Here is a 243,793-nt window from a genome sequence, read left to right as displayed (position 1 = left end):
CATGTGATCATTTATTATAATGTTGTACGTACTACACACTTTATTTGTTCTTTCTAAAAAATACCATATACCATTCTTGTAAATAATTTAGTTATTTCTAAGAATGTCTTCGACCTGTACATCTAAGGCAAATAGGAAGTGTTACCACTTTTTCGTAGCACTTTGGTATTAAGTCTCCCATCCACCTCGGTCACTCTAATCACACGTTTTGTTTTTTGCGCTATTCCTGTTACTTTTTTTCGACGTACACACGCGTTTTGTTATTTTGCGCGATTAATTAATGGCAAAAATTAGAAAAAATTTAAATAACGAGACGAAATAACGAAAACACCAGCGGCCGAGCAAGTGTGCGTACGTGTGCGTGCGAGAGTGTGTGTTAGTGCTGTGTCTGTGTGGGCGTTTATAAATAAAACGCTGCGAAGCTGTGTGCGAAAAGCAGACGCGGATAAAGAAGTAAAAGAATGAGCGCAACCAAAAACAAGAGCGAAGGAAAGAAAGAAAGTGTTTTTTATTGAAATTCGTTGAAAAGTTTTGAATTTACTTAAACCGAGAGGCGAAAGTGCAACAGAGCTAAAGAGAGAGCGATAAATAGCGAGGTGAATATCAAAGGGAAAACCCATTTGCATCGAGAAATAAAACGAAGCGAACGGACGGCCAAAGCGTAATTGTAAAATTCCACTGTCTGGGGCAGGCTATCAATTGGTGCATGTGTGTGTGTGAGCTATATATACGTGGTAAATGTACATATGTATGGCATATATACATGACACTTACCATATATGCGAAGAAAACATGGAATCATCTCGCGATAATTGCAATATCCTATGTATCTCTATCTCTCATGTGTGCGCAACATTTTGCAGCTATCCTATCCGAAACCGATCTGAATCAGAATCTGAATCCGAATCCGATTTATCAACCTGTTAAGCGAAGTGGAGCCACAAACCGAGTGCTTAAATGGATGCAACATCAATAATAACGCAAGTTTCCCGCGACGACGAGCAACTGAACGTCTATCCCAGCTATCCCAATGACAAAGGTGAGAACAAAAAATGGGGGTAAAACTGGGGAAAGCGGTGTAAGCTCAGACCCCATACATACTTGTACATACTTATATATATAGAGCTCCCCTCATGACTCATCGCCACTCGAAGGCGTCACAACAAAGGCGAAAGGACACTTGTCCGCTGCCAAGAAGTTTCCCCCACTTACCACCCACCACCCAGCATAACCCCCCCAAAAAAGAGGCCCCAACACCCCGCTGACCTTTCAAACTCACCCAATTGCGGTCAATATAATTGTGGGAATAAGTTGTACATGTGTCGTACTTTCTGAAAGTCGCAGCGAGTTAAATGGCATTGGCCTTTTTAATTTGTACAGGAACCACTCCAATAATGAAAAAATAATATACAAATGTTTTTGAAATTTGGAAAAATATATTTAAATAACATGCAATAAACGTATCATTAGCTATTATTTATTTGCACGACTGTTTCCAGTTCGCCGTACTCTCTGTAATTTGAAACCAATTAAATGGCAATTTCTTTGCTATAATTGAGAATCTAATTTCCATTTTAAATATCTGTAATTATTCTGTTTAATACTTTCACCTTAGACTAGAAGTTTGACCTTAGAGACACTTTTTTCTGGTAAAATAAGGCTTAATTTAAAATAATATTTATGTGATAAACTTTAAACTTTAAGAATTTTTCTACAAAAAAAAGATTTAATATTCTCTAATGATAAAAGTTCCCAATCATGAGTTAACATTCAAATGAATGGGCTTGCACAGGTTTTCACTGCGATGTATAACAATACTTAATAATAGTGTTATTTTCGCGGCAGTTGTGTCTGTCTGTTGTGTTTGTTTCGCCCCCTTTTTTATTCAACACAGCACAGCACACAGTGTTTTCTTGTTCGTTGGCCATTGTGAATGATCTAACCACTTGCTGGCTTCGCTTTGTGGTTATTGAATTATTTTGCGACGCAGTTGCAACTCTGCCGCCAGCGACCCACCAACCACCACCCATCGCCCATTTGCCACCCACTGGCCCACTCCCACCTGTAATCAATTGATGACGTCTTTCGGCGCATGTGACGTCATGGAATTTCGACACGAAAGCCTTTACTTTCCTCCCATCTTATTTTCTTTTCTCGTTCGCTTAACTGCCTAACTGCCTTTGCATGTTTACTTTCGAGGGTCCAACAATAGAAACTGCCAATTAAATTGCACAGTAAAAAGCAGCAGAAAAAACGCAAAAAAAAGTTAAGAAAAAATACAGGAAAACCGGTATGAAGCGAGAGACAGCGAGAGAGAGCACAATCAAACTAGTTGTGTGTTTTTTTACAGTGATGCAAACAAACAAACAAGCAAAGCAACAGACGAACAACAAAAGCGTGGCTTAAAGGTTGCGATACGGTTGTAATGAATGAATAAATGAATGGTGAGAGCCACGAGAGAGCGGGTTAACTACACACCAAGAAAATGCGATCGAAAGGACAAAATCATGACGTTATATTTAATACACAATCCCAGGTGTATTTACATATTTAATGAATTGAACCACCCGGACTATTGTCATCAGAAACAAGTGCCTCTTACGTGACTAAACCTAGCATTCGCTATTATTTCTATATCGAAATGATATGAACATCAATGAAAAAAGTCTATTTGATCTAAGATTTTCGTATTTTTTATTTGTGCAGAGAGTGAGCAATAAAAAAGTAGAAGGGCGGGGCTGACTGAGCGCAGGAAAAAACGCGATGAACGCTTTTAAGTAAAGTAATAACTAATTTAATCTAATCTGCGGTCGCCACTGCACCTTATATACATGTTCACACAAATGTACATGGTATATTATATACAAAATATTTGCGGTTAGGTGCTAATCGACGTCGCTCGCTCACTTTGATTCTGATTTCGAATTTGATTTTGATTTCTATCGACTGTGTTGCCAGCTAGCCGCAAATAAATGTCTTTCTTTATCGCCTCGCCGATCTATATGTGTCACCAGAAAAATATATGTGTACATACATATATATTGAAAATCGCTTCGGGAGCCTACATCTTGAAATCAAGTTATCCCATTACGTTCCAAATAGGGATCTATGCGGTTTCTACTAGTTTAGCTATAGCCAACTGAGAGATCGTGAGATAATGAGCAAAACGTCACCGTAGCTGTATGCACAACACTTGTGGTCAAGACTGTAGTACACACTCAAAAACGTAATAATTTCCAACTTGCTATCACACAGTTTGTGTCTAGGATCGTTATCTATTTTGTTTTATCTTTGGCTAAGTAAAAATAATGTAAAATATAATTTTCATATACATATGTCAGTGTTATAAAGCCTGAGTATTTACAGAAAAGTTTTGGTTATACATGTTGGCAATAAATTGATGCATCAATATGATGTGTACATACAGTGATGTATCACTTGAGCTTAGGATACGAGATTTCAGGCCTTCACTACTATTATTCTGATCTCAGCTGTTTTTCGTGAGTGAGCGAGTGGGTGTGTGGGGCGCCTGTGCGTGCGAGGAGCACGGCAATAGGGGACAAACCGGCAAGCGAACAGCAACAGTTGAAATATGTTTTTCTTTTTTATTTGAGAGTGGGTGCCGCCGCCTAAGTGCTTTTTGCTTTGCCTCACCGCGTATAAATATTTATATAGATATGTGTTCGCCATACCGCCAACCTCACGCCCCCTCGCGCTCCATGGACTCCCCTCGCTTATAAATACATCTATATTGTTTTTATGGGCAAACGCAAATGCTCTCTAGTATCTCATTTCTAGACGCCTCAGCTAAACTGCTGTGATTTTTCAATTTTCTCAAGGTCTTAAAAGCCAAATTGCTCGCGCACACACAGACTGCGCGCTTTTCTTCGATTAAACGCCCTTTCTCAAAAATTTATTATTTTTCACATTTATTGAGCGATTCTAAAAATAGCACATATAATGTTAAATTAAAGAGTGCGAATTGAGTTCAAAGATCTCGTGCATAAACAAATTTTGGAAAATGGGAAAACTGGATTGTACCGAATGCTGAACATTTTACTGCGGCATGCTGAAATGTTTATACTTTTTATTTCATAAACATATTACTTGTTCTTTTATATAGAATTTTTTTTTATTTCATTTATTGCTGTACACCAAAAATAGTAACGTTAAATACTATAAACATTTGTTGTACACTCTGAAATATTTATAATTTAAATGTATAAACATTTCATATTATGCAATTATTAGGCAGATCCAAAAATAACTAAATGTGAAGGTAAATGGCAGAAATTTATTTATTTGGTTGTATAAACAAACTCGATTATTTTACAATTATTGCGCTGGCCCAAAGAAAGTTAAGTTTTAAGACCTTATTTTAAACAGAACACTAGACGAACTACCGGTAAAAATTAGACTGCTAGAGTGATATATGTATATTTTGTTTATACCATTTTATGGATAACATCTATTCAAGTTTATTAAATCTTGTTTATAAACTAACTACATTCAAAATTGGTGTTAAAAATCACTTCTAATTGACAAAAATAAGGGACTAAGAATTGGTTTTCTTGCTACTATTTCGCCTTTATCTATATGTGTATCTAAATGACGACATAATGGACCCTAAAATACACAAAACAGACAGTGAACAGATGCATTGCAATGTTTAATTATTGAAAATAATATTATATACGGCACAAGATGAGCGGACTGCGTGCAAAAGATTTGTGTGATGCTATTTCCTATATACTATTGCTCACAGAAACAGAAGAAACACTTTTGAAAAAGACGGCCTTAGTTTTTCCTTTTTAAATCGATAAAGGTCAACGAGTTCTGAACAAGGAGATTTTATCTTCGTGGTTAATATGGGTTCGTTGAACTACGATGGGGGTTAAATAAAGGCCAACAGCTTAAAGAAGATGCGTTCGCAAAAAAAGCTGGATTCGGTAGAAGCAAATTTTTAGAATTCGAAAGCTAGAATCGTTTACCCAGAAATTAGTTTTGTTTTGCCCACGTTTAGTTATGAAAATATGAAATTTCAAAACATGGGCAAGCACTTCCAGCTTTTAAATTTATAAAATTTGCTTTTTCGGAACCCAGCTTCCTAAAGCTAAGAACAACCCCCAAAAACCAAAGGCGACTTGGGGTGCTTCAATTGTATAACAATTTTTACGAGGGAGAAAGGAAATTCAGTTTTCAAAAATTGTAAAGCAGGTGTACCAATTGACACAGTAAGAAAAAACTGTGAACTTCTTTCCTTTTCATTTGAGTAAATATTTAAACAAAAAATAATTGATCAATAACTTTACATTTATACAGTCCCTTTTCCAATATTTACTGTAGCCATTGACACTTGCTTTTTTGCCCATTTATATCACGTGCCATTAACTTTGTTTGCCATCTTCTTTGGCGCGGCTTAAATTTTAAGCTGCCTCTATCTTGAAGTTTTTAAAAACAGAAAAAAGACCACGAAAAACTTCATAAATATGCTGAAGGTCGAGACTGTGTGGCATTTTTGTTGCTCTTGGAATCGGCAAGAATGATATCATGGTGTGCCCCCTGTCAGATAACAAACATTTCGATTAGATAAGCGTCTGTGGCCGAGAACCGAATAAAACAACTCAATTGTGTGTGTGCATGTGGGCAATTATAGTCTCGATTTCTTATGAATTTTTCTTTTATTTGTTTTAAATGAATTATCAAATAATACCCCCTGACGTGTTTCCCCTGCTTATCTGACATAAAAAAGACCTTGCCCGCCAACAGAACAGAAAGTTGTCACAGAAATATGTTCAAATTATAACAAAAGAAAATCTTTGGGAATGGCCAGTGCCGTTTCGCATCACCAGATATATGTACATACATATACATATAGTTGCTTTGGCTTTTCTTGAGCTGTAGGTTGTCGGTTTGTCCTGAAGATCAAGCCCAATTGACGCGTAAGGCCGTTTAACAGTCTGGCGGAGAAGGAATCGCATTTGCATAATTCAATGCACCGATTATAGTTGCCTTCGTCCTTGTGTACATGTTTTCTTTAATATTTTACATAAATCTGCGATTTATTCTTTTGACCTCAGCTGAAGTTATCTGCATTGAATGTGGTTTGCTGTTATTAACCGATGCATTTACTTTAGAGTTGCTGGGAATTTACCTTTTATTGCTATTATACAAATCGTATATAATTGTTATAGCTTCAATTAATTACGTGAAGTAATATACAACCATTCAGCTGTATTTTATTTTTATTAGTTTATACAGAAGTGATAATTAATCAATCATATATGTTTATCATTTGGTGTTTGTAGCAGTTGCTATTAATATCTTCATATAACTTTTATTTAAGTACTTCGAGTGTAAACGGTAACCATCATCAATGCAACCTGACATTTGAAATATGAAGTATTTCAACGTGGCCGATTCGTTTTGCATACTTTCGCCCATATTTGGGTGTCTATTAAAACAGAATCTCGTAGAGACTTGACAGATTGTTGGCCCAATAATGAGCTATAAATATGGTCATCTAAATATGTCTGGAAACGAGCACAAGAGGAATGCGAAGAGGCTGCCCACACAATTCCATCGACGGTTTGCTTGAAACACCTTAAAAATAGGACAAAAGCCTATTTGAGTGTGATGTGGGTGGGATGGGGTGGTTGTTGGGAATGAAACGGATTAGAGTAGGTTGGCTGGATGGTTGGTTGGTTGTTTGCTTGGTTGTTGGAGGTGTTGCTCCATTGACGACCCAAATATAGATTGCCTATCAATAATCAGCCAGGATACAGAGCAGTTTTCAACAAGTTGAGTGTTTCGCGTTGGCTGTCGGCCCCTTTTTATGCAAAGTTATGCAAAAACTTGAGAGGTGAGCGGAAAAGGAGCGGAAAGGAGGTGAAGGCTGTGGGGATTGGGGGTGGTTCACCTGCCTAATAATTACAAATGCCAGACGCTGGAAAAAGCTTTCATTATGCTAGCGAAGCAGCAGCAACTACAACAAGAGCACACGCTCATAAAATATTCAAGTGCATTTGCACTTCACTGGCAAGGGTTCTATGTGCAAAAAAATACATTAGGAAAAAGCAAGAAAGAGTAACGCTAGGTTTAAGTACCCTTGGTAGACCACTTCTTGCGAGCTGCGATCTCAGAAACATTCGTATACAGCATACGAACAAGATTACACGTTTCTCCTAGATTTGAATGGATAACTAGCTGAGTTAAATTAATATTTCCGGCCCATGTTAAAGGCACTTTCTTTGAACTTTGATTACTTTTTAAGATCGTTCTAGAAACGATTGGTTTTCTAAAATATCAAGATTTATTTTTTCTGCTTGGAAGAAGTTTTTTGTTTTAGTTCTCTAATAATTAGATTACCTCCCAATGGTTTTATAAAACATTGAAATAGATTACACTTTATATGTGGATGCATTTTTTGCACATCAATTTTGAAACCCATTTAAAAGGGTATGGTGAAAAGAGGTTCGCAGCAAGAAAATGCTCGACATATCCTAAGCTCAGTTTTCACTTGGCTAACGGTTCAATGAACCGTTACGTCTAGCTTAGCCAGCAAGAAGGACGCTCCCCCACCTCCCCCCTTTGCCACCACCCCCATCGCCCACTTGAAGCTTGTTTTCCCTGCTAAGTGATGTTTGACTGCCGTTTCCTTTTGTTGCCACACAATGCAAATGGCGGACGGACGCATTCTCGCTATCCTCTATCGCTGACTCCCCATCTGCCAGCCATCCCTCATCCCTTTTGGCCAAGGTGGCCGCACCTCAAGCCAGCTTAAAGGTCAACCCGTGACCTTCTATCCATCTATTTATCTATCCGACTAACTATCTCTCTGCTCGCTGTATCTGCTACAGTGCAGCTTCGATGGCTTGCACTCCACCAAATTCGCGCTCTAGAATAGGGAACTATAGTTAAAAATAAAATGTATTATTAATAAAGAATGTCATAAAGAATGAATAATAATTAAATACTAAGCGTTCCAACTATTTGTCATATAATTATTATGCATTTATACAAAACTAGTATGAACAAAAAACAGAAAAATACATTTTTAACAATTATTTAAATAATTGTTGTTTTATAAGTATGTAATTTTTATCGAACAGAAAACTTGTCACTTAGAAACAAATAGTGTGAAAGACCTTCTTTACTTCTTAAATTAGTAGAAATGATACAATGATGTTGGACTGTAAAACACGGACTCGTTCACCTGCTCTACCTACTTTGTTTGTGTTTGTATGCAATTATAGCATTTCCCATCGATTAAACGCATGTTTCCACCCCCTGAACCGCACACCCTCCCCCGCCCCTCGAGCAACCGTGTTGCTGCCTTCTAGTTTTGCCTTTGACTTCTATTTATAAACAATTTTGCACAAAAAAACACAAACCGCAAACCAAAACACACTGGCGGCCAAACGAGAAACTATAACAAATTGTCTGCACTGCATGTACTGCAGTATTAACCAGATATAGAAATTGGAATAGATCTATATTTGTATTATGCAAATGTGGCAAACAAAACAGACAATGTTTATGTCACTATGTGGCCAAACTGACAATCTGTAAATAGTAATCCGAGCAAGGCGAAACATCCAGACGAAAATGGAATGAAAATATATACGCACGTATGGGAAAACATCGTGGGCGTACGAGTATTTAGGGGTCTTAAATATTGCGCGAGAAGTTTTTATGAGGCGGATAGAATTTTGTTTAAATTAGTGGAGGAGTCATCGAGAAAATGCTCGGAATTGCTGTTAAAATATATGATGTTAGAGCGATGGAATGTATATGGCATTTGGCTATCCTTATTGAGATTTATGATGTGCTTAGCTACATCACATGCTGAAAACTAGTTTGTTTTATTTGAAAAACGTGGCTGAAATTTTAAACAAATTTGAGATTTCAGTGGGTGGATGAAATTTTAAACAAATTTGTGATTTCAGTTTTACTGTACAAATTAAATACTTTTAGTCTTTTAAGAAAGGATCACCTTAAGTTCTAATAATACTGACCACAAATCATTAAAATATTTACTAAGCCCATATTTTTGATTTATTTCTTGTGTATCTCCAGATGATGTGGATCGTTTAAAGCCACAGAAGCGAGGATTATTCCAATCTCTGCTTTGCTGCTGGCGACGAAACCGAACGAAAACCAACCAGAATGGCACACAAATCGATGGTTCAACAACACCGCCACCACTACCGGACCAACAAAGGTACCTACTACCTCAGGTTAGGCTTACCGATATGCACAGAAAGTGCATGGTAATCGATTTGGATGAGACCCTAGTGCACAGTAGTTTTAAGGTGAGTGCATCTGGATAATCGCCTAGTATTCCTCATATTCATTTGAGTTGATGTTGTACTTGCCAGCCCATACCGAATGCTGATTTCATAGTTCCCGTGGAGATCGATGGAACCGTACATCAGGTATACGTTCTGAAGCGACCGCACGTGGACGAGTTTCTGCAGAAGATGGGCGAACTATACGAGTGCGTTCTGTTTACAGCATCACTAGCCAAATATGCAGATCCCGTCGCCGATCTGCTAGACAAGTAAGTTTAAATTATATTTATGGTTATATTGACCCTTAATTAGCCGCTTAATAAAATTCTGTGGACAAACTTTTACTTACAGAAAACCTTTACTTAACTTTACTTACTTAATCGTCATTTCAGGTGGAATGTGTTTCGTGCAAGACTGTTTAGGGAATCATGCGTTTATTACAGGGGTAATTACATAAAGGATCTAAATCGTCTGGGGCGGGATCTTCAAAAGATCGTCATTGTCGATAATTCACCGGCCAGTTATATCTTTCATCCGGACAATGCAGTAAGTGGAACAAAAACTGATCAAATATAAACCCCGTATTGAATTATTTATTTTCTATGAAAGGTTCCTGTGAAATCCTGGTTTGACGATGTTACCGACTGCGAACTGCGCGAACTGATCCCACTCTTTGAGAAGCTTAGCAAAGTTGACTCCGTCTACTCGGTGCTCTGCAATTCGAACCAGCCGCTGAACAATCAGTCCAACCAGCAGCATCCACAGGAGCTGCAGCAGGCGCCGAACCAGCTGCATCAGCAACAGCAACAGACCATCTCTGCCACGACAGTTATTACCCAGGCAACCACTCTGTCTGCTCCGACCATGTTGAACCAGCAGCAGACAAGTCCGCCCAGCCAACAAAGCGAGTTGCTGCAAAAGACGTAACATCAGTGGGAACTAATGTTTATAAATATATGATAAATTGTATACATATTACAAGACCAAGCAAGCCGACAAGCAAGCAAACAAAACATCCCTTTCCCAAACCGTTCACTCATTACCCCAGGACGAATGAGAATGGGGCGACGAGATGAAACCAACTACCATTTGCTATCAACTATAATCCCCAGCTCGACAGCTAGGCCTAAGCATAAGTTTTATATGATATACATAATTTTTACAGAACCCAATTTACACGGCACATTTGTTATTTATTCTTGTTTTGCTCTACCAATTATAATAATTATTATTTTTTGTGTTTTTTAATCAACTGCTAATTGCTTACTGCGTTTTGCGGTACCCCAACTAAAGGGTATATTAAATCCAAGCATAAGCCTCTATTTTTACCCAATAATCATAACTCTGTATTTAATGGTAAACCAACTGAGCAAGCAAAAGATTTAAATGCATAAAACAAAAATGATAACTATACATATGAACAGAGAGATAAAATCAAATTCAAATAGCTATATTTATATATATTTTTTATTAAAAAAAGGAAAACAAAAAGAAATAAGAGTAAAATGGGGAGAAGAAAAAAAGAAAAGAAAACTAAAAACAATATATATAATACATGTACTAAAACAAATTTATATATACATACATACATGGATATATATTTAAGGCATGTGTCTACACATGTTTCTAGCACTTAGGCATGTATAATATTTCGTATATTTATTAAAGAATTAAGCTTAAGCGTGGTCTCCCACTCACTCTTGATCGTTGGCACTGGTAAATTTTAACGTTGGTATATGGGGTTTGTCCCATAAATGGCTTCATCGTATCACATTCTGGTTTCCTGAAATGTCTCTCAGTCGTGAGTGGTGAGGCCGCGCTTAAAAGAGCTAAGTTGCATTGCAAGAGGGTGAAAATGGGCTATCTGTAAGCCACTTTGTAAAGCATCTAAAAGTCTGCGGCGCGTCCGTAGTTAATATATAAAGAACCGCTTCGGCTGCGCTTGACGGTGTTCCTAAATCGGGAGTTTCCTTTCGATCCTGTTCTGTACACACATTCAATTCAATATGGTATAACGAATACCGCACTGTCCTAGCGCAAATTCTAATTGCCGTCTTGGGAACTCGGCCAAGCGCAGTCGTAAAACATTGTATTAGGCTTAAAGAATAATTATACATCTATATATTTTAACCGATTTATGTTTATTCCCCCTCTTATCAAGTGCGCTTATGAAACGCATTGCAATATATATTTACTCCTAATTTAACCCTTCTTCGACATGAACTTCATCTTCGGCCGCGTTCTGTATTCTGTGTTAGCATGTGAAAATGGGAAACGATTGTAAACGATAAAACACCTATAGCTTCTTTCAACTCCGACCAAATATCAATCATTATATAGTATATATATTGAGCTCAAGCTGGCCACGCCGAATTCCCACCTGATAAATATATTATATAGACAAAAGACGCTATTGCTATCCAAAACACACGATTCGCTCACAGACCAGTCCAGAACTACATTCAATCTTTTACTCTATATGTAATCAATGTCTTGTATTTCTCAACTAACTTTTGCAACCATTCTTTTAATTAGCGCATAAGCCCTTGTGTTTTTTATTTGCTTAAACTAAAAATAATAATATTGGAAGGATACAAAAATTGGCTCGTTGCAAACGCGCGAAATTCTCATATTTTTTGCAATCAAGCAGGTAAATTATAAATACTGCTAAAATAATATATGTATTGTATATCATTTACAACCGCTGCAAAAGTCTAAGGCAAACGCTAGAAAATAATTGCAACTAATCACGAAGTTTAAATCGCAGTAAATCGCATGAACTCGTTTAAATTTCCTATTTTTAAATGTTTTACTTTTTGTAAAAGCAAAACAAAAATCAATCGATAAAACCATTCACTTAATTTATCATAAAAGGGAAGAAATTCTATTTTTAAAGTGAGCCTATTAATGTAATGCATCAATGTCGACAAAAATGAAAAAATAAAAACAAAAAATGAAATTTAAAATCTACAATATTATGTCATCAAACAATAAAAACAAATTAAAACCCAATCCGAAACGCCTTTCATTTTCATTTGTTAGGCCTATCAAAACACAATTATAAATGCGAACTCTGCCCTTTTTGAATACGGAATAAAGGTCTATTTATTATTTAAATTTGTTTTTAACGCACATTGTTACACATACACATACACCTCATCGAGCTCACAAGTTTCATCGTTCTACACACTATTTAATACATTCATTAATATATCTTTAGTTAAATATATTTGTCTTGAACTTAGTCGCTAAACTAAAGATGTAGGCAATGGGGTTGATTTGCTTTATTAAATAGGCCAAAACACTTAGTTTTTACGTTAATATGCGCAATGCTTTGTAGGGGCTTGCTTGATGTTAGATCTTGTTCGGTTTATATAGTCTTTTGAAAGCTTTCATCTTCTAGCAGTGTGAGCGAAAGGAATATACAAAATGGATTTGAAACATATAACTTCATAGCAAATCCTTCATCTCCACTTCCGTTTGTATAATCTCAAATACAAAATACGTCGAAAAAGTTGTGTTTTTATCAATATATCGTACAGTACATAGTTGAAAAGGTTTGCTTAGCGATTGTTTTGTATTAAAATGGTTTGTAGACTTCGTTTGAATTAATATTTAAATGCATTTAAGTAACGTGTTACAATTACAACATATTTTATTCATTGCTATGCGGTTTATTCTCAGGTTGCTGAAATTCCTTTTACATTATAATTAGATCATTTCATAGCTATATGGGTTTATATAAATATGCAATTTATTTATCGAATTTGTGGCTGTAGTTGCACTTTAACATTTTACTTAAATAATTTTCTGACTAGACTAGTGCATAATTAGAATTGGATCGCATTTAGAATTAATTCATTATTGATTTAAGTATGCTAGTGCTTGGGATCAGTTGATTAAATTGCTGTCTTCGCTGCGTTTGCCACATTAATTAGTGATATTTGAAAAGTCTTTGCGTGTCGTTCTCGAAGCGAAGTTATCGATCCATAGAGAGCTGTCAGCTATGAAGACTGCGTATTCCTGAATTTTCGGTATAACTATACACTTCTCTAATAGATTATGCTCCAATGAGCAGCCCGCCTAGGACAAACTTCGCTCAGATTCCACCTCCGTGCAATCCCTTAAAACTTTGACAGTTTACTTTTGGTGTTACTTTTTGTTGTGTGCGCTTTACAATTTGTTAATATCTCAGTAAGTGAATTAGAATCTTGAATATTACACGCTCAAACAAACTCTGGTTTGATTATGGTTGCATTGTTAAATTTGTTCGGTGTTCATTTGCTTACGTTTGCATTTAGGTTTTTTGGTATACAAATACTTTGAAGGACAAAATGGTTTTGTGTACTTTCGGCTTATGATCGAAGAGTAAGAAATACGCAGAAATATACAGAGTAATTACAGTAATACATTCATAATATGTACGTTAGTGAAGGGTAGCCACGGCGGGCCTGGACCCCAACTCGTCCATCCGATATCGGTCAGCGATGACGCTTCTGTCTTGGTTGTTTTGAATACTTTTTTGCGAATCGCAGTTTATATATTTTTGCAGCAGATCAGTGGGGACCAATTAAAATGGTGGCGAAAATGAAACGAATTGGATTTTTGGAAAAGAGAAAAAGCTGTAGCGGACTTTCTAAAGCGGTTGGTTTTGGTTGTTAAACATGCGCAATAGGCATTTGAAGCGTCTTCGCATCCCGATAGGACTTATCCTACACATACTGGTGGTCGCCAGCCATCCCATCTGGGCAGTCCACGCTCAGCAACGGCTCCTTTTCGATGGTCTGATGCGTTTGCGCATCGTAGTCGTAGTAGTTCATCCAGTCCACCCGCTTGGGCTGTACCAATCCAAAGCAGCTGCACTCGAGAAAGTCCACGAGGTTCTGAATGGGCCCACGTGTGAACGGACTGTGGCCGCCCTTAGCCTGGAAGTGGCGGTACCGTCCCCGGTTCATGCGCTCATTGGTGGTCATGCCCAAGCAAATTACCTGATATGTCTGGCAGATCGTCAACAGGATCACCCAGGACATGTGCAGCATGGCGTTACCCATTACCCAGCCCACCCAGGCATCGCAGTTGCCAATGGCTCGCATGGCACCAAGAAAGTCTGTTGGCAAACGCAATTTAAGAAATATTCTGAAGGCTCAACGGTTAAACTTACCATCGAATCGAACATTACACTGATTCACGTAGTACTTGGAGCCTCCGTACAGCATCCAGGCGCACATAATCAGCAGCATCCAGAGGAATCCCATAAAGTAACTGTGGTTCTTCAACCCGATGCAGTTGCCCACCCAGGGGCAATGGTGATCAAACCTCGCTACACAGCGATCACACACGGAGCAGTGCTTCGAGCGGATGGGCCGGCGCACTAAGCAGCCAGAGCAGAAGGAGGCGGGCTCAAAGCCGATTCCACCCCGCTCCGACAGCTCAATGATGGTCTATAAGGTTATGAATAAGGAATATAGCGGATTAGTTGGAGCTAGCTAGTATGGGCATATTAAAAATTAAATTAATAAAAACAGACTCCTACCTTAAATCGCTGCTCTCTGGTAGGTCGAATAATACCAGGATCTCCCTTCCACGACTTGAGGAAGCACACCCACAACAAGAGCGAGGAGATCAGGAAGCAAACGGTGGCCGTAAGTGAGACGGCATCGTCGATGTACATCAGCCAGGTGACATAGAACCATGCCTTGGTGGCCAGGTAAACACTCAGCGGCAGCAGGGCCATCAGGTGCTCATCGAACAATGCCTTGCCGATCGTGTGGAATATGGCATACAAGCAGCCAAGCAGGAAAAACTTAATAATGTACAGCGTGTTTACGGTGAATACGATGCCAGCCAGATAGAAAGCGGTAAAGGGGCAGGCCACCATGGACCACCACCTCAGGCGTTTGTCATGCCGCAGCTTGGAGAGCAGCGACCGCCTTTGCTGCGAGGTGAGTGCCGCCTCTTTCACGCGGTCCATCACCTTCGCCCCTATCCAAATGGCTCCTGTCTGGGATTCCAGCATGGATAGCGGCGTTTCGCCCCGCAGATTGGGCACATCCAGCGAGGCCTTCGACTTGAGCACGAGAGTGGAAATGGCCGTGGCATTGCGGGCCAGGATAGCCCAATGCAGCGCCGTGTTGCCATGTGTATAATCAACCATGGCGGGATTCGCTCCGAGGGTCAGCAGCAAGCGCACAGGATCCAGTGCGCAAACCTTAAACAAAAAGAGTTCATTAGTAGTGACACAACTTTTGAACTGTCCTTTTATAAGGGTTCTCAAGTTAAACTATGTATATTTGTTCTTTTTTTAGAAATTCACTTATTCCCAAAAGATTGATTATATTTTTTTGTGGAAGTAGTTAGGGCATGACTTCCTGATAATTTTGTGAGTGAATCATTAATCATTAAAATATTTTATTTTCTTCGGATTCCTACCATACCATACATACATACATATGTATATAATGCTGGCGATGGCCAAGTAGGTTGTATCAAAACCAAGCTTACCTTCCAAGCTGCCCACATCAGCGCCGTCATTCCGCCTCGATCCTGAAGATCTGGGTCCACGCCTTTGGCTATGAAGTAGGCCACTAGAGCGGTGTGCGCGAACTGGGCGGCGATGTGTATGCAGGAGCAGCCCTCCGCATCCCTGATTCTCGGATCTGCACCGGCGGCCATAAGCAGAACGACGGCACCAAGATGTCCCTGTCGCGTAGCCCAGTGCAGGGGCGTGGCATTAAGTTCGCCTCCCACAGCATCCACGGTGGCGCCCTTCTCGAGGAAGTACCGGATGATGTCTCTTCGATTGTTGATGGCCGCCCAATGAAGCAGGGTGACCGTTTCGCTGTCCGGCTGATTAACATCCCAGCCTGACTCGACCAGCTCCCGGACCCGGGCAATGGCCCCATACTGGGTGGCCTTAACGATATCGAAGCCACTGTAATCAGGCTCCACAGGCGCGGTGGGGGGTTGTTGGGCGATCAGCGCCGACTGTCGCTCGTTGTCCGGCTGCTGACCAGCTCCCGGGACACAGGAGCCCGTGGTGGCTGCCTGGCAGGCACTCTGGTACATCGCTGGCTTCTCGCGGTTGCCGTTCCCTTGGGGTCGTCCAAACGTGATTCACACTGCGCTGAGGTGCTCGTCGTAACATCAACCGTCCATCCCCCTCCTTCCAGCGGGCGAGCGAGTGAGAGGGGTGAGTGGATAGAGAGAGAGGGAGAGAGCAGGAGAGACACCCCCACCAGGAACAGTTTCGAGGAATTCACAGGTTTGTCATTTTCACCGGAGTGTCCCACGACAGCTGTTTTCTCCTCCGTGCTGTGGCACTCTCTTCTCGGGAGGATCTCCTGGTGACGACAGGGCTATCGCGGTTATCAGTTTAATGCGTTTTACCTGCCAATTTTGGAGGAATACAAGTAATTTTGGTGGTACAATGCAAGCTGATAGCACTGAATGTGTGGCGCGACTTCCAACACTATCGCAGGGAATTTCGCAACTTGTGTGGTATTTTTAAGAAGAGATGTGGTATTTTTAAGCGAAGCCGCTGTGTCATTTTAACAATTAAATTTAGATAATAAAGTTATATTTTTCATTTATTATAGTTGTTACCCGCTGATTTTCGAATTGATCTCTTATATTTGTCAATTTATTTTTTATATATATATAAAGACGTCAAATTTTTTAAGAATAATTTAACAATAATGTTTGGAATTTACACAATAACCTTAGCTTCAGGAAATCTGAAACATTTGACTTTAACTACTTTTATGGTATTACTAAGATTTTAATTTTTCTTCTTTATGTTGGTTGTTCTTAAAATATTTTCAGAACTAGAAAAGTTTTACATTACAGTTTTCTACAGCTGCGGTCACACTGACCTGTCCACCTGCGAAAGCGCGCCTTATTTTTTGGCATCGCATCTTATGGTTTTGCAAATAAAAATTCCCCGAGGAACCCATAATGGACGGCAAACGCAAGTTTAATGGAACCTCCAATGGGCATGCCAAGAAGCCCAGGTGCGTAACTTTTGGAAGGGCGTAATACAAGTCGATACAAATTTCCCCCGCAGGAATCCCGATGAAGATGAGGAAATGGGATTTGAGGCGGAACTGGCCGCCTTCGAGAATTCCGAGGATATGGACCAGACTCTGCTAATGGGTGATGGACCGGAGAACCAAACGACCAGCGAGCGTTGGTCCCGTCCACCGCCCCCAGAACTGGAACCCTCCAAGCACAACTTGGAATTTCAGCAGCTGGACGTGGAAAACTACTTGGGACAGCCGTTGCCGGGAATGCCAGGGGCCCAAATAGGACCCGTGCCTGTGGTCCGAATGTTTGGTGTCACCATGGAGGGTAACTCTGTGTGCTGCCATGTGCATGGCTTTTGTCCGTACTTCTACATAGAGGCGCCCAGGCAATTTGAGGAGCACCACTGTGAGAAACTACAAAAAGCTTTGGATCAGAAGGTTATTGCTGATATTCGCAACAACAAAGATAATGTCCAAGAAGCTGTGCTCATGGTGGAACTGGTGGAGAAGCTAAACATCCATGGATACAATGGAGACAAGAAGCAGAGGTACATAAAAATCTCGGTTACGCTGCCCAGATTTGTGGCTGCGGCTTCACGACTTCTCAAAAAGGAAGTAATAATGTCGGAGATTGACTTCCAGGATTGTCGCGCCTTTGAGAATAACATAGACATTGACATTCGTTTCATGGTGGACACAGATGTGGTGGGCTGCAATTGGATTGAGCTTCCCATGGGTCACTGGCGAATAAGGAACAGTCACAGCAAACCATTACCTGAATCCCGCTGCCAGATTGAAGTAGACGTTGCTTTCGACAGATTTATATCCCACGAGCCCGAGGGTGAATGGTCAAAGGTGGCTCCCTTCCGCATCCTCTCCTTTGATATTGAATGCGCTGGCCGCAAGGGAATCTTTCCGGAGGCCAAAATGGATCCAGTCATTCAAATAGCCAATATGGTGATTAGGCAGGGCGAGCGAGAGCCCTTCATCAGGAATGTGTTTACCCTAAATGAGTGCGCTCCGATCATAGGCAGCCAGGTGTTGTGCCACGACAAGGAGACCCAGATGCTGGACAAGTGGTCTGCCTTTGTCCGGGAAGTTGACCCAGACATTTTGACCGGATATAATATCAACAACTTTGACTTCCCCTATTTGATTAATAGGGCAGCTCACTTAAAGGTTAAAAACTTCGAGTATTTGGGAAGGATTAAGAACATTCGTTCAGTGATCAAGGAACAGATGTTGCAGTCAAAGCAGATGGGTCGCAGGGAAAACCAGTATGTTAATTTTGAGGGTAGGGTTCCCTTCGATCTTCTGTTTGTCCTGCTCCGCGACTACAAACTTCGCTCGTATACTCTCAACGCTGTGAGCTATCACTTCCTGCAGGAGCAAAAGGAGGATGTGCATCATAGCATCATCACAGATCTTCAGAATGGAGACGAGCAGACCCGTCGTCGGCTGGCCATGTACTGTCTAAAGGATGCCTACTTACCGCTAAGATTGCTAGAGAAGCTAATGGCCATTGTTAACTACATGGAGATGGCAAGGGTAACGGGTGTGCCGCTGGAGTCCTTGCTTACCCGCGGACAACAGATCAAGGTTTTAAGTCAATTGCTGCGCAAGGCCAAAACCAAGGGATTCATCATGCCCTCATACACCTCCCAAGGATCGGATGAACAGTATGAAGGAGCTACTGTGATTGAACCAAAAAGGGGTTACTATGCAGACCCCATTTCAACGCTGGATTTCGCCTCCCTATATCCAAGTATCATGATGGCGCATAACTTGTGCTACACCACCTTGGTTTTGGGTGGAACTCGTGAGAAGCTGCGGGAGCAGGAGAACCTACAGGACGATCAAGTGGAACGTACTCCTGCCAACAATTACTTTGTGAAGTCTGAGGTGCGCCGTGGTCTGCTTCCGGAAATTCTAGAATCCCTTTTGGCAGCCAGAAAGCGTGCCAAAAATGACCTAAAAGTCGAAACAGATCCGTTTAAAAGAAAGGTCCTGGATGGCAGACAGCTGGCGCTAAAGATTTCGGCTAATTCTGTGTACGGATTCACTGGCGCACAGGTGGGAAAGTTGCCATGCTTAGAGATCTCGGGCAGCGTCACCGCCTACGGACGTACCATGATTGAGATGACCAAAAACGAAGTGGAATCCCACTACACCCAGGCCAATGGTTACGAGAACAATGCAGTGGTCATATACGGCGACACAGATTCTGTGATGGTTAATTTCGGAGTAAAAACTCTGGAGCGCAGCATGGAGCTGGGACGCGAGGCTGCGGAACTAGTCAGCTCAAAGTTCGTGCATCCTATCAAATTGGAATTCGAGAAAGTGTACTATCCTTACCTCCTAATTAACAAAAAACGTTATGCGGGATTGTATTTCACGCGTCCAGATGCCTACGATAAAATGGATTGCAAGGGCATTGAAACCGTGAGGAGAGATAACTCTCCTCTGGTGGCCAACCTGATGAACTCCTGCCTGCAAAAACTACTCATCGAGAGGGATCCCGATGGTGCAGTGGCCTATGTAAAACAAGTAATAGCCGATCTTCTTTGCAACCGCATCGATATCTCCCACCTGGTCATAACCAAAGAGTTGGCCAAAACGGACTACGCCGCCAAACAGGCGCACGTTGAGCTGGCCGCCAAGATGAAGAAAAGAGATCCTGGTACGGCGCCCAAACTTGGAGATCGAGTTCCCTATGTGATCTGTGCGGCAGCTAAAAACACACCTGCTTACCAAAAGGCAGAGGATCCGCTGTATGTGCTAGAAAACAGCGTGCCCATCGATGCCACCTACTACCTGGAACAGCAGCTATCCAAACCGCTGCTAAGGATCTTTGAACCTATTTTGGGGGACAATGCCGAGTCCATTTTGTTAAAGGGAGAACACACGCGCACACGAACTGTGGTAACATCCAAAGTGGGCGGACTAGCTGGTTTTATGACCAAGAAAACAGCATGTTTGGGCTGCAAGTCGCTGATGCCCAAGGGGTACGAACAGGCCTGTCTGTGTCCGCACTGCGAGCCGCGAATGAGTGAGCTCTATCAGAAGGAGGTGGGTGCGAAGAGGGAACTGGAGGAGACCTTCTCCCGCCTGTGGACCGAGTGCCAGCGATGCCAGGAATCCTTGCACGAGGAGGTGATCTGCTCCAACAGAGATTGTCCCATATTCTACATGCGACAGAAGGTTCGCATGGACCTAGACAATCAGGAGAAGCGGGTGATGCGATTCGGCCTGGCCGAGTGGTAACCAATGCATGAATTTACTGAATTGTTTAATCCTATAATTTAATAATTATATTACTAGAAGTTATTACAAAGTTTCTTTCGGTTCGTGGATTTTTTGCGCAATATGCAATTTGAAAAAAGCTGTAGACGTTTCCTAGCTGGCGATGCTTTGGACACACATTTTTACACAGGGGACTGGGGGTCTGAGGACTGGCTAAGTATCTACTTGCGACTCTGCAGGGTGTTGGACAGCCAGTCCATGGCCTGGTCGAGTCCCTCGCCCTTGGTGGCCGACGTTTTAAATATCTGAAATGTGCGGTTCTTAAGGTTCTCCAGCCCTAACGCGTGGTGGACTTCCGCGACGGTCATGCATCCGTCCATGTCCTGCTTGTTCGCCAGGACCACCAGTATCGCGCCGGCCAGCTCCTCCTCGCGCAGCATGTACAGCAGCTCGTCCTTGGAGATGCCAATGCGGTCCCGGTCCGCCGAGTCCACCACGTAGATGATGGCGTCTGTGTTGCTGTAGTAGCAACGCCAATAAGGTCTGGAAAGGAAATAGCACAAATTTAGATTAAGATTACAATTTGATTCTTAGGGACAAAATGTTATCGTTCACATCATGGTTTTGTATTAACAGAAGGTTATTACTGATGTTTTTAAATATTATCGTGACGTAGTACAATTTCAGATAAACAAGACGATAGGGAAATGACGTGTAAACAATGTAGAAAACTTCCGGACGTTGAAACATGAAATAAAAATAACCCTAATGCTGAAGTGACCAAATATTTTAATGGTGTAATGCGATTAGATCTCAATATAAATAACAAGAAGTACAAAGTACATTTTAGGAACCAGACAATATTTTGAAATCTGAAAAAATGTCGTCAAGATCGGATTGTTTTTTAAATTATACTTTAAAAAAGTACCCTGAAATTTTCTCGGAACACCTGAAGGCCGTAATTCCCGTAACACTTGGGTGATGTTGGGTAAGAGTATGGGTCTCGTGTAACCCACTCACCTAATACTTGTCTGGCCACCCAAATCCCAGACCTGGAACTTGAGGTTCTTATAGGTGACCTGCTCCACGTTGAAGCCGATGGTGGGTATCGTGGTAACCACCTCGCCCACCTGCAGTCTGTAGAGGATCGTGGTCTTGCCGGCGCCGTCCAGACCCAGGATCAAGATGCGCATCTCCCGGGAGCCGAGCAGTCCGCGAAAGTAGCTGAGCACCCCACCTGGAGGGAAAACGTACGATTTTTATGACTAGACTTCGTCACCGGGTGTCGCTGGAATGGGAGGTTCCGTTCCCATGTTCAGTGGTGTACAAACCCATGATTACGGCTGAACTTTGTATAGAGCTGGCGCTGCCTCTAAATGCTTAAGTGTAAACCTAGTTAATTGTATTTGGTGCTACAATTAATACAAAATCGAAAAAGTCTTGTTTTCACTTTTTTTGGGCTGGAGAATGGTTTCGGTTTTGCCATTCGCAGGTCACGGGAACATGACGTGTCACAGCGTGCGTTCAGCAGTCAAATATTTTTGTAAAAAATAACTTTTAAAATACGTTTAATAATTTAAATCAAATTAAAATAAATAAAATTTAGAGGAATAACATTTATCTCTTAGAGATATATTATAAAAATATTTACTGTTACTTGTGCTGAACGCGCCCACCTTTATTGCCGGTTCACAGAGTTGCCACCCTTGCGTGACTTTTGTTATAGAGACGGCCGCCATTAGAGTTTTGCTGTCGCGTCGCGTTGTGAAAAGAGAAGAAAACCTTCTAAAAACAGTGCTAATAGGTAATACTTTCGGTACCAAATGGAGGCATCCGATTGAGTTTTCCGTGTGCGAGAAGCGTGATATTGAATTCATCCGATTTAGCGTGTCTTTGGTCGTTAATTTTGTGTTTGCACCGGTCTGCGCAAAAAAATGTGCCAAAAAAAGCCACTAAAACGGTAGCTTCGATTACATATCGTGGCTATAGTTTCTATAATGTTGGTAAATACAGTGCATTGACGTGTGTTCCATCTGCAGATACGGCTGCACCAGTTGCTTGGATATCGCCCTTTGGATAAATCTAGGAAAAGGAGCTGCAATATGGCCTCGCCCTCTCCGGCGAACAGTCCCATGCCACCGCCACAGGCGCCCAGTCCGATGGCCCCGCCCTCGCAGAGCCCCGCTCCCTCGCCGCACAGCCCCTATCCTCACCAGCAGCCGGGTCCACTGCAAGGACCTCCGCCGCCCGGGCATCCCGGTGCCTATGGACATCCCATGCAGCACGGACCACCCGGCCAGGGTCCCCCCGGCCATCATATGCCACCGCACCACCAGGGGATGAGTATGTTCTTGAACAACCCACCACCAATCGCACCAGTCGCACGTAATTATCCGTAGTTTTCTCAAAAGGTCCGCACATGGGAATGCAGATGCCGCCGACGGGTCCGAATATGTCCCCCTACCAAACCCACGGAATGCCACCCAATGTAAGTGACCCCGTATAAATCTTTTTTAGACATCTCAGTTCCATCTAACAGTTTATTGCAACAGATCATTCTTCAAATCTATGTCATCTGAAACAATAGCTCAGTACAAGCATTGATCATTCTTAGATATTTTGTTTTTATCATCAGTTATTAGGAAGCGAGAGATTTTCAATTATGTTTTTGGGAATTTTAGAAACACATATGCGTATCTAGAGATTTATCTTTAAAAATAGAAAGGAATCATATTATATCCTATAAAATTAGCATATTATACAAAATTGGAAGATTAATGATTTCTTAACAAACCTTTTTTGACTTTAGGTAATGCATGGGATTAATATTAACTTTTATGGAAAATATCGCTTTGCTACCTTTCTTCAGAGGGATATTTGACTCTGGATATAAGTATGACCAAATGGGATATTTTGGAAACTTGTTAAAAGAGTATAGAAATACAAAGTTTTCCATTTAGGTAACCTTTCTTGATTTATTTGACAGCTTACTGCTTAAAATTATGGTATTATCATAAGGAGTGGAGTTTCAAAGTCTCAAGTGAGAGTGCCTTGCTTTCCCGCCTTTTTAAAGTGTATCGGGGAACAGCTGCCGGCGATCAAAGCTGGAATATATCTAAAAGCTCCGCAGTTGAAGAGCTTCGAGCGCCAATTGACAGTGAGCTGACCCCAAGCTTTTTAATTAAGATCGTGCCTGCCTTGCTTAAATTACTTCTGCACCGGCTTCCCTCCTACGGACTCCTCCTGGTCTCCCTTGCGTAGAAGGTCTTCGATTTCCTTGCGCAACTTCTCCGTGCCGGCGCAGATTAGATCCGGCTTCATAATGTCAAATGGTCCGCCAGAGGGGTGTGTTACCACGCCTCCCGCCTCCTTAACCAGCAGGGAACCGGCGGCACAGTCCCAGGGATACATGTCCTCAATGTAGAAGGCATCCAGATTGCCAGCGGCCACCATGCACAGCTCATCCACCACACAAGAGTAGGCCACAAGTCTGGGGATGTATGGGATATTTTGTAAAGGGTGCTAGGCTACACTTGCTTATACATAATTAATATAATGTTTGTGGAACAAAAGGCGATTGAAGCTTTTTATTTAACATCGACTGGTTAATTGTTTAGTACTCAGATGTTATTGTTTTGCTTTTTACACAGACAAGTGATTTTTGAGAGACGGGTTTAAATTTGATTTCGATAAGCTTTTTTGATTGTTCTTAAGTGCTTGTTAAGCACTGACTACTATATACACAGTAATTAGGTGTGATACTGCTTCGCAAATGTATAAATGATTTACTCACCGTCTGGCATTTAATCCCATATGGTAGATCCTTTTGATGTGCTTGTTGGCCACCGAATGGACATGCAGCAGGGACACTTCGTAGGCCACATTGGCATCCTTAACGCTCTCGCAGTTGCTTACATGGATGGGTTTGCCATTGCAAAAGGCGCCTTGACCCAGTTTCGTTGTGAAGAGCTTTTTCTGAACAGGATTGTTGATCACCCCCACCACGATTTGTTTGTTGATCGCCAAACCGATTGAGACGCAAACGTGTGGAATCTGTTTGATAAAGTTAGAAGTACCATCGATGGGATCTATGATCCAGGTTGGAGCATCCGTCAGCTCCCCGGACACGTTGTTGTTCTTGGCCGTCGCCTCCTCACCGATGAACTTGTGTTCCGGGTACCTGGCCAAAATCTTCTCCATTAAAAAGTCCTCGATCTTGTTGTCGTAGTCGGTAACCACGTCGTAGAAATCGCCTTTGATGGAGACGTTTTTACTGGCCATCTCGTAGCCCTCCACGAGGATCTCGCCGGCTTCGATGGCCAGGGGGTGGATAAAGTTATACAACTCCTCGATATCCGCTTGTCTTACTTCTGCCATATTGCTTCAATGCGTATTTCTTGGGCGAAAAACGATCCGTCGCTGCTCAGCTCGCGGGGCCAACTAATCGGAGATATTGCACCCCACTGGAAGTAGCTCCACGCTCCGGCTGATTTTGCCTAGCTGGCGCTGGAGCAGTGCTTTCGGTTCGGTTAAATTCACTCGTTCTATGATTGTTTGCCTGCCTCGCGTTTTATGATCGCTGCGACATCGCCCCATAGGGTGTACTAAAAATTGGCATCTCACCTGGCTGCGTGCCTCTGTTTTATCTCAATTGGTTTGATGTACACAAATAGACATACTCTTTTTATCTCCACAAGCAGACAGTCAAATAGTTGTAAAACCCGTTTTTATCAGCATTTTCCCCGCTCTCAGACTTTATTATTGGATGATTTACACTTTCGAGCTGCAAGTCATTATAGTCAGAGAGGCCTTGCAGATATTATGTTAAAAATGATCAGGTCTCTTTTATAAAGATCAATCATTTGTCTTATTATCTTTGAACTTTGCCTTTATGTCTAAGTGGGATTAGGAAATATATCTAACAATATTTGAATCGTTTCATATTTCCATAACTTCCAACCTATTGAATATGTTGTTTAGCCTTCATAAATATCTCTAATGCTTTATACAATTTTTATTTAAAAGTATAGCCAGTAATTTGGTCAGCTGCTTCTATTAATTCGATTACATCTTTGGCCAATTCTTCAGAGCTGGTGCACACACAATCGGGTTTCATCACATCGAATCTCTCTCCGCTGGTGTTGTAAACACTGCCGCCGGCTTCCCTGAGGATTACCGCACCGCCAGCCAGGTCCCAGGGCTTAAGATTCTCCACATGATAGGCGTCACATCTGCCGGCGGCTATGTAGCAGAGCGTGAGAGCTGCACTTCCAAAGCTGCGAGTGCTGATAGTGGAATGCGGTGTAGATGATGGGAATAGATCAAAGTTCTTTGGGTCACTTACCCTGTGGCATTCGAGGCCAGCTTGTAGAGACGCTTCACGTTCTTGTCCCGCCCCTTGGGCACCACGATTAGGGAGATCTCATAGCCCACCACTGCTTGGTTCACCTGCAATTGTTTCCGAAAATGCTTAGTTCACTTTTATGTATTGCAAGAATTGGCTTGCGAACTTTGTAGCAGATAGACTGGCGGGAAAAGATATTATTATTTTATTTGGATGTGGGTTTTTAAGCTTATTTGAAGGAAACAAAAGTTGTAATTAAGATCAGTTTAGGGTCAGGTGCACTTGTTATTTTACTACCTTGTTATATAATATAGTTATATATAGTTATATTGTCAAGTAATAATTTTTATAGATTACTTAAAACCATTAGGGGGTATTCACACATCCAGCTTTTTTGGTATTTCCACAGTGTGTCCGTTCCCAATCTATAAGATAATGCATGATTTCATCACTTTCGCGAAACCTACCTTTTTAGCGTTAGAAACCTCAATGGGTTGCCCATTTAAAAAAGCTCCGTGACCTTGCCAAGCTGAATACAACTCATTTGCAGGTGGATTATAAACAATCCCCAGCACCAGCTTTTTGTTTATGGTCAAACCCACGGAAATACAGCAATGGGGAATCTTTTGCACGTAGTTGTTGGTGCCATCAATGGGATCTATGATCCACGTGGGGGCATCCGTCAACTCGACCTGGGTCTTGGCGTTTGCCATAGCTTCTTCCCCTATTATTTTGGATTCCGGGAAGGCCTTTAGAATACCATCTGTAAGAGTGGCTTCTATTTTCTTGTCGTACACGGTGACCAAGTCATAGAATGCTGTCTTGACTTCGTATTCGGTTTTCGGTTTCTGGAAACCCGCCAAGAAAAGCGGACCGCACTTTCTGACCAGTTCCAGGGATACCTGGTAGTATTCTTCAAGTTTTTCCTCGCTGACCCGGTAACTCATGGCTCCAGTAGTGACTGATCAGAGTATAAACTAATAGTTTTTCAGAAACAGCTGGCATTTGGCAAAGCTTTTTTCGCAAGCTTTACTAGATAGAGATCCTGAAGTTCTTAGATTATATACATAGTTTGTTTTATTGTACTGGAATATAAGCGAGTAATTACAAATGATAATCGTGGATACTGTTTTTGCATACTGAGCCATTAACTGTATTTACTTGAATGTGTACTCCGTAATCTGACTGGCCTCTTCGATAAGGCTAATCACATTCTTGGCCAACTCCGGCGTGGAGGCGCACACGCAATCCGGTTTCATCACGTCGAATTTTGATCCGCTGGTGTGGCATACAGTGCCCCCGGCTTCGGTCAGAATGATGGCTCCGGCAGCTATGTCCCAGGGTTTCAGGTCCTCCACATGATAGGCATCGCACTGACCCGTAGCCACGTAGCACAGGGTTAGGGCGGCACTTCCAAAACACCGGGTTCCAGTGGCATTCGAGGCCATCTTGTACAGTCGCTTCACATTCTTGTCCCTCACTCCGGCGGCGTGGATCAGCGAGATTTCGTAGGCGATCACTGCTTGCTTGATCTGGAAGAGGGTACATTAATTGAGAGGGAATATATGTATGTGCGTAATTATGCAGAGCTATTTTTGTTTGGCGAAATACCAACGAGTGATATTGCCACCGGTCCACTGAAAGAAATGTTCAGCAGATCTAATTGATCTAATTTGTAGCAATTTTGTTATAAAATATTTGAGCTTTTAAAAAAAGGCAGTTATAGAAAATTAGCATTTTTTTTTAGTATTGTACAATGCACATTTAGCAAATTGCTCAAAAATTTTTATCGAAATGCATATTTAATTTTTTTCTGTGCACCAATAAACCTGATTGCAGGAATAATGTCATGCACGGTTATTTGTTAAATTTCGTTTATCTTGCTTGTCGCTATATATTGTTGCTCCCAGGTTATATAAGCATTCTCTTACCGTCGTCACTTTGGATGTGTGGATGGGTTCGCCATTCAGATAGGCTCCATGTCCCTTGTAGGCGGAGAACAGTTCATTCGCCGGCGGATTGTAGATGATGCCCACCACAAGCTCCTTGTTGATGGCCAAGCCCACGGAAATGCAGCAGTGTGGAATGCGGTGGATGAAGTTGGTTGTGCCGTCGATGGGATCTATGATCCAAGTGGGCGCATCGGTCAGCTCCGCCTGGCGCTGTGAAGCTGCCGACTCCTCCTCGCCAATAATCAGGGATTCGGGAAAGGCGGCCACCAATCCCTCGGTCAAAATATCCTCGATTTGCTTGTCGTACACGGTGACCAGGTCATAGAAGTCCGCCTTGACCTTGTAGTCCGTCTTGGCCTTCTGGTAGCCCTCCTGCATCAGAGGCCCGCACTTGAGGACCAGTTTCAGGGCCACATCGTAGTACTCCTTGAGCTTGGACTCGCTGACCGCGGAACTCATCGCTATTTCTGTTGATTTCCGACTGAGCAGCAGAACTATATAGACGCAACTCAGCTGTGGAATAGTTGCGACGAAAGTGAAAAGCTTTCTGGCGAAGCTTTCTTTGATGCAATAGAACTTTGGACATATGGGAGAGCGCGATAGAGTTGCTTTCTAACTGCTGTTTCGGGTATATTGGTGTTTTATTACTACACTGGTCAACCCAAAAATGGCAAAAAGAAATCAATATTATTATTAATCGTAAAAAAAATAAACTTGCTGCTCTGGAAATTCTTGCCAATATTTAAGGCAGTCATTTTATCTATAGAATACATGTTTTTGATTACAATAATCATTTACAATGTGATAAGAAAGATGCAAGTAATTAAGAATTTTCCGATATACGAATTAAATATTCCAGAACTGAAATAGTGTTACTTCTACTACTATTAATCATATCTACGAAACAGTTTCCTGAGACGTTGGGTATTTCAAAGATAAAAAGGCGTGTTTGCTTGATGAGGGGTGTAGTGTCCCACTTTGGGTTATTAAAGACTGTCTTGTGGATGAACTGAGCTGATAGCAGTTTATTTGTAGAGCAAAAACAAAGGAGCCAGCGTTTAAATAAGATTCTGTTTTATGTTGATCATTAGACTTTTATTTGTTGACAAAACCGCTTTGGCTATGGCGAACAAATCTTACTCTGCACCCACTTGCTTCTCCTGATCAGCCTTCCGAATGAGATGCTCTATCTCAGCTCTCAATGTCTCTGTTCCGGCGCAAATTAGGTCTGGCTTCATGATATCGAAGGGACCACCATAGGTATGGGTCACAACTCCACCGGCCTCCCGGATAAGCAAATAGCCAGCTGCACAGTCCCAGGGATACATGTCTTCAATGTGAAAGGCATCCAAGTTGCCAGCGGCCACCATGCATAGGGAATCCACGACAGCTGAATAGGCAAGGAGTCTGAAAAGGATTCCAAACTTATATGAGGTGGAGTTTGGCATATGGAACAACCGCGCTCACCTTCTAGCATTAGATCCCACATGGTAGATTCTTTTGATGTGCTTGTTCCGGATCTTTGGAGCGTGCAGCAAGCAAACCTCGTATGCCACATTGGCATCGTTCAGATGCTTACAGCTGCTCACATGAATGGGTTCCCCATTGCAAAAGGCACCTTGGCCCAATTTTGCGGTGTATAGCTTATTTTGTGCGGGATTGTTAACTACGCCTAGCACGATCTGTTTCTTAATGGACAATCCGATTGAAACCGATACATGTGGAATTTGTTTGATGAAGTTTGAGGTCCCATCGATGGGATCTATGATCCAAGTAGGGGCATCCGTCAGCTCTTTGGTCACATTGTTATTCTTGTGGGTGTCCTCCTCTCCAATGAATTTATGATCCGGGTAGCGCGCCAGTATCTTCTCCATGAGAAACTCCTCTATCTGGTTATCATAGGCAGTGACTACATTGTAGAATTCGCCGTCCTTGAGGGCCACCGCCTTGCCAGCATTTTGATAGCCCTCTAGCAGGATTTCTCCAGCTCTCACTGCGAGCGGGTGTATAAAGTCGTACAGCTCCTCGACTTGGGACTTACTGGCTGCCATCTCAGTTGCTTCTCCAATCTACTTATCTATGTACCTATCTGTGTATCTGACAATATGTTTCTGCGATATATTGCACCTGTTCCGACTTCGTGTCGAGTGAATAAAGCACTGAGCAGAGTCGGTAGAACGAGTTTTCGCAGTTCAGTAACTTGGTTATGTGTCTGGCATTCGCTAACTGAGAATCTGGGCGAGTGAGAGCTTTTATTTTTAATTTATTTGCACTTAAAGTCAGCTTTTTGTGCAAAATGGATTTTGTAGTACGTATATCATAACATTTTCGAAATACTTATCCTGGATTATCAATTTCTAAATTGCTTCTGTGTTAAGCTAGTTTGGAAAGCGCGTTAAACTTATTAGCATTACGTTGACTATGTGATTGATGAAATCGTTGTTAAGCTAAATTCTCGTCTCTTTCAGGCTCCCACACAACCCTGCATAGTGTCACCTGGTGGCCCACCTGGGGGTCCGCCACCTCCGGAGCGCTCGAGCCAGGAGAATCTGCACGCGCTTCAACGCGCCATCGATTCTATGGAGGAAAAGGGCTTGCAGGAAGATCCTCGCTACTCCCAGCTCCTGGCAATGCGGGCCACCTCAAAGCACCAGCACCTTAACGGCAATCAGGTGAACTTGTTGCGCACACAGATCACCGCCTATCGGTTGCTGGCGCGGAACAAGCCCATATCCATGCAGATGCAACAGGCGCTTCAGGCGGCACAGCAACAGCCTCCGCCAGGACCACCAATTGGACCACCTGGAGCACCAGGTGGACCGCCGCCAGGGAGCCAACATGCAGGGCAACCACCCGTGCAGCCGCAGCAGCAGCAACAACCTCCCCCTTCAGCAGGAACTCCGCCTCAGTGCTCCACGCCGCCCGCAAGCAGTCCTTATGGTCCGCCAGTTCCTGGCCAGAAAATGCAGGTAGCGCCACCACCGCCACACATGCAACAGGGACAGCCATTGCCACCACAACCGCCACAAGTGGGTGGACCCCCGCCTATCCAACAGCAACAGCCACCTCAGCAGCAGCAACAACAGCCGCAACCTCCGCCACCGGAGCAACATCAGCACCAGTTGCCAAACGGAGGCAAACCCCTGAGTATGGGGCCATCCGGAGGGCAACCACTAATACCTTCATCGCCCATGCAGCCACAAGTCAGAGGGGCTCTGCCAGGAATGCCGCCAGGTACTCAAGTTCCTCAACCAGGAGGAGTTCCTCCGCGACAGGTTCCACCTGCGGGCATGCCGATGCCCAAACCCAATCGCATTACAACGGTGGCCAAGCCCGTGGGCCTGGATCCCATTACATTGCTGCAGGAAAGAGAGAATAGAATAGCAGCCAGGATATCACTGCGTATGCAGGAGTTGCAGCGTCTGCCGGCTACCATGTCCGAGGATCTTCGGCTGCAAGCGGCTATTGAGTTAAGGGCCCTAAGGGTCTTGAACTTCCAGCGACAACTGCGTATGGAGTTTGTTCAGTGCACGAGACGAGATACCACTTTGGAAACAGCGTTAAATATTAAGCTCTACAAGAGGACCAAGCGGCAGGGTCTGCGGGAGGCACGTGCCACTGAAAAACTCGAAAAGCAACAGAAGCTAGAGGCTGAACGGAAACGCCGCCAAAAGCATCTGGAGTTCTTGGCTGCTGTGCTTCAGCACGGCAAGGATCTAAGGGAATTCCACAGGAATAATAAGGTGAGTCGTGCCGAACTGAGAACATTAGTAAGATCTTAAACTAATATATACTTTAATTCACCAGGCCCAACTTGCAAGGATGAACAAGGCCGTGATGAACCATCACGCAAATGCGGAGCGTGAGCAAAAGAAGGAACAAGAGCGCATCGAGAAGGAACGTATGCGACGTCTGATGGCCGAGGATGAGGAGGGTTACCGCAAGCTGATTGATCAAAAGAAGGACAAGAGATTGGCTTTCCTACTGTCGCAGACAGATGAGTATATTAGCAACCTAACTCAGATGGTGAAACAGCACAAGGACGACCAGATGAAGAAAAAGGAGGAGGAGGGCAAGCGGCTGATACAGTTCAAAAAGGAACTGCTAATGAGCGGAGAGTACATTGGCATTGATGAAGGCAGCATTGTTGCTGATATGCGGGTCCATGTGGTGGAACAGTGCACTGGCAAGAAACTCACCGGCGATGATGCCCCCATGCTGAAGCACTTGCACCGCTGGCTGAACATGCATCCTGGCTGGGATTGGATTGACGACGAGGAGGACAGCTGTGGGAGCAACGAGGATCATAAACCCAAGGTGGAGGAGCAACCAACGGCTACAGAAGACGTCACTGACAAAGCGCAGACGACGGGCAACGAGGAGGACCCCAAGGATCTAATTACCAAGGCCAAGGTGGAGGACGATGAGTACAGGACGGAGGAACAGACGTACTACAGCATCGCTCATACCATTCATGAAAAGGTTGTGGAACAGGCCAGCATCATGGTAAATGGTACGCTCAAGGAATACCAGATCAAAGGCTTGGAGTGGTTGGTTTCGCTCTACAACAACAATTTGAACGGAATTCTGGCCGACGAAATGGGTTTGGGTAAAACCATTCAGACCATTTCGCTGGTAACGTACCTTATGGATCGGAAGAAGGTTATGGGTCCCTACTTGATTATTGTACCACTTTCGACCCTGCCCAATTGGGTACTGGAATTCGAGAAGTGGGCGCCAGCCGTGGGTGTAGTCAGTTACAAGGGCAGCCCGCAAGGAAGACGATTGCTGCAAAATCAAATGCGAGCCACTAAGTTTAATGTGCTGTTAACCACCTATGAGTACGTCATCAAGGACAAGGCAGTGCTGGCCAAGATCCAGTGGAAGTACATGATTATCGACGAGGGTCACCGCATGAAAAACCATCACTGCAAACTCACCCAGGTGCTAAACACCCACTACATTGCTCCCTATCGGTTACTTCTCACGGGTACACCTCTGCAAAACAAGCTTCCCGAGTTGTGGGCGCTACTTAATTTCCTGCTGCCCTCGATCTTTAAGTCCTGTTCCACATTTGAGCAGTGGTTTAATGCTCCATTTGCAACCACTGGCGAGAAGGTTGAGCTTAACGAAGAGGAGACAATCCTCATTATTCGTCGTCTGCACAAGGTTCTTCGTCCCTTCCTGTTGCGTCGTCTCAAAAAGGAGGTAGAGCACCAGCTGCCCGACAAGGTGGAGTACATCATCAAGTGCGACATGTCCGCCCTGCAGCGTGTTCTCTACAAGCACATGCAGAGTAAGGGTGTTTTACTCACTGATGGATCCGAGAAGGGCAAGCACGGCAAGGGAGGCGCTAAGGCGCTAATGAACACGATCGTTCAGCTGCGCAAGCTGTGTAACCATCCGTTCATGTTCCAGCACATAGAAGAGAAATACTGCGACCACACTGGCGGCCATGGAGTTGTGTCCGGTTAGTTCCCCTTATTCATCTTTTTGTTTATTTAAATATTTATTGTATTCTTTATATTCGTCTTAAAGGACCGGATCTGTATCGCGTCTCCGGCAAATTCGAGCTGCTTGATCGCATCCTGCCCAAGCTAAAGGCCACCAATCATCGCGTCCTTCTCTTCTGTCAGATGACTCAGTGCATGACCATTATCGAAGATTACCTGGGATGGCGCCAATTCGGCTATCTTCGACTTGACGGCACCACAAAGGCCGAGGATCGTGGCGAACTACTGCGAAAATTCAACGCCAAGGGCTCGGACGTGTTTGTCTTTTTGCTTTCCACCCGAGCCGGTGGTTTGGGTCTTAATCTGCAAACTGCCGATACTGTAGTAATCTTCGACTCCGATTGGAATCCCCACCAGGATCTGCAAGCGCAGGATCGTGCCCATCGTATTGGTCAACGTAATGAGGTGCGCGTTCTGCGACTAATGACAGTCAACTCCGTGGAAGAGCGCATCTTGGCTGCAGCCAGGTACAAGCTTAACATGGACGAGAAGGTCATCCAGGCTGGTATGTTCGATCAGAAGTCAACGGGTAGCGAGCGGCAGCAGTTCCTACAGACGATTCTGCACCAGGATGACAACGAAGAGGAGGAAGAAAATGAAGTGCCCGATGATGAAATGATCAACATGATGATAGCCCGCAGCGAGGAGGAGATCGAAATCTTTAAGCGCATGGATGCGGAGCGCAAAAAGGAGGATGAGGAAATCCATCCGGGTAGGGAACGTCTAATCGACGAGTCCGAGCTACCCGACTGGTTGACAAAGGACGATGACGAGGTAGAGCGTTTCCACTATCAGTACGACGAGGACACCATTCTGGGTGAGTTACACTGCTCCCTGTTATTTAATGATTTTTCTGACAATAACTTTCCCGCTTTAGGTCGAGGCTCCCGGCAGCGAAAGGAAGTAGACTACACTGATAGTTTGACTGAAAAGGAGTGGCTGAAAGCCATCGACGATGGCGCTGAGTTTGACGAGGAAGAGGAGGAAGACGATTCAAAGCGCAAGCGACGAAAGCGTAAGAATCGGAAGGAAGAGTCCGACGATGATTCGTTGATTTTAAAACGGCGACGACGCCAAAATCTGGACAAGCGGTCAAAGAAGCAGATGCACAAGATTATGAGTGCAGTTATCAAGCACAACCAAGATGGACGCACTCTGTCCGAACCATTCATGAAGCTGCCTTCGCGGCAGCGGTTGCCTGACTATTACGAGATCATTAAGCGGCCAGTTGACATTAAGAAAATCTTGCAGCGTATTGAGGACTGCAAGTATGCCGATCTCAACGAGCTGGAGAAAGACTTTATGCAGCTGTGCCAGAATGCACAGATCTACAACGAAGAGGCCTCCCTGATCTACCTGGATTCGATTGCCCTGCAAAAGGTATTCGTTGGGGCCAGGCAGAGGATAACAGCTGCAGCAGATGCAGCCGCTGTGGCGGCAGGAGATAACACTGGTGAGGCGCATGGAAATGGAGGCTCGGATAATTCGGACAACGACGACGACGATGGCGGCGATGACGGCTCCGACGACGAGGAGATTGCAACCACTTCAGCGGCGGCTGTCAAAATGAAGCTCAAGCTGAACAAATCTCTGGCTAGTGCCCCGGCTACGCCCACGCAATCATCGTCGAATGTCAGCAGCGGAGCGGCTACCACATCCAAGAAGCAGACGCGTCGCAAGCGTTCCCAAAAGAAGTACACTATTTCAGACGATGACGACGATGACATGGACTAGCTACCGTTGGGAGTGATCTTCAAACGCGGTTCGTCGGATGTCGAAGGCATGGGCAATTGATTATTAATTAGTTTAAGTCTAACCACTTTCAAGGACGATGCTTACCAAAACCCTAACTTAAGGGTTTTCTTAACCATCTTGCCTCCCTATCATGCTATTACTTTTATCTATACATCTCTCCTAGTTGTAAGTTCCCGATTAAGTTTCCTATTCAATTATTTTCGCACACAAAATTTATTTCTCCCAATTCTATTGATTGTATAATTATGTGCTATAAAATAAATGCATACCTAACATAAAGTAGTTTAAATCTGTGCACGGCTGGTTTGTCCAGCAACCAGTAGAATTTTAAAAACTTTTTCTGGTTGCTTGTTTAATAATTCTTGAAAGGATCAAAGCAGCAATGTACCTTTTGTGAGATCTTTCGGCCGAAATACAGATCAATTATTGCGCGGCTCAACGGGCTCATTGATGTACGCCACCCCCAATGCCGTTTGGCCTGGATAAAACACTAATAGAGCACGCCATATCCTGGTAGCCGTGTTATAATGCAAAAGGTTAAGAAAGGGTAAGTTATAATGTTGTTTTGTTAAATTTGTATTTTAGGAAGTCTAAACGTAATTAAAAGTGGCATCAGCATTTAAAAGATGTATAACTACGCTTCTTCAAATAAATGCATACTTAAACATATTGATATGGTTGGTAAGGCTAAAGCAGGTAGTGGAAGTACTCGTCGCACATCTCTTGGACACTAGCGGTATGCTCCTCGTCGCCGCTATCACTGCTCCGCAACGTGATTTTGTGTGCATTGGCGTACAAGTCGTCCTCATCAACAGCCGCATCGTCAGTTTCTATTAATGGTAATTACAAAAGTGATGTGGCAGAATTGATATTGGAAGTCACTCCATGATCTTACCTCGGTACTTTTGTTTTCGCCTTAACCTTTGCTTGGAGCTTGAGAGCACAGCTTCATCGCCCAGATCTAATTCGTTTTCGCGGGAGTTCCTGGAGTAACGAATTGGCGGCGCCAGAAACCAGTAGGATTGTATGATGCCTTTGAGACCGGGCATTTGACGCAGTTCCGCCAGCTTGAGGGGCTGCCTGGACAATGCTTGAAAAGATCGCAGCTGCAGTGACACTGGTTGCGAAGTGCAGTTGATCAGCCTAATCACGGACTTTGCGGCTGTGGAGCAGACCATGGGATATATTTTAACATCCGGATCCGTAGGTACATTGGTGTAGGCCACTCCTAGTGATCTGCGATTCAGATAAAACTCCAGGTGGCCACGCGTTCGATCCAAACAGACACCAATCAGGCAGCCCTGCGAGAACTTTTGGCCATAAGGCAGTAGCTCGCCACAGTGCTGAATTCTTCCGGAGTACGAGAAGCCCCAGGACTGGGCATTGGTGCCCAGAGCCGAGACAAAGTGGAACTTGAACTGCCCTAGATTAACGCTTTCCGTGCCGATGCCGAACATCTAGGAAAAGTTGAAAGAAAACGAAGGCAATTATAAAGAGAGCATTATTTACATTGAACTTTAGCTGGCTTATCATCTAGTTGGGGTGCTGAGATTTCCTCCTCCCGCTGTGTCTGTTATCTTATCGCCGCGTTACAATCTGTAATCCATAATACAATGAAGCGAACAATCAAGCCGTCTCCAATGGAATCGAGTACACCAGATGCCTGGTTAGTGGTGTTCTATTTTAAGGCGACGACTTTGAGTGACATTCGTCACGTTGAGCGTCCCAACTAGTTGCCAAGCCGAGCTGGTAACTAACCACATCCGTGCCGGCCAGAGTCGTGATGACGCGCATCTCCCAAAAGTGCACCATGTTTGCTTTCAGAGCTTGTTCCCCCCTCACAATCGCCGTGCCCTGACTGTAGGTGGGATGGAAGATAATGTCCCTGTCGTTGACCACGGCATCCGATTCATCAGTGGCGTGCCACCGCCAGGCGTTCACGTTTCCGGGCTCGTCCTCGCCGCAACGGCACCTGACCAGGTCAGGTATGTGGCCCTTGTGGTTGGTGACCTCAATGGAGTTGGGAAACGGGCAATCACAGAAGCCGGGATTGCAGGCTTCCTGGTACGGGGGCAGCAGCATGCTCGCACTGGGTCGTCCTCTCTGGTTTCCCTTCGGTTGCGTAGTAATGACTTGTGACAGCCTTGTGCAATGATCTCGATCAGTCGACGGACGGCAAATGTTTCCAGTTAAACCAGCTGCAGCCTCATATATAAGCACGTTACTTTGATCTGACTGAACAATAAACAAAACGATGCGTTGTAAATAGACGTCGGCATCGCTGCCGACGTCGCTGCCAGTGTGACCAAAGGCCACAGTTCATGGCATAAATATACTAAACACACCTAAATTATAGGAATTATCGCCAGTTGTATACCACTTTCATTTGTGTAGTGCTAGTCCGAATGCAATTTAAAAAGCAACTTTTTAAAAAGGTTTTTTTTTAATTTGGTGTTTACAAAAGTTAATAGGCCTTACCCAAAATCTTAAATATGGATCTTAATTTTTTTAAATATGGTGGCGCGCGCAAACAATAGGATCATATAAATGGCAGCCCTGGTAACGATTTTCAGTTGCCTTCGCGCATATGGCAACTCTTTCGGAAAATAGACTAACAATCTGGCAGCACGAGTAACCACAAACAGCGGCGTTTCTCTCCGATTTTTCTGCAAAAAGTTGTAAAATAGGTTAATTTAAGTGCAAAATACCCGTGAAAACCACTAAACAGTCATGGCGGATGCCGCAGCACGTCAGCTGCAGTACGAGTACAAGGCGGTAATTGCAAATTCCCGCTCGGAAAAACTTTCCCATTCCATGCGGCGTCTGAACCGAATTTCACAAACACGTAAAATGCGTTTTCCATATTTCAGAACTCCAATCTTGTGCTGCAAGCCGATGTCCGACTCATCGAACGCCCGCGGCGCGATGAGGCCACTGGCGAGGTGTGCTCCTTGGTGGGAAAGCTGGACGGAACTAGAATGGGAGATCGGTACCAGCGGACGAAGCCGGAAAAAACGGAGGAGCGCAAGGTGAAACGCCAGAAGCGAGACGAGGCCCAGTATGACTTCGAGCGGATGAAGGGAGCTACCCTGCTCTCCGAGGGCATCGATGAGATGGTGGGCATTGTGTATCGGCCCAAGACCCAAGAAACCCGACAGACCTACGAGGTCCTGCTCAGCTTCATCCAGGAGGCTCTGGGGGATCAGCCTAGGGATATCCTGTGCGGTGCCGCTGATGAGATTCTGGCTGTCCTCAAGAACGATCGCTTAAAAGATCGGGAGCGAAAGAGGGATGTGGACAGCTTGCTGGGCGCAGTTACTGATGAGCGATTTGCCCTGTTAGTTAACCTGGGCAAAAAAATCACAGACTTTGGCAGCGATGCCGTGAATGCTTTGACTGCTGCTCCCAACAACGAGGAGCAGATCGATGAAACCTACGGCATCAATGTCCAGTTTGAGGAATCCGAGGAGGAGAGCGACAACGATATGTATGGTGAGATTCGCGATGATGATGCCCAGGATGAAGGGGAGGAGGCCCGCATCGATCACACCCTGCATGCAGAAAATGTGAGTAATGTAGTTAAAATTTCGATTCCTATTTATAATTCGTGTATCCTTTTCCAGTTGGCCAACGAGGAAGCCGCCAATAATGTAAAGAAAGAGCGCTCCTTGCATCCTCTGGACATAGATGCGTATTGGTTGCAGCGTTGTCTGAGCAAATTCTATAAGGATGCCATGGTGTCGCAAAGCAAAGCTGCCGACGTGCTGAAGATCCTGAAAGATGCCGCCGACGATCGCGATTGCGAAAATCAATTGGTGCTTTTGCTGGGCTACGATTGCTTTGACTTCATTAAGCAATTGAAGCTTAACCGGCAGATGGTACTCTACTGCACCATGCTGGCCTCGGCTCAAACAGACAGTGAGCGGCAAAGAATTCGCGAGAAGATGCGCGGAAATTCTGCGTTAGCCAAAATCCTTCGTCAATTGGATACGGGAAAGTCTGAGGATCAGGACGAGGGCGAAGCACGGGGAAGTAAGCGTGGAAAAGGAGATGCAGAGGATGGTGGAGCGGCGGCTGCCGGTCAGGTGGCTGGTGTGCGACAGCTACTCGAGTTGGAAGAGATGGCATTCACTCAAGGATCCCACTTTATGGCAAACAAGCGCTGCCAGCTGCCCGACGGTTCCTACAGGAAACAACGAAAAGGCTACGAGGAGGTGCACGTGCCTGCGCTAAAACCCGTACCATTTGATGCCAATGAGGAACTTCAGCCTGTGGACAAGCTCCCGAAATATGTGCAGCCTGTGTTCGAGGGTTTCAAGACCCTTAATCGTATCCAAAGTCGTTTGTACAAGGCCGCACTGGACAGTGATGAGAATATGCTGCTGTGCGCCCCTACTGGAGCTGGTAAAACTAATGTGGCCTTGCTAACCATGATGCGGGAGATTGGAAAGCACATCAACGAGGATGGCACCATCAATGCTCAGGATTTCAAAATCATCTACGTGGCTCCCATGAAATCTCTGGTGCAGGAAATGGTCGGCAATTTTGGACGACGCCTTGCTTGCTACAATCTGACGGTCTCCGAGTTGACTGGAGATCACCAGCTGACCAGGGAACAGATTGCCGCCACTCAGGTGATTGTGTGCACACCAGAGAAATGGGACATCATCACTCGAAAGGGAGGAGAGCGTACCTTTGTGAGCTTAGTGCGATTGGTAATCATCGATGAGATTCACTTGCTCCACGACGAGCGTGGTCCGGTGCTTGAGGCCCTGGTGGCACGTACGATAAGGAATATTGAAACTACCCAGGAGGAGGTGCGTTTGGTGGGCTTATCTGCCACACTGCCCAACTATCAGGACGTGGCCACCTTCTTACGCGTAAAACCCGATAAGGGCCTGTTCTACTTTGATAACAGCTATCGGCCTGTGTCCCTGGAGCAGCAGTATATCGGTGTGACGGAGAAGAAGGCCCTAAAGCGGTTCCAGGTGATGAACGAGATTGTTTATGAAAAGACCATGGAGCATGCTGGGCGTAATCAGGTCCTGGTTTTCGTACACTCGCGCAAGGAGACTGGAAAAACGGCTAGAGCCGTGAGAGACATGTGCCTGGAGCAAGATACCCTTGGTAGCTTTCTAAAGGAGGGGTCAGCAAGCATGGAAGTGCTGCGTACTGAAGCCGAGCAAGTAAAGAACACAGAGCTAAAGGAGTTATTGCCCTACGGCTTCGCCATTCATCATGCTGGAATGACCCGCGTCGATCGTACTTTGGTGGAAGATCTATTCGCTGATCGGCACATTCAAGTTTTGGTTTCCACCGCCACTCTAGCTTGGGGTGTGAATCTGCCTGCCCACACTGTAATCATCAAGGGCACGCAGGTGTACAATCCGGAAAAAGGACGTTGGGTGGAGCTGAGTGCCTTGGATGTTCTACAGATGTTGGGTCGTGCTGGAAGACCGCAGTATGACACCAAGGGTGAGGGTATTCTTATAACCAATCACAGTGAGTTGCAGTTCTATCTCTCCTTGCTCAACCAGCAGTTGCCGATTGAGTCCCAATTCATCTCCAAGCTTCCTGACATGCTGAATGCAGAGATTGTTCTAGGAACGGTCCAACATCTCCAAGATGCAGTTAACTGGTTGGGCTACACTTATCTGTACATTAGAATGCTGAGGAATCCCACGTTATACGGAGTTTCCCACGATGCCATTAAGGCTGATCCTCTGTTGGAGCAGCATCGGGCTGATCTCCTGCACACCGCAGCTTGCTGTCTGGAGCGGAGTGGCCTTGTTAAATACGATCGAAAGACGGGACACTTCCAGGTGACTGATCTGGGTCGCATTGCCTCTCACTATTACCTAACCCATGAAACCATGCTGACTTACAACCAGCTGCTTAAGCAAACTCTTAGTGAGATCGAGTTGTTCCGCGTATTTTCCCTATCCTCGGAATTCCGTCATATTTCCGTCAGAGAAGAGGAAAAATTGGAGCTGCAGAAGCTCATGGAACGAGTGCCCATTCCCATTAAGGAGTCCATTGAGGAGCACAGCGCCAAGGTCAATGTTTTGTTGCAAGCTTATATCTCCCAGTTGAAACTGGAGGGCTTTGCATTGATGTCGGATATGGTGTTCATTACCCAATCTGCTGCCCGTCTTATGAGAGCCATTTTTGAGATTGTATTGACCCGCGGATGGGCTCAATTGGCGGACAAAACGTTGACGCTCTGCAAGATGATTGACAGAAGGATGTGGCAATCTATGACTCCTCTGAGACAGTTCAAGAAGATGCCCGATGAGATTGCCAAGAAACTGGAGAAGAAACACTTCCCTTGGGGCAGGCTTTACGATCTAGAGCCACATGAACTTGGTGAGCTGATTAGAATGCCCAAGCTAGGAAAAACTATCCACAAGTTTGTGCACCAGTTCCCCAAACTGGAGCTCTCCACGCACATTCAACCTATAACAAGGGGAACCCTGAGAGTGGAACTCACCATTACACCGGATTTCCAATGGGATGAAAAGGTGCATGGCCAGTCGGAAGGTTTTTGGGTTTTAATTGAAGATGTCGACTCGGAACTCATTCTCCATCATGAGTTTTTCCTGCTAAAGCAGAAGTATTCCCAAGATGAGCACCAGCTAAAGTTCTTTGTGCCTGTATTTGAACCTCTGCCACCGCAGTACTTCCTTCGCATTGTCTCAGATCGCTGGATAGGAGCAGAGACCCAATTACCAGTGTCTTTCCGACACTTAATTCTGCCCGAGAAGAATATGCCACCTACGGAGCTGTTGGATCTCCAACCGCTTCCTATAAGTGCACTGCGGCAGCCGAAATTTGAATCGTTTTATTCGCAACGCTTCCCGCAATTCAATCCCATTCAGACCCAAGTCTTCAATGCAGTCTACAATAGTGATGAAAATGTCTTTGTTGGAGCACCAACTGGATCCGGAAAGATGACTATTGCGGAGTTTGCCATCATGCGCTTGTTCACTACTCAATCCGATGCCCGATGTGTCTATTTGGTCTCGCAAGAGGCTTTGGCGGATTTAGTTTTTGCAGATTGGCATAACAAATTTGGATCGCTGGATATAAAAGTGGTTAAATTGACCGGCGAAACTGGAACCGATCTTAAGCTTATAGCCAAGGGACAGCTGGTGATCACTACTGCGGATAAATGGGATGTGTTGTCTCGTAGATGGAAACAGAGGAAGAACGTACAACTGGTAAACCTGTTTATTGTGGACGAACTGCAGCTGGTGGGAGGAGAGGATGGTCCTGTTATGGAGATAGTATGCTCTAGGATGAGATACATTAGCTCACAGATTGAGAAACAGATCAGAATAGTGGCGTTGTCTGCATCGCTAACGGATGCCAGGGATGTCGCCCAGTGGCTGGGCTGTAATCCCAATGCCACATTCAATTTCCACCCAAGCGTGCGTCCCATTCCGTTGGAGCTGCACATCCAAGGCTATAATGTCACCCACAACGCTACCAGAATTGCCACAATGTCCAAGCCTGTTTACAATGCCATCCTCAAGTACAGCGCCCACAAGCCGGTGATTGTTTTCGTCTCGTCCAGAAAGCAGGCCAGGCTCACTGCAATTGACGTTCTGACCTACGCAGCCTCGGATTTGCAACCCAATCGATTCTTCCATGCTGAGGAGGAGGACATCAAGCCGTTCCTTGAGAGAATGACAGATAAAACCTTGAAGGAGACCCTGGCGCAAGGAGTGGCTTATCTTCATGAGGGACTATCCGCCTCAGATCATCGCCTGGTGGAGCAGCTATTTGACTCTGGCGCTGTGCAAGTAGCAGTGGTCTCCAGGGATCTTTGCTGGGGCATGAGCATCTCCGCTCACTTGGTGATCATCATGGACACGCAATTTTACAACGGCAAGAATCATTCGTATGAGGACTATCCCATTACAGACGTGCTGCAGATGATTGGTCGAGCCAATCGACCCAACGAGGATGCGGATGCCAAGTGCGTGCTGATGTGCCAGAGCAGCAAAAAGGACTTCTTTAAAAAATTCATCAACGAGCCGCTGCCCATCGAAAGTCATTTGGATCATAGAATGCACGATCACTTTAACGCCGAGGTGGTCACCAAGACGATTGAGAACAAACAGGATGCTGTGGATTATCTCACCTGGACGTTCCTCTACAGAAGATTGACCCAAAATCCCAATTACTACAACCTGCAGGGCGTCACGCATCGCCATCTCTCCGACCATCTTTCGGAGTTGGTGGAGAATACGCTGAGCGATCTAGAACAGTCGAAGTGTATCAGCGTCGAGGATGATATGGACACCCTGCCTCTCAATCTGGGCATGATTGCTGCTTACTATTACATTAACTATACAACTATCGGTATGAATCAGTAGATTTAAGTTGAAGCAATTGTCATCTTCATTTCCCTATCATTTTTCCACAGAGCTCTTCAGTTTGTCCCTTAATAGCAAGACAAAAGTTCGTGGCCTGCTGGAAATTATTTCATCGGCAGCAGAGTACGAGGATGTGGTGGTCAGACATCATGAGGAGCAGGTTCTACGCACGCTATCTCAGCGACTGCCCAACAAACTCACAGGACCCAATGAAACGGCTCCAAAGTAAGAAACCACTATATCTAGAATTGGAAAAAGAACCTTACTATTGTAATTTCAGATTCAATGATCCGCATATCAAGACCAATTTGCTGCTTCAGGCTCATCTTTCACGACTGCAATTGGGACCTGAACTGCAAGGCGATACGGAGCAAATACTGAGCAAGGCCATTCGTCTTATTCAGGCTTGCGTAGATGTGCTAAGTTCAAATGGCTGGCTTTCGCCGGCTGTGGCTGCCATGGAGTTGGCTCAGATGGTCACGCAGGCCATGTGGAGCAAGGATTCGTATTTGAAGCAGTTGCCGCACTTTAGTCCTGAAATTGTCAAGCGGTGCACAGAAAAGGTGAGAGTAACAACACTTTATTCTCTAGGCTTATCTCACGTTTCGTTTTATATTTCAGAAAATCGAAACCGTTTTCGATATCATGGAACTGGAGGATGAGGATCGCACTCGCCTATTGCAGCTCTCCGATTTACAAATGGCCGATGTTGCTCGATTCTGCAACCGGTACCCCAACATTGAGCTCAACTATGAAGTGGTGGACAAAGATCGCATCAACTCAGGATCAACCGTCAATGTAGTGGTTCAACTGGAACGTGAGGATGAGGTTACCGGCCCAGTCATTGCCCCATTCTTCCCGCAGAAACGTGAAGAAGGATGGTGGGTCGTTATAGGTGATCCCAAGACCAACTCCCTGCTCTCCATCAAACGGCTCACGCTGCAGCAAAAGGCAAAGGTTAAGCTGGACTTTGTGGCACCTAGCCCGGGAAAACACGACTACACTCTGTACTACATGAGCGATTCCTATTTGGGTTGCGATCAGGAGTACAAGTTTTCCATCGAAGTGGGTGACTTCCAGTCGGAGAGCGAAAGCGAGTCAGATTAGTTTTCTTAAGGATCATTATTTGAGCATGACCGCACAAATGAAAATTAATCATTTTACAATTTACTCCCATCAATTGTAGCAATAATTTCTTGTACTTCTTTAGGAGGGGAAAAACGAGCACCACTGAGTACCACTCTATTCAGTGATCCGTACAAAACAAAAAAATAAATACAAAATATTAAAAACGTGGTTATGTCTTTGGTTGATACCAAAAGGGTAAATATTTCATAGTCAACAATGCCAATTCGTGAGCTTTTACAATTCCTAGGGTCCAATTCAGATTTGTAAGTGAATTGTAGTCATCAGACCGTTGAGATTTTAAAGAATATCCCAAGTTATCTTTAATTTAATCATAAATATTTATTTGGGTTTTTTAGACATTTGCACATAGGATTGCTGACCAATAGATTAACTTGGAGGTATTTTCCCTGTAGGCTGGATTTTGCTTTTAACGGCTGACAGACACTGCCGACCCATGGCTATTGCCATGATTGGCTCCTCCATTAGCGAAGCTGTTCGTGGAGCTAAAGTTGATTGTCTGTCCATTGGGAAGGTGGTACACCTGACTCAGCGAAGCACCTGCCGCATTATTGGATCCGAAGGGGCTGCTGTTCTGGGACTGAGTAGCCGTACTAGCCGAGGAGGCACCGAATGATCCATTGGTGCTCTGCGACTGGAAGCCTTGAGCCTGGCCAATGGCGGCCGAGGATCCAGAATTGAGTCCATTGTTGTAGTTGCTGTGGGCAGCTCCATTGGATGCGGCCTGCTCCTGGTTGTAACCACTGGGTCCAAGTGGTCCAAGCGGATTTAACTCGACGTTGGCATTGGCATTTCCGCCGTCTGGTCCGGCTCCAACATCAACCCCCGCTTTGGTTCCTCCAGCACCGGCCGATGTGCCTGCCTGAACTTTTCCACCGAGCCCTGAATTACCACCAAAGCCTGGATTACCACCGAATCCTGGATTACCATTGAATCCTGGGTTACCACCGAATCCCTGATTACCTTCGAATCCTTGGTTACCTCCAAAATCCTGATTACCGCCGAAACCACCTCCAAAACCAGGCCCTCCACCGAATCCTCCGCCGAATCCGGGGTTTCCAGCATACTGACCACCAAATTGTCGTCCAAACTGACGCTTCACCCTCTTATGAGTAGCGTGGATTCCGGATATTTGATCGAGGACCGAACGGACGCGTCGTACCTGTGGGTTAGACTTCGGTTTTATGTACAAGGCTGATTCCACCACTACTTCCTCGATAGTGGCGCCCTTGGAAGCTGTAAAATGAAAATTTTTATAAATTATCCAATTCTTGGAGCTGTAGCTAATAAAAGAATCCGAATAATCGCAAGAGTATTATTTAAAAAGTTCTCTGAAATCTATAAATTTACCAAATATTTCACTCTTTGTTCGCACTATTTGAATGTACATATATTTGAATAAATTTATAGATAGATATTTGTGAACCATTACAAAATTTTGGATTAGAAAAATATTATTTTCCAAATGCATTGGGGAAATTTTACAATCCAATAAAAGCTAGAACACAGTTTTGCTAAGATTTGAGAGTCTTAAAACATAAAAATCAACTCACGCAAATCTTCAACGCCTGTTTGGACCTGCTTCTCGTTGCGCTGCCTCAGTTGGGGAAACGCCGATACAGCTCCCACACAGATGAGGGCCACAAATAGCACCGGAATTGATAGATTCATTTCGTGTTCTTCGATTAGATTAGTTTCCCTCTGGAGATCGCAGCTGGACACGTCCGTTGGCTGCGCCGCTTCGCCATCAACTGCTGGATGTATTTCAGCCTGGCCGAGCGGCCGATCAACTCTCACTTTCCATCGCCACAGGGGGCTGCCCCTTTGGTCTGATGGCGCTAATTGCTTCTATCAATATTCAAGATGTTTCGGCAAATACGAACAAAAAATTAATACGAAAACTGGCTTGTATAATCAAACGATTTTTGGCACATGTAACAGATGCAAACTTTGAATAATGTTGTATTATGTAGGAAAAAAACAAAACGGGTGTACAAAAGCCGAAACCGGTTTGCATTCAAAGCTCGTGGAGGAACTAGTTTGGTTTTCTTTTGTTTATTTTGTCGCTGAGAGGTGCCTGGTTTTTGTTGCTTTTCGATTTCCTTTTCGGGAAACAGATGTTGTCCAGAACTTTTACGGGTCCCAAGAGTGGAGGCGGCCAGATTTCTCCAATGTGTTGGTGCTCGCAAGTGGGGGGCATCCCAGTGAACATTTGTGTCGGATTTTCAAATGCAGACGCTTGTCTGCCCTTTCAGTTTAATTGGAATAATCAGTTGTATAACTATTTTTAATCTAAGAGAAAAACTTTCAAAAATAATTTGAGATTACTTAAATATATGCAAGAATATTGCTGTACCCACAATAATGAATAAACGAATTTCTTTTACAATTTTTAATTAAAATTTTAATTCATAATTGAAAAAAATTTGACGTAAGAGCAAATCTTTCCATTATTTAAATAAACTGTTTATTACTTGTTTCACATTTATTCTAAAAGTATTGACAAATATTTCAGAATTTTAAGTAGGGTGTGCAATAAGAATTTAAACGCGAATTAAGACACTCACAGCTTCCTTCTTTCTATCAAAATGAGAATGAAGTGAACGATAACGAAGGGACAATTGTTGAGATCGCTTAATCAAACATATAATATTGGGTATGCGAACGATTTAATGAAGTATACGAATTTGCGTACTAACTAAATGGGGAGAAACAATGAACCGAAAGTAATATATATTTTTTGTACAACTTGAAAGTCGTCATGAGGCGCTTGAATGGTTTGTTTTGCGAGTTTTTCCTTACAATATTGTTTTTAATGCTTATTCTTAAGTTAAGGAATCAACAAAACTGAGCACTGTTCGATATAGTTAGCATTTAACCTATGATAAGTGGTTAATCAGCGGCGGAGGGCCTACTCGATGCCATGGGCGAAGATCATGACCAAACCTGGATCGATCATGACGTCCTCAGTCATGTGGAGGTTGTCGCAGCTCAAAACGAGCACAGCTTGCTTGCCTGCGAATGAGTAAATTTCAAGGTAAAGCCTGCTAGCTTCAGGATTTTAGCTTATTACCTGGAATGCGTCGACACACATAGTTGTCGTAGATCCTGCGGTTGGTTTGTCGTGTCTCTAGCGAACTGAGTCCTCGGGGCCAACGTCGTTCGTGGCAGAACTCCATGAGACTATCCAGGATGTGTGGCGGACAACCCGACTCGGACAAAGCGCGCTTGATCATGAGCTTTGAAATGAAAAGTGAATATAAGTTTTTTTAAAATGTAGACTCCGGGCTTCACCTGCAGTGCATCGTCGGGCGTAGAGATCATTCCTCCCCAGCGCGTAACCCTGGCTCGCGGCAGTGTGCTACTCCAGCGGATCACCTCGTCACGCTCCATCTGGTCGGCTATGGCCCGCATCGCAGGATTGGAGACACGCATGGCACGCATAAAGTCCTTGAATAGCTGCAGCTCACGCTTCAGTTCGTTGATTGTCAGCTGCTGGTCGGTGAGCTCCGATTTGAGCTCACCCATCTTTTCAGTCTGCTTGACAATTAAAGTGCGCAGCTCCCGCACGCAGTTGTGGTCCTTTAGCTCATCCTTGGGTATGTCAAAGCCGCAACCCTTCTCGCAGGGAAATGGTCGCTTCGGGTTGTGAATGCATTCCTCCAGATGGGAGTTGTAGGCGTCTAGCTTTAGAACAGCTGTGCAGCCATAAGGTGCATTGTCACAGGTAATTGACAGTCTGGTGGGCAGGGGTCAAAGATTAGTAAGGGGTCACAAGGGTGGATAGTAAGAGACGTTGGGTGGTTCTCACCTGGACAGTAGGTTGCGCAATATGCGAGGCACTGCTCGCAAGTTGGCAGTTGTCAGGGCATTGCGATCCACCGGACAAGTGGGCTGGCGGGTTAGCCACTCGTTAATGCATCCGCGGCAGAAGGCGTGCTCGCACATCACGGCCTGAATCGGTAGATATGTATGTTGTATATTTCATGTATATGTATGATGCGTGGTGTGTGTTCTTTGCAAACAAAACAAACCTGCAGCGGATCCTCCAGCACTCCGGAGCAGATGGGACAGGTGAGCTCCTCGTCCACCTCCCCCTGAAAGCGATTCACATCGTAGCCCATCTTAGGTCCTCTGCGCGCTGGCCATCCGCATAAAAATACTATTCATAAGTCTTTTCTGCGGATTGCAAAATCTGTGTTTTTTTCGTTTCAGTCAGTGCAGTGTTGTGTAGTGTGAAGCAGTAGTGCTGGGAAGCGGGGGTGGCACTTTAGCTATATTCCGCTAGAAATGGCTTTTTAAAATAGCTGCTTAGCTGGACAATATTGAATAAATAATTTTTGTTTATTATTAATTTTAAAGTAAACGTTGATCCTTAAACTCAAAATTATTTATATAATAGGGTTTTTATTTCCCCAATCGTTTATTTCAGAGACAACATTTAAGACAAAATCGTTAGTTATACTATTTAATAAGCTTAGACAGGCAGCTTAATAAATGAAATACCCCATTGCATTGGTTAAAATCTGTTTACAGATCCGACTATATATATATAACCATTAATATACATGTCCTGCCCTAAGGACCACGTCATGATAAACACACAGTGATGAATTGCTTTAAAAATATATTATCTTCACGATAGCTAAAAATATCAATGTATTTAACAGTCTGGACCGTTGGCATGACACAATTTGATTTGGTATACAAAATGAAATTCATCGAAATGGGAGTCCAAGGGACTCCATAGGCTAACACAACACATAACACATTCAACGCTTAGTCAGATACCCCCCGTGCCCCGCACCCTCGTACCAAGTTATCCTGTACTATATCTCGTTGCGATCCTTCCATCCATATTTCTGGCGCTGTTGCTTTTCCCTACTGTTGCTATTGCCCTGCCTATTGCCGTTGTAGGAGGAGCTCTTCGGAGGGGCACAATAGCAGGATCTCTGCTGGGAGTCCAGATAGGACCGGCATCCCAGGGTCAAGGTGCCGGTGAACAGCATCTTGGCAGCCGCCTTGCAGCCCTTCATCATCAGATCGCTGGCTATGGACTTCTCGTAGCTATCACAGTACTTGTACAGGCACCTCTTGAAGTCCAGGTCGCACAGCTCCTTATCGCTGTTGCAGGTGTCGTAGCAGATATCGTGGTCATTGCAGCAAGTCTCCATCTCCTTGGCCGGCAGATAGTCGGTGCTGATCCTTAGGCCAAGGGAACCACATCCATCTGCGGTGGGGGTATAGAACTTATTCTGAACCGCCCTGGGTGCTGTAAGATAGCGATAAACACACATATAGATGCTGGGCAATTTACATAATTCACATAACTAGAAGTGCGTCACCACACCTGGTCCTCCGATATCCGGAGCGGGGCACTGGTATATGCAGTTCTCGTCCACGGCCGCATCGAAAACCTCGTGGACAGTGCGAAATTTGCGCACCAGAACTATCAGGTTCTTGAACACGTCACCAAAGATCGCCTCCGCGGCTATAATGGCATCCCTTAGCTAAATCCGGGGAGAGAAGATACAGGAGTACAGAAGGCATCTCTCACGGATTTCCTTCGAAAAGAGGTGCACCTTACATGGACTATGGTGCTGGATCCATAGCCTGAATAGGCGTACGTGAGGAACGTTAGAAGGTATATGGCCACCTTCATCCACGAAAACTGCATGTTCGATGATTTATTCCTTCTGGAAAGGTGAGCTATTTGTTGATTGCGCGTAATAATAAACTAAACTATCCGAAAGATATTTCTAGCAGTGTGACCGAGCGCTGACCGTTCAAATATGCCAACCGGCTTGGAGGTGGCCTTTATGTGGCATTCTTTTAGGCACCGCTAACAATGTTTTGAACTCATAATGGCAAAACTAAAAGGGAGAAAATATTCTTAATGCTTTGTTGAAGCTCATTTACCTACCCTATACCTTTTATAAGGGGTTTTAAACTTTTTTTCAGACTATGGTCGAAATAAATAAGATTTTTAAAGGTGGCAGAAAAAAGCAATATATATAACAAATATTTAAGACGGCAAATTAATCTTGTTGTATCTTTGCATAGAGTATTTTAAATTGAATTTTAGGACAGTGGCGCCCTCTGACACACACAAATCGAAGCACAAACTGACAACAAATATATCGATAGTTCGGGGGGGAAAATTCAAAAAAGTGTAAATAAAAAAATATTCTCTTTAAATGGAAATGTGGCATATACTTTTGGATCGTATTTTAGTGGTTTGCAGAGTCAGCACATGTGTTTTTGCGAATTTCGGCTTTGGATTATATTACTGCTGGAAGCAATGTGAGTTGTTCCCACTTTTATACTTAAAGCAGCAAGTAGACTTACAATATTATGGCTCACAGTATGGGGCGACCATGACATGGCTTCCGGTCTGCGGGCAGGACTGGCCACGCCCACTCAAGGAGGTGAGTGCATGCAATGTCCTTGCACTTGACAACAGGCCTGAAGCAGGCTCAACAAGAAAATAGAAAAACACAGAAGTCACACACAGAAAACGCAAAGCTTGCTGACATCCCGTGCCTGCCTTCGCTTAATTATACCATCAAATTGAAATGCACACGGCAATTGTATGCGGCACCTGAAATGAGACTGTGGCACGCAGGCGTCACTCGTACTCGTAGTCGCATTTCGTTTGCACCTGACCTTGTTGGCCTTTATTACAACGGCCAACAAAATCAACGTGCATAAACATGCGAACGCAACACCCGAAAACCGTTAAAGAGGCGCGCACGCTGTTTGCTTAAACCGAAACAGAGGGCTCGTAAATACACAAAACATATTTCCCAGATTTTCTAAGCAACGCAACGAATTGCCGCTGCCGCAAAGTCTACTGAAAACAAACAGAACACTGAGGAAAAACACCCCCACCATAAAACCAGACACTTACCTTTTGATTTAAAGCGGGCTCTTAAACGCTTCTGGTTTGAATCTTAATTTGGCACATTTTATATTAAGTAGTCTTAAGTTGTTGCCATATACATATATGTATATGTTATATTTAGTCAATTCTAGGAGGTTTTACAATCGAATTTCCAGCCGCAAGATTTTGCCTTAGTCTGTTTGATTTATTGAGCATCTCTTCTATAATGTAATACATACATACATATGTATATACATATATAGGTTTCTAGGAATATTCAAAATTCGCTGCTGCCGAAATGTCTGCTGAAACTCCCACACTTGGAAAAACCCCATTTATCGCCATATTCCGGATTTCCACATAATATGTCTGTTTAAGCCGTTTAAAGAAAACTAATCTATGTATGTACGTATAAACTACCTAACTTAGAATTCAGTATTACATTTCTTTTAATTTCTGTAATCAGATAACGGACTTCAATTTTGTAAAAAATGCAATTTGAATTTACTCAAATGGAGAAATAGAAAATCAGTTTTAATAAATTAGTGAGTTTCAAATGCGTTATTTAGCAATTATATAATTGTATAGATCGTATAAACTTATAGAAATAGTTTTTAATATACATTTGGTTAGTAAAAATAATATTAAAATTTGTTTGCACATTTATAAGCTCTATTGTGTAATGCTTAACTTGGTTAAAATATGTAATTAATATTGTATTATAAGATTGAATTTTTCCTTTCATAAAAAACAGAAATGTTTGTAAACACTTTTTTTTAATTTTTGTGGAAGCAAATTATTAATGTAAAATTCTGATAAGAATACCGAATATGTGTAAATTGCTGTCTACACAGCGACAAAATAGGTACTTTTTTTTCTGTTTCTTCAAGATAAATTATTGTTGTAGACTTTCAGTTCCATGATGGTACTGTCAATTAGCCGGGCGCACACCATTTTGGCCGTCTTATCACCATCGGTGATTACGGACCGCCTTCGCCATCCTGATGGTGATGATCCTGTTGCCGCCAAACCGTTTAGGCCCTCAAATGGAACAGCACTCGGGACACTTGGCCAACACCAAATGTCTGCACACATGGAGAGCAAACACAAACACAAACACATCCGACTATCAAGCGAGCATCCCCAAGCATCTCCCCTTGGCCGCCATCAAAATCATCATTATTGCCATCGTCATCATTGGCCGCTGCCCCGCCCCCTCCGACCAGTCCGCCCCCTTTTCCGAACCACCACGACTGCGCTGCGACAGCGACGTCGGCGTCAACGTCGAGAGCTGTGGCAAGCGATTCGCAGATTTTACGTTTCAGTTTCGTGCAAATCGTGGAAGCGGCTGGTCAACCCAAGAAAAACACCACAGAACACTGAACATCGAACTCTGAACAATCATCCGAAAGAAAATTGGAAAACTCGGCATTGGTCTTCAGAGTAGAAAAACACATATTTAAAGTTTGCAATCATCACGTTTGATTAATTGCGCTAAGTTGGAGTAATTTGGCTTTGTGCTGGCCAAACGGAGACCAACGAAAAACGAAGAAAACTGCAAGCTGCATTGTAAAAACCGGAAATTCTAGATCTCTCGGATCTCACGATCCCAGCGCACATAAACAAAACAAAGCGGCACATTTTGCCACACAAAAAAGCGAAGAAAAACCCACGAAAAAAGTGACACAAATAAAGCGAATCGCGATCGGTCCAGTGTCCAGTGTGTCCAGTCGATCTCTGGTACCCATAAACTAATACCTATGGCCCCCGTATACCTATAACACCCATAATACCTATAGCAGCCCCCCGCGAAACGCTGAGTGTTGAGTTTATTTCTGTTTCTGTGTCGGCTTCAGCGGTTTCGCCTTTTTTCTGTTATTATTGCCGGCCAGAAGCGAAGGAAAAATCGAAATCGACGAAACGGCTAGTCGCGGAAAATCGTGCGCTCTTAAAGTAACATATTTATTTTTAACAATTTCGCAAGCGTTTGAATTTTGCTCCAGCAAAAAATTCAGAACTCACAAGCCAGACAATCGCAACCTGAACAACAACAATAAATATAGATCGGCTGTGGGATCGTTAAGTAGAAAAAAAGCCAAACCAAAAAACCGAAAAACCAAAAACCAAAACAAAAAACAAGGCAACAACGGCCGGCAACTTTGGATCTCAAAATTTAGCTTGGTGAGTAATCTTTGGTAGTGTAAAAAGTGGAAGCCAGCAGTCAGCAGTCAGCAGTCAGCAGCCAGCAACAAATCATAAATGCTTGCTTTCCAAAATAGAAGCAAAATGTGGAGATAAATTCGTTTGATGATTAAGCTTTGAGTACTATAATTAGGCGAGCCGATTTAATTAGTGCAATTAGCTAATTACACCTCACATGAAGAGGTAAATCTTGGTTTTTGGAGTGGAATAGAAGCAAAAAAGTGTCGGTACCTAATGTGGTTTTTTCTTCGCATTTTCTCTTATAGATATTTTGAGATCTTGCTGATGTAGTCATTAAGTTAATGAGCTTGGCAATTGACACGTCTTTAAAGGTTTAAATGGAGCAGGTAGATATAACTGCTCATGGTGTAAATAGAAATATGGAAAACATAAATAAGAATAAAATGTTGATATGTATAGTTTGAATTTTAATATTTCCGATTTTTTTTGGCATTGATAATTGTTTCTCAAGTTGTAGATCCCAAAGTTATATTTCCGAGAAATATAAATTTATAAAAACTTTAGTTCACATATATCTTTCATCTGTGAAAGAAAGCAAATTATTCATTCGGATAAAATGTACATTTTTTTAAACTTGTTAGAGATTTCAAAAATCAGAAAGCGTGATTAATTATTAGATTCTTTACCGACAAATAGTAAGTATTTGAAGAATTCAAAGAATTTAAAATCTGGCAGGTGACCCCATTTAAATAGCTTTTCTTCATGTCGCGCTTCAATAACTCTGCGCAAACTCAGTCAAGGACTTTCGAAATCTATTCCCCATCTTCCCCATACGCATAAATGTATGTTTATATGTTTCGCTAGCCAAATTCAGTGGCAACTTGAGTGAGGAACTAGCACAAGGACAACGGAAGTACTTGCTCCATAAAAACAAATCCAAGACCATAAATCTGTTTCGCCCTTATGAGAGTTCGGAAAACCCTCCCACAGAAAATACTCGTAAAGAAAACAAAGCGTGTCGCTGGCTGTTATATGTATTTATGTTATGATTACATTTAGCCGGCGTTATTTTTGACGATTATTGCCATTTGGGGTTTATTAGCCGAAAACCAATGGAGTGGGTGACAATCCTTATCCTTGTCAGCCGACAATGGCCCATGAATTCTCGTTGCTGTAACACCCCCATCATTAATTCCAGCGTATGCACTTATTAAGATAATTACATATCCTGGCGTACGAAAAATATTATTAATGCCAACGCCTACGGCAATTCTCTTTCGCTGTTTGGAAATTTCGAAAATACACCGATGACGATGATATAAATATGAGACGCTTTCTTTTTATAAAAAAGCTATCTATAAATTCGTGCACATATTTTTAAACAAATCGCCTCGCGCTTTTTTTAATTAATTAAGCACACAATTTATGCCTTGGGTCGCCCAACGAATTAATAAATGATGCAAACATTGCACCTAAAATTAATTTACCCAATAAAAAGGTCAATTGGCTTGTAGTCACAGGATTAGGAAATCGCCTCTTGCTCAGCGTTTCAAAATATATTCGCTGATATTCCGAATAAATCAAGTCTCTTAATGTTAGGTGAGCTAAGACCCATGGGATACGTGGAAATTTCCTGAAGCATAAAAGTTTCACCAAATTATTTATAAGAATATAAATATAAATATTTTGAATGAGTTATGGGGATATAAGTAATTTAAAGTTTTCAGGTTCCTTTTTCTGGATTATCCATAACGATTTTGGATAGCAAAAAAGTGCAAATAGAGAAAGAGGGGGGTGTAAATATTATACATATTTTAAAATATATGTTGTAATTTAAGTAGCTTTTGAAAGTAAACGACATAAAACGTTTATTGACCCTTACACGGAATCGGTCTTTTAATCAGCATCACTTCTCCAGAAGAAGATAACCCTGATCTTGCGCAATCTCACACCCCACTCACCTGATCTTTGCATCTTATCTCGCAGGCACTAATTCTTGTGCTTAACGTTAGTACGGGGCATATAGTATATGCTTTTTATTGCGTTTTCCATTCACGAAAAGTGGAAGCGTCTACAAGAGCAAAAAAAAGAGTGCTGGCCAACGGAAGATTAGGCAACAATTTAACATTTGGCTGGCTGGCTGGCTGGCAACGACGACCCCAATTTCCATTTCCATTTCCATTTTCAAATTTGGCAGCCGCCAAGGTGAATGGGGCCGATCTTCAGTGGGTAAGTGTAAGTGGGTATATATGAATATACATTCATATGTATATCTGTATATAGGACTGGCCGATCGGCTGAGATCGGTTGTTTCTGTTTCTTGGTTCTTTTGGCTGCTTGTCTAATTTACAGCCCGAGTGATTGTCTACAATAATTTTTGAAAAATTATTCTGAAAACAAGCCATGCACTTTGCCTTAGACAACTTTAATTTATATTTCCGCACTTTTATGTGTTGGCGTTTCATTTTCATATTTTCCTACCGAAAAAGTGCAAACATCTTGATCGCGTACGTAAATAATCATGAATGACAGTCGTTCCTCAAATTAATGTATGTGTAATAATAATAATAAAAAAAACAAAACAAAGCGAAAGCTTAAGGAAATATTCCAAGAAACTGTCGGGTGGTATTTTTTGCACATATCGAAACGTTCTACCACACAAGGTTTACTACAATAAAGCGATTTAGATATGCATATCCATACGTATACTTAATATTTCTCGAGGCGCAGTTAAATGCATTTACGTAAATCCAGGTTTATCAGGGGTTGCTCTTCGAGGCGTGTCGATTGCAATGGGGAAGACATTTGTTACGTGGGTAAGATATCTGTATATCTGCTTGTCCCTCAGACAACTGCAAAGTTAAGCGAGATGATACCAGGCTTAAAACTAAAGGGTAGATACTTTTTAATTAGCCTGAATTCGTGGGAAAACCAATCGAGTATCTGAGTTATTATACGTAATGAATGATTGACTAGGTTGTATGTAATGAAGTACTTGATTTCTCTTTCCTTACTTCCTTAGATAATGCTTCTAATTATACATTGTAGTGTATGAACTTAATTGCAAAGGAACCATTATTTTGGACAAGGTTGGGTACAGTGTACCCGTATTTAACTTTCTTCCTCCTCCATTGAATAGTACTTATTTGCACTTGTTCTTGCCGTTTTTACATTTTTTTACATTACTTTCTCCGAAATTGGCAATAAACCCTTTCGGTGCTCGGTAGTCAAATGCCACTCCTGACTAATCTATTGTCATCTTCTTGGCCTTCGAACAGCCAAAGCTGTAGTTAATGATGCGCATCAATCCCTGCCCTCCAGTGCACATTTTGGGTGGCGCTCTTGTGCATCCTCGAGTCAGTCGAATGCTCTTCTATGGACCAGCTGGCCTAGATTGCCCCGGCCACCGCTTAAACAATAAAAGCCACTCAGGCCAGCCAAGAATATGCGGATGGAAGCGCCATGTAGATGGATATTGATTTTATAGTCGGATGCGTCCATCTCGATTTTGCATTTCGGGTGGACCGACCTCAATACCGCTTTATCGACTTTATTATTTCTTGAGTTAAATGCATCGGGGCATTAAGGCGAACCTCAAGAAATTGCCTCTGTGTCTGGGGCCTCGGGGGCTTTCCTTTTGTTGGCAGCCGGGCAACCGGGCAGCCATCAAATTGAATCAAGACTGCAGTCATTGTTATTAATAATATTAGTACGAGATGTGATATTAACTGGACTGCAGCCTCCTTTGTGGCGGCGGTGGAAACCCTTTGGCATGCGAACTCAATTTTCCTAGGCTGACAGTTTATAATGCCTTTTGTCCTCACGCCTGTCTCTGTGTTGATAAAACACTTGTTGCTGGATGCACAGTACATATGTATGTATGTACATACGAGTGTAGTACCAGCGGCCATTCCATTTCACTTTCAATTTACGAACACCACAGTGAGTGGACCGGGCCCAAATACAAAGCCATCATCACTATCCTCGGCTGGTTAATTAAACAACCATGGTCTGGCAATGGGAGCGGACTGGACTGGATTGGATTGTGGGACTCGGCGTATAAATACACCCCAAGGCAATTTGAAAGAACAATGGAGGCGGCATTTAGCCGACCGTACTGAGCTCTTAATGGATATGTGAACCGAACTTAAAGAACGGGAAGTGAATAGAAAGAATGCAGGTAAATGGTGGAAACAACGTGATTGTTTCCCCAAATGTTTTGAGGTCAAAGTCAAAGATTTCTATAGTGCAGTACAAGATAATATATTAAATAGACACGCATTTATTGATTGGCTGTTTAGGAATATCTTATTTATCTTTCTCACTATATTAAGATTAAATCAATACTTTAATTTAAAGTTAAGAATTTAATTATAAAAGGCGTACTCAACATAAATTGATTTTTTGTATGCAGTTGTCCAAGATTTAAATGGGTAATTAATTATATTTCGACAGCGCAGTACCTCGTATTCAAATGGTTACGTGAACTGCCAACAGCGAAACGTTACGGCGATGTAATTACGGCAAGTGTAACCCCTTTTTGCCCTTTTTCCCAAACTGCTTTCAATCAATCACGCCGGCTATTTGCTTTGTTATCCAAATATAACTCGACAATTCATTTCCAATCCATTCGATTGCAGGAAAAGCGACAGGAGACAACGGGACGACAGGAACTCCGGCAAGGACAACCGGGAATCCGCAGGCGAGGATTGCGAGAGAGATGTCCACGGCGACTTGTGCCCGCTTCTGCACGCCTTTGTCATCCGGCACGGCAGGATCCACATCAAAATTGACAACCGGAAACGGAAGCGGCAACACGATGACGTCGGCGTACAAGAAGAAAATTCCATCAAACAACAGCACAACAGCAAATACAGCAAATACAGCAAATGACAGCAGCAACACAGAGACAACATTCACATTCAAATTGGGCCGCTCGAACGGCCGGAGCAGCAGCAACGTAGCCTCCAGCGAGTCATCCGATCCCCTGGAGTCCGATTACAGCGAGGAGGATCCGGAGCAGGAGCAGCAGCGCCCCGATCCGGCGACCAACAGCCGGAGCAGCAGCACCGCCACCACCTCCACCACCAGTTCCGCTGACCATGACAATGACGTCGGCGAGGAGGATGAGGAGGACGACGAGGACGAGGAGGAGGGCAACGGCCGGGATGCGGATGACGTCACTCACGATTCCAGCGAGAGCATCGAGGAGGACGATGGCAATGAGACCGATGACGAGGAGGACGACGACGAGTCCGAGGAGAGCAGCAGTGTCCAGACCGCGAAGGGAGTGCGCAAATACCACTTGGACGACTACCAGATAATCAAAACAGTGGGTAAGTCGGATGCTGTTTACACTAGCCCCACGGGGCGTATGATTGATGTTAGGGTCCCACGCCTTTCAGCCTTCAACTTGTCGCGCGGCCGCGAATGATAGTCTACGACTCGGTTTCGATCGATAGTTTCTCGTGTTTGTTGATTTTGCCAGGAAAACTGTTTAGACTGGTGCCATCAATACTCTTTCGCTTCTAGGTCAGATGAGGTCATGGGGATATGGATGCTATTTTAACCCAAATAGCGTAGTTTCTGACTTAATACCTTTCTAATTGCAGTAAAATCTCTAGGGAATTGAAATTAAGTCTTTTAAAAATGTTTGCAAATGTACACTAAGACTTTGAAAGTGTGGCTTAACCAATTTTTGTGATTTTAGACATCTCTTAAATATATAAATAAATATCGATTTAAAAAACATTTCTAGGATTCCTCAAAGCAATTATCCACTTGTTATCTGGACTGCTTCGTTTGCAGTAAGCCAAAAATTTCTCGCCAAATTCGTGGAAATCACTTGTATTCCTGTCAAGAATGGGAAACTCGCCCAGCACACATTTGAAATTTCATTACTTTGATTATTCCTTTTAATTAAAAGAGTTTTCTCACCTGTTCAATCAATTCGTTTTCATCCCCAGTTGTTTCATCTGGAAAAGGAAAAATGTATTCAAATACCATTGTTTTACTTTTTCTATGCTTTTTGTTTGCTATTCTTTGATTTCGCTCAACGATTTAATTTCAAATATTTATTACCTCATTTTTGAGCACGTCGGTATGACCGAGCCTCTTTTGGCTCAGCGTCAGCTTCACTTTCCTATTGCTTTTTATTGGCTTTATGCATAAATAAATTCTTATTGATTACGCAAATTGAATGAGGCAGTGAAGAAGACTAGGAGCTCGTATTATGATTATTATGAGCTTTTCGCACCACAGCGGGCCAGGGAATTGTTTTCATTGCTACACGGCGATCTGGCTTGCGTAAAATTTAATTTAGACAATATTTAAAGTGAGTTCGTTTACGTACGATTATATATTCTGGGACTCTGCTTAGGATCATCAATGGGTCTTACGTACTCGCATAGACGCTCAGCCAATTAATGCCCATAATATTTTGATTTGTTTTCCCATTTTGACGTCTTCGGTGAGCAAAGCAGCCCCTTTTAGTATACGACTAAATTTAGTATACTATTCAAACACTCATTAAGCCTTGTGGCATAAATATTTACTTCAGTTTGAGGTGAGTTCAGGGCATTTTCCTGATTTATTGCCACAACAGTTCCTCTGCTACACGTGTGATCAATTTGGGTTTGCCTTACTATCAAAATCATTTAAATGGATCGTTTCAGTTCCAAAATGCAGAGGCCAACTCAAACAATCGCCGAAATATTGTGGGAGTAACTAATGGCTTTTCTTTGGACTACAATTACCTTTTAAATTGTTTTTTGTATTCGCCTCTTTTTTTGTATTTTAACAAATTAATGAAAGCTATATGTTTTAGGAATCCATTGAGGGAGCTAATGGCTTCTAGCTGCCTACTTAAAATCGCTTCTGCGAATATTGTAATTATGTTTGTTTTTCCTTGTTCCTAAGTAATTAAATTTAATGGAGATTAAGTTTGCCTACTTTCGATTTAAATTCATTCATTTACTGCTTATTTCAATTATTTCTATTGTTTTTCGGTGTAAAAAGAAATGGCAGTTAAGATCTTGACCTATTGTATAAATCTTTGTAGAATTAACCTTTCAAATCTTGCCCTATGTTAAGGAGAACTACTTGCTGTTCATTGTTTAAAGTTAATCAGTCAGCAGAACTTCCGCGATATGAGTAATTCCGCTGAGTTCCTTTCCGTATCTGCTTTTCACCGAGTTTAGAGTGTACCACACGCCGTATGAGTAATGTAGCATGGATTTCAAACAATTGCCAGAGCCCAGAAGGTATTGAGTGCGATTTTCGAGAGAAATCCGTAAGAAGTAAATAAACCAGAGCGGATGTCTTGCCATGCGTGTGCATGGTATCCCAAATGTATTGGGAATGGGCTGCTGGATTATTAATGGCAGTGAGTCACGCTTCTATTAGGGCATACGGATAATCAGCCGGTCTATTTTACCCATTCCCCTGCCGATAATAACAATTACAGGCGATGGATAGAAGTGAGCATCATCGCCATAATTGAGGAAAAGCCAGTGGATGCTGAAAGCAATATGGCAAGAGAATATGAAGAAAACCCGCACTGAAACAAAACAAAAACATCGCCAACTCTAAACATGTGCCCCTCAAGATTTACTATACATATTGATAGTTGTTTCGCAAATCCCATTGATGAAACCAGCGACCTCAGGTCTCTTTAAAAAAGGGGGTTTTTCATGAGAGAAGATTTCCCAAGAAATGTTTTCAAATTTTCGAAAACAACAGTATAACTTTTGTTTGCCTTTTGGGAAACAAACAAAACATGTTTTTATTTGTGCATGTTCTGGCTGCATGTGATTCGACGATGGATTAACAATCAGCAAATGCCATTAACTTTGGCCTTAAACCTGTCAAATCAACAGTTGAGGTGCAATTAACACCGCAGTGGAATGGACTTTGGTTGTAACTGGAAAAGGAAATGCTCGTCTCGGGAAACTGGATTGAAGTTGAAGTCTTGCCTGTCTGAGGAATACTTTTATTTGAGTGAAAGTCCATGTCTTATCATTGCTAAAGTATCCGGGAAGAAAGTTAGTATTTATTTGAGTAGTTAAACCGGGATCTATTCAGGTATTGTTATAAAAATGCATAGATAGATTTATAGATAGATATAAGCAAATCTGTAAGCTGAGGTGTGTGTAAATGTCCACTCTCATTAAATTACTTTTAATGATACACACATTCCTCCTTTAACAACCGAGATCGTATACGGATCCTAAACCAAAATCCCGAAAATTAGCCCACCCAAGAAATCCAAAATGTCTGAATTAAGAGCGCAAAATGGTCTGATAGTCATTATTCTGGAAATGTGAAATGTGTTCTCGGGCGATCAATTGGGTCATTAAAAATTCTGAAATGTGCCCAGTGCTCTAACATTGTATAAATTGTTGGAAAGTGCGCTATATTTTCGGCGAGGATCAATAACCCCTTCAGTTAGCGAAGGAAAAGTTATACATTTTTCACGGTGGCCCACTTTTTCGACTAAGTAGAGCCAATGCGGAAATCCCTGACAATTGAGGTGCTGACCTTATGTTTCTCTCAGGTCTCCACAGCTAATATATCAACTTGACAAATATTCCCAGTGGGGGGTGTCTGACTTTGCGGACTTTTCAATGGATCGTGGTGCGGTATATTTTTGAGCTGGCAATCCTTTTAGTCTGCCCATTGATTGATGGATTTTGCACAGATAAATATTTACGCACGGTTCTGGGAAATACAATTAAGATGGGACATAAGACTGGCCAAAACACAAGAGCCCGTTGCCGTTTGCCAATTGAAATCGCATTGAAATCGAATTGAAATCGCCGAGTGTCAGACGGCGTGTGTGGCAGGCGTTCCTTTTGGCTGTTTTGGCTGTCTTTTGTGCTTTTAGCATAAATTGATTTTTAAATAATAAAGGCCAATCAAATGTTGTGTCGGATAGCGAACACATGTCCCAGTGTTTGTGGGCCGTGTAGAACAACAAGTTGTGTGTCGACATTGCGTCTGCAAAGTATAACTCACAGTTCAAATGGAAAATGGAATACCTCCTGGTCGCTTTTTGTTGTGTGCTAAGTGCCTAACAAGTATATCTATATTTTCTGTATAAGTAATAATCATTTCGTCTGTGCTCGCCGCATGAAAAGACAAAATCAGTCAACGGCAAATTTACGATCGTATGGAAAATTTGAATTCGCCTCGCCCGATCTCTGTAAACTTTGTGAAGCTCCGACGAAAATGTGAATTTTATTTCAACAAAATCGCGCCAGCGTATAAGCAAATATTATAGAAATTATTATTTGGCAATGTGCCGAAAGCCAAAGACCCCCATCACTCGGCCCCCCTTTTTTTTGGGGTGGAGGAATTGGTGAGTTTTGGGGACCCAGTCGGGATGCCAGTCTTTCAAACATTAAACTAGCATATACCTATAAAACTGCGTTATAAGCACACTTTTCGCCTCTTTTGTGTCTTATTTAAAAAGGTGACCTAAAAATGCATTTTGCATCTGGCCGAAATAGGCAAATTTAACTACACCCATTGCCCAAAATAGACGCAATATGCGGAATAGGCGGAATGATTCTCTATATTTCGACATCAGATTTATGTTCGATCACGCCTCCACCACTTTGCGGTCTTGTAAAGCTGCAGTGTAAAAACTTGACAAATGTGAAAACATCATCGACAGGCAGGGGCAGGTGGGCTAATTTCTATATGCTTTGTGGTAAATGGTAAACATCTGCTTCGAAAGTGTCATAAATCGCTTAAGTTATGACTGGGATGTCGCAAATGGAAGGGTGATGCGGCGGGGTGAGAGGTTCTGTGGGCGGATTGGTAATTTCCGCAGTACGGATCTTTCCAATTTGCTCTAAGGGTATAAACCAGGAAGAAATGGGAAAGAAACACTTCTAGAAAGTTGATAGGTAGTTGTAATATATAAATAAATATAAAATAATTAAATATATTGCTATATTGCTATACTAGTCAAATTAAATACATTTTTTTTTTTTGTATGAGCGCAAGTATATATTTTATTTCTGACAATATATATTGAATTTTTTATATGATTTCCTAGAACTGGGGCTGCTTGAAAATATTACTTCAATCGATTCTAAGAATCACAAATTTAATTTAATAATTACATAATTACATTTATTTCATTCTCTGTCCAGTGAGAATATATTTTAGTATATGACCCCGGGCAAATGTGACTTGCAAATATTTTTGTTATCTTCAGTTTTTAATTAAAATGCGTCTAAATAATTAAACTGAAAGTTTGCAACCAAAGTGCGAGGTTTGACACCCCTTTACTATTAAATTTAGCAAAGGGTATAAATCAGTGGTTTTGTAACCCATTTGTTTGCTACCTCAATAAGGTATGAAAACACATAAATAAAAGCCGGAAAGATCGTATCTTGAAAGAACTAATTGTAAAATCAACAACAAGTTGCAACTTAATTAGACCAGTCAGTCTGCAATTATCACGCGACCTAAATTCTCGTTGTTTATTAGTATTTACATCAGCTTAAAAATGCGCTTTTAATGCCTATTTGGAAATGTTTAAACTTACGATCGTGCCAGTATTATTTTTAACCTGGCCTCTGAAGCTTCGTGTCTCTCACTAGGTCTTCCTTTATTTATGAATCTTTAAACAAACTTTGCCTCGACGAACTGCATAAAACGCAATTAACTTTATTTAACTTGGTGCGGCAGCTGGCGAGAACTGCAAATGGTGCCAAGTTTATATTCGCATTTACATGCTCTGCTTTCCGAAAAACTTTTTACAGTATTTTGACTCTTGGCGTACACAATCCATTAAATACAGAAACAGATACGCAATGATTTTTATTTGCCAGCGCAAATGAAAGTCATCTCCATATATCCATCCATCCATCCATCCATCAGATGTGCACTGTCAGGCGGACGGACGAACTGCATCCATGCCATGGGATGGCCATTTCACTGGACAGTTTATGCCATCGCTTCGTCAAATAGAAAGTTTCGAGTATTATGTAAAATATGTTTCGCCTTTTTCCACGCACTTTTTCCAGTTGCATCTCTGCAACTCAAGTGCGCCGTCTCCGTCTGTCTGCCCCTCCATTGCCAACAGGTTTTTGCACAGCCACATCTCGGCCAGACTTTAATTGTGGCCGACTATCGACTTGGTCGGTCGTCTGCATCTTTGTCTGAAGACTGGGCTGGCACTGAGCGAAAAAGGTGGTCATAACGTACAAAATCATTACGTTAATTCTGAAATTTAGGTATTTCTGAAATATGAATAGGTTGTATTCATTAGGCATTCTATCGCTTTAAATTTGGGTAACATGTATCTCTCACTGGATTATCACTTTTCTGTTTTTATTTAGTGAACTTAGAAATAGGCGCCTATTTCAAATTCTGCATAACAACTAATAGTGATTTCTCAATAGTTTTATTTATTATTTGTATTTTTATTTTGTTGCCAATAATTCTGCTGCTTATTTTAGTGCAATCCGTAGTCTCGAGTTTGTCTGCTCCGCAGCTGTCACAATTTCACTTTGGCCAGACATTTAGGATCAGCCGCCGGCGGCGGCCAGTTGGCGGCTGAGGTAGTGGAAGTGGTAGTAAAAACATTGGTAAAAGCACTTTCCTTTGCACTAGTCGAGATCGACTTGAGGTGGAGTGGATCGTACATATATGAGGTGCTAAGAGATCATTTTAGATGTTTGCCGAGTGCGAAGATGCCGCTTCTTTTTAGAAAGCCAACTTGCAGAGTATTTAAGACGTGCTTTGAGCATTTACACAGTCATTCTACTTGACATAAACCAGCGGCTTATGCGATGTTCAATTAACATTAGGATGGGCTTAATATCCACTGTAAGTAAAAGGCAGCTCACTTTTCTGACATATTCAGTCCTTTTAGAGAAAAAAGTAATATTCAATGGAAAATGTTATAAAGACAACCCGAGAGTATATTTTATATATGATCCACTAGCAGATAAATGTAACTATTTAAGTGCTGTACCAACTGCACTGGAAATTCCTTATTTTAAACAAAGCCTTTCACTTGTTTATTTTTCCAGCACCCTTCTACATTCCCTTTCAGAAAATATGAATACTTTTCGATAAAATTTTCCACTATAAAAGCATGTAAATATTTAAAAAACTATTTTCTCCGGAGCAAAGCCTCCGGAATTATTCCACACCAGCCATGTGCCCCCATGCAAGGCATGCAACTTGTTGCCAGCCAGAACTTTCCGAGTTTTCATACCTTTTCCTCAAATATTTTTCCTATTTCCTGTGATTTTCTTCTCGCTTTATAATCACCATACCATGCAATGTGCCGGTGTCTGCCATTTAGCCTGCAAATTTGAGATGAAATCGTGAAATATTCTATCATTGGAATAACTACATCCAATCTGGCATGAATTAAATATTTATTCTTCGTTTAGTCAAGTTATTTATTTTGAATGCCAAGGCAATTGCTAAGCATTTATCTCGTAAATATTTGACTCATATGCACGTCTTATGGGCTGTTTATATATGAAGGATTAAATAGTTATTGCATCTTTTAGTAGAAGTTTGCAAAGTTCGATTCTGGGGATTCCTCGTGCTCGAGTTTGTTTGCACTTGAGCAATGTGCCTATAAAAATGTTTTAAACAATCCGGCCAATGGTTTGGCACTTATAAAACATTTCTCTGGAATTTCTGGAAATTTGGAGATTTGCTTTTAAGAGCATGAATTTCAAACTCAGTTCGCTAGAAGTGTTATGAGCTCATTAAGGCGTCTTGTCTCTGGGATTTATCAATAAGACTCTTAGACATTTCACCCTCACTTTGCCCGCTTTTTCATCCCCACCTCAAAACTTATATAATCCCACTCTCTTGCTTAGTCATTTCAACTACGCAATCGAAATGAACAATTCATTAATTACAAAGTCGGGAATCATATTTTGATTTGCACGCGTAATGCTTGCCTCATCAAGGTGTATCCATATGGGCAGAACCTTGCCCACCCACCCACGCCCCCTTACAGCAGCAGGCAAAATATTAGTGCAGGCAATTTTCAGCCCAAAACTATTACATAGCCAATTGTTCTTAGTAATTTTTCGGAAAGGAGAAAGTACTCTTCTTCAATTATCTCAGTCTTTACTTGTAGCTACATAATTATTTAATTGTAAACTTTCTCATTTGATTAGCCGTCTTTCCTGTTTCCTTTGCTTGACCGCAGCTGTAAGAAGCCAACTATTCTGGCAAGTTGCTCGGACTGCGATGTTTCATTTTTCGAGGAGGAACGCACGTGGCAAATAATTGTGGCCGAGTTCAATAATCTGCTCACTTCTGCTTTATTACATTGAAAATCACGGCTAATTATTGTTGGCATGAACGGGAACACCGAACATCGCGTACACACAGGGAAAACGTGCTGAAAAACTAAAAGCAGCTGCAGAAAGCGAAACTTTTCCCACTCCTCCCGGCCTCATCGAATTGAAAATGGTTTGATTGCGTTTCGGCTTTTGATTTATAAGACAAATCAATTTGTAGCGTTTTGTTGTTTTGGCATGCCATGGAAAACAAAACAGAGAATATGAAAAGAAAGAAATTTTCAGCCGTCGCTCTTGGCCACAAGTGTATCTGGCCAAAGTGTTTACGTGAAATCCGAGAGGCTCACACGCTCCGTGTTTCCTTTCCTGCCAGTTAGTTACTCGTTGGCCCACCGAATGCGAGCCCGGCGAGTCGGGCGTTAGCCCAATTAAAAACTCAAGTGTGAGAAAATCTCGGGCGGGCGTGTAAGCCAACACCCATGTTGGCCATATTAGTGGTAGTGGTGCTAGTAGTGGTAGAAGCGAGCTGGCTTTCGTAGCCTCAAAACGTGCTCGACAGTGAAAACAGTAATTATGCAAACAGTTGAGGTTCGAAAAGTGGTTCTAAAGATAGCGCTCATTAAATGGCAATATACTATGATTCAAAAACTTATATACATAAGTTAACTTTGAGGTAAAAATTATAAGTTGCAAAATAAATGATAGTAATTCTTATTTGAAACAATTTCATTTAAAATGATTGATGAAGGAATTCCAAAAAGTAATCTAATTCATTGATATAGTTGGAATAATTATAAAATAAAAATGGAACTTTCTGAGTACTATGATTTTCACCTTGTCTGTCACTAATTCACGTTTTGGTTAAGCCGAGACCTTTGCCATATCATTTGCAAGCACTTAAATGGGGCATGCCCCGATATTTAAGAACGCTGTTTGCGGTTTTGGCTTCGCTGCACTCGATAATACGATACCCTACATTACCACCTCTTCCCTTTCCCTTTCAGGCACGGGCACCTTTGGACGAGTGTGCTTATGTCGCGATCGCATTTCGGAGAAGTACTGTGCCATGAAGATTTTGGCCATGACCGAAGTCATTCGTCTCAAACAGATTGAACACGTTAAGAACGAGCGGAATATATTGCGCGAAATACGACATCCGTTTGTCATCAGTCTGTAAGTAAAGCAGTATGGAAAATATCTCACAATTTATTCTAAAAAAATATTAAAAATTCTTGATAATAAAGTTCTTAAAAAAATGTAGATCGAAAAAAATTAAAACCTATTACTTGCACAAAATTAAAGCAACCTTTTCTTGTGTTCAGTTTATTTATGTTGTAAATTTATCAAGAATAAATACATATTCCTTTACTTAATGATATTTTTTAATGCAGGGAATGGTCCACAAAGGATGACTCAAATCTGTATATGATCTTCGATTATGTCTGCGGCGGAGAGCTGTTCACATATCTGCGAAATGCAGGAAAATTCACTAGTCAAACCTGTAAGTCACCATTCTATTAAATCGTTTATGTATGTATCAATAAAAATGATTTTGATTTTAGCCAACTTCTATGCGGCTGAGATCGTCAGTGCCCTGGAATACCTGCACTCACTGCAAATTGTTTACCGTGACTTAAAGCCAGAGAATCTACTGATCAATCGGGATGGCCATTTAAAAATAACAGATTTCGGCTTTGCCAAAAAACTGAGGGATCGCACTTGGACTTTGTGCGGAACTCCTGAGTATATAGCACCTGAGATAATCCAGTCCAAAGGTCACAATAAAGCCGTAGATTGGTGGGCATTGGGTGAGTCTCAATTCGCTAGCTAACGATGGTGGTAATTGTAATTGTAATGATGGATTCACTTTTAGGAGTTCTCATCTACGAAATGCTCGTGGGCTACCCTCCTTTCTACGATGAGCAGCCCTTCGGGATTTACGAGAAAATATTGAGCGGAAAAATTGAGTGGGAGCGTCATATGGATCCCATTGCCAAAGACTTGATCAAAAAGCTGCTGGTGAATGATAGAACCAAGCGACTGGGCAACATGAAGGTGAGAATCATATGTTCATATGTAGAATTTGTAGATTCATTAGTTTAGAAAGTCTCGAAGATCTAACATGGGAATGCAATAAATAAACAAATAATTTGGAGCATAAAGTTTGTTCAGCTGCCGTTCTATACATCAAGTCATCTGTTTGCTTCATTCGATTTCGTTTCTTTCTTTTAATGAAAAGTAAAATTAGCACTGTCAAAGTTTATTTATTTGTTTCACCCCTTCAATCTCCTTTACTCTTTCCTTAGATAGTCTCATAAAAATACTTGGCAAGGCTTTCGTTAACATTTTCCGGCTTATTAGGCCCCATATTTATAGAGAATTGTTTACACTTGTCGCGGTCGGATTTTGTTGCTGGCATTAAAAATTGCATCGCATATATCAAAAATTAATTGTTGGCCATCACAAAAAGATATGCACATGCTCGTTGTCAGTTTGCCTAATACATTTTCTTCGAAATCATTTTTCACCTACCCCTGAATTTCGTTTTCGTCGCCCCGCACTTACTTATATTTTAATAGATTTGTCGCGCGTTTTTTGCAACACGAGCTAGCCAAATGCAAAACGTTATTTATGTCCAATATTTTGTATTTCATTCTATGTTCGCCCTCCGATTTCGGAATATACCTCATCCCCACAGAATGGCGCCGATGACGTGAAGAGGCATCGCTGGTTCAAGCACTTGAATTGGAATGACGTCTACAGCAAGAAACTAAAGGTGAGTTCAAGGGTCCTCTCTGTTTTCCGATTTTCCAACTTTCCTTTTTAATTATTAGTAATTGTGGTCATTACTTTGTGTGGATTTTTGGCACACTGATCTCTGCCTCAGCTTTTGTCAGACGGCCAATGTATTTTCATACGTTCTCGTAATTAAAAGCAAATAAACAAATAAGTTTTCCAAATTAGCTGTGCCTTTAGTTAATGACCGCAGCGTCTATTTCGGCCTTTCGGGTGGGTGTTGGACCCATAAATCTACCGATTCCCTCTGCCCAGTCCAGTTGGTCCAAGTGCGAGTGAAATGTAACAAAAGGGGGCATTTCGCATCTGCAGGAGAAGGTGTTAATTGCCCACATGAACGCCTCCGTCCAGGCGGGAGACAATGGGTTAAATGCGTCACAACTGATTGTTACAAACGTGCTGAATTTTGCGCACATTTCGCAAATTTTACCCGTCGACTACGTATGTTTGATGTGATTTTCATAATGAAAATGCTATGGCTTGGAATTCCATTTTATGGATCTAAATATAAAACCAAATAGAAGTTTGCTATAAAACTTATATAAATATTTTAATATACTTAAACATGTATTTGGGATTCAGTTTTCTTGTGTTTAAACACTAATAAATATTCGATAATTAGTTTAAAATATAAGATATACAATCAAGCAATAATTTTTCAAATTTTCTTCATTTACAGCCACCAATTCTGCCCGATGTACACCACGATGGGGATACCAAAAATTTTGATGATTATCCCGAGAAGGATTGGAAGCCCGCCAAGGCAGTAGACCAAAGAGATTTGCAGTACTTCAATGATTTCTAAATAAGAGCCGAGAAATTGTAGTTTTTTGTTTTCTGTTGAAAATTTGTTATAATTTGCGACAGCAAGAACATTTATTATTTATACTGGCAATTAAGTGTTTAAAGTGCTGTGCTGATGCAATGATATGTAATGGTACATATATTTATATACATAAACTATATTATACAATACGACTATACATAAACATACACCCGTACATAGTAAGACTAAGTTTATACCCGTTATGTTATGTCTAGCGATTGGCGTCTAAAATTATTTATATATACTTAATTGTTTAAATGTTCAAATAGCGAGCAGTCCCCACAACTAGAAAGAAACACCTATAAGAGTACAGCTAAAGTACAGTAAAGAATATATTATAAAAAAACAACAAAATATTAACGTAAAACGTTGAATAAAGTGATACAAATTGAAATTTGGCCAAGCCTTTGTATTTTAATTTCGAATATATTTCTCTACCTTCGGGGGATTAGTTTTGGATCCGTAAATCTGTCACATCTGAACACGAGTCGCTTTGCTGACGAGCGTGATCTTTGTTTGACGTTTGCCTGTATACATATATTTTTAAGTATTTTGGTGCAGTTCTTGTTTTTCGTTTTGTTTTAAAAAGTTCGTCTTTTTAAATAGATAAATTGATAATTTATAAAATAATTAAATCAATTTTGATGTAATGAAAACTGGTTTTTATGAAATTCAAAAAAGAATTTAATAGTTAAATATGTTAAAGTTATTCATACAACTATCGCTATTTATCTTACACCTTTTTAAATCGATGGCGGTATATATTTGGCAAGCTTGTCTTTTCTTATTCTGACACAAACGCTTTTTTCGTTTTCCGGTTTGTGTATCGGAAAAGTGGTAAGCGATTTTAATCGATATCAATCGGAGGGAATTTTGAAATAAATGAAATGGGTACCAAATGCAACGTAATGCATAAAAATAAACTTAACTATCATAAAACATAAAATAGTAGTACTACAGCTGTTTTAAGTCTAAGCGGTTTATTTTGAAACTGAGAGTTTAAACAGTATTCGCCACTGCATATAAACCCTGTCGGATCTGAAACCCTGAAACCCCTTTCACTATCGTATAAATATGGTTTTTAAAACCCTATGCCAACTTAGTAAATTAATTTCATATAAAAATATTAAAATTTTTCGATAGCAATGTTATATGCATTGCAGATTTCAACATATTTTGAAATTCTAGTTTGACCATGACTCAAATTGGCCCACTGTGCCTCGCGCATGTAGTCTCTTCTACAGGGTAAACGCTGCGTGCAGGAGTCACCCTGTGGCCGCGAAACTACCACCACGGCAGCAGCAACAACAACAGAAAACATGGGACGTGCTTTCTCTCAGAGAGCGCTCTCTTCCTTTTGGCACGGCACGCTTTTTACAGTTATACAGCAGAGCGCGGCTTTTCACAAGCCTCGCTCCATAAAATCATTCAGTTTGTAGACAACGTTTGCCGTGGCCAAAAAAGAACGGACAAGCACTACTTTAGTTGGAACACCATTTCCAACTGTAAACGGCAGCGCGATTATAGGCAACAAAAAAATAAGGAGAAAAAGAGTACGCCAGTGTGTGTGTGCGACAGTGCGTACGTCACAGAAGTCGCTCGTGTGTGTGTGCTGTGGGAAAAATCAGTAAAATGTTTATGCAAATCATTCGACGAATGTGCGCCAATTGCGTTAAATCGTAAAGTGCATTGAGTGAAACAAAATTATATAATTAAGGAGCGGTCCAACGAAATAAACGAAAAGTGTTTTTTTGTAAAATACAAAGGAAAATCGGAGGTTGCAGCTCCTCTTCCTTTTCTTCGCGTGTGAGTGTGGGTGTGTTTGTGTCTGCGTAGGTGTAGGCGATTGTGGCCGTGTGTTGGTGTCTCGTGGCCAGCTGTCAGTGTGTGTGTGAGCGGCAGTGGGTGCCTGTATGTGTGCACTGTGGGTGCAACAACGTGAACGCTTCATCCCGGAAGTGATTTGTATAAGGCCGAAAGCCTCTGAAATTTTACACCCGAGCGGAAATAGTTGGTACGTAGAGCCCATACATTATCCATAGCAGGTTTGCATTCTTGCCATATTGCTACTCATTTGTTTTTGGGGGTTGTTGAGCACCAAACCAAGTTTAAACTATTTTATTTGCGTCTAAACTTTTATATTTATATGTATATATTAAACAAATTCAAAAATATCGATACATTAATTGGTATAAAACAAAGTATTCTAAAGGATTTCCTGTCCCGCACAACCTGAGGTGTTCATTTGTGTTTGCGAATCCTTACAATTAATATTCATTTTGTCCAATTATAAAATATAAATGAGTTTTCGATCATAGGTAAAAAAGAGTGGCTTATAAATGTTTAAACTCCATATTTATTTCAGTGCTTTGTTGATGAATTTACGTAGTTCCTATAGTTGGCGCACAGAGACCACATATTTTTCTACGATATTATGCATGTTTCGCATTTTTTTCTTTTGTTGCTGTTTTGTTATTATGGATTTTTTGTTTCTATCGATTTTCAACCAAAAACAACTGGGAAACAACATCGAACCATTCATCCGTGCGTCCGCACACACAAACACCCAAACACCCATACACCCACAATAATTTCAGGGGGAAACCACAAGCAACCGCAACTACGTATGGCTACACACATACTGCGAAAAAAAGAGTGTTAAGGCAAAGTTGTAAAATATAGAATAATTTAGGACTTTTTCGGTTTACCATAATTTAATTACGAATTTTTAGACAAACGGGTTTGATGCGTTTGTTTGAATGAAAAACAAATATTTTTCATACATCCTCTTATTCAAAGGCTTGAAATAGTGCATTACTAAAGTGTGAGATAATTTAAGGACAAGTGCTTAAATATTCAGCCTTAGCATGTTAGGACGCAATCTGTTTCAGATGGTATATTTTCCCTCAGTGTCCTTGTACGCAGGAGACTTCAACTCACTCATTTAACAGTATTTATAGACAGTTTTTTGTTTCTGCACGAAAACGAAGTTGAATTGCAGAATTTAATATGGCGGGCGGATGTGGCTTTTGAGTTTTACGAGTGCTCACCTGCGAGCTTCGAGAAAGGTGGCAGAGGAGCCGGGGCCTCAATGGGCACTTCAGGTGTTTGCCCTGACAGTAAGGGCATTAATCAAGGGGCAAGGAGGGGGTGGGACGAGATGGGGCGGTTCGGAAAATGAAGGAGACACTTGTGGGCCTGAAGAAGTTGGCCCTGCAAATGGCTAAACGTCTTCGTTATCAAATTGTCCTCGCTCAAAATATTGATATACAAACGGGCGGCGGATTGCCGAGTAAAGATGATGATAAATACTCGATATTGATTGATGTCATGCTTTTGTGTACCTACGTCAAGTATCCCCAATAATTTGCAATCATATTTTGCGGCAATGACGTCATCTATCCAGAAATACTTAGGAACGTGAGTTCATAAACATTTCCATTTTCAACCCCAAGCCGTGATCCCCTGTCTTGTTGTCTGTTTTTGTCAGCTTAGTTTCTTTTGTGAGCATTATAGTTCCGTATTTATAGCCAAGTTCAACCCTCAAAATGTTGTTGTCAACATTGCACTGCCCTAATGAACTACTCTACTCTATGGCGTACCAAAAAATAAATCCATGCAATAATAAAAAGTCGATGAATGGCAGGACATTGTTTTTAGGGAGCAAGGGTAAATGGAATATTATCTAAAATTTATTGAATTTCGGGTTTAAAATGTATATGCTCTAAAGTACCAAAAATTATTTTGCTTGGGAAAGCAGTTATTCAAAATAAATTATTGTTGGTAATTTCGCAACTGTCAGACGAAAGTAAATGTCAAATCTTCTGTAATGCTACATTTGTGCTACATTTCATGTAACTTGCTTATGACATATTCTTTGGAACTTTGCGCTTACAACTTGCAAACTTTTCATCAGGCAAAGTCAAAGTTTTTATCAATCAAACGCAAGACCAGGAAAGTCCTTCATATCTCACAGATACACGGCGGACAAGTTGGCTTATCGATAGAAATGCCAAATGTTAAGCTCCAGTGGCTTTCGTATAATTTTATCCTTTCCTATCTGCGTTGCCATCTCTGTTTCTAACTCAATTTCTATCTCTATTTTATTACAATCTCTTTTTCTTTTTTATATTTCCATTTTTGTTTCCTTTTCCATTTCCATTTCCATTTCCAGCCCCCCTAGCACTTTGGCTTTCATCCTTTTCGCAGCCAACAATTAAGGTGTCCTTCGTCTTGGGCAATAAGAAAAACTGTCGCGTCAGATCAAAAATGCAGCATCTTAAAATATGAGCACCATTTTGGCTTCCGGTGGATTTCTGTCCTCGGTTGTTGTTCCCCCGCCGCTATTGTTGGTGTTGTTCAATATTTACAACCTGATGGCGGCGATGAGGAGAACATCGCAGAACTGAATAAAACATGCGACAATCGGCAGCCGACAATGTCCTGGCTGGAAGCATCCTGCGATGCTGCCGTTGCAGACACGTAGACGCCTTAATGACCCGGGGGATTACCGCTGTAGACAAAGTCGGGAGTAACCTAACCGTGGGCGCTAGTTTCTGCAGCCCGAAAATCCCCAACAAAGGCCAGGTGACCAGGATGTAAACTATGCAGTGGCATTGCCTCATCCAATTAGTTTAATAAACGTAAACAAAAATGTTAACCGTTCCTATTTGCAATTAAAAAGCTATAAGCGGCAACCAAGAAACGAGGGGTTGATGGGTGCAAAATGGGGATGCGGGGAGGGTGCACTGCAAGAAATTATTATTTTGATGGGTCTCTCAAAAGAAATTGAATTGAATGCCTAAAAAAAATAAACAAGGTAAATACTTTTAGAAATGGTTCGTTAATATAATTAAGCTTGAGGTATGTACATATACTTACAAATTGGTTAAAGCATTAAGAAATTCACTTATTTCGCAAAACAGGAAAATGGTTCCATACCTTTTGTTTGAATGGACAAGAAAATGCTTTACATTTGTGTAGCAGATTTGCGGGTAATACTACCCCTTACAGATGAACAATTTTGAGATAAGCTATAAATCGCAGTAGTATTTATAATATTCCATATTCATATTCATTCAATATTCTTTAAAAACTGTCAAATCTGAAGAACCTTTTTTCTTAACTCAACAGTTAACAGTTTTCAAATAAAATGTTAAGCTCTTCGACATTTCCTTTTTTTTCCAGTGCACCGCTGTCTTACAGTGGGGCACATGGCAAACAAAATGTCAAAAGCAACCCTGCCGAGAGCACAACAATCACCCAGTGGGGCGTGTAAGCCGCAGAAAGGGCGGCAGAGCAGAGAAAGAGTCGCAAAGTTCTCTCCGTTCTCTTCGGATTAACCCTTGCGCGTGCGCCGGACTTGCCAGCGGACAATCACAAAAGTCCATTGGCAATCCTTGCTGAGCAGCTACCCGCATGGCTTTGTCAACAGTTCCGTTTCTGGAGGAAGCCCTCTCTCGCAGCCCCAAGCCCCAAGCCCCAGACCCCTCAGCGCCGCAGCCCCAACCAGCGATAACCCTCTCCGGAATCCTGGCAACGTTTTTAAGAATGAACCACATTCCCGTACGTCACTGCCTTTGATTAAAGCATATGCAAACGTTTTTTTCCGTTTCTTCCACATTTTTTCCTTCAACTTCTGAGCCTGGAACATGTGCCGCATGTCCCTACGTACGTCCTCTTTAAATCCGTGGAGGATTTTCATTGCATATGGCAAAATCGAATTGGTTATTCAGCTTGCGCCACCTTGCAATTTTTGCTCGGCTTGTTTGAAAGTTGAAATTTGTTTATGCGAGCGACCGCATAAATTTCTGCAAAGGGAATGTGTGTCCGCTTGTTTTTCTAGTTGTTGTCATAGGTTTAGCCAGTATCCGTTGAAGGGTTTTCCGATGCAGGAACCGAAACATTTGGGCAAATATTATGGGTCCTGGGAACGCTTTATTGCCTGCACGAGTGGAGCCAGAATGAGCGGTGGAGCCGAAGCCATCCCCATCCAATGGCCCCGAAATCGATTTTTTTCTTCAGGACTAACCGAGGGGAATTCTATCTGGCTTCGTGTGAAATTGGTTATCTGCGAGCTGCGAAATAGTTTTCTGCTTCAAGGGCAAGTCTAGTGTGTTAGCCTCAGCAAAAGATAATTTATTTGCATATCTTATATATAATATCTTTTTTGACTTTATTGGGAAGGCCACTTAGAATCATAACCCCAACGTACAAATAAAATAAAAATATACGTATGTATGTATGTATGTATGTATGTATTATTTAACTCATTTTGCAATATTTTGTATTTTACCACAAGGAATTATTGAAATTTCCCCTTTATTCAAATGGTAAACTTCAAAGACTTATTCCCAACGAAATTAAGAGTGGGCAATTTAAGGGCTCACTTACCTGCAAGACGTGCCCAACTGGCCTTGGATGAGCCCCCAGCCACCTGCCTTGACCTGCTTGTGCGGCCCCGCTCGGATGTCATCAATTATACAGAACTGGGCTTACATCAGAGACTCCATCAGTCGGCTCGGGTTCGAGCCATCTGCTTAGCCCTAATGCGATGGCTCAGGCTGCCAAAAAGTGCAGAGAAAGAAGGGGAGAAATACACGTTACACAAATGTGACACAAAATCCAACACCAGAATGCAAAATCCTTGACAGCAATGGAGCCGAATATCCGTTTATTTGTACTTTAAGCCCTAAGCCTGCCATTAAAGGCTGGATCGTGCCTCAATGTAGTTTTGAGGTTATTGTAGCTCCGTTTTTCCCACCAACAGTATGCAACACCAGAATTGTAGTTTACAGTTGGCACTTTTTGCCTCGAGGAATGTCGAGTCATAAATTTAATTTGCATATTTCAGTTGTCTGTCAGAGGGATTTTCATTTGTGCAAAAATTGCAGTTGTAATTGGCAAAATAATTTTACCCACCGCTGCGACAAGTGCAATTTTCTCAGTTTTCTGCAACATTGTTTTTATCTGCCCACGGCAGTTGGCCCTAACATCATTAGTTCTAATTGAAAAGTTCTGTCGACTGTCTCCAATTAAGCCGCATCTGAAGTGCAATACCAGCCACCAGATGGGCCTGTTGGACCCCGTCAATCTCACCAAGAAATTGCATTAAACACACCCAAAGTGCCGGCGAATTAAAACGTCAAAGTGGCCGCGCGAAAGGCGTAAACACGTTCGTCCTGGCGGTGAAAAAAGGAAACAAATTGTGCCAAGGCAACAAAATAACGAGAGGCTGGGAATCGCAAATTGGCCAGGCCAGCATCCTTGGGCAAAGGAGGCGGCTGGAGGGCGTGGCGCCGGCATCACGCATGCATAACTGAGTAAGTGAGAATTGAATTAAGTGCGGTGGCAAAACCACGAAATATACGCGTTTCTCGTTCTTTTTTTAGCAGAGCAGCGCAATCACTCAAAAAAAGTTGTTATATTTGTGGATGCTTTAAATAATACCTTAATCAAAATGGTATTAACAGATTTGCACTTAATGACTAATAAAATGTTTTCTTCAGATCTGTTTATAAGCAATAGAAAATTGGGTTCAGGAATTTTGTTGTCAGAAGGAAGTATATATTTTTATTGAATTGCAATAAAATAGATCTATATTCACAGTCGTTGCATTTATAAAGTTGAAATGTGAAGTTGAGTAGTTCAAAGAAATTACCAACTTATTATTATAGTCTAGAGTACTTTAAATCAGAAATTATATAAGTACATATGTATGCTAGGACCTATAAATTTAATTTAATTTAAATTTTCTCTTAGCCGTTATAGTAACTTTATGTAGAAACTAATTCGGTATTATTTTTATATATTTATTTCATTTTTTTGAAAATGATTTAATTAAATTCTCAATGAATCTTATTCTGAGAGCAAATAATTATGTTAGTTGCATATGAACTCCCAGATTTATTGCTATGGGAAAATATCAAAACATTGAAGATGGACTGTACTGTTTTCTTCGAGTGTCCATACAACTCCTGCTCCTCCTGCACCCCGCACTCCCTAATTGAATTCTAAGCGGGCTGGAGTGGAGCAGTGGAGCCTTGGAGAATTGCAGCAGCTGGAGGTGATGGAGGTGATGGTTGGCGAGAGCCCGTGGCTTTGGCAAACAAATGCGGGCTTTGCCAAGTCCGTGCTCATGTCCTGAGATCTTGTTCCCCGGATTGTGGATTCAGGAGTCCGGATTGTTTGCCCCACGGGCAAGGTGCGAGGATATCCGAGGTTAGAGGGGTGGCTGCTTGACGCGAAAAAGTGAAAAATGCCCTGCTTGTTTTTCGCCCTGTTTTTTTTAGATTGTTGTTGTTTGGTTTAGGTTTTGTTGCTCTTTTTTCCTGTTGTGGATTATTTGTACAACTAAACTTGATTTCCATATTTTGTAAGAAAAACACTTTGCGGGGGAGTTTCCTTTAAATGTGACCGGAATAAGGGTGGAAGTTCCACGAGCATTTCCCACACTCCTCATTGCCTCTGTGGGTCTTCAAAGTATAATAAATTGTCTTACGTGAAATACCGATGAGTCATGATTTTTTGGTAATTCGAGAATAATTATTGGATTCTTTTTGAATTTTTATTCTATTTCAACTGGTAATTTTTAAAAAGGATGGAATCATTCTTTAAAACTATAGAATATAGGACATCCTTGGACTTAAAGTCTGTTTAACTATCTCATCCTTATCCATAGCAATCTTTCTTGATTGAATTGAACCATCCACTATGCAGAGTTTTTGGTCCTCGTTGTTAATTGAGTTTTTCCATAGTCCCTGCCATTTCCAGCTATTCCATTCACTATTCTCTTTTATACCGATGCCAATTTTCAGTTTTCCCCAATTTTCGCGTTTGCATTTTATTTGGCTGGCTTTGCAATCTTTTTTTTTTTTCAAGAAATAATTGAATTTTTTGCCGCTCGGGGGATTGAAAACGGTGAGGCTGGAGTTCAGTGCGGATGTTAGCCATCTAATTGCGACCTTAATCATTTCATCTTTTTAGTTTCCGGGCAGGTTAGTCAGTGGTGTGTGTTCGGTAATCGAAATCGTCCTGCCAAAAGGCAGGGCAAATAAACTGGCAATTTTCGAGGACGAGAGGTGGACACTCCGTAGGCAAATACAAACTTGATTCGATGCTGGTTTCGCAAAAAGATGAGCAAAACTGGCAGCCAGCACCGCTCACTTAGAGAAAATGCCTGCATTACAATTTTCATTCATCAATAACTCGATATAGATTGTAAGAATCTGCTACTAAATCTTAACTAATAGGTGGAACTTTTTAAATTAGATTTATTCTTTATTTTAGTTATTCGGATGCTAATCGTAGATTTCCTTTTTGAGGTACCCTTTTTTTCTCTGTGCCTGTTTGCTGTTTGTTCCTGTTGCTGTGAACAGGAACAGCTGCTGTGGATGCCTTTGGCTTTTTGGCCCTATCGAATCGAGTTAATTTGTGCTGGTCCAGGTCCTGCAGACTCAAATAGGAGCCGCCTTCTCCTCCGGCAGCTGTGTTAGTTTTTGGTTGATTTTAATCGAATTTTTGCTGTTGATCTAACTGCGGGTTTTTGAACAGTTAACTGGGGTCTGGTTAAAGTTTTTTTTTTCTGGTTTGGTGGTTTTGCATTTTGCGTGTTGATCTAAGCGGTTTATTAGCCAAGATTTGCAAGTAAGCTGCTTAACATTGGCCCCTCCACTCTGATCATTGTTTAATAATGAAAAGAGAAGTATTCAATCTTCATTTCCATCCAGCTGAAAATCTGCAAGCTTAAAGTTGATGTATCCGGTTTGAAGAGGGCCTTGTCTTTCGGTTTATTGGCTTTGTTTTTGTTTTCTCCGTTCAAGCAGTTGATTCTCCCGGAAACTTGTTTGTTTTCGCAGAAGAGAAGTATTTACCAACTTGTGGTGGCTATTCTAACAAAGTGACAAATTCATTGAATACTCTTATTGATTTTCTCTATAAATGATTAATTGACAAACTTAAGCTAGTTTGTTTAGGTCTTGAAAGACATCTAAAGGAATGGAAAGCTCTATTGTTGACATTGTTTTCATTTAGTATTCTTAGGAGGGGGGTTAATTTAATTGTTTTACTTTTAAGTAATTATTCAAAAATGATTAGTCTATGAAATATATATATAAAATAACAATTTTTTAAATAGTATCCAAAATGATTTAAAAATCTTACATTTCCTTTATGAAATGGCGAGCTCAAAAATATTTTCTGATTTAATAATACAAGTTTTTCGAATGTCCAACCACATTCAGTCAGCTTAGCAAAAAAGTGTTTTTAAAATAAATTTTCCACATATTTAATTAAGCCTTACATTTTTTCATTCGTTGCTGTTATGCAATTCAATTATTCAAGGAATTCAATCGAGAAATTATCGGAAAACTAAAAATTGTTTGCTGCTGCTGACACTGCAGAAGCGATCCGACATGAAATGTGGAAATCAATGTTAAATGACAGTGTCAAATGACAACAGCACTCGTGTGGAGCATCCGAGGGGCGGAAGTTAGTTAAATATTGATTTTAATTTTCCACATAATTGCAATTAGTTGATGAATGTGGAGCCAGCTGTTGCAGTCCTGTTTCCCCATGATTGCCACCACCGTCGCTCCTGCCGGTGTCTGATTCTGATTAAACATGGTGTCGGGGAAACATCACAAACAGGAACGGATGCAATAACAGGCATTCAACGAGAAATCGTGTTGAGGAGCTATCACGACGGAGGCTCAAAGCGGCACAGTGGTCAACGCTAATATAAATATTTTTGAATATATAAAGGAGTCAATAAAGCGAGAGTAAACTAAATCGCATAGAAAACAAGTGAAGTATGGCTTATAGGTTTCGTATAAGTTTGATGATCTTTTCAATAAATGTATATATTTAGCTTTTTAAAATTTCAGTGCATTTCAATGTCTAATTTTGTAAATATACATTGTTCTGTTTATAATCTTCTTAAATACAGTAAAGTACATACAGTACATATGGTAATTTTACTCAAAAAATGTTCTTGAATGGCCAGATGACAGATTACGGATAATATCGGTATAGATGTTCCCATTTTTCCACCCTTTCCACTGTGCACGAGTTCTCGTTATTCTCTTGGCAGCAACGCCCTTTTGCTGTTCCTCATTTGGTTTCTGCTGCTGTTTCAGAATTTCCTCAATTCGCCTCCTCACAAAACTCTTGTCAGAAGGGGGCCATGATGATGAAAAGCCACTTACGCACAATTTTCACAACTCAAAAGCATTTTATTGATTGCACTTTAAAAACGCCGGGTTGAGGGCGAAACCAAAACACTCATACGCCACGTTGACTGGCATACTGCTCCAGTGAATTTTACAGACCCTTTCAGATATGTGCGTGTGAGCTGGGTGCCTTTATTGACTGTCGTTTTTGAAATTGAGTTTTTCTGGCTCTTAGATGGCACCACCTCCCCTTCGAACCGATATAAACTTGGTTAAACTTTGGGGTCTTTTCTCGGCTGGGCTGCAAAAGGCAATTTAGCCCTCGAGCTTTCATCCAGATGTATGCAAATGTGGATGGGGCTCGCCAGAGAAATCAAAGTCATTTTTGCTTGCTTTTTTATTCCATCTTGCTGCTGCTTAGATAACACATTTGCCTACGGAAAACTCCTTATTTTCCGGTGCTCGTGGCCCCTCGGGGTTAGTTGTGCGAGATGGCTAATGAACATGGAAATAGGGCAGCATCTGGCAGCTGCGTTGTGAGGCTCAGCTTGTTAATTGTTTTTAAAACCGTTGAGTGAACATTAATAAGATGTAAATTCGAGGAAAACTAGAAAAGGCTGGTGCGGGGGGTTGTATAATTGCTAATTGGGGGTTTGATTTTGGCCTATGAAATATGAGTAGAAAAGTTTAATTGGTTGCAGAAATAACTTTGATTGTTAATTGATATGCTAATGAGTAGCCCTAATGATAATAGATTTTTAACAACAGAAACTTTTACTTATCTAATGTGACGTTTCAAGCAAACAGTTTTTTCTTGTTTTGGTAAAGATTCAGTACTATTCTGTTTTTACTTTAAAAGTATTCTGTAAAAAGGTTATTTGTACTAAACACATAAGAACATCTATTTGGTTATCAATTTAGCATAAATTCACTGCTTCTTTACATATGACTTGTTGTCAAAGTATTTTGCCAATTAATCGAACATCGATCGATTTCAACACACATTGTCTCAATTTCCTTATGTTTCCCATTAAGTAATTTATGCGAAATCAAGCCATCTCGAGCTTCGATATATCTCGGCACTATTCAACGCCTTTATATGGCTGTGCATTGTTTGCAAATCGCTTAATTATGGTTGATGGCGTTTTATTGGGGCATGGAGCCATAAAAGTTGGTCAGATCCTTTGGTCTTTTTGGGCCTACATCAATAACGGTCGTCTCCATTTTCTCCTTCCTGCCTCAATAACTTTTGCTCTTCCCCTTCCCGTTCCGCTTTCTTTTTTGCCTTGTGAATTTCTCCTAGTTGCCACGACCTAAAAGCATAAATTTCCCGTGGCTAGGCCAAAATCAACGCCAAATGCTCTAAACGTTTTGCTTATGATTTTTATTGCACGCACACAGACGCAAACTTATTCAGATCCATACGGACATATATGTATATGTATATATAAATAAAATGGTATGTTTATATATAAACCCTGTGTAGACATTTTGCCGCAGCCCCAAGTGCGAAGGCTTCAGAAAAATCTGAAAAAGGCGACCCATGACGATGACTTGTTTATGGCAGTTGGCAGCCACGCCCCTTTTATACTTGCTGCGCCTATATGGGCGAGCACTTTGCTTATTTCATTAGATTTCCTTTGAGGAGACGGCTTTCCTCAAATGCCGTGAAATGCAAAAACCATAGCATACTTTTCGGAGAAGCATAGGAAACTTAAAATTCACGGCTTGTTATCATGGCACAAGAATTTAGAATTATTGATATGAAGCCACTTTTGTTTTCTAGCCATTGATAAAAGAAAGTCATTTTACTTTACTTCGGAAAACTGCCTAGCAAAATACTTACATCACACAGAATGGAAATTCCTGCCGAGTGATAAAATCGCCAAAGTACATGCAAATGAAAACTTTAAGTTATGCGAAGTATCCACCATTCGTGGCTTCAATTTGGCCTTATCTTGGCGCTATTTTTTCTGTTGGCACTTGCCAAACAATGTCAGTTCTCAACTTTTAGCGCATTTTTCAAATTAGGTTAACGGAACAGCAGGGGGAGGGGCTCGGGGTGAAAGGATGTCAGGATGGCGGGGTGTGCGTGTGTACGTGTAAGTGTATGAGGGTGTGCTGGTGCCAGTGAAAGTTTCTTATTGTTTCGGGCGGAAGGGAAAGGGCTTGGCGGTAGGCTTGTTAGCATCCTTCCTTCCTGCGCTTCCTGCGTAAAAGCCACCATCTGCTGCCCGTTTAACCTTAATGTTAGGGGCAAACCAGAACCGCACCCTTCACACCCATGAACTCCTCCCAAAGTCCAGAGAAAATAAAAAGTTTAGTTTTTAAAAAGAAGGTTATGAAATAAAATGCCTTAAATATGTCAAAGTCATATATTACTTAAAATCTAGTTTAGTGGTAATATTTATTGGATATTTGCTATTAAATAGATATTAATAGATATTATGTATATATACTTGTAAAAGGGTAAATATTTTGAATTGGTTGTAAGGGGCACTCCAAGGTAATGTTGAACCAGTGATAATATTAAAGTAACAGTAGATCAAAATATGGCTACCAAAGCTTATGTGTATTCCTCTTTGTGTATCCACATTTGCGCACTGTTCCATTTTGATGTGCACTTATTTTTCAATTTGAGCGCGTAAGCATCCATCGTCCTGTCAGTTTGGCGTCCCATTCAAACCCGTCCCAGGACTTGGCACTTCAACGTCATCTCGGTGAATTATCAGTGACTGCGTCAGCATCTGAATATAAAGCTTACCTGCTCTCCCCCTCGTTCAGTACTGTACAGTACGAATCCCTGGCTTTCTATCTTTGGGTGGCCTTTGTTCTTGGCCATCTTTCAGGCAGTCTGCGTTGGCCAAGTTTTATGCTCGCTTTTTATGCCAACACGCCCCGTTGGGCAATTGTTGTTGCTTCTATGGGTGTTTTAGTGCTTTACTAATGAAATTTTTAAACGATTTCGTTTTACTTTACGGCCAGCAGCAGATTGAAAAGTGAGAATTGCCGAAGAAGTTGCAAGGAAAATTTCCAGAAATTATTTCTACCTCTTTGTCTGCCTTTCTTGACCCTAAAAATGGTTGTTCGAAATAAGTTCGTCCTAAAGGGTTAACTCGGTAAAACTCGAAAACAACAGTGTATTTTATTAATTGAGTTTGGTAAAAGCACGCAATTGAGCTAATTTTGGATATTGTTATTTAATCAGTTAGATTGCCTCAATGATTGTAGTTAAATTTATTAAATTGTAGATGCATTTATATAATGATAGAGATCAATATCTATTTAATTGTTTTTAGTCACTCCAAAAAAAACTCTTTATGTCTAGTATGAACAAAGCCACAAAATCGCAATAATATTGAGATACAGATTATATTTTGAGCTGCTTCGAGGCTTATCAGTTAATCAATCCATTAGGCACGAACAATCAAAATAGAAATAGTAATCCCTCTACCGCATGAACATCTACTATAAACAGAATGTGAACCTTTAATTAAACTTAATGGGCAAGTAATTGAAAACGAAACACTTAAAAGGGTAGAGATTATTACGAAATTTAAATGAACCAACAGACACTAAAATATATGTGCTTCTCACCTGATTATGTGTGTGTGTGTGATGGTTTTCCTGTTCGCAGGAAGCTGTCGGAGTCATAAATTCTCTCCTGAAATGGCCAAAAGCAGAAGCAAACACACAGGCACAGCTGGAGGGATTTAATTAGAACACCTCACTAACTAAAATACACACTACCTCACGAACATCGTTATCCGGCAACATAGTTAGTTTCCATTTATTTCAATTAAAAATTCAGTTTGGTCAAGGGGGAACATAAATATTCATTGGTAATCACATTGACCTTACTAACTCTCTCTGCCTCTCTCTCTCTCTCTCACCATCGCTCTGTCTTCTTCTCTCTCTTTTATTGCAGCCAGTATTTTGTGATGAAGTCATGTGGAAATAGCAGTACAATTATAGGCAAAAGTTAATTAAACGCTGCATCATTTGCAAACTGCAAAAAGGAATTCTTAACAATCGCAATAAAACTTTTTGTCGAACAAAAGTAATTAAAGGACCTCCCACCCATACCCATACCCATACCCACACCAATACCCACACTCACTTGCAGCTATGCGACAACAAAGTTGGTAGGCGTGGCAAGGGGGCAAGGCGGCGAGGAGGCGAGTGGGGCCAGGCGGAGCACAGGAGTACATGGCCAGGAGTCAGCTGACGCTGCCAGCCGCAAACAGCTAACAGCTAACACCCAGGAGCCCCAAGCAGCGGGCGCCAAGGACGCAGGGCGCAGGACGACAGGACGCAGGACGAAGTCGAAGTCGAAGCGACGGCCAACAAAATGCAGAAGGAGAACAATGTCACGGCGGAGAATTGCCAATTTGTGGGGCCCTATCGCCTGGAGAAAACCCTCGGCAAGGGTCAAACGGGTAAGTGCAGGAAAACTCTTTCCTTTTACGGGATACTAAGTGGTGTACTAGGTGGTGGCTGCATCGGGTGAAACTATCATTGCATTTTATTAGGCGGAGTGGCTGTTCACTCGAGACTTATTTACTGTAATTGCACTTGAGTCTGCTATAACTATTCGAAAACCTAAAGCAGCTTACTCGACATCCATTATATTTGACACATGATTCAGTAAAAATAAATTGTCTCCAATGTTAAAATGTTATAAAATCATCAGATGCATTTAAATATATTACGTTACCATTCATTTATTAAATTCTATTTTTATTAGAATATGCTTCAAATCGCTTTAGCCAGTAAAAAGGATTTAAATAATATTATTGTAAAACAATATGCAATTGAATTCGTCTTTGGTTTCCTTTATCGATTAAAGTCGCTCATAAAGTTAAAGCAATTAGCCATTCTAGGGGTTTTCCCCAACTGGAATTACCTTTTTCCTACTCAAACTTGGAAACCACTTAGGAATACCTGCAGTTGTCGCAAATTAAAATCGCAATTACGATTTCTAACTTATTCTTATTGTTTCGCAGGTCTCGTCAAGTTGGGCGTGCATTGTGTGATTGGCAAGAAGGTTGCGATTAAAATAATCAATCGCGAGAAACTCAGCGAATCGGTGCTAATGAAGGTGAGTGGTTTTGCGGGGTCGAAGGTCACGACTCGATGAAAAGTTTCGCTGGCATCGGTTTATTGTTTTCCCGCAGTTTATGATTTTGTTTTTCGTTTTCTTCTCCTATTTCTTACTTATTTCTTGTTTGTCTTCTCCTGGCATACGGGACATAAAAAACTGTGACAATAAAATTTGTTTTGTGGTTCGTTGTTTTATTGCCCTCCTCCATGGCAGTGTTCCGTGTTTTTGGGGCTGTGTAAAGGGCGGATCCGGGGATCTAGTATTGCAGTCAAACTTACAGCCATTTGGACTTTTGGTCTTATATGACATGATGGGGAAAGGGAAATGCTTTGGGGATTTAACAGGCTTGCGGCTTCCATGGGCTTCGTATCTGTTGTGTGCCAAAGTCAGGGAAAGTCAAAAGGATACTTTCCATCTTTAGTGGGACTTACAATTTTTCAGATTCTTTGTGTCTGTGCTTTAAGGTTTTAATCAAGAAAGCTGCTATTACATATGTAAATATCAATTATCATACAAATGTACGGCAAATTATCTGTGGTAAATATTCATTTATTCTCTATCGATTTTCTGCCGTACTCGAGAACGCACCACGTCCATTATAATGCGTGTCAAACACTGTAAATAGATTTCATTCATTCAGACTCGCCGCCATTCATTCGCTTCCAATAAAAGTCAGAGTAAAGCTCAACTATTTATCTTTTCTCTGCTGTCATAATAGAACCATGGAAAGGTACCCCACCCACAACCACTGTTCTATATCTACCGAAAATGTGGTGCACTTTTTTGTAGGACACTGAAAGGACATGGGACAAATTAGTGCGTGCGACAACAAAGTAAAACAGAATTGACTGCCCTCCGCCTTTGGGGAGGAGTTTTTGGGGTGGGAAAGCTCAGACATGTAGCACAATCGAAATGCAAGGTGAGGTCGAGGGGTGCAAATGAGGATAAAGAACCGCCGATGATTGCGTGTGGTGCCCATGTTGTGGGGCCAGCTGGTCGGGACACGCAATGAGAAATCGGACGCCATTCGGAGGACAACAATGGGCTATTATGGTCGGCCGAGCACCAGGCACTTTGAATGCATTCTAAGGATAGGTGCACTTTTCAAAATACTTGGGAAATAAGATCCGTTTTTAATAGATTAAAACAATATTTTTTTTGTACCTCGTCTGCTACTTAAGCTTTTCAATACTCTTTAATTAAAGTTATTTATGATTATGCCAAATCGTTGGTTTTTTTTCTGATTATTGTTCAGTTGTATTTGATTGATTTTTTCTCCGCGTGTTGGTATGGGGATTTACGAGGAACCTGGCAACATTGTCGATAAGTCGATTAAAATCGCTTGTGTGCTCCACTCTCCTCTCCATGCAAAGGTCGAGCGTGAAATCGCCATAATGAAACTAATCGATCATCCACACGTCCTTGGCCTGAGCGATGTGTACGAGAACAAGAAGTATTTGTATTTGATATTGGAGCATGTATCCGGCGGAGAGCTCTTCGATTACCTGGTGAAGAAGGGTCGATTGACGCCGAAGGAGGCGCGCAAGTTCTTCAGGCAAATCATCTCCGCCCTGGATTTCTGTCACTCGCATTCGATTTGGTAAGTCCCTGTTGAAAACTCCCCTCCCGAACGGCAATCAATATTGGATTTATTCTGCGTTTCAGCCATCGGGACTTGAAGCCGGAGAACCTGCTGCTGGACGAGAAGAATAACATTAAGATAGCGGACTTTGGGATGGCTTCCCTGCAGCCAGCTGGCAGCATGTTGGAGACCTCCTGCGGCAGCCCACACTACGCGTGTCCAGAGGTCATACGGGTAAGTCTCCCAGTGAAAAATGGCCAAAAGATTGCCAGCCCAGGCAGCTCCTCCTCCTCGCATCCCCCAAGCCGCTCGAGTGCGGCAAACGCATAAACGTCAATCAAGGCGAACTTTCTAGCACATTTTCAGATGCAGCAGCGGTGCCTTCAACTGTGCGGAAAGTTGGTGGAGGCGGCTCCTGGAGTCGCTTTCCTATGCAAATTTCGTCAGCTCCCTTCTATGCAAATGCACGTCATGTGCGCATATGATTTCCCATCTCGGGATGCATTGCGTTCTGAACAGCCAGCAAAGAGTTGCGATTCCCCCTTAAAGCGTTCGATTTTCCGCCAAGGATAAAGGACCTCCTTAGGTTCTCCAGATAAGCATTTTATTGCGAGTTAAAAATCAGTTATTTTACTTTCCAGCAACCTTCAATTTGAAGAATAACTTTCACTTATTGCTATACCACGTTTTAAAATGAAAGTAAGCTAGCAATTTACTTTGCCTCTAAAGAAGCTTCTAAATTGTTTCTTACGTATTCATTAGGAAGGACACTTTATAAAATTTTTCTACCCTAGAAACAGGCAGCAACTTATATAAAAAATGGAGAGTAATTTTGGAATTTTCTCAGTGTACCCTGCATCGTATCCTTAAAGCAGGAGCTGCTGCAGCTTCTGGCGAATCTTTATAACTCCTGCACCCGTAATAAATTCATAAGGGGAATTTTAAAATATCTCCCCGTTCAGTCTCTGGTTATAAATCTAGCTCGGTACGTGATGTTTAGCTTATCTGCACGTACATATATGTATGTTCTTTTATAAATATTCAACAGTCAGAGCTCAGTGCGGACGGGTAGTTCCCTCCCAACTTCTAATTGATGGCTGCTAACCAAATCTGCACTGTAAGGGAAAAACCTTGACAATTTGTAGGGGAACATGGCGTGGAAAGCCCATGTACTCAATCACATAAGTGGTCGTTTATCAATCTTTGGGAGGTGGTTGTGGCTGGAACAAGCGGAGCTTCAAAGCCGGTTTAGGGTTACCGACAAACCAAACTGGGTTTGGGTAATCGAGCGTACACCAGACTTATAATCTTACAAATTGGAGTTTCGAGACTAGCTGTAATTGGAAAGTGTTTATGAGTAATGGGTGGGCTTGCGTTAGTGACAGGGAACATACATACGTGGTTTTTGTAGAAAACTTAAGGTTTATTGATTTTCATTCATCATCGGAATAAAAGGTGATATAAAAATGACTATAAAAGCAAAGTTATTTAAATGACTTCTTTAGGTTACAAACAGCTGATGTAATATTTTTACAATCATTAAAAAATATCTTTCTTTCGTGCTTCAAGGCCTAAATATCTCGCATTAAGTGGCCAGTTACTTACAATCGTGCTACAATTACACATTGTAGTGGGCAACAAACTACGAGTCAGTGTCCCATTTACCTGCCAAGTCAATGACCGTCCCCTAGGAAAACCACGATTCGTCAGAGTGGGGCAAACTTGGCATTTGATGGACACGTCGATGGTCGTCAACGAGTTGAAGAGACCACCCCCTGTCCGTCTTTAAATAGAAAACTTTTTAAATTAGTAAGCATTCGGACAGGGATTATGGCAATCCCATACGAATGCGGTTCGATAAAAAAGGGATAACGAGTTGGGGCCACGCACAAAGGCCAATCGAATTTCAAAATAATCAAGCTGAAAGCAACCATAAACCGAATATCCAAACAAGCAAACAAACGCCCGTCTTGGAAATGTCTCAATTTCTGATTTCGCATTTTCCCCATTATTATTTTTCCAGGGCGAGAAGTACGATGGCCGCAAGGCGGATGTCTGGTCCTGTGGGGTCATCCTCTACGCCCTCCTGGTGGGTGCGTTGCCCTTCGATGACGACAACTTGCGCCAGCTGCTGGAGAAAGTCAAGCGCGGCGTCTTTCACATACCGCACTTCGTGCCGCCGGACTGCCAGAGTCTGCTGCGCGGCATGATTGAGGTCAATCCGGACCGGCGGCTCACGGTGAGTCATCCCCCCCACACTCACACCCGAAATGCAGTGGTGATCTGATCCAACAATGTCAATTCCCAAACTTTGTGCACTTGAAAAAATGTTGGGGGTCGAAAAAGAAAAAATGATTTACCTCTAAACCATCTGTAATTGCTTTTCGAACTATTTGTATATATTAGAGTGGAATAATTTTCTTCAAAACGGTTTTAACTTTGTAGATCTGAGCTATTTAATAATTCAAACTTTAAAGAATTATTTCCTTGTTAAAATCTCGAAGAAGAAAAGTCTGATTTTTAAAGCTAATTTAAATATATTAGCCTGTTGCATGTTTTTTTTTTTGAGTGTGGGCGGTGAGTCATTTTGGAAGCCACCCTCCAAGCGATTGTTGGTTTTTGGGTCACCACGTTCACACTCTTTTACCCACCCCCTTTGGACTGCCTCCCCTCAACTCGTTATACCCGTTACTCGTAGAGTAAAAGGGTATACTAGATTCGTTGAAAAGTATGTAACAGGCAGAAGGAAGCGTTTCCGACCATATAAAGTATATATATTCTTGATCAGGATCAATAGCCGAGTCGATCTGGCCATGTCCGTCTGTCCGTCCGTCTGTCCGTCTGTCCGTCTGTCCGTCTGTCCGTCCGTCCGTCTGTCTGTCCGTATGAACGTCGAGATCTCAGGAACTACAAAAGGTAGACAGTTGAGATTAAGCATACTGACTCCTGAGACATAGACGCAGCGCAAGTTTGTCGATTCATGTTGCCACGCCCACTCTAACGCCCACAAACCGCCCAAAACTGCCACGCCCACACTTTTGAAAAATGTTTTGATATTTTTTCATTTTTGTATTAGTCTTATAAATTTCTATCGATTTGCCAAAAAACTTTTTGCCACGCCCACTCTAGCGCCCACAAACCGCCCAAAGCTGCTACGCCCACACTTTTGAAAAATGTTTTGATATTTTTTCATTTTTGTATTAGTCTTCTAAATTTCTATCGCTTTGCCAAAAAACTTTTTGCCACGCCCACTCTAGCGCCCACAAACCGCCAAAAACTGTCAGTGCTGAAGACTCCTTCGCACTTTCACTAGCTGAGTAACGGGTATCAGATAGTCGGGGAACTCGACTATAGCGTTCTCTCTTGTTTTTGCTTCATTTCCGACCGCGTCCAGCTGGCTGAAATCAACCGCCATCCGTGGGTCACAGCTGGCGGCAAAGGAGAGCTGGAGCTGGAGCTGCCGATGATGGAGGTGGTGCAGACACACGTTATTCCCACAGCCACCGCGGTGGATCCGGATGTGTTGAACGCGATTTGCTCGCTGGGCTGTTTCAAGGAGAAGGAAAAACTCATCCAGGAGCTGCTCAGTGCTAGGTGAGTTTGAAGGTCTTTAATATTTAATTCCGAATTTTATGTAACTTAATCGTTTTATCCGACAGTCACAATACGGAGAAGGTCATATATTTCCTGTTGCTCGAGCGCAAACGAAGGCGACCTGCGCTGGAGGATGATGATGAGATTGCGCAAAAGTCCCGTAGCGAACTGGACGCAGTGGATCCGCCGCGTAAACGCCTGGACACGTGTCGCATCAATGGCACCAATGCACCCAGCTATGGACAGATATCGGAAGGATCACCGCTCACGCCAAGACGACAGGCCTTTAAGTGAGTATTTTAATTTCTAATACAACTTTCCTGAATCCTGACTAACTCATTTATTGCTTTTTCTCAGTTTCCGATCGTACAGCAGCACCCGGAACCACCAACGTCGATCGCCCACAACTGTTTCCTCGTCGGTGCGGAGCTCCTCATATCACAGTCCCACGCGCTGCAACTCTCCGATGAGTTCGGCGCAGCAACAGGCGAATGCCATATCCCGACCATCTTCCCCGGCGGCGGGCACCCGGCACTCCACATACGGGGATCGAGATCGTTCCGGACACCACTCCTCCGTCAGCCGGACGCCGTCGCACAGTTCGCAAAAGAGCATCGAGGGCGATGTGGTGGTGGTGCGGGAGCCGCGGATCGAGAGGAGGGATTCACTGCGTCAGGAGCGCGGCGGAGGATCGCCGAGGGAGCGAGGCGATTGCGGCATACCGCCGGGCAGTCCGGGCGGCAACTCGAGCGGATCCACTTCTGCCTCGCCGTCGGTGCACCACCGTGCCAACTCAGGTCCGACCATTGCCATTAGTATGTTCCACGATCCAGATTCGAATAGTGGTGTGTGCATGCCCCGTAGATCCCTTTAAAATAGCAAACTAGTACAGAAAGAAGATCAGTATACATCAAGCAGTTATTGATCTTGGTTCATGTACTAAAAACCGATCTGTAATGGCTAATTATGTATTTTCAAGTGCTAAATAAGTAAAATGTAAATTTTTATCGATAATCTATGCTTGAAAATATCAACTGAACCATAAGACACATCGGTTATATAACTGATATCACGATTTCTGTATAATGATGGTCTGGAATAATCTTTACATTTCTCCCGTACAGTTGTGAATCCCAATGGTTCGCCCATGATGAACAACAGCAGTCCGGGAATGCCCGGATCTCCTTGCAATACTCCCGGTGGTCAGTTGTGGAAGACGCGACTGACAAACATCAAAAACAGTTTCTTGGGAAGTCCGCGGTTCCATCGCAGAAAAATGCAGGGTGGGTGTTCTTACTAAATTTAAGAAAATAGCAAGAATAAAAATATATTTGTTCAAATATCTTTTCACAGTTTCTGCCGATGAGGTGCACTTGACGCCCGAATCTTCGCCAGAGCTTACAAAGCGCTCCTGGTTTGGAAATCTCATAACAACCGAGAAGGATGAAACCTTTACCATTTTGGTCAAGGGCAAGCCCATTGCCACTGTTAAGGCGCATTTGATACACGCATTTTTATCCGTAAGTAGCAATCTATATGATTAATAAAATTGATTAATTCTCATATTAACTGCGAGTACTTCTTTCCTATAGATGGCCGAACTATCTCATAGTGTGGTGTCGCCCACTTCGTTTCGGGTGGAGTACAAGCGGAATGGCAATGGACCTGTTATGTTCCAGCGCCATGTAAAGTTCCAGGTGAGTTTTATGAACCATCAGCAGGAGCTCAGTGTACCAATAGAATATGTATAATTTCAGGTCGACATCAGCGCCATTTGCAAGCAAGGTGACATAGCAGATATGCTGTTTGCATTGACATTCACGCTTCTGTCAGGTAATCAATACGTCGTTTCTAAACTATGTATACAGTCTTATTGATCTGCTTACTTGTGCAGGTAACATTCGGCGTTTTCGGCGCATATGCGAGCACATCCAATCCCAGGTGTGTTCCAAGCGATTCCCAGGTCCCAGTAGTCCGCCAACGGTGACCAGCGTGACCCAGGCGGTCTCGGAGAGCTCCTCCTGCGGATCGGTGTCCAGTGAGAGATTATCGTACAAGCGACAGGTGGTAAGGTCCATTAAAGAGCGACTCCTCAGATCGCGAAAGTAACTTTATTGTATTTAGATTGAAAACGATATGGAGAACGATTCCATATTCTCGTACAAGTCGGGCAATGGACGTCGGGCCTCGACCACCAACAACAATAATGCCAATCCAGTTGACATTCCCGGAAGTCCAATTGCTGTGCGATCCAAGTAAGCAGATCGTACTTTAATATTTGCAAAACCTAGATAACTATTATTATTTCCGGACTTTAGTTCATTACCTAAAAGAAACTTGTAAAATAGTACCCGCAATGGTAGACTCGTTAATATGAGTTGTTAAAGTGCCAGTACTTTTTATTTTATTGGCCCTAACACACCTATGTAACTAAATCTTGTATCGGAACTATACATAAACCATAAAAAAACGCGTATAAAGAACATGTATAAACAACTTGTATACAGAACTATAGTTTATTAGGGAACTAGAAAACTGTTCAGCTAAAAGCTTTAATTTTCCATGAGTAAAGGAAATTGATGTTTCTAAAACTACTTAATGTGTTGTATATTATTTATATGTAATTATTATAATATTTCAAATATATTAATTGCTTGTCTCTCATTTTTTCCAGTTCTGAGACCGCTGAGCACGAACGCAACCGCGAGCTGCAGAGTGAGCGTCAGGCGACAACGATGTCCGGTAGTGCAATCGCATGAGAATTATTTCTCTGATTTAGTTACATTTTTCTCAAGGACATTTGTTTAGATATGGCACTAGTGGGCAACCAACGCAAACAAATATTGTAAACCAACTAGAAACGAATCAGCCACTCAAACAGTATTTTTTCTAGAGTACCATCAGCCAGAGATCTTCAAACTAAGTAAAACACACACGAAAATCCAAATAATATACCAAAGCAATAATAGTGGAATTTATATGAAATAGCATATGTAACGAATCTGAACTTTTGAATGCCGATCGAATGAACAGAACTTTGCTAGCTGCTCTAGCTTTTATCGAACTTGATTTTCTATCAATTGTTAATTTTTTATTAACTTTTTGTATATGTTCTTTTGAGGGACATTGTTGCCGCCGCGCCTAAAAAGCTTGCAAATATAAACACCGTGTAAAAATATACAAAAATCAAGTTACCACTAGCCTAAGTCGAACCAGTTATTCTAGTCATTTTCTTTACCTAGACTAGGCCTCGTATTTAGCTACGCAAATGAGGATTGCTACTCAAGAAAATTCGCTGACGATTTGTATAGAGTGTATAAAGGATATTACGCAAATGCACTGATCTTTAAATACTAACTAAAGTAACGAACAAGAAACAAAAAATAAAAAACAACAAGATAACTTTTGCATTACCTTAGCGTTGCTGTTTTTTCTAACAAACCAAATCGATAAAACTATTTTGCTAGCCATTAAAACAAAAACCGACGAAGCAGGACGGAAAACGCAAACTATTTTTCCTAATAACAAAATACTAAGCAAAACGCGTCAACTTTCGAACTTCAGACATGCATATATGACGATCAAAAGAGTGTTGTGCGGTAGATAAACTCAACAGATATTGATAGGAAAGAAGGAAAACAAAAATATATAATGTATATAAGACACCGAATTACTAAAACGACACAGCACATGCCCAATAAAGCATACACAAAACATTAAAGTAATGACATTAATTACCAGAAGCAATATATTTTGCATGGGCATGAAATAAAGCTTTCTTAACCGATACTTGTATAAATCGATTGGGACGAAATATATATCTATGTATAGAAGGGGTCGGGGATTGTACAAATTGCTGGGTTGCATCATAGACAAAAAAACCTAGGAGAGAAATTCGATTGGAGGTGGTATATTTTTTATTGAAAAGCAAGTAGAGCAAACAAGCTGTCCAAGAATGCACAAGTCGCAATGCTATTGGCGACCTACGATAGTCTTTCTCTCAGTGTACGACGTGTTTCGCATGGCAACCCCACTAACAATCACATTGAATCCTTCCCTACCTTACTTTTGAGTGGTTTTCATAGTTTATAGATTCTTTTGTAGCACCACCCAAGCCAATCAGAGTTCTTTATATACCGCATACGATGATTTGAAACTAAAAGACTTAAGAAATCGACATAAAGCTAATGAAATCCAAACAAAAAACCGTCCATTTATCCACTTAAAGCTAACAACAATGTAGATGCACCTCGGCAATTTGTGGAATCTACTGGATAAGAATGTAAGGGAAAACTGAATATTGTTTGTAACGTATAAAAGGATATAGATCTATACTGGAACTGTGTATGACAGCAATATCAAAATAGTCAGAGGGGAAGTATGAAGCGATACTAAAACGTGATTAGAACAAATATTAAACGACAAATTACGACAAGTTAATAAATGCTTAATGATAAACCGAGTTAGGGTCGCGTAAAACATACATAATTAATATTAAATATACCTATTTAAAAGTATTGAATCAGTACTTGGAAAACAAACACGAGAACGAACTCAAACAAGAATCATGCAATAATATTGAAATGAAATTACTTTCTAGCATAAACTATCAAATACATCAAATTATTTATCGCTCATCATATGGAAAATACTCAAGAGAAACGCATTTAAGCTGAACACACATTCAAAATTAAGCTCACCGACTTGAAGAGATGGCATTCATATATTTATACATGCATATATCATATACACCACGATCATATTGTATTCTGTATTTACTTTCATATACAAGAACAAAGTCCTACCAGCATACCCAACATATACGAAGTATACATCTATATGCCTCACCTGCATTCGTACATCCATATATATTTACATACAAGCGCATTTAATACAAGTTACATTTCATCACCAAGATTGTACCATAAGAAATGTAAAGATCATATTTTTCACTCGATACTAAAACCTAATAACACTACACCTAAGCATTACTAAACGCTCTGCAAACTAAACTCCAATCGTGGCTACGAGGAAAAGTATAACGACAATTGCTTTATAAGGACTCCAATCCAAACACCTAATACTCAATGCTGCATTATGCCACGCCTACCTTTTTACCTTAACTGAAGCCTATACTAGATGATCAACCAATCTTTCGCGTTCTTCTCACAAACATAATCACCACCAAACCCAACTAACTCATTTTAACTGCTTCGCCTTGTGCATTGAGCAGCGAATATTTGCGCCGAGATAATTTTATATGCAACGTATACATATTTCTATCTATAGTATATATATACACCCCGGTATATATACATATACACGCATTATACACCAAAGCAAGCGCTTTACTTCAGATGCAAATGTAGTGCAATGGAGAATGTTTATTACTCATTACAAAATAAACGATTCGCATACTTATTAAAATACATTTAGAGGGTAATGTTGTGTATTGTACTACGCTTTTTACGTTGTTGTTTTCGTTTTCCCCTGCGTTTCAACATAATATTGTAATATTGTAATTAGTTCTGCAAGTGATTACGGCTAAGTTAAATACTGCATTGTGCGCTTTGTTTTGTATCTTCGGATATATGTAAGTTGAATGATTGTATTTTGTAATTTAATTTTAAGCTTGAGGAATCGCGTCTGAGGTGGATGAATCGCAGCCAGGCCGAGATCGAACCATACAAGAGATAAATATTAGAACCAACAAGTGTAAGGGAAACAACAAAACCAAAACAAAACGAAACAAAAAAAAACTAACAAACAAACAAAATGGCATCTGTTATTAGGTTAAAAGAATTATTGATATTGTTTGCAAGAAAATGTGTGAAATATATATAAATACAAATAAAATACCACTTAGCATAAAAACAAACCGTGAACAGACAAGCAACCAACAACAGATTGTAATTGCAATTTAAAAATAAAATTAATATTTCAAATAATAACTAAGGCTTTTTTAAATGCTCCCCATGGAAAATTCTGTGCGGCGTATGGGTCGTATACGTAATTTTATTAAAGACAGCTATGTATCATATTATTTTAATCTGTTGTTTGACATTTTTTGTTTGAAATTGTAATTGTTTTTATTATAAAATTGTATTTTATAGTGTCAGAAAATGAAACCGATTTGTTAATTTAAACTAATTTTATTTGTATTTTTATAATTATTTATATATTTATGTTGTTCTTTTGTTATATTCTTTTTGGTCCTTGCTAAAGCTTCTATATATTATATTTAAAAGCACATAAATTATATATCAAAGAACTGTTATCTGTATATGTTTTTATTTTCAATTTTAATAAATAGAGCTTGCTCACTAAAATCGCCTAAATACCCATCTCAGCACATTTGTTCTCCGGAATGCGCATCCGTCCCACTGTGCCACGTGCATCCGCAAAGGATTACGTCACTTGCCGCCTCGTCTTCAACGACACGGAGGCTGACCATCGGCCATCAGCTGTTTTTACGGACGAAGGATGAGTGGGAGCAGCGGGGCAGAGGGGCCAAGGGGGCCAAATGCCGCATGCACTGGCGGCAATCAGCTGTGGAGCTTTGGGGCACTCGGAAAGCTGCCCAATTCGAGGAGCTTCGGAGAGAGCCGGCGAAGAGCTTTGGCTCCGAATGGGAAATAGGAGGCGACATCGAAAAGCAAGCGGCGCACCAGAGACTTTTCGGTGTTCGCCGCGCTTCGTCATCCTGCTTTTCCGCTTTTCCGAATCGAAAATGCGTGCCAAACTGCATGAAAAGGAAAACTTGGTCAGTTGAGGTCTCAGTTCGGGTCGGGTTTGCACTTCAACAGCACTGCGGAAGCGGAGAAAACTCGTCGCCAGAGCGGACGGGCCAAACAATAAGCCAGCGTAGTAATATCGACTTCACACCGCCCTCGATATATATATTATATATATGATATTCGCCAGAAAACGGTATCGGAATGAAATCCAAAAGTGCCAACCCATTGAGGGGCTAATCCAATGCGTTGGAAAATGATTGAAAATCGCGTGGAAAATGCAGTGTGCGAATTGAAATGTGTATTTGTGTTTTGAATTTTTAACGCTCAACCCAAGTGTTTCCATTTTTTGCAGTGAGTGAGTGAGCGAGTGAGTTATGTAAAGCTCTGGTGTTGGGTTCTTTTTGGTCTTCGCGTTGGGTGCGGGATAGTAACCCACACCGCCACCCTCGCCCCCCACAACAATAACAACAACAGCAATTGTGGCAACTGCACCACCAGCAACAACAAAAAGAACAACGAGCGTGTGAAGCGACAATAAGCGTTGCAAGATTGAGTGGCTTCAAGAAATGTGGTCATTAAAAATTAAAACAAGAGAATTAGGATGCAAAGAAATGGGATTTCAAACCAGGATTTTTCTGGCGGTGAAAATTAAGTATACGCACCCACGGAGTAATGCTAATGTATGCATGAATTTGAAATCTTGACAATCTTAGTGCATTTTGGCGTGCTAAGTGAAAATAATAAGTGTAAGATGTACTTAAAAATAGTTAACTCCTTTCAAGGCCAAAAATAAATATAAAAAAATGTTAGATTTGACAGTTTAAAAACCCATAATTTGCGCACAATATCTAAAAATCTGAAGAGTAGGCAGTAAATTAGTTACGCTTTCTTTTTTTTATAGTCACTACTATAAAAGACTTCATTTGAAGACAACATCTCAAAGAAATTTTATTTTTTACCGAAAAATATAAATAAAGGGTTCAAAAGTATTTACTCTATATATTAAGTATACGCACCAGAAGCCAAAGCTTGCCTCATGTAGAAATTAAAAATGCGAATAAAATTGACTTGCCAACAAATGCAAAAAAGTATTAAATACTTAAATCATTTTCTTTTCAATCAAATAAATATATGTTACAAATTAAAAATAATATTTTTGGTTTTGCACATTCTTAGTCAAAGAAAGTGTAAACGAGGTTGTATCATTACAAGAAACTTATTTAATGTTGGAAAACTTTGCAGACATGCAATCCAGAATTTAAGTTAAGGAAAGTCTAACCAGACCCACTAAATAGTACATAAAGCCCAAAGTTATCGCTGCTTACCCCGCGTGGGTAAATCAATCAAAAACCATTTTGAGTCGCTTCAATCCCCGGCAATCAGCCCATTGAGTAAGCTTTGTGTATCATAACACAATCAGTTTGGGTATCGGCATCAATTACCAATTATAACTTGACAATAAAATCGCCAAGTGTCCGCATAAAGAGCCCAAAAGCCACAAACACACACAACCGCCAATCAATTCTCTTTTAGCAGTCTCCGACTATTTTTAGTTGCACTTGCTTTCCTTTTTTCAGGTTTTTCTGTTTTTTTTTTAAGTTTATTTTACTTTGCACAATATTAGTGTCAAGGTGCAGCCAGTGCACAGAGACAGAGATGGAAATAGAGTCTGAGAAAGAGACGGCGACAGTCGAGCCAAAAGAACAAGTCAAGAAAACGCAAAAAGAACCAAGCAAAGGGGGTTCCCCTTTTCTTGGTGGCGGCGACGACATCGCGAGAAAGCAACACACGAAAAGGTGGCTATCAAAAAATAATAACAAATACAACCACACGGCGAGGAGGGTAGGGGAGGGTAGGGGTGGTGTAGGTGCATTTGGGGGTGACAAGTGGGCGAAAAGGGGAGATCTCCTCAAGACTTGTCACATCGAAGAGAATGAAATTGAATTTATGTCTTGGGTGGGTTGCCTTCAATGACAATTAGGCTGCTAAACCGCAGGTCTCTCTATATATGCTAACGCTAAGAGCAGTGGTAACGGTAAAGCTATAGCCAACAGCTAACAGCCAGCAGCTAATGCCAACGTAACGGAACCGTGGCGCGTGTTTCGTTGGAAGGTAAATCGCGTTAGCAACAACAACAAGGATACGCAGGGCTCAGTTTTCAGGCGGCGACCCACATTACTTAAATTACGAACTACACGCAAAGTCGCCGAAAGCCCACACACAACTGGGAAAAGTCACACACGCTGGTTAGTCATTCCCTCAGTCATTCACTCAGCCAGTCAGTCAGCCAGTCAGTCAGCCAGTCAGTCCGTAAGTCAGGCAGTCAGTCAATCATTATCCAAAATGTCCTATGCGTCAGCCAGTATGTGACCTACACTCTAAGAATAATTCTGTGTATTCGAATAAGTGCTCCTTTCTTCAAGCTAAGATCGTTTTGAGGGAAAGGTAACAAAGTAAAATTTATCTAAAGCCATACGTGTAAGCAAAATATGTAGAAAAGAAAAAGGAATAATTAGAACCTTATTAGTGAATGAACGACTTCCAAAGTTAGCATTTTATATAAATAACATTACATGACAGTAAATATAATATTGCTTACCATAAACACAGTATTCATTACCATTTCCTTTGAATACGTGTACTTGAAACTAGATCTAGAAAACAGAAAACAACTTCTTAGAAATGCGGCCAAACTTTGGAACTATTCTTTTTGAATAGTGCAATGTCCTCATCCTTGCCACATTGCGTGCTCCTGGGTGGAGCCTCCGCCACAGAAGAAGAAAAGTGGGTATGGGATCTGGTGGCAGCGGGATGGCGGGACCAGGAGACATGTTGCATATTTCGGGGCGTGTTGGCTGCTAGACAAAAATGTCGTTTTCGACGAAATTCCCGGCATTCCAATGCCGTGTTAAGGACAGACATTGAAACAAAGGCATTTGTCTGACCGCCACCCTCGCAGTAATGAGATGAAAAACACCGAAATATACTCAGCATTGTGGCATTTGTGTAGCGACGAGCGGGTAAATTTGTTTTAACAAAAAACACAATTAAATTAGATTTAGTGTTCCTTGTTTTTGGCTTGTTAAATGCCGAACTATCACCCATTCACATGGTATATTTTCTGGGTTTTGCTTTGGTCCGAAGCTTCGCATTTTTGCATTTCTCTTTGCATTGCTTTGGTTTATTTTTAACAGATTTTCTCGGAGCGGGTGAAAAATTCCCACCTTTTATTACATTGTCTGCCGCAGATGATGCGAAATAAATGTATGATGGGGCCAAGATAGACGTTATTTACGATCTCTTTGGTAAATACAAATGGGCTTCCTTTTCTTTTTGGTCATTTCGATAGTAAAATTCCAAAAACTGCATCATAAACGCTAGTATATATATTCAAGTTGGCAACGATTTGTCGATTTGCAATGCCAATTGAATCTACTGCCAGGCTGTTTTTTCTTTCTTGTATATCATATTATTTAAGCGCACTATTTTCACGCAAATACTCGCACGCTTGGCAATAATAAAGAGTATAAATAAATAAAAATAGTTCATTGAGGCAGAAGACAAACACGATTTTTACAGCCTGTGCTGTTTATTCGCATTCACATTCAAGGGGTATGTAAAATACATGTCAGTATAGGAAGTGCTAGAAATTATTTATTAATGAATCGCTGGGAACAGGCAAGTGTACAAATATAGGGTGTATGGACAGTTTAAGGTGGCTGAGTTGAATCCAAATGAATAATAGAATAATGATTTTGGTATGAGGAACTCGGGAGAAATATTTTCTTGACTTGGTGTCTTGGTGTTAAAAGAGGTAAAGAGCAGCTCATTTTAATAGTAAGACTCCAAAAGTGTACAACCAGCGTCCTTTTACTTTTGTACATACTGAAAATCAGTTATTTTTATATATTCTTTGTTTCAAGTGTTTCTAATTGAATGTCGATTTAGTTTGAACATAGGGTTAGTACTGTGTTTTCCTATATATATTATATATAGGTGTCTTTTAAACAGTTTGAAGTAACAATTAATCCACACATAAATTAATATTTTTTATTAAATACAAAACTTTGTATTACTATTGTAACTATATTTTTATATTTTGTATGCAATGGTAATACAATTTTTGTTCTACAATTTCCTTTTATTGCTCCAATGCTTTATCAATAAGCCAGATTCAAGTTTAGAATCAGTTCTCCGAACTTTCAGACGTTTTACTCAGACTTTAGGTTACTTGAAAAACTTCAGCTGCTCCCGACCTCTTCAACTCTACCAGATCCCATTATAAATTTTCCTCCAAGACGCAGCCTGTCGCCCCACCGACTTTTATCTGGGTCCCAACTCTACATCACTTTCCATAAGTTTCCACCTCAAGGCAAGTGTTCCTTGCAGCTTTGCCCGCTAACTGCTTGGCAAATTGCTGCCACTTACATAAGCTGCTCGACCGTCAGTTACTCAAAGGAAATACAAAAGTTGTTGGCCAAAAAGTGGCGCCAAATGAGCAGCAGCAGAGTGAAGGTACAAACGGAAAATCGGAAAACTTTAGCATACATTGCTGGGCAGTTAGGACGTCAAAGTAAACAAAACAATCGTAAAAGACGACTGCGAATGTGGGAACAAAACACACAAAGGAGGAAGCAGAAAAAACAGGCAGAGGGACAGAGTGGGAGAAATAAAGAAAATCACATGGCCAGGCATAAAGCGTCAAAAGTTGGCCAAAATAAGGCGAAACCAAATAAAAAGTGAAATAAAACCGGGGGTGTGAGGCCAGAAGCTGTTGTTTTTGTTGTTCGAGGGGCGGTTTCAAAGGACCTAACGCCCCAGCCCCAACACTAGTGCAAATCAAAAGAAAAACGACGAAAGCGAAAAAAAGAGAAATATACATTTCAAAGTGTCGTACCTTGTCGGCTGCACGCGAGTGTGAGTGCGAAGCGTGGTGTATGTGTGCGTGCGTGTGTGTGTGTGAGTGTGTGTGTGTCGTTCGTCAGGCGATGTGATGCGTGTCCTTGCAACTTTCGGCTCGTCCCCTCGCTCACTCACCCCATCTCGCTCACTCGTTCACTCGCACAGGCCACAGCCAGCGGCAATTGCACATAAGTTGCAACAAGCGAAGTAACAACTACAACAAGAGCAAAAACAACGTAACAAAATAGGTAAAACAGTATAAACAACACAGCATTGTAAGCTGGCTGCAAGGCGTTGCCAGATTGTTGGCCAACAGCAACAGCAACAAGCACACTAACAACGGCTACAGCAGTACTACAACAACGACAACCACAACAATTGCCCAAAGGGCCAAATGAACGTTGTCGGCTAGTCCGTCTGTCGCCCGCTTGGTGGCGCTAGCTAGCTGGCTGAGCAGCAACAACACTGCGTGGAAATCCTGTCGCTAATTAGGTAAGTCACTGCCATTCGGCCGCAAGGAGTGTGTCCTCTGTGGTCAGGAGGCATTTTATTTCATTTCGGGGACGGCCTGTAATTATGGCAATTTACGTCAGCCGCGAGTGCAGTAAATGTTACACATACGCGACGTGGCCACTAGCTTATTTTAATTCGTAAACGTATTTTGTTTTGGCCTTTCTATGGCACTTATTTAAATGTTTAGTTGTTCATAGCCTCTATGTGTTTAGATCCGATGTTTTAAAATAAAACACTTTTATATAAAATAAAACACATTTTCTTAAAAATGTATATCGATGGAGAGAGCATATTTAAAAATAATAATATTTATTCCTATCTTAGATTATAGAAAAATACGTGTCTCTTATCCCTGATTGCAGCACATTAATGTGTTAAATAACATTCACGAAACACTTTTATTGGATAACGATGCTCAACAGCTATTACCATTTGGAGCAAATTGTTTTTAATTATTTCCTTCTTGTTTGCAACGGAAGAGAAGATAGATATTCCATTTCTTTTAATCGCACAATTCCCTCTATAGTCGATGCACAGAGCAGAACGAAAAAGCTATTGAGCCGATTTTTCCTCATTTTGGAAACCGCGTTGCGCCAAATTGAATTTCCCGACTAAAGTGCCACGAGAGAACAGGGGGTCATATAATCATTCACGCAGGTGAAATGACGCTGCAGTGTTTGGATTTCATTTCGTGTTGAATAGAATCATCCATTGCATTATAGCTGGATGATAAATGGCATCCCATGATTGTAAATCGATGTCCAATATTTTCCGGGTCTTCCAGCAGCTCCTATTTATTTGTTATATAGCTCTGGATATCCAACCATCAATGGAAATACTATGCAATGTACTGTTTCATGGCAAACTGGCCAATTGCATTTTTTGTCATGTTTCAATTGTATTTTTTCCCAAATTCTTGTTGATTGGAGCCTAAATTGGATGAAAATACAATTTTTGGTTAAACGAATTGGTAGCTCGGTTATTGTACTGAGAACCGTTGGGAAGTTGTTTAAAGAAAACAATATGCGGAAAATTAAAATATGTTCAATTCAAAGGAATCATAAAAAAATTTATTAAATTTTTGGATTTGCTTGCTTTGTATGACAAAAATATTTTATGCTCATTTGACTTATCCGAGATATGCACAGACACTATATTCCAAAAAATATTCCATGCCTTTGTATCTGATGGTAAAACTGACCCACATAAAGGCACAGGTAACTGAAAGCCAAGAACATTAAACATGGAGCCTGGGGAAAAGTGGAGGTGATGTTCTGGCCAAATAGAAAATCCACAGCAAAGAGGAGAAAGGCCAGCAGGCATATAAGAGGATATTCTGGGGCAACTGACTCCTCTTTTCCTGGGATCAAGCGGACAATTGAATGGCCCGAAGGCAGCACCAGCTAGCTTGGCCTTTCTGCTGCTCGCTCCTCCACAAAGCAGGCTCTATTTTGCTGCCCCTCGGTGTATCCTTTCTGCTTTCGCGTTGGCGCATCCTTTTGTTGTCATAACTGGACGAGCATCCCGGCCAAAGCTGGCAACTTGGCTAATTTATAGTCGATGGTGATGGGACTAAACTTATCTACTGGGGAACTAGTAGATATAGGGAACTTGATATAAAGGCATAATTAAATTGGTTGAACAATGTTTAAAAGGTATATATTTTTATATATATTCTAGATCAGGCGAGTCGATCTGGCCATGTTCGCCTGTCCATATGAACGCCTTGATATCAGAAGTAGAAAATAGGCATGCAGGTTCCAGAGACATTTATTTCCAAATGTTACCACGCCCACAAACCGACCCAACTCCCGTGCCAACACTTTTGACATTTTTTTTTGGATTTTTATTTAATTTTATTATTTTATTTTATTTATTTTATAAAGAATGTGACAAATTCTCGTTCGCACTCCCACGAGCTGAGTAACGGGTATCTGCTAGTCGAGTAACTTGACTATAGCGTTCGCTCTTGTTCTTAAATCTCAAGCTGGCAACACTGAGCACAAGCTCAGGAAAAGCGACTCATCCTGTTGGCAGGACTATCTGAAAACTTATTGGCCCTGTAGTGGCTACTGCATGTGTTATCCTTTTTATGTTTGGACAGCAGCAGCGGCAGGAAAACTGCACTTGTGCAACAACTACTGCCCCGTTCTCGCTGCGCGCTGTTCCCCGTTTCCGCCCTTTGTGTGCACTCAATTTAGCCATTTCTTGCAATTCGGCGCTTTCTTCTGGGACTGGAAGCTGCGGTGAATCCCCCCCCTTTGGTACCGCAGCCTGAACAAATTTAATCTATTCTGAAAGTTTTCCATGTGCGCCGAGGGAGCTGCAAGTGCTTGTGGGCGGCGGGCTTTCGTCTTGCCCAAGAACAGGTTGCCAGAAAATGTGACAGTAACTAATTAAGTCAGTCGGGAAATTGCACTCGACGTTTCCCGAGGTGAAAGATGCGAAAGTGTCGGGTGAATTGGTGTGGGAAAATCAAGAGATTCGTACCCGGAATGTGGTTGCTTTCACCATTTTGGCGTTGCAGGACTTCGGTGATTTGGTGCACAGAAGCAGAATGAAATTAGGGTCGGTCTGATTTGATTTTGATGCAATTACCCTTCTATACCTATAGAAAATAAAAGGCGGTGTCTCTGAATAGCCCCTAATAACTTAATAGGTAATTTAAGTATCAGCAAAGCTACCCCTCAGCTGAAAATTGTGTCAAAAATATGTTGACGTTTCCGTAATCATCATATTTAAAGTATGACTAAATGAATTATAGTATACAAGTATAGTAAGGATAACAACTATTTAAGATCAATAGAAATTTTCGCACCTGAATGTTTTGCATAATTTTCCACATGCTCACCTATTCAACCAATTAATTGTTGGCGGAAGCCGATTCCGGCTATGTTCTATCGCATTACGCATGCAACCCCGTGGCTTAGTGTCAAATTATCAGCTACTTATTATTATTACAGTCATTAGACCCGCCTTTGCGTCCGCCTGCCGGCCTTCGGTGGCCTTCGGTGGCCCAATCAATGTCAGCCGTTGTCATTGTTAGCATTTTATTTGCCCTCTTGTTGGCCGCTTTTTTGTGCGCTTATGTAAACCCTGAACAGCAGACAAAAGCCTGCCAAATAGCGCAAAATGTGCGCCAATTTAGTTGTCGTTTAATTTGATGGCACAGCCGATTTGGCAGGCAAAACGGCAGTGGAGGATTAGGCCGGAGCAACGCTGGCCACGTCATGAATGACTGCCCATCGAATGCTCGAATGCCAAGCGGAAAAAGTGCTGAGAAAAGCGGTAGCTCAAACAACTGAAAAGGAAAAAATACTCAAAAAGGAAAGCTCCGCATCGAAGGCTGAGCGGCAGCAGGACGAAAATAAAAGTGACCAGCAATAAAATGCTAAAAGGAACATACGAGTACATGCATACCGTAGTAGAAGGCCAGGAACCCAAAAATAAAGTGTTCAGTCAAACTTCCATATCTGAAACCCTGGCCTTAGATCTGGTTTCACAACCATTTTCATTTTTCTGCCATGAAGGTTGGCTTTGTTTATTATTAGATATATGTACATATGCGATGTTATAGGAATAGGTTTAAAATTGTAATAGATCTTTTAAATGTTATATTCTGATCTGTAACAGATATTATTACTTCAAACTAGACTCTACAAATAGACTTATTGCGCAAAAGTTTGACTGTGACATAATATTCGAACTCTCCTTACTTCCTTAAAAAGGCAACCGAGTGCTATGCGTGTTATCCACTTATATTTAGAGTTTATGCCTGAAGATGGACACTAGCACTCTGAGTGTCGGCAAATAATGCAGACCATTACATTAATGACTGCGGCAAAAAGTCGAAAAAGCGGCAAAAAGTCCAAAAACGGGCAAAATGTCGAAAAAGTCCACTGGGCAGACTAGAACAGGAAAACAATGAATGGTAGCCAGGGAAAAGCCAGAAAATCGAAACATTATGAGGTCATTTTAATTATTTATGTGTGCGTGTGGCCAGCCTAGAAGTTGGAATGGACTTAGCCAAGGTTACGTACGGAAAAGGACCTCGCCAGACTGGAGATTTCATTTCATTTCATTTCATTTCATTTTATTTGCAACAGCATGTTTGCCCAACTCTTTAAGCGGCTTACGAGTGTGGAGGAGAATCCATAACTCATGCCATGACCCAGATATCTGAACATATTGAGTGGGTTTATTTGGCCAAAAGTATAACGCGGATATGACGCTCTTTTCTTAGCTGTGCGTGCTTGGAAACTTTGATTTCTGCGATGCCAAATTCGGATTTATGGTCTGTCTTCAGTTCTGCAATTCTAATTTGGACATAGATTTATGAGCTGTTATGTGGGAGTCTCTGTTCAATTGGCACTCGTTCAGTTGGCAAAACATCAAAACATCAGGGCAGCTAAAAAACCCATAAGTAAATTAAGCACAATTCCAGTGCTCCCATCTTGCTTCTTTTCCTGCAATCGATGCTGGTGGCAAGCAATGTGGAAAATTGCCTATACGTCATGTGTGCGCCTGGCAGCTTAACGACTTGAAAAGTGCCATAGAAAATGTCTCAATTTGCCATCAAAAATATATTTGCATGCCTGTATTCAAAAGCAATTTCCTCGCTTTATCTAGAAGTTATTTTAATGCAGACAAAATCCATTTTGCGTACCCACCGAGATGCCACCAACTTTTTGGCCATGCACGGCATCGACATCCTTAACATCCCACATTTTTTTCGTTCTTCATCCGCCGTACTCTTGCATACATTAGCCGATTCTGTCTGCTTTTCAGCCACTTTATTTTTTGTTGTTGGCCATAAAACGAGTATGTGCGAACTGTGTTTATGTCCATAAAGCCTCGGCAATAAATTTTGCTTCATTAGCTTCCAAAACAGCATAACAACTCGATCACAACAATGTTCAAAAACTCTGGTTTTCATTTGCATATAAAAATAAATACAAATAAATATTTTAGTATAGAAAAAAAGAACTGCTGTGTACAGTATACAACTCAAAATAACAAAAATAAGTTATTTTATATTTATAAGGCTAAAACTTGAAACATTTGTTTGCCTTCGTGATACTGTTTCCTTGGAATACAATTAACCCAAAACCTGGATTCGGTAAAGTTACTGATGAGAAAGCGACGCAAATTTCAGCTCACATCCGTTGCTAAAGTAATAATTGTGTAATTCGAGTCTAGTTTCCTGATCCATTTGTTTTGCGGCCAAAAGCAAGAAAAATTACCCAAATTAACCCAGATATTAAGTTAACCTAGTTCTGGGCGCGTGCAAACTTAACATCATTAATACTAATCTGCTGGGAAAAACCCAAAGAACCGTGTCAAAGTCTGCAAACCCAAGAAACGGCTACATTTTTGTTTTGTTGATTATGTAACATAATTGACGACAATATTTCCCCACAGACTTCCAAGAAAATGCTAATGAAAACTAAGAAAAGCACGAGCCATTCAAAGGCAAACATGGCCCAACAATGGCTGACTCATAGCGACTCTGTATTAGCATGGCGGAAATGCCAGGACATCCGGTGCGGTGCGGTGGCCAAGCCTACAACGCACCACCACCACCACCCCCCAAGGATTTGGGTACAGAGAAAAGAAATCCTCTAATATTGAAAATAAAAAGAAGATTTGCAGATGTGCGGCCAGTGCTGTAGGAATCTTACATAGGAAACTAGACCATTCGTCTGTAAATAAAGGATGTTCAACTTCACTATTAAAAAATGATTTGAAGTGTATGACAAATGAAATATTTGCCATTAATATATAGTTCTTTTTACACTAGAACTATTCGAAGTTCCCTGAAAATATGCATGCAGTCAGCTAGTTGTATAATTTGTCATGTTAGTTTTAGTTATAGCCTATATAATCTCTATATATCTCATAGCAGGACATCAAAAAAATATCCATTGTACTTTTAAATCTCAAAATAAAATGGTTCCAAACAAATGGCTAATATTAGCTCAATCCTGTCTGTTTCCAACTGTTTCGCATATATTGGGTAATTTCTTTACCAAAACTACATTGATTATTTATTGGGTTCTCTCAGTGTGCGGGGAAAATTCGAGTGAAAAGCTGCCCGCTTTTCTTTGTGGCTGGTCGCCTATTACCCGTGAAGTTGCGACGAGAATCCGAGGTTGGTCCTCCCGTTTTCTTTGGGCCACAAGTGCCGACTGAAGTGGCGAGTGCAAGTGAATAATGGCCGTCTTGACTGCAGTCATGTTGGGCACATGGCTCACAAGCAATCAGTGTCAGTGCCACGGGCAGAATCGAGAACGAGTATCGAGAGCCAGAAACAGAAACAGAACCAAAAGCAGAGGTGGAGCTCAAACGAATCCAAGTTTATTTGCAGGTAGTATCGAAGGGCATAAACCAAATCAGGAACAGTTGGACGTGGTGGTAACCCGGAGTGGAGTGCATTGGATTGGCCTTCTCTTCTCTTGTCGCCGCCGCTGCCGTCGCCTCTTTCAGTTAGCTCAATGTCCAGCTCAGTGGAGCGCTTGGTCAAACAGAAATTGATTTGTTGTTTCTGCCGTTGTTGCATATACATATATGTATATTTACTTGTATATTTGCTCGATATTTTTTGCGTTCTTTCCAGAGCCAAAATGAAAACGATACCGGGCTTTGGACTAGATGGTAGACGGATTTGGAACTGTCACTATGCGTTTTTCAGCACGTCCAAATCAAATCTCAAAATTTCAAATAAACCAAATATGGAAATCTAAAATGGATATGTCTGCTGACCTGGGGCGGCATTATATTGGTTTTTGGCATTCATAGAAAATATTATTTCTCCAAATATTTCCAAGCTAAGGAACTACTTTTATTCACGTTATAAAGAAAGTTACATTTTCGTTTTTCAAGTACTTAATTTACATTTAAATAGCTTTCACTACTTGTTCTCAAGTAAAGTTTTAAAAGTGAGGCACCATAAATTCAGTGTGGTAACAAGTTTTCAGGATGCACTACATATTATTCCAAAATTAATAGTATTCTTGTCTTCAGCAGTTTCATGAAGTTTTAACCATTGTAACATCAATCATTTACTTAACAAAACTTGATAAAAACAACTCTATCAAAACTTTATCTAAAAAAGGAAGTTCCGTCATGTAATAAGTTTAATGAATGTTGCAAAGGACATATTTTAACTTGTCGGGCTCTGAGTCCTTTGCCTTTCCGTCCTGACACAGAACATTTAAAAAAACCGAAAAAAAATTGGTGGTGAGGGGTGATGCAAAACTTTCACATTTCGCGCTCAGCGTAAATTATGCAAAACTTTCACCCTTGGCCGTCACATAACCAGGCAGGCAGGTATCACATGTCACGGCTTAAATGAGTTACCCTTTCCAATCCTCGTGCGATTTTTATGTCGTCGCAAAGGAAATTCGCGTTGGAAATACAAGCTTCGAGTGAACGGGAAAATATGCGGGCAATGATGGGAAAAATATCTGAAAAACTGGTCGAAGGGAGTTGCATTTTACAGCCACTTTGGCAGGCGACACGTTGACAAGTCGAATGGCGGCGTTTATTGAAATATGACTTGAACCGTATTGACTTCAATGTAATAAATGCCCCTTTAATCTTCCCACCTGGATGCGGGTTATATGTCATCAAAAACTCAAACTCAGGAAAAACCAGAAAATGTCTGGAGCAGGCGAAAAGTCAAACTCATTGAACATTCAGGGCGGTGAAGGTGGAAATGGGGACATGGTGTCATCTGCAGGGCGCTGAAATCCAAGCCATGCTTTCAATACAACAATTTTCGTTTACATTCCCCTCAATGCAAGGTAAAGCATGTACCACAACGAGCATGTGTGTGCAGGATTATTATGCAGGACTTCGCCAGCAGGAAACTCAAATATGCTCTCTGTACGAAGGATCCTAACTCCGGTCCTCGTTTTTCCTCAACAATTTTCCTCGCCACATGCTGTGCAACAATTTTTGCTGCGTTCGAGGAAAATGGTGTATGGTAATAAGTTAGTGCAATTCATATGTGTTCGTATGCGAGTGGGGAATATTTTAAAGATTTTCCGACTTTATTCTTATTCCCACTTTGATGTGGCACTCGGCGAGCAAAGTAACAATTCACGTACTTCTTTTCCACTTTTATTTTCGTTTTTAATTTAAGAACTATTTGAACACTTTCTCTGTCAAAGACGGCAAAGCTTTAAAAATAAGTAAAGAAGTGTAAATGAAATTCACTATATTTTAGGAAATTCGCATAACATTCATTATTTTTTTGATATATATTAACAAAAAACGTTTAATTCGATTTACCATTATAATTGGTTCTTCTCAATATTTTATAATGTCAGTGCCGCTGAATTCAGGCATCGCTTTTCCATTGTCGCTTAATGCAACACAATTACTTTTAATTATTTTATTATGTAAACATTTCGGTGGACCAGTCCACAGTGGACACCCGTGGAGACCAATTTAATTGATATAAACATTGTAGTTTAATTGCCTTAAACGCCAAATGAACCGGTTGACTTTATTACCAAACAGTTTGACGTGTTGGTTTTTTATTTCTCGTTTTACACGTTGGTGTTTTTTAATTAAATTTCAATCAGGATGAACCCTAGTAGCATGATTTGCAATGGAGCGTAATTCTGAAAGAAGTGAAATGCAGGTTGTGGTTTGTAGCGGGTTGATTAAATCGTGTCATGTTTTGCGGTTGGAATAGGTGCATTAAATTGCTGGTAAATCTGCATTCCTATGGCTTGTCTTTAACCGATTCGTGATCAGGACAGAGGCTAGGTGACCCAGCTCAGAGGACTAACTAGCTCCCTTGGCCACACACCTTTGGTAAGCCCGCATGCATTAGGCCGAATCGTGCGTCATTTTGAGCATTAAAATTAATCCATGGACACGCAAGGATAATCGCTTGGATGACACGCTTTTTTATGGCCAGGTAGGCGCCTGTGAGCCAGGATTTCGAGATGCGAACGCGTGACTAAGAGGTCCACCAGAACAAGTGCAAGTTAGGTATACGCCAGCGTGGCCACGTTGTTCTTTGTATCGCAAATTGACTGCAGCCCCTGTAAATTTCAATTTTCAACGCCATAATTGGCCGTCTAATTATAGTTGCATTCTGGCACAGAAGGGCCTGCCTGGGCATTAAAAGTAATCGCCTCTGATGAATAATATCCCCGGCAAGGACTCAACTCAGCACTATTGAAATGCTAATCATAGTAATGTCCTTTGGGTGTTTTACACATATATGTATTATATTTTCGTTCGTTTTTCGTTCTTAATTTCTCGAAAGTCGTGCGAGAAGTGGCAAAAAAAAATGAAAAAAATAAGTGTAGGAATGTGTGTGAGAAAGTGGCAAGTGTGAAAACTGAGGGGTCACCCAACTACGTCACGCATGTCCTTGCACGAAAATGTGAAAACTTTTTGTAGATTTTCCTCTGCCTTCCGTTAGTCTGCTACTTTTTGCGCAAACAAAGGTTGTGCATAAAACTAATTAACTTTGCTATTTGCCGACTGCACGGGGAAATGTTTGTGCTCCTGCAGAATTTATTATTTGCACTGAGCAATCAAATTAGAATAACCATTTAAAATGTTTGTGAGAAATGTGCCACTGATCTGTAGGGTGAAAGTGGCCTCTAAATTTTGAATTATGCATTTGGGACTATAAAATACGGTCTTGTCGTGTGATTTCTAAAACCTTAAATCACTAAAAATATTTGAAAGATTTTTTGCCATTTAAATATCTTATTATATATCTATGTCATTGAATAGAAAGGATAAGCCATTTATCTAACAAATTAAGCTATCCATACATTTAAAACTACGCACTTCAGGGGCCATGAAACTAAGCTTAAATAATTTAAATGCCCGGGGTTATTGTGATATTTCCACTTATTGCCGTAACCAATAATATTCGAATTTAAATGCCTTAAAGGTAAGACAACAACAACGTTTTATTCCCAAGATATGAAGCGAAATATCCTTTAATAATTTTCAGACTGAACCAATTTCCAATATCACATGCCTACTACCTGTTTTATGCCATGCAAGCAATTAGCAGCAAAAACAAATCAAAAGCAAATGCAGAATAAATATTTTTGCAAATAGGCAAACAGCAGACAGTATGTTGAAATACTTGGCAATGGCAAAAAAGAGCATTAAAACAGCCAGAGATTCGATGGGAAAATCGATAGATGACCCCGCAACTGCAATCTCCGTTGCCCCGCAGATGTGGCCAAATAAATGTTGGATAAACAAATTCAAACAGCTACAAAGCCAATTCGGTGTGCCCCGAGCTATTTGACTGGTTTGATTGAGCCATGTCCGCTGGCCAAATCCGCATGTCCGTGTGCTCTTGCGAGGATTTTAATCATGCACGTATTTTGAAGCCTTTCCGCTTCCCAGCCACGAACGCCATAAATATCCATCAGAATGTGAGCGAGCGATTTTGGCTTATCCGCGCCGCGAACTATAAACTCCAATAGCACCCGAGGTAAATTGACTGAAATACCGGCAAAAACTGCCATTAATAAATTGATGTGGACAGAAGCCACATAAAAGCGTGTGCTCTACCGCGAAGTGCGATGCTCATTTTGTTGCATACATTTTGAAATAGTTTTATCCGATTATAATGCTCAGTAGTTGTTAAAATTAAATAGTAACTGCTTTGTGTTGCTGGTTTGCAAATCTAATAAATTTCTACAATTGTGGGTTTTCTTTAAATTGATTTCCAAATTGCATTCAGGATCAACAGAAATGTTATTAAGTCACTTCATGGGAACGAAAGTTTATATAAAAAAAATTTATACAAAATAGTAGACAAATGTTACAAAGGGCCTATCTTTATATTTAATATATTTTATACCACAATTGCATCTAAGATAACAAAGGAAACCAAAAGTTCAATGTAACAATTTTTAAGAAATATTTTCGTATGATTTTCACAATAAATGTCACACAAATCTGTCGTAATATATTTCAGATAACTAAGCATTTACTTTGGCAACAAAATTATTATAAGATATAATTTTATGTTTTACCGAACTAGATTTTTGCGCACTGAGGAAACTCCTTTTATTTATGGGAAACCACAAACCAGATCCTGCAAATTTCGAGTTACTCTCACCCGTCACCACATACTTTGCCCCGAATCTGCTCCACCTGTTCTGCTAGGTGCACCTTTAGTATTCACTTTGTCTATCTGAGTCTGGCTCAAAAACTTAACCCCTTTTCAGAGAGTCCTGCTCAAATATCCTGGGGCTTTGCCCAAAGAAAATAACAAATAAAAAAGAGAAACAAACACGGGAAATGCTGATAAAACAAGCATAAGCGAAAAGTAGGGGAAAAGTGTTAACAAGCAGCGTATAAATTATTAATTAAGCCGCTCTACTCGGCCAGTCTGGGCAATTTGCTCTATTTAATGAAATGCAACTGAAAAAGCCGACTTTGCTTATGCACAAATTTATATTCCCTGGCATTTGACATAAATTTCATTTATATCCATGTGAATAGGTCTCTTGCAGAGGCCTAATTATTTAATCAATATATGCCCATAAATATTGCACAGAGCTCTCAGGCATAGGAGAAGTATATGTATATGAACATTTGTTTGTGTGTCCCAATTGGTTCAATTAGTGAAAGTAAAACAAAAGCTGAGGTTCCCACAATACTAAAGTGCTTGGGCCACCTCGATTCAGGCAGCAACTCTATAGTTACGAGGATAATTATGAACGAACATTAAAATTTAGGGGCCAGACAGATCCTGAAGGTAACAACACCTGGCAAATAAATGGGTGTAGATGAAACTGAAATAGATGGATATATATTTAAAGATGAAAGCAGAAGACTCTTCATATATCATATTGTTCTAAAGGCTGTTTGTCTTCAATTAAGATCTAAATGTAGTGCTAATTTATGTGAGCATCCATAAAATCAATTTTACTACCAATCACTGGAAGTCCCTAATTTGTACACTGTTCACAAAACCCACATTGAATTGCTTTCTGCTTGACTTTGGCACTAACCACCCTCCCGAGGAGAACAAATGAGTTGGCATTTCCTGGGAAAGGCTATCATGCTAGCCTAAATCTAAAGCCCCAGTTGGGGGCGAATCCTCGTGGCAGGTTTGTAAATCGTTTTGCGGGAATAAGGCCTCTACTATCTTCATACAATTATAACACAAGCGCGACCTTTGCTCACTTGTCCCTCAGCCAGAGTCCTTTTATACGACCACGAGTCCTAGCCGTAGAAGTCCTAGCTCAGTCTGCCTCGCAAAACGTTTCTAGGCACTAAAAATGCGTGCGTGCCTTGGTATTTCTTTTTTATCGATTTGCATATCTAAATTTAGTCAGGCGACATATAATGCCCCACCATATGTGTATATAGTGTATGTTCGCATGCACATATGTTTAATATATACTAGTGGAGGCCGAGCTCCCTGGCCACACGCACTAATAAATATTGCATTGTGATACTGGGAACGGAGTCCGTTCAGTTTGAGGAGCCGTGGTTGCCGTAATTAAGGATCTTCCACCATCTGCTTATGCCAATGCCTTGGGGCTACAATTAGATTTTGGTGTTAGGTGTACACATGCATACTTACACTTGAATAAAAGTGTTTAAATAAGGATTTGAATATGTTATTATTTGCTGCTTACCAAATTGTACACAAATTAAAAAAAAACGCTTGTTTGGGATGAAAAGTACTCCCAACAAGAAGATAATATTTTTTAATATTCAACTGTCATCAACGCGTATTCCTCCGCAAATATTACCCATAAAATCGAAATTAAATTTACATTATATTTGTAGAGAAGTCATGTTTCTGATTATGCTTTTCAATAAAACAATTGCTTATTATTTATTTTACTCCTAAACAATGTGCTTTAGTGATTTTACATTTTTGTACCCGACTGAAGTGTACGTGATGATTTCCAAGTCCACGTGAGAACACGACCTCAGATTGGCCGGCAAATGCCTTGGTCACCTTGAACCGTCGCCTCGGGGAGACAGAAGGATAAAGGACATCGCAGGACGCAGGTCGCAGCTCGTAGGTCGCAGGACGCGAAACGCTGAAAGGGGCCATGATAAATGAGCTACGTTAACTCATGTGGCAAATGTGACATGTGCTCCGGCATTTTTATTCTTTGTGTACCTGGTCTTGTGTGTGCTGATTGCCATGTGAGTCCGTGGAGAGACAAGCGCTAAAATTACCATATTACAGTCCCCCTCCTTCCGAGAATTCTTGGCCCAGATCAACGTGGCCCACTGTGGAGCACGGCCCGTCCATTCAAGCGTACTAACCGGCTTCCGAACCCCGAACCCCAAGGCCCGAAGTCCGAAGTTCAGCCGGGCTAATAGGTCAGTTTAGTTGGCCGTAGCATGTGAATTATGGTTAATTTTGGCTGCCACATTGCGGAAGTTATTAACTCGTCTGATTGAACTTGGCCGTAAGTGATTTAGTACGTGTGGCCATGTGCACCAAGTCCAAGTTGATGGCTTAAGTGTATTAAATAAGTGGGGGAATTTCAATATTGTGTGTCCATAAACAAGTTATTGATATGGTTGGGAAAGTCGGAAGGGAAAATCTTGTAAAAAGGGCAATTAAGTCGGTACTCATTATGCGTAGAGACTTTAATGAAATTGTGTGACGGAAATTAATATTCCCTTTCCTTGCTGGAGCTAATAAATTTGGCCATATATGCAATGGACAATATATTGTTATATGTCGGCTTGTATTTGGCTCACCAAAAGTGTAAAACCAAAGCAGGATTTATGATTTCAGTAATCAATTTGTGGACATTATCATACAGCTGCAGCTTAGATAATAATTATTCTGCAGCAATTTATTATTTTTAAGAGCCTAATGTTGGTTATACTTTTGAATCATTTAATCTTTCCTATACAATCTTTATGTGTACCCACATTTTATATATTTCATTAAGTAGTAAATATAAGTTAACACTCTTTCCTCAGATATCATGCATTAGACTATAATTTCTTATGAATTCTTTTAAACTTTTTTAAATACAACTGTGCAATATGTTTATGTTCCTTAATATAGAACTTGTTTACATCTGCGGGCTAATGAAGTGATCTGGTAGGGTCCGTCATAGCTTAATTGTTCGCTGAAAGCCCTTCGCTCTGATTTTTCATTAGTTCTGCACTCTGCTTCGAGAAACTTGGCCATAATAGCCAAGGGACAGCCCCGCCCCTCCGCCGCCTGTCAAATATTTGCACAAAGCCCAAGACGCAAAAGTCTCGCCTCCAGTCGCCAATGCCCGCTCGTCGCTCAAAAGTATGCAGCAGACAAAAGCTCATTAAGAACTCAGACACAATACCCACTCCAGAGCACTCCACTTCTTCCAGGACCACTACAACCCACTCCTGTCCCTGTCATATCCTCGTTGTCATCGTCCTCCAGTGCCCCGCACTCCGTGTTAAGTGATTTCCATCATTTGCGCCGCAGGCACATGCTGGGGAATTCCAAGCTGCTGATGCCGACGACATGAGTAGCTGGGCCTAAGTCTCGACCCCTTTCCATTCGCATTGAGTCGTATGCTTAATTTTATCTAAAAGCCGCTCTCGTCTGTTGCTTCTCGTTGTTTTGAGAACCAGTCCCCACAATGGGGAATTAATCCCAAACACAACCCAAACAATCTGGAAGTGCGGAACTCCATTGACAATAAAAACTCCATTTAATAATTGGTGCTTATCTTTTTCAGCGGTCTGGCGACGTGTGTGCCCATGCAGACACAAGGCGATAGTGGATTCCATTGAAGTGGCTGCCGGGTTAAATTTGGTGAGTAGAAAACATATCCTTTCAGTCACAATGGCAGCGTTTACTTGTGCAACGCCCCACCAGCTCAATCCAGCTCAGATCTTTGAATGCATTTGGTTTCAAAGAATCTCATACGGGAAATACTTAAAAATACAGTACAGGACATAAAAAATGCAAAGCACGAACCAGCAGTGCTCTACAGGAAGAGAAAAGTCTAAATAGGTATTAAAATCATTGCGATTAGACTGAATTTAGAAACCTGAATATTTTGATTGAGAATTAAAGTAATCAATTGGTCTTTAGATACATCTCAAGATATTAATTCGTGTTTAGTTGAAAATTGATTTAGTTTATGCAAGTTTCTTCATTTTTTTTAGTGAAAAAGCTTCTACCTTTAGTAGGAATACATATTACAAGGACCTCTTCCGCAGTGCAGCTGTGTGCATGTGTATTTGTGAAGGTGCGGGCTAGTTCTTGGAAAACTTTTGTGTGTTTAATTTCCGGCTGCTTTAATACAAGTTCAGTCGGGCATGCACTTGAGGCTTGGCGAGGATTGGCGAGCCTGACGGACTCGTAAGCTCCCAAGGAGCTGCGTGTCCTGCGGCGTCGTGTCCTTGCGGCTTATGACCCGCAGATTTGTGGTCTACGGCAAAATATTTATATAGAAATTAAATAGCTTCAGGACCGGTATTACTTAAGGCAAAGGTCAGTGAAGTGTGCCTCTCCGACCTTAAGTAGCTCTATAAACCATTGAACTGGAGGCGAAGGAGTGGCTGGTGAGGTTGGGTACCTCATTCAATTCATGTAATTGACGTCCTTTCATGCAGATTATGCTGACCAACTGAAACGCAGACGTGAGAAATCACAGTAAAGCTTTGCAATGTGCGCCCAAACTACAAAATCCTTTAATCAGTTGGTTAAAATGCTCCAAAGTTTAAATATGCATTTATTGCGTATACGCACCGTCTAACGTTTTATTTAGAGCTTGATGTTCAGACCTAAAGTTTTTATGTTTTTGTAATGATTTCAGTTTATAAAATGAGTCCATAACTTACAGAAGTAATGCATTATATGGCATTCATGCTATGTTTGGGAATATGTTCCACTATCAAAGGCTTGGCTTAATGTTCACTACGCGATGAGATAAATCTCCTGCATGAGGCAAGTTGTTCTTTATAGATCCCCCTTTTTCGTTTGGCTTGCTCCCCTTTTTACAAGCCACCTGCGCTTAAACAGGTTTATATAAAGGTATACATATATATATATATAGGAATATATGTGCTCCTATATAAGCTGGGCACATTGTTAGAACAAACGACCCTTGAGATATATAAATAAACTGCCTCAAGATTAGTTTAAATGGTTGGCGACGTGCCTTTGCCCTCGTTTCGCAGTTGCAGCTGCAGCTGGTAACTGCATCCTGCCAGAATGGGTGACATCCCCTAATTTCTCTTTTGCCAACGCCCCTCAGCAACTACACTTAACGAAGGGAGTCACGAAATTGCTATTTCGGAAGATGAAGTTGGTTTTTAGGATCAAGAATAGAGACAGTGGCAAAAATATGTCACCTGACGGCAGCGAAACTTTGTTCCTCAATCAATCAAACCGCGTTCTCTACACGCAAACAAATTAATAGGTTTAAAATAATAAAAGCGATAACTTGTATCTTGAGTGATTCTTAATTTAAAGTAATTAATTAATAAATTAAAAATATGTGTAGAAATAATGGATTTTTCTTAATATCAAAATCATAAGTAAAGTTTGCCATGATGGCGTTGTGCTAACAACATATACTTTCCAGTATATTTATTTATAAATTCTTCCGTCCCAATATTTTCCCAGTGTACATGTGTGTGCGTATGTGTGTGCATGTAAAGTGGCGCTTATTCTAGCACTAACAGAGGGAAACCAACACAAAAAGCTCATTGGCGCTCGTCATGTCCACGGCGAAGGGGGCGGGGAAATGGGGGGATGATGCCTAGGGGTAGGCCACATGGCATAGGGGCAATGTGACCCCCAAACAGCAGCCACCCCTCTCAACACGCCCATTATGCTCATTATGTGCTTTGGTACTTGGCTCGTTTTTGTCTTTACTTTCCTCGTTTGTTGTTGCTTCTTCAACGTCTTTCCTCATGTTGTTTGTTTGTTTGTTCGCTTATCTTGTTTATTTGCTTTTGTGCCAAATTATTTGTCGCTGCTTGTTCGCTGTGCTTATGCTACTTGTTTTTCCAATGCTTATTGCGTTTTCCTGTCATTTCCTTCCTGGCTTTTTGCTGTTTTGTGGGACAAACCCCGGAATTTGATTGTTCAGATTTTATAAAGCAAAGAGAACACATGTTGTGGGTTTCAAATCCGAAATGGTGTCAAACTGAACTTTATATCCAAAGAACTATAAGTAAGCACAACTGGAAAAATGTAATTTTTAAGAACCAATTTGACTTAAAACATAAATTTTAAACTGGTCGTATCGGCTTGAATTCATCTCTTGGCCAATATCGCCGTAAGCTGCTTGCCCTGGGCGCTTGTAAAAACAGCAGAAACCACCAGCCAAAAGAGGGAAAAGGAAAAAGGGGGCTTAAGTGACAGACAGCTCCCAGTTCTCCGAGCGAAAACCAGAGCGAGGAGCAGAGAAATGTCCAAAAAATGTCAATTTATTATGGCGAAATCAGCGCGGGACACACGCGACCAACACGCGTGACCAGCAGCATAAGCCCACCCAACTTTCATTTTGCAACTGCCACGCCCACATCCCAGAGGGGCCTTCAGCCCACCGTGAAGAATTTTCCCAACTGACTGTGTCATGTGTATAAATACTTTTTAATCTGAATTATTACGGTCTGCAAGCTTTTCTTCGCTTGATTATAATTTATTCACATAAATTTCCATGATGCATGGCATTTAAGTGGCTGTGACAGGACGAAGAGCATTCGAACTCCTCCCTTCGACATTTTAGGAGGACTCTCGACGCACAAAAAACAAATCCTTGCCAAAGCCCTTTAACGAAACTGGTCATGATGTGCGGCAAAAAAATGTTTACAAAAAAGGACGCAGCCTCGAAAAGTTCGATCTGAAAATGGGATCAAGGAGATTGCTCGATTCGATTGCTTAATTACTCAAAGAGCGGCGAGTGGTGGCCAAAGTTGAAGTTCGGAGTCCTGTAATCTAGGGTATTTAAGAGGAACTTTGTTTTCCAAAGGATATATTTATGATATGACTATTATTAATGTTTCTTTTTAGACATTTATTATAGGTGATACCACAGGCATTCAATACGAATTTGTAACTATGAAATGCCTAAATCGGCTGAATCCCCAACAACTCGAGCTGGCAGCATTAATATTCTGACCACAACTGTGCACGCAACATTTGCGCGCATGACATACTTCCGCTTCACTTAAAGGACCTGTGGTCGCGGTCATCCGTGAATATCCACCGCAATTTACTCATTCAATTTTAATTATTTATGTATTTATTTATAAAATATGTGAGCGCAACTTTGCCAAAGTGTTCAACCGAAAACACGCTGCATAAACAAGGCAGCTGGCGAAAATTCCGAAAGTCAACATGTTTGACCACCATCTGTTCGATTTCAGTTCTTATTTCCCTGGGGCGCAAAAGGAAACAAGTTGTCTCTTCTTCGACATTTCTGCGTTTGAAGTTCGCCTGTGCTGGCCAACATCGTCATCGAGCTGACCAGAGCTTATTGTAAACAGAATGCGATACCACGCAGGCAAACAACGAACTTCGCCACGCCCCCACATCCCATAAGTGCACCACTAGCTCCTCAGCCCATCCGAATTCCCATTCCCACTACCCAGTTAAACCGCAGTGTCTGCTCTTTCTCCAGACGAGCGTTGCACTTGCACACTTGCACTTTGTCATTTTGAGTTAACTGTGCGCAAACCTTTGCACCGAAAACTGTCAAAAGGGGCAATTAGTTTGGCTAAGTGGCTCACCTCAGCGGTGAATCGTAGGCCTGGACAGAAGGATATGGTTTAATATATTGCTACAAATGCCAAACATTTTCCTAGAAATTTGTTTTTGAATTGCTTTAGTACTGTACCAGTACTGACATTTGAACTAAGGCTCAAGCTGAAAAATGCAATCGAAATAAATACCGCAGGAGTCGGAGCACCTTTTATTCAATTACACTTGGCTGGCATTAATTAATCGCGCACGTTCGATTATTGGAAAATTCTCGGTCTCCAACAGGTCGTCGTCGTGTGTCAACTATGTCGTCGCGTGTTCCACTTTTCCGAGCAATAAGCTGACTTAAGCCTAAACGGCTTAGCGTCCCACTGAGTGGTTTGCATTTGTTGAGTGCCCGCCGCCCGTTTGTGTCTATGTCTGCACTCCCATTTTAATTGAAATGCGAATGAACTGCACTCCACTCCACTCCGTTCGAGTCGCCGGGCCATTCCACTCCGGATAACCACCTGCATTCCAGGACTGAATCGCACTGCATCTGGCCACCGAGTTATTTAATTAGGCATGGCAGCATGCAGATTGCTCTTACTGCCGATTTCCAATTTCAATTCGCTCGCTCGGAGGCTGGCAAAAGTGGGTCAAGTGCCCTTCTTCAGCTACCACGTTTGCCAGCCAATGCAATTTTGGTATTTGCCATGACATTTTAATAACTTTTAATGCAACAGATTATGGTCCATTATGGCTAGCGGTGAGCTAAGCTCATTAAATATGAATTTCGTGTATGTAGTTCCAATTTGATTGAAGCGCAGGACACCGATGTAAATGTGACATGGCCACAAGTAAAGGATTAACCTAAAATACACCCAATAAATCACGGAGAGAATATTTTCATAAATAAATATCTTTAAATATATTTCAAAAAACTGTGCTATGAGAAATAGGATTAATCAAGATAAAACTGTATAATAAGAACGTAACATTTTACATATTACGTTTTCATTTGGCTTGCATTCTACCATAGTTTTGAAAGGATTTTCTCTTTGTGTGACTGTAACTTTTTCGGAACAATGGATAAGTTCACAATTTGTTGAGTTGTCCACATTCATAATTCGTTGAGCTGCCTTCAACACAACAATGGCCCCATTTAGCCTTTCTGGTTTGGCCGCCCCCAATCCTTATATATACGTGGCTATATAGGATACGTTAAAAGTCGGGAATATTTTCAATGGGTTTAATCAACTTTATTTTGCTCTTGTCTTTTCTGTCACTGGAAAGTTCGTGACTTCGAACAATGGCGCCATGGCAAACACTGAAGCCCGAAAAATCGATATCAAGTTGTTTGTAATTGTTGCTTGTTGCTATTGTTGTGGGTAAAGTTTGTATTTTTATTTCGTTTACTGAGGTTACCCATTGGTCTGTGACCGATACTTGTTCCTCTACGGCAAATTTGAATATTTTCCTTAAAAGGTTTTTCGACAAAAGAGATTTGGGTAAGTGAAATTACCTTAAAAACCAAATTCGGCAGATTTGGTTGGTTGAATTTCTTAAAATTTTATGGAATAAACTGTAGCTGAAGATAATCCATAATAAAATTAAGAATAAATAATAAACGTCAGTCGATGCAACTTCATTAAACTAAATTGGACTTACTCCAATTACCAACAAACTCTTTTCCACTGAACATCAGCTGTGGAGTGCAATTACTCATCCCGACGAATAGTTTCGCTTCCATCAAATTTAATGGAATTTTCAATTAACTCTGGCGAGCTTCGAAAGTGTCGGACTACCATCTAATTGGATTGCCGCTTGATTTGGGCAAAATTGCAAATTAGGGCATTAAAGCTGATACAGCATAAAACGTGCTCGAAACGTGCTGTTTGTCGGTCAGAGGGATATTAAGTATCCGACATGTGGCCACTGGCCACCGCAACAAAAGCGCCCGCCCAAAAGTATGCAAATAATGTTGCATGCAAATTCCGCACAGTGTCAAATAATTCGGAAAGGGGAGGCAGAAACTAGCAGCAAATTATTAAATTGACTGAACAAGTCGCACCAACAAAATGGAGATGCAAAATAAAGATTCAGATACGGAATATGAAAAGTTGCTCCACTAAAAATATGAAAAAGCTGAGAGCGAAAAATAAAATGCACAACGAAATAGACTAAGCTCAACTTGGGGGAAAAAGGACGAAGGGATGAAAAGGATTGGTCGTGTTTCGGGTTGGCTGTTGGCTTGGGCTGTCAGTTGGCGCCGTTTCCGGCCGCCAGACGATGGCAGGATTAACTTTGACCAAACTGCAGTCGTCGGACTCTCGAGCGCGGTTTGTGTAAAGTTATGCCCCGGAAGCCATGAACGATATCAGCGGGGAGTTCCAGGAAGGATTCAAAGGAAGCCAGTTGTGAACTGATCTATGGTCAGTCATTTTTGTATATATTCTGCCCCTTTTTTTGTTCCAAGCATTCTGCTTCGCTCGAAAAGTTTGCTCATTCTGTTAAAGTTTTTGACAATTTTGGAGCAACACCACGAAAATAAAAGGAAAGTCGAACACAAGCGTTTAAAACAGATTGAGGCCAATAATTGTCCTGGCACATGTGGGTGGGTGTCTGTATATGTACATAAGTATATGTCAAGGGGGTCAAGGAAAACACGTATTAGCTATATCGCTAGCAATTTGTATATGGGACCCATTTACGAGCCCACTTCTTTGGCTCTGCCTAGTTTCTATGCCTATTACTTTTGCTATCTGCTGTCTTGGGGTTTATTTTTGTGCTTTATGGCCAAAGTCACGTAAAAATCGAATAAATGTATAATGAAGACCCTGAATACGGTGGCGGATAACCCAAAGCCACTGAGTACCCGCTTTTAGTGGGTTTGTCTGCGTTTTCTGCGGTTTTTCTTTGATTAAAAGGGGAAATGGGGAGCATGTAGAGGACGGACTCACTCATGTCAAAGTTTTTCACTGGCTTTTCCATATGGTTGGGAATAAGCTGTTCGGGCAATCAAGTTTAAATTGAGTGCGGTTTGCTTGCATGTTTTCTGGATTCTTAATCTGTAAACTTCTGCTAACAGTATTAAAATAAAGTTTCCAAAAGCAGCTTATGCGTATTGTACAAAAGCCGATTATATTTCTTTTAAAAAACATGTGTTCATGTGTTCAAACATTCATGGTATGTGTACAAAATAACTTATCAAACCCAAATCACTCGTGCTCAATGGATGTCGTTTTATTTTTCAGTTTTATTTAGTGAAAAGCGGAAATTGAATTTTTGAGGTCGGTATTCATTTCACTGGAGCAATGGCCGTTTAGGTCTTTGCATGTTTGAAAAATGTCAAAATATAGCCCAACTTGTACTTACTTGTACTTACACATATGTACTCTTTTGGTCGAAATGAAAATTGCATTCCTCCGTGAGTTGGCCACAAATTGACAAGCACTACAACAGCAACAACTGAATTGGCAACAACCGAAAGGCAGCGAAAAGACAGCCTTTGACAGGCAACAATAAAAATTCGTTTGGACCATTGACTGGCTGACTGACATTCGTTTTTTGGCCCTGGCCTAAACCGCTTGTCCCACAGCAGAACTAACTGGTTTTATCACTTTTGGCAACATTCTCCAGCTGAATAAGGCATAAGAGCTTGAGATCGTAGTATATTTAGAAAATATAATTTATTTATAATTCTAGAAGTTGAAAGAAGAAAAATAATGATGAATTTGATTTGTTTATATATTTTTACCTAATAATATAATATATTTGCTGGTAATAAAAATATATTAGGGTACTCACCCCAACTTTTCTAGCTCACATTATATTCACTTTCAAAAGCCCTCAGAAAGGAAACTTGTCCATATAATCCACGGAATAATACCACGGAATTTTTCCAAGTGCCTGCTTATGGTTGAATTTACCTGGAAAATTAAAGTTTTCCTGTGGCAGTCGTAAATCCGGTACAGGATGTGTGTTATTTGGCAACTGACATTTACGGTTAGGTGTGCACGCAGGTGGGCGTGATCGTTGGGCCGAAGCAATCCAATATTGCCACATCAATCAAATCCTATATGTAGCGCCGCGAGTGTTGATGCAGCCAAGTCATTGGAACGACAATCAAGTGGGTGACGATAGATTTTTATTTCAGATTGTGGCGTGCGAATTGCTTTCGTCGAGCTTAATTAGTTTGACTGGGGTGCAGTTAAATTGAAACCCCGACAAAGTGGCTTTCTGATGGCATTCTCAAAAATATTTGTCTGCGGCACTTTGACAGTCGTTTAGCGTTACTTATTGTACGAATTTTCTAAAGATATATTAGATTTAATTGGATTTAATACTATACATTACCGTTTTTTATATATTCCTAATTTGTTTTTCTGTATTAATTTCGTTGATGAATATTTTAATATATCATTAATAAATATACTATTTTAAAATATATTCCGTAAATGTGATTCAGCTGGCATTAAATTAAAAAAGTTATTCAAGAAGTTTAAAACAAAATGTATGTTCTATTACTTGGCAATAAATCCTTATTATTTTGTTATGCTTAAAATAAGAAACAGGGAATGTAATGAGACTAAAGTGATAGTTTCTTTAACAGTATTTCTTAAATTAAAGTGTATAAAATCAGAAAGTGATTGACATATCATAAAAATAATACCCTTTTGTTTGGCACACCATTCCTTGCAGTTGTCGTAACATGGGCTGCGTCTTTGAAGCGGCCAAAGAGCAGCCCCACAAACCGAGAAGCAGGCAACTGAGGCGCAACCAATGCCGTGGAAAAGCGGAAAAGGCAGCCGCAGGGACCAGAGGCAAGGTCTCTGTCAGAGGAAACAACGACAAGCCAGCTGAGGACATCAGAATCAAGGATAACCATCAACAAAACCATAAAACGCAAACCGAAACACAAACAGAAGTAGCAGTAGCAGTAGCAATAGACGCAGGAGCAGAAACAGAAACTGAAACGGAGGCTGAGGCCCAGAGAGAAGCAGCAACCGGGCCCGAACATCTAAAAGCGGCGGCTCAAGTGCTTTTAACGATACGGCAGGCACGTCAGGAGAACAACAAGCACAGTAGTCAAGTGGCTGAAACGCACAAGGACGAAGGCGAGGACGCGTTGGCGCGGCAAGGATCCATTGTCGATACAGCGGCGGCGGCGGGCAGAATCGGAATCGATATTGCGGCAGCAACGATTCAAATCGCCGAGCGGCATGAGGATGGGCAGCATTGGCAGCAACACAATGTCCGCCGGCGGAGGCGCCAGCCAGATCCTGCAGTGGATCCTGCGAGCAACTCCAAAATTTCGGCCATATCCCTGCATTTTCACGCCCTCGCCGCCCTAGCGAAAACGCTGCAGAAGCACGAGGACCTCAGTCCTGTCCAGCATCGCCAGCCCCAAGCGTACCGGGCGTGGCAAGGACATCCCTATCCCGAGACCCAACTGCCCGCCACCATGACAGCGGCCATCATTGCGAACGTCGGCGCCACGGCAGCGGCCACCTCGGCGGCAGCCTTCCAGTATCTCGGCCAGCACTACAAGCACTACAGCCAGTCGATCAGCTTCTACGCGGCCTCCAGCGTCCTCCTGATGCTCTGCTATCTGACCACCGCGTCCACGGCAGCTGCCACGCAGTCGGAGACGGGTGCCCTCGACAAGCATCCCATGTGAGTGCAGGATAAATCGGATAGAATCAACACAGAGTCACGCAAACCAGAAGTTCGCCTTGATTTCCCTCAGCCAAAATAGAAACATGGAAGAGAGATAGCTTCGGCAAGCCAAAGTTTATGTACCCTTTTCCTTTGCAGTATTTATATTTAACAAAAAGGACCTATCAAGTGAATCCGAAGTGAAACCAATCAGTGACCATATAAATTGTATATATTCTTGTTCAGTATCAACAACCAAATATATCCATGTCCGTCTGTCCTTATGTCCGTCCGTTTCTTTCCACGCAAACAAGTCTACCAGTTTGAAAGCTATCTGTCTTAAGACTATTCCAAATACGATATCCTTTGGAACGGAGCGGATCAGACTTCTATATCAAAAAGCGGTCATAGAAATAAAAAAAAAAAAAAAGAAAACTTATCAACAATGTTTAATCAGGAGTAGAATCGGGGCGAACTCGGCGCATTCATTAGAACAACCCAATTCATTTAGGAATACTACCATTTGATTTTGTTACCTTCAACCCGCCCACACAGCCTCTATTTTCCTAACTATCCATCTGTCTCTCCATATATCTTTCATTCTGTATCGCCTGGCAATCCTTTTCACAACACGTACAAAAATTGTTCTATTTATTTTTTCCTTTTTGAAATTCTTTCAGTCATGGCATCGATTGGTCGAAGTAAGTTAATGCACACCTCCTTCCATCTCTAAAAAAATGAAATACCGAAAGCTGAGAATTATACGGAAAAAGAGAAAACTCGAGTTTTTGGTTACCCCTTTTTCTGGAATTATTAAGTTTCGTTTTCTGCACACACTATACTTTTTGAGTTTATTTGATTTCCAGTTGAGGTAATTGGTTTTTCTCAGCTTCGTTCTGCTGATGTTTTGCATGCAATTTGAAATAAAGATTATGAGTTGCATAAAATAAAATGCTTAGCCAACTACTTCATAGCAAGTCAACTATTTTACTCTCTCAGACTTAAACGATAATTTTTAGGATTTCTAAAACTTAAAGGATTTCTTAGATTCTCATTAAAGAATTGAGAAAAACAAGATTATTGTTTTAACTGCTTACCTACTTATGAGTTTTTTTATTTTATCTTTTAGTTTTTCGGCTGAAATCTTCCCATCTACTTAAAACAGCACACAAAACTGTTGTACATAAAAGATTCCTTGGGAAAATAACAACTTACTATTTTGTCAATTACTAACACAAATTTACATTGATCGCAAAAATGTCTACAAGTTTTCAAATGATTTTCTCGTGTTCTACAGATTTGATGAGTCCAGTTCGGATAAGGAAATATTAGATTTACTGCTCGAGAAGAAGCGCTACGATAAACGATTACTGCCGCCTGTAAATGGTAAGACGTTTCAGAAATTATCCGCCATTTTCACATTGTTGCGATTCAATTTCCAATCTTACTAAGTGGAGACTGGGGAAAAACTGCACACAGTGTTTGTGCCATTAAGAGTTGCTTTCGTAAGAGGGGAAAACGGGTATCTCGGGTATCTCGGGTTGTTTGCCAAATGACATCCAGCAGACAACAATTGGAGGAGCCAGGCCACGACGTATGGACACTATAAAATCAATTAAAGTTAATGGCTGCACTGCCATGGATGGGATGCACAAAAGATGTGGACACTTTGGGGTTTGGGTGGCCAACATCTGCAGCCAAAGAAAGTATGCAATGCAATTACGTTTTCTTCGATATGCTTATGCTTTGGAAAATCATTACATTACATTACATTCCGCTGTTAGAGCTGTTAGAAAATTGAATTTTTGTTACTAATGGAAAGTAAAAGACAACAATGCAAGAGGATAATAGGGATCGGAAAAAGTGATGAGACTGAAGTTAAACATTGGTACTCGAAATGATTCAATCTAATTTAATTCATTTTTGCAGATGAAGACTTTTGCTGTGGTTTGCAATCGCCCGATATGGCAACTAATCAAAATGCACGGAGACCACACAATCGCGGTTGGTTTACTCTCGCGGATTTCTTTATTATGTAGATGCACTTTGTATCTGTACTTCTTACTTTCATTGCGACGTCCTTTCTGATTTTCAAGTATAATTTTTCCTATTTTTCTCAAGTTCTAAACCAGCTATTTATTACGAAAAGTTGTAGTTTCTACAATGAAACTAAGAGGAGCACTGAAGCTTTAGCTTTTTTATAGATTTGTTAAGTGATGATTAAGTTTTGCATTTCCATAAACTAATTCAGTAATTCAGTAGACATTTTGCTTTTATCGCTTCTCCGGGTAGCTCATTTTGTTCTTCTTCTGGCACTTGGCACTCCAATAAAATATATGTTAAGTAGACCACTACCGAGTGTATTGAAATCCTTTTTTAATAGGCACTCTGACGGTGAACGTGAACGTGCTGCTCCTGAGCTTAGCATCGCCCGATGAAAGCAGTTTGGTGAGTCGTGCTCATAAATGAAAATCATTTAATGTATATATTTTATTTATATTAAATTGGTCGCTTGCAGAAATACGAGGTTGAATTTCTGCTGAACCAGCAATGGAACGATCCGCGACTGCAATATGGCAATAAGTCTCATTATGACTTCTTAAATGCTCTGCATCATCATGATAGCATCTGGACGCCGGATACGTATTTCATTATGCATGGCGATTTCAAGGATCCCATCATACCAATGCATTTCGCTTTAAGAATATTTCGGAACGGGACCATTACGTACGCAATGAGGTGTGTGTATACTGCTCTGTAGCCCGATTTGAATATGAATGAATTTTTTATACAAAATCCGGAGACGAGGCCGGGCTAAGCGGCTTTAATGGCGCCAGAAAATGCAAATTTTCGCTCAAAGTTCATATTCATTAGGGATAGCAAGATGACAGGCGAAGCGGCAATATTTTTTTATTCTCTGTGCTTTTTTAGTTTCTTTTGCTCAATTTTCCACCTTTTTTTTTTCTCCTTTTTTTCGTTTTTTCTCGCTGGGTAGTGGAAAATTTGGGGAAAGGGCCCTCCAAATATGTAAGCTAGCCCGCCAAACATACGAGGCCGTAATGAAAAAGAGCACAAGAAATGTAGAAGGCAGGAAAATAGGTGAATACGAGTATGAGTAAAATGTAAAGTGAAAGTAGGTATGTAAATATTTGCCCAGGTACAAAGTACATATATCCCAATTCCTGGCCAGCTGGAAATTTCAGTCTCGTATGGGGGGAAAAAAAGCGAGGAACTTTTCACAATATGACCAACATTTGTTGGATGGTCTTGTTTGTCTTACTCTTCCCTTTTTCTCGCTCACATCCCCTCGCTTTTCCAACTTGTCTACATTTTTAATTCAACAGAACTTTTCCAATTGACTGCATAGCGCAAAAGTGTCGTCCAGCAATTAAAATAAGTTGCAGTTGCCATTTACTTTTCCCAGCATTTTCTGGTCCAGCATTTCCCTTTTGCTGTTTGCATAGCCGACAAGGAGAAACGTCGGAAAAACTTGTTGGAAAAGCGACAGCGACACGGGGTGGAAAATTATGAATTGATGTTGCCGAACAAAGCGTGATATTAAGTGGCAAAGACAAGCATGAAATTGCTCGAGGCTAAAATGCAAGGAATTATAAGGTCAAAAAATATTTTACGGTCGATGAGCATTGCAAAAACCAAAATGCACAAATAATAATATGCAATATATATTAATTATTCAAAGGTAAATACTTTTGCTTAGGATTAAATTCAACATACACTTGTTTGTGCGCCCAAAAGCAAAACAGAGGCTTTGGATATCAATAGGAAACTAATTTCCTGAAATTTTACAGAAAATATGATACTTTTATGTAAATATATTTATTTGTATATTTGTCTAAACAAATTTTTCGATTTCCTTGTAGACGTCACCTGATATTATCCTGCCAGGGAAGTCTTCATATATTTCCATTCGATGACCCCAAGTGTTCCTTCTCCATGGAGAGCAGTAAGTTCACATTTTATTATTATTAAACAGCAATTTAAAATAAACATCAACCAAATTAAGTTATAATGATGATGATAAGAATATATTGGATTGCACAAAGAAAGTTGTCAAGAGCAAGTGTTGAGCGTTAAGTATTTTTTAAACAATACAACTGAAGTGGGATTAATGTATAAATGATGTGAAAATCCAAAGTGTTGAGGGGCAACCTCAAGATGTTGATGTCCTGATGATAAAAAGATGGGCAGGCGAGCGTGTTGACTGCCACTCAGGGGAAATCTTCGCCACCATCTGCATTTGCCTATTTGTTTGCCTCTGTGTGTGAGTGTGTGTGTGTTCATGCAACAATGAAGGAGGTGGTCGGAGCGAAGGGGGCGTGGCATAGGGGGCTAAACGACAAAAGCTGACAAAGTGACTAACAAGGCTGACTGCCTGCGACACACATACCCATACACACACACACCAGTCAGCCTTGTTGTGGGCTTTTTGTCTTTACATTGTTTTGCGAAAGTTGTTTCCGGTTCCCAACCCGCTTGGAAACATCGGCCAAGAACGTGAGCAACATCGTAAATTACTTTGAGAGGAAGATGATGATGACGTCGGTTCCTGCCGAGATTGTCATCTATGAGTGGGGAAACATCCATCGAAGTGTTGTGCCTTTCGCATTTCGCCTTTTGCCCGCTTGTCACGGCTTGTTTGTCAAATATGATTTAATTTGCTGGGTCTGGTCTTCCTCGAGCCCCAAACAAATGGCTCAGACAATATGCATTTGTGTGTGCCCGCCTATTTAGATTAATCTAATTAATTAATGATATTGTGATGGGCTTACTTGGGGCTGAGAACCTAATCCAATTGTGCGAGCCAGTGATTCCTAAAGCGGAATTTCTTGTTTATCCTTATGCAGTTTCCTACGAGGAGGCCCAAATCAAGTACGTCTGGAAAAACGACGAGGACACCCTGCGGAAGAGTCCTTCGCTGACCACATTGAACGCGTACTTAATCAAGAATCAAACGACGGCCTGCGATCAGAACAGCTGGAGAGGTAAGTCACTGGGATCTGAATTGCCAGTAATCGAATGCCAATCACTTCATTTGCTTATACTTTGTATTAGCCAAAGAAATTACAACCGGGAAATGTTTTGCTATTTAGTAACCATTGTGTTTTTTATGGTAAAATGGTATTTTCTTTGTACAACATACAAGAAGGTGTATTCAATACAATTATTTTAGGGTTTTCTTACAAAAAGGACCTTCTTAGTTTAGTACTCCATTCTTTGGCTTGGCTTTAAAATATTGATTATTTTTCTTATTTACTTACGTAGTCTCAGATCTCGGCTAGACTTGCTTTGCAGCTTATCCATTTTAGCAACGAATCTACAAAAATAAATCCAATGCCTATCTAATGGTCTACTCTTTGTCTACCTTCCCACACCTACTCTCTTATAAAAAACGCTACAAATCAACCAACAAAAAATACCCGAAATGCAATGCAATAATGCCCCTAGGGAACTACAGCTGTCTTAGGGTCGATTTAATCTTTACCAGAGATCGTGCATTCTATTTCACCACCGTTTTTATACCCGGCATTATATTGGTGACGTCGTCCTTTATAACTTTCTGGCTAGAATGGAATGCCGTGCCAGCTAGATCGATGATAGGTAACAATACCAAAAATACCAACCAACCAATTTAAACAAAATAAGAAACAAAACCAAAAACCAAAAACCCATAACCAAAAACCAAAAACCATAAACAATTTTTGCCCTCGCTCTCTATATCTCTCACACCAAACAAAACCAAATACTCTTAATAAAAATACGTACTTTTAAGAAATTAACCGAACTAAAAATCAATGGATTTGATTTTCTTTCCGCCTTTCGTAGCATTTGCCTTTTTCGATTGCCCTTCTGTAAAGTAATTTGTACATTTTATGATTTCCAATTGTCACTTTTCCATTTCATTTCAATGCGATAAACGTTGTAGTAATTTATATGAAATACAGTGCCCACTCAAAGTATGCCCACACCAAAAAGATCCTAGACTTTAAGGTTTGCTGCATGGGTTCTGTTCCTTGAATGAGAGCCATCCCACCCAAAAATCTGGAAAGCATAACCCAAATTACCGAACCACGAGTTTAGTTCACCTTACCATCACTTACAGCTTTACATATTTGTTTCCTTCTGAAAGTATGAGTATAGCTTAGCCAAAGTAAGCCAAAAAATCGGGAAAAGTACAGTGTAAGGTCCTCTGTGGAAAATAGTTCTAACCAATAGGCCTCTCTATCTATATATCTCTCTATCTCTCTCTGTCTGTCTCTGTGTGTATGCGTGTGTTAACCTTTGGCCGAATTTGCATAATGCATAATTCCGGACTTGTTTCTTAAGGTAATTACAGTTGCCTACAGGTCGAGTTGACATTTACCCGTGATCGTGCGTATTATTTTACAACCGTTTTCATACCTGGCATTATATTGGTCACCTCGTCGTTTATCACATTTTGGCTGGAATGGAATGCAGTCCCAGCCCGTGTTATGATCGGTACGTAAAAAAAAACAAAATCAAATTGAAAACTTTCGAAAGAAGTTCCAATTTCTCAATAAAGCAAACAGAAAACCTAACAAAAATCGAAGTCTTCCAAACCAATGAAAAAACAGTCCAAATCACATTTTAGTCGTTAACGAAATGTAGCAGTTCAGTAAGTTTTAGTCCAAATTTAAACGCAACCACGAGACAATTGGCCAAAGCTTAATGATAATATAGAAGTGATTTAGCTTAGAACAGCTTAGGAGCATTTAACTCATAAACCCATTACAAGTTCAAGTCTAGCTAGCCGCTCCATTTAAATGGATTTCTTTTTCATTTCGATCCATTACTTGGACTGATTCTACCAATGTTGATTTTTTCATTTTGTATTTTTCTACTTCCTGCACTCGTATTTGGTAATCGCCCAACTCCCTTGAGTTCTTGTGCATTGCATGACTTCTTAACTTAAACTAGGCAATTTACAGCTTTTTTTCTTTGAGAAGCTTTGGTGAAACCATATACGAAAATCAACTGAAGCATACATACACCATGCTGAAACAAATGAATACTCCATTACATGTTCAATTAGATTGCAACACATACATTCAAATATAAAATGTTCCAATATTCCAAATAATAAATATAATAATATACCAATTGTTACGTACCAAAAATTACAAACAAATAAAACTATCAAAAGAAGTAAATCAAGGGGGAACACTAAATTCGACTATCAGATACCCGTTACTCAGCTAGTGGGAGTGCGAACGAGAAAGTTTAACATTTTTTGGCATATCGATAGTAATTGGAAAAACAAATAAAAAAAAGGAAAGGATTCTCAAAATTTTCAAAATTGTGAGCGTGCCAGTTTTAGGCGGTTTCTGGGCGTTGGTGTGTCCGTTCATACGGACAGTCAGACATGGCGGACATACAAACATAGCCAGATCGATTGCAGCTGATTGAGGATATATACATACATATGTATATGCTTTATAGGGTCGGACATCTTTTTAGCTGTTATATACTTTTCAACGAACCTAGTATACCTTTTACCCTCAGAGTAACGGGTATAAATATAAAAAATTATTTATTATAAACAGTAAACTTAATTTTAATAATAAAACGGATGGCATTATATTTACCTTTCTTATTATAAATAACAACAAAGGGACACCCAAATATGTTATGTGCATAGGTAGAATATAAACTTCAAAATTAAGCTATATCAAATTAGAAAGTTTAAGCTGTAATTAAAAGATGTATTGTTAGGGTTTTAAGAGCATGACATAATATTATCCAAAGCTCAGTACTGGTATAATGTTCTCAACTGTACACAAAGTGAGCCTAGGATAATGCGATTACTATGTTCTAACCCTGGCCAAATGTGGGCAAGGGAAGCCGAAATGAAAATAATGAGAGCAGCAAAGGGAATGTCAGCCCAAACATCAGGATCCTACGTCGTTGGCATCTGCATCGGGACAGGAGAAACAGAAACACGGACACGGCCGTATCCTGGTATTTACACGGCTTGTGGCAAACTTCACATCCCTGGGATCATGATGATGATGACGTGGAGCGGTGGTCACATCATACATGATGATTTATGCATAGGCCATATGGCCAGCATGGACTAGACAAATGGAACAGAACGCTCTGTGCGTGTAATGCAAAAAATACAAATCTAAGGCACGGATGGAAAACTTGCAGACTGCGTTAAAAAAGCTTAGTTCTCGACTTGACTTTAAAATGCAGTAAAATATATATACTAAAATCATTGTTCAAAATTTGTCAATACAATTTAGCAAATTTGATATAGTTTACTAGATGTTCTTGGTTCTGTTAAAAAATGTTATTCTAAAATTACTCATGTGTGGGCAAAGTCTTAAGTCTATAACCGGAAAATTGAATTCAATTTCAAGTCTAAGCTGTGACGTTTTTAAATTGCTGAAATGATCCTTAAACAATTTTCCAGTAATAATGCACTTGAATCCTCCGATGACAAAACGACGACATGGCACTCAAATAGCATTGTGAAAATCGAAGGAGGGGAAGGATAATTCCATTTCTGGCTGCCATTGTCTGCAAAGGGCAAACACAATCAAACGACATTTCAATGACAAAAGGAAACTAAATAAATAAATAGTCAAAAAACGGCGAAATGGCTCCAAGGCAAGCGATGCCATTTTGTTAGTCAAAGTGCTGACATAGCATGCATTTTACAGCAGCTCCTCCTTCTTAGCATGGCAGCATCCTTTTTGCCTCATTTGTGACCCACTCGCAGCTCGCAGTTCGCAGCTCGAGCTTTTCCTCGAAGCATTTGCAGTTGAGTGCAGCGTTGAGATTTCCCTCAGTATTTTTTTTATTTCGTTTGATTTCTTGGTAAGAGTAGGGCGGATACCAGAACGCTGGCAAATTGAAAATCGATGTGCTTCGTGGATGCAGCGATGCGGTTGCAGCAAGAGTTCCTTGCAGCATGCCAAACTAGTTAGAGAATCGTTGACGCAACTAATTAGGCAACCAAGATGGATAATGTTGCATATCCAGTTGCAATTGGTCGATAGCATTTTTATGTCGCTCGGTTGTGAGCTGAATAATTAATATTAAATGCCAGCATTACCTCTGATTAATTTCATTTACGCTGCTGCTAATGCCAATGGGGAAATTGATTAATGAAGCAGAGAACTTAGTAACTTGCAGCACAATGCTGAGTTAATGGATCTACGTAATTTAACACATGATTTTGATAAATAACTTTTAATGCGTAATGAAATATTATTAATTGCTCTTTTTGACTTTAGGTTTAATGAAACGAAATTGTAATTATCATAAATTAATTTATTAATCAGAATCATAAACTATAAATTGCAAAAATGTGAAATAATGGATTAAAAATTACACAAATGTGTTTAAGTTAATACAGCATAATATTGTAGGTGTTGAATTATTTTACCAGTTAAGTTCCTATATTGTTAAATAAATATAAAAGCTTTTAATACTTTTAGGGCACAAGAATAATTACTGTTTTTAATTATTCAATAAACAACAATAAATTCCAGTAAAGCATAAATAAATTAATTAAAAAATACAAATTATATAACATTCATAAACATGAGTCAATTAAAACCAATAAACTAGTAACTTAAAATAATAAATCATCCGGAACAATACTATGAAAAACTAACATTCGATAATGCAACAATACAAATATTACACCAATACATTTTCGCATATACTAGAACTTATGCTCCTTATCAAAGAAGTAGAATTGATTACTTTTCTTTAGCTTCTGCACAGTTAAAAATCACCAAATAAAAGCAAATTTATAAACCAAACACAATTTGATATGATAACAACCTCTAACTCTCCGTAAACCGGACCTAAAATTAAAAACTTTTGTACATATGACAAAACCACTTAAACAACTCAATTAATTGCCACATAGAATATATTCTACATATGTACATCCTTTCGTCCTTGACACCCGTTTGCCCCAGCCCCAAAGTATGCAATGCTTTTTTAATTACGTGTCAAACGGCTAATACAACTTTCTCTACCATTACCATCCACAATCCCCAACTTTAAACACAACTCGAAACAACTTGGATCAACTTTGACAACCGGAATGAAGGCGTGACAACAATGCTGAATTTCTTCACTACCTCGAACGGTTTCCGGAGCACTCTGCCGGTTGTTTCTAATTTGACGGCGATGAACGTGTGGGACGGCGTGTGTATGTGCTTCATTTACGCCTCCTTGCTGGAATTCGTCTGCGTCAATTATGTGGGGCGAAAGCGACCCCTGCACAACGTCGTCTATCGGCCTGGCGAGAATCCCGTAACACAGGTAAATTAAATAATCATTTAATCCGATTCACACCAGGCAGCCCCGTCCAAGAAAAAAGCTAATTTCGTATGCATTTTGAAAGCAATTAAATATGCATTTTACATGAGCGTGCAAAGCCAACAAAAAATCGTATATATACATATATACATATAAATAAAACCAAGCAAACGATATAAAAAAGAACACACAGCGTACACAACTACCTACATTCGTACTATATAAGTTATTCAAGTTATTTGTTCTTCCTTTGTTTAGCAAGCCAGCAACACCTGAGCCCAAGTCATGAAAACAAACAGAAAATATATATATAAAAACTCAGACGAAAACAATTCGATATCCTCCATTGTGTTGCGTCCCCCTCTTTCTCTCTGTCTCGCTATATATCCGTCTATATCTCTTCCTTTCTCTATATCTGCGTACACCCAACTTTGATCACCTATCCGTGTACTGTCCAGTCTTATTTAATGGTCCTTAGTTATAGAACCATTGCCATATTTACTATTACATTATCAACTACAAAATGCTCGCTATAAAAACTCACTTTGTGTTAATCCCGAAACTTAGCATTTTGTACAACAACCTTTTAAAACTATAGTAAACGTAACTTTGTGTGCCCCAAGATTAACGAAATAACTCGAATTTACATTTGATTTTTGTCCACACACTTCTGATTTGAATTTGAGTTTTGGTTTTTGTCCTTTATGAAGATACTGTCGATGTATGTGTATTTATTGTGCCGATGCTCAGTTGTATAATTTGTTTGCATTTTATTAACCCAATGAAGTGGCATTTACCCCGAGAAATGCCCAAAGACCAATCTTCCTCTATTATAGAAATTTTAACATTCATCTTTTGTTATGTTTCAATTATTTTCTAAATGTTGTATTATACAATCGTTCGTAAGGAAAACAATGCGTTTTATTCATCGCCAATTAGTTTGAAAAAACCTAACAAAACCCAGCCATAATATGAATAATACAAAAATAATTCAAGTGTTGTACATGCCGTAGGTAGGTATGTTATTTATGTTTTCATTGTTTTCTAACGAAAATGAAGCAACAAAAACTAAAATTGATTAAACAAAATAAAACCAATAAAATATGCATTTTGTTTTTACGTAGGCACCTTTCGAATTAAGATCAAATCGTTTACAATGCACGTTAAGCATTTTTTTGATGTGTTTTACGAATTTGTAATCCTTTTTATGGGAATTCATTTAAGTGGCATGTTTAACGAGATTAAAACCTAAAATCATTTTAAAGAGCTCATGAATCTACAAAGCTGATGGTGCCACTTAAATAAATGTCACTTTCTAGCCCCATGCATCATAAAATTTCCTCATTTTAAACCAAGAGAGTCGAAAGACGTAAGCGTAAACGACAAAAAAGAATCGAACATTGTTCCCAATTTTAGTGATACGCAACTATTCGAAACTATAACCTGCAGCCAAATTTAACTTACTCTCAGAACTAGCAGCTAAGTGAGAACTGAGCAAAAAATAGCAAACAGAAAACCTGAAAACCAGAAAACCAAAACTTAGCCCAACCAAAATGACAACCAAATCAAACTTAAAGTGTGTTTTGAGTATGAACATTGTTTTGTGTACATTTTTGCAGCGTCTTCCAGCAGTACTAAGCAGGATCGGAGTAATTCTTGCAAGTCCTTTGGTAAGCTATCAACCACAACTCATGCACCACCCCGCCCCGCCCCCTGAGAAAACAGAAAACTTTAACAAAACCATTTAGCAGCAAACGGCAGCAAACCAAAAAAAATAAAACCAACTTAACACACACAAGCCAAGTAAAACACACACCCACACTGGTACACCCACCGAAAAGTCCTTTTTCCCCCTCTCCTGACCAAAAACAGCGAAATGTAAACCTAAGAAGAAATGGCATGCGAATTTCGCTTTGATGAAATGCATTGAAAAAGTTTTGTTTCGATTTTGGTTTTTGTGTTTCCCAAAAACAAAAGCAGTGTTTAATTTGATTTTCGAGCCAAAACGGAAAACCAATGAAAATAACAATAACTATAATTCAAATTTAAATAATTACCTAATTACCTAGTAGATTCGCACTCGCTTTCAATGTATATAACTCCATATTGATTACAACGATTATTTTCATAATTTATTTACGTTAATTCGTTTTGAATCAATCATAAACCAACTCGTAATATACTTTTACACCTAACAGCCAATCGTGCGTATACTTGATATGCGTGGCTTAATTGTTTTTGAAGAATCTATTTCCACACAACCAACAGCAGAAACGACAACTACAACCACAACAAATAAAAACTCATGATGAAAAATAAATGCAAAAATTATATCTATATCAATAAAACACACTTTAAGGTCACTTACAATTGGGAAAAATGTTACGAAAGAAAATTGTAACAAAAAGCGAAAAAATGATTACCAATTATGAAAAAAAATTCTTTCTCCTTTTACATATATGACAAAATTATATCGAAAGAGCTATAAATCAATTCTGTTATTTGCCCCTGATTTACATTTTAATTTTTCTATATGAAATTTGTCTTGCAAAAAATACATTTAAATTAAGTTCTTTATTGATTTTCTGACACGCCCTGTACCACTAAAAAAAACAAATATTTCTTTGGTTCACTAAAACAAAAACAGCGATATATCGTGCCGGAAATGTTGGCCGCTATTAGTTATGGTACTAAAAAGAAGTAGCTGAAGCCATTTTGTTTTTTGGTTATTTTCCGTTGTCAGTGTTTGCTTGAAAGCTTTTTGTTTAGGCGCATAGTTTTAGTGCATTTTGTGCATTTGAATGTTTTTCAATAAATACTAAAACACTAATGCAATCTACAACGAGACACCAGAAACATCGAAAACGCAATAAATGTATTATATCTGTTTTTTCATAGGCGGGAAACAGTATAAAAAGATTTAAGGAGCATGACTGATATATATGTATATACTTTACACTTAAACATTTTATAAAAAAAAAACAAATAAAAACTATAAAGACAAACGAGTAACGGGTATAATAAAATTTAATGTGAGAGGTCGCTTTCCAAACTTTAGAGATTTTGTCTTAAATCTAATAGCTAAAACAAATTTCTATGAAGAAGAGAATCAAGAGACCACTTAGTAGTGGAATCTTTTAATCAACTTAACTTACCATTTCACCACAACTGCTTGACTCCAAGTAACCGCTCTTGATAATGCCCATCAATTAACACAATTACTTTTGTGGCCTTGGATTATCCTGACTAAAACCACCTGTGTGTCTCTCTCCGAAAATTGTCTTTCTCTTTCCCGCGTTCAAAAACGAAAAACCTTTCAAGATACCAAAGCTAGAACCAATCCAGAACAAATAAAAAACAAACCAAGACAAAAACTATCCCCATTCAACCAACCTGCTCTGTAGGTAATAATCGAACGCGAATTTCATGCCGCTTTTGTCCTCCGAAAAGGCAAGCGCCGCTGCCACGCCGGCTATGTCGATGATGGGCGGTGCCACGCCCATGTCCAGTGGCACTCCGGCCGCCTCCTCCTCGGTGGCGACGCCTGGAACCCCAAGGACCACCGATCCGGAAGAGTTCTTCGGCGGCGGTATGCGCTGGCAGGAGGCCCATGGCGGAATCATTGGAGCTGCTGTCCAGAATTTGAGGGCACGTTCGATAAAACGGAAGGCGGCCAGAAGTCCATCCACTTCCACATCGCCCCATCCCAGTGGACGACCCACTGAGCATATCTACGAAGAGCCCGGTGGATCCACAGCCGGCGTTACAAGTACCAAAGTCAAGTTCAAGGACGAGTTAAGGGAGGAGCAACCGGAGGAGCCGGAGTCCAGCACCAAACTACGCCGATCGGTGGCCACCAGTACACCGGCTTTGGTTGTAAGGATCGAGGCCGAAACCGATCTGGAGGCGGAAGCCCAGCCCAAACAGGATATGGAAATGACAGAACGTCAGTTGTCCTTGCCGCTGAAGCCACCGCGCAGGAAGGCCTCACGCTCCAATTCACCAGCCTCGGTTTACAGCGATGCATTCGAGAATGTGGAAACTACAGTGAGTAAAGGACACACCAGAAAACCAGATTCGCCCTTCGAGACTAACCGAAAAAATCCACAAAAAATCTTAACATTCGTTCTTGTTGTTGCTTGCACAACCGACTAATAACTAACCAGAAAAAAAGCAGAGCCAAAGAAAAACGTCAGCAAGAGGAAAGTTTGGCCAAACTTGATTGCCTGCGGTTATTTTGATTGCCATTTGCCCAAAAAAAAAACACCCACTAAATGCACCCAAACACCCCCAAACACGCACACTCAAAGTTGGATTTTTCCCCAAACTTGCGATTGAACTTTAAATGAAAAACTAACAATGACTAACAAGAGTAAACTGCATTAGACATGAGGTATTGGCTGCCAAAGGCACAGAAAGGTTAAGCAATTAGGACTGAGAGCCAGGCTGGGTTGTCTTCTACCAAATCAAATGCAAGCAATGAAGATGTTTTCTCAACTAATTACCCTTCACCTAAGTGATTTAGTCATTAGGGCTTTGAGGGTTTTAATCGGCTTAAAGAAATTGTCTTAATGCTGGGATTTAAGGGAAAACATAATAATATAAGTATTGATATTTAATCTTAAAAGTATGGGGTACATACTACATTGGTTATTATTGGTTATAGAAACCAGGCCATTTAAATATTTGTAGAATATTCCATAACTCAAAGTTTGTTAGCTCAAAAGCGGTAGATATATTTTTATGATACCACGGTGGCTGGGACACTTGCATCAGACTTTTTGTCCTTTAGATTTGCAACCGATTTCCAGGACATAAATCACTAAACTTCCCTCAAAAGTCCCCAAGTGAATTAAACTTATCGGAATGGAAGAGGAGAAACCGCCATCAAGATAGAAATATAAATCCAGAGGCAAAGGCAAAGGCAAATAAAAGCAACTAAAGTGGGCGTGAAGACCCGTCTGCCGAAAAGCAAAACTATTTTATGGGAAGTTGTGAAACGCTGACGACGACTTCCGACAGAACCAGAACACCAGGATACGCAGCCCAGGAAGGAGTTGCAGCCTGGCCAGTGGTGAAAAGCCGGGAAAAGGCGGAAAACCGTCGACAACAAGGTGGCTGGGAAAATGTTCTCCACCATTAGCATGTAAATTAAAAATGGTGTACGCGTTTAAATTGGCGCCCAGGCAGGTGGACAGCGGGACGACTGGGCCGCAACAGGACAAGATAATTATTCATGAGCGCCCCAAAGTGGAAAATGCCGTAATGAGCCCGAGAGCACCGGAAAAACCAACGACACGAGAGTGGAAAACAAACAAATGGCAGCCAAGGATGCGGTCGAGCCTGGCCGAAAGAAAACGAAACGAAAATGAAATGAAAAACGAAATAAAACTCGTCTGTACATGCATCATAATTGTTGAAAATTTTCCGGGAAGGATTTTCCATCGGAAAAGTTCGAGCCCAGAATGTGCTGACACTCCCTCCTTTTGGGAGTCTTATGCAAATGCAAAAAGTACGCAGAGCTGAGGAAATGCACGAAGAAAGATACTTTCGCTTCACACTTTGCCCCCAATGATAATTGCACCGGGTACATAAATCTTCGCTTGTCTTACATTTTTCCAGTATTGCGTTAATAAAATTAAACTGCTGAGGAAGCATCTTGGGAAACACTTAACGTTGAATTTACGAGAGCTGTTATTGTTTAAGATTTCTCGGACAAATAGATTTTGAATAGAGTTTTTTTTGCGGATAGTAGTTCTGACCTTTAAGTAACGCAATATGCATTTTAAGCAATCCTTTATAATCACAAATCGTTTTTGAAAACAACAAACTATTCTATTTTATCCACTGATCATTAAAAGCGTCTGTTGATTTTAAAGAAACTAACGAGCAGCAAAGTTCTGGCACAGCCACCGTGTTTAATTTAGGTCAGCCACGTTATCCGGCTCCCTGGCTGCTTAAACACACCCGCATAATACATCTTCCCTAAGTAACTGTTTCCTCCCAGCCCATTTCCCCTTTTTCCCCCTTTTCCCATTTTCCACCACTTTTCCGTTCTCGCAACCCCACCGGCCACCTTTGCCGGCATTTGTGCACTCGGCAAATGGCCGCCAGCTGCTGGCAAACAAAGACAAGTCAGCCAAACGCCCACCAACCCAACCAACTAACTAACCAACCGCCCCCCATCCCCAGGAAAATTCCCTGATTTTTCCCCTGGTTCGTTGGCGTTTTTAGATGCAACTTGGGCAGTACGTGCCACTGTAGCTGCATTGAATTGTAGCATACTTGTGAGCGGATATATAAATTTACCTTTAAACATAAATATATATGCAGTAAAATATAGTTGCTACACAACACTAGTTGATTTTTCTCTGTGTGCTTGTATAGTAAATAGCCTGTACATATATAAAGTACTAGTTTTAAACCAAACACCTCTGCTATAGTTATATCCAAAATAGAGCACGCTTTAAACCACCAAATAAAATGCACAAAACTCAACAGAATTTTACCTAAACTAACCTTGTATGTGTTCATAACCAATCATTAAATACATTCGATCCAAATAAGCAGTCCACATCACAATAAACCTACAACAAACGCAACATTACATTATAGACCAGAAACTTACAACATTTTTTTAGGCGTTTAATGTGACATTAAGTGTTATTTAAATTTGGATTTGAATTTTCATCACATTTGTGCCTCTTTTAATTTCAACCCACCCAAAATGAAAACACAGCAAAATTCTCATGCCATTCTCATATCAAACAATATACAAAAATCTACTCAAACTGCTATAGCTTAAACAGAAATAACAAATGAATAAAATACTGTACGTGCAAAATACAATTAGATCATTTTGAAAAAAATCAATAAATATATTAAATGCGCTGTGGTTATAAATAGAAAACCGTGTATTAAATTTAAATTTGCTCTTTTTTGCTTTTTCAACTGCTGCCACTGACATAATTACAATACAAATAATAAATTAATTTAAAAAGCCCGTAAGTATGCCGACCTACTAATAATAATTGTTTTTTCAAATTATTTCTGTAGTTAAATTTGTAAAAGCATTCCAAGCGCTTTTGTGATAAATTTCGTAGTGTTAAATTTCCATTTTTGTGCCACATGTCGAATAAACTTTAATAAATCAAATATTTTTCTACCTTTTTTCATATATTTTGAAAATACTTATACGCTTTTTGCTGGGTTTTTGCAAAAACGAAATGCAAACAACCAAAATATAACCAAACTGCAACCGCCAAACCAATTTTACGTTTTTTTTCGTATGCGTATGCGTATGTGTGTGTATGTATGTGTAAATAACTCCTTTTTCACCACTTGTATTTGACTTGTAAAATTGCCAACTTGTTTGCCAACCACCACCATGGTCCAATCAAAATTAACGAATAAGTTTTTTAAATTTACCGCCGTCTATCAGGGCGAAAAGCGTCAAAACGCCGGGGCCCCGAACGAAATCGTGGCATGCACCACCTGCGGCGGCAGCAACAGTCCGTGCACCCATTCGGCGAACAATGGATGTGCCACGGAGGTGAGAACATAAACCAAATATTCTATTAAACTAAAACTGAAAATAAGTTTCCTGTAAGAACTATAATTCATCTTACATGCATATAGATTTTTATTACTAGCAGGATTATTTTAAACATTGCGAAATCTTTATTCTACTGGTCAATTAAATACCCACAAAAGAAAATAATTTTTAAATTTAAAATAAAATAAATTTATTTATTTTTTTTAATTTTAAATTTTCTCTATTAAAAATTGTTTTATAGTCAAGGTTAGTAGAGATACTTGAAATCACCTAGGAAGTCTACATGATATAATAATTTAGTTCTGTTGAATGAAAATAAATACTAAGTACTTCAAATGCAACTTAGGCAAGAGGTATTCTCAAAGGGAAACTTATTTTCAGAGTCTGAGCCTAAAACACATATTCACAACTTTCCATTTTGCTTGCAGACCTGCTTCGTTCAAGTGCGGAAAAAAGAGCCACCGCATCCGATTCGAGTGGCCAAGACGATCGATGTCATCGCTAGAATTACATTTCCAACTGCTTATGCCATTTTTCTGATATTCTTCTTTGTACACTATAAAGGATTTTCGTAAAATTAAGCAAACACACTACAAGCAAAGCATAAACATACATATATAGATACTTGAACACGCTAAATTGCCGAAGCAAAGCCAGAAAACCCGTAAAGTAATTTGTAGAGAAACATGCAGACCGACATGGAAACTCGTTTGCTAAATTCTAGGGCCTTGCAAAGTCATCTAATTTTAATGGAACAAAGGGAAACACAAAGTACATCTAATTATTCATTAACGATTTTTTAAATGGCAACAACATGACAAAACCAGTGATAAAAACGTCAAAATGAAAACATTAGTTTAAACTGAGTTGTTAATGGGGGAAAAAAAAAAATAAATGAATGAGTTGTTAATAATTAATATTTACGAAAGTTAAATTTATGCAAATGAGCAAACATACGAAAGAAACATTTTCGACTGCCTTTTTTAAAAATAGTAGAATGAAACAAACCAAAAAAGCAACAAAAAAACTTTAAATTAAATTTGCAAATTTTTGCATATGCTCGAAAATGCATTAGTTAATTATACCAACCAAAGAAACACTGTCTAGCAATTGTAATATATAATATTTAAACAATTTAATAAGCAAACAAATTAATGCTGAAAGTACCAAAAAACACGATCCAAGAAGATAAAAAGACCTAGCCTATAACTATGAATTATGAAACGCAAACCAAACAGCTTTAAGGCTTAACCTATTTGAGTAGTCGAAATGATGCAACCTGTTTATACACATATACACACTATAGATGTTATATATTTACAAACAGCTCTAGTCGAATATTATGAAATTAAAACCCAGTTTTGTTCAATTCAATTCGATGAGTTAAGATGCCTCCGCATATGTCAAAGAATATAAAACTGAACACACAAATTGTTACTCATCACACATATTTTTACGTTACGCTTTATTGTATATAATATTGATTTAAATGTTTATTTAAATTCTGTTTATTTTTTCAATAAATGTTCGATATATAAACCAGCCCTGATTTTAACGCATCGCATTGATTCACGAAAATGAAACCGCCGCAAAGTAGACCACAATTAAAGCTTTCCTAAACTTAGATTCGGGTGAAATAAAATCGTATAAAATAAACTCATTTTATAAGAAGGTAGCGAAGAAAAATAGTTCACACAAAACAAACACCTTCAGAGATTCATTTCATTTGGTCCATCAACGCCTTTTTAAGTAGCAGCAGGAATTGCCTAAAAACTTTTATTAAAATACATATCAAAGCTCATAGAAGAAACATAAACGAAGCTAACTAAAATATTTACAAAAAAATATATGACACGAATCTTTATAAAACTCTCATAAGTAGCTACAAAGCATATGCCAACCCAACTATAAACTCACAAAACTAACACACAAGTATTTTAGATAAAATGTATGTCCACAAATGCTGGCAAGCGTTTGTTGGCCAAGTAAAGAATAAATACAAAACCCAAAAAAGCACGACCTAATTCAAAGAACGTTAAACCTAAACCAAATTTAAACCTTGTGATAAAGAACACAAACAAAAATCCTAAATTTAAACGAACCTTTGCATACGAAATTTTATTGAAATTAATTGAGAGCAGGTTATTGAGGGCCACGGTTACCAATTGTTTAAATAATATTACCTATATAGAACACAATATGCGTATACACGAAATGCTTTTTGCAAATAAATACATTTATGAATTTAGAGATTTGTAGATTTTTGGGATTTTTCTTTTCGCCATTTTGCAAGCTCTTCGCAGTTAATTCTCATTTAGCAAAAAATATATTCTTAATACTAAATAACAACTACGAAAAGGAAAACCCAAAGACAAGGACAATCTTTTTGCAATTTACAAAAACGAAAAAGTTAATCTGAGTAAAATAAAGTGCTAAGCCATCTTTCAAACAAGCAATGCCGAATAATTCAGAATCCTTTTGTAAAATTAGCTGCTTATATAGAAAACACAAAAACTGAACTCCAAATTCATCGCGTCCAATGACAAATGTTTTTGTTGCGGAAGTATAGTCAAGGGTAAGAAGTGAGAGTGGAATTTGCTGAATATGTGGCCAATATAAGGAATGTACAAATAAAATACGATAAAGATGGACCCTATGAAACTATATTCGATTCGTTCTTTGAACAGCTTAACCATGTAACTCTGTTAAATGTTAGTTAGCAATCGATTTGAGTGAAGGTGCCTTCTTTGAGAGAATTAAAAACTTATTGATTGCTTAGATGGTTTCAGGCGAAACACAGTTTTTGTTATTATGGATGGGAACCCGACGTATAAGGATAAGGCCCTATAAGGATTTCTGTTTGGGATTGTTTTTAACTCCTCACAAGCTAAACTGCTGATAAAATGAAGTAGAAGCTAATCCAAAGACCAGTAACATTATAAAAATGTATCTAAATATATATAAAGCAAAGCCATACAAGTTCACACTTAAAAAAGCATTGATGAATTTAGCAAACAAGAAAATTAAAAAAAAAAAAGATTTCAAATGATTAGAAAAATCTGTTAAATTTCATCAGATTTGATGAACAATGCAGGATAAAAAAATGTTTAAATTGTCATTATTCCAAAGCTTTATAATTTGTAAATGCTATGAACGAAATGTAAATACTAATATATCAAGACAGTTAGCAGTTAAATCATTTTATCGAATAACTTTAAACTAATTTCTTTATAAACAATATTTGCTAAATCCCTGACAGTCCAACTGAACTGTTTGCTAGAGATTTGTTAAAAAATTATATATCTGAAATACGTTTAGAAAAGCAAGTTAAGACATTGGGACAATTTCTGTTGTCCAATTTATTTCACATGCGAGTAGATTTCTTAAAGATCAATTACAAAAAACCGAAGACCCCACAATGCTACCAAACGTAATATTTATAATAACAACTTTTTTATAAAGCACAATATTGAGCATAATAAAACCGATTTATTAACATTGCATTCCCGAAACGAACATCATGTAAATACACCAAGTACATAAAACGAGTCAGAAATTAGTTATATACGAGTAAATATTTGAAAAAACGATAAATTGGAAAACAACAAACGAACAAACCAGAAAACTAATAAACAAAGCAGCTTCGCATTAATAAAAATCGTCTCAATCAGAAAACGAAAAGAATTATTAAATAAAATGGAAACACTCGGACTTTTTATTGGGCTGGGAAGATGTATTTGGGGCAAAAACTACATATTACAGAAAAGAACCTACACAACATTACATCCGATTAAAAAGGAATGTATGATTTCGTTTCTGATAGGTGCTGTGTCTTTTTACCAGATGACTTTTGTTGAATGGAATTTGGCTGTTCCCACGGCATATGATTCATCATCCATTCGCCCAGTGCCATCTATAATCGTACAATAATGATTTCAGATTGCCATCTCTCCCTCCTCATAGAGTGGATGTTGTTTGAGATACAACAACAGGGCATAATATCAAAAAAGGCGCGCTGCGTTTTCAGGTCAATGCACACGAGCCACAGACGCAGACACAGACACAGTCGCAGTTGCCGTTAAGACGGGACTACCCCTAAAGGCGACACCACACGTAGGAAACAACCTGCCCATCGAATGACAACTGAATGCGCTGGTGCTGCAACTGTCCCTGCACTGAGAGAAAATATTTTAATCGAAAGTGAGCGGACCTTTGGACTTGACTTGTAATTTAGTATATAATAAAATATATATTGGGTTATATTGGGCTCCAGGTATAACGTGTATATTAATCTTAATTATTTATTATTTATTCAAATTTATATTCAAATTTGTTATATTCAAATTTGATTCTCGGATTCATAAATAAATATTGGTTTATATTTAAACCTTCAAAAAATGTATTGAAAACTTTACTTAAGCGGAGTGCTTTTAATACCAGTCGTCACATGTTAAGGAAAGTCACCATATTTCTCCTCTATTTGTCCCTTCACATTTCTCCCAGTGCATTTATCGGATCTGACTGGTTGGCAGATCCCAGAGCCGCCCTTGCCAGATAAACCAGCAAACAGGTTCGGCCAAAAGGTTCAAACTCGGAACCGGCGAACGAGGACAAGTGTTTTGACCCGCGCAACAGCTTCCTTCCGCCCTGTTCGAAGTGCAACTGTCTGTACACAGAAAGTAATATAAATTATAAAAAAAAAATAAAATATATGTAATATATTTAAATCAATTTTGTATTTTCTGTTATTACAACTTTCTTACTATGCCTCTATGCTAAATGCTCGAATAATCAGTATTTCTCTATGATATGTATATGATATTGTAATTAGTGTTAGGGATGGCTGACCCCATATTTTCCAGTGCACCAGCTTGAGTTCAACTGGGATCGCGAGGGCCTCGCTTCGCTGACTTGTGCACCTGCAACAGCAGCCGGCGATGATGGCACGCGGTAAAGGTAAAGGTAGAGGCACTGTAGAAGTAAGAGTAAGGGTATAAGATACAACCCCTGGGGAAGGGGCCAAGTTCTACCTGGATGCAGTTGGCCGTTTGTCGTCTGCCGGTTGCCACTTGTAATTATTTTGTGCCTCTGCAAGTAAGTGGCCGAAAAGGTAACAATCTCCCCTCTTTGGGACACGATGCAAACGAATTATAAAAATACGTTACATTTGGTGGAGGGTGTGGATTCGATCGAACACATGTGAATTGATCTTAAGAAATATTTATGTCACGGTCAGTCTCTGGAGGAGAACATGTGTGTTAGGCCATAACAACGAGCAGAATGTCGGAAGACAGCTGATGCTGCCTACTTTGAAAATATAATAAATGGTTTGAATTGATAATCCCGTATGAAAAATACATAAGCGTCACAGAGTCTTAAATGAGCAAAAACAAAGGCACCTGGAATGTAAAAAAGTTTTCTTCTAATTTTAAAAGAACCACATCGATTTACTTATTAATTATATAAAGAAGTAAGCGTTTATCTAATATGGAAATACTACGCAAAAACAAGTTTGAAATGTATACAATATAAAATTAAATGTTTGGCCATAATAAACATCCAGTATATCCAGGACACCCTCTATGGAACTACGGAAGTATGGAACTTTATGCCCAATGACAACTAACCCTGTATGGCTGACCCGCAATCTCTGCTGAACAATCAACAATAAAACTCAATCATTGCTTGAGCACTGAACTCGATTACAATGAACTTGGGTGCCGAGTGGCTCGTACACCCCTGTCATTAGGAAATTTCCATATATGCGACACATGCAACGCCAGACAGCACCCCCCACACAAATAACCCCCTTTTGGGCGCCCCATGCCCCGCTGACACGTGGCGCCAGGCAATTGCATGCAGGACTAACTAACACTCCGAATGGACAGAAAGGACTTGCCAAATTAGGGAGCAAAGGCGACGGGGGCGTGCCAATTAGTCGCTTCAGGTGGCCAAGAAAAATCCAAATAAAAATTAATAACCACCAGGAAATGTTCCCACACTAAAAATGCGGGAATAGTAGCAATAATCCCCCTGGTGCCAGGCCATTATAAGGATATTACGAGCCCTATGTCGTTTATTCCGAGCACAGAGCACAGAGCACCGAGCTATGCCGTGAAGTAGCTGAACCGCATCGGAAAACTAGCCACCCTGGTAAGTAACCCCTAGTCACAGAACAAGTACAGCCTAACCCGCTCCAGCTCCAAATCAATCATTTACATAATCGCTATAGCCACATTTGCTTTTCCAATTTTCACGCGCTTTTTCCTCGGAAATGTACAAGTTGCGTGGTTTTAATTGTTTCTATTTTCCCATTCGGGGGTTGGGCTTGACCACTCCACCCTCCTTTCAAATGCAATTGCTTGGGCATTACAGAGCGAAGTTGTAATGACTTGCAAGGTGGGGCCATTTGTCATATTACACAGATAAGTTGGCACCTGCCATCAGCTTTGCAGGAGGTGGTTCCACACTTTCTCTGCAGCTATAATTTCTACTTGTATCCAATCGATTCCTAATGAGCTCGAACATTATTGAATATTTGTATTGCCCAATCCTAATAAGTCCTGTGGAATTGTTGGGTTGCTGACCAAAGGAGTTGGAGCTTGGGTAAATACACACCAACGTCATTGTCCATCGATCGCATTGGGTGTAATGCATTTCGAAGAAATATTCAGTCAAATTTTTTGTTTGGATTTTTTCATTTTATGAGCCTTCATATAGCTTATTTCAAGATATTCTTAACTCATTTTGATATTTAAATACCTTATTACTCTGAAATACTAATAAAAAGGTATTTATGTTATTCAATTATTATTAAATGTTGTTCTTCCATCAGTTTATAGTAATCGTTACTCAAAATTAAAAGCCCAAAAATGTAGTTACAATTCCTACAACTAGATCAAGAAATTATATGCGAGTATTTACAAGGAGGCATAATACCCAATAAAAGCATTTCCCCAAATGCGGCTTTTACTTTCCCATTCATGGAGATACAAAAGCGAGTCGCTGGAAACATTAGCACTACCTCTTATAAAGCATTGTTTAACCCGTTCCAAATTTGATTCCATATATTATTACTCCCTCTGCTATCCTAAAGTTTCTGATCCTGACCGAAAAAAGTCTGTTAGCAACAAATGTACAACCAAAGGATAAAATGGGGAAAAAATGGATCGAAAAGCAAATGCTACCCATTAACAATAAAATACACAGCGAAAAAACAGTGGGGGTGGCCATAGGCTGGTCGAAGAGTAGGCGAAATGGTTTTGGGGGGATAAAAACAAGGCAGAAATTCGTGTTTTATGTACCGCGAGTTTTTTATAGTTCGTTGTTGTTGCTGTTGTTGGTGGCACGTTATCAACAATCTCGTTTTACCAAATAACGCAAAGTGCGCGTCATGGCATTGGTACACCGAAAAAAACACGACTTGTTGTACTCAACACATGCCATGCAAGGAAACTTTGTATAACTATTTCTAATAAGATCAAAATAACTTTTTAAGAAAGTTCATGAAAACATACCTATATATTTCTTAATGATATAAAACCAATGAATTTGTTGATGAAATCCATCTTAACTCTTTGATGCTGTAAATAATTAACACTTTAAAACATTTAAAGGAATCGATAAAATCTTATAAACAGTGCCCAAAAGAACTATATATACTATTGAAACTATCTAATAAGGGCGAGCACTGTTGAGATCACCATGGGTGTGGATATTTTCTGCAGTGCATTCCTGGGCTGGTGCTGATGGTGGTTCCTGGTGTTTCCTGGAGTTTCCTGGTGTTGGTGGTGCTGTTGGCATATAGCACACGCTATAGTTCGCTTACGGAATAGCTGAAACTGCATTAAAGAGCGGAGGGAGTGGTCGTGGTAGATGGCTGTGGTAGTGGTAGTGGTAGTGGTCGATGGTAGTGGCAGTGGCAGTGGCAGTGGTGTTGGTATTGGTATTGGTCGTGGCCGAAAGAGAGTAGTTCTAGAAGGCTAGGGCTAGTGGAAATTGGTAGGAACACTCCGCCGTATATATCGCATTATATTTTTTATTTTTACTCAGTTTCGGTGGCGGCTGGTGGTTGGCCAAAAGACGGTGGCAGGATGACGACGATGATGATGATGATGATGACGACAGCAGGGCCAGGTCCAAGGGCGAAGGCAGGGACAGGGGCAGGGAACCTACCCTCAGATCGCTCGGGCGCTCTCTCTCTTTCCTGCCCCTGCCCCTTCCCGCTCCCGCTCCCACTCCCGCAGCGCCAGGTGTGTCGGTGTGCGTTCCTGCGAGCTGCTCGCACCGTTTTTGCTTTAAAGTTTTGTGTGGTAGCAAATAATATTTTAGTTAGTCACTTGCCGTCGTCAAGGATACGCCGTTCAGTTATTTGTTGTGCAACGTTGCTCCTGGCAACCACGAGTCCTCGGGCAGCAAGGACCTGTGCCGCTTCGGAACGAAAGGCTTTCAGTGCCAGGCTCGAATCGAGTGCTAGCGACAGGGACAGCAACATTAGCACCTGTCTAGATCTAGAAACCTTTTTATATACTCGTTTATTATCCGGCCGGTAGGCGGCAGCGCTGCCAACTGCGCAGTCGACGTCGACGTCGCTGCCTAGCTCACCTTACATAGCCGCAAATTCAAATTTGAACTTCAGTCAAGTGTCAAAGCTCAAAGGATTAGCATGTCCTGGCAGCTGCAGCATGTGTGAACCAGTGAACACCAATGCGAAATACAATCTTCAGAACCAAATTACTCACTGACTTGCCAAAAAGTGAAGAAACACGGCCACAAACCGAAAAGGATCAACCTGAAAAGTGCTTTACAACTGCCAGATTTGGAGAAACTATCTAAAGGTAAGCGATCTCAGGTGATCTCCGCTTAGAAACTGGCGATCCAGAACGATAGCTCTTCAATCTGCTGACTTTGAGTCTTGGCACTGGGAGAATTCACAGTTGACTCTATTATTCTGTGGTTCTGCGGGTGCCAAAACTTAATCAACGGCTCTATACAACGATTTCTAAAAACTAAAATTTAAGCCAAATAAAATTAGAAGTTGTAACTGGAGTTAGCTGATTACACGGATATACTTGTGTATGCATAGGCAGATGAGTTGTTTGTTACTAGCCCTCAAAACCGTCCTTAACAAATAATTTATGCTAATTTTAGAAACTTGTCTAAACATCTATCTATATACCTAATAAAACAAGCCTGAAACCTAAATTCAATCATTTTTTTTCATTTAAGTCGTTTTTAGGTTAAATTAACCTTTAAAACTATTTTCACTTCACTAAAACAAACGTTCTTCATATATTCAGTAATAAATGAACGCCATAACATAAAATCGATTGAAAATAAAAGTCGTCATATCATTAATGAAAAGTACTTTTCCCAACCCCAAACGAACTTTTTTCTTAACCAAGTTTGAGCTTCGACCCTCTACATTATCAAATCACAGCCATCGCTATATTACTCATACGCCCCCAGTGCCAACCCCATTGAACTGCCAACTTCACGACTGCGTTGGTTCCTCTACTTTTATTTTAGAGTCCAATGCGCAGTACCCAAACAAAATTAATTTCCACCCAACACGCAACGAAAATATCGAGGAGGATTGCAGGGGAGCAATTAATTGGGGCTAGGCTCAAATTGTTAAAGACTTAAAAATATTAAAAGCCCAGAGTGCGACACAATCGCTGGCTAAACTTTAGAGACATTGAACTTTCGGGGGGTCAAAAGTATTTCCTAACTTGGCCCACTGCCCGGGCATTAATGTGTTATGAGGGGGCGGCAGTCAAACCCCCTTGAAACAATTAAGTGCAATGCAAAGGGCGTGTCAGAGTTCAGTAATTGACCTCACCAAAGGAAATTTACATTTGAACTTATCTTGATTGGAAATTACATTTTTAAATGTCCATTGTACACGTCCAGCTGTCCAGCGTAATCAAAGGCGGCCCTCACCCAAGGATATCCAGCGGCAGGACTATTGGCCCAGGTGGAAATCCTTTTGCAAATTGCTTCACTCATAACTCATTTCTCTAATAGAACCGGGGGCGTGGCCCATAGCCAAAGGCACCTGTCCAGAGAGCAAATAAATATTTGATGAGGGAATTCTGAAAACTTCTGTAAATTCCATTTCAATTGCAGTTTTGAACACAAATAAGGTCCTTGGGGAGCACCTCAGTTAAAGTTCTTTAAATAATATTTAAAATTGAATAACTTTGAGTGCAGCCGGAATCGATTTCAGAAAGTTGTATCTTGAAATAATAAAGATTTGAAATCGGAAAGCAGTTATCTAAATAATCAATGGAGTTTAATTGCTTTGAGTGCAGTTAGAATCAATTTCGGATAAATTAGACCATTCTATCTTATATATAGGCTGAAATACATTTTAATCTTTAATCTTATCATAACTTTATTTATTTGAAAATTTGCTTAGTGTTAGTATTTTGAAATGCATTTTAAGGAATACTCTGTTTTGGCGATCTCCTGTAAAAACGAAGCAGTTTAAGCACTTATATTCTAGTAATTGGAGCCCAAAAATATTTCAGCACTCTAACCGCCGCCAAACTATATAATTTGAGCTCCTTCGCTGCATTTTCCGGCGGCATAAATTAGCATTAATTCATAAGTCAGTCAGGCCACCAATTGAAATCCAAAAAAAAAAAAGAGAAAACGAAGCAGAATGGAAAATGTTTTTCGGCTGGAAAAGCGAATTTGCATACAAACTGCAATGTTCGTACAACGCCCCCCGAACAACAAATTATGTGTGGGCCTACAGGGGCTGTGAACTGGGGAACAGGGGCTTTGTAGGCCTCGCAGGATTCCGATGGCTTGAGTTGGGCTGCGGAATGGGGGATTGGATGGGTGGAATGGGGGAATGGGGGAATGGTGCGACAGCCTAAACGCCGGCAATGTACCTGAATAATGGGCCACCGGCGCCAACTGACGTTGGTAGGCAATTTTCTAGGAATCTAGTTGGGGTTGCGTCGTGTGTCTATGGTGAGGTGCAACTAGATATATGTGTATATGTGCCATATAGGTGCACATGTTGTACGGCTGAGGGCTACTGCATAATTTATTTAATCGCGGGCAACAAATCTAAATTGATCGTTAGGCGTAGGCGAAGGCGAACGAACAGCCAGCTGAACCAACAAAATGTCTAACAAGGATATTGCATGTTCTCTATATGTATTAAACTATTTTTTCCTCCGCTTTCCATTGCAGTGCCAATTACCCAGAGAGGTTTTTTAAAAACCGGGCAAACGAACATGGCGCCTCAACAACAGAACTCCACATTCATCGATGATAATCTGGACAGCTGTCCATCGCTATTAAATCTACCCGAAAGTCCCATTCTTCCGCCGCGACGCTGTCAGAATCAAGACACCAACAATAATAATAATAAGCAGGCATTCGAGGAGCGCCTGGTGGATGAATCGCTATCGGTGGGGGAACCACCATTAGCACCACCTATACCCATACCTGTGTCTATGCCCATGCCCATGGCACCAGCACCACCACATCGGCAAGCATGCAAAAATAAACACGGCAGGGAAAACGGGAACGCTGGCCAGGCCAGTCGTCGCCACCGTTCCATTTCCCTCTATGGCGTTAATAGCACTGTGGTAAGTGCCTCCTCCTCCTCCTGCTCCTGGTCCTCCTGCTCCTTTGGCTACTCACTACCCCACTCGAATCCCCGCCTCTGATTTTCGGTAGCGCCAGCTTTTCCACTGAAATCAAACAAATCATCTAATTGGCAGTGGCAGGCAGAGGCGACAGTCATATGTTTATGTGGGTAGTGTTATTCTGACATAGAAGGGTATGGGGAACTTTGAGAGTGCGTCTGTTATTCAATAAATTGATTGCAACCTTGCGTTTCGTAGCAATCATAAGTAGAAACATCTATATATGCAATTTACTGGCTCGGGAAATAGCTTAAAATACAAAATGAAATCACTTGTTAAACGGATTGACATTGAATGGAGATTCTTGAAAATTTCAAAAAAATTGTTTACCTCTATAAAATCGTTCAAGGACAAAGACCTAAGCCAATATTGTCACTAATAAGGAAATATATGAGCTATATATGATGATATTATCCTGGTGCTCTTTTATAACTATCTAGTATCCTATACATTGATACTAATTCAGTTGATACCACTATAATGTGTATAATTATTTCCCAAATAGTAAATAAACCACATTAAATATTTATGGGATTACCTTATTTGTTTATTAAATATCTCTTCACTATTTAACCGAAAAGGAAATACTTTGTTAATTTCCCATGCTTGCAAGCCAATACCCCACCCTACAATGCATTGCCAATAGCCTGACAACCCTGTTAATTGATCCCTGTTCTTCTGGCAACCCATCAGGAGCAAGGCCACAAGGAAATCCCCATCTGGATGGACGATGGAGAGGCGCGTTACGTATCAGGAGTGACGAACAAGACGACGTGCGATGACATAATCAAGGCGCTGATTGATGACGAACTGCGGAATGGCGATGGGTTCTACTGCGGCAATAATCCGAAAGGTGGGTTAATAATAATAATTCCCAGCTGATCCTGTCGTGACTGCTATTTTTTATGCATCACAATTTGGTTTTTATTTATTTATGCTCCTTATTTACAATTTCTTTTATTTTCTCCCATTTTGCGTTTCGTTTCGTTTCGTTCCGTTTCATTCAATTTTCCCGCTTTCCGCACGTTGGAAAACAAGATGGCGGCCAGAGGAAAGCGGCAGCAGCATCGCGTGACTACAGCGATTACATTATAACGGAAAGTTGGGGCGGAATAGAGCGGTGCTATGATGGCAACATGGCCATTTTGCCCGTTTGGCGCGCTTGGAGCCGTGTACACAATGAGGTAATGGCAGCAGTCGGTGGACCAGGGGAATCCCACCTGGCGTGCAGAAATAAAGGAGCAAAATAAAAGAGAAACACCAGCAAACTGGGCCCGAAAGCCCGAAAGAAAAAATCGAAAAGTCTACAGTGATTGCATAATAAGCGCTTTTTTCCTGGCGCCACACGCAAGCCTAGAAATGTGAAATTCATGTCGTTCTCGAAATCCCACTCCATACATTCTCAGTATTCCCCTTTCAAAGTCACACCCGCACCTTTTATATATGTACATATGTATATATAGTACCACTCGCATTTGACTTATGCTTTGGCTTTTCGTATTTATTTGTTTATGACGCACCGAGTGAAATCAATTTGCCTATTGATTTTTATATCTAAGTTCATGTTTTCGTTTCGGCCTAATTATGCTGTAAATGTTTTATGACCTTAACCATTAGCCATAGGAATAAAGTTACTCGAGGAAAACGAATTCCTAATTGTTATTTGATGATCTTATCCAGTTAATGGAGGGCAAGAGTTAGAACTAGCGCCAAGGTGGTTTTATTGTTAGAGCTGTTTTAAATGACAATATAATCACAAAGTAATGTATTTACTTGTATATTTTTGGGTAGATAATTATTTAATGATAAAAAGAGGTCAATTTGTTACTTCCAAAAGGGGAATACACATTGAGGAGTAAAATATGTTCATAGAGTAGTAAAATGTTTACCTTTTTAAAGACTTCAATTCATTTATAAACAAATATTTCTCTTTCGTTTATTACAGCTGCGCATCTCGTTAAAACACCGTGATAGCTTCAGAGATCCACTTGCCATGCAATTAGTGCCCCATTCACAGACACCCACGGGATTTTCGATGTACAAGTGGCTCAAGAAGCTACTGCATCTTAAAAAGGAAAAAAAGGCGATACCGAAACCCACAAAAACGCCTCCGAAAGTGCCTAATAAATTGAAGGAGAAGAAAATGCACGGTCAAAAGCAAACAATGCCCAATGATTTGGTGGTGATTATAATGCCAGACCAACTGTATAAGGGTACCGAAAACACCGCCAAATCCAAACTTTATAAACTGGCCGAGAATCGCGTCTCCAAGCAGCGTCATCGAAGACGAAGTCGTCATGAGATAACGAAAGCCTCGGTTGAAACATTCAGAACAGCGATTCCCAGCGAATGCAATAACAACAACTATAATGTTAATAATTGCATAAGGAGGCGAAAGGATAAGCCGTTGCGAAATAGCGTACGCTATAAGCTGGCATCTCTTCATGCGGATATGAATGTTCGCTATGAAAAGGAACACGCTCTAACACGACAGCTATCGGAAAAGTGCCGACTGTACCGATTGCAGAACGAACGGTACAAGGGACCGGAAATGGAGGTATCGGTCGGGCAACTGCAACAAAATATCGAAGCCTATGCCGAGGACATTATTAAAACGGAACACGAACTTCTCGAATTGAAAAATGAGATCAGACACGATATATCGCTGATCAATAATTTGAAACGTCTGACCTTGGAGGAATCGGAGGCAGATGCTGCCTGTAAAAGAGGCGTGGCAAAAGTACCACATCCCTCACAGGAAAATGAAAATACCCCTCAAGATGCTAAAAATTTGCAGGAAATGCAGTTTGTTGATAATATTTACGAGTTTTGCGATAATAATGCCAGTATGCTGGTGTAATTACAATTATGTGTCAGTTGTTAAGTTTTTACCAAAATAAATATACCCTTTTTATAAGTATTATAAATAACGATTTTTATTGGTTGTGGTTTTTGTAAGCCCTTTCAGCTTACAATTAAAAGAAACACAATAATAATACAACTTTAAGCAGCTTTTGTTTGTTCGTAACATATTTCCTAGATATATTAACAATTAAGTAATTTTTAAAGAGTAAATTATTTTAAAAAGCTGGCGCTGAAGCTATTATTGAACTCTTTAATTTAACATTGTAGGGGTGAGTTCATTCCATATGGAGTAACACTATGCAACAGTAGCACACAATACCCAATTTAAATTGGTTCGGAATAATCTTCAAAACTCACTTAAAACATTTCTAAATGTCATTATTTATTACGAGTTTACGTAAATAACGTAAATACCGGGGCTTGAGTCAGGGTAAATGTCAATCAAAGACTCGAACCCACATATGTTGCTGGAAGAACATTTTGGATATACTTGAACTCTGGTCCCATTCAATCCAGGCAGAAAACAAAACCCATCAAATTAATAGTATTTTCAGACAAATTGTCAATAATTTCGGGTAACAAAACATTTTACTTTACAACGAGTCTTACTTAAATTCGAGGCTGCAATACCTGCATTTAGTACAGCCATCCAAATTTACTCGGGTTAATTAGGTAAGCTAAAATCGGTTCACAAAGAAGCGCAGAACGTGGTCGCAATTCACATTTTCACTTGCGGGGGTGTTTTGTTGTTGCAGTACAGTAACGCAACAGATTTGATCAAAATATTATTAATATCTTATCGATAGAGCTACACAGATCGCGGAAAATCCGCTCTTGTGACTGGGAACTCCTGATATTAGTTTTAAATGGGTGGGGGATAAAAAGTGAAAGCTACTGCGCTTCTGCCGCCTTTGTTGCAAATCCCGTTTGGGCCACAGATGATTAATGACCTTTTGGCAATCTTTTGAACTAACCCTACTATTTGCATTTGAGCAGCAAGCAATGGCACGTGGACACCAGAAGATCCAGTCGCAGGCGAAGGCCTCCGAGAAACAGGCCAAGCTGAAGAAGCAGCAAGGACATAGTGCCAACGATCAGAAAAAGGCGGCTCAGAAGGCACTTGTCCATGTGTGCGCCGTTTGCAAGGTGAGCTACAGTGGAGCTTCTGTAAAACGAACAAACTAGAGTAGATTAAAGCGGGGCGTTTGAGCTAGAGAATGCCTATCCCATTCCATTTAATTCTTCAATGCAACACACTCTTTGAAACTATCAGAAATCGTTACCCTGTGATATTGTTGTAACGCTAGTTTCGGCTTGTATCCATGTTTGTGATTATATAAAATTATTTTCAATATATATCACAGAATATTATACATATGTATGTACGAATACATTCCACATAAATTTGTATCCAGTTTCAACTTTACGAACAATAACTGCTTTCACTTTTTGTTAAATTAATTTAATTCGCTATAAAAAATGTCCAGTTTAAAAATAATATGATGGTCCAACGTCATCTTAAATTATATTATGACCAAATACTGGTATTATATTAGTTACTGTAAATGATAACACATTGATATGCTATCACCCCTTCTTACGGTTATATATTTCCGGCTCACCTTCCTTTCTATAGATAACAATTTGAACCTAAATCTAATCGCTTTTCTTCTCCATTTCAGTCGCAAATGCCCGATCCCAAGACTTACAAGCAGCACTTCGAGAACAAGCATCCCAAGAACGACATGCCCGAGGAGCTAAAGGATGTCTGATGCCCATTTTACTTAAAGCTGACCCACGAGATGGACGAGTTGCCTACCAGTACGAAACAATTGCAACAATAAATTAGCACAGCCCGAAGAAGAAAGCCACAATCAAGCCGAAGCCAAGAGGATGGATAATAGCCGTAATAATTATATATGCCAGTTTTTTCGTATACACACTGCTGCTTTTTGGTTTTGTTTTATACATTGAAATTAACACAGTATGAGAGTGCTCGATGTATGGCTGACCTAATACAAAGACACCTACCTACATTACAAAATGAATAGAAATTGTTTAATTCCTGTCAACAGGACGGGAAGATATCTAGGACACCATAAATAAATACTCCGAGCTCCGTTTTGGATTTGGTTTACACGTACAAGTTTTATACGAATTATGCCAGAAATGAAAGAAAATAAATCTTTTTGTACTATAACTAAATTATGTAAATGACAATTTATAAATAAAAATGTTAAAACTATAACCGTTTATGATTTGTATGATATTTTATTCTAATTCATCCTGTGCAATTATACTTGCAGTTTTAGAAAAGAACAATGTTTGTTTGTTGTATTGGTAAATTGGGTATTTATATCTTAATAATATGAACATATCCATTACCATATATTCTATGTATTATACCAACATATTCATTACCAAAATCAAAAAGAATGAATGTTTTAGAAACTACAAATAATAAGGAAAGCATTATTCATTACGAGTACCGTTAAGTGGCTTGAGACAGGGTAGATGTAAATCAAAGACGCGAACCCACAGACATTTATGCCTTAACATTTTGGATATAGATCAACTCTGGTCCCACTAAACCCTGACAACGAAACAAAACCCGACAAATTGATAAAAATCTACGGTTAATCGCCAATAATTTCGGGTATCAAATCAAAACATCTTATTAACAACGAATTTCACGTAACTCCAAAGGCTGCATCACCTGCATTTAGTACAGGCAACCAATTTTAAACGGCTTAATTAGGTAAGATGGGATGGGTTCGCAAAAGAGCGCAGAACGTGGTCGCAATTTTCACTTGTGGGGGTGATTTGTTGTTGTTCCAGTACAGTGTCGTGTCAGATTTTTCAAAACATAAATAATCGGTGTCCTAACTATAGTGTGCTGACCGGAAAGAGTACTTCCCGTTCGGTGACCCCAAGAGTGGCCCATTCAGATGTGTGGGAGAAAGTGAAAGTGATTGCGCTTCTTCCGCCTTTGTTGCGAATCCCGTGAAGCCCAAAGACCATGTACATATACTTACTCTTCCATTTCCATTCAAGCAGAAAGAAATGGCACGTGGACACCAGAAGATCCAGTCGCAGGCGAAGGCCTCCGAGAAACAAGCCAAACTGAAGAAGCAGCAAGGACACAGTGCCAACGATCAGAAAAAGGCGGCTCAGAAGGCACTTGTCCATGTGTGCGCTGTTTGCAAGGTGAGACTGCTATAATGAAACCCTCCTAATCAACAACTGCAGTGAGTTAGAACTCGTTTATTTTAATGTCGATGCTTAGGTATCTGCTGCATTTTTTAATACTCTTATTATTTCAGCTAGTATTTCTAGCAACAAAGACAGTTTGTTCACTTTCTTTCTCGATTTTGGCTCATTTATCTGAATACGTTTTTGAATTTAATAAGGCTTCTAAAAGGTTTGGAGAATATGGATATTTAGGAATTATTATTATTGGCGCACAGTATATGTATATCCGGCAGAATATTTTTATTTAAATAATACAACTATTTTTATATCATTTGAGTTTTTAAAAGCTTTAAAATATAGAAACTGTAGTTGTCATTCAGATTATTCCTTATTATACCTTCTATCTTTTCCCAAACTAATAGTAAATATTAATTCCTCGTACTTTGTGCTTTATGTGAAACCTAATCGAGCCTCCTCTCCATTTTAGTCGCAAATGCCGGATCCCAAGACTTATAAGCAACATTTCGAGAACAAGCATCCCAAGAACGACATGCCCGAGGAGCTGAAGGATGTCTGATGACCGATGTGGCTGCGTGCATATATAAATATATCAAGCTGATCGAAATCGACGAATTTCCTACCAGTACGAAACTTTTGCAACAATAATTTTACATCAGCCCAAATAAAAAGTCAGCATTTAAGCCGATGCAAGGGGCTCATAAAGTTAGAACATAGTTTCCAAAGCAAAGGGCCCAGCTGAATTTTTTATATACACACTGCTGACTTTTGGTTTATACTTTGAAAATAACCCATGGCTACCACAATACAAAGCAAATTTCCACATAGTAAAATAAATACGTTTGTTTTGATTTTTATTTTCCCTGAAAGGCAACGAGCAACTTGAGTAACAATAATTACGTGTGCTCCGTTTTTGATTTGGTTTATGAACAACGATGCTAACGATTTCGTAGTTTTGTATACGATTTATGCCAGAAATAAAATCAATCTTTTTGTACTATAAACCATTGAAAACATCATGTAAATGAGAATTTATAAATACAATAAATACGAAATAATTGTTAAATTTAAAGAGAAATGTCACTGCTGCAGAAGCATTGTCTTATCATATGGTTAGTGTGTAAATGCAAAGCATTCCTGTCTTTATGTAAATATTCGCATGGTGCGAGAATAGTGTTCTAAACTATAAATTTGATTGTTTCAATGCTACTTAACATTTGGCAACTACCTAATTAAAGTGTAGGGTTTCTATGTACATTGTTTTAACAAGCACATATCGTTCAATAGTTAAAAATATGTTATATTCCGAAACTAGCCATTCCCCTGGATATTCAGTTTCATGAAAGTTTTTTCAGTTCTTTGGTTGGACATTCAACTACAAAAGGCTCTCCTAAAAGTTGACTCCCGGTACTGCTTTCCTCTTTTGTTGCCAGAGTCTCAGCGGGGAATTCTTCTTGCGCTAGTTGCATGAAAACTAAATCTTCTTTGGCCGGAAAATCAGCAAGGACTGTAATGCCAATGTTGTTATCCGGAAGCGAGGGCGTTTCCTCGTGGTACCCAAACCAGTAGATTATGATTCCAGGCCCAAAACTAAAAACAATATGTATATATAATTAGGACAGTTATAGGAAGTATTCTTTCATATTACCGATTGCAGTAGCTTTGCAGCTGCTGTTGGATGTTGAATTTATGTCCCTTGGTGTCCCCGAAATTGGCCTTGCTTTCGATCCAGTTGATCACAGAGCCCTTGTAGAGGAACGGCAGTATCATCTTGATGTCCGGCGTCTTGTCATATCCCATTCGTCGCAAATCCTGCTCGTCGTAGAAATGGATTCCCGCCTCCTTAGCTAGATTCTTAAGCTTAAGTTCGTACTCCTCGCCCATGATGCGTCGTCGCAGGTCCGTAATGGATCCCTCTTGATTGTCGCTGATTATGCACTGCTGCACATTGGCCGCCAGCCGCGGATCGTCGATGAGGTGCGGATGCCTAAGAAGCTGTGAGATGTGCGATCGATGCCGCGCCTTGTACTTCTCCTGCAGCAGCATCCTGCAGAGAGCCACCGGATTCAGTGCCTCGACACAAGCCATTTGGATCAGGAGGGCATTGTCGTACAAGTTTTTCTGCTCCTCGTAGCTGAGCCCAAACAATTTGGATTATTATTGGCCACGGTCTCAGGAAATAACACGAATTTGTGGTCTTACACTTTGAGGAGCTTCTTTCCTCTCTGGTCCTGCTTCCAGTGGTGACCCCGCGCCCGATTGAAGAGCTCCGATTGCAGGATGCATGTCAAAGCCATTGGTTCCACGTCCCTGAAGAAACGATTCCTCAACTCGAACTCGCAGTCGATGGCCAATCCGTGGAAGCCGTTGATGAACTGGCAGATCCGATTGTACTCGCCGCCGCTCAGAATCTTCCGCCTCTTTTGCTCATTTCCGCCGGCCAAACCCGGGACTTGGGACATATTTTAAAGCCAGAAATACAAATTTATTTCAGAGAAAGGTATGAAAGAGCGCCAGAATAAACAGCTGTTCAGCCTACGCTTATCGGGTACACAATTAGACTTATCGATTGCTGAGTTTCCACATCACGAAGCGTTCACACTGGACGGCACTGTATATCAAAATGTTAAATTAGCAGGCAATTCTGTTATTTTCATAAGATTAAAAAAAAGAATACTTAGTATTTTTTACAGGATTTATAAATTGCACGAAATCTATTACTTCAATATCCCTTTACGTATATCATTCATACGCATTAAAGAAACGAATCTATCGGGCTTGCGTACCAATATCGGTAAGGGATACAATATCGTATCTGTTATACAGGGTACGATATTGTTCCTGTGGAACGAGCTACCGGTTGGTGTACGGGATTTCGTTACTGTGTACCGGGTTACAGTACCTTTTAACGGTACACGGTTGTACAAAAAGGTACAACAAATATTCATCCACAATCTATAAGTTATAGAATATAATACCGAAACTTATTAAGGAATATACAACTGTACAAAATAATCATTTTGTACATTTATTTTCAATTGGGTTTTGAGCATCGAAGACATTTTTAAACTCTTCAGCTCTTCTGCCTTGGCTGTAATGCTTTTAATAAAACATTATCGTATCTTAATTTTGATATATTTTATTATATATTCTTATACATAGCACGGGTTTACGATCATTTCTTAGGTTAACACTTCTATTATTTGCGTTAAGCACTTTTTTTTCCTTTTAATACAACTATAAAGAGTCATTGCTACGCATACGTGTATACGCATAGTGTGTGGTATGCGATTACTTGTGTTGACCATTGACTTAGGGCTATAATATAAATAAGCTTGGTTTTTTATAAATGCTATTCTTATTCATCATTTGGAAGCAAAGATAATTCCCTTTTGCTCGATTTAACAACAGTGTATAAAGTAATGACAAATGTGCACCCTAAAATAAACTAAATGAGATACAAAAGCGTGTAATAAATAATAATTTTGAATAAATAAATGTTTAATAGTGTTGGTGTAAAAGGCAACAAACAAAATGTGTTGTTATTGAGAGTCTGGTTGTGTTTTAACTCTCTTATCTAAGCAATTAATTCGAGTTGGTTCTTTCAGCTCGATGGTCAAACTTGGTTTAACAATAATTCATCTTAAAACTTGACCTGATTCCGGCCAAAAACTCTTACCGGTTTACGATCTAGGAGTAACAATATTAAAATGTATTCGCTTAAAGTTGATCTTACGGCTGTGTAATTGTTAATTGTTACTATTGAATTCATTTGGGCTAGGTCTAACTTCTTCATTGTGTGTGTGATTATCTTAATGGTTTTTTAATCTTGACAGGCTGAACATTCAATCCTTTCAAAGTTGCAATTATTCGGTACACTTCATATAGGCGTGGTATTATTGAAGATGATTGCAATGATTTAAAGTGTACTTGACTAAACAACAGAATTAAGTTGGTCGATCGAAATATTGCACCATTGTGATGTTTCATTTCGGAAAAACTTTCTTGAATTCACTCCTTAAGACTAAATTATTTTAATACCAATTTTTTACTTGACTTTAGAGCTCATCGTTTTAAGATTTACAACTAATCGAATTCGTTTCTATGTTAATATTTGATTCTGTGTTGTTTTTTCGAAAGAAGGCATGGTTATGAGCTAGCGATTTCCATGAAATACCACCAGCAACATTTAGATATTAAGTTATTTATAAAATATACTTGCTTAACATACAGTAAAATTATATATAATTACGCACAAAGTGATGGGGATGAGTGGTTGCAGGTGAACGGGGGAGAAGGGCAATGCTAACTCTAATACTATTCTGAAACAGTCTAACAGACATGCGCTTTAGGCTCTACCAAATAAACAATTAACAATTAATACAAAGCGATTATACTGCTAGACAATGGGGGGAAAGGTGTTTTGTTTAGTCGATTAGATTTGGCTTCGATTGCGGATATTGTTAGTAGAAGTGCGGCGGCGGCAACGTTTGCGAGGGCAACGTCGTCGGCTGCTGTTCCCATCAGACAACAGAATCTTTCCGGATCCTGAATTTGTTAGCATGTTTTCGGGGGAAAAGAGAGACAAGACAACATTTCATCAGCAATGGAAGGGATAGGAGTTGAGTTAGTTTTAGGAATTTGGTTGCTTAAAACTATTTTCGCACCACATATAGTTCTCAGTCTGAGGGGCTCGCATCACGCCCACGCCGCCGCCCAGTCGGCGGTAGTTCATGCAGCCGCACAAACGCCATTGGTTCGTCTCTGGGTCGTAGACCTCAATGGTTTTTAAATAGGCGGAACCATCAAAGCCGCCCACAGCATACAGCTGTCCATTTACGACGGCCAGGCCAACCTAAAATGACACCATTTCATTTAATTCAATACTATTCGCTGAAGAAAGGTATAAAAAACTCACCCCACTGCGTCGGGAGGTCATGGCCACGATTGGGCTCCAAGTATTGGTCAGTGGATTGTAGCGCTCGGCGGACGAGAGCTCCATGCAATCGTCTCGCCCGCCGACGGCGTAAATGTAGTTGTTAAACACAGCACATCCCAAGTGCTTGCGTCGCGTGGACATCGGGCTGACGGCTACCCATTTGTTGTGTCTGTAATGATTAAATCAGAGCAATGTAAATCAATCACGATACTACGTTCAAGTGCACTGTACAAAAGGTCATTTGTTACTAGTGACTGAAAATGTACTTGTATATCCCAAGTTTTTACATGATTTTGGGAAATTAGAGCTTTATAATATATGAATTGAAATTGCATTATATATATGGTTTACCTGGGATCATATCGCTCCACGGTGTTCAACGGGCACTGTCCATCCGAGCCGCCAATTGCGTAGAGAAATCCTCCAAGCACGGCTACCGCCACTCCCAGCCGCCTAGTTGTCATTGGAGCCACTTTGGACCATTTGTTCTCTTTCGGATCGTACCGCTCCACGTGGTTCAAACACTGAACGCCATCCTGGCCGCCCACCGCGTACAAGAAGCCATCGAGCACAGCCACACCCACGCTGGTGCGGCAGGAAGTGGTGGGTGCCACGTCGCAGGACCACTGATTCGTTTGTGGATCGTAACGCTCTATGCTGTTCAGGTAGCTCTGGCCATCGTGACCGCCCACGGCGTAGAGTAGATCATTCAACACAGCCACGCCAACTCCGCAGCGTCGTTTGCTCATAGGAGCGACCATTTTCCAGTCGTTGGTCTGGGGATCGAAACGCTCAACGGAGGCTATGGCATCGCCGGAACACCATCCGCCCACGGCAAACAGGACTTCTCCTCGTCGAGTAGGTTTTCGCGGTCTAGTGCGAGGACCCTGCATCAGCGGTCGCTCCTGCGGAAGCAACAGATAGTTCTTGGCCTCATCCACCAAATCCCGGCAGGCCTCGTCGCTGCGCACCAGGAGATCGGAGCCCACCGTGCCAACCAGGAACTTTGGAGAGAGTAGAGGCAGACGGACGTGTTGGAGCACCTGGGAATAGTAGGAAATATGAGTTATTTACTAGTTACAGTACATAGATATTGAATTGATATTGTTTTCGAAAGTAATAGCAATATTCTAAGAGTAGTATTCACACTTTGAAAGATCAAAAACAGCTTGCAAGTAGCTCACCTGTGCCAGATGTTGTCGCCGCTCAGCGACATTGTACTTGAGCCAGGACATGACCGCGTTGAAGACCTGCTCCTCGGAGCGCACGTTCAGCTCATCGCTGCAAATGATATCCACCAGCTGGCCGACGGGGAGCAACAGGAACTCCTCGCTCTCCATCACCTCCTGAAAGTTGTGCTGCGTAAATTTGTCCGCAATCCGAAGAAGTTCCCGGCAGGAGTGTGTGTCGGCAAAGGCGCGGATGCCCAGGCAGTTGGTGGGATCCAACTGCCGTTTGAGGAACTCGCAGCAGATGTCCTGAATCTCAACCAATTGAAGCAGGCAGGCGGCGGGAAGGAGGGTCTGGACATTCGACTCCTCGACGATGATGTGGGCGGTGTAACAAAAGTCGATGAGCAGCTCCATGGCGTTCTCATCGATGTCGCGTATGGTGACCTCAGTCTGGCGCGATTCCTCCAGTTCGCCAGTGAACATGGCACAGAAATAGGAGCTGCAGGCGGACAGGATGACCCGGTGGGCAAAGATCTTCCGTCCGCCCACGTTGAGCACCACATCGCAGAGCTCCCGATGGCGCCGTAGCATATTTAGTTCCGTGAGCGTGACCTTCGGATGTTTCTCGGACGTGTGGGAGAGGCGGGCGGGCGACGGAGGTCGGTCCACTGCCGTTGATCCAACGGAGGAGCCGCCACCAGCCGTGGAATTACCACCTGTACCGGTGACAGCTGTTGGCGAAAGATGTGATTTTGAGTTAGAAAATACCATATGTTTTTAATAATACAAATAAACGTAAAGGAAACGATTAATTTGAATTCTGACTATGGTTAAATACTTCGATATGGAGAAAAGGCCTTCTTAAGTTATTGTTGAACTAAAAGATTATTGCTTCATGAACAAATATGAAGCATTCAAGTCTTGTACTAATGGCAAACGGGGCACACAAGTTTCTCCTGGCTTGCTCTTTTCCCAATTCCAAACCTAGCTTATTTCAAATCCTTACCAGCATCCCGTGGTTGAGCGGTAGAGCCCGAGCCCGGCAGGTCGCCCATTCTGTTCGCTGCTAAGCGCAGCGGGCCGGAAGCAACCCAACCCCACACGGCGTCTATCTGTGGGTAGAAATCGTAGTTAGTGATCAGTGTTTGAGCTTCGACTCAAATCAAATTCATGTGTAGGTAAAGAAGGGCGGCAATGAGCTCGATTTTTCTGAAAGTAACTAATCTTACTTAATCACTCAATTAATTCACATTGTGATTTGTTAAAGCTACTTTTCCGAACTTTTAGTCCTAGCCAATTAAGTAATTGTACAGTTTTGATAAAAATAAAAGTCATATTCTGGGCACTGGATGTGGAAATTCTGATTTATTTTCCTTTTTCTTCACCTCCCTTTGCGAACCCACCCACGCACAGACATGCTGTGTAACACGCAAGCATTCACAACTTCGGATCTACAGACCCTAAGGTGAACCTTTCGGTTAAAGGAACAATTAAAGTTTAATACTTTAATGCATTCAAGTTTTAAAAACCACAATTCGTATACGAGATATAAAAATAATAAGGAATATTTATAAACTTTAAGCTAAAAACAATAACCGTCATGTTGGTAATTCGAAACTTCTGCTTGTAATCGACTTCAACTCCTAAAATAGAATAGTTCTTCAAGGTAAGTTTTAAAATTAAAACATTTGCTATTATTGGTAAACAAATTGGCAGAGCTAGTCGATTGATGGATAAAATAAACTGTTCTTCAGTTCAATAAAATTCTTGTGGTCTTATCTTCAACAACATCGTATCAAAACTGAAAACGATTTTTTCCATGCGATCTATATTCATTCGTTTTTACAACAGCCACTGCACGGAACACCTTAAATTTGAAAGGTAACCTGGTCCACCCACAACCGCACATACACACACACACACGCGGCCGATGTTGGTTTAGATTTCGGTGTATATGTAGGTGTCCCAACCTTTGCGTCTCTGTTCTCCACGGATACAAAGCACGTCCAGGGCCAGCTGCAGGCGGAAAATTTCGAAAATGCAATCTTGATGGCTTAAAAGGACCACATCGAAGATTTTCCCTGCGCGAATTGCACTTTTCACCACGGAAAAATGGTTTTTTAGTTGGCCTGGAAAAGTCGAAACACGAAACGATTGGTATGGTGCTAGGGATGTGATAAATGCATAATATTATCAATGTATCGATATTTTTCAGAATAAATAACGTGATTGTCTATTGAAAAGGCGGATATATCGATACTAAGATTATTTTAGTTTTAACATGAACACATACTTTTTTAGATGAAACCATACATTTTAAAAATTTGAAGAGATTAATAATATTATTTTAATAGTTTCATTTTAAAATGTTTGTCAATATACTAGAATAATAATAATAAATAACATAAGACACAATTTGTACAGACATTTGGGATCCCTGGTCGCAACAGAATCATACGGTATATTTTGGTATCTTCCTGAATGGTATTTTTTATCCCACCACTCAATCCCACCACCACTATTTCTATACGCGACGCTGTCCGAGGTAGGCGAGTTTTGAGCAGTTGAAAAGCCCGTAAAATAGTGCAAAATAATAACTAATTTTAAGTGCAACGTGTAAATAGAGGCAATTCAGATCGCGAAAAAGTTCCGCGAGCACATAATTTGAGATTGGAAAGTGGAAAGTACGGGAACTGGGCGAGAAAAGAAAACGCAAAAACGTGAGACTGTGTGCGTGCGAAGAATTTTCCGTCTCCCTCGCACTAAAGTGGAGCGCACTCAATTATTTTGTGGATGGAGTGGAACACAAACAACAAGAACCACAACGACTACAGCAATAACAAAAGCGACGACACAGCAACAAAAACAACAGCAATAGCAACAACAGAATTAAACGCAAATGCAAAAAATGTTGAGGGAAAGAGAGCGAAAAGCAAGAGAACAATAGCAAAAGCATTAGAATGTAATGCAACCGATGGAATAAATAGAGTACAAGTACAAAAATTGCATTGGAAATTGAAATTCGTGCGACAAAAGCGGACGATTGCAGAAATTTTCAAAACTTGGCAGCCATATTTACTACAAAAGCAACGCCGTTGTAAAAATACGTGACAAAACGCTTACACACACATACTCTCATTCGTACACCCACACACAGTTGCGCTCTCACACACACACACACACACACACACGGGCGAACCGAAAGAGAGAGGGAGAGAGAGAGACGCGAATGTGAATTAACAAACAAACAAAAATATTTTGCGAAAAAGACAAACACAAAAACTAAAGCCAATAAAGTGTATTACATAAACAAACGGAGCTCCGATATCGAAATAAATATTATGGAAATCGCACCACTGATCAACAACGCCGTCGCTGTCGTCACAGCCTCTGCCTCTGCCGCCGTCTCTGCCTCTGCTAGCGTCAGCAGTAGCAGCCAGGATGATAACGGTAAGCGGGTCTATACGCGGTACTCTCCCAGTGCCAGTGGATTTATAACTATATAGATAAGAAAATATATGTAAATTTAAAGCATAAGGTGCAGTAAGTACTCGATAGAGTCAGTATTACTTGCACTCGTTAAAGATCTTCACGTTCGCTCCGTATTATTTGATTTCCAAGTTTCCAAAACTGGAGTAGACAATCAGAATGTCTTCTAATATTGACTAGACATAACGTTGTACTTTAACAAACCGGGCTAGTCTCGTCCGCCAGCTATCTAACTTCACAATTCGTAATCCGGGTTAAACCGGCTACAAACCAAATACATTTATTTGTTTCTTTACGTAATACATAATTTGTTTACATCAATCATATATTTTGAATACGCATAAACCTTAATAGAAAACTAAAGGAAAGGGGGAATTTCTTACCTGGCATTCTATTGTTTATTAAATTATTATTCTCTAAATAAATTAAAATTAGAGGCGGTCTTGATTCAGATTCATTATTAACCAATGAAAGAAATAACACTTTTAAGGTACAATGGAGTCATGCTGAATAAGCAATTATGAGTAGTAGTATGAGTAGCAGTACCATGAGTAACATAGAATTGGTAAAATTTTCCATGAGTATATCTTCATCATGTACTTGCGACGGTTAATAAAAAAGAATTTTTTGCCAACTTTCAACAAGCTATTTGTCAGTTGTCCACCTTCTAGAAGTCGTACTGTAGCACCCAGTGCACATTGCACAAGTAGTCACCCACACCAACTAGTGTGCGTGTGGATGGTGCAACACATTTCAACGGGGGTCGCTGAACTGCCCGTGTGTTTTTTCTGCTTTCAATTGTTTTTTAGAGGCCAAGCGAACGGAGTACGACGGCAATAGCATAGTAATAGTAGTGGTTTTGCCACTCGTCCCGCTGTTTGTTGTTGCGCAATTGGCAGCGCAGAAATGTACGTAGATCATTGGCCAGGGGATTGTGATTACTCAGCAGTTCCTCAAGGTGCTCCAATAGCATTTGCCACAGTTTCCGAGACAGCATGGCAACCAATGGTCGAAAGGGGTTATTTTTAGGGTCTTACATTGGGTGCTTATCAAGTCAAGGTGTTTTCCATGAAAGGTAAAACTGCTTGGAAATCAATAGAGTAAGACTTCTTTCAAGAAATATGAAGAAGAAATAATTCATGAAACATTTTGTTTACAATCTATAAGTAGAAAGCCAAACCAGTATTTATAAAACGTAGTTGTCTTGATGGCATTGTTTACCAAACATATTACCTTTACTACGCATTAACAAAGATTCGTTAACTTAACGTCACCAATTCATATACATATATACAGTTTCTAAAGAAGGGTACGATTTACAGGTAAAATACATTATATTTACTTTTATGACCTCTGCTAAATATAAGTACATGTAATTGCTTTTATTTTAAAATACATAACTGGCACCTATGTGAATTTATATATCTGAAATAAATATCTTTCAGCTGTTAAGGTGGTTCCATCAGTTCGGGGTGTTTTTATTACTATCATTTTCTTGGGGTCGTGTGCTTATCTTCCAATTTTTGCTTTTTCTATTTGAAGTCAACAATCTGGCTCTACTCGCGTCGCTGACTTTACAAAAAGTGCTAAATATCAACAATAACAATAACCAGCGCATCAAAAACCATAACCACAACCACAGCCACATTAGCGATAGCAAACAACACGAGCAACAAAAACAGCAGCAGCAACCACAACCACAACGACGAAACCTCGACACTAAGAGCGAGAATGATGTACTAAACAAATTGCTAAAAACTGGAGCTGTTTTCACCGCCACGCCCACAGCGCCCATTGCCATCGAAAGGAAGAAGCAGCAGCAGCAACATCAATATGCACAACAGCCACATCAACAGCAGCAGCAGCAGCAGCAATACAGCGCACAGAAGCAACGCCTCAACTCATCCATATCATCGACCCACTCATCGACATCAACGAACTCCTCATACGGCAGCTCATCCTCGGAGGAAGCCGCGGGCACATCAGCACCATCGGCAGCAGGTGCATCAGTCACATTGGGAGCATCAACAGCAAGAGCAAGTACCACGAAGGCGTCCAGCAATAAATTGCCAGAGAAATCGAAAATTCCGTCCGATATACTTGATGATCTGGCCAGTCGATTTATAATCAATGTTCCGGACATGGAGCTTAACAATCTAATACGAATGTGTTTCCAAATCGAACTGGCCCATTGGTTCTATTTGGATTTCTTTTGTGCCCCCGAAACTGGAGAGGATGGCGAGACCCCTAAGTGCGTGCAGCGAAAGCTGCCATCGGTGGGCATCAAGCAGTTTGCAATGCAGTTGTTCCAAGTGAGTTTCGGGTCTGAAGTAGGATCTTATGTTGTCTGAATTGTATTGATTGTATTATTGTTATTTCACCAGCACATTCCCTTCCTGAACAAACATTTTGGCACCGTGGATCAAATCCTGGACGAGTGGAAGAACTACAAGCTGTCGGTGCCCACTTATGGAGCTATTCTGGTGTCCGAGGATCACAATCACTGCTTGCTAGTGCAGTCCTACTTTGCCCGCAACTCCTGGGGATTTCCCAAGGGCAAGATCAACGAGAACGAGGACCCAGCCCATTGTGCAACGAGAGAGGCAAGTCGGGAATAAATTAGAATTCCGAATTAATGGGGCAGTAATGGTGAACTCATTTTTGAAAAATCAATTAAATGAGATTATTTTTATATGCTTAAGAAAGCAATACCATATAGTGCTTAAAAAAGTGAAATAGAATTATTGATAGGGGATTATTGACTTTGAAAATAGTTTTATTAATCTCCGGCGCTTTTTTAGGTTTATGAGGAGACCGGGTTCGATATCACGGACCTCATCGATGCCAACGACTACATCGAGGCTTTCATCAATTACCAGTACACGCGGCTGTACGTGGTGCGCAACATACCGATGGACACGCAATTCGCGCCACGCACCCGCAACGAGATCAAGTGCTGCGACTGGTTCCGCATCGATGCGCTGCCGGTGAACAAAAACGATGCCATATCAAAGGCCAAGTTGGGAAAGACCTCCAACTCCTTCTTTATGATTATGCCGTTCGTAAAGCGCCTGAAGAAGTGGGTGAACGATCGGAAGGCCGGAATCGAGCCGCGTCGCCGCAAATGCTCTGGCCAGCAATCGCCAAAAGCGGCCTCGCCCACGAATATCAACGGGAGCTGCAAGAAGGACGTCGCAGGAGTGCGCAATGAATCGCGACGCCAGAGACACAAGTCCATGGGTGACTTGGATGGCGTCAAGTTAAATAATCTCAATGGCAAGGGGACCGCTGGAGCGGGAGTGGGATCGACAGCTCCCGCCTCTGCCACCGCTGCCATCAACTCGATGAACATATGCAATAGCAATGGGAAACGCAATAAACAAAATGCGGCTGCGGGCAGCAATCAGGCAACGCCAACTACAATAGCCACGCCAGTGACGTCAAATGGAGCCGTCGGAGGCGGTACTGTATCCTCGAAGCGTCAACTGTTCCATAGCCAAAGTCAGAACGATGCGCAGCAATCGGCAAGCAATGAGAAGGTGAGTTGTCTCAGTGTTTAATAATAAAACGTATTTAAAACGCAGCTTCTTCAGCAGATTGTCAGCTCCTTCGATTTAATACGCAAGGAGAAACAGCAACAACTTAAGGCAGCAAAGGCGCAAAAGCAACAGCAGCAGCAACAGCGATTGCGCACCAAGTCGCAGAGTGATAAGCAGTACAATCCACAGCAGCCAGTCAAAATCCTGGGACAACAGCAGCCCACCACGGGCATGGACTTGATAGCCATGCTATCGGCAGCTGCGGCAGCTCAAAAGACATCAAATAAGGAGCAGCAAACACAACAACAGCAGCATCAGCCACAACGACCACGACCAGCTTCTGTGTCGCTTAACCTTGGAGCAGGTAGTGCTACCACAAACCATGCAACACCATCCGCTCCGGATGCCCAGGACATGCATAAGCTGCAGCGCATGGCCTCGGGCACAAATTTGAGGATTCTGAAGCGGGCACAATCGCAGCAGCCGCAGCAGCATCATCAGCAACAGTTGCAACTAGAACAGCAACAGCAGCAGTTGGGAACTGATTTTACGCCAAATTTTAATTCGTGGACGAATTTCTCCTTTACCAAGAACTTCATAGCAAATGTGTTTTGCTAAACTTTTTATACAGTCAAAAACTTCCTTTCAAAATTCTCAATTGATGCATTTCCCCACAAAAGGCTCGGTTACCGGGAACACCAAATAGTATAGAAGGCTCTGTGGAGTTTACGAACTCGCGCTTTGGGTAGCAGAAATTTTGGAGACTTGCCAGTAAATGAAAGCATGCCAATTGCATTTAACAAGTTCATTTGTTATAAAACTAACACTACAACTACCAACACTATGGACAACTAATCATGTCTAGTCCTAGGCCTTGGAGACTATGTATATAAGTAAAGTTTCTCGATCTCTGAACTGGGGATCAAGCTTTTCCAGACATATATTCTACGTTAGGGAACTGCAAGCACACTTAAACTCGAAATTGAATGCGATCAATTGTATAAGACATTTTTAATACGAGAAAGAACAAGATTTTCATACCGAAAAAAAAAGCATAAACGAGAGTCTTCCGCTCAGCACACGTAAAGTAATATTTTGTAATAACACTACAATCGCTGTTCGACTTTAAGACCGAAGTGAGACCGAACAGATTGAGTATAATTATGTTAGAATCCTTCCTGTAAGCTAAAAAGTGTTTATTGTGAGCCAAGTGAACCAAGCCTACTTCGAGCAGAGTGCTCGCCGTTTGAACGTATTTTTAGAGAAATCAACAAAGTAAATCTAACTTAACTAAAGCGTAGCTTTAAAACGCCCTGAGTACAGATCGTTGTGCTTCAATTTCAAAGTCCACAGTTGACTTCTAGCAGGAGCAATAAAACGCTTCGGCGGGGCAAGAATAAGATGGTTAACAAATAATATTTCCGGGCCGTATTACTTACTGCCCGCCCCCACCTAAGAAAGATAGACGAGAGAGAGAGAGAGAGATGTGTAAGAAAGAATACAAATAATAACAATGTAAATAATTAAATTGTGATATAGTATTTCTTAGCACAATTGTGATCTTAACAAACGGCTGGCAACTACAAAAACTTTTATAAGCGAACCACAACACCATTTTAATCAATCAAAACAATGCCCCGCACACAAACCGTTCAAAATTAAGACCCACTTTCCCACAATCAGGGGCAATATCAGGCATATCTCAGCAGCAAAGTGTTTCGTCAATTTTTGACTGACATCTTGGGAATGTGAAGCTAAACATGAGAAAACAAAACATTTAACGAATTTAAATTAGTTTAAAATTGAATGCTTAAAACGTCTTCAATCATAAGACGTTTGTATGATATATACGATGAGAGGTAGATGTATTTGAGCGACTTGTAATTTTACGAAAAGCAAAACGGAAGTATATTTTTGTGAGCCACTAGTGCGTAAGAACGGGGGAGAGAAGCCTTTTTAAGAAATGTTAAGTCTTTTGATACCTGCGCGTAGAGTTCGTGATGGTTTTCAGCCAGGCCAAGTTTCCTATAATTCGTAAGCATGTCAGCATGTTAACTAATTCCTCCTTCAAACAAACGTAGTCTCCAATGTGTGAAACAGTTGCCTATTAGCGTTTATCTTTAGACTAAGCAATGACCAGCAATGTCTCCAAGGTGGTATCATCAGAGCCTATAAGTTTACAGCACCGAAAATCAAAAGAAGTTCCCTGTAACTCGGTCTTTTGTGTACAATTTGAATGTAGTTCTTTAAGCGTATCAGCCAAAAACAGTGAGAAATTTGCATTTGCTTTAAATCTTTTACCATTGACTTTTAAAGCTTTTTGAAAAGCCATATTAACTTTTATTTTATATGTTTACTTAATGAGCTGCAAATCTGTTTTAAACACTTCTATCCTAATTTGGATTTGGATTATACTTCATTTTTATTAAAAACCTATAGTTTAAACTTTTATTTTTTGGAAACACTCAAGATCCGTTTCCAGCCGCCCTAGACAAATGCCCAACGAAGTTGACAATAATTTTTATCCATTCTTATTTGATGCCTTCTTTCTTCTTTCTCGTAATATCAAAACGAACTTAACTTCTTTGGCCATTTGTCTGGGCCAAGTGACAAACAACATCAAACTTATCCAGCAAGCAATGAATATCAAACTACAAGAACAGCGTTGTTTACACAGCTTGAAATTGCAACAAAGCCAAGAATTAAATATTGTAACATTTTGTTGTAAAAAAGAAACCAACTCTAAAGTGAAACATTTTAAATATGAATCCAAACAAACCGACTCCTCATTTAATGATGAACTGCATTACAATTTTACCAATCCAGAAACACATATTATACTTTAATTTCAATTTTTGAACAACCATAGACATAGCATTAGTTAACTTTAGTAAAGGGCTCCTGGAACAACAACCGACCACATTAAGTTAATTTAAGTGAATGTTGGATGCGTGAGGACTTGCTATACTGAAATCTTGCCAACAACTGAAAGTCAGAACCGCCCGACGATCGGAGTGATCCGAGTTACGGCTCCGAGCTAAATTTGCTATGCATTTTAACCATTGTATCGAACATAAACAAACCAAAAACAAATCTGTAAACACGTCCAATACAAAATCAAGGAGGAATGCACGAAAATAGATTTTCTGTCAATGATGTGGAAAATAACCCTGATTTTTTGGTTGGGCAATCTATTCTAGTGTAAACACCTTCAAAATCATACGATATCAAAAATACAATTTGTAGAATTTAATGCCAAAACAACCAAATACAAAATCCAAGTTAACTCTTCAATCAAGAACAATTGTAACGTAAAAAGATTATTAAATAACTTATTTGTGGCAATATATATTTCCAACGTTTTCCCCCCAAAAATTTCCGGCAATAAATTGATGTACCAAGTTTTAAAACAATGTTTGTTTTTGTTGGGATGGAAAATTTCATTTGACGTTTATCCTTGAAGAATGTCACAGACTCAACAACGAGACTGATAATAATAGCTTACTCATATTAACAAAGTTCTACTTAAAGTTGCAATCTGAGTATAAATGACCAAATATGGCCATATCCTATTTTCCAACCTAGTTGGTAACTACGCGCTTTGATTATCCCCAACATTAATGTATTTTCCCTGCTGCAGGGAAAGTTCCTTGGGCAGGCTGATAAACTCTCCTCCGTTGGAAGAACAAAGCGTCTGGGCTTCAGTGAAAACCAAGTGTCGTTTGCCGTAGGGAACCTTTCGTCGATCCGGTTCTACGCGTTTCATAGGATCCAGGATCATAAACTTCCCCTCCCGATTGAGTCGACCTTGCTGTGAGTGTGAACGCATGTGAGTATGGTAATTCCAGGACGGTAATTTGCTATTGCATCCAGGAAAGGGGCACTGGGAACTCCGCCCCTTGTGCCACCTCATGTGCGACACTAATCGCGTCCACACCCGAAATCTTGAAACGCAGTCCTTATAAGGGCACTCGTAAACTTGCTGCTCGACACCGTGGTTCCGCAGGTGCTTCTCGTAGGATCCTTGGTAAACGAAGGACACGTTGCACTCCACGCACATGTACTCCGATAGCCTGTGGGCGCTGTTGTCGTGGCGGATAACGTCAAAATATCGTGGGAATATCTGGTTGCATCTCAGGCACAGGAATTCCAAATCCCTTCCGCCACACTTCGTCTTGAGGTGTCCCATCGTCTTCATGTGCTCCTGTAGCTCGCAAAGTTTGGAGAACTTTGAACCACACTCGCGGCAATAGTAGACCGGATTCGGGCGGGGTTTGGCACAGTGCATGCGGATGTGGGCCAGGATTTCGAGCACCTGGCCGCAACAGGTGCACAGCATCCGGGTGGCTTGGGTCTTGTCCTTGAAGAACTTGGTGACCGCCAAGCCATCGCGGGCCAATCCCACGCTGAAGAAATCCTCGGACGGGGGCTTCAAAGGTTCTTGTACATCAAATTCCATATGCTCCTTTTTACCAGATAGATCATTGTCTTCCTTCTCTGGCTCCGCAATATACTGATTAGTAGATTTCTCATCTTTCTCGACTGATTCCACCTCTTCTTCGTATGCTGGAAACTCCAACTTGACCTGAAACGCAGTGGAGTCGTCTATTTCAATGGGCTTGTCGCGGATCTCTTCCTGGGCCATGCTCCATTTCTCGAGGGATTCGCTTATACGCAAAGCGTCCTCAAAACAGAGCTCGCAGATGCAAGAATTTTCTCCCAGAATGGCAACCTAAAATAGGTGGATATGTTTGCTTTCAACATCCATGGACAGACTTTCCGAACTTACATCAATTTTGTACCAATCGAACAGTCTTTGCAACAGTTTGTTGACCGATTTGAAATGTGGCTTCTCAAGATCGATCTCGGTTGCGCGGTTACCCTTGCATAGTTTGCACACCTCAGCGTCTGTCATTTTGTGGATACTTTCAAAGAGTTTTAAAAACCATATTAATAAACTGTAAAATAATCAATGATTTCTTCGATGTCTGCTATCGATACTCTCGATATATCTTTAATAAATCGATATATTACAGAGCTGCTTAACATCGATAAGCAATTCAATTAATCGATTTTTTGTCTAATTTTTAGATTTAGAAATTTATACAAACCTAAAAAAAAATATAATTTTGTTTCGTTCCATCTCATTGTGCTACTGTACAAAGAATTAGCTGTAGAAAGCTGCAGTCATCAATGATCAGAAACTTTAGTATTGTAAACATACATACTAAGCTGAAAATATATTCATGTTTAAAAAAAAGATGCACTTGAAATGCAAAATTTGTTCCGTTCATTTAAACTTTGGATTCGTCTTTTTTCACAAATTAAAGGATAAATCGAAACTAAAACATAAAAACAATTATAATTTGCTTTTAGCGGTGCAGTCAAAGGCTTAGCTTCGTTGACTAATGGCAATTTAAATGTAAAATTTTGAATTAAGTGAATCTAGATACTAGGAAACTAGTTCCATACGCCTCCGATAACCTCCGAGTATCGATAGGCTTCATCAGCTATCAGAATCGTGATCTAGTTCGGTTCGTGTGGACCAGAACGCAAAGTACAACAGGATTTTTTCGTTCCGTGTGACGTGAAAAGTGCACATAGTGTTTGTTCGAATTAGTTTAAGGCTAGTTAACTAACTAAACAAATAGCCATGGTAGGTAGTTGTAGATCGATTGAGATAAAAAAGTATGATAAAATGCTGACGCAGTGAGCGGTGTACATATGTGTGTATGCATGTGAGCCGCGCGTTAACTGGTGTGTGTGTTCTTGTCGTGGCAATGTGTGCGTGTTAAAAAAAAAGCGGCCGCCGCGTCACAATACAAAATTGTGCTTCGATTTTTCCTAATTGCATTTCGATTTTTCCCCATTTCCGTTTTCCCCATTACCCCTTTTTCCCTGGATCAGTCGTTTGCGGAAAAGATAACGGGTCTGCTGGCACGGCCGAATCAACAAGATCCAATTGGACCGGAGCAGCCCTGGTATCTCAAATATGGAAGTCGATTGCTGGGCATTGTGGCCGCCTTCTGTAAGTCGTAGGATATATATGTACTAAGTTATCTACTAGCTTACCCATTAAAAAGTAGGAAAAAACATCCGTGACATTGGGCGGCCCAAAAATATGTTGCATCGATTTTTGTGTACCACCCTTTGTTGTTGTTGCTGTTATCTATTCGTGGGTGTAGGTGTGCAGTTGTGTTCGTGTGTGTACGCACGCTCTCTGACATTGATAAAGGAAAAGAAAGAGAGACAGTGAGAGCGGAGTAAAGAAACATGGAAAAGACAACACAAAAAGGATACACAAATTCGCACACTGAAAAGAACACTTGTTATGTGTATAGCGAAAGTTAATGTTTACATCAGTTTGTTAGGAGTAAGGCTGCACTTGAATTAAGAAAGAAACGTATAATTGTACGATAAAATAAAGTCCACAGAAGATACGAAGATATAAAATAATACATATACCCATTTAGTTAAAACAATTGTCGATTTATTATTTACTTATCTAATAACATCATTGGGTAATTTTTTTTCGTGTAGAGGAAATTGCAAGTGTGTATAGGAGCTTTTCTGTGTCAAGTTTGGCGCTCTGTTTTTTCTTTCCGCATCGAATGTAATTCTCTGTGGCCATTCAATCGAATTTCGCATTGCCTTTGTTTTATCAGCATCCCTTGTCTGCTCGTTCCTTCTCTATTTTTAACTTTGTTTTACCCGTTTACTTATTTGATTTTTATCTGGAATCATTTAACCTTAACCCTTAGGCTGTCACACGTGGTATAAGTGCAACATCGTAACAACTTACTGCGAATCTTAAATTCAATAGGGTCATCTATTGTGTAATTTCATCATCACCTTCTGAATGCATAAGAAATTAAGTTCGATGAACTTTAAAGTATTCGTGATCTACTTTGATCAAGTCTTTTTAATTGCAGTTGATTTGATTATGCTATTGGGTTTCATGTCATAGAATACTTACTTTAAAAATTTGTTTGGATGAAAATCTTAGGTTCTTAGTTTCAATAAATATTATTTAATTGATTATTCAATTTAAAAAGGATAAACAGAAAATTGTATGAATGGTTTAAAACTATTTATTTCGCGTTATCGGAATCTGAAATTTCTACAGAAACAATATGTTTCATTGTCTAGAAACTTTGTACACTTACACATATTGTTCCTGGAAGCTATACAGTTCAGTTCAATAAATGTATTATATATATACATTGCAGATAAACGTTTCTACATATTTTTTGTCTCCGTACAAACGCATCATTTGTTGTTAAATGTTCTGGCAATGATTCTCACTTAGGGAAATGGAGAAATTGCACAACAAATGAACACCATCCACTTAAAATAAATATACATATAAATAGCTGAATACCTCAATTAAGGGATCACAACTCACTCGTGCGGCTTCCACAATGAACCGGTTCTGTTTGCGTAAAATAAAACCAAAGTCTATGATTAATAAATAATTTTATTAGCCGGTCCGTGGAGCACAACGACTTCCCCAAGTTGGGTCAGTTTGCCTGGGTTTAAGAACCGCAATAACCTCAAATCCCAGATCGGATTTCGCAAAAGGAAAAACTTAGCTTGCGAAGCTAAAGATTAAAAGTGACCTAAATCGTGGAATCTTTATATTCTTTTTTATGTTTTCAGTCTCTTAGAATTGTGCAAAAGGAAAACCTCGTGATCTTTTGCAGCATTTTTTCCAGCTACTTTATCCAATTATCACGCCCCAGACATTTGTTTATCTGTGAATTGTAGTCGTATGTGCTGTTTACTCTTTGTTTATGCTTCTATCATAGACCAAAAGCAGCTGATAAAATATTTTAATGTAATTCACTTGTACGCCCCTAGCGATATCAGGTGGAATTTAGTGAATTCTACCTATGAACTACTATCTACTAACAATTTACCCAACTGTTTTTTATACTGTTTGTCACGCTTCTGTGGCTGGTTATTGTTTTGAATTTTTGAATAAAAGGAAAGGCCCATAAAAAGTTGGAAATTGGCACAATATGAGTCAGCGTTGTAGATTAGATTCCGTTTCCACGTCTTTTTCCATATGGGGCAGTTTGCCCTACATAATGGGTGTAGTGGGAGTGTGAGACTAGCATTTTTGGTTAGTCCCCCGGGTCAGTGCTTGCAGATAAAGATATACGCCTTTTATTGGAATTTAAAAAAGGAGAATACCTCTACTTGACCTCTTCATACATTCAACACAACATATAGGAATATCAGAACATTAAAATTAGTTTCAATTATATTTGAGAACCTACTTGTTTACTAAATAACAAAACGACTATAAAAGTTAGCAGTAAAAAGAAAGACGTGAGTTATCTGAATGCAGTAGATTATGTGGCAAAAACTTAAGAGCCAAGAAAACACTTCACGTATTAATAATATATTATCATAGGCTTGTAACATTTAATAACTAGCAACACTTATTCTATGTCTTCCTTCCAGTTGCCATTCTCTTCGGCCTGTGGAATGTGTTCTCCATCATCACTCTCAGCGTATCCTGCCTGGTGGCTGGCATCATTCAAATGGTGGCAGGATTTGTGGTGATGCTCCTGGAGGCTCCCTGCTGTTTCGTGTGCTTCGAGCAGGTGAATGTGATCGCGGATAAGGTGGACTCCAAGCCCTTGTACTTCCGGGCCGGGCTCTACATTACGTGAGTAACCAATAAGTTTGTCATATTGTATTAGTTTCTAACGTTTATGTTTTTCATTTCAGCATGGCCATTCCGCCCATTATTCTGTGCTTCGGACTTGCCAGCTTATTTGGCAGTGGCCTGATCTTTGGCACTGGCGTGGTCTACGGCATGATGGCGTTAGGAAAGAAGTGAGTACGGGGCGGTAATCACATCGGGAAATCGCAGTTAAATTCAGAAGAACACAACCAGTCCTAAGAATTGTAAAAGAAGTAGAAGAAACTGGATCACCAATTTCGAAAAAAAAGGCTTTTTGGAGATTTTCTAAATTTGAAGTCGATTTCGATGTACCGTGTTGGGGTTAGTTTAGTTGCTAAGCGAACGGAGGAACGAGCGATTTAGTTAGTTGTGCTAAGCCATTTTTGCTAATCGAAACCAAATGTTTTCTCTATATTCCCACGATGTGCTTGCCACTGTGAAAACGCTTAAATAACAATAAACTAACACGTAGAGCTTCTCGAGAGGACATGGCCGCCGCTGCCACATCGCCCACACAGATGGCCGGCAGTCAGGCGGGAGGTCAGATGCAGATGGGCGGCGATCAGCATATCACACTCATGGAAGATCCCGATGTCTGGCGCCCCACATAAATTCCTAGCCGCGCCATTAGTAACTGCCAAAAACCACACTCAGATACAGATAAAGACACAGACACTCAGATACATCCACACACAAAATACTCCACTAGAAATGCGAACGATGCAAGAATTGATCGAGTAACAAATATTTTACGGCGCCTAGTTTTTAGTGTTCGTTCCGAGGATAAATGTAACTAAATGAAGAGGAAAATCACTACAAAGCAGCATTGTAGGGCATCAGAGAACTAGTATACAGAACACCCCACCAAATACAAAAATAAATTGACCGAAATTCTCATTACTGTTAAACCGAGCGTGTTAGAAGTCAAAGTGTATTTGGGACAAATGCATTTCCGTCATTCGTCCCCTTTTTTCATGAGATTCGTATTCATATTACAATTTTTTAGTATCTTTTGTCCAGCGGTTGGTGTTGTTGAAAACTACAGTTAAATATATTATATGCATAGAGAAACTACTGATAACAATAACGTAACTCACATGTCAAGCTGCAGCAAGCATATATTTTTAGTGAGAAACTATATTTGAAAGCTAACCGAATGCAAGAGAAACCTATAAGTTAACCACAGCTTCCACACACTCACACACAGCTAATGCTAATGAAAAGCCACTGATGATATGGCCAAGTGAATGCCGAGAAACTAGAGCAATATGTACAACTCAGAAAGTATTAACTTTATATGCTTTGCTTCGATGTAAACCATAAAATTAAATGTTAAACGTTATTTGAGAATCGATTTGCTCGCAGGATAGTCACAATTTGAAATTGAACATAATCAAGCATACAAATAGAATATATATATACAACAAGTTGAGAATTTACCAGTTATATTTTTAAATGTTGTAACTGAAAAGTGTCCATTTCAATTTGATGCATTGTTATGCGGTTTTCTTTTTGGTTCATAGGTTTTCTTTTTCGGGTTTCGTATGATTTCTTATTTGCTAGAAGTATATGCTTTTTTTTTTTAGTATACCTAAGTTATTTTTAAGTGGTTATTCCAATCGTTTAACTTTGAAAGTCTGAGAAAAACGTTTTAAATTACTTTTGTTGTTGCCTATTGGCATTCTTACCACAAGAAGCATTCCAAAATTTGTTTACGTACACATAAGTTATTGTATAATTTTCCTATTATAACTTTAAATATAAATTATTTAAAAGAAACTCGCGATAATTTATTACAATATAGCCTTCGCCAGCAACTGAGAGTCTTACCCAAAGTAATAATGAATCGTAATCAATTTGTTGAAATTTGTTAATCATTGAACGCAACACTAAAAATGACAACATGTAAAATATTTCGTTTGAACGCGCATGAATCAAATATCAAAGACTTTGTACATGTCACCTGAAAACTGTCCAGAATCCTGCCGTTTAAGCCAAGTACATTCAACGGCGGCAAACAACGATAAACAACAATATACGATTTACGTTAACGAGTTCACATCTTTTGCTGCGTCCAAGAGATCACAAAGGCAAATACATTTTGAGCTTTCCTTTTTGTAATTGCTAGCGATTGTAAATTGTATATTTTTTGTAGATTTTGTCAATGATCGAAGACGTATTTTTATTTGCGCACATGAAGAATTAAATAAATTTAGATTAGTTCCTGTAGATCCCGATATTTATGTAAGATTTGTATACTGCTTTAGTTTTTTTTGGTTGTCTTAGAAAAGCATTGGTTTAATCTACTTTTAGAACAATCGTCCCTTTGGTTCTATGTAGGCAAAGTCACAGTTTTTAGTTGAGCACTTGTAAATTGTATAATTTTGAAAACCATTTTTCAGTATTCTGTATTCAAAAGACTAATGAAATCACCTTTCTTCCCAACAGAGCATCCGCTGAGGACATGCGGGCAGCTGCACAGCAAACCTTCGGAGGAAATACACCTGCCCAAACCAACGATCGAGCGGGGATAGTGAACAACGCCCAGCCCTTCTCCTTCACCGGCGCCGTGGGCACGGATAGCAATGTGTGATGCGAAGGAAGGTGATCGGGATTTCGAGGAAACGGAGAACTGGGTGTGCCGTGAGAAAACAAGACTCAAAACGCAACATTTGAAGGGCAAACCTAACCAAGAGAACATCGGCAGGCAATTTACATAATCATGTGCAATTTCTAATTGTTCAAAAACCAACGCAAATGGATAACTCAAGTTTTTAAATCCGATTAGCTCTGATCTCTTTCTAGAGCAATCCAAATAACTCGATCAGAAGCCCCCTTTAAAAAAATCATTAAACTATAAACCATTTTTGTATTAAATGTATGTAAATGTATATTGGTTTTATAAGCGTTTTGCGTTTTCTGTATCCTATTAATTGTGTTGCCTGTGTCCCATCATTCCAAAATATTTGGTTTCAACTAAGTAGAAATTGCAAATAAATTATTGAACGACATCACTAGCGAGGTGAAAAAAAATTATGTAAAATTTATGTTTAGTCATAGTTTAAATATACCTTAAATATATTTAAATGCATAATACTAAAATGTTTAAATTAATGCAAATAACACTATAAATATTGTATGTAAACCATATTCAAATTGAATTAAACATACTTTAAATTATGTTAAATAAAATTAATTATACAAATCATCGTCGTAATCAACGCCACTAATGTGGGGCATGCTTTTTGGATGATTCAAGAGGTGCGGTATCTTTTGGGGGAAATAAAAAAAGGTTTACGTTCGCAAATATTTTATATTTCTCAAACTTTTCGCGATAACAACAAATACTATTTATAAAAACCAACATTACAAAAATTGTTAACTAAATGATTAAGATTCATTGGAGGCGCTTTCATCAGAGGCACTTTCATTGGAGGCACTTTCATCGGAGGCGCTTTCGTAGCCTTCAGGATATTCTATGATCCAAATTTCCTCGGATCCGCTACCGCTATCATCTTGATCGTCATCGTTCTCAACGTCATCATCATTGTCCTCTTGCAAATCGTTGGCAGACTCATCAGAATCCTGCGAAAATTCCCAACGGAAACGACGATCGCTGATCACATCATCCTGTTCCTGAACTTTTGAGGAGAGGCTGGCGGCCATCACCATGGCGATGATACCTATGTAAATTGGATTGGATGGACTTGGATAATTTGGTATCCTTCTTCCGGCTTTCATTTCCAAACTCACCAAAGAACACGAAGACAACCTTGTTGGACTGCATATTTGATGATTGATTGTAGCTTGAGATGCTTTCGATGCAGAGTGAGCTTTTGGCTTCAGCTTTTATACCCAAATTTTGGCAAATGCCTTGCGAATCGTCTGAGCCGGCAGATAGTGTTTGACTACCCCAAGATCAACGAAATGCTCTAAAATTCTACATAGAAACAACTAACAAAATATTAGCATAGCTATTGAGTTTGAGGCTACTAGTGAGTGATCCAAGGTCAGAGCTTTCGGAATTTGCTTGGTGATTTCTGTAGGTAGAACCACGTTTTGATGCTGTAAATTGGGTTGCGAATTGGGTGGTAGTAAAACATCTTAGATATATACTAATTGGATATACTTAATTCCAATATTTCGGAGCATACACACATGCACACGTGTCAGTAACTGAGTGTTTTTTGTAAAGAGAAAGAGTAATCATAAAGTTTATGATTACAGATGTAGTGTTCAATAAAATATAAGTACTGAGTGTGCTTTTTTCCCAAGCATTTTATGGTTAAGTATCTTAAATTATCTTAATAATACTGAAAATGGTATTATGTTGCCAAATCTATTTATCACATATTTTCTTTGCTTTAAATAAATTGTATTATTTAAATTCATTTTAATTATATAAAAGGAGGGTTACAGCTCAAAAGTATGCAGTATAAATTCAAGGTAATGTAAAATATGTTATAATACACAAGTATAAGTAGAATTCCATGTATATTTAAAGTATAAGAGTCGCGTGTTAAAGGTTGACCCTTAATTCACATGTTTGAAAAGTGTATTTACGTATTTTTAAAAGAATATATAGATTCTGAAGCGCATTAAAAAATGTAAATGGCTAATTCTGCTCCTCGCAAGCATCAATCCAATCGTTGAAAATATCAATGGCTTCTGTAAGATAGTTTACAGAGGTTTGAAACAATTCCTGACACACGTTACAGGCAATTCTTCCCAGTTTTTTCGCCTTATCTCTAGGAATACTATGCAATTAGTGGTATTAAACAAAATTTTGATCACTACTCACATTTTCACTTCACATGCCTGCTTGTGATTGCAGAAAGGACAATCGAAAAGAAGGGGCATCGGCACAATGTTTTTTCTTCTTGGGGGTCCTTTGCGTTTGGACTTGCGACGACCCATGGTAAATTGTACGAGAAGTTATATTTTAATATCTTAATAAAAATATTTATTTTATTTGGACTCGCAAGCTGCCGACTATGCACTTTAATAATCAAATTATAGTGACAGTTTTTGCAGCGGTTTCTGTAATTACATTTTAGCTACAAAATTGATTGATTCATTTATAAAATGAAGGATGTTATAAACAATATTTTCTATGTTTTTTCAAATGCATTCATAATTCTAATAAGTGGACTATATATTTGGGATTATTAAAAATATAATTTTATAGTTCCCTTTCCAACTAGTGAGCTTAAGTGAGCTCAGTGAATTGTAATAATCTGTTTAATATCCCTTTGCCGCTTGTCTGTTTTTGTGTGGGGTTTCCAGTTCAAAAATTTCAATGTTGATAGAGATTCGTTTGGATAGCTAGGATCTTCAATTGATTGAGCCCACATAAGTTGAGCATCTGTCTAGAGATCCTTTAAAGAAATACCTTGGGATCCCTCTTTTTACGTAACTTAATGTAGCAGAAAATCCCTTTGTCCCTGCCATTGTATCTCAGCAATCGATCGTGAGTTTGCCTTTGGGGCAAAGTATCGATTACGCAATTTGATTGAGCAGGAAAATGGGTAGTTCGGTGCCCAAAGATGTGGGTCAAGTGTTTAGCCGAGGAGTAGATTTCAGATGAAACGACACCAGATACAGACATGTTCCCACATCGCATAGGAACCTAAGGAACTTTCTCTGGCTAAAGCGCCGCAGGACAAAACTCTGCGATGACAGCCAAATCTCTGTGGAGTGTTAAGGGATTTCTCTGCTCGCAGCGTGAATTTTGAGATGGTCCGGTTTTTCGGGATGCCTGCTGCTCACCATATTAGCACCAGGACATCAAAGGACAGCTGAATGTGTCAACAGTTCTTGCCCAAACGCTGTCGGCAAGTTAAGAGAGTCGCAATTTTGTTCCCAAAGCCAGCATGAAATTTGTACTAAAGTTGGCAGCAGGATGCCGCATCTTTGCAGGATACCCAGCTGAATTTCAGCGGCATTTATTCCATTCGCCATGCTTTTCGATACCGGCTGGCTACTAAATATGTTTTCCGCCAAATGGGATTAATTTGAGATTTTTTAAATCGAGTAGCGAGTAAAAGTCTTAAGACCTTGCTTCCGCTTTTAACCCTCCTTTCTGCCAAATGGCATTGTATTCAGGATCTGCTGCTCCTTTTTCCTCCTGGCTAATCTCTACTGCTCACATCTTGGCCAGCTGCTCCGCACCGTTTGCCTTTTGTGGCTTGACCATTTCGCTTTGTTCTTCGGCTGCAACTTCAATGGGCCCGGCCAGGACTCGCGTCCTTTGTCCTTTTTGTCCGTTCATTTGCTTAAACGCATCTTATCCTGTTAAAATGTGCGCCCCGGCTTTCCGTTTCGCTGGAAAATTGATCTTTTTTGCAAATTTCCTCCTCAGCTCCTGGTCTTCTGCTCCTTTTAGGACTTTCTCGAGTGCACACTAATTGAGATTTTCCTCCTTTTTCTCATTATTATTGCTGGTAATGTAATACACGAGTTCCGCTTTCAAGTCGACGACAATGGAATTCGAAAGAAAAGTTTTTGGAAAAAGAATATCAGAACTAATCGGGCATTGTAAGGTGTTCGTTGGTTCGTGGGCTACTATATCCAATATTTTACATCAAATATAAAATACTTGTCAAAAAACTGTAAATAAAAAAAAAAACAATTTGAACCAAATTTAAAATTAAAGTTCTATAATTTTAAAATAACAATAAGAAACCATTTTGATATTGAAAACTACTTAAAAATTATATTATATTTGGCTATAAGATGAATGACCTTACCTTAATAATTAATTAATTGCACACCTGAGTGAATCCCAAATATCCGCTAAAAAAAGGGAACAATTATTAAAGCTGTATTGTTCGGCCAATTAGATGTTCTAAAAGCCATGAAATTATTATTATATTGTTGGTGCCATTTTAGGTGCCCCATCCACATTATATTTTTATTTCGTTTCCAATGCGAGTTCCATTTACATGTTCATGGCACACGCAGCGCATTCATAACCATATTTCATCAAAAATTCAAAGCGTTTCCCCCCGAAAAACATGATTATTAATTAAAATTCCCAAATCAAAATCAAATTACGAGTAAAACACAATAAAAAACGAGGAACATGAATAAATTTCCCCAGCACAAATATATACTTTTTGTTGATTGGGTCGAAGTTGGGGAGCGAAGTTGGCAGCCTGTCGCCAGCGGCTTCCGTCGCCGAACTTCTAGGAATTTCTGTAGCGGCGAAATGTGCTCGGAAAATGCATATATTATATACAAATTAAATTATGCATAATTTCCCTGTTTTCCTCTCTGCCCTCTAATTTGGTTGCCTGCATTTAAACCAAAACAGCGTGGGGCACGGGCAGCGGCACCCAACACCAAAACCATAAAACTGTCATAAGGCGCTGCCAACGAAATCGAGAGGAAAGGAGGCGACTGCCAGGAATCGGGAATTATTGTCTTCTGGGGACACATGTGTGACCAAGAACTACTTGCATATTATGAGGGGATAGGAAAATAAACAGAAATACACAACATTTTGAGGCGCTACACTATACAACGTGCTATGGTTTCTTACCACACATTTGATAGAATAACACATACTTTATACTTTATATTGCATTGCAACTAATTACATTTCAGTGCTCTTAATACATTGATTTTTTTAAGTCATAAATTAAATTTGATAATACATTAAAATTACCACAAGTATTTTGGTATACCTACAATTTTTAGCAACGTATTTAAATACTCTGCATACTTCCACTTAGCGGCACTACAGTTATCGATATTAGGCGGATGTTGTCCTGGTAAAAGCATTCCAATAACCACTTCCTTTACAACCCTTACTCTGTTCTAGAGTGTAATAAAATTTCCATAAATTCAAAATGTTTGGTGCCCAATTAGCGTGTAAAATTGTCATAACCTTCCGCCAGGCGCCCTATCCGCAGGCACGGATCCAATCCAATCCCAATTCCGTTCCCGTTCCCAATTTGAGTCCCAACCGATCAACAGGTAAAAAGTGATTTTATATGCGGCAGAAGGACCGCCGACCTGCGTGGGGATAATGCTGCTCATTTTCATTCGGTTTCGCTGGAAAATTATGTCTGACGTTGGCGCAAAGTGCCCGGGGCATAGCTTTCCCCATTTTCCATATTTACCTCCGCTCGGTGCGCGTGGCGCGATTTAAATTATGATGACGCCAAGGCGCCAACTTGGCCTGCCGGTGGGCCTCCATTTCCATCTCGTTTCCATTTAATATTTAGAGGCACTCGGAAAAATTTGCATAGGGTCTTAAAGAAGTTACAAATAGTCCTAGGATTTGAATTATATACCTAGTTTCTATGTTCCCTAACTACATTACTGTAGTAAACGTATATTTCTTTCCTTAAGGGTAAGTTATTCTGTAAGTTTTTTACATGGCATAACTGGTTACACTCTTTTAGTTTATATAAAATTGTTGCTTACCTATTTATATATTATTTGGGTAGGTTGAATTTTGAACTCATTTCTTGTAGTGTTCTGTGCGCAGGAAACAGGAAAGGATAACAATGTTGGTCGGCGCTTCCACGGAACTATAAATTTTCCAGCTCATGATTACGCCAAGAGAAATATTAATTGGTCAGGAGCTGCAGCGGAGCAGCTGCCGCCTAATCTTATCAAATATTTGACAATAACCCAATTAGTAACCACCTACAGGAGGATCGAGAAAAGAACATCGGAACAACAAACAATCATTGCGCAAAAAAGGAAAAAAGGAGACCTTTTCGGACCTTACTTCTTTTTATTTTCGAGAAATGCTACCAGGGAAGCTGACAGGGAGTAAGACATCAGCAGATATAGATGCAGCTGCAAATCGAGGACAATGATGTCAAGTCGGAGTCAAAAGATGCGCGCGTCAACCATAAAACTAGCCGACCTGAAGAAAGGAGATAAGACTGAGGAAAGGACCGCCCTGAGGGGACATCCTTGCAGGACTCTCGGCGGGCAGCCAGAGCCTCTAATTTGTGAAACTTGCCTACAGTTTAGAAGGAGCGACGGGCAGTCTCGGTCCCCGGCCCATGACATTTGAGATTTTGCAGTCGATGATTTTCAATGCTGGACATTGTCAGATCCGAATTGTAAGGATTCTCGATCCGTCGGCCGTGTGTGTCGTGTGGATTGGGAAAAGCGCAACTGAAAAGCCACAAAGAGCTCCGAAAATTTGCCATAATCATGACATTTTGTTCGCCCGCCCTTTTGTCCTTCGATGCATTCTTCTCTCTAAAAAGATCCTCCTTCGCCTCGCAGTATAATCGTTGTAATGTTGCATCTTTATCGTAGTTATGGCCGATCTCGCAGAATGGAGATGCGACAGTGGATGATGACTTTCTTGTTGATATTGTTTGGGGATGGTTCTTTTGATGTCTTTTTTAGGGAAAAATTGCTTGCTTCAGGATTATTCAACAATAGGCTTAAGTCTATTATCTATAAATTCCACTTTTTTATATTAAAATCTACCGTTCAATATTATTTCAATAGCCTAATCTCGATATTTTTCTTAGCCAGGACTTTAATCTTTAAGAATTGAAATTCTGTTGATTGAATATGATTCATAAATGATTTCCCCTTCTAAAGTTCCCTCCTCTGCGATATAAGAGACCGCAAATATTTCTCCTTTAACCCCCACAATGAATCCAATCAGCCCCAGAAAACTACAACTACTCTGGTATCCAGCACCCCATTCAGATATATATTCCCCCCGAAGCAATCCAAGAAAATGCAGACCCAATTAAAATTAATTTTATTCAATTCGAAATCAAGTCCCAGCAGTGTCTTTTCAATTTCTTGCATTTCTTTGTGCGCCCGCTTAAGGAGCGATTATTTAATCTGGAGCTATTAATGCCGTGGGGTCCTCCGAGGAGCGGGGGGTGCTCCCCAGTTGGGGAGTCGTATACTTCGTATCCTTCGCTTGTTGTTGTAGTCCTTGTGCCCGGAATGCGAATCCAGTTAGTCAATGCTTATTGATGTTTAGTTGCTGCTGCCGAGCTGCTGTGGTATTATTTCACTTGCGTTTCCGCTTTTGGCCTTGTTTACTTTTGCGCTCGCTCCCAGACAAAAGCCCCCCAAAGATCCCCAATCCACAGTCCACAGTCCACAATCCCCAATCCGCATCCCCCAATAAACCGAACAAGCCGCACTATGTTTTGGCATTTGGCTCACTTGTTTTTCCTTTTCGATGTGTCTCGCCTTTTTTCCTCCGTTTGCTTTCGTTTTCCTCCTGACTCCTGCGAATCCCTTGACAATGCAATAAATTGCGCAAAAATTGGAAAAATAGAATTTTAGCCGCACCACCATTTCCAATAACAGTGGCAACCAGCGGTACAGTTCATCTTGTACGAAACGTATGTTCAGTTATGAAATAACTGGGTTTCATTTCATTTTTTTAAAGCATAATTAAGATGCTTGATCTGTGCTCTTATAAACGTTAGAGTTATTTGGCCACAAAAGAAGTATTAATCATTAGCATTATATGTTTATTATAATATGTAAAGATTTCTTTGATCCATTACTTTAAACTTGCTTGTTTCTAACAATATTTAATATATTTATTAATTTGATGCGGTAACTAAAGTGTATTCTCTTTTCCGATTATATTTCTATTTTCCCCTTTAACGAATATATAGTTGATTCTCGTTGCGGATCGAACACATAGAAGTTTTACTGTACGCAACTGGGTAAAGCTCCTCTGGCTTTCACGCAATATATCCACCTCCGCTCCCCTTGTCCATCCACCCCACTCCCTCCACGGAAATCAAGTGCTAAGCTTCCCACAACGCAATCAATTGATTTCTATTGTTTTGTTAAAATGTCGTGCCGGGTCCCCGACTTCCTCCCATCCCCATCCTCCAGGAGAAGTATCCCCCACCAATATTTCTGTTCTATTGGAGCTTTCATTTGTTGTTCGTTCGCCCCTTACTTTCTGTGGCATTTTTATAAATTGCTTTGTTGTGGTCTTTATTGAAATTTTTGAGGTTACTTTTGTGATTGTTGCTCCCGCTCCGGTACAAAATAACGATAGAAGCCCCAACAAAAACCACTTCTAAATAAAAATGTCTATCATTTTTGTTTATTTGTTGATTTTACATTTGGCGTCTGTCGCACTTTTTGCATGTCCGGTATTCCATATTCCAGTTCACTCTATATATTTTTTTGGACCCTCTTTTTTTGGGTTGAAATATTCATGAGTTACGTTTTGGGTTGTAAATGAAAAACGCTCTTTTGGGGATTTATGGCAGTGACTTTTTTCACGGCGATTCTTTCAATGGCTTGATAATTTATAGTTTCGGATATTCTGCTAAAAGGGTTCTTTATTTTTATTCAAATGTATTTGGCTAGTGGTGAATCGGAACATCGAATCTGGTCGACAATGTTGCAACTCTTGGTGTTCCATTTAACAGGACATAAATGGAGAGGAGGCAGAAAAAAGGGCTTTGTGCAAGCGAAATTTATTTTGATTGTAAGATAAAGCGGTTAACTGTGTGTTTCATTTTAATTGTAACCGAATTATTGGTAGTTATAAAGGTTTTTATTGGTTATTAAATTGGGAATTGAATCAATTACAGAATGATGCTTTACTGCGTTTTTGCTATTATTTATCACAACAGTTAAGCACAGTGAAATATAACTAGGTAATTCATTGAGCCATTGAAACTTAGAGGTATTCGTTCTCATTATAATAGGTAATAATAATAATGAGTATTTAATTATGTGTTCGGAGCGCATAATAATTGTATGAAAACAAGTGATGATTCATCACTGGCATGACCTAGGGATTCATCACTGTGACAATCATCGCAAAAACAGCACAGACTCCCCACAACTTTATACGATTATCTGATTTTTTTGAGTGGCGATGCATTGTGGAAGTGCATGGATTCTGTTGGTACAATATTTCAATAAAACACGAATATATTTTTCATAATATCCTTTGCACATGGGAATACATTTATCTACTTGTATATTTTGATTTAATCTTTTATTCAAGGCTCACGATTATTTTAGCCCGCATCACCTGTTGAGAATATTCCTACCAAATACTCACAGGCTCCATTTGCTCTGCATCCTACAGCTGTGACTCAACGATCATAGGTGAGTCACTGATGCAAAGCCATGCCGAACCATAAACTATCCACCAAAGATGTCAGGCCACAGATTTCTATCTCTGGCGAAACCCTAAAATCCATTAGATTTCTTTTGACAGGCGCGCGTTTATTAATACCAAAATTTTATGATTCCCAAAAAGGAATAAAGGAATTGGTTCTGCGGCGATAAGCATCGAACTCGAGAAAGGGTACTACAAGGAATTGAGGTTTCATTTTTATGTAGTCTTACCTGGAACCACAAATATGACAAAGGTCGGGGTCGGGAATTTGGGACATCTGTTAGGGGCTACACACCTGTTGATAAGGCGGCTAATTTTATTTGCCGGCCATAAAAAACTTTTCCCCTTTAGTTTCGGTGCGAGTCGGGGCAAATTAGTCGATGATTTGTTCAAAGTGTTTGGCCAAAACTTTTGTTGAACTCTCACGTTGATCCTTAACCCCTGCAGCCCTTTGGGGCTTTACCAAATGAAGTGTGAATGGGCAAAACTTTGCCGGAGGCCAGAATGTAATCAAAATGAAAGTAAATAATAATAAAAAAAGGAAAAGCAAACAGTGCCTTCCGGGCATCCTAACTGCCTGATTCTGTTGAATTGTCCATTTAGTTTTGATAGACAGCTGAAAATGAAATCAATGCCACAATCTAAGTCTAAGCCTTCACCTCGTCTTCCCTCAAGGATCCATCCTTTGAGGATGCACCCAACCGGCCGTACGCATCTTGTTTATTTTTGTTTGCCCGTAGGCATTTTATTATCCTTTCTACTGTGGGAAAAGAATATCCAGGCATAAGGGTACAGAGAGCGAAAACTGATCAAGTTCAGACCCACTGTTGATTTATATATGGTTGCTGTCGCAGTGGCTTGCGGGTAACCTTAACTTTTCTCACTGTATGAATATTTGGATAAACACGAACCCTTCTGATTTGTTGTTTTCGCTTTCGCCTCCAGTTAGAGTGTCCTGTGGATTGATTGAATCTAGGCCTGGTCAGCATCGTCTTGAAAATTTGATTTCAGGTTAAACGCAATTAAATTTTGCCTCTGGGTTTGATTTGATTTTCCCTCGACTGCCAAAGCCTTTTTGGCTTGTTTATGCTAGAGAAAATTGAAATTTTATGCATATCCCCCAAACCAAACCCCAATTTCATTCTGACGTCGTTGTTGTTTTCGGAAAGTTCCATCCAGATGCGGTCAACTGTCGAAAGGATTTGGCAATTTGTTGAAGTTTGGTTTTGGTGGCCGTTTCAGGCGTTGATTAATTGATTACATATTACAAAAAGATGCCCGGACATACGTCGAAATGAAAATGTTTTGGGTTTCCTTTGACTTGTGCTAATTAGTTTTTGAGGTTTCACTTCGATTGGCCGAAGTTAAGTGGCGTTAGTTTTGAAGGTTGCTGGTGTTTGCAATTAATTTAAATGGGCTTACAGGTACTTATGCCTTTCAGAAATCTTCCTGCTTTTATTATGCTTCTATTATTTTAAAATTTGTATGAATTGCCTTTGTCAAACGAACAGGATACGCAATTACTTAAACAAATAAATTTTATCTCGAGCTTATTCCCGCCACTTCGTTTAATAGTTTCTATTGCACTAGCAGAATTTTTCCACTTGACATGCCAACTTCTGTATTGCATCCTGCAATTTCCCTTGATCAAAATTTATTACCGAGTTCCGTGCCAAAAGTCATGAAGTTCCCCAATATGAAGTTCAAGGGCTCTCGACGACGCGACTAAATAAGGCTAAAATAAAAGTCCTCTGGCGCATTTCATGCTCACTTGGCGGCCAAAACGAAAAATTTCCAAAAACGTATTTTACACTCGCGCAGCGTGATCTCACTACCAAAATAAAAATGAGGAAAAAAGGAAGCCAAACGCCGGCTAAGCGCCAAAAAAGCTGTAAGGAAATAATGTCTGGCCAAGGCAGCGAGCAAGGAGCGTTATCCTTGGAAAGTCACGGTGCGAAAAAGCGCCGGCTGAGAGAGCCGAGCACATAAAATTCAATAAAACGCATATTTGGCTGTCATTTGTTCCGAGTTTTGGGCGCCAAAGTGCCACAAAATTTGCCACAGAAGCAAACAGAAAACGGCGCTAAAGTTGCAAAAGAATGTGAGCAAACAGAGGGTGAAGAACTCAGATGCCGAGCGACTGGGGAGCAAATGGGAGATAGACAGATGAAATAGACGTTGGGCTGCCATAAGTTAGTGTAACGCTATTTACAGGGTACAAGGGGTATGCTAAGCTTCATGTAATATCATTTGCCCACCAACTTCATATTGTTGAATATAATAAGTGAAACTACGATAAAAAATAAATATATTATGTATGTGCCTTTTTTAGTACCTCTACTACAAGCTGTATTATTAATCATATTTATTTTTAGAACCATAATTCACAACAATTTTGTATCCTGATTGAAAACATCATTTTAGTTGACTAGAGCATCGAGTAGTTTGTGTGCCCCTATTCCCTGAAAGCCATCCTCTTCCAACCGCTGTCACCATCATCATGGTCTTCATCTTTTGAATGATTATAAACATTTTTGGCTGATTTAGCATATTTGGCTCCTCACTCGGGAGTTCCTTATCCCCTCCCCTCCCCTCCCCTCCCGCCGGCACCGCACGTCCTCCATGGCACGCACTTCCGTTTCCTCCATGCTTGGTTTTTTTCCAGAGTCGTTGGCCTAAAGACTTCCGTTCTTTTGCGCTCTAACTTCATTTTCCTGACGCCCGTGAACTTTGTTGCTGTTTTGCGGCTTGTTTGCATATGTCGGTTGGGACTGATGGCAGAGGGGGTGGAGGGGGGGAGGGATCGGGGGCGTGAGTCAAATGTGCAAATTTGTTTTGCTAATGTTTATGCAAATACGCGAAAACACATCAAGCTGAAGCGAGGAAAAAAGCAAGAAAATTCTGCTACTGATGTTTATGAAAATGTCTGGTGAGTGGACGACTCCTTCCTCCCGCTCAACTTTGGCTGCTACGCCTCCTCGCTCATTGTCGCTTCTTATGTAAATTTAATGCTAAAATGTTTATTCTAGTAAGATTTGCTTAGCTCTTCAAATGCTCCTTCATTTTCCGGGGGCCGGGGCAGTTGGCCTTGTTTATTTCTCGGGCTGACAAAAGTGGGGGATTTGGGACATCCATATAATGCTAAACGACGCATAATTGAAACATTATGTCAGATTATTGTTAGCAATGGTAGAGATTTACTTAGTTTGCTATTTTTTTGCTGCCGTTTCAGCTCCTTTCCCTCGGTTTTTGTGTCCTTCGTGGTTCGTGGGGTTGGAGATAATTGACGGGCATAAACAATATTGCGTTTGGGGTCAGGAAAAGTTTCGCCAAAGATAAGAGGAGTTCTTCTGGCTTATTTAATGGAGTCAACATAAAAGCTCCAGATTATGGATACGTATAAGATAGCAAAATGCGAAAATATGGGAGTTTTGAGGTTTCTCTTCGGAACCGTAAGGAAAATAGAAATTTGGTAGAAGAGCGCTTTAAAAAAATATTAGGAAAACTTTAAGAAAGTTTGATTAAAAAGGCAATTTCAATCTTCTTTATTGAATTTTCCCCTTAAATGTAACAAATTGAATTGTAAGTCGTGTTTATATCATTTGGGTATCTAAATAACGGGAAATGGTCAAAAAGCAAAGAGCTCCCACTTTTGACTCCTCACACACACAGAGCACTGCCTAATTGAATTGTAGCAAAAAAGAAGAAAATGTTACGAAATTGAAACAGAAATTGGGCAAAGAAACACTTAAAACCTTTTGATGCTCGGACAAGAAGCCAGGACAATGGACCATTGTGTGTGCGGGCAGAAAGGAAGTTATATTCACTTTAAATGAATCAGGAGACGGAAAATCGAGGGAAGCAATAAAATAATTTTTCTAGACCGACTTGAGAGCGAATATATATTTTGTAGCGCTTCCGGCGTCCGAAAAAAAGTAGGAAATGAGAATGAGCAGCAGGCCTCCTGCTGAAGACAATTTCGTCCTGTGGCATCCTGGCTTCGTAGTCTTGCCTCCGATTCCCTTGCAATCACAAAGGACAAAAGATGAAGGAAGAAAAAACATTAAAACTATAACTATAAAACTATAAAATGCAATCGATCTAAACGGTATAAACCGGAAAAGAGAAATGTGGCATTGTATAATGGAAATGGGTTTTTCCCATTTTCCTCCAGCGACTCGCAAACACTGCCAAAGAGGGAAATTGCACTAGAGCCCGGGGAGAAAATGGAGTTTATCGGGGGAGTCGGTAAAATGTGTGGATAGAGTAAAATACGTTTTACCGGACGGCGAAATGAAAAACTGTGATATTGATAAATGCGATATTAATGGCAAAACGTTGGGGGAATTTAAAAGTTTACTTCACCAGATTCAGTTCGTCTTTCAGCGGGCCGGAAAATGGGTTTCGGTTTCGCGGCTTAAGACTTCATTAATCATGCGCTAGGCGAAATCAAATATATATCTTGTATATGCATGGGCTTGAAAAGTATCGAGTGGCGTAAGTTGGATAATTGAATTGAAATTGGTTTGCCAAGACGGCTAACAGTCAAGGTCACATTAACCCAGGTCCTGCCATTTCCCACTCCCCAACGGAAAAATGACCAGAGTAAAGTAACCTAAAACCCGAAAATCCTTAACTGTGGTTAACATCTACACGAGCAAATCGAATCTGCCCATTAACTTGCACCCTTCGAGCGTGAAAAGAGGCGCCGCAGCTGCGAGGCTGGCCCAAGGACCAAAGTCCTGGATCTGGGGCAGAGTCCTGTAGCTGAATCCTGTTGAGCTGCGCTGCGCAACAGTGCGAGAATGGCAAAATAAAATAGAGAAAATGATGAAGCGGAATGGAGAGGGGGGAACGGTTTTGGGATACCCTCTACTGCGGATGAACCGAATTTACTTGTATAAAACTAATACTAGAGAAGTAGGTGAGCTTATAATGTAGTAAACTATTTAATTACTTGTATATTTAATATAGAAATAGATCTTATTTACACATATTACGTATTAAGTATGTTAAAACTAACTCGCAGGTCGTTTAGATTTCATAGAATTTTACTTACCCTACATTTAGGGTATCATCGAGCGAGTACTCGGCGAACTGCAGAACGCATCTATGGCTGGCAGAGCACATCATTTCATAACACTTCCAGTTCATATAATCTATTTAACCCAAATTTAAACGTGCCGTGCGTTCCGCTCAATGTTTAATCAGTTGTAAAGCAATTTTCGCAATGTTTTTTCTATAAACGAGAGCAGGATGTGAGGTTCTGGTGCTCCGCTGTCCTGATGGGGGCGTGGCAATGGGATAGGTCTGCGGATTGGAAGTGGTTCGGGTTTCTGGCTTGGGGTTATGGCTTTGTGGTCCTTGCTTTGTTCGACTCCTTGCCTTGGCTGCTCCTTTATTTTTTGTTTTGCTTTCGGGCCATCTATCTAACGACTTTCTGCGCCATTTCAACGGCAACTGTTTTGCAGCTGATAAAACTTGGCAGATCCCAAAGAGGAGCAAAGAGGGAGAGGGTGTCCTGGGAAGGTCCTTGTTGGCGGCTCCTGCCCGCTGTCTCTGGATTTTAGCGGCGTGCCTAATCGTCTGCGTAATTGTCCTGCCGCAGTGCGTGAGCCTGATCCCTAATGGAATCCTGGAGCTGCATTTAAAATCCTTGCAGCTGCACCCACGACATTTTTCCTCTTGTCAGTTCCAGGGGATAACCTATTTTGGCGATAACCTACGACCGCAGCATTTTCAATTAACTCTGTCAAAGGTTATCCTTTTATCCCTTTTCCCGCCGCCGAATGTCCTCGTTTAATTTGATTAATTGGTGCGAAAATTGTTCACTTCCTGGCCAAATGTTGTTCGTTCCATAGGTGTTCTGAGTTGTTGTTTGAGTGTTGACTGCGGCGACACACAATGGAGTGGAAGGATTATGGGTTCGATTCTGTAGGCGTACCTCTATCCCGTTCGCCAACTTGGATTTTGATTGACACGCAAATTGGGTTAACAAAAACAAACAAATAAAATAAAGGAAACATTGTAAATCGTATTAATAAGTTTTATTGATTTATTACAATACAGTTTGTATATATTATTATTTTTTTTCAAATAAAGTAATGCTCTTTTTAAGTAAGAAAATTGCAGAAATGTAAGATCAGAGCGGTATAATTAAAAAGGGCAATCAAAAATGTTGTGGCCTACAAGTTGTTTATGAGGCTAATTTTTAATCAAATTTGATTTTAGTAGGTCTGATGTCTATAATTGTAAATCCTATATTTTAGATTTCATTTTCTGAGACTCAGTAGTTGAGTGCAAGCTATTATACTTTAATAACTTGATTTAACCACACCGAAGAACAACCTGACCGGAAACAATCAACCCACATCAGGCTTATCCAAACAGCCCTATTGGCAATCGCCTTACCCAAATCAACCCACAAAATACACAAATCCAGACCGGCAAATATGCTCGAGCACAACATCGAGGATATCGGAGCCAAAAACTATGCAGACTTGTCAAAGGATTGAATGGCTCGCCTCTCCAATTTGACACGCACTCCGGCCAAAGGCGAGGGACATCCTTTGGCGAGCTTTAACTAACGCAGGATGTGGATGTGGATGTGGATGGGGGTGTAGGTGTGGGTGTGGGGAGCAGTAGTCCAGACATGGCCATGAATCATAATGGAAGCCCAGACCTCAGATTCTTTGCCTTCGGGCCACTTTATCGTCGACTTTTTGCCCGTATTTATAATTTAATTTAGCAGAAATTTTGTGGGCGTCAGCCAAGAAGAGGAAACCAAAAAAGTAAAAATAAAGCAAGGAAAAAAGCAGGGAACAAAAATATGGAATGCTCCTCGTCGCTTGGCTGTAAGGATTCACTTGCTTGACCGGAAATTTGAGAACCGCCCTCTCCCCCCAAAGAGCCTTTTATATCGGGGCGTAGTTTGCATGTTAAATGCACATATGGACATCGGGTTTTTGGGATGTTTAAGTTATGTACACTTCATATATAAACTAACAAGCAGACGCACACACACACACACCCACACCCACAGATATTTGGATATAAATATACGCGGAGTGAAGTGCGGAGTGTCCTCGACAACTTTGTGGTCGAATTGCGTTGGCGTGTTTTGGGGTTTTGGGTTTCTCCTTGGGGTCGCTTGCCACCGACTTTGAGTTGCCTCCTTTTGCGGCACATGTGTTTATGAATACATAGAAATTTTTGACATTTTTATGGCTGCTCTGGGCATTTACTGTAGTCCAGGCCCAACCCATGTCCCCAAAGCTAAAGGCCAAGTCAGCAACTAAATGATAGCACTGATCGTGTTACAATCGTTTAGTTGCCGTTGGGTGATAAGGATAAGGCACAAGATATATGTGTAAGGTCTGTTATAATCTGAATAAAAGGACCATAAATTCCCATTCTGTCATAAAGATTGTTTCCTTGAGCAAAAAGGTATTGAATACGTATCTTTCTTGGTTTTCATATTTCCTAAGTTTAAGTTGTGTCAACGCTAAGAAACAAAATAAATAAATAAGTTTATTGTTATGACTTCATGAAGTTTAAGGCCGGTCAATTAGCTGTTCTCCACATTTTAAAAGCCTGCCATTAATATTTGAAAATTCAAGTGTTCCTCATTTCTTGGCTCCTAAATACCAGCTTGTTCTTATTGCACATGAATAAGTATTTCAATTTTCAGAGAGTTATTCATACTTTGCCATTCAGTTTGACCTCTGCTATTTCCTTTTAATGGAAAACCTGCAGGGCATTTCCAGTTCCCCACAAAGCCCCCATGTGCTCCAGATTTCCTTTCCTGTGCTGCGTTATTCATTTGGGCAGTGGCTTCGACTACCAACCCCTTGACTTGTTTATTATGACCAGAAACCGCAAAGCCATACGGTCAAGTTCTGTTTGTTAGTTTTCCATGTGGGGGTGTTGACTTTTTTAATGTTTCAATATGGCTAAATGCCCCCGAGTGAGGAGCCAAGTTTGTGTCAGCCTCTGAATTTGTGGGGGACCATCCCACTTCTGTGCTGCTTTGCGTTTCGTGTTTCGGTTTCGGTTTTGGTTTTGGTTTTGGTCATATTTTAATTTTTCCATATTTTTTTGGGGACGGCACTACGCCTACCTTCCGTTGCGTTCGGTCTGTGTTTCTGTATTTATAGGACGCTGGATATTGGCGGGGGTCGAGTATCGCATGTGCGTCATGGTCGATATCCTTTTGGTTTTCTGTTACGCAAACAGCTCAAGGAATCGGAGCCTTCTTAAGCACTTTGACAGCCACTTTCGGGGGGCTTCTTCTGCGGTGGCTCTGTCACTAATGAGGCTATCAAATGGCCGCTTACTTAGGACCCCGCTCGCCTGTCAAAAGTGTCAAAATTCCCACTACATTTCGGATTTCTCGGCTGCCTTTTGCCGCTTTTCGGGCGTCCCGAAAATCTCATTCACATGTGTCTGCCACACTTGTCACTTATGTTTTTATAGCAGTTTTGTCTCCGGAGTGCCTCGTTCTCGAGACTAAAGTGCTAAAATCTGTGTCATTTATTAATTTCTGACCGCGTTCTGCTCGGTTGCGGTTCGGAAAGTTTTTTGGCTCCTACATTTGTCATTAGCAGGGATTTGACATTTCAATTATTGGCTGAGATACATAGTTAGTGTAGGTCTGAATTCGTTGTATGTTATATGGGGGTTCTCTAATGATTTCAGCAAATGCGGGGAGATGTTGAATGATGTCCGCTACTTATGGTGATAATGTTGCTTTTAATTGGCTGATGAAAGTAAAGTAAGGGTATCTATTTGGGGAATTTTATTAAATGACCAAAGTGTATAACGTTTTTAAAGGGGTAAAGGGTTTAAAAGCAACCAAATGTGGTAGGGTTTCATTATTTATATGGTGATATTCAATTCCTTTACTAAAGGTTGTTATTGGTAGAGGTCATAGACGAGAACAAACTAAACTAAGGAAAATGAGCCAAACTGATTGTGAAACTCTGCAATTTGCCTGGCTAACTTGTGTGCCGAAAGGCTTTTGTTAATTGACGGCATTGGCGAATGCTTTTATTGGGCTTAACAACAGCCATCTGAAAATCTGAAAGCATTGCCCCAGTTCCACACTTTGAATCCTCAATTGCCTTGTTCCGGCTGCAATTTTCCTCTATGAACCCATCCAGGAAATTGCTTTCGACATTAGCTAAACTGCAGCTGACAACTGTTACGAAAAGCGGAGCGACCATTAACCACATCGGATCAATAGGCGAACACCTCATCCGCTCCCACTCGCCACATATACAAGATGTACTACCGGTACAGAGTCCGGTCCGATAGGAAAGGCCGCTCCGACCAGAATATGCGCAATTTTCGAAAAGTTTTTGCAATTAACAAACAATTTGATCGAGGGATTGCAGCACGGTACCCTTGACTCTGGTGACGATGGCAGGTTGGACAAATCCGTTTAGCCCCGGGACGTTTCGCAAACAAAGGCCGGGCCATCTAGCTCCCAAAAGGGTCTTACTACAACAGGAGCACATGTTCCAAAAACGGCTAAGCGAAAAATGGAAAATCAGGTCAGCAGAGCCAGGCGTCCAATGTAGTTGTAATCGTTAGAAAATTCGAACATATTTGACAGAGCACAAACGTAAACAAGAAACTAGGGGGCTTAAAAGGGGCTTACTGCTAGGGTGGATCGATTCGGCGTAAGGTTTAGGACATGTTTCATAATGGCATAATGCTCTGCTCTGGAACAGCAAACTGAAGTTGTATACATATCAAGAGAGATGCAGGGTCAAATCATGTAACCAGCGTACTAATTCATCTTCAAAATGAATCATATCTTATTCATATTAGGTTAATTTTAAATGTTGGTAATTATGTTATGTACAATTAAGTAACGTTTATAGATCTGTCATATGCAATATCTTACGTACGTATATTGACACCTACATATTTCCTATATGATGAAAAATTTATTTACAATTAAAAGAAATCGTTGTTCTTTTAGTTCCTCATTCCAATAGTTCGAGCCACCCTAATTAATCGAGTGGCATTGTGAGAGTGTGTGGGTATTATCCTGCCAGCCTGTCAGCAGTGAGCTAGTGAGAAATGAGCGGAGCGATGAGAGGGTGTGAGTGGAGCACATCCAACAGCTTGTTGAGCGATAAAGCAATTAGAAGGAAAATGGGATTTTGCATTTGAAATGTTGCTACAATGCTTGGCCATTATTCCAGAATGCCAAGCACCGAGCACCAAGCACCAAACACCGAACACCGAACAACGAACACCACTGGGTGTTGAAAATGGACGAACACTTTGTTGTTTGCACAATAAGCAAGGATGTGCTTTAAGTCCCTGTGTGGAAAATCCCTTAACTGACCTACTTCACTGCAGCATAGAGAACAATTTGGCCACTAAATCTGGGTTCCGTAATGTAAGCCCAAGCTTCTCATTGCCAGAAAGAATCGCCGGTTGATGGTGAGTACATGTAGCAGATAGCAAGGATTGGTTACTTAATTAAAAGTTTTAATAATTTTCTGGCATAGAATGAAAATATTTATAATTTTTTTTAACTGTTAATAAGGCGAGTTTGAATTAAACACGAAAATCTGCATTTCCAGTGCCCACTTTTGCGCAGTGCAGCTGGTGTTCTGCTTCTATTTCTTGTTCTGAATGCAGTTTTGCTGTCAAGGAGCTCGGTTCTTCATCTTCTGCAGCGCCGCGCCCTCTGAATTTTTATGCATTTGGCACAAGCTGGAGTGTTGGAGTGCTGAGCGTTGAGCGTTGAGTCGCATATGTGAGCGAAGGGTCCTGAAAGCTGCATTCATCTCTCCCAGTGCGGTGCAGATAAAGATGAGAGATTGCCTTTGGAAAAGGGAATTTCGCATGGCTGAGCCGAAAGTTTTCATATTTGCCCGCCTCGTCGAACTTTGAGCAGCCAATTTCTGCAGTATAGATAAGCAGCGATGAGACACTTTTGACTTCACACGACTTTTCTTGGGCGCCCAAGGAAATGTCCTCGAGGGGGCTCTTGTGCGATTTGGCTTGCGGAATGATAAACCTGAAAAGCAAAGGGTGCGAATATTCGCAGGAGGAGTATAAAGGAAAATAAGCCAAAAGGGGAGCCAAAGGACTTTCTGATGGGTTTCGCCTTGTATGCTGCTCAGAAGGATCTGCATCTGAGTATCTCCCTAAGTATACATTGAAAAAGTGAACCAATTATAGCTTTATTTAAAGCCTTAACTTAGGTAGCTAGTGTTCTTTGCTGAGGATTCTATGGGGACTTTTGTGTAAAACGTGCGTTCCACTTGCGATTTCCTTAGAATCTTAACCTCTTATTCATATATTTTGTATAAATAAAGTTCAATAAGTACTCAACAAAAAGGGCAGCCAAATGAGATTAAATTTAATGATAATTCTCATATTTCCCCCGAGACTTGTGGGTGTCTTGACACCCGAATCACATAACCATCATCAGCTCATTTCTTCCATCGCACTTTCGGACAACTAACTGGCTCATCGCCCCTTGGAGTTGGTCCAAAAACTCGGTCCGGAGCCAAATTGTATTTGCCCTAAACCAGTGGCAAGTCCTTCAGCAAAGCAACTAACATTGAAACCCTCTGCGAACCGGGCAACTATAATTTTTATTCGGCCAGTAAAGGAGTAGACAAACAAACAGACCCGCAGACCAGACCAACTAACAAAGATCCCTAATCTCGAGTAAATCCACAATTGTCCTTGCTGATGTTGTTGGTTTGTGCTGAAGTTTTGGCTGTTTTTGCTATTGCTGGGATGCTAAATTATTTGCACATATGCAAAGTTGGCAAAAAGTGCGAACAAAAGGGAGGAGCAAAAATGAACGGATAGTCGGTTGAAAGTAGAGGTTCAAGAGGGGATGCCTGGCGGTCCAGGACCTCGAGTCCTGACAATGACTGTGCAAATTTGGTGCAGATAAGCACAGTCCGAGGGCACCAAGGACAGCAACAGCAACAGCAAGAGCAACATCAGGAACAGGAACAGCAGCAGCAAGGACAACTAATGCCCGCTGACATGCAAAAAAGGGTAAATGAGTGACAGGACAAAAACGGATCGTGGGGTGAGGCCGACCCACCAAGGGTTAACATCCGCCTCTCTCTGTCGCTTAACCCTCGTTTGCTTTTTCTATCCCCGTGCCTAGTTTTACACAGAAAAAAATGTTGGCTAATGCCGACTTAGTGTCTTTTATAGATTAAGATTACATTATAGACATTACTTTATACTTAAAATAAAATGTTATTTGCTTTTAGAAAGCATAAAAATCAGTATTAGAATTATAATAATAAAATTGCTGAGAACGTTTTTCTTAAGTTTTGATATATGAAAATGATATTATTACTTTTGCCCATTGTTTTCTCTCTGTGCAGACAACAATGGACTATTTCATCCATCCCTTTCCGCATTTCGTATAGTGCTCAGCTCTCGTGTTAAATGCTATGACAATTGCTATAATTGTCAACTGTCAAATGGCATTAACAATTTCTTTGTTGTTGCTGTTTTTGTTGTTGTTGTTGTTGTTGCTACAGTGCTCTTTGCACTTGCCCGCACACTCAATTGTGTGCGTAGGTGTGGAAATTTGTGAATTGCCAAAGAGTGGAAACTGAAAAGTGCGGAAAATGTGCGATTTGGATAGGGGAACAAAGGGTTTAGGCCTAGACCCACAGCTGGTCTTTTCATGTGTGCTGCTGGCAAATGAGATTAGATTAGGATTTTACCGAGGGTTAAAGGGGCGGAAAACGAGGCTGATTAGCGAAAGCGATATGCAAGAAGTGCGGGGAATACCATGGCACAAAGAACCTGAGATTCAAGACCCTTTAAGTTGACCAAAGACGGAGATTACCCGCCCACCTTTTGACTTCTTCTTACCTCGCTGGCAGAAAAAAGGAGTCCATTAGAAACCCCATTCAGTGCCATCCATCTATCAACGGCAGACAGGAGGAGACTGTCATCCTGACGTACCGGATCCTAGCTTCCACCCAAAAACCACCCATCCTGTGTATCCTTTCACGTCTGCCATCTTGTTTGCACTTCGTGCTTTTGCATTCAAATTGCGTTTATTCAAATAGAACCAGAACCGTACACATTTTCAATTATTTTATGCTGATTTCCCGGCAGCGCAGGTCCTTTGTCTGCTCCGGATACAAAAAAGGCACTGAGAAAACTTTTTCCAAATTTAATTATGCTAAATCTTAGGCCTCCCAGTGTTCTTTACTGTTATTGAAAGTCACTCAAGTCATGGGAAATAGGAACAGGGATTCCGCACATTTAGCTGTCATTCTCATAAAAATGCAAACCATCACGTTTCCTTTGATGACACTTGAATGTCACATATGAGACAGGACGTGGCTGCTGTCCCGCTCACTCGCCACTCTCCCCGTCTCACTCACGCGGGACCTCACAAAGTTTGACATTTAGTGGTTGGCAAAAACTGTCAGGATTCCTGGGCCAAACTTGACGATGATTGCTCGATTCGGGTTGGACTTGAAAAAAGTTTGAAGATACAACGCAAGTTCAGCTGACTGAATGGGAAACTTTCATTTCAACCCTACAGGTAAATAATGTGGCTTCTGTTCTAGTTTCAGCGAATCAACATCTTTTCTTTCCAACTTAACTCTAGAATATATATTGTGTTACATGACAGTACATGAGTATTCTTAGTACAATTTGAAGATACCATGGGTTAAAAAGGTTACCTAAGACCATAATCAAATTAAAACTTTGGCCGGATACTTTGCTCGCTTCGGGCCTCAATTGAGAGGAAGTGACAGAAATGTGGGATATTCAAATGAAGCTGAAACTGGAATTCTACCCACACATTTCCGCTCCTTTCTGGGTTTACTACTACACTACATTAAAGACTTCTCCGTGGACAATCTTCCCACTTCCCACTACCAACTACCTTGCATATTCAAAGAAATCATATAATAAATTATATTTATAGGCTGCTCTATTGTACTAGGGGCCAGTGTGTATAATCAATTTTATAACACGATCCTTGTGCCCGAGGAAAACTCGAAAACAATAGATCGACGTGTGCTTAACACGATATTCGTGTGTTCGAAGGCTTTTTGTAGCCACTGGCCCAACACTTTGCCCATAGACAATGTCAAACCCATTTTTAAGGGGAACTGGTACAAAGCGAGAAAAAAGAAGAATAGAAATTGGTAACGAGAAATAGAAATGAAATTATTTTTGTTTTGTGTCATCTTTTTGTTCGAGTTTTGTACACTTTTCCTGAGGCTGCAGCACCGCGAGACACCGAGTTCCATTCCTTTGTCTGTGGTTCTTTGTGTGCCCACGTTTGTAAAAAGGGGAAACTCGCTTTTGTTAAGTATGTGCATGTATGTGCCTTATACCTTATGGTGGGGACGTGATTGCCACGGCCACAGCCACAGCCACAGCCACAGGTGAATGCGTGAGAATTTTCCCCGATTGAATTTATGTGTATTTTGGACAGTTTGATGGCCTCGGCCTTCGACTAATTTAATGTCTGCCCCTTTTTGTGGTCGCACAATTGCGAAAACAATATGTCAAAAGGGCAAGGACAATGCCAAATGCCCAAGTGGGTGGCCCGAATGGCGCCAGACTCTCGTATAATTTACAACTTAAGTGGAAATAAAGTTGTTTGTGCCAGTGCAACCGTAGCTTTCACCCAGTTTTCCAACAGACTGACTTCTCATGCATTTTTTAGCAGCCACATTTCGGTCATATATATGCCCAGAGTGCTCCTTCTCCTTGATGCCTGGCGCCTGAGAAGCCAGGGAAGCCAGCGAAGAGCCTGAGGATCCTGCCAAGAGCCTGGAATCATAACCCACAGTAGTGCTGCTCTCGGGTTACTCATTCAAATATTAATTTTTATATGCTTACGAGCCCAGGTGGCAATAGTTGTGGGCCAGGCCAAAAGGCACAAATGCGCCGTGCAGTGAGTGAGCTCGGCAAATTGAAATGTGGAAAAGGCGCTTAATGCGCATATGAAAAATGGAGAAAGGAAATTGCATTTTCCTTCTGCCCGGAGCAGCCATCTGCGGACTTCTGCTCCTGCTCATGCTCCTCCACCTGCTGTTGCTCCATTCTGGAGTAGGTCAGGCGAGGTTAAGCCCAAACAGAAACGGGTGCATTCAACCGTGAAGGACTTGGCCAAGAGGCAAGGCCTGAAGTGCATTTCGCTTAACGGCGGGTCGGGCAAAAAAATTATTATTGATAAATACAAGTGGGGCCGGCCAGGCTGGATCGGGCGAGCTCAAGGTAGAGCATTTTTACAATTCTTACTCAAAGTAGAGAAATTACAGAAAACAAGAAGAAAATGGAATCTCTATAACTGAAGAACCTTTAAGTCCTTAATCATTGGACATTCAAATGTATTTTCTTCATGTGTAAGAACAATTTCTTAACCAAAGACCCCAAACTAAAGTGGGGTTTAATGCTGTAGCTAAGTGATAGAAAATATGTATATATTTAATTGAATCAAAAGGCAAACAAATTCTATTGTTACATAAAATGTAAGAATGCCAGCAATCCGGTTTTTTCGATTGAGCACAACATTTCGATGAACATAAAAGATTGATGCAATTGAAAGCAGTATTTTCCCACAAGCCAACTTATATCTCTATTCAAAAGTGGCTGCCACTGCAAGGCGTATCTTTTTGCAATGCATCGATTGAAATGCAAATACCGGCATTCAAATTCCTTTCACAGAAATTCTTTTCCATGTCATTCCAGCAGCTATTATCCTGGATTCGCTGCGATTCTGTCGCCTTGGCTCACGCACGGCAATTTCCATAATTTGCACAACTTGATGAACAATTTAAACACACAAGAAGTAATAATGCAACTTTGTGTGTTCGAGGCTCTCTGCTAAGCGCCAGGCAAACAAATGGCAACAATTTGAGGTAAATTGCTTACTGGGCGCCCCGTGGCGTCACCTCCGACCGGCCACGCCCCCTTTTACACCTTCGAACGGGTTGGGCGTGTGTGCACGCAACTGTGCACTTAATGCGGCCAAAGCCTGGCAAGGACACGCCCAAAAACCGAATACCGAATCGTAAAATACAAAGAAAAACCGTACGAACCAAAATGGTTTCCAACAATAACTCAGCGCTAAGTTGAAATGCTCTCCCCGTGACATTTGATTGATGTCCCCCCTTTTCGGACAGCTGCAAAAGTGCAAAATTATGGGGAAGGCCCGGTATCCTGGTATCAGCTGAAGTTGGCTTTCGTGCCGCCTATCCAATGGTAATTTATAATTTGGACTTATTTAGTTAGCGCATTTGCATGGGACTGGCCACTCAGTTGATAACGCTTCCACTTGGCGCTATGTGGCTCACATGGGAAATGGTAGCTCGGGATACCTATACCAAATATATAGTATTAACTAGCATTTTAATTCCTTTAAAATGTATATGTAACTATACAGCATATTAAATGGCACTGAATACTCAGAAATTAAACATGTATTACTTGGGCAATTACGGCTTTTAAAATAATAACAGTTAAGTAAGCAGGTCAATATACATTAGTGAAATATTCATAGACCCTAGGGGCCGCCGCGAAAATAGGCTCCACCCATGCGACTCAATATTTCCATGTGATTTTTCTCCAAAAACTCTCTCTTTAAATATGCATGAACGTGAAATTTTGCACGAAAATGTGCCACTAGTGTCGGCAACTCAACGTAGGCAAAAAAAAAACGAAAAGAGGGGAAAACCGACTACAACGTTTATGACAAAATTCCATTTGGGCCATGCCCACTTGGTGAGTTCCGGTGGAGAACTGGGTGTTTGGGCTAATGACTTCTGGCATCGGCTCCTATGGCTCCCTCCTGGGCTGTTTTGGAATTTTCATGTGGAATTTGTCATGTGTCAGTATGACTTAAATACCGAGAAAATACTTTTCTTTTTTTTCCCATAGCGGAAAGGAGAGGTGAGGAGTACGTACGGTGGAGTAACTGACGTCGGCATCGCAAATTATGTCGGCTGGCTCGGCTCTAATGGACTTTGATAAGGTGGCAAAAGGTGAGCACCTGCAATACGGGGCGAAATTTATGCAAATCCGCCTTTGACCTAAATTAGCACGAAAATTTGTTAGATTAGGCGCTTTTCATTTCCGCCCTGGCACTCTCCCCACCAAATAGAGAAACCCCACTTTTTCGAAACCCCCAGAAAACATGAAACGGGCCCATTTCAATTGCCAAAATGGGAGGTAGCTTACAAGCCATAAAAATTGCATGTCCTGGTTGTCGTATGCATGCTGAAAGCTGCACTGGAAAAAATATTAGTCGTGGTTTTATTGGTATACGAGTATGCAGTTGATAGGTATACAAGTCTGTCACTTCTTGAACATATATTGACATAGTAAGTGCTTAAATTCTCTAAAAATACTTTTAAAATAATACCTAATAATAATACCTAATTAAATTCATTGTCATTGTTGATCATCAGTAAGAAAATATTTCTCCAAGACTTGCATAACTTTGGAGTAAAGTTCCCTCACATTGTTGTACTTATCTCTATGCTCTTATCCCAACTAACGCTCTCATCCCAATAATCATATATAATTTGGTACATTTTAAGATTGTATTATCTAATATAACCAATTTAATAACCAACAATTCCGCTGTGTAGTTCCTGGAAAATGGATGGGAAACGGGAACATTCGTGGGTGCTTTTTAAGTGCAACTCTTTGTATACAACTTCCGTTTGGCGTGTGACGTTGTCGGCGCTGCTCACAAGAAATGCAAATTTCTGCACACACACTCTCCTGCCTCATGTACCCAGATATACGTACTATATATACATTTATCGCCTTTTGGAACCGGAATCGAAATCGCAGTGGAGTCAGCGAGCGCACACGCATTCCATTCCATTAACTTTATCAATGTAAATCACCGAAATGTGTTGGCTTTGCTTGGCCGCCGACTCGCTGGCGGTTTTGGTCGCTTTGTGTTAAGCTTCACCGTATAAATATCGTGGCTTCTGTGGGTCGGAGAGTGGGGCCCCGATAAGGCCAACACGTCTTGGCCAAGAATGCGTGCAGTATCCTGGAAAGGCGCTCATAAAAGCGAGAAAGGCTTTCAGGATTGCCGATAGGGCCCCCATTCATCATCAAAGAAATTATTTTTATTTGTTACAAGGCCAAGTAAATTTGAAGAAATATTGCTTTCTACAAAAGCAAGCACAGTTACAAAAGAAAACAAAAATAATTGGTCTGTCTCATACGTATGTTTTTACTGTATATACATATAAGTTTTTATTAAAAAGAATTAAATGTCTAATTAAAATATAAAAAAAGTTTCAGATTTAAGCACCATTCGTTTTAGTACGATTGTGTCCTCTTACAACTTAATTTTTCATACGGATCAATATGCGAGATGAGATATTCCATTCCAAAAGAAACAATTGGCTTTCCCGACAAATCAACTTATTCTTACGTTTTCCGAAAAGTATTATAAAATGATTTATTGCTTATAAATCTATACAGCTGTGAACCAGTACGAATTCAATAGAAAGTCAACCCAAAATTTACATACATTCACTCATTATTAAGACGTTAATAGCTTTTAATGGCTGCACAAAGGCCTTAAGAAATCCCCAAGAATTACCCCAATATTTTCCAAAGCCCAGCCCAATCCCGATTTTATTAGCCTATCAACTTTCATTTGATTAACTCAATCAATTTCCAGCATAAAAATGGCTCAAGCCAATTTGCCTCTATGCGTATTTACAACTTCGATATAATTAATTACGCAACAAAAAATGGAAATGTCATAATAAATCTTTATCAAAAACAGGCCGTCGGGAAAATATGACAAATTATGAGCCAAAGTCTCAAGGCACAATAAATCAACAAATCATTTGTGAGGGATTTTTTTTCTGTCAGCAATTAGAAATCATTTAATTGCAGCGGCAAAGTCATAAAAAGCCATCAAACTGGGGGTAGAATTGCTCATCAGTTCATCAATAATAATAATAATCAAGTTTGATGCTCAGTAAAATTTACATGATTTGCCCATAAATCAATGAGCGGCGGAGAAAGTGCGTGAAAATAAGGGTAGGGCATTCGTAAGTTTGGATAATTTCATTTCGAGGTGGGGCTCCTAAGAAATCAGTCGCTTGAAGCTGTGAAATTTAACAATTGGGCAAAATCAATAGCCAACAGAAGTTGCCTAACATCAGAATGCAATTTGCTAGACCCATCAGCAAACCTTTTTGGCTGATTTTCGTGTATGTGCTCTTGCCCACCCCTAGATATTATTTTCGATCTGTTTTTTTTACACATAAAGCCATATTTCATTCGCTGCCAGTCAAATCGGACAAGCTAACAGACAGATCGGACCGGCAGTCGGACGAACTGTGGGAATAAGTTTCCAATAAAACACAAAAAAATGAAAAAAAGAAGAACAGGGGAACAGGGGAACTCGGAGGCAAATGCAGTGCACATGCCGGTATCTCATGTAGATACCGTTTTCCAGCCCGATCCGCTGGATATGCCACCCCCACCCAAAAGTAATTTAACTCCACTTCAAAACTACAACCCAACCCAACCAACCCAACAACTCGACCAGGGAAAAGGAGGAACGGAGGAAAGGAATCCTCGCCGTGCTGCTGTCACTGATTTTCCGCTTCATATTTTTATATCAACGAATGCCTCCAGAGGGCCACAGAGATGGAGATGAAGCCGAGCGACAAAAATTGTGTTTATTTTTATATGTACTCGCACTCCAGATATAATGCATACATACATACATATATACCCACCTATCCGACTCAGTCGACTATGTAAATTTCGTCTGGCTCTTCCCGGGATTCCTCAGTCAATGGGGGATTTGTAGTTGACGTGGAAATTGTCAAAAAGGCGCTTAAAGTCTTCGCCTTTCTCTGGCTCAAATTAAAGAAAATGTTATTTTTAGGCTGACAGCCAAAGGATTGACCATATCCAACTCGAAGGCCCCTACGAAAATCGCTTGCATATTTGGGGTATTTGGGGTTGAGTCCGACATGCTAATGGTTTGTCACTGGGGGACGTGAAGTGGAAATTGCCGATGGCGGCCTTGTATTCAGTTACACTTTTCTCACGCCACGGCGGAGCCCAGAAGCCCAGAATCCCAGATGGATGATGTAGTTCTATATTTGCACCTAGGCATGAAAAATGATTGGGAAAACTCTGCGCTGTGCGATGGGGGAGTCGGACAAATGGAGATTAATTGATGGGTGTACAAATCAATAGCAAACTGATGTTTTCTTTAAACTTGAGAGAGATGTTGTGTAGAAAACATTCTAAAATTGTGGCACTTGACAGAAAACAAATGAAATAAAACCCAGATACTTAAGATTTTAAAACATGTTGCACTTTTATAATTTTAAAATGCTCTTTATTAAATGAAAGAAAGAATAAGTTCTATTTATTATTATAAAAAAATATATTTTATATGCACCATATTAACCACCTTTAAACATCAACCTTACTTTATTAAAAGACCTTTATAAATAAACTGCCGGATTGGTGGCATCTCCTAGGCATCCCCAATTTGGCATCGATTGTCCTGCTGCTGCGCAGCTCCCAGAGCTATTTTTACATAGTGACTAACTCAATTCTTGCCAACTTGTCGCCCCGTCAAATTATGCAGAACGTATATATTTAGGCATGAAAGTTAATCAATGGCATTACATATGCGGCCTCATCAGTCGGCCCTTCGCGTTGCCAATCCAATTCACAGGTCCCCAAGGCAATCAGCAAAAGTACATTTGATTTTTCGTTCGGTTTTCCGATTTTCGCCTAGGCAGGCAGAAACTGCTGGCCCGTTTTCATTATCGGGAAATAGTTAAATTATCGCCCATGGGCCGCATGATTGACAGGCGGACACACGCCGGGGCAAATAATGGGTGGGGTAACTATTTCTTATTTCCTCAGCGGACAGTCGACATTGGACATTGCACAGTGGTCAGTTTTTATGTCCCTCCTATCGAAGTCTCTCGTTTCTGGGATGTGCGGGCCCAGTGGACCATCATAAACTGACCATCACTTTGATTTTGTCATTCGTGGGGCGCTGCAAAAGGGGAAGGATGACCGATGTTTGCTTATCCCCCGGGCATTTATGGCCTTCGCCAGCTCTTCAAACTGACCCTTTCCTAATTTGTTTTCTATTTGGTACTAATTTCTTAATTTAGTGAGGCGTAGCCATCTGCCTGGTCCGAGGGTCAGTTCTCAGATCGATGCTGGTTTTCCATTGATTAAATGCCTTTGCGGAGAGAGTGCGCCCGTCTGCCGCTCCCCAGTTGCTAATAAAACTTTAATTTCGGTTGAAATTAAAGTGGTTTGGGCTTTGGGAGTGATTGGGCTTTAATTTAGATTAGTTTTCTAAACGTTTCATTAGTAAAATTGATACTGACAATGATGGGCTTTGGACTGCAATCGCATTTGCTTTAAAGTTGTAGAAGCAGACGAAGATAAGTTACTTTAGCATTTTATCTACTATATCATATCTTATATCATATCTATAAAAGAATTTGCAAAACTATTTTGTGGTGCTAAAAAGTACTACTTCAAGACAAGTTCAACAAAAATACGCCAACAGAAGTCTAGCACTGAAGAAATGCATTTAAACAAATTAAGATCTACTGCGTATGAACGAACTACTTGTCAAAAACTTTTGCTATTTATGAAAAAATATTTATTAAAGCTCGAAATTACTGGCTTACTTTAGGTACCCCTATTTCTTCCAGTTGAATACCAAACGTGATTTCATTTCGATTACCAACTTTGGCAGTTCTGCTCTCCAGGTTTTCTTCCTGCTTGTTCAAATAACTTTCGTTATCTTCACTTTTGCGTTTGCTGAAATCAAAATTGCAGACTGCAGCTGGGAAACATTTTTTAATTAAAATTCAGAGACGCAGACACACCCACTCCCACACCTCGAAGTTTGAAGCTCAGCTCTGCACTTCGAAACTCGTCCTCCTGGTTCCCCAGCTTACATATGCTCTTTTCAGTATTTACCTGGAACGTGAGCCAATTATCGGGATCGAAATGGAAGGAAAAGGGAGCTTAAGCCTTCGACACTCGCTTTCTGTGTGCTCTGTGTGAGCTCAAGAGCAATTCAGGTTATTAATCTGATTTTTCAAATCGTCAGCATGCAACGTCATCAGCAGCATTGTGATCATGATCTTATATAAACAGGAAACGCAACTTGGCTGCAATTTCCATTTATAAGCCAGCTAAGCCGCTTATCTCCGGTATTTTCACCCCGGCCACCAAAAAATCCGGACAAATTGGCTGCACATTGGCTGCCGGCTGACGACAATGCCAACGAAAATGTCAAAGTCAAACTTCGCAGACAACCGAGTGGTTGAAGGAAAAGGTAAGGTAAATTGAAAGGTAAATTCCAAGCTGGAGTGAAAGACATTGATTGGGCTTCTCTTTCGGTGTTTGAGATAGACAGTTCTTAGCTGAAAGAATTACGACTTTGAGCTGGGGAATATTTCATAATTCCCATAATATCCATCAGTTCTATCTGCACGGAGAACAATTTCAGTCTTTAACGTTAAATATAAATAAAAATATTGTTTGTGTAATCCCAAATACTTTATAAAATAAAAATTATTTCATAAAGTATAATTATGGGCTATCAGGTTTCTCCCTGTGTTTTCTGCCTGTCAAAACGAACTATTGACAATGACTCAATTTTATTCCCTATTTTTTGAGCTGTCAGCGGGAATAAAAAATTCAGCTACTGCAAGGGATGCGGGCTGCCTAACTGTCTACCTACCTTTTTAGCTCGGCCATCGTTGACTGCTTTATTTATGAGATTTCCACGGTGGTGGAAAATGCGATTCAATAAAAAAATCAAATTTCACTTGGTGGAAAAGCAGAAGTTAATTGCCTGACAGCAGCAACACCAACACCAACACAAACAGGGCAACAACAATTGCACTCATTTATCATGCTTAAAGTTTTGCATTGGACGCGTGCAAGCCATTTACAAAAAATAATGAAACCTATTCGGGAAAACTGGGCGTGCCAAAACGAACACCTTGGGTGGTATAGTATATGAAATAACAAATACTCGTAGCAAATAGTACGGGAAGCTATCAGCGGGTGGTCACTCCAATTTTTTACGTGACATCAGCATTACCAGAAGAACAAAGGAGCAAACTAAGTAGTGGGTGGTGGAGTGTACTGCTGCATGGGTCCTTCGTCCTGCGATTACAAATCAGCGAGAAGGCGCCAAAAAGTATTCGCTGCCAGAACAAAAATCACAGTAAAATCACTTTTTCCCAGTGATTGCGGAACTGCCTTGGCATGTAATTGAATGGGCGTGGGTGGCTTGGCAAGCAAATGGATTGTAGGCGGTGATAACGTGCGAATTGCGAAAGGATCAGGAAACTTGGGAGGACTCACTGGAATGTAGTGGTAATTGCAGATGAAAAATGTGCTGTTCATAAGGTAAAACCCTTCTTCAATTGATGAACAATCTTCGTTCATTTTGATAATACTATAAAGATAGTTAAATATTACGATTTTGGCAAGCTATAAAAACACTTTTAAAAAATATACTTTAAGAATGTTTTATTTACCAACCTCGCAATTTCGCCGTCAGTGGTCCATCCTAGATATTTTCTTCTCCTTTAGTCCCGCACCACTTTTTTTTGGCTGTTTCCGCTCTGTCTGTCAACCCATTTCCTGCCGCCAATAATTAAAGTAATTGCTACATTTCTGCCACTTCCTTTTTGTAGGGGTCCTCCTCCTGCATTTTTTCCCCGATGTAGAAGCCACTCCAGACGTTGTCTTTGCCAAAAAGGAAACTATTTTAAAAAGGCAAAACTACTTTGGCTTTAATTGCAACAAGCCCCGAACTCCCCGCCACCCCCTATATCCCCGTAATGCCCGTTCCAGTACTACCATTGCCACTCCCCAGAGCTGTCCAATTGTCTAAATGTCTGCCAACATTGTAGTTCTTGCTGCCCGGCTCCACTTCGATGTGGGTCCTGAGTGTAATGTCCTTTCTACGGCCCTGTGTTCGCAGGCAGCAGCTACAATGTGCTTCCGTTTGCATGCAACTCTGCTAAGCTGCTTAAGTTTTGCCTGCAAGCTCAGGACCACACTGGGAACATTTCTAGGCTGATTGCTATAAGGTGCTTACATTGAAAGAAAATATGATGGGTTGTTAAATTACAGTGCTCCTAATATATAAAATTAGATTATTAAATACAAAGATTTTAAGAATACCGGGTTAATTTCTAAATTTAATTTCTAAAATAAAAAAATGGATACTAATATGTTGCTAACCAAATATAATTGTAATTTTTTGTACATTTAATAATCTCGCCTATATGAACTTTTGCGTAAATACAATATGCAAAATTAATACTTTTTTAAATAGATATGAATACTTTTTGGTCCAGTGTAGGCCGAGCATGGCAGTGAGCTCGGTGCGTGTTAATGATGGCTTGAGCTGCCATTTGTGGCCTGTTGTGTGTTTGGTCCAGGGGCACGTAAAAATCAATGTCACCGCGCTGTTTGCTGTTTGTTTTCGGTTAACATTCCTTGGTTCCGCTGCCATTTCCTTTCCGCCCCCTCCACCACCTCCACCATCTCCACCCCCTTTCAGGCAACATCTAACCGCCAACCGTGATTTCCCTGGCCGTTGTAATGGCAGCCGCTGCAATTTTCCTCGGCCAAGCTGCAAAACTTTCGACGCAAAAAAGGGAAAACAGAAAAGTTTTTCACTTAAACTTCGCCGCAATGCAGCAGAGGATAGTTCCTGCACAGAGCGAGTGCCTGAGTTTCTGAGTTCCTGAACAGAACGGTCCGGAATAATGGGTATTATTACTTTTAAATTGTGTTGGCGACGCACAACGGAAGTAGATCGAGGATTCTTTATTGATACGGGCACGGATTTCCTATAAAAATTATGCGTCGAAACTTTTGTCATCCTTACGGCTTGTGATTTTAAGCTGCTAACAGTAGAAAGGTTCATAAATTTATATTATATATAATTTTGATTCAAGCAAGATGATATTTATGATAATTTATTTCATGCGAATATGAGTTAAATTATCATCGGACATATCAAACCCTAAACAGAGTTTAAATTTCTTTTGGTATTTTAAAGTATTGCCATCTGAATTACAGTAGACAATAATTTACCTTTGGGCAATGCCATTATTTATGTGTCAGGCAAGAGTATTTCCCCTTTCGCTTTCTTACAGATATCAAATTTCCTTTTAGCTTGACAGTGCTTCTGATTATTCCCACGTCGATGTGCCACTCCTCCGTTTGGAAAAAGGGGCGCGGGGTGCAGCACTTAAAATTTGTTTAAACATAAGTGGTTAATTATCTTGAACGTTTGCGTGGCAGTCGAAGAAGCAGACACTAGGCCATATCGGCTACTGTTTGACGGGCGAAACTGAGGACTCACCTCAGTGGAACAACCCTCGGCGGATGGGACCCCTATAATTAGTTTTCATAATTCTATTTTATATCACTGCGCTTTCGAGAGCTGTCTGTCTATCTCGTGTTACCGTCACAATGCCACTTTCGAAGTTTCTAATATGTCTGGCCCGCATGAGAAGTTGTTTTTATCATCTCCGAAAATTAAAACAAAATATTTACATTGGCCATAAGTTGCGAGTAACTTTCCCAGAGTTGCTCTTTTCGCACTCGCCTTATTTTCAGCAGCATCCGAGAAGTTGCCCCAGCTGCCGAAGACTTTTCCTTTTGCCAAATTTGGCTGCTCTGTTTTCTGGCTTGCTAATTTCCTTTGAGCCCAGCTCCATCGCCAGCTCCAGCTTCAGCTTCAGTTTTCAGTACGCCGTTTCCTTTGCTGCTGCAGTTTATGACAACTTGACGGACACTTTGAATTATGCATGACAACGTCGCGTCTAGGTTTCCAGCTTTATGCATAACAATGGAGTGCTCAAGAGCAACTTAATGGCACAACATTGTCTTGTCCGAAATGCTAATGCTAATTTGCATTGGTTGCGCTAAAACTTGGAGTAGGCGTTGAAGCGTGGACGTTGCAAGTAGTCGGGTATAATAGTATACCTCCTCTGGATGAAGGATGAAGAATAAAGGGTTTTTCTGCGAATTTGAAAAGTATTAGTGACGGTTGTGCGCGCGGCCAAAGAATCGGGTAATGAGTTGGGTAAGGAATCGAGGAAGTTTTGTAGCACTTTACAGAGTTTTCAATTAGTACCTCATAATAAAATGATGAGGTATAATTTGCATAAAACATGCCTAAGTGGCAGCTAACAAATGCTTCTATAAAACCATTTATTTATAAAGGCCTAATGACACTTGCATTAATTTGAAATTGACTTCAAAAAGTCATGAAATTTAAATCAAGATATTCAAGTACATATAAATGCATTTAAGAAAAATGTAAACAGAAAATGCCTTAAGGACAGAAGTGATTTTCAATATAAAGCTCAGTAAAATAATCACTTCTTATAATAAATTCTATAAAAATATTATAATATTATTCTGTAAAAATGATGCCTAAGCCGTTACGACTGAAATAGCTTTTGAACTTTTAGTTTTGCCTAAGATGCTATCTGAAATGGTTTACACTCCTTTCTGAAAAAACCTTATTTATGGCCCTATTATAATTCCCCAATGAGGTGAATCCATTTAATTATGCTCGTAAGCTTCAATCGTTAAGAGTGTGCTCCTCGACTTAATTAGCTAAAAGCCTTGGCAGCTGGGCCACCTTCTGCTTGTCGCCGACTCAATATCAACTGCCTTGATCTAGGCCTCTGGCAGTGGCCATAAAAGTATATGTAAGTGTATGTGCAGGGCGAGACGAGATATTACCATACGCAATCTTATATAATACAATATAAAGTTGCTGGTGACGTCCTTCCCTTGGCGCACTTAATAACTTAATTAACGACAGCGGCTGTGAGATAAAAATCAAGCGCAAAAATTAACAGAAAATCTGCACAAAACGGAGGTGGCAATAAAAATACGCCAAGAGCGTAAAATAAATAAAAATCGGAGCCCGGAATTAAAGGGAAAACAGCGAAAAGTCGGGCGGGAAGAGCAGAAAAACATAAAAAATTAAGCAATTACGTGCACGCAGACCGCAGGATGTGATCGGGAAATGCACAGAAGAATTTTATTTGCGTCATTTTGTCATCATCATCAGCGGAGGAACCCCGAAATCCCTCGGAATACATATACAATCAGGAAATTAAAGCGACTGCCGACAAATCACCGAGCAGAAAACCCGCGAGAAAGACAAAAAATAAGAAAGAAGGGAAGGCAAAAAGTTGCGTGTCTTAAATTCGCCATAAAAATGTCACACAAGTGAAGGAGGACGCACCAGACTGACAGGCAGGACATGGAAGGACATGCGTGTCCTTTCTTTTTATGCGACACGCCCCTCGCACTGCCAAATGCCAAAACCGCAGCCCATTAATGGCGGACTGGGAACGGGGCACTGGGAACTGGGAACTGGTAACCGACATCGCTCGAGCTTAGGTTCATTTGCTCTAAATCTTTTAAATGCCTTTATTTAGACTAAAAGCGTCGGAGCAGACGTGCCAGGCCAGTTTGTCTTCAATTCGAGAGACAGTGATGGCATTTCCATCGCCCAACTTGGTATTTTCAACAAACGATTCACTGGATGTAACTCATTCTGATATTTCAAATTTGAAATATTTGTTTAATTATTATTTATTAAATCAGAGCTAAGCCGTCTTAGTTTTACCAAAAATATTTTTTTGACTGAATGTACAAAATTTCCACTGGAAGCAATGTATTCCACAACATAAAAATGAATTATAAAGTTAGATAAGTTATTAAATAAGTTCGGCACAAGTTTTTATTTGAGTGCGGAATATATAAAGATTACGTGTGTATTTTGTATTTTTACGAGCAAGCTTATCTTCGATATTTTTAATCAAATGCAAATCTGGCATCACTGCTTTGTTGATGGAGTGGAGTTGCTGCCAGGAAGAAGGTTTGTCTCCCTCTGTTTAAATGTAAGCGAGGCAGGCAAAAGCGTTTTCATTTTGTTTTTTGCTTTGCAGGAAGCCTGAGACTCCTTCAACTCGGTTGTATTCTATTCTGTAGCGTTTTGTTGGCTTTAATGTCTCGTTCGCATGTCCTTGCCATGTCCTGAACTGAAGGATACTAAACCCAGCAGATCCTACCCGAATGGGTGAGGGTTCTCAGCTGGCTTGCGTGCTGTTTGCGGCGCGTGTAAATATTTTGTTTTACAGCTACGAGCCGAGCCAGCCGACCCTACTGCCGACTAATAGACTTGCCCGTAGGTGTCTCAATTTTCTAAATAGTTGGGGGCTTTCCCCACCGAGAGCGTTGAGCAAACAAAAACCACAAGCACACATACGCGTGCCAAACGCTTTGCAATTTTCAAATCAATGCAGGATACGCACTGTAAAAAAAATTTCAGAAATTAATGCTTAGATAAGAAATGGATGTGGTGAATAATATTTAATACGTATGTACATCATGTAAAGTGTTTTAGTATTATTATTTAAATTTACTTTGGAATTGATTTTCATTATTTTAAATATGATTTATATTCTCCAGTAGCAATTATACTTCATAAAATATTTCGAACTGTGTACGAGGACAAGCTAAGCATATTTCTTATTTGCTTGGGACTTGGTGGAAACCTTTTTGGGGACCACCACTTTCAAAGGACCGCCTGAGGTTCCCTTTGTTGGCTCGTCAAATTGAAGCTTAAGTTTCGACAGCCATTACATTTGTTGTTCTTTATCAATGAAAAGCTTTTGTGGGATATGTGAGGGTTCGCACTGGGATCTCATGGGTAAGCCACGGGCAAAGTAAGGTTTCAGATGAGGTGCGTTCCAGCCTCGCATTCAATCTAAAATTTCAAACAATTTAATAAAATATATTCCCCCTATTTTCTGTATATTTTTGTAAAATTGTATTTTTTTTATCATTTTGTTCTTATTTTGCCATTTCTAAGAGATTAATGAGTTGAGTTCACTCAACAAACTCCGTTTTTCTTCAACAATCTGCAGTTGTAGGCCCCTTTCTGGCTCATTTACCCATTTTTGCTGAGTAACATATGCAACTAAGCCAGAAACCCAACTCAAGCCAACTGCCTTGGCCGAAAATTCTGCAATTACAGCTTACAAATGCCGGGCACAATCCAGTGCACATGAAACACCATCAATAAAATTAGAGCAAGGACCCTCGGCAAACACTCCACTGCAGCCACAGGGCAATTCTTTATGGTCGTAAAAGCATTTATTAAAAATTCTCAACGCAAATCCCGCTTGTCCCTTAAATTAAAACAACATCATTTTGATTGAATGCTGCTTGAGCTGCTTGGGATGCCTGGGTGGCTGAGACTCAAGAATACCGCATCTCTCGACCGCATAACATATGCTACCTCGGCTTTGTCTACCTAGATTTTTTCCTTCATTTTATTACACAAAAGAAAAGCGAGCGGCAGGGTATGAAAACCACTTGAGGAGGGAAAACAAAGAGCCAAGGACGGGGCAGTTCGTAAATTGCATTTCTGTTGAGAGCCAACCGCAGAACCTGAGGAGTGGAAAATGTATATAAATTGACTTCTTTATTGTGGCGTTCGCCTTTAATTTCGCAGAACTCGAGGGCCAAGCATCTTGGAGAACAATTTACCACCTAAGAAGCCGCAGACGCAGCCGCAGAAGCTGAGTCTCCGCCAGAATCTGAACCCCAGTGCCTCGAAAACCACCGAACTGATTGAATTTTACGCTTCATTTAAATTGAATTTATTACCCGGGTTACCCCCCGCCACTCAGGTGGATGGATTCCATTAGAGGACAGGAGAGGAGAGCCTGCCTGGAAATCATAATTAATAGACACGAATATATTTCAAAAACAAAAAAGAGGGCAAGGGCGGGCAGCTTCCAGCTAAGAGCTTTTCCCTGAGCCTAACAAATTTCCACGCTTATTTCAATTACCTCTCAGGTTGAATCTTCGGAATTTCTTGACACTTTATCATAACCCCGGCATTCCGGTGGATTATGTCTGGTCCGGGAGATATGTATGTGCTCCAATTTGTTTGGTACTTTATTGGGTTTTTAGCCTCTTTTGGTTTTTTCCTATTTTTTTTGCCAGCTATCAGCCCCAGCTGACTTTATTTTCTTGGGGGCTCCTTTTTTGTTTTGGCCAATATTGTTTTAGCCGCTCCGTTTGCTTCACGTGTTTACCTTGTTGGCAAGCTTTTCCAGTGTTTTTCCTGTCAGAGTTTTCTGTTACAATAATGCTGGGGGAACTTTTTACTTTTCTGGGGATTTTGTTTAGTGGGTTAACAGGTTGCCAGGGCGAAATACTTGGCTTATAAGGAGGGGTCTCCTTAAAGCAGTCCACTCCTCTTTAAATTCAAGAGGAGTGCTCCACAAAGTTGGAGAACTTACCAGAGAAAACACACCTTCCTTCCACTGGGGGCATCATCAATCAATCAGTCTTTGGCAGAAAACTGGGGGCAAAGTCATCAAGTCGAGTAAACTGACAGTTGAGTTGAGAAAGATCACGAATCAAATGGCAATCAAGATGGTTCGACTGAAAGCTTTTTGGGTTTGTGTAAATGCAAATTCGCAGTAGGAGTATGATGTTGATGAATGGCCGCAAATTACTAATTATTTTGAGACATGGAGTAACTTGGAGTAACTATGGCAATGCTGGTTTTTATCAACTCTCATCGGTACAGCATCTCCCGTTCCTTGATAGAACTACCATTTCAATTTAGAAGTGTCATCATTTCATTTTGTTTAACTCCAGCACACATTCCACATTGTTCACTGTGTGGTTTGGCCTAATAAAAAAATTAAATTTAATTACCAGCCACAAAACTAATTTGAAACTTTATCTCTGCATCGGCAGTCGAAAGCAGCACGAGTCGCTCCGGCATTATCCAACATAAATTCCATATTGCGTGTCCAAATGCTATTTGTTTTATCTCCTGGAAACGCACCAAAATACACTGAGAAAAGTCGTACAAATATATATATTTTTTTCATAATAAGTCTCATTTTATACTAGATACATTAATATTCATGTATCGTATTCTAAAAGTAAATACCACAAGTTTGAATCGAAGTATTAGAACTATAAATATAATAAAATCAAATCATCTTCATATTTCAATTCTAAAAATAGTATTTAAAATATATAAATTGTATGGTACAAGTTGGTTGCTAAATACAGGGAATCTGAAATATATATAAGAATATTCATCCATTAGGCCACCTATTTTTTCTCTGTGCACCCAGTCAGTCAGACGAACTGACAGTGGTTCATTCGGTGGGTCACTCAGTCCCATGTCAGTCAGCAAGTTAGTTAGAGACACGTTTCCCTGTGGTTCTAACCAAATACATTTCACCACTTTTCCATTCTGTTCCCTCAGTTTTCTGTGTTTTCTTTTTTTTCTGACATTTTCACACACACACACACACGGAGAATGGCGTGCATTTTTGTGGTTGTCTCTCAAGCTGCCGCCCACAACCCCCTTTCAAATGCAGGAAAAGTAGGAAAATCGGGAGGCTGATGATTGCCTACGCACTGGGCCTGGGAAAGCTGGGTAAAACGGGGGAAAACAGGGGAAAACCCACTAACTAACTGACCCTGCTGGAAGAGCAGTATTGTGGCCCATTGTGTGGTACGTGCCGCAGGCTAATGCTCCTTTTGGCCAAAAGTGTGAGACTTTTGCTGCTGATTTAATTGGCTTGTGGTGGTAGGGATGGAATATACTCGTATATGTGTGTACATTTATTTCTAGAGCAGGAAATATATTTTCGAGCTCGTTGGCTTGTTGCGGTACAAGATATCCTAAAGTTGCCCATTTAATTGTTGACTTTCCGATCGCTTCCTCACATAAATTGTGCTTTATGAGCATTTAAATGAATTCCCTTGTAGGGCAGACTTCCATAGATATATAGATTTTCCATTGTCACCCCTTTTTGGCGTAACTATGCCAAAAGGTCTAGCTGTGCATCGTAAATTATCCGTTAGTTTGCCACCGTTATTGTCAATTGCTCAATGTCGTAAAAATCAATTTGTGCGGCAATTCCCTCACTTTTTACGATTTTTCCAATTAAACAAATTACCCAAACAACAGTTTGAAATGTAAAATGCGCAACAGAGAAGTTTTCTTTTTTTATGCAATAAATAGTGATTGTTGGAAAGCGGAAAGTGGCACGCGTTAACAGGATTCGATTTTGGTGCGAGTTCGTATTCCGATTCCGATTCAGATACAGATACAGATTCAGATTCAATCAAGGCCCGCATGCTTCGCGTGGCCCATCAAATTTAATTTACAGTAGAATCTGCAATTGTTCGGCGGCGTTGATTTAAATAGTTTTAAAAATTTAATTTCGCTTTATTGTCGGCAGAGGCACTCGGCACAAATCGCCCACACCTCATCACATTGTGGGATGTATTGTTTGATAAATGAATTGTTTGATAAACGACGAAACGCAGCCAAGTGCAACGAATTGTGCCCTCGGCTTTCTTTTGTACAAACCGAACTGAAAAATTAAATTAGTTGCTGCATTTTTCTTAGGAATTTCCGCTGGTTTGGCGGTGACAAAAACATGGTGCGCTCGATTTTTCAACTTTTCAGCGCACATGTCGGCGGCCCACGACCCACGACCCCCGCACCCTGCACCCTGCACTCTGACCCCTGACCTCTGGACCCGAAAAACCACCGGCCAGTGGATGACTCGACCTGGCCAACGGATCCGATGCCGCAGGGCCAACGATTCTCGTTGGCCGTGTCAACCAAAGTGTTATTAATGGCTTGTTTTCACTAAATTTATTGCTTGCTATTTATTAATTTATCGACTTTTAATGCAATTAGATAAGAGAAAAGTGCATTTCGGTGGCCAGCTCCTCTGCTTGCCGCTCGTTCAGTTAATTTTTCTTCGGCGTATGACATGTGTAATATGCACCGCAGCTGCCCGATAAGAAAATTGTGATACTTTACCATTCAAAAGGCTAACAAATGGCACTATTCTTAATTACACTGGGGCTTGGCAGATTTTTAGTACAAATTTAATAAAATATTCAGCCGTCATATTTGGGTTGTAAAAATTAAATCTCTGCTTCGAGGAAGATTAAATGTTGGAACATTTCCTTGTTAAGAATTGCAAAATTGCTAGAAATAAATCAAATTTATTTGTAGTGATTCCAGCTCAAAGAAACTGGTGTCTCCAGAATTTATTATATAAAAGCCTTTAAAGATTCACACACAAACTTCACATCGAAAGATAAAACTACCCGCAGCCAATACCTACATAACATTGATTGATGGTGTTTACACAGTTAGGAGCTCTTGGTGAAACTTTTCAGATACGCATATCTACGTACATATATATGTATATATTTCCATAACCCGATTTCCAATATTAAATTGTTTGTTTTTGCGTTGGCTTGTTTTTGCTTTTCCCAGCCACTTAGACCGAAAACATGTCACACTTTTAGCTTTGTTCTGTTTGTTTCGTTTCGATTCGTTTCGCCTCGCTTTGCCAATCAATAACAATTTAAAAGCTGTTCCGACAACATGTGTGTCCCCCGATTTCCCACTCCTTGCTCCGTACGGAGTGCCACACCTCTTGTTTTATATTTTTCCCTATATTTCCAATGAGACCCTTCCCAAAACAGATTGCAGCAATTACACAACACGCCATGCAACCAGAGCAAACAACTTGGCCAAAGACAAGCGCCATATTGTGGGGATTGGGGAAAATTCCGGATGGCAGGATGGGTATGAGTATGGGTATTGGTCTTGCCACCCCGAAACTGCTCCAGCCGAAAATTCTATGTCACATTTGTGTCAGACGCCGAACAGCCGAAAAATGCCAAAGAAATAAGCTGCAAAAGCTTGGGCAGCCAAGTATAAATAGCTGGCGAAATGCGACAAAATACGACAAAACACCATAAAAGTTAAACAGTAATTTTGACACAGCGGACGATGGCAACAGCAGCATATGTGGGTTGAAAAACGTTTTTCCTCTCCCCCAAAAAAATCCAACGATTTGGCTCCTTTTCATTTTCCAATGCCGAGCGTAAATGTTTTCTAGATAAAGCGCCAAAGTGCGTGGGCGTGACCCAAAAACAGGGTTTTGGGCCAAAAAGGTCATGGTAACTGTTTGGAAATACGAATGTTGGTCAGGGAAATGGCCTTTAATCTTTTCGTCCTTTGAAGTTTTCTCTACCTGTTGTACGAAATTATTCACACAGCAATGATAAATGTTACCAAATAATAATCATAAAGTTTTATCCACATTTTTTTGCTTACATCTATTTAAAATATGTTCTTTTCACACTGAGAGAGGGATTTCTAAAATATTTTCAATACTACCACTGCCGCTTAATGCTAAAATGTAAGTCTAAATATTTGAAATATTTTACTAAAACAATTTTGATGTTTAATGTTATGATGTCATATTGTATAAGTGTATTTATTTCGCTTGGCATTTATCAATTTCGTTGTGCTGCAGAAGGACGACAATTTCGATGTGGTTTTAGCTGCCACTGACGGCTGCGGTCAGTCAACGGTTTTCGGGTCCAGCGGCTTGGTTTTTAGAAGCATTGCTCTAAACAATGTTGCTGGTTTTTGCAGCGTAATTGTTAAAATGAAATTTCGGCTTGTGGGCACGTTTTGTGGAGCGGCACAAAATATATACATACATATGCCGGTGGAATAGTTTCCGTAAAACCACAAATCAAATTGTCAGAAGTCCCACAGCTGTTGATGTCTCTATGGCGGATTAGATCATCATCATCTGCAACTGGAAAAGAGGAAATCCAGGGGCTACTGCATTTTCCACTTTGGAGATCGATCCGGACCTTCGAACAGCGGGCACCAACATTTGGGCCTTGCTAATTATACCCGCAGGCCATGTGAACGGAAAGAAGTCAAGAACAGGAGTTCGTATACCCAAAATTATGCACCCGAAATGCAACCGTTTTTTGACTTATTACCTTCATTTGTATGACGTTGGTTGAGGGTAATCTCCTCGAGTTTCCTCTGGGCCCGTTGGTAGTCGTAATTACCAAATTACAGGCTTACCCTTTTGGCTGACTGATTAGAGCCATTTACAAAAAAACAAAATTCTCCTCCACTGCATTTGGCAGCCAACTGCTCCTAATAGACAAATTAACTTATGTTCTATCTCCTTTCGTTCTTCTCCCCCGTAGTTAAGTTCGATAACATCTTGTAAATATTATGTAATTTTTTACAAATTTCCCATAATTATAGTGGCCATGTTGTTAGCGTATTTGATTTATAAGTGGACATAATTCGCTGTAGTTTGCTCTTCATTGGTGGATAAAGCCAGTTAAAGTATCAGCTGTCTGGTCTTTGGTAGTTAATAGCCAGAAAATAATTTGCTTTGGACAACGTGGAGATAATCTGATAGGGATTTGGTCATAAAAGTGTGTAATTTTATGTGGATTTATTTGTTTTCATAAATTGGTGTTAGCTAAAAGATCAACGCAAAGATAAACAAACTGTATATATTTTACAACAAACTTTTACTTATATGTTTATCCTGAATTGGCCATCATGTTTACCTTGTTTGAAATATTGCAAATAAATGTACATTTATTTTGGTATCTAGAGACATAAAGTTGAATTAAACTTTAGCCCGCTTTTGAATATCTGAATAGAAGTTAAAATGTTGTTTTATTTTGGTATTGTAAATAACAATACCTTTTCTGAAGCTGAGGAAGTTGGGTAGTAAACATGTTTCACGCGTGTAAAACATTTTCTTTTCCCTGACTTTATGTTAACTCGCTTTTCTCTCGCTCATTTCGAATTGAATGGCAATCACAGCGGCAACAAAATCAACATTCCCTGGCTGCTCATTTCACTGAGTACTTAAATTTTATTGGATTACATTTGTTTACTCTGTGCCTTCATTTAAATAACCCACCGATGATTTGCTCCACGTTTTGTATTTGCTAATGCCCAGCTCTTTAGTACTCGCACTAAAGGCGAACTCATTGAAATGTTTTGAAATGCTGACTTGGGGAAGTATTATCCGCGCTCACTTTTCCGTTTTTTAATAGAGTTGTTAAGGTAAGTTGGGATGTTTTATAGATTTTCCGTGTTTCGACAACGGGCAACAACTTAAATCAATTTGAAATGTGCTCGCCGAAGAGAGGCAGTTTTATGGCGTATTTTGAATGGGTTTTCCAAATCCATTCCCAACTCCAAAGCAATTTATCATGGAGGGAGCCCTCTTAACGAGCACGCCTCGAATGCGTTGACTATAAACAAACAATTAAAAATATAAAAAGCGCAGCGAAAACTAAAACTCAACACTTTCATTAGGCACACAAAGAACGGAATTGGGCAACAATAAAATATCTTTATATGGCCCTGAAAAGCTGTCATATCCAAGCCATGTTCCAGTTCCAGTTGGGCTTTCCTGCCGGGGGAGTGATCGAAAATAAACAAACAAAAATGTGTCTGAATGTGACTTAAATGATAAAAATGTCAGAAAAGTGTCAAATGACGTCGACGAGGGCGGCGAATGATGATAAAGAGCTGTGACTAAGCGGCTCGTCTCCGATTTTCACCCTTGGAAAATAAAGTCTCTTTCAAAAAAATGACAATAATTAAGCGCACGAGATGGACGAATCTGAATGGCAGCCCTTTCTTCGTCTTCTGCCTTCCGTCTTCCGTCTTCCATCTTCCGTCCTCCGGATCCCGAACTCCGCCTCCGACTTTCTGGCGATCGAGTTGCAGTCCCTCCAGAAGTCGATCCCCTTAGGAGCCGATCTCTTCCCCATGCCATCTTTATAGCTACGCCCCTGCTTCCTGCCGCTGGTGATCTTCACTGGCCCCCACTCCACTCCAACCCAACCCAAGCTCCATTCCACTGCAGTTCGCCGCCTGCCGCTTGCCGCTTGCCGCTTGATTTATGCGTCGACTTTACTGAAATTTCTGTATCTAAATGTGGCATTTAAGTTATCAACAACAACAAGAATCGCCCGACCGGCCATCTGCCGCCTGGTGGGGCGCTGGTTGGGGGTTTGGTCGCTGCACTCTGCGAAAATCGGACCTAAAGACTAGCTAAGCAAATAAAATGTCTAAGGAATGTTATCTTAAATATGAAAAGCCATGAAAGAAAGAGATTAATATATGTATTAGTATTCCCACTTATTTTTGTTGCTATTCAACCGCATTGCAGAACTTTGCACAACTTTGCGCTGTAGTGTCCTCTTTAACTTATATAGTTTATAGTTTATAGTAGTGTATAAATCCTTTGTTAAGCCTATTATAAATATTTTTTCCACGTGTACACGCGATACAGTTCTCCTTTGTGAGAGCAGCAATCCCTGAATTATTTCGCGGCATGATTTAGTTGCATTTCACGCACATCACACGCAACTCGTGGTGAGGAGCTGCTGAGCTGGCGAGCTGGGGGCATGGGGCATGCGAGTTGGTGGCGTTGCTGGAATATCTTTAGTGCCAGACCCCTCTGTTCTGGTTCCGATGCCGTGTCTGTTTTGGGGGGATCCGGATCCTCGTCAGTGGATTCCCCATGTACTCCCGCTGGGCGCTGCTCTTGTGCCATATTTCTCTCCAATATTTACGGCGTAAGTCGAACTGACTGGCGGACTCATCAAAATAATCGCATACGCAGTCGCGGTCCATTGGCTGCTATAATTTCTGCGGTTCGGATGGTTCTTTGTGCCTCTTGGGCATATTTCTCCAACACTTCAGATGTATTTGCTGCATTGCCTGGCCTGAAAGATGTTTGTGTAAATAAAGAGATTTAGCTAATGATGGTGATGTAAATCTTTTACCTCTGCTCTTGCATAAAATATTGCTTGGGCTGCTTTATTTTCGTTACAAGTTTAACTCTTTAAAGAGTTTGAAGAAAGATTTGCAATTATACTGAAGTAACCAGAAATTATTATTTATTTCTTGAAATATATGTAGCCTAAACTTACGGAGAAAATACAAGAGTGAATATAATATCACACGTTTAATTATTGAGAGATTTTAGTAAAACGTAAGAGCTGAGTATAATAACTATCAAGGAAAACTGAAATCAATATTTAATTTAAAATGAACTATTTTTTTTAAGGAATACTTTTATATACTACCATACATCTTTTTTGTGAAAAAGTTTGCCGGTCTTAAGCTTCATTTAAGCTCAAGCCATATGCCTCTTAATATCCTCTGTAGCACATTTCATATTTTTTGCAGCTTGCCAAAATTTGGCTTAACTCATGTTGCATCTTCTTATTTTGCTTGTTCGCTCCATGGGGGATTTGAGTTTAAGTTTAAGGAAACATCTGCCTGCCAATCTGCCGCTGCCTACCTCGAAGATCCTGCCTGCCCAACTAGCTGCTTTTGGTTTTTTCTTTCTTTTGATTTAAACACACTCGAGGCTCTTAATTATATTGTTGTGCGCTGGTGATTGTGTCGGTTTTTTTCGGGGGCTTTGTGTATTTTTTTATGGAAATGAAATCACCTGCGGCGTTTTGATGGTTTTCTGTTTCGGTCCCTGCCCAGCTCCAATTCCGATCCAAAATCCAGTTCCTGCTGTGTTGTATTCGCTGCTTGGCATGTGTTTCATCTTAATCATATTTCATGTAGGAAGGGCCCAGGAAATTTACTTAGTGCTAATGCCAGCTAATGAAGCTGATTCCGTGTCCAAGTCGGACTCAAAGTCCGGGTCGCGGTTGGAGCTCTTCGCCTGCAAATTAGAGCGGGCTTTTACTTGCCAGCTAATTAGCAAAGCTGTGCATCGTTCGCAGCCATTGTTTGACCCCTGACCCCTTTCCACCTCCCTCCCCCCCCACTTGACCAACAACAAACTGGTTATCATAATTAACGGGCGCGAACGGGCTATGTCCAAAGTACAATTGAAACGAGATTCTCCCGCCCCTCGAAACACAAGAGCCACCCATCGAGCCGCTTCCTTTTCGGCCTGGCCAACTGGCAGAGCCACGGCCACTTGAACCGGACCACACACAAAAGCCTGTCAGTTCCCGGACAGATATCCGGAGTCGGGAGTCGCCGGAGCACGAAAAACCGTCCCCAAAGAGGCCTCGCCTCGCCTCGCCTCTCCTGGTTGGCGGATGACTGACGCTCGAACAACACACTGAATCCCTTGTCTTTTCGTGCAAATTGAATTAAATCTTTTTGAAATCTTGTATGAATACCTCAGGGAAAAGTGTATATATAAATCTGTGAAAACACCATATAGATAAATTTATAAAAATGCTGTTATTTATAAGTTAAATAGACTTTAAACTTAGACTTTAAATTTAACAAAAGTTATTGCAATAGGCGAAGCTTGCAGTGCTGTAATATTTGATTTCATATATTATTATACTCGTACTTTAATATTTTTATTATATTTTGCATATAGCTAAATTTGTAAAAACCCGCAGTTAAATAGCTTTTGAAAATTACTGTACTGTATCATATTATCTACAACTTGCTTGTTTTTTATAATAAAGGATAAAAAAAGAGCATTTATAATTCGTCCCTGCCACGGCGTTCTTTCTTTATATAGAACCAAATAATATTTTCTGCCAGCGCCTCTAGGCGCGACAGTTTCGTCAGCAAGTAGCAACGCCCGCCTCGGATTTCCCGGGAAAATTGCAGTCCGTCCGCCGTCCGCCGTCTCTGTCCGTCGTCCGTCGTCTGTGGTCTTCGTTTTGAGATGGTGGCCTCTGTGGTCTGGGGAAAGTCAAGTGCTGACAGCTCTGGAGCGGCCTGCAGGCGATTATATGCCCCCGATGGAGGCTACTGTTTGTTTACCCTCCTGCGTCCAGTGTCGGATGAAAAAATGGGAAAACTCCAGAGGAACCAATATGAACCAAAATGATGCATGATTTACAAATTTAGAACGCTCGAACCTTCAACTGCCCGTGGCAACGTTGTCTGATGTCGTTTTGTTTATTCAGCCAACTGCGTGTGGCTGCTGCGTGTTATTGTGTTATAGTGTTACAGTGTTATAGTGTGTTGTGTGTAGGATGTGGTAGGTCCACTTCAGGGGATTTGTGAGATTAACGTGTTAAAAAATAAATATTTACCCTGGTTAGTTTTTGCCCTGCAATCCAACTCTCACAATGGAAAAACAAGAAAATTCGAGCGCAAAAAGCAGGGGAAAGAAAAGCGAACTGCACACACAGAGTCAGAGTCAGAGATGCAAAAGTTTTCCATTCCTCGTCAGCAGAAGGAGCAGCAGCATCAGCATCATCATCATCATCATCCGTATCTTGTTTTCCATTCGGGCTGCATCTTTTCCCTGCCACGTTGTTTGTTTGCTGTTTTTGAGATGTGCATAAATTCATTTTGGTAATGGGGTATTCCCAGCTACCCATTTTTTGCTCACTTCCACTGTTTGTGGGTGTTGCGTTCGGTTTAAGAGATTTGTTGCCGCTTGTTGCCATAACAAATGTTCCTTTGACTCTGACTTTTCCCAGTTTCCCAGTTTCCCAGCCGGCGGCGCTTTGAGATTCAGATAGCTGGATGGATGACGCTGGTTGGTGTCCGTTGCTGGGATGAAATTAATTTGAAATTGAAATGATTTAAATGTTGTAATCTGCTGGACATAACGAATTGTTATTTGATTACGAGCGAACTGCAGCTTTGGGTTATGCCCAAATATGTTTCCGTTTGTTCCCAGGCCAAATTTAACACTCTGTCTCGAAGTCCGTGTGAAAATCATTTTAAAACACAGCTGCGGCAATGATAATACCTCGAAAAAAGGGTCCTGTTTTTCAGTAAATTTGCATCGCAGACGATGAGTAAATATGAAATATTCTGCTTTATTTTCTTTAATAAACAAGAAGGCTATTTTTGTGCGTGGCACGAATTACCGAAACTTTCTTAAATTGTATTTTCATAAATATATATTGCAATATAAGCAATGGAAATACATACATTCCTTTTAAGGTGGTATACAAAATTTATTAAATAAATCTCCCCTAAATAATGTGTCTGACCACAATGGTGAATTGCAGATAGTCAATCAAAAGTATGGTTCTTTTGAATAAATATCCTGAAGCTGAAATTTAATATTTCCCATGCGAAATTCGAAAAACCCCCGACCAAAACCAAACCAAAACAAAGCAGAATCCTGGGAACTCAACCCCGAAAAGGTTTTTCAATGCACAATTAAATAGATGACTAATTACGTCATGGCCAATTAGTCGTATTTGGGTCACCCGAAGGGGGTGGCTGTCTCACTGTCTGGCTGTCTGGCTGCCAAGGTGCGTCTATATAGGCCCCGGGTCAGTTATATATTCCCGATCGATGGGAAAATTAATATGCGACGGCACTAAATGAAAAGCAAACACTGAGCAGCGACTAAGCAGGCAGCACACCTTCGAAAAAGTGGGCGGAGTATCCTCAAAGGGTTAAAGGGCAAGCGAAAGCCCATGGTTGTTGTAATCGTGGTTGTTGACATTTCCGTAGCGTAAATTGGTATTTACATATGCCCAGAGTCGACATTCCCGATCGATGTCCCCTATCCCAACATGCATTAACAATTGGGAATTTTGTTTTCGTCCTTTGAGCTTTTTCGGCAGGCCAACAGAAGGCGAATTGGGGATGGTGATGGTGACGCTGATGGAGGTGGAGGTGGGGAAAAACTCCCAATGCTCACGTTGTTTGTATTTATTTGGTGATTGTCCTGCGAGTGGTTGTCGTTGTCCCTTTTCGTCGACATCGTCGTCGTCGTCCGCATTGCAGCTGTTTCATGCCCATTTAACACCTTCAATCCGCTTTGCTTTCAGCCAGAATTCGATAGATTGACGCTAGAGATGGCGCAGTGATGAGCGGGAATAATAAAGAGTATGTTAAAATATTTGTTTTCCATTTATTAGATGCTTAATTCCCATTTATATCTAGAAAATCATAAAATATACCTATTAGAAACATTATAAACAAGCATGTTTTTGAGCACTCTCTATTTCGTAATTCCCTTTGTAAAAACGCCTTACTCGATTAAAGGACTAATCCTGGACGTTCTTATCACGTTCCCTTCTCTAAGAGAAGCGCACTCCCCACATTCCCCGCATTCACACCATGTATACCATTTACTTGTAGCACACCATCGACATTCGGGAAAATATTATCATCTGACGTACTCCGTGTGTCAGTTTGGCTGGAAATGTTTGCACGTCCTCGTACAATCCCAGATATGTATATATTCACACACCCGCTCGAACATCGTATCTCGAATCTAACGAATGCACAAGGCAATTGGTTTATTTTCCAATACGGTAGCCGTTCAAATATACACAGCAGAGGGGGAAAATCGGAGGGGCAGATTCAGATTCGTAATTTGTGTAAACATTTGCTATGCTTTCTCACTGATTTTTTTGCTTTTTCGGAGCTGCCCTGTTCGCCTCTCCTTTCGAATTTTATGATAAACAGTGTGAGAATCTTTTCCTCTGCCTCGCAAGTTGTAAAGTTGTAATTTGAATTTTTCTCCTTCCGCACCACATTGCTGCTTTGCCGACACACATTGGAGATACATATGCCTGCAAATTGGGGAATCTCGGCTGCATAAATTGTGAAACATAAATTTTGCGCATTATGCCTTCGAATTTATGAGAATGTTTCATCTACCAAAACGCAGCGATCTGGGTCAAACAGGAGTCCGCTCCTCACCCCAAAAAAAGTTTGTTTAAAGTTGCATCTATATCTATTTATTTTCTGGCTGGCTCATGCATTATTGTAAATCAATTTGTAAATATACGTCAAAGTTTCGTAAATGCGGTAATGCCTCGAAATCGATGAAAATCATTTGGGAAAACTGTGTATGCTTCTCGTTTTGGCTGTGTGGACATGTATGGCATGTAAGTGGATTACATGCGTAATATGTGACTAAACAGTTGGACTTGGTATATAAGTAAAGTCAACTTTGTTTTTCGGTGATGAATTAAAGAGTAATTTAAAAGTTATTTGCTTTTACCTCTTGCTGAAGTATACCTACTTCGAAATTCATTTTATATGGTTTTAATAATGTATTGTTAAGCTAGAACAGATAGCCTTGTTAGAGTATGATTATTATTTCTATATTATAGCTGTACAAATGAACTAAAATATCAAATATATATTTTGGATTTCCCATAATACCTACCGATATAAGATTGCCTTCCCTTTACTGACCTGCACATGTTGTCTTTGCGTGTCTAAATACTTTCCCATAGACGAAAATTGCCCAAAATACTTGCTAGCTGAACAAATTTTCCTGCATGCTCACAAGTTAAATGATCTGTAGGACACACACACGCTCGAGTGGCAGGGATGACACAACACATTTCCCCGACAAGTGACAGGCAGATACACATATACGGTTTGCCACCCACAGTCATATGCGATCCCCGTATCCGAGGACCAGCCTCATAGATGTACAGCCTACGAACATAATTCCTTCCCACAAAAAGCGAACCCAAACTCACTGAGTCACTAATTTTCGCCATGCGATCACCTAGGGGTGGATTTTCCGCCTTGGGATGCTGTCAGCCGAAAAAGCGAGAGTGACCCCAGTAATAGTGACCATATTTATGCATTTACGCATTTTGTTAATCAGTTACGGCCCGAAATGATAGTAAAATGTTCGAGGGTGTGTGCGTCACGGTTAATGAAACTTTATAGCGCCTACTTTGGGAACTCGCTTACCTGTCTCGCAATTAAGAAACTCTGGGGCAAGCAGGTGTATTACTAACCAACTGAATTTATAACGCCCACATTTCATTCGCATTCGAGTTGTTATTGTTTTTTCAAGCGTTCTCCGGTTGCTGGTGCCTGTTTTCCGTTGCTGTTTTCCCCAGAGTGAAAATCCGTTTGCGTTAACAACAGAAACATATTCCCTCCTGGTCCTGGCCATACATCAAAATTAACAGAAATGTCAGCTGCAGTTCCAACTACGAGTAGCAACTATTTCCAGCCACCTGAAGAGGTCTCCTCGCTGTTTTATTTACTCGCATTTTCTCGTTCCTGTTCTTTTTTATTTATGTTTTTATAATTCATGCTCATTCATCTTGCTCGGACTGCGTCTGGCATATTTGGTATTAACCGTTGAGACCTGGCCCGCATCACCGCTCCCTGCAGATAATTACAATTGTGTCATATTTTTCTCATTAGCGCCGACTTTCTACATGTCTCTTCTGCTGTATCCAATGCACTTCCTCTGCTTCTTCCCCCCGGCCACGCCCCCATTTGAAAAGCGCACTCCACATGCATGTATATATATGTAGTTACACCTCAGCCATGGGTGCTGTTGTTAATTAGCTCGGCTTGATTACTTTTAAAAATTACAAACTGTCAACGTGTTATTTATGAGCCAAATTGTTTGCTCTGGCATTTCCTTCACTTCGGCCTCGTTTGCCAGGAAGTAATGCAATTTTAATGGAGGTTGCTTAGAAAGCAGCATATGTCTAATAAGAGTTTAATAGGGTGAGATGGATTGATCTTAATGTGGAATCGTCTTTAAGGAGTTACAGTATTCAAAAGCGAGCAAATAGCTTGGTCAACATTGTTGACCAACGTATAGTTGAAATCTTTGGAGTCATATCAAATGCGTATATTTATTCATATACGATATATATAATACTTATAGGCAAATAAACAATTAAAAAATGTGCCAAATATTATCCGTTGATATACGACGTATTTTTGCCGGATATATAAACAAATTTCAATCAATAATAAATTAAAGAGGAAAGAAACGTGTTTGTTTGTTATGCATCAGTGCATGCTGACAGAGGTAAAATGTACATATGTACACATAATCTACATACATATCAGTTTTTATTATTGACAGATCTCATAAGCTCGGATATCTTTACTTTTTCCATGCGATTAGCTACATCCCATGTTCCAAATAAGCAGCCCGAAATATGTCACTTTCAATTATTTAACCAAAGAATAAGCTTGAGAGCTCGCAACCCAGAAACAAATTCCATTTAACCTTAACACAAATGTGAACATGACAAGTCAAACACACAGATGCGTAGATCTACGGTGAAATACCTCGACATGATCGAATTATCGATCTGATTTTTCCCCCCACAAGCCACATCTAGATGAAAATTCAGTTGAAGTTGCCGCCGTGTCTGGAGGAGCGGAGAAGTGGAGACCCCAGATCGGATCCAAACGAACCGCAACAGTGAGCCCAATGGGTGTGAAGGCAATCACTTCCGTTTCGGTGAATCCAAACCGCCCCTCCCCACGAGGTTCTGCTCTTTGAAGTGATCGTGCGTGCTGATAAAAGCAAAAGTACGAGTATCTCGTATCTGACAGATACGCATCGCTGGTATTTACCTTTAGATTCCTGTTTGATGTGAGAGTGTCTCGCTCCGCGTGTTGATAGTTCTGCGAGCAATTAATTGATTGTGACAGATTGCTCCACACCGACACTCCATTCCATCAGAATTCCTTGAATGGCCTTTGGGGGCTTTAGTTCCCGGCTTGATTGACACTTTTGTGTCTCGTCACCCGTTTAAATTGTGAAAAACTCTCGCATCCTCGTTCGACAACAAAAGAAGTGCAGGAGTGAGTGGCTTTCAGGAGACCTGTGCAACTGCAGCTGGATGCAAAGAATTGCATTCAATGTTGCCCCCGGGTTATGCTAAACAGATGTTGATCCATGTAGACTCAGTGTCGCACTTGCTGAACTTGTTGGGCTGTCATCAAAATCGTT

General features: G+C 40.5%; 27 protein-coding genes and 2 long non-coding RNA genes across 61 annotated transcripts; 12 read left to right on the top strand and 17 right to left on the bottom strand.

The window, feature by feature from the left end:
• The first annotated feature begins 215 nt into the window (after positions 1-215).
• LOC122616079 (phosphatase Herzog) lies at positions 216-11,423 on the top strand. Its single transcript, XM_043791362.1, has 6 exons — positions 216-596; positions 864-1,039; positions 9,079-9,314; positions 9,381-9,562; positions 9,686-9,839; positions 9,903-11,423. Exons 2-6 carry the CDS (start codon positions 958-960, stop codon positions 10,218-10,220), a joined length of 972 nt encoding a protein of 323 aa, XP_043647297.1. The 5' UTR covers positions 216-596; positions 864-957; the 3' UTR covers positions 10,221-11,423.
• A 949-nt stretch (positions 11,424-12,372) lies between these two features.
• LOC122616078 (palmitoyltransferase Hip14) lies at positions 12,373-16,900 on the bottom strand. The gene is made up of 4 exons (XM_043791361.1): positions 15,795-16,900; positions 14,827-15,501; positions 14,455-14,734; positions 12,373-14,400 (listed from the first exon to the last, which is right to left on the bottom strand). The coding sequence occupies exons 1-4, from the start codon at positions 16,356-16,358 to the stop codon at positions 14,006-14,008; spliced, it is 1,914 nt and encodes a 637-aa protein (XP_043647296.1). The 5' UTR covers positions 16,359-16,900; the 3' UTR covers positions 12,373-14,005.
• Positions 16,901-17,153: 253 nt separating this feature from the next.
• LOC122617382 (DNA polymerase delta catalytic subunit) lies at positions 17,154-20,722 on the top strand. Its single transcript, XM_043793225.1, has 2 exons — positions 17,154-17,302; positions 17,356-20,722. Exons 1-2 carry the CDS (start codon positions 17,247-17,249, stop codon positions 20,576-20,578), a joined length of 3,279 nt encoding a protein of 1,092 aa, XP_043649160.1. The 5' UTR covers positions 17,154-17,246; the 3' UTR covers positions 20,579-20,722.
• Positions 20,591-22,047, bottom strand: LOC122617387 (ADP-ribosylation factor-like protein 1). The gene is made up of 3 exons (XM_043793231.1): positions 21,889-22,047; positions 21,578-21,794; positions 20,591-21,100 (listed from the first exon to the last, which is right to left on the bottom strand). The coding sequence occupies exons 1-3, from the start codon at positions 21,890-21,892 to the stop codon at positions 20,779-20,781; spliced, it is 543 nt and encodes a 180-aa protein (XP_043649166.1). The 5' UTR covers positions 21,893-22,047; the 3' UTR covers positions 20,591-20,778.
• Positions 22,048-22,265: 218 nt separating this feature from the next.
• On the top strand, positions 22,266-35,400 carry LOC122617380 (ATP-dependent helicase brm). 2 transcript variants are annotated; one of them, XM_043793224.1, is made up of 7 exons: positions 22,266-22,361; positions 22,597-22,900; positions 22,969-23,045; positions 30,322-31,596; positions 31,661-33,323; positions 33,392-34,183; positions 34,244-35,400. In XM_043793224.1, the coding sequence occupies exons 2-7, from the start codon at positions 22,660-22,662 to the stop codon at positions 35,098-35,100; spliced, it is 4,905 nt and encodes a 1,634-aa protein (XP_043649159.1). In that variant the 5' UTR covers positions 22,266-22,361; positions 22,597-22,659; the 3' UTR covers positions 35,101-35,400. The 2 variants fall into 2 exon arrangements, with proteins under 2 accessions (XP_043649159.1, XP_043649158.1); XM_043793223.1 differs by having other exon boundaries at positions 22,957-23,045.
• Positions 23,138-25,058, bottom strand: LOC122617383 (inositol monophosphatase 3). The gene is made up of 2 exons (XM_043793226.1): positions 24,351-25,058; positions 23,138-24,047 (listed from the first exon to the last, which is right to left on the bottom strand). Exons 1-2 carry the CDS (start codon positions 24,932-24,934, stop codon positions 23,765-23,767), a joined length of 867 nt encoding a protein of 288 aa, XP_043649161.1. The 5' UTR covers positions 24,935-25,058; the 3' UTR covers positions 23,138-23,764.
• Positions 25,422-26,980, bottom strand: LOC122617386 (inositol monophosphatase 2). The gene is made up of 3 exons (XM_043793230.1): positions 26,369-26,980; positions 25,902-26,005; positions 25,422-25,842 (listed from the first exon to the last, which is right to left on the bottom strand). The coding sequence occupies exons 1-3, from the start codon at positions 26,846-26,848 to the stop codon at positions 25,572-25,574; spliced, it is 855 nt and encodes a 284-aa protein (XP_043649165.1). The 5' UTR covers positions 26,849-26,980; the 3' UTR covers positions 25,422-25,571.
• Positions 26,956-28,367, bottom strand: LOC122617384 (inositol monophosphatase 2). The gene is made up of 2 exons (XM_043793227.1): positions 27,833-28,367; positions 26,956-27,433 (listed from the first exon to the last, which is right to left on the bottom strand). Exons 1-2 carry the CDS (start codon positions 28,310-28,312, stop codon positions 27,059-27,061), a joined length of 855 nt encoding a protein of 284 aa, XP_043649162.1. The 5' UTR covers positions 28,313-28,367; the 3' UTR covers positions 26,956-27,058.
• Positions 28,927-30,030, bottom strand: LOC122617385 (inositol monophosphatase 1). Its single transcript, XM_043793229.1, has 2 exons — positions 29,321-30,030; positions 28,927-29,260 (listed from the first exon to the last, which is right to left on the bottom strand). Exons 1-2 carry the CDS (start codon positions 29,902-29,904, stop codon positions 28,990-28,992), a joined length of 855 nt encoding a protein of 284 aa, XP_043649164.1. The 5' UTR covers positions 29,905-30,030; the 3' UTR covers positions 28,927-28,989.
• Positions 35,401-35,711: 311 nt separating the features above from the next.
• Positions 35,712-37,415, bottom strand: LOC122617208 (SPRY domain-containing SOCS box protein 3). Its single transcript, XM_043792954.1, has 3 exons — positions 36,880-37,415; positions 36,017-36,578; positions 35,712-35,951 (listed from the first exon to the last, which is right to left on the bottom strand). Exons 1-3 carry the CDS (start codon positions 37,201-37,203, stop codon positions 35,809-35,811), a joined length of 1,029 nt encoding a protein of 342 aa, XP_043648889.1. The 5' UTR covers positions 37,204-37,415; the 3' UTR covers positions 35,712-35,808.
• Positions 37,416-37,738: 323 nt separating this feature from the next.
• On the top strand, positions 37,739-44,798 carry LOC122616362 (putative U5 small nuclear ribonucleoprotein 200 kDa helicase). Its single transcript, XM_043791794.1, has 6 exons — positions 37,739-37,896; positions 37,992-38,687; positions 38,745-43,488; positions 43,553-43,727; positions 43,783-44,065; positions 44,124-44,798. The coding sequence occupies exons 1-6, from the start codon at positions 37,852-37,854 to the stop codon at positions 44,607-44,609; spliced, it is 6,429 nt and encodes a 2,142-aa protein (XP_043647729.1). The 5' UTR covers positions 37,739-37,851; the 3' UTR covers positions 44,610-44,798.
• Positions 44,799-44,949: 151 nt separating this feature from the next.
• On the bottom strand, positions 44,950-46,470 carry LOC122617225 (ATP-dependent RNA helicase glh-2). Of its 2 annotated transcripts, XM_043792981.1 has the most exons (3): positions 46,202-46,470; positions 45,612-45,884; positions 44,950-45,530 (listed from the first exon to the last, which is right to left on the bottom strand). In XM_043792981.1, exons 1-3 carry the CDS (start codon positions 46,317-46,319, stop codon positions 45,058-45,060), a joined length of 864 nt encoding a protein of 287 aa, XP_043648916.1. In that variant the 5' UTR covers positions 46,320-46,470; the 3' UTR covers positions 44,950-45,057. The 2 variants fall into 2 exon arrangements, with proteins under 2 accessions (XP_043648916.1, XP_043648915.1); XM_043792980.1 differs by having other exon boundaries at positions 44,950-45,884; positions 46,202-46,439.
• Positions 46,471-47,426: 956 nt separating this feature from the next.
• On the bottom strand, positions 47,427-48,893 carry LOC122617188 (E3 ubiquitin-protein ligase NRDP1). The gene is made up of 5 exons (XM_043792922.1): positions 48,683-48,893; positions 48,460-48,602; positions 47,943-48,387; positions 47,722-47,887; positions 47,427-47,663 (listed from the first exon to the last, which is right to left on the bottom strand). The coding sequence occupies exons 1-5, from the start codon at positions 48,770-48,772 to the stop codon at positions 47,560-47,562; spliced, it is 948 nt and encodes a 315-aa protein (XP_043648857.1). The 5' UTR covers positions 48,773-48,893; the 3' UTR covers positions 47,427-47,559.
• A 365-nt stretch (positions 48,894-49,258) lies between these two features.
• On the bottom strand, positions 49,259-51,015 carry LOC122616949 (group XIIA secretory phospholipase A2). The gene is made up of 4 exons (XM_043792545.1): positions 50,997-51,015; positions 50,236-50,344; positions 49,999-50,158; positions 49,259-49,920 (listed from the first exon to the last, which is right to left on the bottom strand). Exons 2-4 carry the CDS (start codon positions 50,323-50,325, stop codon positions 49,478-49,480), a joined length of 693 nt encoding a protein of 230 aa, XP_043648480.1. The 5' UTR covers positions 50,326-50,344; positions 50,997-51,015; the 3' UTR covers positions 49,259-49,477.
• Positions 50,791-70,982, top strand: LOC122616948 (cAMP-dependent protein kinase catalytic subunit 3). 2 transcript variants are annotated; one of them, XM_043792543.1, is made up of 9 exons: positions 50,791-50,951; positions 51,014-51,076; positions 58,335-59,030; positions 67,991-68,159; positions 68,378-68,487; positions 68,549-68,794; positions 68,860-69,041; positions 69,685-69,762; positions 70,462-70,982. In XM_043792543.1, the coding sequence occupies exons 1-9, from the start codon at positions 50,846-50,848 to the stop codon at positions 70,585-70,587; spliced, it is 1,776 nt and encodes a 591-aa protein (XP_043648478.1). In that variant the 5' UTR covers positions 50,791-50,845; the 3' UTR covers positions 70,588-70,982. The 2 variants fall into 2 exon arrangements, with proteins under 2 accessions (XP_043648478.1, XP_043648479.1); XM_043792544.1 differs by lacking the exons at positions 50,791-50,951; positions 51,014-51,076 and adding an exon at positions 52,873-53,712 and having other exon boundaries at positions 70,462-70,981.
• A 1,083-nt stretch (positions 70,983-72,065) lies between these two features.
• On the top strand, positions 72,066-97,954 carry LOC122617429 (serine/threonine-protein kinase BRSK2). Of its 2 annotated transcripts, none has more exons than XM_043793283.1 (16): positions 72,066-72,622; positions 85,705-86,215; positions 86,783-86,877; positions 88,254-88,480; positions 88,546-88,696; positions 90,486-90,701; positions 91,857-92,056; positions 92,122-92,346; positions 92,414-92,853; positions 93,181-93,339; positions 93,410-93,576; positions 93,649-93,753; positions 93,814-93,889; positions 93,951-94,123; positions 94,181-94,311; positions 94,731-97,954. In XM_043793283.1, exons 2-16 carry the CDS (start codon positions 86,128-86,130, stop codon positions 94,813-94,815), a joined length of 2,538 nt encoding a protein of 845 aa, XP_043649218.1. In that variant the 5' UTR covers positions 72,066-72,622; positions 85,705-86,127; the 3' UTR covers positions 94,816-97,954. The 2 variants fall into 2 exon arrangements, with proteins under 2 accessions (XP_043649218.1, XP_043649216.1); XM_043793281.1 differs by having other exon boundaries at positions 92,414-92,901.
• Positions 97,955-98,742: 788 nt separating this feature from the next.
• On the top strand, positions 98,743-147,305 carry LOC122617303 (glutamate-gated chloride channel). 21 transcript variants are annotated; one of them, XM_043793111.1, is made up of 17 exons: positions 98,743-98,819; positions 103,861-104,187; positions 118,926-119,002; positions 127,592-128,566; positions 129,229-129,249; positions 129,846-129,934; positions 130,478-130,552; positions 130,932-130,996; positions 131,067-131,287; positions 132,430-132,512; positions 133,414-133,551; positions 134,894-135,046; positions 138,660-138,874; positions 140,491-140,541; positions 142,322-142,918; positions 146,313-146,423; positions 146,855-147,305. In XM_043793111.1, exons 4-17 carry the CDS (start codon positions 127,602-127,604, stop codon positions 146,999-147,001), a joined length of 2,931 nt encoding a protein of 976 aa, XP_043649046.1. In that variant the 5' UTR covers positions 98,743-98,819; positions 103,861-104,187; positions 118,926-119,002; positions 127,592-127,601; the 3' UTR covers positions 147,002-147,305. The 21 variants fall into 21 exon arrangements, with proteins under 21 accessions (XP_043649046.1, XP_043649045.1, XP_043649044.1 ...); XM_043793110.1 differs by having other exon boundaries at positions 98,746-98,986; XM_043793109.1 differs by having other exon boundaries at positions 98,746-99,144.
• On the bottom strand, positions 126,120-127,011 carry LOC122617304. The gene is made up of 3 exons (XR_006325941.1): positions 126,889-127,011; positions 126,698-126,819; positions 126,120-126,591 (listed from the first exon to the last, which is right to left on the bottom strand). It is a non-coding gene; the product is annotated as an uncharacterized LOC122617304 (long non-coding RNA).
• LOC122617305 lies at positions 128,583-129,471 on the bottom strand. The gene is made up of 3 exons (XR_006325942.1): positions 129,345-129,471; positions 129,085-129,277; positions 128,583-128,937 (listed from the first exon to the last, which is right to left on the bottom strand). It is a non-coding gene; the product is annotated as an uncharacterized LOC122617305 (long non-coding RNA).
• A 7,835-nt stretch (positions 147,306-155,140) lies between the features above and the next one.
• LOC122617561 lies at positions 155,141-160,955 on the top strand. 2 transcript variants are annotated; one of them, XM_043793467.1, is made up of 5 exons: positions 155,141-155,263; positions 157,635-158,035; positions 158,789-158,948; positions 159,134-159,279; positions 160,041-160,955. In XM_043793467.1, exons 2-5 carry the CDS (start codon positions 157,679-157,681, stop codon positions 160,953-160,955), a joined length of 1,578 nt encoding a protein of 525 aa, XP_043649402.1. In that variant the 5' UTR covers positions 155,141-155,263; positions 157,635-157,678. The 2 variants fall into 2 exon arrangements, with proteins under 2 accessions (XP_043649402.1, XP_043649403.1); XM_043793468.1 differs by lacking the exon at positions 159,134-159,279 and having other exon boundaries at positions 160,041-160,177.
• A 499-nt stretch (positions 160,956-161,454) lies between these two features.
• LOC122617222 (zinc finger protein 706-like) lies at positions 161,455-163,208 on the top strand. Its single transcript, XM_043792973.1, has 3 exons — positions 161,455-161,632; positions 161,957-162,106; positions 162,643-163,208. The coding sequence occupies exons 2-3, from the start codon at positions 161,963-161,965 to the stop codon at positions 162,730-162,732; spliced, it is 234 nt and encodes a 77-aa protein (XP_043648908.1). The 5' UTR covers positions 161,455-161,632; positions 161,957-161,962; the 3' UTR covers positions 162,733-163,208.
• Positions 163,209-163,534: 326 nt separating this feature from the next.
• LOC122616402 (zinc finger protein 706-like) lies at positions 163,535-165,007 on the top strand. Of its 2 annotated transcripts, none has more exons than XM_043791842.1 (3): positions 163,535-163,718; positions 164,015-164,167; positions 164,640-165,007. In XM_043791842.1, exons 2-3 carry the CDS (start codon positions 164,024-164,026, stop codon positions 164,727-164,729), a joined length of 234 nt encoding a protein of 77 aa, XP_043647777.1. In that variant the 5' UTR covers positions 163,535-163,718; positions 164,015-164,023; the 3' UTR covers positions 164,730-165,007. The 2 variants fall into 2 exon arrangements, with proteins under 2 accessions (XP_043647777.1, XP_043647776.1); XM_043791841.1 differs by having other exon boundaries at positions 163,536-163,718; positions 164,018-164,167.
• LOC122616401 (CDAN1-interacting nuclease 1) lies at positions 164,999-166,721 on the bottom strand. Its single transcript, XM_043791840.1, has 3 exons — positions 166,373-166,721; positions 165,819-166,304; positions 164,999-165,760 (listed from the first exon to the last, which is right to left on the bottom strand). Exons 1-3 carry the CDS (start codon positions 166,630-166,632, stop codon positions 165,508-165,510), a joined length of 999 nt encoding a protein of 332 aa, XP_043647775.1. The 5' UTR covers positions 166,633-166,721; the 3' UTR covers positions 164,999-165,507.
• A 1,650-nt stretch (positions 166,722-168,371) lies between these two features.
• On the bottom strand, positions 168,372-172,442 carry LOC122615812 (kelch-like protein diablo). Of its 3 annotated transcripts, XM_043790942.1 has the most exons (7): positions 172,252-172,442; positions 171,288-171,393; positions 170,294-171,012; positions 169,461-170,152; positions 169,089-169,278; positions 168,838-169,025; positions 168,372-168,718 (listed from the first exon to the last, which is right to left on the bottom strand). In XM_043790942.1, the coding sequence occupies exons 2-7, from the start codon at positions 171,334-171,336 to the stop codon at positions 168,694-168,696; spliced, it is 1,863 nt and encodes a 620-aa protein (XP_043646877.1). In that variant the 5' UTR covers positions 171,337-171,393; positions 172,252-172,442; the 3' UTR covers positions 168,372-168,693. The 3 variants fall into 3 exon arrangements, with proteins under 3 accessions (XP_043646877.1, XP_043646876.1, XP_043646878.1); XM_043790941.1 differs by having other exon boundaries at positions 168,372-169,025; XM_043790943.1 differs by lacking the exons at positions 171,288-171,393; positions 172,252-172,442 and adding an exon at positions 171,120-171,213 and having other exon boundaries at positions 168,372-169,025.
• Positions 172,443-172,797: 355 nt separating this feature from the next.
• LOC122618452 lies at positions 172,798-180,722 on the top strand. 2 transcript variants are annotated; one of them, XM_043794898.1, is made up of 5 exons: positions 172,798-173,731; positions 175,313-176,082; positions 176,155-176,373; positions 176,572-177,309; positions 177,367-180,722. In XM_043794898.1, exons 1-5 carry the CDS (start codon positions 173,623-173,625, stop codon positions 177,925-177,927), a joined length of 2,397 nt encoding a protein of 798 aa, XP_043650833.1. In that variant the 5' UTR covers positions 172,798-173,622; the 3' UTR covers positions 177,928-180,722. The 2 variants fall into 2 exon arrangements, with proteins under 2 accessions (XP_043650833.1, XP_043650832.1); XM_043794897.1 differs by having other exon boundaries at positions 177,364-180,722.
• Positions 180,723-180,728: 6 nt separating this feature from the next.
• LOC122618453 (zinc finger protein 774) lies at positions 180,729-182,294 on the bottom strand. The gene is made up of 2 exons (XM_043794899.1): positions 182,099-182,294; positions 180,729-182,041 (listed from the first exon to the last, which is right to left on the bottom strand). Exons 1-2 carry the CDS (start codon positions 182,222-182,224, stop codon positions 180,902-180,904), a joined length of 1,266 nt encoding a protein of 421 aa, XP_043650834.1. The 5' UTR covers positions 182,225-182,294; the 3' UTR covers positions 180,729-180,901.
• Positions 182,295-182,827: 533 nt separating this feature from the next.
• On the top strand, positions 182,828-189,210 carry LOC122618454 (calcium channel flower). 4 transcript variants are annotated; one of them, XM_043794900.1, is made up of 5 exons: positions 182,828-182,965; positions 183,217-183,337; positions 185,779-185,986; positions 186,049-186,156; positions 188,453-189,210. In XM_043794900.1, exons 1-5 carry the CDS (start codon positions 182,963-182,965, stop codon positions 188,595-188,597), a joined length of 585 nt encoding a protein of 194 aa, XP_043650835.1. In that variant the 5' UTR covers positions 182,828-182,962; the 3' UTR covers positions 188,598-189,210. The 4 variants fall into 4 exon arrangements, with proteins under 4 accessions (XP_043650835.1, XP_043650837.1, XP_043650838.1 ...); XM_043794902.1 differs by lacking the exon at positions 188,453-189,210 and adding an exon at positions 186,477-187,423; XM_043794903.1 differs by lacking the exon at positions 183,217-183,337 and having other exon boundaries at positions 182,861-182,965.
• Positions 189,211-189,394: 184 nt separating this feature from the next.
• Positions 189,395-189,819, bottom strand: LOC122617995 (probable serine/threonine-protein kinase ifkC). Its single transcript, XM_043794101.1, has 2 exons — positions 189,758-189,819; positions 189,395-189,687 (listed from the first exon to the last, which is right to left on the bottom strand). Exons 1-2 carry the CDS (start codon positions 189,789-189,791, stop codon positions 189,395-189,397), a joined length of 327 nt encoding a protein of 108 aa, XP_043650036.1. The 5' UTR covers positions 189,792-189,819.
• A 695-nt stretch (positions 189,820-190,514) lies between these two features.
• On the bottom strand, positions 190,515-192,570 carry LOC122617252 (transcription elongation factor 1 homolog). The gene is made up of 2 exons (XM_043793012.1): positions 190,806-192,570; positions 190,515-190,752 (listed from the first exon to the last, which is right to left on the bottom strand). Exons 1-2 carry the CDS (start codon positions 190,919-190,921, stop codon positions 190,620-190,622), a joined length of 249 nt encoding a protein of 82 aa, XP_043648947.1. The 5' UTR covers positions 190,922-192,570; the 3' UTR covers positions 190,515-190,619.
• Between the last annotated feature and the right edge of the window lie 51,223 nt (positions 192,571-243,793).

The sequence above is a fragment of the Drosophila teissieri genome, chromosome 3L, assembly GCF_016746235.2.
Source record: "Drosophila teissieri strain GT53w chromosome 3L, Prin_Dtei_1.1, whole genome shotgun sequence".
Lineage (NCBI taxonomy): Eukaryota > Metazoa > Arthropoda > Insecta > Diptera > Drosophilidae > Drosophila > Drosophila teissieri.
This window is presented reverse-complemented; position numbering and strand designations above follow the sequence as displayed.

Bases quoted from the DNA above. Each gene is read 5' to 3' on its own strand.
- LOC122618454 (XM_043794900.1), top strand. The intron at 185,987-186,048 runs GTGAGTAACCAA...TTTTCATTTCAG, and splicing joins CGGGCCGGGCTCTACATTAC to CATGGCCATTCCGCCCATTA. The intron at 186,157-188,452 runs GTGAGTACGGGG...TCTTCCCAACAG, and splicing joins ATGATGGCGTTAGGAAAGAA to AGCATCCGCTGAGGACATGC.
- LOC122618452 (XM_043794897.1), top strand. From the start codon at position 173,623: ATGGAAATCGCACCACTGATCAACAACGCCGTCGCTGTCGTCACAGCC. The intron at 176,083-176,154 runs GTGAGTTTCGGG...TTATTTCACCAG, and splicing joins TTGCAATGCAGTTGTTCCAA to CACATTCCCTTCCTGAACAA. The intron at 177,310-177,363 runs GTGAGTTGTCTC...CAGCTTCTTCAG, and splicing joins AATCGGCAAGCAATGAGAAG to CAGATTGTCAGCTCCTTCGA.
- LOC122617303 (XM_043793111.1), top strand. From the start codon at position 127,602: ATGGGCTGCGTCTTTGAAGCGGCCAAAGAGCAGCCCCACAAACCGAGA. The intron at 128,567-129,228 runs GTGAGTGCAGGA...AAATTCTTTCAG, and splicing joins GCCCTCGACAAGCATCCCAT to TCATGGCATCGATTGGTCGA. The intron at 146,424-146,854 runs GTGAGAACATAA...TTTTGCTTGCAG, and splicing joins ACAATGGATGTGCCACGGAG to ACCTGCTTCGTTCAAGTGCG.
- LOC122617387 (XM_043793231.1), bottom strand. The intron at 21,101-21,577 runs GTGAGTGGGTTA...TTTCCTTTCCAG, and splicing joins GGTGGCCAGACAAGTATTAG to ACCTTATTGGCGTTGCTACT.
- LOC122618453 (XM_043794899.1), bottom strand. From the start codon at position 182,224: ATGACAGACGCTGAGGTGTGCAAACTATGCAAGGGTAACCGCGCAACC. The intron at 182,042-182,098 runs GTAAGTTCGGAA...CACCTATTTTAG, and splicing joins TCGATTGGTACAAAATTGAT to GTTGCCATTCTGGGAGAAAA.
- LOC122617385 (XM_043793229.1), bottom strand. From the start codon at position 29,904: ATGGCAGCCAGTAAGTCCCAAGTCGAGGAGCTGTACGACTTTATACAC. The intron at 29,261-29,320 runs GTGAGCGCGGTT...AATCCTTTTCAG, and splicing joins GTGGGATCTAATGCTAGAAG to ACTCCTTGCCTATTCAGCTG.
- LOC122616949 (XM_043792545.1), bottom strand. From the start codon at position 50,325: ATGCAGTTTTCGTGGATGAAGGTGGCCATATACCTTCTAACGTTCCTC. The intron at 50,159-50,235 runs GTAAGGTGCACC...CCCCGGATTTAG, and splicing joins GATCCAGCACCATAGTCCAT to CTAAGGGATGCCATTATAGC. The intron at 49,921-49,998 runs GTGTGGTGACGC...GCTATCTTACAG, and splicing joins TCCGGATATCGGAGGACCAG to CACCCAGGGCGGTTCAGAAT.
- LOC122617208 (XM_043792954.1), bottom strand. From the start codon at position 37,203: ATGCTGCTGCCCCCGTACCAGGAAGCCTGCAATCCCGGCTTCTGTGAT. The intron at 36,579-36,879 runs GTTAGTTACCAG...AACTTTTCCTAG, and splicing joins CTCTGGCCGGCACGGATGTG to ATGTTCGGCATCGGCACGGA. The intron at 35,952-36,016 runs GTAAGATCATGG...TACCATTAATAG, and splicing joins GCGAAAACAAAAGTACCGAG to AAACTGACGATGCGGCTGTT.
- LOC122616079 (XM_043791362.1), top strand. From the start codon at position 958: ATGGATGCAACATCAATAATAACGCAAGTTTCCCGCGACGACGAGCAA. The intron at 1,040-9,078 runs GTGAGAACAAAA...GTGTATCTCCAG, and splicing joins CAGCTATCCCAATGACAAAG to ATGATGTGGATCGTTTAAAG. The intron at 9,315-9,380 runs GTGAGTGCATCT...TGTACTTGCCAG, and splicing joins TAGTGCACAGTAGTTTTAAG to CCCATACCGAATGCTGATTT.
- LOC122617188 (XM_043792922.1), bottom strand. From the start codon at position 48,772: ATGGGCTACGATGTGAATCGCTTTCAGGGGGAGGTGGACGAGGAGCTC. The intron at 48,388-48,459 runs GTGAGAACCACC...CCTGCCCACCAG, and splicing joins TTGCGCAACCTACTGTCCAG to ACTGTCAATTACCTGTGACA. The intron at 47,888-47,942 runs GTGAAGCCCGGA...TTCATTTCAAAG, and splicing joins CGCCCGACGATGCACTGCAG to CTCATGATCAAGCGCGCTTT.
- LOC122616078 (XM_043791361.1), bottom strand. From the start codon at position 16,358: ATGTACCAGAGTGCCTGCCAGGCAGCCACCACGGGCTCCTGTGTCCCG. The intron at 15,502-15,794 runs GTAAGCTTGGTT...TTTTTGTTTAAG, and splicing joins TGATGTGGGCAGCTTGGAAG to GTTTGCGCACTGGATCCTGT. The intron at 14,401-14,454 runs GTAAGTTTAACC...GTTTGCCAACAG, and splicing joins GTGTAATGTTCGATTCGATG to ACTTTCTTGGTGCCATGCGA.
- LOC122617386 (XM_043793230.1), bottom strand. From the start codon at position 26,848: ATGAGTTACCGGGTCAGCGAGGAAAAACTTGAAGAATACTACCAGGTA. The intron at 26,006-26,368 runs GTAGGTTTCGCG...AAACAATTGCAG, and splicing joins AGGTTTCTAACGCTAAAAAG to GTGAACCAAGCAGTGGTGGG. The intron at 25,843-25,901 runs GTAAGTGACCCA...TTCCACTATCAG, and splicing joins CTGGCCTCGAATGCCACAGG to CACTCGCAGCTTTGGAAGTG.
- LOC122616362 (XM_043791794.1), top strand. From the start codon at position 37,852: ATGGCGGATGCCGCAGCACGTCAGCTGCAGTACGAGTACAAGGCG. The intron at 43,489-43,552 runs GTATGAATCAGT...ATTTTTCCACAG, and splicing joins CATTAACTATACAACTATCG to AGCTCTTCAGTTTGTCCCTT. The intron at 43,728-43,782 runs GTAAGAAACCAC...TTGTAATTTCAG, and splicing joins CCCAATGAAACGGCTCCAAA to ATTCAATGATCCGCATATCA.
- LOC122617252 (XM_043793012.1), bottom strand. From the start codon at position 190,921: ATGGGTCGTCGCAAGTCCAAACGCAAAGGACCCCCAAGAAGAAAAAAC. The intron at 190,753-190,805 runs GTGAGTAGTGAT...TAGTATTCCTAG, and splicing joins CAGGCATGTGAAGTGAAAAT to AGATAAGGCGAAAAAACTGG.
- LOC122617225 (XM_043792980.1), bottom strand. From the start codon at position 46,319: ATGAATCTATCAATTCCGGTGCTATTTGTGGCCCTCATCTGTGTGGGA. The intron at 45,885-46,201 runs GTGAGTTGATTT...TTCATTTTACAG, and splicing joins AACAGGCGTTGAAGATTTGC to CTTCCAAGGGCGCCACTATC.
- LOC122616948 (XM_043792543.1), top strand. From the start codon at position 50,846: ATGGAAATGTGGCATATACTTTTGGATCGTATTTTAGTGGTTTGCAGA. The intron at 59,031-67,990 runs GTAAGTCGGATG...TTTCCCTTTCAG, and splicing joins CCAGATAATCAAAACAGTGG to GCACGGGCACCTTTGGACGA. The intron at 69,763-70,461 runs GTGAGTTCAAGG...CTTCATTTACAG, and splicing joins TCTACAGCAAGAAACTAAAG to CCACCAATTCTGCCCGATGT.
- LOC122617561 (XM_043793467.1), top strand. From the start codon at position 157,679: ATGGCGCCTCAACAACAGAACTCCACATTCATCGATGATAATCTGGAC. The intron at 158,949-159,133 runs GTGGGTTAATAA...TTGGAAAACAAG, and splicing joins CTGCGGCAATAATCCGAAAG to ATGGCGGCCAGAGGAAAGCG. The intron at 159,280-160,040 runs GTAATGGCAGCA...CGTTTATTACAG, and splicing joins GGAGCCGTGTACACAATGAG to CTGCGCATCTCGTTAAAACA.
- LOC122617383 (XM_043793226.1), bottom strand. From the start codon at position 24,934: ATGGCAGAAGTAAGACAAGCGGATATCGAGGAGTTGTATAACTTTATC. The intron at 24,048-24,350 runs GTGAGTAAATCA...ATACATCCCCAG, and splicing joins ATGGGATTAAATGCCAGACG to ACTTGTGGCCTACTCTTGTG.
- LOC122617995 (XM_043794101.1), bottom strand. From the start codon at position 189,791: ATGCAGTCCAACAAGGTTGTCTTCGTGTTCTTTG. The intron at 189,688-189,757 runs GTGAGTTTGGAA...CAATTTACATAG, and splicing joins GGTTGTCTTCGTGTTCTTTG to GTATCATCGCCATGGTGATG.
- LOC122617382 (XM_043793225.1), top strand. From the start codon at position 17,247: ATGGACGGCAAACGCAAGTTTAATGGAACCTCCAATGGGCATGCCAAG. The intron at 17,303-17,355 runs GTGCGTAACTTT...TTTCCCCCGCAG, and splicing joins GGGCATGCCAAGAAGCCCAG to GAATCCCGATGAAGATGAGG.
- LOC122616402 (XM_043791842.1), top strand. From the start codon at position 164,024: ATGGCACGTGGACACCAGAAGATCCAGTCGCAGGCGAAGGCCTCCGAG. The intron at 164,168-164,639 runs GTGAGACTGCTA...TCTCCATTTTAG, and splicing joins ATGTGTGCGCTGTTTGCAAG to TCGCAAATGCCGGATCCCAA.
- LOC122615812 (XM_043790941.1), bottom strand. From the start codon at position 171,336: ATGGGCGACCTGCCGGGCTCGGGCTCTACCGCTCAACCACGGGATGCT. The intron at 170,153-170,293 runs GTGAGCTACTTG...TACTATTCCCAG, and splicing joins GGCGACAACATCTGGCACAG to GTGCTCCAACACGTCCGTCT. The intron at 169,026-169,088 runs GTGAGTTTTTTA...GTGTCATTTTAG, and splicing joins TGACCTCCCGACGCAGTGGG to GTTGGCCTGGCCGTCGTAAA.
- LOC122616401 (XM_043791840.1), bottom strand. From the start codon at position 166,632: ATGTCCCAAGTCCCGGGTTTGGCCGGCGGAAATGAGCAAAAGAGGCGG. The intron at 166,305-166,372 runs GTAAGACCACAA...GTTTGGGCTCAG, and splicing joins GGAAAGAAGCTCCTCAAAGT to CTACGAGGAGCAGAAAAACT. The intron at 165,761-165,818 runs GTAATATGAAAG...TATTGTTTTTAG, and splicing joins CTGCAAAGCTACTGCAATCG to TTTTGGGCCTGGAATCATAA.
- LOC122617429 (XM_043793281.1), top strand. From the start codon at position 86,128: ATGCAGAAGGAGAACAATGTCACGGCGGAGAATTGCCAATTTGTGGGG. The intron at 92,902-93,180 runs GTGTGTGCATGC...TCTCCCGTACAG, and splicing joins CGATCCAGATTCGAATAGTG to TTGTGAATCCCAATGGTTCG. The intron at 93,340-93,409 runs GTGGGTGTTCTT...ATCTTTTCACAG, and splicing joins CCATCGCAGAAAAATGCAGG to TTTCTGCCGATGAGGTGCAC.
- LOC122617384 (XM_043793227.1), bottom strand. From the start codon at position 28,312: ATGAGTTCCGCGGTCAGCGAGTCCAAGCTCAAGGAGTACTACGATGTG. The intron at 27,434-27,832 runs GTAAGAGAATGC...ACCCTCTTCCAG, and splicing joins ACACATCCAAAGTGACGACG to ATCAAGCAAGCAGTGATCGC.
- LOC122617380 (XM_043793223.1), top strand. From the start codon at position 22,660: ATGGCCTCGCCCTCTCCGGCGAACAGTCCCATGCCACCGCCACAGGCG. The intron at 23,046-30,321 runs GTAAGTGACCCC...CGTCTCTTTCAG, and splicing joins CCCACGGAATGCCACCCAAT to GCTCCCACACAACCCTGCAT. The intron at 31,597-31,660 runs GTGAGTCGTGCC...TTAATTCACCAG, and splicing joins AATTCCACAGGAATAATAAG to GCCCAACTTGCAAGGATGAA.
- LOC122617222 (XM_043792973.1), top strand. From the start codon at position 161,963: ATGGCACGTGGACACCAGAAGATCCAGTCGCAGGCGAAGGCCTCCGAG. The intron at 162,107-162,642 runs GTGAGCTACAGT...TCTCCATTTCAG, and splicing joins ATGTGTGCGCCGTTTGCAAG to TCGCAAATGCCCGATCCCAA.